Source organism: Onychostruthus taczanowskii, unplaced genomic scaffold (assembly GCF_017590055.1).
Source record: "Onychostruthus taczanowskii isolate IOZ18803 unplaced genomic scaffold, ASM1759005v1 scaffold25, whole genome shotgun sequence".
NCBI classification, from domain to species: Eukaryota; Metazoa; Chordata; class Aves; order Passeriformes; family Passeridae; genus Onychostruthus; species Onychostruthus taczanowskii.
In genome coordinates this window covers 9409802-9646278 of record NW_024499796.1, presented here as the reverse complement: position 1 = coordinate 9646278, position 236477 = coordinate 9409802, and the positions used below count along the sequence as shown (strand labels likewise).

The following is a 236477-nucleotide window of genomic DNA, read 5'->3' as shown; positions in this document are numbered from 1 at the left end:
TAAAAACTTGAATGGAATTTAGAACTTTCCAGTTACAGCAATTTCTGGTCTCCTCACTCTGTCCTAACTGTGGGAATGGGCAGCACCTGTAACTTCTAAAACCATTCAGACTTCAGGCTACTCCTGTAATGCTGAAGCTGGGGGCACCCAGGAACTCCAGTTTTCTGTTCATGTCTACAAGCAGCAGCCAAGTTGTCTGCAATTCACAGCAGCCTGGCACAGGCTCCCACAGCACCTCTGGCTGTGGGTTTGCCTCGTTCCACACATAAACCACCTCAGGGAGACACATAATCATCCTCATGCAAAACCCTTCCCTTCCATCTTGTTCCTCAAGTGATTCCCTGTGGTATTATGCAGCAGTTCTGCCATGGCCTGAGTAGGTGGCAAGCTCAGATATACACTGCTCTGCAAGCAACCAGCCTTCATCCTCCTCCTCCTCTTTCCCACCCATTCTCTCAGGTGCACCAGTATGAATTACCATCACACCACTTCTCTAAGCTAGCCAAGCCTCCAGGACACAGAAGGCATTAGACCACTCCCCTGTTTTCCGGGCAGCCAAGACTTGTGCCAAAACCCCAGTGGTTTGCTGTGGTGTTCCTAAAAGAAGTGATAAACCCCTTTTGCTTACACCATGACAGCTGACAGTGACACAGCACTGCCATCTCAGCGAGTCCTTTACTAGCCCTTCTCAGGTGCAGCAATTGAATATGATCTGCACAGCAGTTTTCCCTGCGTGGCATAAACTGACCAGCCACATCAGAAAACTGCATCAGGACTCATTCCAGTGTCCCCTCCCAAATGACCTTTAGGAATGTGGCTCCAAGGCCCCCTTTCCCCACCACGGCGCCAGCTCTGTGCATGAACAGACGCTCACAGCAGGGAGTTTAAACACACAGCTTGGATGTTTTCATGGCACACGCTAACTGTGCTCAGCACGAGGAGGGCTTCTGCTCAGAGCTGGCAGCCTGCAAGCCTCATCTCTTCTGCACCTTCTGGAGCCTCAGAGCCCAGTGCGGCTGCGATTCCATCTTAAACACTGCAGCACTTCCCTAAGAATCATCACTTTTGCCACACAAGCTGTTGATTAAGATGGACCTCTGCAACTCCACAACTGAACCAGCCTGCTCGCTGCCATAAAACAACCTGCACTTGGACTCCTGATCTCCTCCAGTGACCACCATGTAAGCCACACATCAAGGGCCCGTGAGATGTCAAGAGACCAACTCACATCACCTACAGCTGTAACTAAAGCTGATCAAAAAATACTTTTGCCCTAACATTTGAACAAACACTTAATGCTTTTTATATTCTGAAAAACTTCTGTGATAAACTTTTGCTATAAAGTATGCTACAGCTCCTATCTCAACCATTATTAATAAACAGAGGATCAGAATGATTTACCCGTAAGTTCAAGGTGTATTAGAAACACATCCCATAGATTTACTTCCAAGACACTTCAATTGTACTACATTTCCTCCTAGGAGATAATTTTTGTACAAGGACAGGATACAATCTGATCAGATTTGTAGGAGGAACCCATTAATTACTTAACCAGCTCAGTGGTGTGACTGACTTCTCATGCAGATTCTCCACAGGGACAACAGCCCACGGCAGCCACTCATCACATTAGAGATCAAACAGCTCCACCTTATTAGCTCTCACAGCCTTTTTCAAAGGTTTCCACCTCAGAGGCCTCAGCTCAAACCTGCCTGAGACAGGCTGCCATGAACATCACCCACCTCCTGCTGAAAGGCTGCTGCTGCTGCCTGGGAAGAACCCACTGCCTGCCTCAGCCTGAGGGGTGTCTGCAAGGGGAAAACAACAGACGAGGCCATTTAAACCCCGTGCAAATTAAGGCGAAAATTTTACACCTTCTCCACAAGGGGCATTAATGCACTACAAGTGCTGTGCAGGTTTTCCCCAAAGTATCACGCATCTCCAGCGGTTATCTGGATCTAAAGCTCTAGTGTCCTCCGCTGCCCTGGTACTCTTCTAACACCCACAGACACTGGAAGAGCTCTGGGAGGATCTGCATGGTTCCCTCTGGAAGCACCGCCCCGCCCGAAGGCCGCTGCTCCCCTCCAGCCCAGCAGCTCAGCGGTGTGCCCGCACTCCGCACCTTCTTCCCGCCGGACAGCCCCTGCCTGGGCCCCGCTCCAAGGCTCCTTCCTCCGGCACTGCGCCTTAGCTTCCCCGGCCCACACAGCAAACAAAATGGCGCCGCGGCCGCCTCCACACCCAAGGGCTGCTCCTGCTGCCAATCACCCGCCAGCCTATCAGAGCTCCCCGCGGGCCCGAAGGCCCCGCCCCCGCAAAAAGCGAGGGAAACCGTGAGGGCTCTGAGGAGGCGCCCGGCGGGGCTGGAGGAGCCGCAGGGTGTGGGGTGGTCTTCGAGCCCCTCCTCGGCTAATCCACCTCAGACAGCCCGGTTCTATTTCAGTTAGTTCGGTTCCACTCTCCCCCCATTCAGCAGGAACTTACACCACCATGAGGAAACACTTGACTTCAATGTTAAACTCAACAAACATGGCTCCCGAGCAAAGCCCTCCTTCTTGCCTCATAGCCCGAGTTTCCTACCGTGCCTGTGGTCAGATTATCCCGAGGAAAAGCCCTCAGTCCCAGATTACACTGTCATGCTTGTTGGTATGCAGAAAATGTAGCAAAACCAAGGCTGTGTTGCTCAAACGCATTAGGATGTGCAGTGGTAAATTCTAGCAAAATCTCTGTATGAAGAAACCTTGATGGTCTTTGGCAATACAGAAGGAAAAATACTGCACAATACAGTGATGGGAAAAGGAGGAAAAATTAAAACAGAAAGCAACCCTCTGAGTGTCCACTGATGGCTCATTTCCAGTAATTTTTTTTTTATTTAGGAAGGATTCTCAGTTGAGTTTGTGGGCTCACAGGAGCTCCCTGATCCATCAGGGCACGAGGCTGGGTGAGCCGCCCGCCTGCAGAGCTGCCCCCGCACCCGCCGAGGGCTGGAAAACCTCCCTGGATTAAACTCTTATGTTAGGCACCTCCAAAGTGTCTAAAGTTAGGCTGGATGAATGTGAGCCAAGCTGTTGAACAGATGGAGTGAAATCCTCCTCTAGATAACAGGAACTTTATATCACTGCCACAGATAAGAAGGGCAGCTAAAAAAAGTCAGGGAGGTAGTTACATAAATTTCAAGACGGCTTACCAGCAATGCTTAAAGGTAAAACTTTCCGATAGATCCTGAATATCCACTTCCAGCTGCGGACCCTGAGCTGCCAAGAAGTTCTGCAACACAAATGAGATTGTGACACTCGAGCTCCCACACTGAGACCATTGGAACTTAATGATACAGCACAAACACGCAAAGCATTTGGAAGCTGGAGCCTAGGGCACAGGAGATTAATCCCAGCATCAGCAAACTGGCACTGAGCTGGAGTTCAGTACTCAAACCCAGCTGAGGCACATGTGAACAGAAAGGTGATTGACTACCAGTAAATAACCATCTCATTAATGCCCCAAATGCTACCAAACACACTCATTCCTTTTCTCTTACAGGGCTGTAAAATACTTGCGCTTACAGCAGCTCTGACTCTATGTGATTTTCTACCTTCCTTATTCATAGTTTTGAACATCTGCAAATTCAATTTCCTCATCTTAAAACTGACCTGCTTCCTTGTCTTTCACATATAATTATGCTTCCAAAGATGCACACCTCAGCACTGGATCCATTTTTCTTAGTTAGCTGTGGATATTTTAGATGGAATTGGATGTGAAATACATTGTTACTATTTATTTCTGAGCACCAAAAACCTTCAGGTAGGCATCTAAAATCATCCATGACTGGAAACTTAAAGTGTTTTGGATGAAATGCTGTGAAACAATTATGCATGTTCTGCATCCATACTAAAAGAGGAGTATATGCTGCATGCAATTTGAAGATAATGTTTATTTAGAGAGTGGAAGACATCTGAACAATAACGCAGCTTTTTCTCTTCAAGTATCTCATTTTTGGAAGAAAATGCACTATTACACCATTTCCCAGTCCCTTTCAGAAAGACAAGTGGATGAAGGGTTCTTGTGTAGCTTGTCCTGTTCCCTACTCACCTTTAAACTTTCTCTAAAGGTTGCAATTATCGAGAAACTGCAGAGCTGACCTTACCAAGGGATGCACCTCTGGGAAGCCAAAGCAGCAGAGACCACACAACCACATAAATGCCATTCTCTTAAAGCAAAACACGGCTGGGAAAGTGACATCACAGCAGCCTCCTAGAGCAGGGCTGCTTTCAGAGCCACCTCTGGTGGTTTTGGTGACAAGAATCCATTTGTTCTCGTGGTTATCTCTGCAGAACACAGGGCTGGGGAGCAGAGCTGCCCCGTGACCCAATTAGGGCAGCCCTGAAGTGGGGCGGGCTCAGCCACAGCCACAGAACCCAGCTGAAGATGACATGAACCACGCTTGACCCCACGGAATTTGTTACTGATGGTGATAAGCAGAGATAGCCTACATTTATTTTGCAGATTCAAGCAGAATTTGGAGGGCCATGGGAAAAAAAAAATGTTCTAAATTGGACATGTTTGAGAAATACTGAGTCACAAGTTTCAAGCAGCACAAGGTCACTTTTGCAGTTTCTTTTTTCAAAGCAAACCCTAGATTTTATTATATAAAACCAGTGTTGGCAGCACTCAGAACATGCAGTCTTTTTTAGCAAAGCCCTTTGCAGCATGACTGTGGTTTCAGTCTTGGAGAAGCCTGCAGATGCTACTGCTTCTACTTTAAGAAGAGAATTAGCTTTATATTGCAAAATATTTAATAATTTTCAGTTCAAATGAAATGAAACAACAAAATAGTTATACAATTTTACTAGTTTATATTTCAATTCATAAAGTATACACACTGCAACTATGCTACCACAATGTCCACGCATCTAATATTGATGGAGTTACAGTAATTTTTTTTTTTGGTATTAAACAATAGAGATAATGTATGCAGTTAAGGAAAAAAGCTTGGACATAGCATGTTCTATCCTGTAGTTACAGAGTACATTAGCTAGCATTAGTACAGTAAACAAGAAAAAGTTAGAAATACAAAATAAACCAAATATCTTTATATACAAACCAGTGCCTCATATTGTTACCAGCTTATACTCACACTGCACACAAAATTTATCCACTGATGCAATAGATACTTCAGCATAACACAAACCATTATAAATTAAAAAAATTACAAGGTGCAAAACTCCATTCTACAGCTTTCTGGTGAGAACTCAATACAATCCAAGGAATGAGAACTCCAAGCACGTTTAGCACCTACCAGTGCAACTGCATCGAGTGTGAAAAATGACCTACACCACCTCAGAACGCTACCAGGGAAGCGAGTTGGACAGCTAGAGATGCTCGCAGCTACACTCACGCTGTGATTTCTGCCTCATATATATCTCAGTTTATTGTTTCTTCGTCCCATTCATACCTATGTGCAAAACTAAAACCTGGGAGCTCTGTCGGAGCTCCGCAGAAGGCCTGCTACAGCCGGGTAAAAACAAACAAACACAAACAAAACAGAAACCTGACAAAACCCAGACAGACTCCACTGAATGTCAGACCATCCACATAATTCATTTATCAGCAGTCCTGGTGCTGGGATTTGAACGCTGTTGATATGTGGATCAAACAATATGACACAAGTGAAACGGAAATTTGCCCACAATTCCCATTATTCTTGTCTAGCACTTCGACAAGTCTCCCAGCCTCCGGTGGCGAATCGGTTTGGCAGCCCATGCCAAAAAAGCCCAGAATTGCATAGAATTGATTAGTAACAGAAAGAAATGCCAAACACAGAGAGATGGATGCTGCATCTACTAAAACAAAGTGGGGTTGCTCGACAGGAATGCTGAAATCATCCCCATTCATAAAGCAAAACATGTCACCTCCTACTCTCCGTTTCCTACCTCTGGGGACTGCTTTCTGGCACTGATGTAGTTCTTGATAAACTTGTATTTTTTGTTGCATTTTTCCTTTTTTTTTTCTTTTTTTCTTTTTTACCTTTGTTAGTGACACTTTTCCTTTCAAATAAAATATTAAAAAAGGTTATAACTGTAAAAAAACCTATCATATGTAAACTTAACAATTAGGGTTTGGTAAGTTCTCGTACCTAGTCTGTGAAAAGCCTCCAGCCAGACGCAGAATGGAGTGTTTCTCGGAAGAGCTTCAATCTAGCTACATCACCTGTTAAATATCAGTAGTATGAACATCCCATGTCTAGCAATAAAACCTCTCTTGTGTTTCCATCCTCTTTATCACTGACCTATTGAAATCCTGACATGCTGTGTTTCTATTATATTTACATTCTGGTCCTCTCATGTCACAGAATTAAACATCTGGCCAAGGAAGGCAACAAAAGGTGTTGTGTTAAGAAGGTGTGTTTGACAGAACTGCTTTTCAACAAGTCTCTTTTCCTTGGACTCCAGTCACTGTTTTTATAGAGCTTATTGTTCTGTTGAACCACGTTTTCTTTGCAGCTTGTACTTCATTCAGGGCCAGACCCAAGTGGTGCTCCAAATCCTGCAAACAGAAGAGTAATTTCCTTAATTTGTTACATATTCACAGCACAAGGTTATAGGAGTTAAAGCTAGGAGGCTCTAGAACATCTACAAACTCTTGGCTACTTCAGAAGTTAAACAAGACTTACATAAATTAAAAGCAGCACAATAAGCTGACAAAGAGAAAAAAAAGCTTTGAAAAGCAAAACAAGACTTGTGTCATTGCCCTTAGTGAAACATTCCGCTTTCTTTAGTACATCCAAACTCTTTAATTGTCTTCCATCTGATGAGGAGCTATTCCCACAGGAAGTGGACCTTCTACAAACTAATTTTTACCTTTCTGTGAACAAGCCGCACTGACACATCAGTTTTAGGCTAAAAGCACAATGTTGTCATGTTTTACAGAAATACTTCAGGTACCTGGAGTGCCTTGCCATCATGTTTTAAGAAACATGTCTAACATTTGTCAATGTTACTTCTTCATTTAGCACTGATTGTGAGATAAAGACATGCATGATTCAGTACTCTGTCAGAGCTTGGGCTCCTTCCAAGCAGTTGCAGGAGATCAGGCAGCCAGCACTGCACTGCAGACAGGCAGATGTCTGGAAGCTGTAGTGGCTGCTAAATACAGTTCATGCAATTTCAATTATATCGTCTGCATACAGCGAGTTTCAGATGCAGTGTTTGGTTAAATAACCCGTGCAGGAAATAGCAGGTTATGGTTTCAACCAACAGGATCTGTTCCAATCCCTCTACAACTCACACACACATTTTTCTAGGAATGCAGACACGCTGTACAGACTACAAAACAAACTTCCAGAGCATTACCTGTATTTTACATTCCGCCTCCACAAGCTGCAGCTTGGTCTGGGCCAGCTCAAGCTCCATTTCCCTCAGCTGGTTCTTCAGTGTTTCCTTCTCCTCATCCGTGTCCTCGTCTGAACCATCCTTGGCAGTGCTGGCAACCTTCACACGGCCTTCCTTGTTGAAGAACTCGCGGCAGTGCTCGCAGTCATCCACCTTTTGCTGAAGTAAACACCTGGCTGTGAGCGACGTGCTGGGATGTGATCAAAGCCCCTTCCTGCCTCTGCTCTGGGAGAGCAACTCCACACCAGAGGAACCACTAATGGCAACTTCTGGGGAGGCACAGCCAGGCAGGAGCTCCTGCCAGCCCCAGACTACTCATGGCTTTGGAAACACTGCTGTGCTGTTTTGCTACAATAATGGGCTCTGTCCCTCCCACTGTTACTTTAAGGTAAAAGACAGTCAGAGGATCTCTTCCAGAAAAAAAAAGACCCCTCAAAAAAAAAAAAAAAAAAAAAACAAAAAAAAAAAAAACAAACAACCCAGCATGAATACTAGCATGTAACCACTATGGCAAGAGAGGACTCACCTTTTCTCCCAGATCTCCCCCTTATCATCTTCTCTTTCATCTATGGGGACTCTCAGCCACCATTTTAGTAATGAAATAAATTGTGTGTTTGCTGCTATGATTTTTCTAAGAGATTAAAACGTTGTAGACTGTGGATCTATGTGGTCTCTTACCCGTATTTTCTCAATTTCAGCTTTATTTGCTGTTTGCTGCTTTTCCAGTCGCTCACTCAGCTGGGAACAAATCTGACAAGCAAAATTATGTTACTAGACCATTTATAAATGTAAATTCCCTCCCAAATGGATGCTAAAGCAAAAATAAATGCTGCTGCAATATTAACATGGATAGTCTAAGGACCCTTAGAAAGCTAGAAAAATTGGGATGCTGCATTAAGCTGTCTCATTGTACATTTTCCCATTCTCTACATATTCTTCCATCCCCACAGGAAAAGGTGCAGCTCCAACAGAAGTTATTAACAGTTTGGCCTTGCTAAAGGAGCCAGAAAAGGTTAGGAATAGCATGGCCCTTTTGTTGCCTTTGGGAGAAAAGAACAGGCAAGACAGAGTAGTAAAAACCCTAATTCATTCCCTGAGACCTGATATGGGCCTACTAAAGAGACACATGAATTTGCTCCCTTGATACCTTCTGATCAGGAGCTTGAATGCCAAAGCAAAGCCTTGAAAGGAAAAAGGCATCTTTTTTTTATTTCTGAGGTGCATTTGATTGACAAAGCAAAGATGAGAGAGAGGCTTTTTTTTGGCATGAAGTGAACCTTTGATATCCAAGAGCCCATTTGAACAAGATTTGTCTGTAACTGAGGCTGTGGTGACTGCTGATCTACAAATCCCCACATCAGGGGCAAACAGGACTGACTGACCACTTCAGGATCTTGGCCAAAGAAAATGCAAAACCAGCCACAGGCTTGCCATTTAGAACAGCTAAACCATGTCCTCAAATGTATGGCACAGATGACATTGATTTCCAGAAATCTGAAATACCTGAAAGTCTTGTACTTTGACAGCAAACCACATCATCACGAAGTTGTACTTACCTGTTTGTAGTCACCAATAATAGAGCTGTTCTTTTTGATCTCTGACTCTGCTTTATCTAGCTCCCTACGACACATTTCCTTCAGCTGTAGGGGAAAAAAAAAAAGAAAATAAAGGGTTTATATAGGTGTAGTCTGAAAAATACCCAGGTGGTATTTCTTCCTTCCCCTTAACCTCACTGCTCTGTTCTACCCAGGGACTCAGAGTCCAGCTCAGCCCCACACAGGCAGGGTTAAGCCAGGCTTTGGTGGCCATCACTGAAAGAACAGGGGGCTAGCCCAGGAAAGGAAGGATTCAAAAAGTGCTGACAGCTGAAGCCCTGCACTGCCTCTCTGTGCAGCATCTGGCACAGGCTGTGACACTGTGATTTCAAGTTAAAAATTCCCCACCCTATGAAGCACCTGGCAGGAAAATGCCAAATTCTGCTCTGCTGACGTCCTTTACACCACAGAAGAGGGACAAACATGACTTAGAACACTAAGCCCTTCCCACACTTGTCACTTGTTATTTTTATCATTTCTGTACTGTACAGAACAGCGAGAATGACAGAAATGCCCCAACCTGAGCAGATTCTTCCTCCAGGCGCCTCTTTTCTTCTTCTGCATCAATCAGCTTCTGTTTGGTCATTAGCAGCTCCTTGTTGAGGGCATCTGCCTTCTCCTCTGCCTGGAACACAGAGTGGAGGCTGAGCAGAGGCTTCCCTGCTGTGCCTCCACCAGGACAGAGCCAAGAGTGCAGCCATTCCAGTCTTATTAAGGTTTGGTTCATTGCAATTAAAAACGCTAAAACTTTACTCTGAAAATTATTTTTCTAAAACTTCCCATTTGCAACAGCAAAGCAGCAACACATCAAAATTAATGGCATGTACCACTGTACTCCAGCCCTCCAAAATGCCTCTTGAATTCAGTGATTCATTTTAGCAAAACTGGAGTAGGGATTGCTCCAAAGAAATCCAATACCACAAATAAGTTTCATTTTCTTGTCCAGTCTGGAAGTTGACCAATACATTCTGAAGACAACCAAAGGCACAGAACAGTTCACAATGTGCAAGATCAATAAAAAACTATAACCAGCTCAGACCTAAGTTTAATTTGCAAACATTCAACCTTGCAATGAAAAGAGAATTAATGAAAAATGCCTCTAGAACATTTAAAAAGCCCCAGAACTCCATGAAACCTCCCAATGGAGGTAATACCATCCCAGAAAATACTGCATGAAAAAACTGAGCTACCAAAGCAACACAAGTCAGGCCCCTCTCTCCTTCCTCCTTAAGAGAAAGAAATGTCCTACCAGAAACCAAAAACCCTTTTTTGCTGCAGTTTTTAAAGTATAAAAATATATTGTTGAAAAATTTCAAGCTCTTTATAAACCACTAAAACTCTGCAAAGTTAAGACATCTTTTCCTGTCTCATACACACAACACAGCACTTCCCAATAGGTGTATGGATTCTACACAAAAATAGATCAATAACTCAACTGATATATAAATTCTTCAGAAAGTAGCTGTACCAATTCTTTTCAAAGGAAGAAAATCAAAAAGTGAATTTTAGTCCCTTAAAGTCCTGCTGATCTTTTAAAACAGATGGCAAAGGCAAAGAGAACATCTTTTCATTACAGATGGGGTTTAAGCTGTTTTAAAGTTAAAGACCACTGGGATGTAGAAGCCCAACAACAGTAGAAAAATGAAGCCTATTTTCTGGTCTAGTGAAAGGATATTAAGGAGATTCTTGTATTGCCAAATGCTTTGTTTTGATCTTTTGGGTTGCAGATTTCAGACATGCCATGTAGGTATCAGAAAAGGTCTGTTAAACAATGTACTTTGGTACTTTCCTTTCAGGACCTCAGGCTGGCAGAATGAAATTTATCACTTCAGGATCCAATTAGAAGAATTAATCATGTCCTGAAGTAGGATCAAACCTACCTATCTCCTCCCAGGGGATAACCCAAATGCTGCCAACATCATTTGCCATCTTTGAGTACAAGACTATTATATATCAAATTAAGCATATCAATTTTGCCTCATTTTATTCCTCTCCCAGCTCTCCATTTAAAAATAACAATGTAAAAATATATCCGTGTCTCATACAGGCTAGCCTCATTTTATTCCTCTCCCAGCTCTCCATTAAAAAAAAAAAAACAATGTAAAAATGTATCTGTGTCTCATACAGGCTCAAGACACAAACAACAGTTAAAAACTGACAGAAAAAGCTTCTTCAGGACAATTTTTGCTGGAGTCCACCTCCTGAGTGCCACTACTGGGCTATCACCAGTGTGAAGCTTCTGGAAGCTTCACTAATGAAAGGAAAAAGCCCAGGTAAGAGGAAATGAACATACCAATGTGTGGGGAAAACCTGCTTCTAGAACATTCTTCTATGATCTCATTTTAACACCTAAGAACAGGAGTGTAATAAACCCAAAAGTCCTGAACCAAACCTCATTAAAGCAGCATTCATCCAGTGGCATCAACATTTACTATGAATAGTTTTCCAACAGCAAGTTTCCAGGAGACCGTGGGAAACCTTAAATTGTCTGAGGCAGATCCAAGGGAACGTCTGAAAGCCTGTCAGCTCCTGCACTGTGCAACTTTCAGAAGTCATTTTCCTTTGAGATTTCAGAAATGCACTTCTCTTGGTACAGAACAAGAATGGCAAAACATGAGCACTTGAACTCTTCCCTCACCTCCCCAAACAGACAGACTAAATGTGGTGTAGCCTCTCCTGTGCTAGAAATGCCAGTACCTTTCTGTCTCTGCATGTCCTGGAAAAAAAGAAAAAGCATATCCTGATAAAATCTCCCCCATTTGAATATGTAAAGAAGGGAGTGGGACAGCAAGCTGAAAAAAAACTGCTGTAACAAAAGCAAACCTGAATCTTCCTCCTGAGAGTTCTACTGATCTGGAAACAGCCCAGGATGAGGAGTTCACACAGGCAGATTCCAACAAGCCAAATGGAAACCACAACAACATTTTCAGAGTTGCCTGAGGTACCTGAGAACCTGATCCATGCAGAGCCAGACAGACTCAGACTTTCAAGTTTATCAGGTACTTTGCAAAGCCTGTCTGCTGTGAAATTGTATTCATAAAAATCCCAGGAAAACACAAGCTAGCATCCATGTTATGATTTCTGAGCTGGTTCAAAGACTTGACGCAGTTCCTGCTAGACTCCCTCAGAGAAAAGAAAGCAACTACTCAAGTACAGGCTCTCCTTTCCCTCCAGTCACTCTGAATGCTTTTCAGAGTAATGAGTATTTCAGCCAGCACTCCTGTTTCTCATGGACCTCAGTCACAGGCCTATGCATTGTCAGGGTGCAATAGGGATGAGGACGAAGGAATCCTGTGTCACACACAAAAAGTACTCCACGTCTTTCCTCTCCAGTGAGGGAAGGAACAAGGAGTTAGCCCCTTGTGCCCTGGACAGCCTGAGGACATGACTTACATTGTCCAGGTCCTTCCTCAGTGCAATCTTGCTGGTGACCAGCTCGTGGGCGAGGTCGTCGTTCTCCTGCTCCAGTCTCATGTTGGCCTCCTGCAGGCGCCGGTTCTCGCGCTGCGGGGACACCAAGGGGCTGTCAGGGAGTGTGTGACACACACAGCTCCCTGTGCCCACTCACAAATGCCCACCTCCAGTCTGCAAAGACAACTCTACCTGCAGGAAATTCCCTGGGACAAAACTACAGCCATAGTGTAAATGTGAAATAAATACAGGATTAGCCTTGAGGAGACACCAGGTACAAATAACTCTGCTCAGCCATTTCTTGTTGAGCTACAGAAATGTTTTTGAAGCCTGCAGTGGTAGGGGTATCATTGTGCTGTTGATACCTTGCCAGGAGTTTCCTAAAAATACTGCTTTTCTTGGTTCAAAATTGAATTACCATGCTAGGGACAGGTAAGAGAGGAGAATCCTGGAAAAAATATTCTATTTTCTCTCTCCTGTTACAACTCCCAGCACATAGATGGATACTGAAGAAAGTTTACTTCTCTAATTAAAATACATTAATTTATTGTATCTATTTATCTATGTGTATTATTGTGGTATGTGTATGCATACATAACTTGACCTGTGTAATTTATCCCTGTATTACATTTATTTGATAAATAAACTATTTATAAAGTTATATGCTTACTGCAGTATACATAATTTGAAATTAAGAAGAGGAGTAAAAGGGGGAGTATACCCATGGAAGGCAGAGTTAGAATCAGTCAGGCATTTCCTTTCTGTTCATGGCTTGTGGTGCAATCAGCACGCTAAACAGGCTCTACTGAACCAGTTCTGTAAGCCCAAATAAAAATTCATACTCTTCCTTTTCTTGCACAGCTGGGCTCACAACAACCCCATCCTGATCAGCATTGCCAATAGAGAGACATTCCCTTCACGTTCATGGAGCTGATTCCCCTGTTGCATCCAAATTGGTCAAAAAACAAAACCAGCTCAAAAAAGAGTCAAAAGTAGCAACTTCCTGTTTGTTAAACCAGACTGGAGAAGGTAAAACATTACCTCAAATCTTTCTATAGGATCCTCCTGTTGAGCCTGCTGCTCTCTCATGGTATGATATTCCTTTTCATATTTCTTCAGCTTCTTCTGGCTAATCTAAATTAAAGCAGCCCATTAGTTCCTGCCCAGAACATTGATAAAAGAACACAACACACACAGGCTATGGAACAAGCTTCAGGCAACTCCTGCTCCTACAAAGCACAGCTCATGGCTTGCCCCAGCTCTGAGTGCCAAACCCTCAGGTGTGGTCAAAAACGTTTCCACTCAATGGAATGACAGCAGCCTTTTCCTGTGGAATGCAGGGAAAGTTTCAAAAGGCACCCAGAGCATCCTGCCCCAGCTCCCCCTGGGTGCTGCACAGCTCCCTGCTGCTCCACACGCTGCAGAGCTCCAGCCCAGCAGAACCCTGCGAGACGTGGTTCATTTTAGGACTGGCCTGGAGCTGAGCCTTCTTCAGCTGCTTTCTCAGCTGTAACATTTATCACACAGAAGCATTTGGTTTACTTTCCATGAGACTGTAAATGCTGAAAGGGCAAGTGCAGGCTCAGCTGACATTTCTGCCAGTGTCACTCAAGCCCAGCAGAAAACAGCCCCATGCCCGAGGTGTGTGGGCAAGCAGCAGCACCTCAGAGCAGCAGTGCTCTGCTCTGTCCCTGCTCTGACACACACAGCACCAGCAAAGCCACTCTCAGATTCCCCTTCTGTGACAAGGGACAGAAAGGTGATGCTGAATTCAGTATTTTGTGCCCGGAGTTCAAGTACTGCAGGGACAGGGAACACAAGGGAAGCTGTAACAGATCCTGACCAGCATTTTCCTGGTGTCACCTGTGCCAGAATGGTTTAGGAACACCACACCAAGATCACTGTGAGCATTTCACATGCAAGACATTATGCATCTAAATGAAATCTCTAGCATTAAAAGTTGCACCTAAACATTTATTTTTATCTCAGTAAACAAAATAAATTTAAAAGCTATAGCTAAGATTTCCTCTTTAAAAACCCTTTTCTGAGAAACATGTTGAATTTTACATGCATAAACGACAGGCAGAATGGAAAAAGTGTTTGGTTTCCCTGAAGTCTGCTTTTCTCACCAGCAACCTCCCTCAGAAGGAGCTGCAGAAAGCGGTGGCCAAGCTCCCTCTAGTGAGAGCTGACCAGAAACGCCTCTGCACTGGGGGAACATTTCTTGGGAGATGAACCATTACCTGGTCCAACCACACCACAACTGCACGAGGTGTTCCTGCACCCCAGACACCCACCTAGAGAATTAACCCTTCACTGACAATGGAGCCAGTAACCTCAGGAGATTATTTCACTGCTCTGCCCCTGCTCAAGCACTGCCCAAATCTGGGGGTTTCACACCCCAAACCTCCCACAATGTAAAGTTAGGTCCTGACAAGTGAGGCATCCGCCATGCCAGAGGAAAGGAAGGCAGGCACACCACTACCACTATATTTTCATCTTCTACTTTTCAAGTGCATTGAGCCAGTTTTGCCTTTTTTAGGTGATCTTGAGCAGATTTGTCATTGTCATAAATTCTGAGCATGGGAGGCCTGGGGAACTCAGCAAGGATTCTGCATTTGCAATAATGAACACTGATATCCCACCACATTTTTTCAGGAGGCAGCAGCAGCTCTGCTAACATCTGATGCCCAGAGAGGTGAACTCCCCATCCCTGGAAGAGCCCAAGGCCAGGCTGGATGTGGCCTGGAGCACCCTGGGATAGTGGAAGGTGTTCCTGCCCGTGGCAGGGGTGGAATGAGATGGGCTTTAAGGTCCCTTTCAACCCAAACCATTATGTGATTCTGTGACTTGATGGCAACACTGAGGAGTGACTTTAAGAATCTGGTGCTGTCTCCAGCTGATGACTTCCTGACCTCCTTTCCAGCAGAATGCTGTTCTAATCACAATGCCTTAGCCAGGCTACTTCTCCCTTCCTATAAATTATTTATTTTGATATCAGGCCCTTTTCTGCTCAAAGAAACACTTCCAAACACAGAGCTGGAGATTTCTACTGACAGCAAAGGATTTACATTTTAGGTCAAGGAAAGCAATTACGTGCAGCACGCCCATCAAGGAGGTGATGCAGAAGTGTTCTGTGCTGAGCCCAGCAGTGCTTCCCCCACAACCTCCCCTTTAATGCCCCCAAAGCACCCAGCACCCCAGGGCAGCCTTGCCATGTCCACTCAGAGCCTGCTTGTGCCACTCCACACAGCACTGGGAACACTGGGAATTTTGGCAGAGTGGGAAAAGGAACAAGTTGTTATTTGGAAACATAAAATGCAAATGCACTCATTAGGATGATGTGAACCAGATGCATGTGGAACATTTAATCTGTGGCTAATGCTAAATGATTAGAGAGATAAAATGGCTTTATTCTTGATTATTCTGTAATTTCTACATTAGTTTCACACAAGATATGCTTGAACTCCATGCAGAATACTGGTATCCACACTGCTACTACACCTGGATCACAATATGCCTGGAATGTTAACACACCAGGGAACTTGTGTACTTCCACACTGACACTACAAAGAATTCCTCTGGGGAATTTAAGAAAAAGGACACTTTGAACCATGTCAGTGTATTTGACTCAAAATTAATCTCCATGATCACAGCCAATTAACCTGCATTTGCCCTTGGGGCTGGAGGCAGGAGCTGCTGCCAGGCTGAGGCTGCAGTCCCTCCCAGCTCACCTTCATGTTGCAGGCCAGCTCCATCAGCTTCTTGGCGTTCTCCTCGGAGCGGTACCGCTTGGGCAGCTGCACTCGGAAGAACTTCAAAGCCCCTTCGAAGTCAGTCAGCAACAAATCATCCTTGGTAGTCTGGAGACAAGGGAAGAAACACCAGGAAAAGCCAATCTTTTGCAGTTATTGAATCCCAGAAACAATAAAGCCACGACACCTTTGGAAAGCTGCAGTGACATTGCTGCTTCTTAACCTTCAGCAAAGAGTGTTTGTTTCTATTTCTGCAACCTTCTATTCCACCCCCCAAAAAAGCACTGTGCTGCACAGGACATGCCAGACTACAGCACGTGTGCCACAGACAGTTGTTAGCTTCTCAAAAAAACAACATATTTTTGTAAAAGGCATCTTAATCTTTATATGGTGCATGAAGATGCATAAACCACGGTGTAACACTGTATACTCACTTTTAACAATCCCAGTGCAACGTTGAAGATAACACTTATTCCCTGGAAAGAAAAAATAATGACAAAATAATTTAATTTCTCAGTATTTACAAGCTTGGATAGGAATTTATTTGGTGGGTTTTGTTGTTTGTCTAGTTTCTGTGAAATGGAGAAGCAGGCTACAAGTGTAACCAGGTGCTACATAAATCAAAGGCACAAAGAACTTTGCAAACAACTGGCAAAATATCTTTACTGGAGAGTCATTATAGAGAGCAAAACAATCAACACTGGTTTTACTGCCTCCTTAGCAGTCTGAAACTCCAAAATTATGTTGTGCACTTTATTTCTTAATGAGTAGTTGGTCAGCTCAAGATAATTTAACTTTCATCCAGCAACTTCTAAAATCAGATTCAAATGCAGTAATGTATACACCAATATACTAAATTCTGGTCTTCACAAACTGGGATAACTCATGCAATGAAAAAGAAAGTGACTCACTTTAGGACAGAGTCCCACAGCATCTATTCTGCCTCTACTCCTCAGAAGAGTTCTATTCATACTGTCCAATTAAATTAAATACAAACAGTTCTGTACTCAGGAGTAGCTCACACCTTCTTCAGGGGTCCTACTCATAACCATGACACATTGCTCATCTTATTTCAAGATCCTGCCTTTCTTCTTCCCACCAAGTTACTCTTTCACCATTACTTTAAAATTATGAAAAAGCCTTAAAACTTCTCTGTGAGCACATTTACTGTTTATGAAATGAAAACGTGTTTCTAAACAAACAGAACTGATTTTCTCCATACCATCTGCTGCTTTCTATTCCACTGGCACATGGACAAAGCAAGCAGCAGACACAGGGAAAGGGCAAAAACATTGACCAGGAGGTTTGTGAATGCTGAAAGCCTTCAGTAAAGGAAAGGCAGGAAATCAGCCACTTCACAAGTGCAGATCCAAGAAGAATGGGTGCATAAAGTTATCCAGCAAACCATTAAATAACTCAAGGATGCTTCAGTACAAAATGGGATTTGTTCACTGATGGTAATAAGTGCTGATTGTAATTACACTTCTTACCCACACATCACTACATAAACTGTTCTGCACATGATTACAGACAACACCTCAATACAAAGAATTTTGCTCTCTAAATATCAGTTGTGAAATGTAGAGAGACTTTGAGTTCTCCAGGAGAAAGAGCTTCAAGTTTGTTAGATTACCAGCATGAGAGTTAGCTGGGCCATTTTCTACACAATGGCATCCACGCAATAACATGATAGGGGGAAAAAAAGTCATCACTGTGTATAATGTGACTTCAGAAGAGAGGAGCCCACATATTTGGAAATCAGCTGTACAGTGCCATAGGGAATAGGAGATTATAGCCTTTTACATAGCTATTGATTCTTAATTTGTGTCTTTAAAATGCTGAGAATCTTCATCATTGCAGAAATGTAACACTTCTACATAAAAATATCACACGCCTTGCTCTGAGAGAACAAATAGTAACAAGGACATGAACCAAGATAGTGACAAACTGTCAAAAGCTGGGAACTGTGCAAGTCTCCATTATAACACATACCTCACATAGGAGTAAGTCAATAATATGGAAGACCATGTAGAGAGGGAATTTTGCAGTGAACAGGGTCAGGAACCACTGGGAAGCATACATGTGTGCTTCAAGGCTGATGTCCAGAAAGTGGTTATACAGATCAGGAATGTATTCCTAAAAGTAAAACACACAGAAGCACTGAAAGTTAATTTAGGCTATTTTGAAACAGTAGCTGAACCCCCAAGCTACAGAAGGAAGCTGGGTAGAGAGACCATCAGTGCAGGGTCCTGCATCCACCAGGTGTGACAGGACCAGGCCTGGGGGCCTGCTAAGGATGCCAAAGGCTTGTCCTGGGGTGGATGCCCAGCAGGAGCCTGGGATTTGCCTCAGCAGGGCCCAGCAGTGCTGTGCTGACACCAGAGCCACTCCAGCTGGCAGGCACATCTGCCTTCAACCACACTGCTCCTGAGACCTCTGCTAGAACACCTGGGATGGTCCTCGCTCTCCACCCTTCCTCACAGCTTACAAACATCATTAACTCTTCCCCACAGCTCACAAACACCATTCACCCTTCCTCACAGCTCACAAACACCATTCACCCTTCCTCACAGGTTACAAACATCACTCACCCTTCCCCACAGCTCACAAACACCATTCACCCTTCCTCACAGGTTACAAACACCATCCACCCTTCCCCACAGCTCACAAACACCATTCACCTTTTCTCACAGCTTACAAACATGATTAACTCTTCCCCACAGCTCACAAACACCACTCACTCTTCCTCACAGCTCACAAACACCATTCACCCTTCCTCACAGCTCACAAACACCACTCACCCTTCCTCACAGCTCACAAACACCATTCACCCTTCCTCACAGGTTACAAACACCATTCACCCTTCCTCACAGGTTACAAACATCATTAACTCTTCCTCACAGCTCACAAACACCACTCACCCTTCCCCACAGCTCACAAACACCATTCCCCCCACGAGAAGCAGCCAGGGCTGATTTGCAGGCTCTGGTCTGTTCACCCCCCCTGTGAGCCCCACCTGCATGAGGCGCTCCAGCTGATAGAACTTGCAGTGCAAATCTTCAAAGTTCTGTTTGAAAAGTTCCCTGAGTCCATAATCAAACATGATTTTGACCAGAACACTGAAAGCTTGCTCCTCAGGCATCTGTGAGACAGGAAAGTGGATTTAGCAGCCAGCATTAAATCCTTTCACAACAGGTCCATGTGCCTGAACCTCCCTTCTCCCTCTGAGTGAAAAGCTGAATTGCCACTACTTTTTTATCCAGTTTAAATGCAAACAAGAGTATTATCACACAAAATGAGGTTTACTGTTGCAAATGGCATTTTAGTGGAATAAACCACCTCAATTAAATCACTCAATTAAAAATACATCTTCCACACATGAAGACCAGAGCAGTTTCCCTGTGTCTTTGCTCCAGAACTCATCAGAATCTGAATCCTACAGATTTTGACCAGCTAACCCTTTGGCACCCAAGTAAAATAAGGCAGAAGCAGTATTACTAAAGGATGTTAAACAGGACCCTTCCCTTATTCTTAACGATGTATTTCTCTTTTTCAATGACATTATTACATTTGATGTTTATTTGTTAGATGACAGGAATAAGAGAGACCAGTAACTGCTAACAGAAGTTGCACACCTCACAACTCAGCACCAGTTTGGGAAGGTTCAGTGTCCCTTTTCTGCCAAAAACTGAAGGAAAACTCAAAGCCCATCAGTGTTGTGACATTTCTCCCGGCCCTTAAAATTCAGTTTTAATATTTCTGTAGAAAAGTCTGACTTCAGGTCAATTGCTGGTTTCTATAAAGAACAGAACATCCATCTCAAGTATTCTATTATTAATCTGCAGATGGAGTTTATTAAAACAGAAAACTTTGCTGAAACATTCCAAACTGGTAGTGAAGGACTCGCAGAAACTTAATTTCCTTTTCTGCAACATTTGTTTTTATTATTTATTTTCCCTAGCAGCCACACTCCAAAGGCTGACTTCAAAGAGAATCAAATAAAAAGAAACTTATTTGAAATTTAGCTTTTCCTTACATGCATACATTAGTCCCAGAAGCCACAAGCACTGTTAAAGAGAGAACTCTGGAATAACACAGGGCTCAGTCATGAGAGTGAATGTCTCTAAGGCAAGGGACCCATGACAATGAAAATCTACAAGCAAGCACATCTGTTCCAGTGGAAGCACTCAGTTCTCGTAGCAGGAAGTGTTGCCCTTCCCTATCTCATTCAGTGAAGAAATAAAGAATTAATTGCTCATCTAGGAAATATTTCAGATTACAGTTACAAAGAACTAAAAGGTTGTTATCATTAATCACTTGGCTTTTGTTTCACAAGAATGGAGTTTACAATCTCTTCTGTATCCTCCCCTGACTTTACAACAGTATGGAAAATCCTCCCCTGAAGGCCAGACTTCCTCTTCCACCAAAAACTGCAGAGAACTCTTCATGCTCAGCCCTCTATGGCAGCAACAGCTGGGGAAAAGAAACCTCAAAGCACTGCTGGGCTCAGGAACTCTGCAGTTCCAACTATCCTTGCAACAGAAACACTGACAAAAAGCAGACGTTACTTTGAAACAGAACAGTCTATAAATATACAAATACAGATTTCTAATGCTCTTGTATTTCCCAAGCGTGAGTGAATCGAAAACTTTTGCTCCTGACAACCATAAATCTCTCTCTAGCTTCTGAACACACCAGCAATTAAAGGATATTACACTGATGAGATCACTTCTATCAACAGCAATTAAGTTTAAAAAAGCATAATACAGTTTCTTTTAAAAATATGAAGGTATTATTGTATCCTTCCCTAACCTCTCAAACCAAGAAGCACAAAGACCTACAGGACAGCAGCCCACAGGCAGCACAGCCTGCACTGAGACCTAATGAACTGACATCCCTTCAATGTCCTAAATCCTCCTCTGTGTACACAGGACATGGCAAACACCATCTGTATGTCTGACTGATTCCAATAGAAACATCTTATAAAAAGCTAAAATCTGACCTTGAAACCCTGTAACAGAAACATGTACAGTGTTGTCTTATACACAAATTCCATGCCTACTACTGCTCATGAGTGCAAGCCTGAATGGAAGAGGTCCTGGTACAGGAACACAAGGGCATGAACGCTGAGTCCTTACAAACACCACAGCAAGCTTTAATCCATGTACTCCTCCCTGTCTAAAATCACTTTATTACTGACCAACATATTAGTGGATGTGTGCCCTGCAACCCTATTAGCTCAGAAGTCTGTTCTAGACAAGTGGAGCAATGTTTATTCTTAGGTCTAAAAGAGCTGAGGGTAAAGGCACCACTTACATGTAACAGCAGCACAGCAGCAAGGAATGACTGGCCTTGGCAGTAGCCAATCTCTTCATCATACACAGAGTAGGCCTAAAAGAGGAATCAAGACTTTACTGGTACCTGTCTCAAGATAACAAACACAAATAAAACAGGACAATGCAGTGAACACAGCTCCACACAATTCCCATGGATGGAGTGCAGCAATGTTCTAGCAAAGGGAAAATCTGTATGACAACCCAACTGGGATACACAGAGGCAGTGGCTGGCTCCAGTGATGCACCAACGTTGCTGCAACCACTTATTTGAGTGCTTTTATCTCTAAACAGGTCCCACAGGGATGTTAGGAAGAGAGAGAAGCCCTAGGAATTCAAAAGAAACTGCTGGAAGCTTAAACCATTTCAGCTGAGATACCTGAATACACTGAGCTGTCCATTTTTCCTTATTTCCTCCTTTTAATAATCAGCTTCAGTGCATGCCTATGGCTTTATAACCTTTATGGAGGTACACAGCCATCTCCAGTTACATAATTTGTCCAGCTTGATCCAGGCTGACAGGTCAGGAATGATGTGAAGTCTTTGCACCAAACACTTCAGTGCAGAGAAATCTGGGAGGGCTTTAGACACAGCCCAACAGCAACCACGGAGAAGAGCCTGAGCCTGGTGCCAGAGGCTGGCTGCACGAAGACAATGCTAACACATCCCCCTTCTTCTCAGCCAACAGTCACAGTGCTGATGATGCTGAATACAAGTTACCAAAAGCAGCTGAGAATTTAAAGAATACCTTGCATATTTTGTACAGGGAGTCCTGGCCATCTCCCCCAGTGTCTTTGAAATAATCATGGGCAGGGAACGTTCGGTTGATGTCTCGGGTGATGGCACTGTCTTGTGGAGACTCCTGTCAGAAAAAGAAAATAAGATGCCAATTAAAGCACATCAAAAGAATATAAATTACAATATGCTAGGATTTGGAGATTAGCACAGGGTTCTGTGCACTGTTCTAAATTTAACAAGACCCAGTGTACCCCAGCAGAGCTGGCAGCTGCAGATCACAGTTGGGATAGATTTGGGTACCTGAGCACACCTGGGAGGTCAGAGAGTGGCAGAAGGAACTCACACACACACACACCTCATTTGTGCTCCAGGCCAGGGCAGTGCAGATGCAGCCATCCCTCAGAGATTCCTGGATGCCAGCACTGCCCAGGCACACTGCTGCTATCCCACAACTGCAGGAGTCCCAGTCAGCTGTAAGCAGCAGCTGTCCAAAATGCTGTCCCTGAGGCTCAGCTTGAGGAACCACTCCTCATCCCCTCAGAACTCAATTAGAGAAAACAGCACGAGCCCTAGGGAGTGTCATAGAGGAAAACATGAGGGAATGCAGGGACAGGTCCTGCATGAGCTGGGATTTCAGCATGAGGAAGATGAAACTTTGTTCTCTACATCTCTCTGACACCATCAGCTTCAGATGCCTTGGACATTTAGAAAGCTGAACAGTTAAAAAAAAAGGGGTTTAATCTATCCAAAAACACCATGTTTCTGCTAGGCAAATGGAAAAAGGTTAGAAGTAAAAGGTGGTAAAAAAGCACATGACATAATCAGTGGAAGGAACATTCAATACAGCTTGGTAGTTCTTTTTCTTCACAAAATTATTTTTCAAACAACAACAACAACAATCACCACAGTGTGCTTCATTTTCAGTGTTTCATTTCTCTTCTGATTTTAATCCAAGGTTAATGCTCCTCTCTGGGGCTTAACACAGACATTTCATTAGGAAAGAAAGCATTATGCTGCTATTAGAATCAAGAGCAGATTGTTTTGGAAATTATATCAAAAGTACTGTTCAGCATTCCAATTTGATAATAATTAACTGGTAAAGAGGTCTATCTCATTATAAGGAAATTAGAAACAAACAAATCCAATGCTCAATAAATTTAATATAAATAAACACCTTTTAAGTCAAAGACAATTATGCTAATGGCTGGCTGTTTGCAAGCAGGGAAAGACAAAGCTCAGAAACCATTGTGCAAACTTTAAACACGGGAATACAGACTTAGTGATAACTTACAGTTTCCTACAAGTTTGCAAGACTGAGTTCCAGTGAAGTGCTCCCAGGAGCACAGGCTCTGGCCACTGCCAGCAGCATCTGTGGTCCTACACAAGTGCCTTTCCTGAGTCACCTGTGTTCTGCTGCAATGGCAAAGTAACCTCAAATCCACTTGCCTTTTAATCCACTTATTTAACAGCAGAGACAAAAGCATCTGGTTGGAAACTCTTAAGAGAGGATTCTCAAAGGAATCACTCATTATGGCTAAAGAGAACTAATTAGTGGCCTCTCTGGCTTTGCGTGACTTGCTCAGCTCTTGACTCCTGTGTCTCAGTACAATTCCTCAAGCAATCCACCGTGAGTTCCTGCAGCTGAAACACAGCTTGGGAAGAGAAAAATCAACGGAAATGATAAGGTTTAAAAAATGTTTTTCAAACCATGGCTTTGAAATCTCCCCATTAGTACAAACTGCTGCAATCCAAGCATTGTGTAACCTTTTCTTTACTCCTATTTTTATACCTTGCTGTGAGAATTGGCTCAATGGGCAATTTCTCATGCTTTCAGGGGACTGGGAACTGAAGGAAACCCTTCTGAACCCACACCCTTCACAAACTGAGATTGAAAAATAGAAAGCTAAGAATGACAGGAAGAAAAAGAAAGTAATAAAGAAAACAGAGTGGAAACCAGCCATGAGAACTGAGGCAAGTGTAGTGAAGATTAAAATTCTCATAACAGTTTGCTGCTCTGAAGGAAAGCAGGAAAATGTAGATGCTCAGACTCAGAATATGCCCTTCCTCCCCTTTTTTATACACTTTAAAATATTAAGGGAGTTACATTAAAACCTTCCTCTCCAGTTGATTTAAACAGAAACTACGTGAGTAATTATGGAAACCAGGATGCAGTCCAGCTGGGAAGAGCCCATTTATTCTGTCAGGATGCATATGAAAGCATATTGGCTCCCACCTCTTAAACCTGACACATTTAAAGATATTTCCCATGTATTTTCATGATCTTGCAGGGAGCATCCTAGGATCTGCAAACCACAGCATACAGTTACAGCCTTGATCAACATATTCAGACTGAGATTGTGTTACTTTAGAAGCTTTTTCTGTAGCTTAAAGGCACAATTTAAGACATGGCAGAGCTGGAGTTCCCTCTTCCTGTTACTGATCTACTTGCAGTTTTCAGCAGCTCGGGTTTATTCCTCCTAATCCACTACATAAACCCAAGAGCATGAAGAAGCTGCAGCAAAGAATTGCTAAAGGACAAGATCTGTGATGAAAAAAATGAAACAAGAAACCTGCAGAGAACAGAGGAAGCTGCCTGCTGGAAATGGCTCATCACCCAAAGATCAGCTCTTGTCACACCAGGCTCCTGGAGAAAATCCCCTGGGGGTATAAAACAACCCTGACCTGGACCCAAGCTGGCTTCAGAACCACCACCAAAACAGAGAAATTCAAGGGGTCCAAACTTTGTTCCCCCTGCCCCAAGCCCCAGAATGATTCCAACAGTGGAATTTTGCTCACTGCTGAGTTATCTGACACACCCACCACCAGCCCAAACTGTGCCTGCCTCTCACTCTTGCCACATCCATTTCCACATTCCAGTCACTCCTTAGGAAGGTCCCAGTGACTGCAAGAATTCTGCCACACGGTCAGAGATTACTGTGGGAAGGGTCTGCAGTCCCAGTCCAGCACTGGAATTCTCCTTGCTTTGCCAGGGTGGGACCAGCACGTGGTGTGTTGCTGCAAGGCATGGACAAGCCACCCTGGAGTGCACCAAGCCAGGGACAGATTCCAGCAGATCCAACACGCAGAGAGAGCCAAAATTCTGTGCAGCTTTCATGGGCAGCAGCAGGGGTAATATTACACGATGGGGATAAGTTATTTTGAGCAGATCTGTACATTTTAAGTGCATTCAAATATATGAAATGGTGATTTGACAGCTATTTTCAGTGTCAGCAGGATCCTGTGCCACCAGGTCTATTTTGCAGGCTGATGGCATTCCCATAATTACTTTTATTAAGCAATATTTACATTCATTTTTACACAGAGTCCACTTCCTGCATTTGTTTTTGCCCAAACCACTGGAGAAGGTTTTGGTAGGAGGAATTGCACCTGTTACTGAGACCTCAAGGAAGACACAAACCACAGTTTCAGAGTAATGTACTTGTTAACTTCCCACAAGGAATGCTGCCTGCAGGATGTGTTACCTGGAGTCAGCACTTGCCCAGAGCATTCACAGATAAAAAGTATTTGTAGAGAAAACCTGAATAATTTAGACAAATTTGGACTGGTTAGACACTGCAATTGGATACAATAGTGCATTGATACAGCATAGTTTCAGGCCAAATATGGCAATATAGTGCAATTCTAAAAATAAAAGTGAATCCCTTGTGATATCCAGCCCGTTCGTTTCCTTTTAGGGCTCAAGTTTCCCACAGGAAAATTAAAGCGAGGAGTTTGCCTACAGTGCCCTGCAGCATGTATGGATAAAGCACAAACACCAACCAGGCTGGAAGCTTCTCCTGCCCCTGCACTCACTCCAGGACTGTTTAGAGCCACGGAGATAAGGGGAAAGCCCCACCCAGAGCCAAGGAACACACCTTTAGCAGCACAGCAACAGAAAAGCCATCCGAGACAAGCCGTGAAAACATGTGACGTATCATTTATTTCTTAAATGTATTTATGATCCATTCAGACCTTTCAAATAAAGTGTACAAGTGCATTTCAGAATAAAAAACTACACTCTTCACACAGCTCTGTAGAACACTACATTTCATCAAGAAACTTGAAGCAAAAACTTCCTATTAAACCACCCATGCATCCTTTGGCTACAATAATATCACTGATCAACAAGTACTGCTAGTCAATTCCGAGTTTCCCTTTAAAGAGAAGGAGCATCCTAAAATATGCCACCCCTTCCAGAGACCTCTCTTTAAAGAGAGAATATTAAATAAATTAGCTAGGCTTTTAGGCAAAACAGTAAGGCTACTTAGTACTGTTGATGCATGATCCATATATTTGGAGAACAGGCAATCCCAGGCTATGTGAAATGCATCAACAGCCCTTGAAATTTTAGTAGTATCAAGATTACATCAATCCAGAACAAATGGCAGACAAAAATGTAACCAGTGGAACAATCACTGAAAAATGTGCAGTTTCTTGTAAGATGGGAAGTGCTGATAACAGATTCAGAAAAGTGTTTATAAAATCCGCTAAGAACCACATTGACATTCTTAAAATTACATATTGTACAAAGCCCTAAACTCTGTGAGTGTACAACCACTGCCCTGTTAAACTGCCTGTTTGGGGATACATATACACACAAATGTAAAATACACAGATATACTCATCTGAAAGCAATCAATTTAGCATGGCAGTGACTGTACAACTGCACAGCACACAAATATATATATATGTATGTACATCTACAGCAAAAAGGAAACAAGCCAAGAGATGTATGACACAGCTGGGGTACACACCATCTCAAAAGGGAATAATACATTTCTTGGAGTTTTAATAGCTCTTAGCAAAATTACCTCTTGGAAATAATTATGCAAAGATTTAGAATCAGATATTTACATGCTTCCGATTTATCTAATTCTATTTAATAATTAAAAATATGCAAGTATTATTTTAAGTCAGTAACATTTGTCATTTTTGGCTCAACTGTAGTTTTTCTTATTATTAGTCTTAGTTGAAAAAACAGCTACAGAATGTCTATTAAAACCATGGGGTGGAAGAACCCCTCTCCCCTATACTTTAACAACAGTTCTGAGTTGGCACAAACAGGTAATTCTGGAGCCCCAGCATAACTCTTCCTCAGCTGCCTTGTGCATGAGAACACCCTTCCCTTGTTTGAGCCAGAGCAGCCCCAGCAGAGCCAAGGACCATGGAGGAACCCACCCAGACAGTCCCCACCGTGTCAGAACTCAACCAGAACCAGTCTCGAGGGTCAGACTGCCTCTGATTCACCTGTCTGCTTTTCTAATCTGCTTTGGTGCAGGTTTCCCCATAGTTCTTCCTAGCAAGGGTTCCACACTCACAGCTCTTTCTCATCTTTTAATACAAAACAATTTCCAGCATTAAAAGGTGCACAAAGTTCTCACAAACACACACATACACATTCTCACCTGTGATTTCATCTACTCTTGGCCTTTGCGCTGACATTCAGGAAAAACCTATCAGTTGGAACTTGTGTAAGGAGCTGGATTGTCTCCCAAACAAAACTCCTGAAAACAACCTCTGACAATGTCAGATCTCCACAGGACACACCAGAATAACCCCACTGGTGGCTTCTGCTGTGCCAGGTGCTGTGAAAGGTGCAAGGAGACAGGCGGGACACAAGGAAAAACGAGCATCACAGAGCCATGGAATGGTTTGGGTTGGAAGGGACCTTAAAGCCCATCCAGTGCCACCCCTGCCATGGCAGGGACACCTTCCACTCTCCCAGGTTGCTCCAAGCCCTGTCCAGCCTGGCCCTGGGCACTTCCAGGGATCCAGGGGCAGCCACAACCTCTCTGGACAACAGAGAGGTTTTAAAGTAAGATCACTCCACTGCATTTCATTCAGCAAAGCAACCTAAAAGCACATGCACACACAGCCTCCCATGCTCGTGGTTTAATTGTAAACAGCATGTGAAAAAAACAATTTAAAAAGGTACGAATACAATTCTGAAATCCCTGAAGAAAAGACATACCCACGAGTATTAAGAACAGTAAAAAACTCATCATTAGCAATTCCAAACGTGTTTCCATCCTGTTGCATTCATTAGAGGAATACAAAATTGAATCTAGTGTTTACATGCTAGAATTACAATAGAAACTAGATTTCAAAGGTTACATATGGAGAGAAATGTATCAGCAGAGGAACTTGCAAAAGACTGTGCTGTACAGCATTTCTAAAGACATGAGTCTGTCAAGACAATACAATGATTGCAAATCCTTTCAGTTTAAAAGCGTGGCTGGAGGTAATGCTGCTTTCTGTTCTCTGAAAGGATTAACTGCACCAGTATTTTCAGTAGGTTTTAATGACAATTTAACCTCAAGAAATACCTAACCCCTCAAAAACCGAGGTGATCAGAAACACACAGGTACCTTACAGCCCTCAGTTTTATTTCTTTGTACACTAAACATCAATTCATTCAACAGCATCTACAGAAAACGTTTTAAAAAATGTTTTTATGAAATACTTTTCATACTCAGTAATGCTAATATTTAAAAATACTTCACAGTGTGGTACTAATGTAACTTCAAAAAACGAGCAACTTGAGTTCGCTAAAGCTCAAAGTCTTACATTATATTAAAATAGTCCAAAGATCCCACACACACACACAGAATCACTAGCACTATAAATATACTTAAGCCACTTTAGTGCAAAGTCTGGTTTTGCTTCCCCTGACAAATCCCTCTATATTCCTGCCAGCATATTAAAACGTCATCCTTTACTAATCTAATTATTGATTTTCAAGGATTCATTTACAGTTGAAATCCCAGAAGAACTTTTTTTCAATTTACCATAAAAGTAATGACTTGGTTTATTAAGCATTTGATTGCTTGGTTCACGTGGTGTGTGTAACACTGAGAATGACTCGCATATGCACAGCAAGATTTGAGTTCATCTTTATGAGGAGCCACTCGAATTTATTTCACCTTTTCACAGAAGGATCTCCAGTAATGACCATCAGAAAGAAGCCAAAGCTTTGAATTACAAAATTGCTGTCCTCATTTTACAAATTCATAAGTGGAAGTTGGGACAGTCAGGACTGCCTGCTCTGTCCCAAACCCCTGGGCTGCAGCTCAGGCCTCACACACAGGCAGGTGGAGCCTTCCCCAATCCCCTCCTTCCAAACACGGGTGTTTCTCTAAACCTCTAAACATCATCTAATGCAATGTGCATCCACTCAGCACTTCTTACAGCTTCTCAGCCAATAAAGCCACTGGTTACCAACCCACCGCCAGGTCTGTCCCACAGGGACCTGCTGCCTCCTGGGCTCTCCTGGAGCAGAGCCTGCACATCCTGCCATCAGCTCAGGGAAGCTGCCTCTAGAAACAAACATTTCACCTGTCTAGAAAACAATGTCACAGGGGGAAAAACTGAAAAGCTGGCCAAACAAAGTATATCCCATCAGATTAACTCCCTGTGGCTGGAACACCTCACACAGACAACGTGACCTGAACTCAAACGAGGGGCTGATCATCACCCCAGGTCTGCAGGGAATCCCTCTGGGGTGGCTGTGGGGGACCCCAGGCTCAGAGGAGCTGCCTCCAGGGAGCAGCAAAGCCGAAACAAGAAGGTTAAACTCCGTATTTTAATGTGTGCATTGTAAAGAAAAAGACCCACATGAAACACTCCATTGTTTTGACCCACCTCCAGCAGGTTTCCTCTCTTTGTTCCCATCAGCCACAACTTTCAGTTTCTTTCTCTGAACACAACAGCACCTGGTCCTACACTAACTATATTTTAATTTTGAAGACCTATCCCCTTCCAAAAACATAACTTTAGTATTAAATGCCTTTGCTTATGTGCAGAAACATCTTTCGAAGCAGCACCTGTGCAAAGCACAGGCAATAATGGAAATACCAATTGGAAGTAAAACATCAGCTCAGAAGGCAGGAGAACACTTTTCTCTGCAGTGAAAATGGGAGATTCTCCCACCACCCCAAAAGAGGGGCTGTTTGCTTTGATGGAGACAGGCTGTAAAACCTGCCCAGCTCTGGCCTGACCACAGCCCCATACACACAACAGCACTCACTGTATAGGGAATATTAAAGGTAACATTTGCATAAACTTGGATTAAAATCTGAATTTTATCTTGAATGACACCACGGGAAGGATGTGCTGTATTTTGCAAAGTCATGGAAGGGAAGAAGAAACATTTCTAAACCAAGCCATAAAATAAGGGCCAAGTCAGGCAAAATTTTCAGCAGGTGCTTCAAAAATTCAGAATCAAACGTGCTAAAACAACAACAACAACAACAACAACAAAAAAAAGCCTTCCAAACCCTCCACCTCTCTTATTAAATGACCTAAAACAGATGAATTGGAACATTTTTAGAAGGGTCTTTTGTTTGTACAGTCTGAAGGCAGATTCCTGTGCTCACATACTGGTTCCTAAGAAATATTTTTTAAAGCACCAACCTGAATTAGAAGTTCTGTCAACTTCAAACCCTGTTGTGAAGTAAGATCAGACTGAAATATTTCAGACTTCCTGACTCGTGGAGTTACTGCCTTGGTAATCACAGCACTTGGGAACACCACGATAAATAGCAAAGAATCTCCATGCTGCATTTGCACACTGAATGTTTCCATCTCGAATCACATCCAGGCCTTGGAAATGTCTTTTTTCAGAAGAGACAAACTGAATTTTAGGGTTCTCACACATCAAGTGTTTATATGAGAGGGAGGGAACAATGCCATTGGGAATTCTCTGTCTCCTGCAATTCTCTGTGCCTCGGTACTTTGTACCCCCTTCTTCCTGTCAAACACTTGTGACAAATATCCAAAACTGCCCCTTGGCACTCTGACACTGAATGTCAGAATCCCAAGGAGCAGAAATGTATTTCTGAGTGATAAGAAGCTCAAAAACAAACTCCCCAACAACAAATAAACACCGTAGAAACTGGTAACATTTAATAAAAAATTAACAGTAGATAATAGCAAAACCGACTTGTGACAAATATCCAAAACTGCCCCTTGGCACTCTGACACTGAATGTCAGAATCCCAAGTAGCAGAAACGTATTTCTTAAATACAAACTCCCCAACAACAAATAAAGACCGTAGAAACTAGTAATATTTAATAAAAAAATTAACAGCAGATAATAGCAAAACTTTGTCTGACACAGAAGATTTCTGTTGAGTTTAAAAATACTGTCCCTTGATTGAGATAATAAAAAAATAATATTTCACAGCTATTTTCCCAGTATATTTGGAAAATGACAACATAATCACAACCTAAACTTCCAGTAATATTTTTTTTTCTTTAAAAAAAAAAAAAAAAAAAAAGGACTTCTACATGAAGCAAATTACCATCTTCTGAGAAGCTGTGAGTATAGAAATCCTTCCCATGGCACTAAAAAAAGCCACCAAATTGCATCTTGCAAATTGAACCTTCCAGCAGCTTAATTTGAAAGTGAGGCAGATAACTCTAATAAAAAATAAATTTATAGTTCGAGATGGAACTTCAAAATTAGTTCATTTAATCATATCACAGTCCCATTTTTATGAAGATGCAATCTGATTTCTGTCCTCTCCTCAGCGTGGCATTTATCTGTGCAATGCTCTCACCACTGATTTCCAAAGCACCCAGACACAAACAGAGCCAGAAGTGGATTCATTTCACATGTGGAGGATGAAAATGACCCAGCTGTAAAATTTGCTGTCTGACCATTCCTAGCACGGAGTGTGATGGGAAGGACCCTGTGCCTGTGTTGGGTGCATGACAAAAGGTGTTCAGTGCACTGCTGAGAAACAAAGGTTTGTCAAAATTATTTTTCCCACCATTGGCACAGTGAACAGAATTCACCCCCTGCAATTTCACTGAAGACAACAGACTCAAATGCTATAAATATTTAAAACACCTAAACACATACTACACATACCACATCAACATTAAATTAAGAGGGAAAAAAAGTAATTTAAATTTTTAAAATATCAATAAATTAACACAGACAAAAAAAGAATTATTTGACACTAAAACCAAACTAATGAGGCAACACCAGAAGTGTCTGTACAGTGGATGAAACTTGAATGCATCAATTGGCTGTAACTGCTCTCCATCCTTATCACTTGGAGACTTCCAGACTCTGATTTTCACCTCTTACAGGAAATGTCTGAGCTGAGGAAGACTTGGAGATGAGTAAGGCAACTGAAAACAGCCTGGCTGTCAGGAATGTTAGAACTGAACCTTTGCTGCAAAGCAGCAACAGCTGCAAGAATGCATCTGCATCTGGATCAGCCACCACGCTCCAAGTGCAATCCCAGGCTCAGGGCTGAAGGAGCATCTGCTTCAGCTCCAGTTAAATCTCTATGCCATGATTTAGACCCCTTACCAGTTTCAAAAACTTTCAAAATTTTCAAAAACTAGCACACAATGCTCCTATTTAAACCTTCTATTTAGCCATAAAAAAGCCTAAAAGTAACAATCTTTGCTTTTCAGCTTCCACTTAAACCTGAAACTGCCATTTCTAGGGTTTTAGGCCCCAGCAGATTCTTCTCTTCTATTAAGTTCAATCAAATGCTATTTCAGTGATACACTGCATCCTTTCAAAGACTTGGAAATGTTAGATAAGGTGAAGAGTCAGAGAAAGGCTACGGGAGTTTACCTGAGAGGCTGTTCCAAAAATACCACACACACACTTTGATATTAGTGACTAAAGCCCTTGAATTGTTCCCCAAGCCCACCTTTGCCATCACACCCACAGAGCACAGAGACAATCAGCCAGAGATGTGCAGGAGCTTTTTATCCCACTTCTTCTCCAAGTGAGTCACTCCAGCCCTGTGCTCCCCCACGGCTGGCTGTGTCTAACCAAAATTCCCACTGAAGGGCTGTGCCAAGCAAAGCCCCCCAGGTGTGTCTGCAAGGACCCAGCACAAGCTCCTCTCTGCTCTTTACTACAGAGCAAGAAATGGTGGCGTGAAAGCAGCAGGGTTTAGACAACCTGTGCTTGTAAAATTTCAGATGAACTGAAGAGGATGTTTATCTTGAGAGGTTTGGACTGACTATGGATGAAATAGCTGGAAGCTGATCAAGATGCCATTTAAATACTTTGTCCCAGGGCCCTCCAACAGAAGGAGGCAGCAGCAGCAGGGGGCTCTGCCCCATCCTCCCTGAACAGGTACACTCACATCCAGGAGAGGAACTCAAGGGTACCAGCAGTGAGTGCTGACAAATACATGCCATGCCAGGAATGCTTCATCCTGCTGCTCTCTCTCTCCTTCCCCATTTCCTCACTGGCAGCCCCATGAGTGCACTGGAGCAAATGTGGATGGGCAGCAGGGCTGGGCTGTAGCAATCCTGGCATGTGATGGGGCAGACAAGCTGCTATCCTCCAGGGCAAGGCATAGAGAGGAGAGGCCAGGGCTCACAGCACAGCAGAGAGGAGGGGGGAGTTTGCAGGAGGGACAGGGCAGAGTATTAAAAATATGATCTTGATCTAGAACAACACAGACTTGAAACGATTTAACAAAAACAAAGCCTTCCCTTTGGCCAAGAGAATTACCCCAATTCTAAAAATATCACGTTATTTTCCCTATCTTTTTTTCATTCCCACTGTGACTAAGAGCACACCAGCTGTACCAGAGGAGCTCAGGGAATTCCCCACTCAGCAGCCCAAGGCAGTGACGGGAAGCACAAGGAGGGCCACAGAGGGCAGATGGTCGGGGGCACAACCTGCTCTCAGAGCAGGAGAGACAGAGGGACAGCCCTGCGCCAGGGACAGGGTGACACTGCAATCCACCACCACAGCAATACTTGGTTCACTTTCATTTCCAAAACGGGAGAGTAAAAAGACAAGGATATTCTTTAGGAAAAACTCAACAATTTGAGGGCCGTTCTGCCTTCTTAACAGCACGACAGTACTCAAAACATTTAATCTAGGCTAGCTTGAACAAGCTGTGGTCAATGAGATTTGGTTCCTCAGATATTGCCTTTGTCTGACCAGTTAGATATGCTTTTGCCAACAGGATTTAGCTCCTGCTATATTTGAACCATCTTTAATCCCATGAAGGCTAAAGAAAAATGTCTCTGATTTAGCTCTGTGCACTTATGAATAACTCAAATACTACAGTTAAATTTACAACATAGTTCCCTTAGCTGTTTAGAAGACAATTGTTTTCTTTCCTTTCCCCTTAAGTTCCAGTATGTAAAATATCAGAAGAATTTAGATTAAAAAAAAAAAAAAAAAGAGGGGACATGTTATTTTTAAAGTTGTTCTTGAGAAAATTTCCACATACAAACCCGCGGCATTTCTCCACTGGTTTGAGAACAATTTTCACATGTTGGCATCATCCTTGAGTGGCTGCCACAACTCTGGTATCATAAAGCAACACGTCTTTTCTCTTAGCTTATCAAAACACATTTTATTTAACTGCTAAATTTGGTCTGATCCAAGTTTTTCTTCTTCCTTCACAGCAAACAGGAAAACGCAGATGCCGCACTCAGATCCAAACATGCATCCTACCAGGGAAACGGGGCACGGAAGCCAGATCAGCCCTAGGAGTACGACTGCCCAGACCACACCGCTGCACTCACGGCTCATCAACAGAGTTCACACTGAAATGTTCACATTGTTCACTCCTGTTCTACAAGTCCTGTCTAGGTAGCACTGAAAAACAAATTGTTTGGCCCCTTCTGTTCTGACGCTGGAACATTGTGTCAATATACTTTGGCATATATTAAAAAAATCCCTGTAATATACCATAGACTGTGACATTTCCACTTCAGATCTATCATTTACATGTGAAGCACGAATCTCCAAAGAACCCAGTAAAGCTGTAAGAAAGACTACATTTTGCCGAAGCTCTCAGACACCCACTCCATTCAGTCACACCAGCTGGAGAGGTAAGTGTCAAGATACAGCTTTATTCTTTAAAATGAATGTGGAGGTGAAACTCCACAGCCTCCTCCACAGCAATAATTTTTTAAAGTGAAACCACAACGACATGTGCTCCTGATCCTTCTATGTCAGCAGCATTTCTCAGAAACCTTTTTGCAAATCTGGGTATCTTAAAATCATATCTAAGTTATTTTGCAATCTACGCAATTGTCCCTGCACTTCCCAGTCCAGCTGACAGGCGTCCTAGACATGACATCCATTGGAAGATCTTTTGCTCCTAGAGGTAGAGGAGTCCTTAGCTACCCTCTGTCTAGCACACGAGGCACAGATGGCCCCCGAGAGACGCTTCAGCCCCTTCTGAAAGACACTGTTGGAGAGACTGTAAATGACACAGTTGCAGAAACTGTTGCTAATGGCAAGCCAAGTGGTCAAGAAGGACGCCACGCGGTTACTGTAGACATTGGAGCTCTCCAGCAGGAAATAGATGATGTAGGGCAACCAGAGGATGTAGAAGACACTGGTGATGCGGAAGAGGACCATGGCATAGCGCTTGTCCGGGCAGGGCTGGGCCTCCCCAGCCTCCCCGTCCTGCGAGCTGAAGCGCACGCGCCGCTCGTTGATCTCCTTGGTGTGCTGCTGGCAGATGCGGAAGATGTTGAAGTAGGTGAAGCAGACGATGAAGGCGGCCGGGGCGTAGAGCATCACCACAATGAAGAGGGTGAAATAGGGATCGGTGTTCCAGGAATTGGCGCACCACTGGAACACATCCCCGTGATATCCAGGCTTTCCCCAGTGAAAGGAGGGTAAGAAGACCAGGCAGGAGTAGAGCCAAATGGTCAATATGCAGATCCGCAGCCTCCACGGGGTAACCAGCGTGTTGTAGGTCAGGGGCTTCGTGATGGCAATGTATCTGTCAATGCTGATGCAGGCCAGGGAGGCCATGGAGACGCTCTTCAGCACTGATACCACATAACCAAAGATTTGGCAAACCAAGGACTCACTTAAAACAATAGGATAGTGCAGCAGAGACAAAGAAGGCACCAGACAGCTCACGCCCACCAGGAGGTCAGCATACGCCATAGTCTGGATGAAGTAGCTGGTGGTGTGGTGGTTCAGCAGAGGTGCACAGTGAAAGACAAATATAACAATAATGTTGCCCGAAATAATCAGCACCATGAGGAACACAATAATAACCACTTCCAGGAGGCAAAAATTGATGGTCTCCAAATAGCTAATGGCCAGGAGACAGAAGGGCCGGCCACTCTGGTTGCCAACCAAAGAGGAGTTCATCTTGAGCACTGCAGTGATCTCTCTACTTCATGCTCCTGCCTGCTGCCTGCAGCCACTCCAGGCAGCTGCTGTCATTGCGGCTGGTGCTGTGTGTGCAGCAATGTCAAAACCGGAGCTCCAGTCCCCAGGGCTGCTCCAGATGCTGCTGCTGTGCATTGTCTGCAGCACAATTCCCCTTTAAATCCGGCTCCCCGCCGCTGCCGCTGCACCGGGACCCAGCGGCAGGCATGTCAGCAACTTCCCCGGCGCACCGGAGAGGGCTGATACTGATGCCCTCCTGGGTGGGCTGCCGCGCCGAGGAGGGATGAGGGGCTGGGGGAAGAGGGAGAGGAACCTCCACCGAGTCAGGACGAGAGTCCTCCCAAAGGCTGACAGAGAGAAGGGGAAAGTGTTTTACAGAACCGCCTCTCCCCCGCGCTGCCACCTCCGCCGCTCCCCTCCTTCCCCACGCCCTGCTCAGCGCTCCCCGTCGGCCCCGGCTCCAGCCCCGCTCCCTCCCCACGCCCCGCCGGCGGCAGCGGGAGGCGATGCCGCCTCCCCGGAGCCCCGGCAGCCGGGCGGGGGGATGCGCGGCGGGGAGGGCGGGGGTCCAGCCCTTCTCCGCTGGCTCCATTTTGCACGGCGCTTTCGCAGCCCCGGCCCCCATCCGCCCGCCCCGGCGCGCAGGGAGCCGGGCAGCGCCTCGGCAGCCTCGGCAAGGCGGCTTGGCACTCCGCGGGCGCTCGGCGAGGCGGATCCACGGGCGGCCGGTGGCGGTGGGAGCCTCACCCGGCGCGACCCCGCCGCCCCCGGCAGCGCACGCGGGTCCCGGCCCTGGCGTCCCCGCGCCGCCGGTGCCGCAGGGACACACACCCAGCTCCTCCTCCCGCACCCGGCACGGCGAGCGCCAGCCGTCCATCACCGCCCTGAATTCACGCGGTTCGGCGTCACTTAAAGGCTTTTCCATCGCAGCCCTTTTGGCGAAATACCTATTCTGGAATAAACGTGCCTTTCCTAGGTGTACTGTGTGTTGCTCACAGGAGACACCTGAAACCAAGGGCAAAGCTGAGAACGATGTCCCACCATTAATCCAGATGCTGCTCCAGGTAGGCAGGCGCCTCCCTCCATACACAGAGAAACACACAGAACGCAAAGGCATCGCCGTCCCTGACATCGGACACCAAAGCAGAAAACCCAGCGACATTCCAGCCAGCAAAGACGTGAGAGATTCACAGCACGGCACTTAAACTTGTATTCACACCCTGAGTTAATACCATCTCACTATTTAACCAGAAAAACCTCTTTGAAGGCAGAGAGGCATAACAAGGTACAGCTCTGGTTTATTGTTTGTCACGAGCATCAACTGACAGGCTGGAAAACATGTTCCCAGGTATGTGGGAACTCATTCTCTGACCCTGACACCAGGCTGCTCCACTGCCACCACTTGGGCAAGCCCTTGCTACAGGAATTTGTATTTGAATGGATGAAACCAGTAAAAAACCGGAGTGAAGTTCTTCAACAATCAAAATCATTCAGTCAGACATCAAAGTGTGCAACTGGCATCCTTACAAGCTTAAGTCCACACTCTGAATTCAACCAATACCAACAAACCCAAGGTTTTGGTTAACCTAAGTTAAACATTGGTCATTCTGCGGAATACCCAATGGGAAATTAATTGTGGCCACAGGAATAGATGTCAAAGCAATTGAGCCACAACTCTCAGGTTTTCAGCTGACCAGTAAGTACAAGAAACACTTCATGATACACTTGTGGTGGCCAAAAATCTGTGCTGGACAACAGCATGACTTGGCAGATTTTTAGTCAGTCTTGTACAAATGCCTGAAAACAAAAACTTGGGGGTTCTGCCCTATCTTTAACCGAAAAAAGATCTCTTTACTATTGTCCACTTTTTTTTTTTTTTTTAATTTATGGTGTTTCTACTCATGGCAACTAAAGTACTAGAACCGTAGCTAGGAAACATAAACTTTGAAATAAATTTAGGCCAGGGTATTGTGGATTTTCAAAAAACAAGCTATGATTGAATTACTGCTGGAGAAATGATCTCCTATCTTTCCAAAGCAGAGAATGATTTACATACCGATTGATTCAAATAGTATTTCTGGATCCTTGGGCACGAACAGACACCTTATAAACAGCCCCATGAAAAAGTATGTTACACTGAACTTCCTATTCAGATACATAAAAGCAAGGTAGCAACGGAAATACTGAGCCCAACCAAAATGACATCTGGTTGCTGCAATTTTCAAACAGAAAATGCACCATGAAATGAAAAACTCCCCAGTGTTCAGGTTTTTATGAAAAGCTTAACGCCCTTAGAGCCGAGGTATTTCTGTAGAAGAGCCACGTCTGTTTTTTCCTTTAACTGACATTCTATTGTTTCTCCCAAGCTGAGAGCAATGACTCCACTCAGTGCTCTTGCCAGCTCACTCCTGCTTGCTTAAAACACCCAAACCAGCAATAGCTCCAACCTCCTCCCATCCCTGCACCTGCAGCCAGCCCAGAAGGTGAAGCAAACTGTACCTGGAAGGTAAGTGGGGTACAGTGCCTGCTCCCCAGCTCTCTGGTTGGGTGCACAACCAACGAGAACCTCTCCTAAAGACACCAAAAGCTGTGACTGAGGTGGCTGATGTCTGTGAGACTGAAAATACTGTTGTGGCGTACAGACTTCTCCCACTCTACACCACACAGCACCACCTTGTCTAAGGCAGTGAAAAGTACTCCAGAAATTATTCAAAGTTACAATGACAACTCCTGGGAAAACTGCTGCTTGTAAAAGATAATTAAACTTTTATCACCATGTGATCAAAACCAATCAAACGAGGAATCTCAAGGTTCAGGCACACTGACAATCATACACTGTGACGCACAGATGCATGGTAGGTTCCATTTCAGATGATTGTATACAGTCATGGCCCTCTGCCCTCCTGAAAATTCAACGTATTCTTTTTGATTTATAGGAACATATGGAAATATGATTGTGATACAAATAGAAAATAAGTGTTAGCCACCCACAGCTAAGGTTCTGTCACATTTTATGCTACCGATGACAACATATTCAGTCAAGTAATGGTAGTGACATTTTAATCTATTTCTTCATTAAAAACTAGCATCATCTGCAGCAAGACAGACAAGTATATTTGGTAGAACGTCTGTGTTCTATAATCCTCATCTCTTGGAGACAAAAAGGTGGGAAGATGAGAAAGTGGGTAGCAGGAATCCTGCTGCAAGAAAGACTGGAACAAATTAATCTACCAGGCCTGGGATTTCTCCCAGAAATGGTGACCCCAGAGTAACATTCCAGGATACTCATCCTGACACTGGACTATTACTTTTTATTTTATTTGTGCCACAAGATGTCCCTCTCACGTTGTAATTTTCTTAATATAGTGTATTTATCTGGTACAACAGTTCATGGCTTTTTCCTTTCAACATTACTTCCTCCCACGCAGACCTATATCCAAAAGCTTTTTATTTTCTCCTCAATATTGTAAATGTCAGGTTTTTAATGATGATATTATGAAGAACTTCTCTGCTGACAGATTCAATAGCTGTATTAATCCTTTCTAAAATTTGTCTGTTTTGGCTGTTGTCTCCTTCTCTTTGTATCATTATTTGGTTTTTTTTTAGCCTGTCTGGTTCGCTTTTCGTGTTTTCTACTCAACAACCCTTTCCATCCACCTATGCCTGTCCAGAACATGCAGTATTGTTCCTGCAGGTGTCTGTTAACACCTGGAGTGAGTCTCCATGTGTCTTCTGCTACCTTTCAGTGGCTGGAAACCTGAAGATTAACAGCCCTAACTGTGATTGCCAAAGTGCTACCAGAACCAGATGCCTTTCCCAGGGATTGTCTAGATCGCTTTACCCAGAGCTTGCTTTCTGTCCCCAGTAGGGACATGACCTTAATTCACTGGGCTGGCTTTCATCCACACTCCCCACCACCAGCATGGCAATCTGGAGCTGCTAAAAGCTTTATTATTGCACACAGATGGTGTGCAAATTCTCAAAAGTAATTTGTGGAAGCACCATGATGGTGAAACTTCAACCTTCCCGCAATAACAAAGCGCAGAGAACAAAATCCCAGCCAGTGAGTGGCAAAGAAAACCAGAGCAAATAATTAATATATGCTGTCATGATGACTGGAACACAACGAGCACACCTTGAAACACAATTTCAATGCCATTTTTAAGTCATATTCAAGAAGAGAGCTAGACACAGCTCTCCTGAATGGTAGAACACAACAGGAGACATTTCCTTTTCAATCCTTCAGTAGCCACTCAGTGAACAAAAAACTGTTCTTTCAGCAATTAATTTGCAAAGGAAAGGAAAAAAACCAGAGATTACCCGAGCCTACCCAGGAAAGCAACCACCAGAAGAAATACTGGGGTACTGCATCCAACATTCTGTGCACAAGGGGAAAAAATCCCTGAAAGAGGCCAGAAGGTTATGAAGAAGCTGCCAACACAGACCCTTATTAATTTGGGACTGTGCTGCTGCATGGGGTCAGGAAAAGCCTGGCAGAAATCAAATGCAGTTACAGGAATAGAGGGCAACATGAAGAGAGAAGGGGCACTGCATTATGAGCACAGGTTTCCTGCATCTCCTGCTCACATTCCAGGGCACAGGTTCTTCATGGACTCCTTGTGCTCCTGCACTACACCACAGCAGTCACTGTCACATAAACCCCCTTCAAGGCATGGTAATGCAAATAACTGCAGGCTTACCAGAGAAAAATTGGCATTAGTGACATGCAAAACATGGCAAAGCATTACAAAGATGGGAAAGCAATGTAATATAATGGACCCTTGTCTTCATATAATTAGCAATTTCTTTCCCAGGAACATTTACTCCTATACATTGCTGCATACTGACTGTAACTGAGCTGCTATTTTAAGAGCAGTAAGAATTAGTCACATTAGAACTCCAAAATTATCACTTTTCATGCCTAAGAAAAGCATGAAAAAAAAAATTAAGGCCAAAGTGCAGCCCAGCTTTATTATACTCTTGGCATGGACTACGTGCAAAGGGTCTGCAAATGTTATATTGCTGGGCCTTGAACTCACGTTCTGCTCAGCCTCCCAAACAATCCTTGCATTTTTTGCCTTTTCTCCTCTTCAGTACCTCCACACAGCCACTGAGAGATAACCCTATTTAAAACCTTGCACTTCTTCCACTGCCTGCAGACTGAAGAAATCCCAATTCCCCTGTGAACCAAGCACACATTTCTATTCTCACACACCAACTTCTGTCCCTTCTACAGGAACAATCCTGGCCTGTGTCCATATTTAAGTCACAACAAAGCAGCCATGGATGGCACTGGGCTAATATGGCACCTCCAGATTAGGGAAATGTCATTTTCATTTGCTTGAGCTGGCTGTGGCAGCGTGCTGCTGATGTACCACAGACCTTATGAGCCTACAGCAGGGCCTGAAAACGGCCACTCAGGACCCATTCTCTCTAATTCCTTAATTAGTTTCTGTGCTGAACGACCACTGCAGGCATAGCCAGTGCTTTTCAGCAGAACACAGGGCAGGGCCAGCCCACTCTCCCTTACACTTGGACTCCAGAGATGCTTCCAACACAAGATGCAGGTTACTTTCTTTGTCTCAGCCAAATGAAAATGAGTGGAAAGGTTTCACAGGTTTAAAAATGAAATGTTACACTATCCCCTTCCAGCTGACAAAGATAGTAGCAGAACGTGTCACCAACTGTGCCACAAAGACATCATCTTTTGCATTCTGATACCAAAACACTGAAACAGAGAAACAAGTGAGGCTGACAGCTACTCACCAGGCAATTAAAATAACACAACAGGATAGCTGTGATCACTCCTTGCCAGAGCACTCAACCTCCACATTACTTATATGATTTATTCACCCTAAAATCCATGTTACAGCTCTACAATGCATAAACCAGTATGAAGGAATTTGGATCAAGCTTTTTCCATATTCACCAATTATATGAAAATACTTATTTTCATACACAGAACACTTTTAGCTGATTTAACATGATTCATTCACATTATGTAGGATCCTTCCTGCATGACTCCAGCAGAAACTGAGTTTAATTTCAGAAGCCCTCCTGCCCTCGAACTAAGCCTGTCTTTAATTGCTCCTTGTGAATCTGTGCCATCAAAATATAGAGATACAAAGGCTGATTCACTCGTTTTGCTTTTTAACTGGTGAATAATTAATTTCTGTAATATTTGTACTAAAGCTGTATCATTAATAATTTCTAATACAGTCCTTCTAGACTTGCATGTTTGATGAAAGCAATTAAACCCAATGTAGCTATACAGATAATGGTCAAATCCAAATTAACACATCTGTTTTCTGGATAAGAAGGTGACATTTCATTTTGTGACCCATTTGTTACTTGAACTTTGAGAACCATTGAGTGATGTCTGTACAAACAATTCTTATATCCTTTTCCTACCTTACTGGGCTCAGCATTCAAGATGAGAAGTCACAAAACTGCTGTCCAATGCAAAAACATCCACATTGTTCTGTTTACTTTCTGCCAAAAAAGGCTGTAATTTCTACTAGTGTTGTATTATTAGCATAAATGCTGAGACAACACAACAAAATTCAGCTTCCATTCAGAAAAGCCAAACAAGCAAAGAAAATTAATCTGTCCATTATGAAAGCAATTAATAGGATATTTATTTTTTGCAAACTCAGAACTCTGAGCGAAAGAGGACAATAAAAGGAAAGCAGTGTAATGCCACCAGCAGCTCTCTGCCAGGGTTTTTATTGGAAGATTGAATCACAGTCACTCCTTGATGCACTCAGGTACACCCAGGGACCCTCAGGCCAGAGTACGCTTGAAGCCACTGCATTCCCATTCTTTAAGAAATGGAGCTGGGGGGGAAAAGCTGAAAAAAGCCACAGTACCTTTGTGATGAGGATCCTGTACTTCTCCACGAGGTGGTCGTTGTTGTGACACCCTGCCAGCAGCTGCCACACCTCGCCCCGCAGCGCCTCGGGGACGCCGCTCCGCACCAGCGCCGACAGCGTCTTGGGCCGCACGCTCAGGTTCAGGTGCCTGCACAGGGAGGGCTCAGTTACTGCCCCACAACCACAGAAACCCACGTGGGACACCACACACAGCACAACTGCCAGGCACTCCAGACCTCTACGTGAAATTCAAGTCGTGGAAAAGAAATACAGTTTGGAGAAATACTTCCCAAACTATTTTCTCGACTCTCTTTAATTTTTATATATATATATAACGTTCAACAAACCAAAACACTCCATTAAATGCTAGGGGACAGAGGTCACAGCTTGTAAATTCTAAGTTCAAACTACCCCAAAATGAGCGGTTTGCAGAAGTCTCCCAGCAGGAGGTGACCTTCTCAGGGAGGAGGGACAGAGGAGCCAGTGAGAGCTCTGAGATTCACCTCTCATGGTTCCATAACTGCATCCCTGCATTAGTGCAGCCTCTGCTGCTGCAGCCAGCCCCAGCTGAACAGCTCCTTCCAGCAACACCACTGACAGCTCCTCAACTACAGCACTGCAAGGTGTAAAAACTAAACCTACGTATAATTTATGCACTTAGAGCACGTTAAGCTGAACAGCTCATATATATATGAGGCTTATATATAAAAATTCCCAAAAAGACAGACCTCTTAAATCATAGGAATTACTATTTTGCAGCAGTTACTAAAAAACAAAGTTCTGGATAAAATGATCAAGAGAACTGACAGACAAAGCCAGGCAGAAAAACGAACTTGTGTCACATCAACTGCCTTATGTTCTTAATAAACTGGCATTTATTAATGTTTGTAACACTGTCACAGATATGTGCATAATAATTTTACACAGACTGGGACTCCCTATGGCCTTTCTCCAGTCTACAGTGTTCTGACACAATAATCTAGAGACTAACCAAGGCAGCCATTTAAATCAGTATTTATTGCACAGAGCCCAGGATTATCATGTCCTCCTTCACTGTGCTTTCTCCAAAAGAAATCAACTAAAATAAAAGTAATATTTCTATAGTCATTACATTTATATCAATATATAGTTACACCTATAGACATATATTTATTATAGGCATTTATTTATTATGCTTTTATAATATATAAGTATTTTTATATAAAATACTTCTTATATACAAAATACTCAATATTTCTGTAAAGGCCTATAAAACTGCTTTGCCTTAATCTCAGATCAGAGGAAGGACAACAGTACTTCCAATGAATACAGTCATGAAGGCTGTAGACTAAAGGCTACACACTACTGGATTCTTCCCAACTATTTTTGAAATGAGAAAATTGTGTGACTCAGCAGTTCTGAAACATCAGCCAAATATTCTTTGGTATCACAAAATACCAAATATTTAATTACTATACAAATCTAATTATACAATTCTAAGAAACTAGCATGAAACTACCTGAAGTGTGATTTTTATGGTTTTCAATCCTCTTATGTTAAAAGCTGGAGGATCATTGCTTCCAAATACACGTTTTTAGTTAAGAAGGAAAGCCCTTTAACACATATTAAAGCTGTTGCCAGCATTAGCACAGAAGCATTTCATATCCTCTTAGAGCTGCCAAAACATTTCCAGTGGGAGTCAGGTGGCTTAATTATCTCCAAGCCCTTGGAAGAATTACAAAAAAATTCAAGTTGAAAGAAACTTTCTCACAGCAGCAGATGCAGAGAGCTCATCTGGGAAAGATGTTTCTCCAAATCTAGGAGAGGGAAAAGGGATCATGTATCATTTTACCACAGCCTTCCCCTCTTACAAATGTGTCCACTTAGTGCAAAACCAAAGTGGAAGGAAAACTACTTATTCAAATAAGCAATAACTGCAGAAAATACTAAACTGTTATAATCTTAATTTAAAGAGATTCCTGTCTAACTGGTCACATCAATACTTCTTCTCATCTAAGCTGCATGACTGACTCCAGTCTTCTGTCCTACTCCTTGGATCCAATACCCCACTCAACCTTTGACTTGCTGTACAGCCCTTGCCCTGCTCTCACTGACTTCAGGAAGCCAAAGGTCACAATTAAAGCCAGAGTCAAAATGAAGCCTGTCTGAGCTCAGTCTCATGCTGCCCATCACCCCCCTTTGTGGGGAAAAAATAAAACCTATCAAAACCCCTGAATTTTACAACAATCAGCATCACTTTGGAATTGCTCAGGCTACTTCAAGATGAATAAAAAAAACCCTCATCCGAGGAGGATTGTGTTGCATTAGTAATTGGACTGTCAAGAAACACTCTCCTTGTACACTGACATTTTCCAGGGAAAAACAGCAGAGCTCATGTACTTCCTTCTTGGCAGGCTCTGGAGCCTTCCTTTAGATAAGGGAGGAAAAACATCTTCTCTATCCAAGTCCACATCTCCCATTTCTTAAGCTACAGTCACTAAGATATGACAGCTGCAGGAAAAATTGGCTGTGAACCCAGTCAGAATTACAAAGAGGAATGGAAGTGATCTCTGCAAAACAGACAAAGCAAGAGCTGCACTTTCTTTATAGTACTTAGTTTAGGTTTTCCTTTAACAAAATCCCAAGGAACCTGAAGATAAGTAGAATTTTAAGACAGAACCAACTAAAGACACAGCATAAGTGAATTGCTATACATTAAGCATGCACTCAAAAATTAAAATATTTATAACACTCTCTAAAGAAATCAGAAAACATCAAGTCAGAGAATAAGGGGTGTTGTGGGGATGGACAAAGAACTAAATCCAAACTAATTTTATATCAAATGGCCTCTGGAAATAAAAATTCCAAGCAGAAGGAGCAAACAGAATGAAGATATTCAGTACTGTAATTTTCAGAATGTGATTTTGCCACTTACCACTTGGACAGCAGCTCTCCCCATGTTTCAAGAATTTTTTCTGCACACTCTTTGGAAACATCTCCAGAACCACTTAAGAGTGGCTCATCATTGTCTGCCAAGAGAACAGAAGAGACACTTCAGCCAAGGCCACATGGAAGGCCAGCAGGAAAAGTGGAAAAGCAGAAACCCAAGTTCTCTCCATTTCATCTCTGTAATGCCAGAGGTAAGGCCAGATGTTTCTATACTTAGAATGGTCGTGATTTGCTTTAAAATAATTTTTTTAAAGCAGAAGTTCTTGAAAATGCATTAAGTTCCAAGCTGGGCAGGTCCTGGTACAGTTTCATCTCTCCCACATGTCTGACTCTCCACTAAAACACTGCCTGCTGACACTTCCAAGTAACACCAGCTTCTCCTTTCTGCTCTCCAACCTGCTCACAGCTGCTCAGGGAGGGGCAGAAGCTATGTGATAATCCCCCATTTTTAGGAGCCCTTTTTCACATTGTCCCAAATACACCACACAGGAGGCCTGGGCTGAGAAAAGCAGGGACACTGAAGTGCCAGACGAGGGAGAGGCTGACCAGGAATGCCAGGACATTTGGTATGGAATCTTGCAGTATTCCAGCAAGAAAGAACCCCTGAAGCAGGCAGATCCTGACTGGAAAGGATCCTCCATCTTTTATAACCACATTATTCACCAACTGCCCTTTCTCAAAGTCCACAAAGCACAGGAGCTTCTTACCTTCCTCTTCATCATCCTCTGGAGGAGATGGGATCATGGAGCCCTGCGAGCCTGACTGGGGCAGGCGCAGAGAGGGGCTGGCTGTGGTTTTCCTTCTCTCCCTCTCTGACTCACTTTCCAGGCACACAACCTCATACAGAGTGTCCGAGTTGTTCTTCCTGTCCTTTTGCTTTATCTAGGAAACAAGGTTCATTTCACTGAGGAAGCTACACAAATGCCAGGTCCCTTCCTAAGGCTCTGCCTGCTCTTTCCAGAACAGGAGAGCTGAGGAACAACTTCCATCCCATTGTCCAGTGAGGAATGTTCATACCTGGATCACATTCAATGCAAGGTGCAGGCTGTCAGTGTTTCTGATGCCCTGAAACATGCTGGGAGTGTGCTGCACCCAGTGGCACAAAGTGTCTGCCACAGGCAGAAGTGTCCCTTGGATCTGCCATCCACAGGGACCTCATCTTTCTAACCATCAATGAACTGGACACAAATGCTCTGATTTTTAAAGCTATAAATGCATCTGTGCTCTAAGAGATGAAGGTTCCTCAATATGCAGCAACTTTGCCTTTATTTAAACAGTAGTGGAAAATTGAAAGGAAAAACTTTAAAATTATGTCAAATTCTTCTTCAAAAAGAATTTATAAAATGAGCTAAAAATAGAAAAGGTTTCTGGGGATACTGATGGTGTTAAAAGTAGCCTTAAAAATCTGTTCATATTTATTTGAACAAGACGTGTTAAAAGTAGCCTTAAAAATCTGTTCATATTTATATGAACAAGATGAGATGAACTTTAAGGTCCCTTCCAAACCAAACCAGTCTGGGATTCCATGATTTTCCCATGGCAATGGTCTTTAGCAAAGTTTCCAACTCTGTGTACACATTGCTGCAGGAACACAAATTGCTGAGTCCCAAAGTCTACTCTGTGACCCTGTTTCTCCATAATTTTCAATGCTTTGGTCCCTTCCTTTCCTTTAAAGAAGGATTTTTCTTTGTGGAGCAGTTCTAAAATTTTAATACATTTTAAGGACTTAGAATTTTTTTTCCTAAATGAATAAAAATAGAGAGCAGAAAAGAGAAGGCAAAGAAAAGAGGGAAATAAGATTTATAATTATACTCCACACTAAGCTCCCAGTGCTCAATTTTATTCTTTGGAGCATTAAAAATGAAGAGAAATACATCAAAACTAAAAATGACTAAATCACTAAATGCAATCAGAGCAAATAAAATCCCTCTGCTTTCACCATTTCCGAATAAAGAAACACTGCCAAAGTAAGATAAGCCAATTCTACACAGCTGTACTTTTAATAGGCTAATCATGACTCCACAGAAACAGGTTTCCCTTCCAAGCTTATCAGGCAGAACATTCTATATTTGTTGCTTCCACTACAAGTTTTGATAATCTTCCATTAGTAAACACTGGAAGTTGGATAACCTGACAGTGTCTGTGGAAAAAGAGAATTGGCCAAGATAAGTCACAATGTCTGTGAATTTGGTAAGACAAAAGATCCAGAATTAGCTCAGTAAGATAAGCTTCCTTTAAACTGCCAAACAGAAAAGGCACCTTTTGGAGGCTGTAGAATATTTATAGCCCAACAGCCTCTACATGCTCCACCTCAAAAATATTCTAAATAAAAAGGCTGAGCACATCCATGAAGAATTTTTCTACCTTAAACTTTGAAGGAAAGGGCCTTTTCTTTAGATAGAAAAAGAATCCTTGGTGAACTTCATCTTTGTTACTACCCAGATGCCATTCTTTGCTAGCACTTAAAGGCAAGTGTAAAAAGAATGAAGAAAAGCCTCTTGCTTAAATCAAAACCTCTTTAAATAAGAACACTTATCAAGAAATTAGGACTCCAACACTGCTTTCTTTTTGGGCTGCACCCAAAATTGCTAAGCCTTGAGAGAGCACGTACATCCACATTGTTATTTGCTTTTACACATTTCCAGTTCTTTGAACAGGACTTTCATTTCAGAACAATAATTTCTAGAGCAGAAGAATAGCAGCTATTTCAAGTACATTATCTCTTCAGTGACTTGGACCTTCAACTTACCAGCCTCATTTGGAGACTTAGTTATTGCCTTGTACTGTTATTAGGAATATCCTGCACAGAAATAACACTTCCATTTTTAGGAGATGGGTAAAAAAGGAAGTTGGAAAAAACAGTAAAATTTTTTAACAAGTTCTAGGGATTTTTTGTGGTTGCTTGGATTTTTTTTTTTCCTGGGGCAAACTTGGGGTATGTGTGAAATATCTGTTTCTAACAATGTAGAAGGGGAAAATAGACTTTGACAAAAAATAATTTCCTTTGGAATTTGATGTGGATGTTTGCTCATCTAAAAAACTTCAAAAGAAATGTTCAATTTGCATGATAAAATAACTTTAGTGATCAATCAGATAGCATGTCACCAAGATTACAGTATGGATTTCTTATTTTTCTCCTAATCCTGAATTTTACACAATTATCCCTCTATACCCTTATGGCAGCAAGTCTCAGCATAGCCTCAGTTTGCAGAAAAATCCTGTTCCTTTTCTTGCTGTGGTTTGGCTGGAAAATCCATAAGCCTCTCTGTAACTTTGCAGGCTCATCAAATCTATCAAAAAAGCTATTTCAGGCTCTTTATGGGAACTGCAGATAGCCAGCAACAACCAGCACAATAAAGGGTAGCTTTTCTCCAAGTGAAGTGCATTGACTTTAACCTCTTGGAATCCAGAGGAAAATGTTGCATTATGAACATTATATTAGCAAAGGTTTTAGCAATCATAGGGAGAAACAGCCTATTAATTGGCAATTTAGTTTCTTTATTTTTTAACACATTACCTGTTTCAATTTTAAGAAAAAATTTTCAGTTGAGCTCCGTTTGCTGAAGGGCCAGAACAGCCTCTCATTAGGTGAGCAAACTCTGACTTTAGTCTCCAGAATGAATCGAACGGGCTCCTGCACCTCAGTTATGACCAAATCCACAGCAGTGGTCATGAACAGCACTTTATCTAGAGAGAGAAAATGAAGCCATAATATGAAAAGAAACATTTCAAATAAAATATTCCATAACCCCTTTCCCAGTAACATGGAAGAACAAAGGAAACTTTCCTTTTCAGAATCGATTTTCCCCCTAATTTAACATCTCAAAACCCTGCAAGTTTCAAAATAGGGAAATTGGATCACTATGCACTATCCACCAGAGAGTAAGAAAACTGCAGGCTTCAAGCCAAGAAAATGATCTTGTTAAAGAGAATAAAAATTTGGCTTTTTCAAATCCCACTGAAATTGTATCCAAAACCTTCATTAAACATTACAGATTATATGTGCACTTAACTGCACAGTGCAGATCTCTTGCCATCCAGCCTAATTACACTCCAATTCTTTTTTGGTTTTAGAAGTTACTTAAGTGTTTAATACCATGATATTAAAGGCATTTAAGACCATCTCAGCTGTGACATTCTAAAAATTGACTACACACTCTGATGCTCCAACAGGAGGCAACAGGGCTCAGTGACCTATGAGATCTCTCTGGCAGGGAATGATAAATTGTGTCCTTCAGGCAGGATGGCATCCACTCCAGCACCACACTGTGCCCAGCAGCTGACTTTCATGACTTTTCCCAGTCAATTCCCATTAACTTCCCAACCTCTGGCACACAACAGTGACAAGAGATTGAAAAGATGATAATTCAGCTGACATTTTAAAAGAAGTAATGACATTCTCTTTCAGGACTCGAGAGAGCAATGCAACATCAGCTATTTTTGGATGACAGTTGGAGTGGTTTGCTTACATTTTCACAGGTATGGGAATCCTTCTGTTTGATTAAAAACTTGGGTTTGGAAAAATTTGAACTGACCACAAGACACTAAGCAAAGCAAGTGCCTGCAAAAGTAATTTAGTGCAATTCTCAATGGGATTCTTGAAAAGCTCCAGTGGTGCCCAGAGCACCTGCATCCTGCCCCACACCTGCAGAGCCTCCTGCTAGGACACAGTTCCTACAACATATTACTGAACACAGTTTGCTTTTATTTGTCTTTTTTTATTTTTTTTTATTTTTAATTTCATGTGGCATTTAGCACCCTACTTTCTGAGAATATATCCCATCCTGTGAAAGTCTTTTGTGGGATTCTTCTGAAAAGAGAACTGATCCAATGCCCACTATGGAAGTCATTTCCATGCCTAGGGATAACACCAGGCAACATTCATACCTTTTGGTGTTTCTTCATTTACAAACTGGAAGTGTGGAGACTTTTGATTCCAGCTCCCAGTGATCACATATGATTTCCCATCAGAACTTTTACCCATGGACTCCTGGAAATAAGATAAGTTTATGTAATTTTTTTTTAATTAAAGTTTCTACACTATGTAGCACCAACCCTGTGAAAGAGCTACTGCACTGGCAAGGAAAGGGCAAGTCCATGTGACAGAGTCTGCAGCAGAGATCATCTCTGAAGGAAATAACAGAGTTACCCTGCAATCCTTTGGTGTCCATGCTGATAACACAGTAAGGCCAGTTAATACTAATTATTATATTAATACATGGCATGACCAGTAGTTTTGGATGTGGCCATTTAACAGCAACTTTCAGTTTACAGAGGTGTGGATGAGAACAATAACAACACATGTTATTCAGTCACTAAGAACCAACCCAATATTTTATCTAACGTTCAGCTTGTCTGTCTCCCCAACAACCTTATTTTCTGGGCAATCCAAAGCCTGGTAGGAAACAAAATTATTCATGTAGTATTAAATCTTTTTGAGGAGTCACTATGTACTGCATAAATACTAGCAAATTTGTTGTCACTTCACACTTGTGAAGTCAAATGATCCCTATCATTACTTTATAGAGAGCAGTGAGTCATAAGAACGAAGCACCCACCAGTTCTCAGTGTTACATTTGAAGCCTCTCAAGCCTCGATTCTCACACTCATTAACTATGCTGTAAAACTTTCCATGTTCAAAGCACTTCAATATTCAGCATGTCTAAAACTAAGGTTCCATGTTTCTTATTTCTGGCCCCTGAATGAGAGCAGTGATGACTGACTGTAATATTGGGCAAATCCCTTGACCAAGCACCAGGTCATGTTCTAACTGGGCAGCAGAGGCAGTGATTCAACTCAGCTGCCCAGCCTCAACAGTGGAATCTACACCATCAACAACTGCAGAAGTGTTCTCTGTCCATCCTGACATCATGCACACTCACAACCCAAATTCTTACTGAGTTTTGTTAAGAAAGATCCTTACCAAATCCAAAAGGTGCATGTCGCCACTCCGAACGTCTTTCCCACGGCTAAGGAGAAGGCCAAAACATCTGCAAAGCCAGGCAAAAAAATGTAACTGCAAAACTTAGACATGCTCATAAACAAACCATTAGCATTTCTTATCTAAGCATTTGCTGTCATACATCACAAACAGCCCATGAATCCACTGACAAGCATCAACAAACCTTGACATTTGAGAGCATCAAGCATGTCCAGCAAAGCAATGTCAAGCCAACATCAAAAACGTCAAGCAAGATTTCAGAATCATATTTACAATATGGTTTTACCCTGTTTACAGCAGCCTGGAAATTGTTCCATTACCTTTGTTTTAAAGAACAGTGTAATAAAGTCACTGCTAACAATGGTTCCTTATACCACAACAACACTTGGCCTGCAGTCTTCTGCCCTTCCTTTGGTGGCTTTTTTTTTTTCTTTTTCAGACATATTTGCATAGAATTTACCCTTCAGTAGAGACAAGGATCAGCTGAAACACAAGGACCTCTTTTAGGATTTCATTTTGGCCTTTTCACAAGGACTTTTGGCCCACACAGGTAAGTCCCACTTCATCCTCTGGTTTACCAACTCAAGAGAAGTGTGGCACTAAATCACACAAATGGAGCATAACCTGCTCCCTCAGAGGCAAAATACTAACATTAACAGATAAAGAATCTTTTAAAAGTTGATGACATTACCTTTCAATAGCAAGTTCTTTATTCGTTGTCTGCTGCACATAAATCACAATCTTCTTATCAATCCCTTGGCGGAGTTTGAAGCATTGCCTGTCCTTGTCTTTGGGAACTGCACTGTTATTCATCAGGAAAGAAAAAAATTCTCAATTTATCTGCATTCCTTGCATATACCAAACCCAGCATCAAACACTGGTGCAGCTCCTTACACCAAAGCACTCAAAATCCTCCTTCTATGCTGTGATCAGTAACATGAAAGAAATGCCAATTAGTTTAGGTGAAAACCAAGGACACAGTTTACAAAATAAAAACTGGGAACTTATACTGTGGGGGTCAGTATTGTGAGACTTCCAGCTAATTTCAACAGTTTCTAAATACTGATTCCCCATGTAATATACAGCACTACCTATAAGAAACTGCATGTTGCTTGCTCTCACAAGGGATGTGGCTGCTGGGTACATGACATCAAAGAGCCAAGGGGTGACCAACCCTCAGACTATTTCCCTTCTTTTTCTTTGGAAAAGCCCTTTTAAATGTTGCAAAAACAGGGGGAAAACATTAAACTACACTTCATTGCCAATCACACAATGAAGTCGCAGCATCAGTATTCCCAGCAGCACAGTGACAATGATGCACTTCCAGCTTCAGCAACAATTTTGCTGAGCATAACTTAAAAGGCATTGCAGAGGACTTATCAACAATAGAAAAAAAACAAAATAGAAAAAGCACATTGCAGGTAGCACCAGTGTTCATTCAACAACCAGATTACCTAGTCCAGAGGGTTATCACTGTATTATTTCTCAAAAATATTTATGTCTGGGATTCATTTAAACTGGAACAGGAAACTCTCAAAAAGGGAATTTAGGGACCACCTCAGCCTCACACCCTCTATTCACTCACTTTCCAACAGAACCATATGCTCCACGAGAGAAGAATCTCTACCTGAAATAACCTTTCCCATCATCTTCCTTGATTTCCAGAGACACGGAGAAGGTGAAGATGTCACTGTCTGGAGTCTGGGGGGTGGCAGTGGCTGACAGCGGGGTCTGTTTGGCAGAGCGTCGGAAGGCAGTGGCAAAGCTGTACAGGATTCGGCTCACCTGCAGCCAGAGTGCATGAACATCAGCTGAAACCTGCCTGGATTTTCACTAATTCACAACAAAGTGTAGCAAAATAACTCAGTTTTAGCATCTAATTAACTGTTTTTCTGTGCTTCTTAGGATAAACGGTTAACTGTGCATTCTTATCCCATAACTAAGGTTTGTTGATGGACGTATTACATTAGCTCTGATGTGCCTGAAAACCTTTATTTAAATTTCAGTAATAACATTTACATGTACATAATTATCATTTGACAAAAAGCTTGCACTTACAGCCTCTTGGATTTCACATCGGAAGACATGAATCCTGAAGAGTTCTGCATTGTAGTGGCTTTCAGTGAAAGCAAAGCAATCACTTTCAGGGGTCCCATCGTGCCCTCGTACACAGAAAAGGATTTTATAGATTGGATAATTTGCTATTTCTGTGTTTGTCTGAGGATCTAAAAGTCTGTTAAAATAGAGAGAGGGGAAAAAAGCGAGCTTGCACCTTTAGAAGAATTATTCCAGCCAGACATAACTTGCTAGCTTTAACAATTTCATACCTCCTAGAGAAAGTACACCACAAAAACAAGATCCTGTCATTTACTGCAAAGCATGACCACAATAACGATGTTTAAATTGAACAGCACAAAAAAATACAATGCCACAAATGTTTCCACCAATAATTTCCCCATGGTTTTACAGGGATTGGTCTTCCAAAAGTTATACTCATATTTGACAGTGGACAGACCCACCTCTGTTAAGCCTCACGTATCAGACATTTTCCAAACTACTTTCCAGGCTATTTCCAAAGTGCTCATCAATAACCAATCCCACTATGGCTTTGGGGATAGCTTGGATCACCACAGTACTTTTTGGTAGAGTGTTTGGTAAACAAATTCAAAGGATCCCTTTTCACACACGTCTATAAAACCCACTTCTACCGCTAAAGAAAATCCAAGTTGTTCAAGTCTCCTGCCAGGTAAACCATCAGCTTGCTTGCTTCCCAAAGGAGCTAAGATGAAGGCACAGCCCCAGAGCAGCAGCCCCATACCTCACGGTCCCCTCGGAGACGTTGGGCACCGACAGGGTGACGTCCAGGGAGATCTGGCACTGGCCACGCAGGATGGACATCATGCGCAGCGCCTCCACCTCGCTGCGCGGGGCGTTCACCGAGGCGCAGCCCAGGTAGGTCAGCTTGCTGAACACCACGCTGTCCTCGTCTGTCACGGGAGTGAAGGGGCTCAAATCCTCACAGTCTAGGGCAGCACACAAGGGGCAACGTCAGAAACAAGGCAAGGCACCCCCAAGGGAAGTGGCAGACACTGACTGCCCACTGAGTAGAAGACAAAAGAGGCTAAGAACAGAAAAGCCAGGCCAGGTCAAAACACTGTAGGAAAGCCTTGTACTTATATTTTATACAGCCAGTCTGGCTGTATAAAAGTAAGGTTAATACTTGTGCACACATCTCAGGGCTGTGTTTTCAGAATACAGGACAGTTCAGCAGATATTAACTCTTGCATCACATACATAACCTGGAATTTACTGCACTAAGTGAATATAATGTGAGGCATGGAGAAAGGCTAGTGGCCACACATGTACCTGAATTCTCTTCACTTTCCCCACAAAAACCAAGTTCATAAGATACTACCAGGCATTCCTCCCCCATTTTTTTCCTAACCTTCTTGGGATGGTTTCACTGGCAAGCTCATGTCTGGCTTCTGGAGTCCTGCCACCGACACTGGGTTAATGGTAGAGGATGCTGATGCTTCAAGGACAACAGGTTCTTCCCCATCTCCATCAGTTCTGACTTCTCCATGGTCCCGCTCACTGGACTGATCCTCCATGGGTGGATCCATCAGCACGTCTTCCAGCTCCCTCTGCAGCTGCTGCTCACTTCCATTCCCCACAATCTGAGAGCCACAGAGTTGGGACACAAAAAAGAAGAAAAGACTGTTCAAACAACAAAAAAACACCCCTCAGGCTCAGGGTCATTCATATGGCTTTTTATTTACCAGTCAAAGCAGCAGTCAACAAATTTAACCCAGTTACAACCATAAACACAAACTGCAGGGTGCAAGTGCTCACCAGCATGGATTATATCCTCCCTGCTCTAACAAATCTACAAGCTCAAAGCAGGAATTTTCTAGCAGTAGAAAAAGTGAGGAGACTGCTTTCAAACTAGTTTTTAATCACCAGCTACAAAGACTACCTTTGACAGAGAAACTTACAGATGCCCACAGTATGGGCTATAACAATTCTCAGATTAGAACCAGAAAGGGACAAACATAATTAAATGTGTTACATGGTTTATGGGCAAGACAGCAAGGTTTCACAGGAAGAGAAGCATCTGGAACAAGATTATGCCATCATGCTGAGGAGAAGTAACAGCACTGCTTTGTTTCCTAATGCTCAGCTGCAGTCTGACTTTGAGCTCATGGAAGTCAACATGAAAGCATGAAGCCACCTCAACAGTGTGAAATAAGGTCCTGAAGTGGAAAGGGAATGAAGGCATTCATTTCAGGAAGCTTGCAGATACTGATACTTATCTAAGGAAATTCTTTGTTCATTCCTCTGCAATTAACAGGGAAGTGACCAAGTTTACAGAGTATTTACCACATGCCATCAGCAAAAGATACTAGCCTCTAACACTCCTGCTGCTGCTGGTTATTCCTGCAGACACCAAAACTCAACCCTAGGATCACTTCCATATTCTTATCTTTCTGTAAACTCACTGATTTAACATGCTACACACCAGCTACTAAAATCCACATTATTCATATAATCTAGTGACTGTTTTGCTACAGAATTTAAACAATAACAACAAGAGGCATTTATGCTCTTGAAATTGATGCAAACAGAATGTCACTTTTTGTACAGATTCAAATACACTCCTGTGCTGTGATCACCTGCCAGGAGCAGGACAGGGTAACTGCCTCATTCAGCACTACACCCACAGAGGGAGGCAGCTGCAACCTGCAACTAGTTACAGAAATCCACAGATTTCCATTTTCCTCCCAACAATTTTAGTATTAATTTGTGTGATTCATTGTGGAAAAATCTTGCACAAGCATGGGGTCATCAAAGGCAGAAGGGTTTCAAGCATCAGGTTTATTATTCAGGTCTTTGCAGGCAATCATCAGAAAGATGATGATGATGATGATGATGATGGTGATGGAAGATGCACTATGTTCCTTTACTGTATGGAGCTTATATGTTTTGCAACAAAATAGAATTAATTAATTGTAGTGTCCTCTTAGCCTCTTCAAAGGCTATATATTACACTATGTTCCTTTACTGTATGGAGCTTATATGTTTTGCAACAAAATAGAATGAATTAATTATAGTGTCCTCTTAGCCTCTTCAAAGACTATATATTAAAAAACCTAGAGCAACTTCTAGTTTACAGAACCTGTTCTCTATGAAACCTGAAGGCAAAATTCATTCTGGTAAAAAGCTGCATGTGATACACCTTTCCTCACAGTCAACAGATTTTGGTTTTGGAAAGGAAGGTGAAAAATTCATATCCAGTGAGAACTACATGTTGTAATGGTATTAATATAACATACACATGAAAAATGTTCTATTCTGTCAAGATTAAATGCCAAAAAATCTGAACTGTGATCTACTCTATTTGGTAAAATAATCAGTATGAATAACATATCTAGTTGTTACATCTATAAAACATGATCTTGAAAATAAAATTTCCCAAAAATAGTAGTGACAGGTAAAACAAAAATGCAAGTTGTTTACAGAAAATAGACATGTAAAAATAAAAAACCCATCTCATAGATATTCTAAAATATCATCACCAAAATCCCATTTAAAAAGCAATTTAAACTAATTTCTCCAAGAAAGCTTTCCTTGTCAGCCCAGACTACCCTCAAAAAGAATTTTAAAAGGCACAGTAAGCACACTTCTGGACTAGAGGAGCCCTGCTGTTCTCATAGCCCCAAAAATTAAGTGCACCAAACCAGCTGCCTGCACACCAAGGCCTAAAACACAAACCAAGGCTAACTTCATGTCAACCAAAGTTTCTTACAGAACCATTTGGATTCCCCACATCATGGGAACAGGGCACACGAAGGTGTAAAGTGCCTGAAACCTGTGTAAAGTGCCTGAAACCCGACTGCAGCCCCAAAACCAGAGCCAGCCTGGCAGAACCAAGGGCAGAAGGAACAACTCACGTGCACCTGATCAGTGCCTGAGGCTGAGCAAAGAAACCATTACCCTAATCATGGCTTTCTCCATTTCTCACAAAACTCAAAACTGATTTCACTTAACCTTTAACTAGGGGGTAGCAAACTTCCTTTAGCACAGGTGGGGATTTATCAGAACTGTGATTTATTCCCTTCTCCTGATGCATGTGCTGCCACCTCTGCTGGGGGAGGTCTCTCTGTGCTGGGGGGTTCAGAGCTCCTGCTCCACACTGTGCTCCAGCAGCAAAGCTTTCCTAAATCCAGCCTGGTCCCACTGCCAGGGGGCACGAGCAGACACAGGAACAATACTGGAAAGCAGAGACAGCAGGCAAACTGCATTTCTGGAAAACATTCACTGACAACTCCTTTTTAAACTGAACCAAGTATTTCAGCACTGACAAAAAGCAAAAACACGTTTATGAATTACAACCAACTGAAGAAAAACATGGTTCCTAATTATATTCAGAAGAAATATTTCTCTGTCTGGACTTGAGGAAGAAAAGAAGTGCCAAACAAAAACTTACATTAACTCAGTCCATAGCACTACACTTAGAACTGTAGCATTATCAGCAAATTTGAAACGAGAGCCTTAGGCCCAATGTACAAATTTCAGAGCCTGTCACATTCAGCAAACACAAACCTGAACTTCCAGCACCGTCCTCAGACTGTGCTATGGCAGAATGTCTCTTTTCTTGTAGAATAATACCAAAATACCCAAATTTTTGTCCCTAAGAAGAGATAAAAAGTCTTCCCATTTCCTCTGCTAAAAGTTTTCTCCTCCTTAAGCAGAAGGAAGGAGGTTCACAGGAAGGTTCCTCTATGGGAGAATTTAGACTGCACACTGAGTGCTTGCTTAAGATAGAAAATTGCCATTAATCACTCAGATTGCAGCCAATAACCAACAGCACATGCTCTCCACACTGGAATACTGAAAAGCTCAAGGTGAACCACTTTGTTCAAGGCTTGTGCTCAGTCCTGGCTCCAAATTCATAAAGAAGCTTAAGACCTGCAAAGCTCTGTGGCGTTCAGTGCCAAGCCAGAGAACAGCATAACTTTATTTTATAGCTGATGATCAGGCAGCAGAGCTCATGTTCTTCCTTCCTCATCAAGAGAGACAGCACACCTGCAGCCAGCATTTCATAAACCACCTTGGAGGCAAACAGTGATACAAACAGCTCCCACGTGGAGCAAGAAGTGCTGCAGACTACGACATTTCATGCTCCCAAATTTTCGCTGGGGATAACGGGATGGAGCAGAGAAGCTGGCTGACATGAGCATGTCTGCCTCCTGGGCTCTCAAACGATGCTTCAGGAGCTGATTACAGACACTGCCACAGAAGCATTCTCAAGGTAAGTACCACTGTGAGACTACTCTGAATTCCTAAGTGTTGATGCTGATACTGATCTGGATGCTGCTGGTATTTGCAGCATTAAGAAAGACAAGCATGAGGCTACAGCCTCTCAGCAGGCTTCACAGATCACCAGGCTCCACGCTTAAGAAATATTCATGTTTTTTAGACTATTCTGTGATGCGAAGTGACATCTTCTACAACAGCCATAAAACATAAGTGAACTTTTTTGCCAGATTAAGCAAAAGATCAGTCTTGAGACTCTTAACTGACAGAATTTATTTGAAGTCTTGTGTAAAAGAAAAGAGCCAGTATAACAGCATGTCTTGCCCCGGACTCAAAGGAACACAAGAAAAACAAACAAAGCTGTTGGGAGGTAAAAGGAAGAAGAGCAAAAGCATCAAGAATGTTCAATAAAGTCTCTGTTAGAACTACTGCAAAGGAAGAGAGGAGCACCCAGTCCAAGAGGCAGAACACAAGATTTCTTATCATCTTTAAAGGTATAGATGCAGCTGTTGACAGACATCCGTGTCCTCCAGTGGTGGAATATCTCTTTCCATCTCCCAGAAAGAACACACTGAGTCGACTCACTCCAGGGAAGATCCAGTTTTCAACACATTCAAGTGACGGAATTTGGAGTGATTACCTTATTTGTGTCACTTTTCTTAAAAACTGCTGAAATACAAATTGGGATGAATGTTGCTCTAAGCAGCAAAAAAACAAAACCAGAGGGTGACAAGGGTCTCTTTTCAGAACAGCACTTTTACAAGTGAGAAGATGTCAGGGCCCTTCCAGCTCTCACAAGCCTTTCACAGAGAGCTCATGTTCTCTGATTCATGCCAAGTTGTTAGTTGTAACTACTCTTCTACCTTTCTTAAAGAGAACATTTCACATTGGGGAAAACTTCAGCGTATCTTTGAATTAACAGATAGGGTCAAATCCATGTATGCTAATATTGCTTTCCACTTAAAGCTGTGATAAAATCACAGTTCCACATTCTTGACAATCAGTCTGTTTCGTCCTAAGCACTTCAGAAAAGATTCTGCAAAGTGGGAAAAAACCCACAGCTGGTGATGGAGAGAGCTCTTACTCAAAACCTAATTACCACCTTTGACATCAGCAGTGAAGAAATTACAGACAAAACTGGTTCTTGAATAAGTTCTCCCTTCTGTCAAGTTTTCCACAACAAAGAAGTCCCTCTTTAAGCTCTCTATGGTTAGTTTGATTTAGAAGAGTAGGGAACAAACTCAGGTTATTGGTTCTTACCTTCAGTCCTGTTTTTTCATCATCACTACCATTATTTGTAGATGGTGTTTCATCCCCTTGCCTGGAAACCAAGACAAAATCTTCACTGTTAAGAGTGGATACCGAGTCTGAAGAGACACTGATTTTTCCAACAGAAGCCTTGTCATCCATGACTTAAAAAGGAAGTTCGATTCATGAATGAGATTAAATATGTTATAAACTCCTGAAAAACAAAAATCATAAAAATACTTATATAAAACTTAGCATGCTAAAATGCTCAAACGTTGCTTTTCAGAAACCTGCTGACTAATTATAAAAACTAACACATCTGGCAGCACAACCAAGCTCCAACTCCTCTCAGTGCACACTCAAAGTCCTGCCTTCATCTTGCTAAGCAGCACATGCTATTACAGCACTGGTTTCCACAGCTCACAAAAGGGAAGTTATTAAACTCTATGCAGTATTTCATGGTTATGTCAGTCACCACTTTCTACATACCACACAAAACAGGGCCCTAGAACATACACTCCACTTGCTGACAATTAAGGCCAGCAGAATAAAGTCCATTTACTTCCTTCAATTAATATATGCCTTCACCTATGTTCATGCAAAAATTACTTTTATCTATCAGAGCTCACTGTATGCTGCAGTCACATTCTTTTCCCCCCAAACAAGAGTTTGACCTAACTCTTGATATTTTGCTCTGAAACCTTAGGACACACAGCATTTAATGAATCTATGCTGAATCTTCTGTACTATAAGGAGCAATAAAAGCAAAGACTTCCAAGAAGCAGGAAGAACAGCGTAGGCTGGCTTAGTACTGAGAAGCAGAGCCAACAGAGGATTTTAAAAAGCTGGAACTGGCACTGAGAGGCATTTGAAGAAAGGAACAAAAGGTGAAGTTCAGCTGCACACCTTGAACTCTACAGCACAGATTCCCAGAATCCATGGCTCAAAACAGACTGCCGTGATAAAAATGGGTGATTAAATTTCCCAGAAACCCAAATATACCCTTATCTCAAAGGCTTGGGTCTTTACAAGCATAACCAAACTCAAATGCTTTTTCAGCCTCCAGTTTTGCCTTCCAACCTGGAAACACCATCCCAACCTGGCTTCCAATAATGCAGCCTGGCACAGCTCACAGCATTCCTGCCTGAACCAGGAACAATGCACCAGCAATAGCAAAGCCTGCTTTTATTCCTATCAATGCTCTCCCCAACCACCAATACAACATGAAATCTGCCAGGAGGACAACTTCTAATCAATTACCAATCTAATCACCTAGTGATCCTGGAACATGTTTCAGAGAACTGAAGCAGAGTGTGAGAGGAAGAATGGATGTGGTTTGTTCATGAATGACAACACACCTGTGATTACTTGATTTATTTTCAAAATCATGTGTGGTACTTAGATATCCTTTTCAAAACCATTTTAAGATCCACTGACTTTCAGTGGGAATTACTGGCTGGGAAATGTAGGCATTTTGAGAAGTTCTACACACAGCATGTGTCTATCTGGTATTACTCACACGTATCTCAAAGGTAGGGCAGAGAGTTAAAGATGCTTTTGTTTTAAGAATTCACATTAAAACATTTCTATGGAAGGTCTGTATTACACCATCTATATAAGACACAGATCTCTGAAAATACCTAAATCAAAGATCTTGAAACACAGACTAAAAATAAGCATCAAACACTAAATACCCCTTTGGCTTTACTATTTTCATTCAAACAGAGCAAACTCATCTTCCACACTGACAGCAGGAGTAGAGCAGCAGGCTTTGATCACAAGCAGCTGTAAAGATCACCCAGGCAAGGATCACTTCAGCACTGTGTTTTGGTGTAGTCTGTCTGTCTTGAAGTGCTAATTTCTTCTATTTCCCAAGTGTTTCAATGTGACACCTCTCCTCAAGATTACCTTCAATTCAATAACAAGCTTCCTGTGCTTTACCACTCCTGTCTGGCATAGCACAGCGAGGTGTAAACAAAGCCCACGTGGATCCTGGGGCACAGCCAGCCCAGCCTAACCCCACAGCAGTGTCACAACACAGAATTGCAACACCAGGACATCCCAACCAGCCCAACTTTGCCAGTCTAACAGTGAAGTCTCATGAAATTACACAAGACAGGAGAGCACAGGAAAGAGGACAGTGGAACAGGCAACTGAGAGAATCTTTTGATGTAGCAGCAAGCAAAGCTCAGATACCCAGCTGTGCTGGAATCAGCCACGGGGGTTCATTGGATTAATGCTCAAACACTCGAGGTGCAAAAGTAGTCTTCAAATATTAAAATATTGCCTGAAGTTAACCAACATTTCTATATCCTCACACTTTGCTTTGCATGGATTTAATTTCCTCTGTTCCTGGCTATCACTTTGTTCCACACAGGAACACATGGATCATTTTACCTGAGTCAGAAAGCTCACGGTGGCAGAATCCCCACCAGAAAGCCTCCAAGCCCATTAAAATAAAGGCCAGCCTAGAAGAACACACATCAAAGACCAGCAGAGCAATTACATGTGGCTCAGGAATCAAGAACAAACAGCAGCAGTGACAGTGCTCTTCAGCAATACCTGCAGTTGGTCTCAGACCCAAAGCTTTCTCCTCTCACAGCTTAGCACCAAAGACCTCAGCCAAGCACAGAGCTCAAGTTTTGATGTCCTCAGAAAGCCAGTGTCTCATCCCTATCATGGAAAGAGGCTTTGGTTTGTTTAAGCATAAATAAAATAGGAGCTTGTGAATTCAGCACAATTTAGCTCCTGACACAAAACTACACCCCAATAGTGTTTGCCTGAAGGTGTCTTTACACCTCCACGGGAGACAGAGTGTCTGGTAAAACACGTACAGAGAGGCAAACTTCTACCAACCTCTTTCCTTGCTCATCTGAGTAATTAAATGGGTGTTCTGGCCTCTCCTCACACAACAAACTATTGGAGAAAGTTGCAAAATGAGAAAGTCAACACAGCTGGCTCTTGGGTCACTGCTTTCAAATTTACTTAAAATTCTGGTTCTCTGTGAAATTTCCCTTCACTGCTGTTACACCTTACTCTCTAATCAAGATAATGTGCAGAGGAACAGCAGAGACCCCATTCACCATGATTAAAACCTTAAACAACTGGAAAGCAAACCTACCAAAAGTTCAGATTAGTTACACACACTTATGAAACATTTATCTTTACTTTCCCTCCCTTTCCCAAATATTTGACACCCGACCTGCAACTCGTGATCAAAGTTTTCCTTCAAAGTTCTGCCAAAACGAATTTAAAAGAGCTTAAAGTAAACAGTATATAGAAAAAAAAGAATACCAGAAAACCTTCAATTTTACATTACTGGAAGAGGCTTGAATGCCAACCTGAGACACGTGCAACAAGTGAAGCACAGCACCTGTAACTATAGGTGGTCTCACTCCATTTCCAAGGAATACCCATTTTCTGGTGCTTAGAACATCCATGACCACACAAAAGAGTGAATGAAAACCTGTAGCTATAGGTGGTCTCACTCCATTTCCAAGGAATACCCATTTTCTGGTGCTTAGAACATCCATGACCACACAAAAAGACAGAGAGTGAATGAAGAAATCAGTATTTCGGGCATGAACTTCTTCAACCTGAGAGTCAACAGCAGATGTAGCATCCTTAGCACAGAATTTACAGGGAAATACAACACAAAAATAAGTTCTGGGTTTCCAGGGCAGAAAAGAGAATAAGCATGAGAAAAGGTATGAAAACCAGAGAGGAAAAGGTTTTTTTCCCATTCATATCTTTCTCAGCTTTTGTACCTCAGCTGAAGTTTCTAAAGTGATTCCACAAAGTTCCAATATATCTGATGCAGAATGCATGAGATAAAGAACAATACAGCAATATTAACTAAATTACTGAAGAACAGTAATTCATTTGCCTTAAAAAGCAAAGTCAGAAAGCTGACATGCAAAACAAACGTATATCCTCTATCCTCCAAAATATGAAACCACTAAGTATAGTGTCAAAAACCATGGAAAACGAGAAGGTGACATGCAGAAAAGACACTGAGGTGGTGAAACACCTAAATGTAATGTATTTTCTGTTTCTGTTCCTCTGGCTCTATGCACAGCTTATCAACAAATCCAGTATGGTTCAATTTAAAGATGCAAAGTTCTGCATTCTGAGTGTTCATCATTAGCATCTTAGTGTGGGTGAACAGTGGAATTTGTGGCAGAGTTCAGAGGCTTTACAGTGCACTTTGCAGAGCTGTGTTATGACAAAGAACCCAGCATTCTGTAAGACTCTGAGCTCCTACAGCCTTGGACAGCTGTGGGTTTTTCTCCCTGTACAATTCACCTAGCGCACACTTGTTTTAAAATACATTGCAAGTCCTGAAAAAAGCCTGGAAAATGCTCCAGGTCAACGCCTGTGTTTTGTAACAGCTCTGAAGGAAAAAAAAAAAAACCGAACAGTATACAAGCAATCAGTAGCAATCTTTTTTCTTCTCACATATCACATGATTAGTCTGCTTAATCATGTCGGATCTTTACCCACCTTCCCTGTGCAACACATACTCTCAAATGCAACAAGAAGTCCTTGGCACTCAAAATGAGGCAGGAAAGCCAGAGGAATACTGCATGTGAAAATACAGATTTAGGATGACTAAAGAGTAACTAATAAAAAATAACAACCACAAGTCTAACTTTTCCTTTCATTTTACAACACATTGACAGCCACAGATGTTCCCACTAATTTCAAGAGCCAGAAAGAAAAAATATTATTATTTGGAGATAATGGTGTCTCTAATTCCACCCTTCTCCTCACAGATCTGGGAAAGAAGAGTGAATCATGAGACACGGTATGCAAAACCAGGCATCAGATAAAACACAAGAGTTAAGCTAATGTAATCTTTGTTAACAATCTTAAACAGGTTGATAGCTATTGCCAACATCGTTTTGCTTTCAGTCCGAATTTGAACTATCTGCCAGAGAACAAAACCCTAATTTTAGGCTCTTGTAATCAGTAAATTCCCCATCCCAGAAACAAGCAGCCCTTCCCGGGAAACTGCAGTTCATAAAAGAAATGCTGACACTGCTTTAGCCAGCCCAGCACAGGAATGCTGCTGGAATGAATTAACTGTGAACAGCGGGTTCATCCACGCTGCAGCTGACGCTCCCCCAGCACCAGCCCCATCTCAGAGCTGTGCAGCCAGGACACAGCACGGGCTGGAGGATGGGAGGAAGCCAGTGCAGCCAGCAGCTAAACAAACTCTGGGGATGATGCTCTATGTACTGCTGGAGCTGCTCTCTCATTAGGATTCAAACACTAACAGGGAGCTACGCTCACCAGACAACCAGAGCGCTCAAAAAATACGCTGTGGAAGAACCAAGAAGAAAGGAGTTACATTTGGTGTGTGCTACTAAACACTGCCTGCACTTAGGGCTGGAAATTGGAAGGAAACCCCTATGCCAAGCTGCATTGGTTAATTTGTTTACTGTGTACACAACAATAAGTTTGCTCAGGTCCTTGACCTTTTAAATAGAGGCCTTTAAAAAGAATACAGTATTTCTGCAAGTCAAACAGCAATGGGCAGCTCCTGTAATAACATCTTTTCTAAGTAGCCAAAAGGCTCAGAAATCCTATTGAGTTGGGCTTTAACAGAACCTGTAAGTAAAACAAGATCTGGAACACAGATCGAGCCATACCTGTATGCCCTACCTGTTCTCCGGCCTGTATTCAAGAAATAAACACAATCTTTTTCCTCTGCACACCTCTCACATAATTTTTTCCTTCTCTCCAAACCTCTTCTGAATATTTTTCCTACTTCTCCTTCTCCCCCCCAAGAATGATCAGGCAAATCTACACAGAGATAAATCACCAACTTTACTTCAAGCAGTTTGATTTCCACTTAATTTTTGCTGATAAGTGTTTTTAAACCAACTTCGCACAATCTGTTTATACTTAATTTTCCCTTCTAACTAACACAACCAGTCCTTAAAAATAATCTACTGGGGACATTTTAACTGAAAGAAACACTTATTTGACAACAAGAAAGATAAAACCCGCAAAAAAAAACCACCGAAGGTATGGTACATGAACCAAATAAAGATGCCTGCACGCAACGAAATGCCACATCTTAGGATCCAGCTGGAAGCGACAGGCAAGAACCGACACCCCGCGACACGCCGGTGCCCCCGCGTCAGTCCCGCGCCGCCCGGGATGGGATGCGGGGGAAAGCCGGTGGCTCCGGGGCGCGCTCCGAGGCGGGTCGTCCCTGTCCCCAACACCCGGAGCTGGGGAGGACGGGCCCGGCCCGGCGCCCCCCGCCTGCCCCAGGACTCGGCCCGGCCCTGCGGGACCCGGGGCGGTCTCACGGCCCCGCTGCCGCCGAGGCCGCGGCCCTTGCGGGTAGAGGGGACGGGGAGGCATCGCACCGGGTGTGAGACACGGCCCCGGGGGCGAGGGAGCGAGCCGGCGGTAGCGGAGCGCAGGACGGCCCCCAGCTCCCGCACACCGGGAGGGAGCGGCAGCGGGGCAACGCCGCGGGAGGGCAGCGCGGACGGGGCGGACGCGCCGGTCTCCTCCCCTCTCTAGGTCCGTAGCCGGAGGCAGGAGCGGCCGCGGGTGCCAGCGCGGGGACGCGGCCCGACGCTACAGGTACCAGCCCCTTCCCCCCCTCCCGCCCGCCGGGCCGGGCCTGGCGCGGACAGCGGCTTCCCCCGCTCTCGCAAAGGGCATCGCGTTTACATTGTTAGGGGATGCTGCGCGGGCTCCCGGCTGAGCTGTGCTGGAATATTCTTTTCCCGGACCCCGGGAAGTAGATGTGAGGGCCCGGGGCGATCCGCGGTCGGTAGAGGCCGAGGAAGCACGTGCTTCCAACGGGGAGCCGTGCACGTCCGACGGGAGCTTGCCTTGGTCTGCCGCCCTCCCGAGATAGCGGGCTTGGGATTCATTGAATGCTCCTTTCTCTTGGAGATCAGTAGTAGTTGAAACTGAACGTGTGCTAAGGCAAGTCACAACTTTTCGGTGTGCAGTTTCTCATGATGTGGCTCTTGTAGTCTGCCAGACACAGGCTGAATGGCTGGAATAGCTGTGGTTAACAGCACAGTATAACTTTAGCATGGGTGCTTTAACTGCATTCATATTGTATGAATTTCCAAGGTGGAAAAAACAGACTAACAACTGTACTTCCCTTGTTCAGAGAAAGCACAAAAAGAACCAGTTTGATAATTGTAAAATTCACTGAAGATATATCAGGATGATCTGTTCCTATCGTTTATGTTTGCCAAAGGCTGTTGCCTCTTAAAATTAAACTTTCGGCCCTAGAAACGGGGTCAGTCAGGCAGTGCTGAAGGTGACTGAGAGACTGGGTTCTGCAGATTCAGCAGAACCAGTATAACGCAGAACAATGCCCCCCCCTGCTTCTAAACTTTCCCTGGTCCCTGGCTTTCGAAGTCTTCTGAAATCCTCCTCTAATTTTTGCATGCCATACACTGGAAGATACGCTTGATGGGTGTGATCAATGAGGAGGTCGTGTCTCCAAATGCTGTATGAGCTGCAAACTGAAAAAGCCTTGATTATTGACAGATGCTTCCAAAAATATTCTTTGAATAGTTGTCTTGTGTGGGCACAATGCCATTCTTGTGTGTACACTCAGCTGACACTTCATGCCCCAAGAGAGCAGTATCTGCTTTTATCTATAAACTTCAAAGCTTCCTTTTGAGCTTTATGTGGTGTTTGTAATAGTTGGGAGGTGTAAGTTTTGCTTTGTTTTGTAATTTTATCTAACCAAATCTTGCATCATTTAGTCTCCTGTTATTTCTTCACTTCCTGCAATCCTAGTGCTTTGGCAGGATTGTGTGAGCAGTATTTCATCCAGAATCAGTGTAGTCTTATAAATTCTTAAAGCAACTGTTGAAAGACAAAAGAAGGGTACTTGGTTTATGGAAGATCCACTGTTCTTCATTCCAAGTCCTATCAAAACACGAACAAACTTCCTAGAGAAGTGGTCTTCCAAAGAACAAGGCTAGACACAAGGCTTCCTTTATCCCCCAGGTATTCAAAACAGGGAGCCTAGTGGAGGCCATTGTGAAGATTTTTTTCTGTAACCTTAGGAAAAGTCAAAACAACACACAACAAACCAACTCCTGCAGAAAGACAATCTAGTGTGTTCAACCCAGTGCAAAACCCAAAGCTTGCTAAAAATATGTTTCCCCTTTACATCCTAACATTTTAGGATATTGCTTCAGGAGAATTTTTGTCATAGCACCTCCACTTAATATTCAGGCTTCATTACATTAAAAAAAGGTAAAAGTTATTGTGATGTGAGATGTAAGCTTGAATTTGTTCTTACTTGTAATGGACTTCAATGTGTACCTAGAATAAAAAACATAATGGCTGATGAACACCCACTTTATATTATTACTCTAAATCTTTCTGACCTACCTTTTAGAAAACAAAAAGTACTCATTGTTTGTTTTTTTCTCTGCCGCTTTTCCTTAGGTGTGCCAAAATGTCAGAAAGATCAGATATTCTTCATTTCAAGTTTGACAACTATGGAGATTCAATGTTACAGAAAATGAACAAACTGAGGGAAGAAAACAAGTTTTGTGATGTCGTGGTCCATATAGATGATGTTGAAGTTCATGGGCATAAAATTGTCTTTGCTGCTGGCTCTCCTTTTTTGAGAGATCAGTTCTTACTGAACGACTCCAGAGACGTAAAAATCTCCATCCTGCAGAGTTCAGAAGTGGGGAGGCAGCTGCTTCTCTCTTGCTACAGTGGCACTCTGGAGTTCCCTGAAATGGAGCTGGTGAACTACCTGACTGCTGCGAGCTTTCTGCAGATGAGCCACATCGTGGAACGGTGCACTCAGGCCCTGTGGAAGTTCATCAAACCCAAGCAACCGCTGGAGAGCAAAGAGTGCGAACAGCAAAGCGACTCTTCTGAGCTGAAGGAACATCAGGGAGACGATGACTCTCTGCAGCAAGACTCGCCTTGTATTCAGCCTTCAGAAGACAGCATGGACATGGAGGATAGTGATATTCAGATCATCAAGGTGGAGTCCATTGGGGAGGTAACAGAAGTTAGGAATAAGAAGGATCAGAATCAGTTTATTTCTTCTGAACAAACTGCACTGCATTCCTCAGAGCCTCAACACTTTCTTATCAACTCCACTGTTGAGAACAGAGCAAGTGAAATAGAGCAAAACCACCTCCACAACTATGCCCTTTCGTACGCCGGCAGCGATAACATCATTCTGGCCTCTAAAGATATGTTTGGGCCTAACAACCGAGGGATAGACAAAGGCCTCCAGTGGCACCATCAGTGTCCAAAGTGCACAAGAGTATTTCGGCATCTGGAAAACTATGCTAACCACTTAAAGATGCATAAACTATTTATGTGTCTGCTCTGCGGTAAGACGTTCACTCAGAAGGGCAATCTCCACCGGCACATGAGAGTGCACGCAGGCATCAAACCATTCCAATGTAAGATCTGTGGGAAAACGTTCTCTCAGAAATGTTCCTTACAGGACCACCTCAACCTGCACAGTGGGGACAAGCCCCACAAGTGTAACTACTGTGACATGGTCTTTGCGCATAAGCCCGTTCTGAGGAAACACCTCAAACAGCTGCACGGTAAAAACAGCTTTGACAATGCCAATGAAAGAAACGTGCAAGACATAACGGTGGACTTTGATTCATTCACATGTAGCGCTGCTACAGACAGTAAGGTCTGTCAGCAGGCTGATGCCAGCCAGGTACTGGATGCAGGGAAGCTGCCTCAGGCTGTGCTCGGTTTAAGAAACGATAGTACCTGCGTCAATTAAGCAATTAAAACTCGTCCTGTGTAGGGATCGTGACTGAGAGGAGCAAACCGTTGGTTTGGCTTCTTCCCTAAACTAGTGGTGTGCCCTGAAAGGCTACGGATGGTTGGATTGCAAAACCTGGCAGGTCTTCAGCCATCGCTCTTAGTCTTACTTGATATTTTCTGTGAATAGCAATCCTCCTTCAGGTTTCTGTCTATGTCTCTACTGTGGATTAAGGGGTTAATTGTTTCATTTCTCTCTGATTAGGAGATTCAAGACTAACACCTTTTGAAAGACTGTTGCTGTGAGCTGCAAGTAAACCATCTGCTGTGCAGTTAGAGGCCTCTCTCTGTCTGGGCAGATGGAGGAAAGCAAAGAGGACAAGTGTGTGAGATAACCCAATATTTTTTTTAAAAAGCACTGGATAACTGAAAACACTCCATATACTCAAATTTAAACTTACCTCTTAAAATTACCTTTCTCTGATCTTACCCCTAGACTCCTGCAGTTGAAATGAAGTATTTTTGTGTCACTTTTTTGCCCTTTCTAAACCTATTTCAAGAAACTTCTGCTGCCAATCAATGCTCTCTTAAAAACTCTCAGGGTTTTTAACCTCAACATGCATTATGAAAAGATGAAACCCTAAATGATTTGGCAGGGTTAGCTGATCATTGCATAGAGCTGTTCAAACTGAGGATAAATTGCAGCTCTGGAATGTGAGAGGCTGGTGCCTGGAGTGCAAATGTGACCTGTTCTTACGCTGGCATAGCTGGGATTTTTAAAGGGCACTTGCCAGCGCATGTACTGAGACAAGCTAAACACTTCAAAGCTAAAAGTTATCCTCCATCTTCTGTAAGTTTTGCATCACAAACCACAACAGCTGTTGGGTTTAGAGCAAAGCTGGAATGGAGAAATACTGCTTTTTGACACTGTGAAAAGAATCTTTTTGAAGCTGCAATGTGTAACAACTCCACAATTTTTTTTTGCTTTTTCCCCCCTTAATTCTTGTATGTCTCTCCTTGATGTCTAATAAGGGCCACGTGTCACTTAACTTTAAACAAAAATACCTGCTATAAGAACTTAACATAAAGTTTTTTCTTTTTTCAAGTGACCATTAGTGTTTTACAGATCCTAGGATGAGGTATAGGTAGCACAATTTCTATAGGTTAATATATCAGCTATTGACTGTACTCAGCAATACCTCTTGTATACCGCCTTAAACATCAAATGTAGCGGGAATGGCATGTTAATTGGGATTCTGGGATTATACCATACTGCTTCTCAAAAGTGCTGTGGAATTATCCACATCCCAGTCAGGCTGAAAGAAGCTTAGTATATCTGAGGCACACCATTCCCAGCAGAACAGCACTGTTAGTACTGAAGTGTAGCATAGACTGATAATCAAATGGCTGATCCTCGGCAGAGAACTGCTGTTTGTGTTTGGAATTAGGATTTCTTCCAGTGCAGCTCTTTTCCACAAGGTTTGCCGTGAGGCTGAGATTATGCTTCCTACCTAAACGTAGTACTGTTGGTGTGTTTGAATGAGGGGTGGGGGTGAAAGGCTGCTATTGTATGGTTAAAAATGTTAAACAGGTATGACCAAAGGTTTGTAGAGCAAAAAGTGTTGTGTATGTCATTATCGAAAGTTGGTCTTGCTCTTCGGTTCTGTGTGTGTAGAAGTCAGGATTTCATTACACAGATATTACACTGATGGACGTTAAAACATGTTAATGTTGCAGAACGTTTTCAGAAATCCACATACTTTGAAGCAGAAAAAGAAGGTGATTCTGTGAATCAGTTTTTGCAATTGAGTTCTTGAACTACTGCACTTGACTGTTACACGAACTCTTACATGGACAGCTATGAAGTAAGCAAAGGAAATTACATCAGGGCATTCATCTTTCAAGTTGTAGCAAATATATTTAGGCCTAAAGTCTAACTATTTGAGACTTTTTAAATTATTGTTCAGGTTGTTGGGGTAGAAGATAGGTTTGCATGGGAAGAACTGTTTTCCTCTTGAAGCCACCCACTTTCAGAGTTGTTTTGAACGAAATTTGACCGTGACAGTTGCATCTGACACTTGCATTCTGTCTTCAGGCAAAATCTTCTGTATTGTTCAAACATTTTGATAATCTATTATTCACTAAATGGAAATGAGTTATAGTGGTATGTCAAAATGAAGATAGACGTGGAGAACAAGAGCTTGCAGAGCCAGGTCAACGTGCTGTAAGGTACTAGTGAACAATCCAAGGCAATATGAATATGGACACAAAAAAGAAAATGGTCTTCTGCCACAGAAAGGAATACAACTGCACAAATGCTAGAAAACATGGTAGCAAAATGGACAGTATTGAAAGTTTTGTCTATCTGGAAAGCTTTGGTTTTTGTGAAATTATGAAGCTGTAATGTTACTGTAAGGAGAACACAGCTTGTTGAAGTAGCTGTGGGTGACTTGAAGCTGATACGAAGAGACAAGGGTTTTCCTAAGAAACGAAAGAAATAATTTGGTCAAGATGCATAGGTGTTCAGTCCACCCTGTGCTGTGGTGATTTGGACGTCTGAAAAGGCCAAGACTGCTGGGCTGCTCAATTAAAGGCTGCTGTGGTCGTTTGGCAAGAGCACAGCATAAATAAATAGGAAAAAAGAGAAATGCAGAAGACTTTCTTCAGTGAAAATGGACACATCGGTTGGATGAAAAGTGACTTTTACTAATGTCTGCTTTTGGCCTGGCAAAAGGGTGCAGACCAAAAGATTTATGCAGGAGATGGCTGCGTGACTCCAGAAACACCGGAGCTCTGAGGGCAATACGCCGATGCAAAGTGCACTGGTGGTAGAGTTCATCTAGAATTTGCCCCTGTATGGAAGGACAAGTGAAGAGTATAGAAGAGGTAATAGAAAAGAAAAATCTGGCTAATGCTGCTTCTCTGAATTACAGATTAAAATGGAGTGAGAATTATGATAAATGGAATATGCAGAGGCAGCTGAATTATAGAATAAGATGAACTTAATTGTCCATGTATGTAAAATGTTGTCTTCATTGCAATGTCCCGAGTAGTGAAAGATTAGATCTGTTGGTTGTTGCTACTGATGCTGCATATTCAGATGAGGACTATGGCAGTTATCATAATCTGTGTGTTACTGTGTAGAATACCATTTGCTGGTAAGTGGATAGTCTCACAATGTGCTGTACAACTTCCTACATATCCTAAAAATAACTGAAGTCTATTACAAAAGTATTTTAATAACTCCTCAGTATATTAGGATTTTTTTTTAAGTTGGCATTTTATTTATTTATATTATATAGAAGAAGGAATTTTTAGAATTTAGGTTTGCCAGAGGTTTGGGCTCACCACTTCTCTGAGTGATGGTAGCTTGTGTAGCATGTGTTCCTGCAGCACATGCTGCAACTGCACAGCCTCCTGCATAGATCAGGGATGAGTCTTTCCTTAATTTATTTTTCTTTTAGAAGACATGTTTGCAAGTTAGTAACTGATTAATTTGAAGTGTCAGTCTTTCTCTCCCCTAGCTTTTTGGCAAAACTTAGCTGCCGTTGAACTTTTGTTGAAATAACGTAGAAATTAATTGTGTGGGGCTGATTATGGTTTTGGAGTCACTGGGAGGAATAAAAGTGAGGAGGGAGAATCAAAATGTGATACAAACTGAAACTGTTGAGAGAACTCTAAAGTCACGTTAAATGTTAATTTTTATAAACAAAGAGGGGGACATAGTGGTGCCTCCCGACTTGGTAAGGGGTGAGAAAGCAGGACGGACGCCTTTCTTTTGAGATTGTATAATCGATGGACTGAGCATTAGCTACCTCTTCACTGACTGGGCAAAAGTCTTACACTACGTGTGATAACCAAAGCAGGCGGGTCGGCGGCTGCCGGGCGATGTCCCGTGGCCGTGAAGAAGCCAGCAGCTCGTCCCGGCGGCCTTCGGGGCGGCGGTTCGCCGTTCCCCCGGCGCGTCCCGGCTGATGGCGAGGAGGAGCCCCGGTAGCCGCTCCCCGGGATGCCTTACGGGGGCGGACACGTCGCTACCTCTACCGAACGGTGGGCGAGGCGCGCCCCGGTGCCGGTGCGGTTTCCCCCAGCGGCAGCCGCTGTAGCAGTGCCAAGTCTTCTAATAAACGTGCTGCTAACTCTGTCTGCCGCCGCCTCTCATTTCCACCGCGGTCACGGCGCGCCGGGGGCGGGCGGGCGGAAGGGGCGGGCGGGGAAGCTGTTCCGGGGCGCTGCGGCACCGGCGGCGGAGCGGTACCGGCTGCGGGGAGCGGCCGGGGAGCGGGGCGGAGCGGGATCGCGGCCGGCGGCGAACGGCCCGGGAGCCCCGGGACAGCGGGTCCTGCCGGAGGCGGGGGTGGGCTGCGCCCGGTGAGACGCTCCGGCGGCGCCCGCGGGTCCCGCCATGGCGGCGGACTCGGAGGTGCTGCACTTCCAGTTCGAGCAGCAGGGCGATGCCGTGCTGCAAAAGATGAACCTCCTGCGGCAGCAGAACCTCTTCTGCGACGTGTCCATCTACATCAACGACACCGAGTTCCAGGGGCACAAGGTGATCTTCGCCGCCTGCTCCACCTTCATGCGGGATCAGTTCCTGCTCAACCAGTCCAGGCAGGTGCGGATCACCATCCTGCAGAGCGCCGAGGTGGGCAGGAAGCTGCTGCTGTCCTGCTACACGGGCGCGCTGGAAGTCAAGAAGAAGGAGCTGCTGAAGTACCTGACGGCCGCGAGTTACCTGCAGATGGTTCACATTGTGGAGAAGTGCACCGAGGCTTTGTCCAAGTATTTGGAGATCGACGCTTCCATGGAGAGCGTCACGCAGGCTGCTGAGGGGTGCCACTCCTCGGATGCTGAACTAAGGAGCGGGGATGAGGTTTTAGATAAAGATTGTGAAATAATCGAGATCTCTGAAGACAGTCCAGAGAATGAAGAATACCCCGTGAAACAGGAGGATGGTGATGGCGATGGGGATGGCCCACACCCTGCAGGGCAGAGCTTGGTGTCGGAAAGGAAGGACACAAAATCCCCAGAAATATCAACAGTGGAAATCGGGTATAAGGATGATGAAATCTGTATCTTCAGAATGGATTCCATGAGTGTGGCGAACGTAGAAAACGATCATTTTCCTCAGCCTTGCACTTCCTCCAAAACAAATCTATATTTCCCAGAAACCCAGCACTCCTTGATAAACTCTACAGTTGAAAGCAGGAATACAGAAATGCCAGGAAATCACTTTCAGGCTTTTGTTGGTGACAATCCAGAAGGAACTTCTAGTGGGGTGAATGGATTCCAGAGCCTGGAGGATTCTGGCAGCTCATGGCGGCACCAGTGTCCAAAGTGTCCGAGGGGCTTTCTGCACCTCGAGAACTATCTCAGACATCTGAAAATGCACAAACTCTTCCTGTGCTTGCAATGTGGCAAAACATTTACGCAAAAAAAGAATCTCAACAGGCACATCCGGGGGCACATGGGGATCCGGCCCTTCCAGTGCATGGTGTGCTTGAAGACCTTCACGGCCAAGAGCACGCTCCAGGATCACCTCAACATCCACAGCGGGGACAGGCCCTACAAGTGCCACTGCTGCGACATGGACTTCAAACACAAGTCTGCTCTTAAAAAGCATTTGACTTCTGTTCATGGAAGGAGCAGCAGCGAAAAGCCAAACCTGAACACTATTACAAAAGTTAAAATAGACTATGACTGATAGCTGGGCAATTGTGGAGTCAGACTCCACAAAAAGCTCCTGGCTAGTGAAATTCTAGATGCAATTGCAGTTCCAGATCCCCATCTAAGGGAGAGAAGCATAAACAGGTGGCTGGTGATCCAAGACAGGCCTTGGAGCAGGAAACCTGCCTGCTCCATTAAGGTTGCTATTGCTGTCAGTGAAAAAAGGTGTTTCCTAGTTGAAAGTAAACTGCAAAATATGGGAAATTATTTCATGCTTCTCTTCTGTTATACTGAGCATATCCTGGTCCCCCAATGATGTTTTATATTCCTTGTTTCAAGGGCAGGCACTGCTGACTTTCAGACTATTACTGATACTGCAATAAGCTGAAGCCTGAGCCATGGTGTTGGTAACAACAGCTGAGGGAAGGGGGTGTTTGTATTTATTCAAGTCAGTTGTTCCCATCCAGTTCCTGGATCATTCACGGTGGAATCATCTCCTTCCTTGCCCAAACTTTGCTAGATCTTCCAGAAAGAAGGTGTGTTTTCATACTCAAGTCTGTGACGTTTAAGGACACACAACAAACAAAAACTAATCAAGGAACCTTTCAATTTGTCTCTTGCAAATAGAGAATTTGTAAAAGAGAAAGAAACAAACAGTATTGCCTTGCAGTTTATTTGTAACTGGACAGTCCCATGAAAAGGACTTGCTTTTAGTTTTATCAAGTTCTGAATTTTTATAAACTTCTTTCTTCTAATAGTGGGGTTTTTTTCTGTCATGTCAGTGTTTTGCACCTGTATTTGATAAGTTTATTCCTGTTTGTTGCATCATAACATCTGCCTTCATTTTTTTACAGATCTTAGCTATATGCACTTGTGTGAAATTCAGCTGTGTGCTCTTGGGTAATCACAGTTTCAATGCTAATTTTGAAAAACAGGCATTTCTGTCTGACTAGCAGTGGCTTAGACATAGAGGTCTCAGACCCTGATTCTGTGACACGGTAACACAGTCATGATGTGTGTTTGCAGAAGTGTGTTTGTGCTTTGTCAAAGGTCATTTTAGTTTCATCATGAGCATTGAGTGCCCTGTGATGCAGTCTGTGTCTTTGGCTGGTACATGTTTCTTCCACTAAATGTAATATGAATAAAGAGTCATTTCAGTTGTTAATATGAGATAATGGTACTTACAACTAGCAAAAAGCAGTAGTTCTTACTCCAGTCTGTATCACGCTTTCCTTCAAGTTTCAGAAGTGCTGTTCCAAGTTCTTGCTCGGAGTCCAGAAGTCTGGCCCAAATGCTTCAGATTCTGGCTGGCTCTAAAATCTAAGACAATAGTTTTTAATGTCAGTTCACTTTCCTTCCCTGTGTCTGTGAGTGCACCAGCCTGTTTGGGGTTTTATTGATCAGCTACGTGAGGGATTGGGTGTGTACAATGTCTACCCTGCACTGTCCTGTTACTACTTGTTACAGGCATGGTCAGGTGTATGCGTGGGTATTTCCCTCATGGGCACTTCCCTGTGTGCCAAAGGGGAAACAGACTGATCTTTTGAAGTGTATCTTCTGTGGGAGCAGGTTCCGAGTTATTTTGGTCATGCATGTAAACATGAGAGGGAGTTGTGTTGTGTGACAGCCCACCAGCATGTTCTGTTCAGTGGCTGCAGTGTCTCAGTAAGCTTTGTGGACAAACCCTGGTCTTGTGCACATGTTCACGTCAGAGGAGTTTCCTCTCCCCTGTCCATACATGTAACCATGTCTTGTCATAACACAATAAATGAAATGCAAACAAGGCGTTGTGTCAGAAATACATCTCGATTTTTCTGATCACAGTTAATAATTCTGTGCATACCTTAACAGTTAGTATTTTGGCTTGCTGTGTTGAGTAAACAAGATGTAGTAAACTAAACACGGTGTTCCAGTGGCGGTCATTTAGTAACGCGTTTTTCTGTCCTTCAGAGGGGTCTGTCTGACCCACTTGTGCCATGAATTCTTCCCCCTCAGGAGTCACAGCTCTGCACCGCCGTGACCTTGGCTAAGGCTGTGTTATCTCTGCGTGACCGGAGACGCAGCTGCAGCTGCCGGGTGTTGCTCCGGGGGCTGCCGTGCTGGGCCAGCAGCGCCAGCGCTCCCCTCAGCTGCCCGGGCCCCGCCGGCCTGAGGCGGCTCGGAGACGACAACGGACGTGGGCCAGAGGGCGCCTCCAATCCCCGCCTCCTCCTCAGCGCCAGCAGTGACAAAGTCATCAATTGCAATTTAGAACGACAATTTATAATCGACACTAGCGGCGAAAGTTACCGATTAAAAATTAAAAGGACAATAAATAGTCGACGCCAGAGGCGAACGTTGCGCACCGAGGAACCGCTGAGGCGGCTCTGCTCGAGGCGCGCCACAAGGGGGCGCTGGCGGCGCCGCCCGCCGCTCTGTCCCGCCGTCTCGATGACCCCCGCTTGGCCCTGGCGGCGGGGCCCGCGCGGCGGGCGCATCTGCACCGCCGTCTCTATGGTAACTCCCTCCCTCCCGCCCGGCCCTCCGCGCGGTCACGTGCGGCGGGCGGCGCGCGGCTCTCGCGAGAGCGGCGTCGCGGGGCGTGGCGGCGGTGCCGCTGTCAGCGCGATGAGGCGGCGCCGCCGGGGCTCCCGCCGCTGCCCGTCGAGGGCCGCAGGGGTGTCGGCGCCCGGCGGGCCCCGCCAGGCCGCGGGGCCGGCCCGGGGACCCGGGCAGCCATTTGGTGGCGGCTCCGAAATGAGGGCGGGAGCGGGGCCGGGCAGCGGGAGCGGGAAGCCAGGCCCGGGCCCAGGAGCTGGAGCCGGCCCGGGTGCGGGATCCCTGCCCAGGAACGGGAGCCGGGCCCGGGCTCTGGAGCGTTAGCTGGGCCTGGTGCGGGAGCGGGGCCGGGCTCGGGTGCGGCTGACAGCGGCCTGCGGACGGGGCGAAGCCGCGGGGGCACTCGCGGGGCCGCCCGGCGTTCCGGGCACCGACGAACGGAGGCAGGAGCTCCCGGTCCCCTCCCTGGCTGCCCCCTGGGGAGCCGCAGCACCGGGCAGTCCGTGACCCCGGCACCGGGGAGAGTCGTACCGGAGCCATGCATATTCCCAGTCTGGAATACTCATGGAGCTGTGCGTTGGGGTCATGGTGGAGGAGAGTCCTGGTGGGAGACAGGCCCTAGGGCTGCACCCACCGTGTCGGGTTTGGAGTGTCTTAAACACAAAAACACAAAACAACCGAGCAGAAAAAGCGTGTCCCGGTTGTGCTGATGCCCGAGCTGCACGGAGGGTTTCCAGCTGAGTGTAGGAGTCAGCACAAAGCACAGAAGGGCAGCAGAGTGGTGGGAGAGTGATGAGTGTTCAGTTCATCCAGGGTTCAGAGGGGAATGGCATGGATCTCTAACGAGAGAAAATAATGACAAAGTTTAGACAAGCAACCAGGAGATTTTTTGATCTAGGCCTGTTTAATTTCCATGCAAACTTAGAATTTTGTTTGGGATTAATTGTAGTTCCTGAACCTTCTCTTGTGGTTCTTCTCTCATGGCCAATATAGCTACATCATAGTAATGAAACTAAAATTAAAAGCAGTCCTTTGGATTACAAGGATGTAAATTTGCAATTGTGGCAGAAAAGATCTAATCTTAAATGAGAAGCAACCAGTACAGCTGTAAATCTTCTGAATCAAAATACTCTTCTTTGACCTTTGGTCTTTCTTAAACATCTGTGGAAGTACTAGAAATTGAAACTCCTGTTGCTGGAATAAGGATTATTCCATGAAACACTGAAGTCTTAATTTTTGTAGTGAATCACATTCCCAAGACCTTCATGCCTTTTTTGTGATCTGTTTCTTGTTTCTGCATTGTAAGCAAAGCTTTCCCAAGAAAAGGTGTTTTTATTAATTTGTATTTCTGTCTTTCTTGAGGTTGTGGCCATTTCTCTCAGAAATACTAAATTCTATCAAATTTCAGTGTCAGTGCTTTAGGTATCCCAAAGCAAAGTCCTGATCTTGAGTGTTGATCTCATTTATTTAAGGCTATTTTGCTTTAAAATAGATAAAATATTTACAATACCCAGATGGTAATAGCTGATAGCATTTTTTAGGAGTATTACATTTACAGTTACATTTCATTTGGTGATATTTTATGTACCCTTAATGGGACAAATGTTCAGGGTCTCTCCTTGCTGACTGGACAACCCTAAGGAAAGGAAAAATTTAGATGTCCACGGGCATCTAAAGTCATTCTGTACAACCTTTAGAAAGGTTTTCCAGCTCCTGTGGAGCCCTATGTTTTCTTGCCTGTATCTCAGAATAGAAATGGCATTTCATTAAAATGGTTTAAAAAATACTAAGAATACAGAATTTCTCATCTAAAAAAATTACAGTTTAAACATGGAGGTCGTGTAAGAAAAAAAAAAAAAAAGCTTGGAGAACTAAACCATACATGGGAGTCCTTATTCACTGAAAATATTACCAAAAAGTTAGGAGTTCTACACTGTATCTCTTCTTGGAGTAACTGTGTCAAAGTAGATCTGCTTAGAAATGGGTTCCCTTTCTCTGCATTCGGAGAGAGTTCAACTGATTTGGGTGGCAAAGAAAATTTTCATTTATTTGCCCTTCAGTTAGTCCTGAAAAGTCAATACTGTTACAGAAGCTGAGTTGGTATCAGGCTGGTGGCAAGGACAGGCTCTCCTTTCAGGGACACCTACAAAACACAGGGAAAAACCCACAGTGGCATTACATAAGTATTTAGGAAACATTTAAAATCTGCTAACGTGATTTGTGGTAGCAAGGGTTGGGCAGGGAGGAGCAGGTGAGGGCTGCTGAGGCTCCACTGACTCTGGTGTTGGTTTGGGGGCAGTTAACCCTGGAGTGAGTGAACTTTGGCAGTCACTGAGCAACCACGAGCATAAATTTACAATATAAATTTATATTGTACCCCTTCAGCCACGTTTTAAGGAGGCAGAGGGGATTCAAGGTTTGATTTTTAACCAGTTAACAAGAGAATCCCGTAGGCATTTTGGCAAAACGTAATCTGGGTACATGTAAGTGTTCAGATCTCTATTTAGGACGTGAGGAAATGGAGTGAAGCTCTCAGGGAAGTTCAGGTTGAACACTGGGGAAAGGCTCTTCCCCCAGAGGGTGGCCAGGCACTGGAACAGGCTCCCCAGGGAAGTGGTGGTGGCACCAAGTCTGCCAGAGCTCCAGGAATGTGTGGATGATGCTCCTGGACACGTGGTGTAGTGTCAGCTACTCCTGCAAGAAGCAGGGTTGGACATGATGGGTCCCTTCCCACCAGGTTTTCTATTGGAGCTTGAATTGGGCTGCAGATACTCAAAAGAGCATTATTTTTCAGTGAAATAATTGCATTGAAATACTATATTTAATGGTCATTAAAGACTTTACGTATAGAATTTTCACAGGATGTAAAGAGATTTGTGTGTGACAGATATTATGGAGTGTAGAAATAAGCAAGGCACCTCAGTAAAGAGGATTTATTTCAATTTCAAGCCATCATAGCTGAATGATGCAAAGCTGTTATGGGGATGGTGCTTCCCTAAGCCTTTAATGAAGCCAGTTTTTTAGATCTGTGGATGATGGCTGTTGAAGAGAAATGAATAAAAGATGCTAGCCCTTCCAGAGAATATGTTAATACTGATAATTATATTATGTGATATGTGAGTTTTTGACCCAGTCAGAATGCTTTCAGGAACTACATAACCTAGGAAGGAAAGCTGGAAAAAGCTGCCTCCTTGTAGTGCAAACCAACCATTCATCTGCATAAATGAAAAATTTTAATGGAGGTCACTTCAAAAAAAGAAAATAAAATACCGTGATCTCTGCAGTCAGCATTAAGAGAAAGTCAATATTAGGACTCTTTAATTTAGTGGTTCAAAATCAATTGAATTCTAAGATTTAGGCTCAAATCCACAGCAGGATTGTAACTGAGCCTCAGTTGTGAAAATGCCGTATAATTTCACAAGTTTTCCAAGCGTTTCCTTCATCTGTGGAGAAGACTTCCCTTTGTTCAGCACTGACAGAATTATTCCATGTCTCATTCTCACCCAAGCTCTGCTTATTTGTCTTTGCCCACTGCCCACAAGGGACCTGCTGGAGGCAGCCTGAGCTGAGCTGACGCTGTGGGGGAACCGAGTTAAGCCTTCAGCCCTTTCTGGCATAAGGGGTGAAACTTGCCTATGTGCATTTTGGCAAATGCCCTGACTGAGCAGTGTGGGAGAGGAGCAGACTGACAGAACAGCATGATCACCTAAGCTTGGTTTCTTCAGGAAATCAGAATTGAATTCTGTTTATTGTGTCCGGAGGTTATTGAGTAAGCATAATGATTTAGATTAGTTGTAGAGAATGTCTTGGGATTTGGTAGCTAAAAGTTAATATAAAATTATTAAAGACATCTAAATCTTACAACTTCCATCATTTGTAAGCAGTACAGCTGTTTGAGGAAGGTCTTGAGGTTTCCCTTATCTCCCCTTCCACCCCACATTCCAATTTAATCAGATATTCTAGTCTAAAATGAGAAAATCAGTCAGTTATCATTGTTACTCTTATCCATTGCAGCCATTACTGCAATAGGAAAATACTGCTGTTTTAAAAACACAACGTTACTCAGCTGTACTGGTTTTTATTATTACATAATTTCTGAACTTAGCCTTGTACATTTCTCAGTTTGTCATCTTCATTGCTTCTGGTAGTAATACTACGAAACTAATTGTAACTTCAATGTAATGATCTTTCTAATAGCAACTGCCGTGGCTTTCAGACTGCTTCCTTGTATGTTTGGCCATTTTCTGTGTCAGCCATTTCTTTGGGATTTTCTTTTGCAGGGTGCTTCTGCTTTGACAGGGAAGAGGAGCCCTGTGTGGTGTTGAGATAGATAACACATCTGCAGAATGAACAGACAGACCAAGGGTAGTTGTTCTGATGGAGTGTGCTGCCTGTTAAAAACAGAATCCAAAGGATTTCTAGTTTACCTTCTTTTTTTTGCTCTCCTCCTTGTGTTTGCTCAGTTTAGAGTGCTGAAACAATTTGTTCTTCAAGAGGACATCCCTGAAATACATTGTTTCTGACAAGGAGCAAGAATCTATTAAACATTTGGCTTATGCTTTTTGTAGGAGTTGACATGGTAATTAGGAGATGTGAGATTGTTTTCCTACACACTGGGGTGTAAGAGTGGCAGGAGAGCTGGCAGGCTCAATAAAGTATGGAGATTCCTTCCTGTATGGCTGCTTGAAGTTTTGGGAGTCGAGAGCTTTTCCCAGCTGTTTGCTGGCTTAATTAGATTTTTTTTTTCCTGTCAAGAAATCTGAAGGTCAACACATGCTTAGTAGAGTCTGTCATTTGGGATGATTAAACACCCAGAGATAGATCTTTAAAAACTGGTGCTGCACACTTGAAGAATCTGTTGTGTTCATTTCTATACTGGTCAGGAAACAACTGTATTCTAAAAGCTGGTAAACAGAGAGATGGTTTCTTGCAAGTCTCTGAAGCACCTGTGGAAACTGAACACGGGTATTGTCTCAGAGCAGAGATCCCTGTGTGTGAGATAATTAATGAGCAGTGTGGACACAGAGACTGTTTATTAGGAGCTCGTTAGTGACATGCCAGCAGTTGAGCTCTCTGTACAGCCTCTTAAACTTTTCCCGGTGTGAGTCATGACAGTCACACACTTCCCAGAGTGCTCTGGTTTGTGCTGTTACCTGTGTCTTGCAGTCAAGTGAAAAAGCACCACTATCAGCCCTAGGTGAGCAGTACTGTTGGTGTCCTGATGTTTCTGGTAGTGCTGCAGAAAGCTTTAAGGAAAGTGTCCACAGACAGGCTTTGCAGCTCTCTGCATCTCTGGTCCAGCTGTTTCAGAAGGGAAGCAGATGTGCTAAAGGAAATGGTGGGATTCTTAACAGAGGAATCAAAAGTCTTTCTGGGCCTGTTGGCTCAGTGTTGGGCTTTATTCTTATTTGTTTTGCTTTTAAATTTCCTTGGTTAAAAGACACATGTAGCAATAGCATGTTAAAGATGACTGGGTTTGTTCATCTGTGCTAGAGCTTTGACTGTGCTTTCCTAGAAGCTGGAGGAAAATCTGATTTGTCCAATACATGGGAATTTTCTGGCTTATGTTGAAAGTGTAACCTCAGCAGTTTGGTTTTGAGAGGTTTGACTTCCAGTTTGGTGTGTTTTACTATGGGAATTCATTTGAGGCAAAAATTGCTGCATAATATTGAAAAGCTCGCTGAGATAAGGACATCTTGTACAAGTATCCTGTTACTTAAAGGACACTGAATGTTCATAATACTAAATAGGATTTCTAAACAGATGGTCATAATTAACATAAAATACATCCACAGATAAGAGTCTATTTGGTCTTCTAGTAATTCTTTCAATGGTCTGGTACTTTAGCATTAATTAAACCATAGCACAGCCAACAATGGAATTGCAGTAAGGAGTTTCTGGATTTGAACACAGAGGGAACATCTCAGCTTCCTCAGAACAATTACCTTTTTTCTGTCATCAGAGTAAAAAAATAGAATGCTAAACATGTCATTAAAACATTTGTGGATTTGCATTTGTAACAAGCTTGTTCATAGCCTTGAAGTGACCCAACTGGTCTGTAGGTTGCCTAGAGAGCAAACACAGTGGCACATCACAGCCCAGGGTGAGGCTGCTCCCTCCTGGGTGGAGCTCTGAATGGAAATCCTGATGATGGAAGCTTGGATGAGAACGGTTTTGATGAACTTCTTAGGCCTGGTACCTTTTTCAGGAATGTGACTTATGTAAGGTACAACAACAATCTCCGTAAAGCCATATTTTCTTTGAAATACACTTATGTAAACAATTTGTTTGGTAAGAGTGAGATGTTTCAAGAGACAAGGAAGCCATATGAAGTTATTGCTTGCCTTATCATAGGTTTTGTCCTAAATACCTGGATTTTACATACATCAAAGATTTTTTTTGCTGTAAGTTCATGGACACAGTTATATGTAAGGTAAAAACATGAAAAGCAAAATTGCACACAGCAATCTCTGCCCTTGAGTGCTCCAGTTCTTGCAAGAAAAGGCAGAAGTAACACGAGAATCATAAAACTAAAAACTGGTTTCTCATTCTTTTACTGTTTTCTTATGGCTCTTGATATTTGTAAGTTGATTTGTATTTTACAGAAAGAGAAAATGTGTTTTTAAAAAAGCAAAGCTCGGTTTAGTTTGGTGTCTGATGAAGATCTTCAGAAGGAAGGCATTGTTTTACTTAATTTCAAATGAAAACAACATTCTAAACCACACCCTCCCCCCCAAAATAATTAATGCCATTTATTGTGAATGAGTTAAATTGGGGTAGTCTGCATTAATTTAGTTCATGAGCCTTTTTTGGTACAGTTGTCAAACTAACCCAGAGTTGGAGTTTTTGAGTACTTCAGCATAAGGATTTGGTTTTGTACTTGTTCTTGGTAATATTGAAATTGTGGTCTGTTTTTTAATTAAAAGTTATTCTAAATTGCCAGAAAGCATGTTTTAAATACTCTGTTATTCACTTACAGCTGCCAAAACATAGTACAGTGAAATAATGGTCTGCTAGCCTGCTAAACAAGTGTCCAGCTTCCACAATGCCTGTGCAGGCAGCTCAGTGGACAGAATTTCTGTCCTGCCCAATCTGCTACAATGAGTTTGATGAGAATGTGCACAAACCCATCAGCTTAGGTTGCTCTCACACCGTGTGCAAGACCTGCCTGAACAAGCTCCATCGCAAGGCATGTCCTTTTGACCAGACTGCCATCAACACCGACATCGATGTGCTCCCTGTGAACTTTGCACTCCTCCAGCTGGTTGGAGCCCAGGTATGATTGAGGCAGCTCTTTGTTTTGCCACTTCGTGTTGTTGCCTTCTCCGTGCTAGCTGCAATATGTGTGCTGCTCTTTCTTCCTCATTTTAGCCCAAAAAAATGGTAAGGCTTAACTTTGGACTCTCTAGGAGTCCATACGTACTCTAAAAGCAACTTCACCATTTCAGGGCCATCTTCTCATAAAATGGAAGCGTGCTCTAATTGTAACCTGAATTCTGATTTAAAAAGGCTCTTGAACTGTGACTGGAGACAAATTCCCATTGGGAAGCAGACAATTGGCTGTCTCAATTGTCAGTAGAATGAGTGAACCTGCAGACTGCACTCGTTCATCTTAGCCTTGTGAGAAATCTCGTTCCTAAATGTCACATGTTTGGAAGTGGCTGTTTAACCAAGTTCCAGAAGTGTGTGTGTATAATTTTTTTTTAAATATGCTTGATGATGGCTTTTCAGTTGCGTTTGCAGACACTGGCTAATCAGGCCAGGAATGTTCCCTGCGCTGTCTCGTAGCAGTGGCAAAACAGTGATTATATAATCAGTACTGCACTTTATGGAGACTAAATAAGTCTGTTCCCCTTATGCTGATTCATGTGCTTTTCCATGTTACTCTCTCTCTAACACCTTGGTGAGGCAGTAAGATGATGTTATTTACTTTGCTTTTTAATGTCCTATCACACGCCTTGACACAGCTGTTGGTAATGATGTTATGTCAGAGTGTTTGTTTCTCAAGTTCACGTGATCCTTTCCTTTTTTTTATGTGTCAGATCATTGTTGTGATCTCACAGCATTTATTTTCATGGTCTCCTAACTCCTTGCAATGTATTCCAAACAATTAATTTATTATGACTAACACTCCCTGCGTTTTCCTTATCTGACCTTGTTACTCCAAGCTTTTTTCCACCGAGTTAAGTTTCCTGCTTCTTCTCTTGGAAGATTTCAGCATGCCAAAAAGATGCTTAAATCATTTTTAAATTTTGCTTTATTACATTCTTGCTAGTTCACTTTATCCTATAGCTTTTTTTGCAGTAAATCCTGCTGATCTGGTATACTGATCACCATCTTGTGTTCTTCATCTTTTAGATGTTGGTTATTGTTTTCTACCCTACTTCTGTTTTTAAGGTGTTGAGTAATAACAAAAACCATCTTTCATCGCTCTAATCTTCATCTTGGGCCCTTTTTGTTATTCCCTATGCCATGTACATGCCCTGGGTGGGTCCTGTGTTTCCCTGCTCTCAGAGCAGTGCACATCTGCAGTGTTATGTAATTAATGGTGATGTGGGTACCATCGAGGAGGTCAGCCAGGTGTATGTAATTCTGCTCCCCCTTCCTCTCCCTTGCATTTTTTTAGGTACCTGATCATCAGACAGTAAAGTTGAGTAATGTAGGAGAGAACAAACATTATGAAGTAGCAAAGAAATGTGTTGAGGATTTGGCACTCTACTTAAAGCCATTAAGTGGAGGAAAAGGTGAGTCTCTGCTGAGCAGTGGAATTTTGATGCTTGCTTTTAACAGCGTTGTGTTTTCAGCACTGATTGTAAATGTCAGTGAGATAATACTCTCATTTTTCTAATAAAATTGCCTTGTGTCTTTAAAAGCTTATTCACACTTGTGACACTTGTTTGTGGTTTTCTTATTTTTAAGTTTACAAAATACTCTTTAATAATACTGCCTTGGGGCTAACTTTCTACTGAAACTGAACTTTCCCCAAAGAACGGCTTTGATGTCAGTTTAAGATTTTAATTAAAGTTCTTTTTGATAAAGAATTACACAGAGTTGCCTAAGAGAAAGGAAGGTACCTGTGACTGGTATCCAAGTCCTAGAGAAAGAGACATACATTGTCAGACATTTTTTTTGTCTCACTCAGATGAGTTTGATGAGAAGCATTGCTTTGCCTTTTCTCCCTTTCTCTGAAGGTGTTGCAAGCTTGAATCAGAGTGCACTGAGCCGTCCCATGCAGAGGAAGCTTGTGACACTGGTGAATTGTCAGCTGGTGGAGGAGGAGGGTCGGGTCAGAGCCATGAGGGCAGCTCGGTCGCTGGGAGAGAGAACTGTCACAGAACTCATCCTGCAGCACCAAAATCCTCAGCAACTTTCTGCCAATCTTTGGGCTGCTGTCAGGGCACGAGGGTGCCAGTTTCTAGGACCAGGTGAGGGACCTGTACATCTGCAACAGAATATTTTTAGCTGTACCTTTTCTTTACAAAGATGTTTTGAAATTTCTTCTGTTCAGTTGAAGATGTTCTGCCAGAAAGAAAGGAGAAAGGGGAAAAAAAACCCAATAAATACTAGTACAATCTTCTGGCATAAAGTTTTTGATTGTTTCCCCTTCTGATCCATTAAATGTTCTTTGAAATTGGGAGGAAGTATTTCAGAAATCCTGGCAAAGAGGAGTCAATAAGCACATGCTGTGCACAGTTTGTAATGGAGTGTAGCAGGCTGGCTGTACTGCTGCCTGTGATTGGAATTGAATAGCTGTCAATACAATCAGCCTAACCTCAGCTGCAGCATACTTTTGAAATTTGCAGTGATTTATATACATAGAAAACAAATTCATAGTTGAGAACGCAGCTAAAGCAAGCATAGCAGCAAGAAAATTCTCTTTAAAATAGAAGTTGTCCTCTCTTGACTCCTGTAACTATTGATAGCATTCCAGTACTGTTCCCATGTTTATTTTATAGTTTCATGGTGTGGCATTGAAGAGGTGTCCAGAAGAACAATAGCTACAAGGCTGCACAGTGGAGAAAAGTATAAAAACTGCACTACTGATGTGTTTATTACTGGAAGTTAGTCTTAGCTCTAAGTTTGCTGTGCTTAGAGTGGTTCTAAATATTTCTTCTAAACTAGCAACTTTCTTTAAAATCTTTTTTTTTTAGTAAAATAAAAAGCAGTAAGGCATTACATTCAATATGATTTAGATGTTCCTGCTTACCTGTTCAAATACATTAGCCTTCCTGTTTTCTGGAATATATTTAACTTTCATTTTTGTGTGTTACAGCTATGCAAGAGGAGGCACTGAAACTTGTATTACTGGCACTGGAAGATGGCTCTGCACTCTCAAGAAAAGTTCTGGTACTTTTTGTTGTGCAAAGGCTGGAACCAAGATTTCCTCAGGCCTCTAAAACAAGCATTGGTCATGTTGTGCAGCTACTGTATAGAGCATCATGCTTTAAGGTAAAAAACCACTGTTGTGGTGTGTGCTGTGCAGCTGGTTTTTGTGATGAACATGGAGATTCTTGGTTAAAGAAGGAGTGTTTAACTATTACTGTTTATTAGGTCACTAAAAGGGATGAAGATTCTTCTCTGATGCAGCTTAAAGAAGAGTTCCGGAGTTACGAGGCTTTGCGGAGAGAGCACGATGCCCAAATTGTTCACATTGCCATGGAAGCAGGACTTAGAATATCACCAGAACAGTGGTCTTCCCTTCTTTATGGAGACCTGGCACATAAATCACACATGCAATCCATTATTGACAAGGTTTGTCAAAGGGATGATTTTAGTATCTTTGTAGGATTAGTTTTGACTATTAAATGTTACAAGAAAAATCAAAGAACTCCATTAATTAAGTTTTTGTTCAAATATTAATTAAAATTAGATTGAAATTTTTTTCCCTGATGTAGCATATTCATCATATGAAATACTTTAATTAACTTGTTGGTGTCTTATGATGAAGCTTCATAGGGCAGATTCTGAGTTGAGAAATAAAATTTCTCTCCACTGATCCTCTCTATATGCCATCTGAAGACACTGTATATTGCATTTAGGAACCAATGTCATTAATACCTTTTTAAGATCAGTAATTGACAATTGTAAGATGCAGCACACTAATGCTCCCTTTATTTTCAGCTTCAATCTCCAGAATCTTTTGCTAAGAGTGTACAAGAATTGACAATTGTCTTGCAGCGCACGGGGGATCCTGCAAACTTAAACAGGCTGAGGCCTCATTTAGAGCTCCTGGCAAACATAGATCCAAATCCAGGTATGCAAATCAAGCTTTTTAAACATTTCTTGGTATTCTTCATATCTAGCAAAGTAAATTGAGATGATAACCTCCGTTCCTGGTTTTGAAATTCCCATCAATGAATATAATAAAGTCTTCTTCAGGGCTCTCAGATTTCTGTCCTAGTACTTAATGTTGTAAAGTAATACAAGATGTGCCTCTTATTTATGATACTGGAATTATTGACAGAGTGACAACCCTGCTTTTCATCATTTTAGATGCAGCATCTCCAACATGGGAGCAGCTGGAAAATGCAATGGTGGCTGTAAAGACTGTGGTCCATGGGCTGGTGGATTTCATTCAGAATTACAGTAGAAAAGGCCATGAAACTCCACAGGTAACCAGACTTGGTCATTGCATCATGTCTTCAACTTCCTCTCTCATTTACTGGGAGATGCAGCTTTGAAGAATTACTGTTGATTTGAAATATTTATAGCCTTTCCTGTGGGATAATTGATTATACTGTTATTTACTGCATTCAGATTTTGAGAACCTAACATTTGTGAATATGGAATGCAGCAGAAGCGGCCGTAGAGAAATCCATACAAGGACAACTTAGCCCCTCAACAAGGAGTGTCCTTGTTTTCCTGATTAAAAATGCAAAATGTAAAAACATGCCATGGATGTATTTTCTGTATTTTAAGCCTACTTTTATGTGAATGTCTGATAGATGGTAAGAGGAATGTCTTGTGATTTTTGTTTGTTGTTCTTTTTTAAGCCACAACCAAATAGCAAATACAAAACAAGTATGTGCCGAGACCTTCGACAGCAAGGGGGGTGTCCAAGAGGAACAAACTGTACATTTGCTCATTCTCAGGAAGAGCTTGAAAAGTGAGTGTGGGAGACTTTTTCCTTTTTTTTCATCCTTTTAATTTAAATCCAAGCAATCTACAGAGATTTTTGAAAACATTCTCTTCGTGTATTCATTCATTTGGAGGGACTCTTGACATGGCAGTTCTTTATATGAAACTGAAGATACAGCAAAGCAATGTCTACAGACTAATTCCAGTTTTATTTTTTATTTTACCCCATATGAGGTGAAATTTCCTTTCCTGCAATTGAGTGCAAGCTCAGTGTCTTTGAAGGATTGGTTATATTACGTACAAGAGGGAACATTAATTACATTTTAATTACTTAAGGAGTGAACTGCGTTATTGAACAATATGCAGCTCTGCATTCTTGAAGTTGTTTTCACCCAAATGCATTTTTAAAGAACTGCAGAATGGGTCTTATAAGAGGAGAGATGATTTTGGGTTCCAGTTGTTGAAAATAAGTTTATAATTTTTGGATGTCATGTTCCACGTCAATCCCTTATTCTTGCTAGTTTTGCAAATCCATTAAACTTCACAATAAGCACTTTCTATAAAATCTTGTCTTTTGTGTGTTTGCACATGTTTGTTTGTAGATATCGCTTGAGGAACAAAAAAATCAGCGCAACAGTGAGAACATTCCCCCTTCTAAACAAAGTTGGCGTAAACAGCACCGTCTCAACCACCACGGGAAACGTGATCTCTGTCATAGGAAGCCCTGAGGCAACGGGCAAGATGGTGCCAAGTACTAATGGAATAGCTAATCTAGAACCTGGGGTTCCCCAGCTGATCCCCCGCTGTGCAGACACCTCCCTGAGAGCTCTGGACAACACCAAGAAGGGAGGGAAGACTGGAGCCAATGGCCAGAACGCTTCTGGGTCCCCCACAGAATCACTTCCTGAAAAGTAGGTGACTTTTTTACATCAAGACAATTCAACAGAACATTTTGCTTTTAGATTATCTAAAATAATAAATGGGGTTTGTGGGTGGCCAACAGATACTGAAGTGTGGTCCTGGCTTGCAGTAATTGCTGGTGCTCAGTGGCTGCAGAGCTGTGTAGGGTCTTGTACTGCAGTGCATTGTTTTAGCTGTTCACTACTCATGTGCAATGTAGACAAATGGTAAAGCTCTCAGCTTTTCAAAACCTTTGTCTTTACCAGAATACACTTATGAAGAGTATCAAAACATTTATGTCCATTTTTGAGTTCTCCTAGGAGAAAGTCTAAAATGTAGCATCAGTTCAGGGTATGAAAAACAAAATTCCAGAGAAAGTGTCAAGGCCCAAATTTCCATGTTACGTGGGAGTGTACAAGAAGAGGTGACTGACTGAAATAAGTGAAGATCTGTTTAATGATTTCTTGGTAATCCTTTTCAGTAAAATCGGTTCTCCACCCAAGACTCCTGTAAGCCAGGCAGCAGCTACCTCAGCTGGTCCTCCTAATATTGGAACAGAAGTCAATTCTGTGCCTCCAAAATCCAGCCCATTTGTTCCCAGAGTACCTGTCTACCCTCCACATTCTGATAACGTTCAATATTTCCAAGATCCCAGGACTCAGCTGTCATATGAAGTTCCACAGTACCCACAGACAGGTGAGTGTGATCAGCACTGATTAAGAAATAGCTCTGAACTTTTCTCTGAAAAAATATCTTTTATAAGAAATAACTTTTATGTCTGTTTTGTTTATTTTATTTTATTAAATATCAGCTGAATGTTCTCTTCATGGAATACTAATCTTGTTAATTGCTGGGTATGTGAGGGACTTGAAGTTGGGTCCCAGTGTTGGTGGTTCTTGCCTTTGTGTGCTGTATGTTATACAGCTTATACTTCAGCCTCCAGAAGAACTTGAATCTCAAGGTCTTTCATCTACTTTTTCCTTTGTTAGCATGTAATTGTTTTTATTTAGGCTTGCTCTTGCCATGGCCCATCCATGAGGGTATCCCTGGGCAGGATTCAGAGGCATAGCACACCTCTGCTGGGAGGCTTACATGTCTTTGTGCTTGCTGGAATGTTTTTGAAAGGTTCCAGTTATCTTTTTAGGTTGCACTGTGTATGTTTATATTCAGGCAAGCAATTGTGGTTTTTAGCACTGAGTCATTCACAAGCTCTCAAAAGGTAGAGATGTTGAGGCAATCCTCTCCGAAGAAAGAGCAATAAATCAAGTGTGAAATAGTTATTTATAGACTTTTTATTTTTTAGTAATACAGATTTTTATTTTAGAGAGGACTATTTTAACTTCCTATATAAAGACTTGCTGAAGATTCTGTGTTTTCAGTTACTTAGTTACACCACAGTACATAGGAGCAATATTGTCCAAACTGGGTCCAGTTGGTGAAGGGCCCGCGCTGCATCTGCAAATGTGGTTGTCATACATGAAATGATATTTAACAGAAGCATGGCAGGGTCAGTAAGAGGTGTAAAGTGTGACTCCTCATTCTCTAAGGTACTTACCAAGGCTATTTACAGTTTTCTAAGGTGTAAAATTTTGGGTCATTTGTGGTTGCGTTAAATGTGTATTTTTCCAATTTTTAAGGGTATTACCCAGCACCTCCAACAGTACCAGCTGGTGTGGCTCCCTGTGTTCCTCGCTTCGTGAGGTCCAATAACGTTCCAGAATCCTCCCTCCCACCTGCTTCCGTGCCATATGCCGATCATTACAGCACGTTCCCCCCTCGAGATCGACTGAATTCTCCCTACCAGCCTCCTCCTCCGCAGCCCTATGGACCAGTCCCTCCTGTCCCCTCTGGAATGTACGCTCCAGTCTATGACAGCAGGCGCATCTGGCGCCCACAGATGTACCCACGAGATGATATCATTAGGAGCAATTCTTTACCTCCCATGGATGTGATGCACTCTTCTGTCTATCAGACATCATTGAGGGAGAGGTACAACTCTCTGGATGGGTATTACTCTGTGGCTTGTCAACCTCCAAACGAGCAGAGGACTGTGCCTTTACCAAGGGTAAGTGAGAGCCAGGAAGGGAAAGCTCCATGCAGACTTGGTTCTGAAGGTCATTACTGGAAAGCTGGTAAATAATTAGCATAGACCTGTTTATTGCAGTGATCGGGACGTGCGACTTGGACAAAGTTCTTGGTTTGTTTCTAACTTCAAAATGGGCTTTCAAAACAGACCACTGTCATCTGCATCTGGACCAGAACCCCTTTGCCTCTTTAATGCCCATGTATGTTGATTGAATTAATTGCATATCTAAGATTTGAGTTGCCATACATGGGCCCACAAATTCTTGTGAAATTCTTCAAGTGATATCAGTGGAGGGTTACAGACCCAAGGAAATTTGGGGAGCCAAGTGTGTCCCATGGAAGTATTTGCCTTCTGATTAGAGTATGATGGGATATCCAGTCCTGTATTTATTCTTTCTAGGAGCCTTGTGGTCATTTGAAGACTGGTTATGATGAGCAGCTGAGGCGGAAGCCAGAGCAATGGGCACAGTACCACACACAGAAAACTCCTCTGGTATCGTCAACCCTTCCTATGGCAACACCATCTCCAACACCACCTTCTCCTCTCTTCAGTGTAGATTTCAGCACAGAGGTGGGAAGCCAAAGAACCTCTTTATTTTCCCTTCCTGTTTCTGTAAGATGCCATTTAATACTTCTAGGAAAGATTTCCTACCTGCCATTTATTGTTCATAAAATTAAGTTAATTTTCTAGCAAAAGGAAAGTGATATCTAATAATGATGCAATTCAGTTTGGTATTAAGGTGATGCATAACATGACTGCAGAAAAAAGGTCAAGAAGTGAAGTGATTCAATTCAACTTCACTAAATGAAATGTAATTTTACTGACCTCACTTTGTGAACCTCCAGGTTTTTGTATAAGGAATAGCAGTTGTGTTTTCCATTAAAGTACATTGCCTTTGATACTCCAAATGGCTTGACTTGATGAGTAGCCTTGAATCAAACTCCAAGTGCTTATCAAGTCCCAAAGAATGCATTCCCTTAAAAGTGGCAAAAAGCACTGGTAGGACATTGTGTACTTCTGTGATAAGTCCTGTAAAGAAGAAGGGGAACTCAAGAAATAGCAATAGTGCACTTTTGAAGAAAAAAAAAAAACCACTTAAAATACTTTATCTCTCTAAATGAGATACATCCAAAAAACTGGTTTGAAAACCACTGTGCCAAGCACTCTTAGCTTTGATTTGAGTTTTGTTGGGGATATTTGAGATATTAAGAATAATTATTCAGATCAGATCTTGTAAGTGTACCTGAAGTGCCTTATGCATGTATTCAAGGCGGATCAGGATTTAGTCATTTTCACCCAGGTTGGAGGGTTGTAAGTGGTACTTTTATTTAGCACTGGCTAATACATTAAAGGAAAATGCACGGCTTCCTCTCGGTTAAGTTACTGTAGATATTTGCCTCAAGAAACCTGACACTAACACAGATTCCAGTCTCAAATCTTGGCAGGCCAGGCAGTTATTTGTATGGCAAAATTTGCCTTCTGACAGCTGCCAGGGGCACTGTTTTAAAATTTGACAAAACAGCTTATGTTGTCCCCAAGTCAAGTCTTCAATATGGCTGGAACTCCTTGATTGACTTTTGAGATACATTTACTGCTATTTAATTAAATTATGTTCTCATTTTAAAACTGAATTCCCTGTTTTTATTATTTACTGCTTATTTATTCCCTTTTCTGTAGTTCTCAGAGAGTGTCAGTGATTTGAGTGGAACTAAATTTGAGGAAGACCATCTCTCTCACTATTCACCGTGGTCTTGTGGCACTATTGGCTCTTGTATAAATGCTATCGACTCAGAGCCCAAGGATGTGATTGCCAATTCCAATGCCGTGTTAATGGTAGGGGTTTTCTGCATGTTCTCTCATTAGTGTGATGATCCTTCCATGCTGAAGTGTCTTCTGTTTGGTTAAACCAGCCTTTAAAAAAAAAAAGGTCATAGTTTCCATTAGTAGTATTTTAAAGTAGTTCTGCTCATAAGTTGTTTGGAATATCCTTTCCCAGTTTTGTAAATAGGCATCTATGATGAGAAAGTTACTGGCCAACTGAAGAATGTGCATAACCTCAAATGAGTCTGTGTGTCTCCTGTCTCCTGAATCTGTAGGATTTGGACAGTGGGGACGTTAAAAGGAGAGTGCATTTATTTGAAACGCAGAGAAGGGCAAAGGAGGAAGATCCGATAATCCCGTTCAGCGACGGACCCATCATCTCCAAGTGGGGTGCAATCTCCAGGTCATCCCGCACAGGTTATCACACAACAGATCCAATCCAGGCCACTGCTTCCCAAGGAAGTGCTACTAAGCCCATCAGTGTATCAGGTACAGCTTCAGGCTTTGTGTGACAAGAGTTCATCGTTTACGCACACCGTGAGCATTTCATCCTCTTTGTGCTTACTGCAGCTATGAAATGCAAAGAGCTAAAGAATGTGTGTATCCCACTGAAGAGCAGAGAAGATGGTGAATGCTGTCTTAATTCTTTTGCAGATTATGTCCCTTATGTCAATGCTGTAGACTCAAGATGGAGTGCCTATGGCTCAGATTCTGCCTCCTCAGCACGTTATGCGGAACGGTACGGACTCCTTCCCGAGCTCTGTTCACAGCTTTTCCTGTAGCTTGCAGTTCTTCAAAGTCCTCTCTGTGTGTGGGGGCAATCTGGATTGTCTATTAATAGACATTCTTAATTTTAAAGTAAAAGGCTTTTTTACCAATCCAGCATAAAGCCTTGCAAAAAAACTAGGTTAAAACTTGTGTAGTCTTTAATACTTAATGCAGTTAATAGTGCACAATTACTAGCAGTGTATCCCTTGAGAGACCTATCAAAGAACTGGAGTCAGGCACTGCCAAGTTGTCATGTCAAAATCTTGAGTAGTTTCAGGTTTTCTTGCCACGTCTCACCCATGTATAAAATAAGGATGTTTGCTTCATATAATACCTTGAAGTATTATGAGCCACAGTGAAGATGAAGAACACATTATCTAAATCACATCTAGTTTCTGTCCAAAAATCTAACATTGATAGACTAATGAAGTTATGGGGTGTTTGATTTAGAGAACTTCTTTTAATTCCTAGTTTTGCCTTCTTTCTTTTAAAGGGACAGGTTCATAGTTACAGATTTGTCTGGTCACAGAAAGCATTCCAGCACTGGAGATCTACTGAGTATTGAATTACAACAGGTAAGACCAGTTATTATACCATGAGGGATTTTTAATGTAAAAGAAATTGTTTAGTAAAGTGTTTTTAAATAAATTTCCTTAGTGTAGCTGTCTGACTGCACATGCTTTAGGTGTAGTGTTTGGTAACTGAGCTGTTTCATTCCATAGGCCAAAAGCAACTCCTTACTCCTTCAGAGAGAGGCAAACGCGCTTGCCATGCAGCAGAAGTGGAATTCTCTAGATGAAGGCAGTCGTCTTACCTTAAACCTTTTAAGCAAGGAAATTGATTTGAGGAATGGTGAGGTAAAGAAAGGGGTAATTGGGATGAAACAAATCTTGGAGGATGTTTATAAGTGCATGAATTTTAACTAAGAGTTGAAACTTGGTTTTAGCACTCCCAAATATCTATTGCACTGTGTGCAAGCTGAGTTGCTGTTGTTGCACTCAGTTATTTCCCTGAGATTAGGCAGGTGCACCTGCTATGCTGCTGCTCTAAACATGCATTTACAAAAGTGGGAAGAATGTGACAATCATTTTCATGCAATCATTAGTTTTTGTCCAGTTGTACATGTTAAAATTTAAACATTTTGTCAGTGGGCTCAAATTTCTTTAGTATTCATTTTATCTGTTTCAGTACTTTATTCTGATTTGATTTAGCCTTGTATCCTATATTGTCCATGCATGAAGCTCATTTTTGTCTGACTAGCTCTCTTGTGTTGTAGAAATGTTGTGTGCTAGAAATGCATCTTCTGTTTTCACTTTAATTCTCCAGTATTGTGTGATGCCAGTGAAAAGCCAACTTGATATTTAGAGAACATATTAATTCTTTTTTAGACTGATTATCCTGAAGACTGTGCAGACACAAAGCCAGACCGAGACATTGAATTGGAGCTGTCAGCCCTCGACACAGACGAACCCGATGGGCAAGGGGAACAGATAGAAGTGAGTAACAGTTGGGTCTTTTCATTAGTCTTTGTAGATTAGTATGTTGATAGCAAAGCCTTTTGGTTTTAGTCCTAGTAATGACACCCTTTATTTAGCACCTGGGGTCTTATGCTTCTCACTCATATACCTGGCAGTTAATACTAGTGAAGTTAAAAACAGCTCACAGTTTATACTGCTCTTGTCATTCTCAGCCATCTTTGAACAATTGGCTTTTCCTTTAGTGAAATGTGGTAGACATTCCAATAATATGACATAAAATGAAGGAGTTTTATGACCAGACTCCTGTTTGCATTAGCAGAGTGTAGTAGAACTTCATAGGAAAATGTAAAGCTGGTAGGGACAGAGTTGATGGGCATTTCTCCTTCTCTCTTGTAGGAGATTCTGGACATACAGCTAGGGATTAGCTCCCAAGAGGATCAGCTGCTCAATGGAACAACCGTAGAGAACGGGCATCTGCTAAAGCAGCACCAGAAAGAATCTATGGAACAGAAGAGACAAAGTTTAGGTGAAGACCTTGTGATTCTGTGAGTGTTAGACAAAACAGCAGTGTCTGCCAGTGTTAGACAAACAGAAGCATCAGAATAGTGGAAGCATGGTTGTGTAAGGATGAACTACGTACCTGCTCAGACTTGGATTAGACATCTGCACTGTTTGTACATGGTGGAGTGAGAAGAACCTGTTAAGAAATAGAATTAGGCCACAAAGCTGAAAGTCCCAGGCTGGTACCATTGTTCGTATGCATCGTTGTAATCGTACACACTGAAACGTGTCACAGCTGTTCAAAATACCTTTCACAGTCAGTAAGCAAAAAATGCAGAATATTTTTATAGTTAACAAAAATTAAGAAAAACTTCAAAAGGTTAAATGGCGGACTGTTTGCACAAATCTCCATGGAGAGGTAGATTTTGAAATACACTATTTTAGGTTTATATGTTCTGTAGTCTTTAATGAGTAAAGCAGCCTTTGAAAATGAGGCAGACTACTTTAACATCTCGAGGTTACCATTCCAGAGGAAGATGTTTAGCCTGTTGCTAAAAATGAGTTTGTCAGTATTTATTTAATGCACACAATTCAGTTCCGGATACTTGTGCATGTCCTTGTTTAATATTTGTGTAACTTATTTTTCTCCTCAGGGAGGAGCAGAAAACAATCCTGCCCGTAACTTCTTGCTTCAGTCAGCCGATCACAACATCTGTTAGCAATGCAAGCTGCCTGCCCATCAGCACATCAGTCAGTGTTGGCAGCCTCATTTTGAAAACTGCTCACATTATGTCTGAGGATAAAAATGACTTTTTAAAGCCTGTTGCAAATGGCAGGATGGTTAACAGCTGAAAGGCATTCATCTTTCCAGCTTGTGACCACACCATGGAAGCATTTACACTAGCTTTTTATATATATAATATATATTATATAATGTATATTTTTTTTAAAAAAAATAATATTGGGGTCATGCATTTCCTGTGGACTCTTTGATACTTCAAGCCCCTCTCGCATTAGCATTCTGAAGAAAAAAAAACTTACTTTAGTAGGGTAAGGCGTTCACTTTCCACAAATGAATGGAATTTGGACATGGTTTTACTTAAGCTTAAAGCAGCTTTTTATGAGTTTGTAGCAATCCGGTGCAGTATCTGAGCCATTCTTGTTGAAAATGGCTTCTGTAGAAAACTAACAACTCAGTTATTTAAACTAGCAGGATCCTACGATGATACATCTAGTGAAAGGAAGACTAACTTATTTGTCTCTATTTTGTTTCACGAGAGGAGAACTTTTGTCTTGTTGCAGCTGCTTTTTCTTTAGTTGTGGAACTTTGCATGGAGTCTTGTTTCCTGTTGGAAGACTGAGAGGTGTAGATTTGGACTTGAGGCTTTTACAGGGTTAACACACCTTCAGCTTTGCACTGCTATGTTATTTGCAGGTCTGTGGGGCAGTGCTTTGCTGCAGCTTTTGGTTTCCATTCCCCCCAGTTTATGCTTTAGTACTGTAGATACACATACACAGGCTACTTGTCCAAGTAAAGTTACCAGAAGTAAATCAAGTGCCTAAGTCCTCCAGCTAATGTGCTAGGTATTGATTTCCCCAAGCTACACATGAAAGAATTTTCAACGATTTTGAGAGGTTATGCACTAATGTAACAGCAATTTTGGGTTTTTTTCTTACTTTTCTTTTTTTCGTTGATAGTTCTCAACTTGGAGATTATAGGATCCAGATGACTTGGCAAAAAGTATCAGGTGCTCTTGGCTTTCCTTTGAAAACCCTGTATCTAGTGTTTGCACTGACTAACAAGATGGTATTGCTGTTTTTTGTACTGTTTTGTTTTAATTTAAACTAAATATTGGGAATTTAAGGTGGTTGTAATTACCTTTGTTAAATGTTGTTAATCATAATCTTGTATTCAGGTTTAATTTTTGTTTATTCAGTGGCAACTTATTTTCAAAGACCTTGAAAATACAATGAGATAGCATTATCTGACCTTCAGAGTGCTGAAAACTGTATGAATTTATGCCCTGTTAAGAGGTGACAGAGAATCATGTTAGACATGTCAACTGAAAATTGGTTTTTCATAAATACACATGAACTAGAGCCCTGGGCATATTTTTTTGAGAAGCTTAAAAATCCACTTTTTTTTTCTTTTAAGAAAGCAGGACTCTCCCTCCTGATGATTACTCTCTTCTTGTTTGTCCTCTTACTTTTCTTTGTGACGAGTTTTACATTTTTTTATGTTTTTATTAACTTCTGTGAAGTTGTTTACTCTGAAAATTGTACTGGAATATTTTAAGCCAAGCTGATCTTTCACCAGGTGTACTGCATGTAAGGGCTTTTCCTGCTAGCAAAATGCTTAAAGAGGATCATGTTACTGGTCGTCTGAGTTGTTATTTTACAAAATCACAGCTATGTGGTCGGGTAAGATTTTGATAACTGTTTTGTGCACGCTTCTGGGGGGTGGGGGTTGGCATTTCCCTGAGGGTTACTGATTAGACTTAAGTAAATATTGGTGTTTGATATCTCTCCTAACGAACCTGTCCATGAAATAATTATGTTGTAAATATACCTGCAAATCCAAGGGTTAGTTTTGATATTCTGGTGTCAGTATGGAAGATCTTACACATCTATTTAATACTCCAGTGTCAAGGAATGTATGTAGAAAAACAGTCAAGTAGTCTTTTCTTAGTTTCCTTTGGCTGTTGCTGTACCTTCTCCAGCCAGTGCCACCTCACTAGGGTTAGACTGACGCTTCTTTCACTCGCTACGTGAAGTGAATGGATACAAGAACCAGACCACCTTTGTCACCTTAACTTATTTCCTATTGATGTTAACTTTAACTTAGAATGTTAGACATAAATATGATTGTTGTATATTTTATACCAAGACCATTCTGTAAATATGAATTTATATTACTTTTGAAATGCTTCTGAGATACTATTATTTGCTGTACAATGTAATTCCAAAACAGATATGCAAACAAGTATGTCTCTTTCATGGATATTTAAACAGTGAGATCTTCCATGTTGAAGGTGATGTAATTTTTTTAAAAGATTTTTAAATTTTAAATTGCTATTTTGTTACAAAAATAGAGAAAATATAAAGGTTTGAGAAGTCCTTATTTGCCCTCAGGGAAAGAGCCCTCTGTGCACCAGAACTCCACAGAACATCTTCAGCATGATCTGAGGGTGAATATATACTACATAAATTGATTGTGTATTTACCTTAACTTTTTAATTTTAAAATGGCAATTTTAAAAACTTGGTTGTGCTCTGCTGGAGGGGGTTGGGATAAGCTGCTTACACACATTTGCCTGTTTGTCCAGTGAAATAAGCCTGACATATTCCTGCCAAGGTCTTGGCATATTTAAGAACAAGTGTATCTCTAGACTCTTGTCTGCAGCGGGAGGTCCCGTGATAGAGCAGTTCTCTAGGATGACCATACACTTCATGTGGAAAGTTGGCTCTCAACTGAGGCTAGAGTTTTCTAGTTGAATTTTTAACCTATAATGACAGGCAAAAGAATTATTTGAGGGTTTAACAGCATGCTGGCTTTGTCTTACGGTTTTAACACTGACTGGGTGGTTTTTGCCACCAAACTAATGCCCTCCAGTGCCCTGACAGGGAGAAGAAGCTGCAGGTGGGAACACCTGGCTCTGGCTTCCTTCTTTGTTGAAATTTCAGCCCTTGACCCTTTACAAACAAGTATGTATTCATTTGTTAATTGTAAATCAGGTGCCTTTGGGCTATGGAAGGGCTTATTTTCTGACACTGAGAGAGTGACTTACCTTTGTGTGTCAATAGCAGTGATGCCCATTTAGGTTTTGGCCTAATTTACTGTGCTGTCAGAAAAGAAGGCTCGGAGCAGATCGGGGAAAGAGATTGGCTCTTTTGCTTTGCTTGGACAAGCATTTTGGTTTGGTTTGGTTAATTTTTATTTTTTTTTCCCATTAGGGGTACAGCAGGGATTTCACATGCAAGAGAGACAGGAATTATTAGTATCTAAGTTAATTGTGTTGCCTCACTACCTGGATTCATTCCTTGGTTTGCCTCATTTCCCACATAGGTCTTAAAAGAGACTAATGCTTGTGCTGGGAGAATGCTTGTGTGAGAAAATAACTATCTGTACATTCTTAACATATACTTAGAGCAGAGTGATTGCCCTGCTACTGATATTTTGTTCCTGTAAACAGGTGACAAGAAATGAATCTTAGTGTTTATGCAGATTTTGCATTGTAGAATGTATACTAGACCCTTCAAAGGCAAGGTTAGACTCTTTGCAAAGCAAACTGGCGTTGGTTCTTGGTAGTCTAGTACAGGGACACTAAAGTTTGGCATTTGATTTAGGAAAAAGAAAACAGTTGCACACAGCTGATTATGTTAAATAAGCTCTTAATTAAGCTCTTTGTAGAAGTCTAATTTGGAAGGTTTTAGTGCTTTGATAACTCAGTTGAAATTTTAATTTCTCCTGTACTCGAGAGCTGAATGCTGTTCTTGTATAATAGTGTACTAGGCTGGATGAGGTACAAAATAATGCACAGTGGTCAGAAACAGCTGAGGAAAGAACGCTTAAAATAACTCAATCTAAACTCGGAACAGTTCCAAACATTGGTTTTGTTTGCTTTTTTAAAGCACAAGTTGTCAAGTTGTACCTGTTGCTGTACATAAACACTGTATGCCAGCAGCTCCTTGATCATATTTGTGAACAGACTTTTCATTATTAGACTGGTATTAAAGGAAGGTGTTGAATTTGAGAGTGTAACAAAATGAGAAATGATCAGATGATCTATAGGATGTAAAAGTCCATTTTTATGTTGTAGTTTAATCCCTTTGTTAGGAAGTTCCCTCTCATTGAGGGACCTCTTCTGCAAGCAGAACACAATAAATGTGCTTTTTTAAATGACCCAATTTCCCAGTATAAATGAACAGCTGACTTTGGCAGTAGTCATCCCCCTGCATCTCTTTGCTGGCAAGGGAGCAGGACAAGGGTGGGAAGAATCCCCAAAACTGTCACTGATGAAATGAAACAAATCTGAATAATCAAAGTGCCCAATGCCCAAACATAATTCTACACCCCATTTATTTAAGGATGCTTGTGGAAGCTTTTAATCACTCGAGATTCTGCTGTAAAAGCTGAAATAAAGCAGAGCCTGGCTGCGTTTCTTACTGCCAAAAGCCAAGGTCATTTGCACATAGCCCATGGATTTCTCCAGAGTAGATCTCCGTTACCCAAGGCATGGGAATGCATGCGTTTTCTTAGCTGGGCAAACAAGTACATTATACAGTAGTTGTGATACAACACACGTGGCTTTGATTTGTACTGCACATACCCACTGTACAGCCACTCCGAAGTATTGTGGTTAGCTTGCAGCATCTGCTGTCGCATTGATACTGTTTACTGCGTATTCTTTTCCCTGGAAGTTTTAAAGAAAATTTTTTTTTTCTTGTTGCATTGATTACATTTTATAAATTTGCTTAGCTGGAAAGTTTGGGAAAAGAGGCCTGTTTGTCAATTGTACAACCGATTGTGAAGCTCTAGTGTGAATATTTTTACGTCTGTATTAGACATTTTCTTTGCAAATCTATTGTTCGATTGAAATGTAAATGAAATAAAAGATGGTGTACACCCATCATGTATAAAGCAGGCACCATCGCTACGATGGATTTAATGCTCATTTTTATGGCGCATTCTCAGCTTCTATTTAAAACTATAATTTAAAGAAAAAAAAAATCTGTAAAATGAAATGGGGATATATGGGGGAGTAAATTCTATTCCGTTTATTTCGGTTTTGATTCCCAATGGTAATGTTTCCCTTCGTGTTAGAGTAGGGGGGCCCCGGCGGGGCCCATGTGTCGCTGTAGCACTGACGTGCAGAGGTTGTAGCTTTGGCTGGGCACGGATAGAGCATCCCGGTTCGGTGTTTGAGAGACTCGATGGAAGAAGTTTGCAGTATTGACATGTATTTGCATGCACGAATAAAAATTATTTGTCCACCTTAACGGGCTGTTTGTCGTCAGCGGGGGCTGGGGAGGTCCGGGGGGAGCGGAGGGAACGGAGCCACTCCGGGCTGGGCGGAGCGGGGCCGGGGGCGCGGTCGGTGCCGTTCCCTGGGCGGGCGGTCCCCCCGTGCCGGTGTCGGTCCCGTTCCCTGGGCGAGCGGTCCCGCCGTGTCGGTGCCGGTGCCGTTCCCTGGGCGGGCGGTCCCCCCGTGCCGGTGTCGGTCCCGTTCCCTGGGCGAGCGGTCCCGCCGTGTCGGTGCCGGTGCCGTTCCCTGGGCGGGCGGTCCCCCCGTGCCGGTGTCGGTCCCGTTCCCTGGGCGAGCGGTCCCGCCGTGTCGGTGCCGGTGCCGTTCCCTGGGCGGGCGGTCCCCCCGTGCCGGTGCCGGTGCCGGTGCCGGTGCCGTTCCCGTCGCGGGGCGGCGGCAGCGGGGCCGGGCCCGGCTCCTCCCCCGGCCGCCTCCTTCCCGCCGTGCTCCGCGCAGCGGCCCCGGAAGGCGGCGGGAGCGGTGAGGCGGCGGCGGCGGGACTGGGCCGGGGCAGCGGGGCCGCTTGGCTTCGCTCCTCTCGGGAAGCGCCGCTCGGGCCGGTGCTCCCGGGCCCCGCAGAATCCCGGGTCGGGGCGCGGCTCCCCGGGCGGGCGAGGGGCGGCGGTGCGGCCCGGGGAGGGCGCGGGGAGCGGAGCCGGTTCGCTCGGGGCCCGCAGGGATCACCGGCCACAACCAAGCCCTGGTCCCGCCCCAGGTCCGGCCCCGCTGCGGGGCGGTCCCGGTAATCCCGGGCCATCTGGCGCTGTAATCGGCTGAATCTGGGGTTAGCTCCCGCGGAACCTGCGGCGTCCTAATCCCGGGCCATCTGGCGCTGTAATCGGCTGAATCGGGTTAGCTCCCGCGGAACCTGCAGCGTCCGGCAGGAGAGCCGGGCTGAGTCCGTGGGCAGGAGAACCGGGAGCCAGGCTCAGTCCGTGGGCAGGAGAACCGGGAGCCAGGCTCAGTCCGTGGGCAGGAGAACCGGGAGCCGGGCTGTGGCACACTCACGGCCTGGGCTGGCTGGAGACCCCCGCACCATCGAGCGTGAGCCCACATCAGCTGATCTGATTAAAATTTCTTCTTCCAGGTCTTGGTAGAAGCTTGTCTCTGAAAGACTGGGAAGGAATACAGGTCAGAACACTTTAATTTGTGTAATTACATTGATAGTTTTTCAGCTCAAATAAATTGTTGTTGAATAATGCAAGTAATACTCGGTAGCTGGGAATCGGCCTGATGGAGCTGTCCAGTGAGGCTCTGAGGTTTTAAACTGAGTTTTAAGTTGTGGTTTAAGAATTAAGCCAGGTGACTGACTGCTTCGAGGGCTGTTTGAGAGTGGGCTGTGTTCTCCTGGTGTTAAAAACTGCCCCGAGGAAATGAAGGACCATGGTGATGCATGTTTGATCAGGAATGCATCCTCTCTTTTGTTACTTTATTTTTAGAGCATAATGACTACTGCGGATGATAAACTGCTTGGTGAGAAGCTGCAGTATTATTACAGCAGCAGTGAGGGTGAGGATGAAGACAGTGAGAAGGAGGATAAAGAAGGGGAGAGCAGCATTCCTGAATGTGTAGGCGAGGTGGAGCTCAGCAGCGATGGCAGCGCTGTCAACACAGGTATCATCATAGCAATGTACTTCTCTTGGACATCCCTTGTTTATTGGAAATTTTGTATGTTCTTTTAAAACTCTTATTTCGAAATGAAATTCCTGGGTTTATGCATATTTGAGTCAGAGGCTGATCAATTCCTGGCTGTTGTCTAACATTATTTTTAATAGCTGTTCTTTTTTTAATGTTTTACTTCTCTTGTGAGAGAATTCAAATTCAGCATCATATCTGAAGCAGTCAGGTTTTGGATAGAAAGCTGAACAAAAGGCTGATTTGTACAATTTGGATGATAATATGTCATTATTTTTGTTCTAATGAAAGCTAACAATAGGGGAACTCTTGTGGTTCTATTTCAAGAGCACAGATCTTTGGGACAGATTTGAGTCAGAGGCTGATCAATTCCTGGCTGTTGTCTAACATTATTTTTAATAGCTGTTCTTTTTTTAATGTTTTACTTCTCTTGTGAGAGAATTCAAATTCAGCATCATATCTGAAGCAGTCAGGTTTTGGATAGAAAGCTGAGACAAGGCTGATTTGTACAATTTGGATGATAATATGTCATTATTTTTGTTCTAATGAAAGCTAACAATAGGGGAACTCTTGTGGTTCTATTTCAAGAGCACAGATATTAATCTTTGGGACAATTATATGAGTAGCCAAGTTGAATAAATTGTAGCCTTCTTATTAAAAAAAATAGAAACTCAAGGACATGCAAATGGCAAATGACTTATTTCAATGTTTTGCATTGAAAGATATGTATAGAAACTCAAGGACATGCAAATGGCAAATGACTTATTTCAATGTTTTGCATTGAAAAATATGCATAAACAAAAACGTTTATGACTGGGTCGCTGTTTTACTGATTTATAAATTATTCCTTGATTGTAAATGGTAGGTAAAATTGTGTTGTCTTTTTTACACGAAATGGCTCCACACTTACTTGCAGGTCCCAAGGGAGTGATCAATGACTGGCGCAGGTTTAAGCAGCTGGAGACGGAGCAGCGGCAGGAGCAGCGCAGGGAGATGGAGAGGCTCATTAAGAAGCTGTCCATGACCTGCAGGTCTCACTTGGATGACGAGGCTGATCAGCAGAAGCAGAAGGAGCTTCAGGAAAAAATCAATGGAAAGGTAGGGTGGCACAAAGGCATTAAAATGCCACTTAAGTGTTTAACAGTTTTGTTCGCCTGTGATGACAAATAAGTGACTTAGCTGCGATACCAAAGAAGTCCAAAAGCTTTTTCCAGATTTCTCATCTGTTGATCAAGTCAATCTCAGGGGATTAATAAGAAGAGTTGTCCAGCAAAATTATGAATGTTGCCTCCCCTGCCTGCAATTAGGAGCCCTTATTAGTATTTAGTAATTAATAATTAGTATTTAGTATTAAGTATTAATTTAGTATTTAGGAAGTGGGTGTTGAGAATTTAACTCTGAGCTCCAGAAATTGCAGACATTGGATGTAGTGAATGGTTTTAATCAGCTGGGCTGTTAACTAGCCGTGAGTTGTAGTCAGAGAAGTTACTAATTTGCAGACATGTCTGTGCCTTCAGATGATGAAAGTTGGCTGTGCTCTCCTGTATCTTGAGTGGTGCAGGTAAGTTTAATGAAGCAAGTGACCAGATACAAAATACATAAAATCCTGTTAATTTCAATTCTACAGGCACGATGGTGCCACAAAATATTAACTGAAAAGCTAAATAAAGAGCTGGTGAGAAAGAAGCTCATCTTAGGTCAGGCAGTTTCCAAATCAGCGCTCCCAGCTCGGTGAAAGCACATGGCCACCATTAACCTGGATTAAAGTGGGAGCATGGAGCAGCCACTTGTGTTATTAGTGCAGCTTGTGGAAACTGGAATACCCAGGGCTGAAATCACTGCTCCCACTGTTTCTAATTAGATCAGAATGGAGTGTAATACACAGCGTGCTTGAGCCTTCATGGGTTGTACTTTGCTGTTATTAAAGATGAGTGACCCACATTAATCCTCTTGATTTATGTTCACATTATGTAAGTGACCCATATAGTGGTGCAGATGTTTTTCAGGAATCTGTGTGTTTTTTAGATGACTTTACAGGAATACAGCATGATCCACAATGATGAGGATGATGAGGAATTCCTGCAGCGCTACAGGAAGCAGCGGATGGAGGAGATGAGGCAGCAGTTGTACAGTGGGCAGCAATTCAAGCAGGTGTTTGAGATCACCAGTGGGGAAGCATTTCTGGACACTGTGGACAAAGAGCATAAGAGCACACTGATCATGATCCATATTTATGAAGATGATATCCCTGGCACTGAATCCCTGAACGGCTGCATGATCTGCCTGGCTGCTGAGTACCCAACAGTGAAATTTTGCAGGGTGAAGAGTTCCCTCATTGGTGCCAGCACTCGCTTCACTAACAATGCCCTGCCAGCCCTGCTGGTCTACAAGGCAGGGGAGCTCATTGGCAATTTCGTGCGCATCACCGACCAGCTTGGAGAAGATTTTTTTGCTGTAGACCTGGAGGCTTTTCTGCAGGAATGTGGTTTGCTGCCAGAAAAAGACCTACTGCTCCTGACTTCTATACATAATCCATCTGCATGTTACAGTGAAGACAGTGATCTGGAAATAGACTGAGCCATTTATGCCAAGGGCCCGTAGGTGTAGTTGTGCTGTGGGATGTTCTTGTGCTAGGGATTGTTCTCTCTCCTCCATTGTGTGGGTATGTATTCCTCCCCTTCATGCACTTTGACTTTTGCTCATTAAAAATAACAACAAATTCCTAACATTTTCTTAAATTAATTCCATATCTACAACTAAAACAGTCTCATTTCTGTGCAATTCAAATGTGTTTTACTTACCACGAAGTTCTAACACGATTCAGTCAGTTTAGGAGATTGTTGCAATGTCTCAGCATCCTTGCACGTTTCAATTGAGATGTGGCCACCAACTCCCTAAGAAAATAACTGAGACTACAAATTGAAGAGTTTTTAACATTCAAGACTTACTAATCTGGTGCTGAACAGCACCAGTTAAAAGTGTGAGGTCCCATGTTCCATTCCAGTTTGCAGTCTCCTTCCTGGGAGTATCTTGTTCTAACACTTGGCCTTAAATTTTTGTTCCTTTCTCAGTTACAAATAACAACAACCCCTGGCTTCCTCTTGAAAATTGTTTTTCAGCTGGAGAGAGTTCTTCTTCCCTTAACCTTCCCTGAGACATAAATGCAATTACATTCTTAATACATTCTTGGGTTCTAAAACACCTATCCTTGGAGTTCACAGCAGTCACTTGATCAGAAAATGAGCTCTGCCTCATCAGAGAGACTGCCTGCTACAAAGAGCTCCAACCTGTGTGCTGAACAGCAGCAAGGAGAATTTTATTGGCAAAATGCAGAATTAGGACTTGAATAACCTCAGAATTTCATCCCATGCTAAAATTACTAAATTAGTGGTAAAGTTCTTTTCTGTCTGCCTTCAGTAGTAGTAAGTAGACTATCATTACCTAAATACATGACCCAATGTAATGCCATGTTTAATGATTAAATTTAATTGCAATTTTTATGTAAAGCACTTTGGAACATCAGAAAGAATTGCAGATGTGTCTGTGGATTCTAATAGGATGTTAATAAGAATGGATTTTGGACTAGAAAAAGAAGAATTTCTAACTGTATCTATTTCGACTGTGTTTTAAAAAGTAGTATGAAAAGAAAAATAAATAATCCGTAGTTTAAAATGACTGAGTTGGCACAGATTGTAGCTGTTTTAAGGAAACTGGCAGAAATCCAGGTTTTCAAATGTGGTGAGAGATTATTTCTTTTCATCTGAAAATTGCAGAAAAAAAACCCTATGTAAGTTATATGGAATTAAATCATTGAGTGTGGATATCAGCACATTTAAGGAAAATATCAAAGTAAATGTAACTCATATCCAGGGTGAGATTCAGTGAAGTCTGCTGTGCAGACAGGGTGCATTTTAGCATCATCATAAAGCCTGTCTTGGAGAGGGGGTCAAGGCAGAGTTGTCTGCTTGAGTTGCTTTGAAGTTCTATTTTTATAAAGTGCTTTTTTTTTGCCCCCCATGGCAGCAAAACTGTAACAGGATCAAACCCTCCCCTGCTGCTCTGTGTCCAATGGCCTGGAGCAAGGTGAATCCTGGTGAGGAACCTCCTGTGCTCAGGTAGGGGAGAGGTGGTTTGCAGTGCCAGTAGCAAAGAGGAGAAGAAAAAAGGTCTGAATCCAATTAATCTTTGATCTGGAAGAATATACAAGCACAAGGGAGTGAGGGGAGAGAAGCTGTGCCCTAACCCTGCTGCTCGTTCATGCACAGGCCTCACAGCTGTGAGCAGGGAGAGGAGGCTGAGCTGGGAAAAAGCTGCTGCTGCTTTTGCCCTTTCTTGAAGCTGAATTTTCAAGGAGTTCTATAAATAGGAGTTGAAAAAGCACTTGTCATGTAGGTGTGCAGCCTCTGGGAAATGTTCTGTTTTGGAAGGAGCGGCGCAGTGCAGGGAGGCAGCCAGGAATGGTGGGTGTTACAGGCCCTCGTCCTGGCATCACCTGGCTTTGCTCACAGTAAAGATGTTCCAATACAAAGAGCAGAGTTTGGGCACAGAATGTGAGGGCACAAGGAAGCAGGATGGTTGCTTGGCAAGGGCAGGAATGAAATCCCAGCATGAGCTCAACACGGACATTTAATCGTGGTGCCAGCACGGGTGCCCCGCAGTACGGGACAAGATTTAGCCAAGAAAAGATTACACTGAGTTTTTCTGGCCTCCCATCTGCCTCTTCTTTGTAAAATGTTCAAAATATGCCTTTGCTGAAAATCCAAACAAGTTTTCCTGTTTGGTCACTGGCCTGACTCCTGTGGCAGGGGGGCTGCTCAGTGAATCATTGCCTCTGAGACCACACAACCCCAGATGCATGTTTTCCTTGTTGCTGCAGGAACCCAGGCAGCCCCATCCTCCTGTCCCTGTCCATCCCCACCGCAGGCAAGCCACAGCTGGGCTGCTCAGAGGCATGTTTAAAAACACAGAGGATGTCCTACGAGCTGTGTTTACCAAGAGCTCAAATAGAGGGTACTTCTGGCAGCACTCTCCAGAGCACAGCAGGGAGCCCTTGCCGTGGTTGGTGATGCTGGTGGCCCACACCATGTGTGGGTGCAAACACTGCCTTGGATGTGGCTGTACCTTATGCTGGGCAAACTGGTGACGGTGGGAGCGATTTCTGCAAGTTGCCATGGCTGGAAAACCAGCACAGAAAACAAGAGCTCAGCAGTGCTGGGCTGGGGGGAGCTCATTGTGCAGGGCTGTGGGTGCCTGGGCTCCTGGGGGAGATGTCAGTAGTGTCTTGGATGCTGTGCCTGGGGTTGGTACGTGTTGGTCCTTCAAAGAAACGATATCATAGCTTTTCCTGCTAGCAGGAAGGAGGTGCTTTGCTGTCCTGGACTGGTTGGAAGCGGTGCCAGGTTTGCCAGCGGTGGCTCAGCCGAGCTATCCCAGTGGAGCATTCCTGCCTGGCAGAGAGCAGCCAGGCGCTCTGGGTGTGCCCCGGGGCTCTCGTGCAGTTATCAGCTGGTCCCAAAGCAGCGCTGGCAGCCCCCGATAGCCTCGAGCAAACGCAGGATGTTTGTGGTTTAACTGAAACGAGCCGAGCTTGTGCCTGTCGCCAGATGGAAGGGAAGGATGCTCGGGGCTGGAGCGGCTCCCTGCCACGAAGGGAAGGGAAGGGAAGGGCGGTCACGAGCACAGCTGGAAGCGACCGAGCACAGCTGGAAGCGTGCGGGGAAGGACCGTGTGCTCCTCTCCATTGCTGCTCAACACTTCTGCACAGCACAGTGAGGCTGGGAGCACTGGGCTGTCCGTGTGCCCAGGGCCAGCCAGGGGAGCACAGAGCAGGTGAAGCTGCCTGCTGTGCCCTCGGGGTCTTGTTGGCCTCTCTGCCTCCCCACATCCCATAAGGGAAGTAAAATCCAGATGATATCCTGGTAATGCTGTCCTACTTCTGAAGGGTTAAAGAGAGTGAGTGAGAAGGCTCATGCCTTGGGAGTCTCTCCTTGCACATGTTCCCTTGCTATGACGTTCTCCTACTACATCCCTGCCAAGGCACCAGCCTTTTAAACCTCCCCAGTTTAAAATTCCTGTAACACCTCCCTGGGAATCCTGCTGGATGGAGCAGAGGCTCAGGAGTGCTCTCCTCCTCCAGGACAGCAAAGGAAGGAGCTGCAGCTGCATGCTCTCTTACAGACTGTGGCTATTTCACGTCTACAAAACACCCAGGGAGCCAGGTTTATGTGTGGATAGTTTTTATGTGAGAGAAATACACAATGTTGGTCTAAGCGGTGTCACCATGGAATTACAGAATATCCTGAATTGGAAGGGACCCACAAACATTATCACAGTCCAACTCCTGGCCCTGCCCAGGACAACCCCAACAATCCCACCCTGTGCCTGCATTGTCCAAACACTCTGAACTGTGGCATTTGAGCAGCACAGGGCTGGGGGTGGCCAGAGAGGAGCAAAGTTCCAACTGCCTCAGAACACTCAGAGACCCCCATGGAAGCTTCTAAGGGAGAAGTTGCTCCATTTATTGCTTCAGGTGCAGTCAGCAATGGCCCAGCACAACGCTGGCGGGCACAGCCAGAAATAGAGGAGTTTTAAAAATCATTTATTATTTTAAATGTCCTTTTTCCTGGAGCTTAACCAGGATCTGATGGGGATCAAGGCCAGTGACAGTGGCTGCTAGCTACCACATGGCTGGGCAGGGCAAGGGCTGAGCTCTGTTTTGGGAGGAGGTCAGAAGCAGACTTTGTGTGCTGTGAGGGTGTGTTTGCTGAGCTGTTAGTGCAGAGAAGGGTGATGATTTTGGGATGGAAGAGACTCCATCCCTTTGTGTGCACAGAGGTAGCATCTCGCTCCGAGCAGCCCTTGGCTGGCAGCCAGTGGCACATGCCAGGGTGGCACAAGCCAGCATGACACAGGTCTGGGGATCGACCTCATGCTTCTCTCTGGTCTCCTCCAGGAGAGACACTGCTTTGGTTCCTTCTCCCAGCTGTGCATGTGTGCTGGGTAGGCTGTTGCAGGAGAACTGGATCAGAACAGGCTTTTACTGCAAGCTCAGGCACTACTGAGCAGCACAGACACTGAGTCCTCCCCATCCCTCTGCATGCTGCCACCTCCTCTGCATCCCTCGGGCAGCCCATCGCTTCACCAGGTGCAGCAGGGGAGGAGGGAGTGCTCCCTGGGCTCTGGGCTCCTGTTCTGAGCAGGAAAGAGAGTCTCTACTGGAAATAGATGTTGTGTGAAGAAAAATTGGACTCCTGGTGAGTAAGAATTAAGTCAGTGCTAACCAGTTAATTAAAATGAAATTTTTCCAGTCTTACACTTTTCACTGATTCTAAAAATGGTTTTCAGGCATAACGTGGATATGACCCCTCTGAAGAGGGACTGCTGGTGGCCTGGTGCTGGGAGGCAGTGGGGATGGAAGGTGACAAAGCACAAAGTCCAGAGTGTCCGCTGGGGAACTCCAAAGCTGTTTTGTGCAAGGTATTCACTATCAAGAGAGCTGGGTCTGCTGAGGACAGGGCTGGCAGCCACACTCCCATGGCACTCAAGCTTTTCAGAGAGCAGGGAGCAGCCTCTCCTGGAGGGCTGGCATGGAGGACACCCAGGGTGGGACCATCTCCTGTCCTGTTTCTGTTGGGCACAGGGCTGGCAGGTTCCTGCATCCCCACCACTCGCTGTAGGAAGGAACAGGATCCTCAGCGCCGGGCTGGGAGCTCAGCTCAGCCTGCACCAGGGTGAGGACAGTCCCTACCTGGGCAGGTCAGCCCTGCTAGAGCTCTGTAGATGATCCAGCAGCCCGAGGGCTGCCGTGTTCCGCAGCGTCCGGCACGTGGAACGCCACGTACGGGCACTTCTTCACGTTGAGGCACACGAGCTTCTCGAGGGATGCCGTCTTCACGATCTCAAAGCCAGTTGCTCCACCAAATGTACTGGGTTTCCAGTACTCTGGGGAGCAGATGGGATTTCCAAAAAGCCCCTTCAGGGAAAATGGAGCTCCGATCTCCACCATGCTTTCCCCAAAAATGCCATTGGGTTGGGGTTTCTCCAGCAGCAAGCCTGGGTAAAACTCCAGAGCATCAATATCTCCATACAGCTCTTCCAGCTCCGCTGCTTTCTCTTCCTCTCCTGCACCAAGTGAACATCAGAGTGCTTTAGCAAGAGACTCACACCTGGCAAGGACTGGCCTGGCAGTGGGCAAAGGGGGAGTGGATCCCTCGCAGGCAGTGGCAAGCCTGACTTTCAGGCCAGGGACTGTCCTTTGGCCTGGTCCTCCAGCCCCCAGGAGGAAGGACCCCTGCATCCCCTGACACCCCTGCATCAGCCCACTCTGCCCTGTTGTGGGGCCATGAGCAGGCAGGGCTGGCACGGGCAGGAGCAGCTGCTCCAAGCCCAGTGGCAGAGGGGCAGCTCATGGCCTGGTACTCACCCACGGGCACAGAGTCCCTGCCCTGCCCCAGCAAAGCCCCAGGAGCAGCTCTGCAGCCCTACCTGTCAGCTCCTGGAAGGACTTGTAAGGCTTCATGCCAAACCTTTTCCGATACTCGTTGAAGGGCTGGAGCCTCAGCTGCCGGGACTCCTTGATGACCCCAACAGCCACGTGCAAGACATTGGCATTGATGGTCTGTCCCCCACCGATCTGGAGGGGAGAGACAAGGAGGAGCACACATCAGGCACAAGGCAGCACCAGCTCCAGAGGGCCACCACACTAAAGCATCCATGTCCTGGGCTCGTGTTGTGGCACCAGCACGTCACTGCAGCGGCAAGAGGAGGGGGAGCTGGTGGGCAGTGCAAAATCCAGCTGTAGAGCAGCTTGGTCAGGTCAGCCCTGCTCCCAGGGCTGGGCACAGGGCAGGAGAAGTCCCCAGTGGACAGGGACCTGTACTCACCCACGGGCACAGAGTCCCTGCCCTGCCCCAGCAAAGCCCCAGGAGCAGCTCTGCAGCCCTACCTGTCAGCTCCTGGAAGGACTTGTAAGGCTTCATGCCAAACCTTTTCCGATACTCGTTGAAGGGCTGGAGCCTCAGCTGCCGGGACTCCTTGATGACCCCAACAGCCACGTGCAAGACATTGGCATTGATGGTCTGTCCCCCACCGATCTGGAGGGGAGAGACAAGGAGGAGCACACATCAGGCACAAGGCAGCACCAGCTCCAGAGGGCCACCACACTAAAGCATCCATGTCCTGGGCTCGTGTTGTGGCACCAGCACGTCACTGCAGCGGCAAGAGGAGGGGGAGCTGGTGGGCAGTGCAAAATCCAGCTGTAGAGCAGCTTGGTCAGGTCAGCCCTGCTCCCAGGGCTGGGCACAGGGCAGAAGTCCCCAGTGGACAGGGACCCGGTGACCTGAGAGGATGAGAGAGATTTCAAGATCACTGGGAGAACACAAAGGGCCTCAGGTTCAGCCTCAGCTGGGCTGCTTGGCACAAGGCAAAGGGTCAGGAATGGAGCTGCAATCGCTTGGAAGAAAACATCCATGCGATGGCAGCAAAGAACAGTGCCAGGCGCTGCTCCAGGGGGAGCTCCCGGCTTCCACAGGCTCCTGGCATCACCGGAATGTTTACTGCAGGGCACCAAGGGCAAGCAGCTGGGGCTGCCAGGGCCAGCCTTGCCAGTGCTGGTGGGGAGGACTCCTGATGTGCTGCCCTGGGCAGACTCGGTGTGACATGGGCACCACTGCACGCGTGTCCCCCTGGGGAGGGCAGAGCAGGACCTTACCCTTCCTGCTACCTGCTTGGAAAAGGACTCCACCAGCGCCTCCACGCCGTAGTCCATGAGCATGGAGGTGTTGTAGAGGAATTGCTTGTAGCTGTACTCTTGTCCCTGGATGATGAAGGAGTCGGGCATCAGCCCGTGCCAGTGGTAGAGCTGGTTGAACTCCACCGCGATGCGATTCCGGTACTGGAACTGTGACCCAAACAACAGCTCGGGGTCGAACTTGAGGCTCAGGTAGTACCCACTGAGGTGCTGCACGTAGTCCTCAACAACAATCTTAATGGTCTCCCCTAGGCAGGAGAAAAGAAGCAGCTGGCAGCAGCAGGAGCCACCAGCTCTGTACCTGAGATGTTACCCACAACTACCACAGCAGCCATCCACCTCCTCCTGACCATTTTGGGTGGACCAAAGCCAATTTTTTTGCTATATGGACCAAAACAAGCGATTCCCAGAAGGATGCCAGAGCAACTGCCTTAAAGGCAGTTTTGGCCATTACCCTCAAAAAGAGACTGGCCAGCGTGTGAGTCCTTGGGGGCCGCCCAGGGGGGTGGGACAGGGCGCTGGCAGTTCCTCACCGATGAGGATGAGCCGCGCCGTCTGGAAGAGCTGCTCGTCGCTCCAGGTGGGGTGGTCCCGCTTGAGCAGGTCGCAGACGCGGTTGTGCTCGCGCAGCCAGAGCGTGGCGTACACGCAGAGCCCCGGCAGCAGCCCGAACACCTCCTGCCCCACCGCCAGCTGCTGCTCCTCGGGCACGCCCGACGGGTACACCATGTGAACCGGAGCCTCGGTGACCATGGGCGGGTACACCTCTCCATCCACCACCTGGGGACACACCAGCGAGAGGGCAGAAAGGGCAGAGGGGACAAAAACATCCCGGTAAAAGCCTGCCCAGCCATGAGCTGTCTCCCTAAGGGCACCGCATCTGCTCTACTGCAAGAGGTGAGTAGAGTAGAAACACCTCTCTCATACAGCCCCAAATGCTTGCTGCCATCTGGGCAGCTGCACCCCAAAGACTGTCCTACAGCCAGCAGCCACACAGGGCATCAGGGCTGGGGTCTGCCAAGAACTGCCTGAGGAACATGGGCTTCAAACAACCCTGGCTCACAGGGGTGGGGTGTGTTTCAGTGGTGCTGGGTTGTACCTGGAATTTCAGCTTCCCATCTCGGAAGAGTCGCAGCTGGTGCTGCCGCTGCAGGTTGTCCCCGTACAAATGTCCCAGGTCCACCTGTGGAGAGAGCAGGGCATCGAGACTGCTCTGAGAGGCACAGGGACCCCAGCACCCCCTCGCTCCTGCTGCCCCCATGCCCTCACCCCATGCCCCAGAGCCTTGGTGAAGCCACGTCCCATCTTCCCAGATGTCTTGAAGAACTGGTGGGTGAAATGCTGGGCGAAGAAGGCAAACATCATGTTGGTGCCTCGGGGATCAGCCTCAAACTTCTGCCGCAGCAGGAACCTCTCTGCCAGGAGCTGGGGGTCAGGGAGCTGCAGCTTCCCTGCAAAGGATGGAGGGTGAGGGAAGATGCCCAGTGCCGACCCAGCCGGGCGCTGGTGCTGTCTGCAGGGTTGCTGGTGGTGTCTGCTGCAGCATCAGGCACAGACTTATCTGCACGGACACCTTGCAGCCCTGTCACACAGGCTGTGACATGCCCCAGCAGCTCAGCCTGAGCTGTCCCAGCAGCAATCCAGATGCCATCAAGCTCCTCCTGCTGCAGAGCCAGTCTGGGCAGGACAGTGGCAGCACGTGGCACTGCCAGTGGTGCTTTGCGGATGTGTCCATGGCAGCAGAAGCTCGGCCATGGCTGGGTGGGAAACACTCAGGGTGTGGGTCCCCTGGACCAGCCACGTACCTTTGGTGCCCATGGGCGTGGGGCAGTTGTCCGGCACGGGCGGGAGGACGCGGGTGTAATAGCTGACGTTGGCATAGGCCTCCCAGCTGATGTAGCCATAGTCAGAGTTGAAAGTGGGGGGGCTGGGGATGAGATTGGCACGAACTGAAAGGAGAGAGGGGGATCACCACTGTGGGACTTGAGGCAGCAACCCACAAGCTCTGCCCCTGGTCCCTACCTGCCTGCTCTGCGCTGCCAGACACCCCCTGACACCCCAAAAACCAGAAAGGTACCAGCAGTGGAGGCATGTGGGTGTCCTGGGCTTTGCTCCGAGCCTTTTAAAGGCTGCAATTCCCTGTAGAAAAGGAGGGCTTGTGCTAATATGCTAAGTGGATTCTTGGATGATGAATGAGATGACAAACCCATAGAAATGGTGAAGCCAACAGCCGGAGCCCTGTAAGCGTGTCGCTCCGGCTCCAAGAGCTGGAACCTAAATATTTATGCAAAGTGATGAATATGGAGACATGAGTAACAAGGGCCATATTTCCAAGGGCTGCTCTCTGTGCAGCTGTGAAACAGCTCCTTGGCCTGTGGAGTGCAGCATGCCAAGAGCTGCTCGTGTTTTCCAGCCAGCTGGCAGCTTGGCACAGTGTTGGGGACCCCCTACACCCCACTGCAACCTGGCTGGGCAGCCCCCCGGGCACAGTGACAGTGTGACAGGGTGATGGAAGGACAGGGTGACAACCTTCTGGGTCTTGCGGTGAGGTGACTCAAGCCTGATGCCCACCCTGCTCACAGGAGCTGCTCAGCATCGCTGCAGCCCTGCTGTCCCCACCCACACGTCTGTGCATGCCAGGGGGTCCTCGAGTCCTGCTGAACCCCAAGACCCTCTCCAAGCCCTCACCTGTCAGCACGAGCCTCATGAGCGTGTCCCTGATGAAGGTGCTGTTGATAATGTCCCAAAACCACTTGAAGTGGGTCAGGATGAAGTGGTAGAAGGCAGGACTGGGCTTCAGCAGGTTGTGGAGACGTGTCCAGAACTCAGCTGGGGGAAACAGCCCAGTCAGTCTCCCTGCTGAGGAGCCAGCCCAGCCACACCAGTGGGTGCTGTGGGCACAGTGCTGCCCTGGCACCCACGGGTGCCAGATCCCCGGAGCAGGGACTCACGGGAGGTGCAGTTGACCCCGTAGTACCCGGTCCGCGTGCAGTCGCACTCGTATCCTCTCAGGCCGACCCTCACACACACCCCTTGGTTCTGGCAGGGGAAATAGCAACAGGGATTCACTGCAGGGAGAGAGAGAGAGAGAGAGAGAGAGGGAGACATCACCATCCAGGCAGCACATCGCTGCATCTGCCGGCTCCCTGCTCCTCAAGGGGGACAGTGCCTCGGACACAGCCCAGCTCAGGGGAGGAGGTGCAAGCACTGCCCTGTTGTGGTGGTCTCCCCCATACCTGGGGGCTTAGCTTCGTGCCTGGGGGGCTGCTGTGCCCCCGGAGCCCCTGCCCGGGCTGGAGCAGTGCAAACAGCCACTGTGTTAATAACAACAGCCATTGTCAGGGCCGTTTGCTTTGGCAGGGCCCCGAGCGGATGGAAAGGGCCTCTCTGGGCTCACTCCCGGCTCCCGCCCAGCCCCTTCCTCCACCACCTTCATGCCCAGCCTGCAGGGACGAGATAAGGCCCCTTCCAGCCCTTCCCAGGGCAGTGGGACCACGTGGGACAGGGAGACCCCCTGGTACAGAGCAGCTCCCACGCTGAGCCGGCTCCATCCCCACCAAGCCTCTCCGGGCTGTCCTGGAGCAGGAAGATCCTTGTAACTCCACCATCCACAGCCTCTCCAAGAGCAGCAAACCTCAGGGGACACAGAAACACAGTCCAGGGTGGCCAGAGGCTCCTCTGCCTTCCATCAGCCAAAGGAGTGCTCTGGAAATTGGGATGTTCTCTGTCACAGCTGCCTCCTGAAATCCTCACCAGTGGCATTCCCAACTCACCAAGCCAGGTGTGGACAGAGCCTTTGTGCCAGGAGGGAAGTACCTAAAGCCCAGACCTGGCTGCACACCTGGCTTTGCCAGAACACACTGGAGGCCACCAGCCCTACCAGGGCACACAGCACTCATGGACAAGGTGCCACCAGCCCAGCACAGCGCCCAGCTCTGGAGCTGCTGGCTGCAGGAATGGGGGACAGGCAGCACACCCCAAGTGACAGCCACTGCCAGTGTGCCCAGTGCCACAGCTGATGGAGGAAGGTCTCCTGAGCCCAAAGCTGCTCCATGTGGCTCCTGAGCTCACCAGATCCCTGCCAGACCTGCTTCAGGTTCTTCTGGAATTTAGGAACAGGTTCCATTGCTGGGGTGGTAGGATGGGCATGCAGAACAGAAACCGCATTTTTTCCATAGGAAATTGCAGCTAAAAATTAACATCTTTGGAAAATAAAGGCAATTTTGTGAAGTTGCTCGGTCTCCCAGCAGGCACATACTCGGGGCAGGGCAGGGAGCCCGGGGCTCAGCCAGCAGCTCTGCCGGGCTGTGCTCAGCCCTGTGGTCCCAAATCCCTCACGGCACAGGGTCTGGCTTGCAAAGACCTGTTCAGCTCCCAGCACTTCCATCAGGCTCCCTTTCATCTTGGATCTTTTCATGTCTCCAGACGGGAGGCAGCAGGCAGGATCTTATTTATCTCAGATAAATTAAGGTCAGACCACCCGTTCAGATTTTTGCAAGATGGGAATTTTTGGAAAGAAGGAAGCGTTGCAGCGCAGCTGGAGCATCCTCTGGGCTATTCCCACGCCGGTAGCTCCACACTTGGCTCTGCTGCAGACCCGGTAAAAGCCCCGAAGAGCAGCCCCGTGCCGTGCCCGGTGCAACCCGGGCAAAGCCGGGCTCTTGTGGGCGCCGCAGCCACGGGGCTGGGAGGATGCTCCGGCACAGCAGGTCGAGTCCTGCCCCATCTCTCCAGCTGATACGGGAAGTCAGGAGGAGTTCGCTCGGCCGGGGCGCTCCCGGGTGCTGGGCTCGATGGCACGGGGTGCCGAGCCCTCCTCCGAGGCGGGTTTGGCAGCGTGCCGGGCCGGGCCGGGCCGGGCCGGGCCGCCTCCCACGGTTCACCGCAGTGTCAGCGCCGCGGCTCCCGGAGGTGGGGTGGGAGCAGCGTGTTCCAGCCAAAAAGGGTGGGAAGGGGCTGGAGCGTGTCCTGGCCCGCGACACCAGCCCCATCCCATCCTGACGGAGCCTCCCTCTGCAGCAGCTCCGTGCCTCTCCACGCCCCGGCCAGGAATCCTGCGCTGGCCTTGCCAGAACTGCTCCAGGTGTGGGGAAAGGCGCTGCCGGCGTGCCCGGGGAGCTGAAAAATGCCAGATTTCGGGGACAACATCCGTTCCACAAACCGCAGCCAAAGCAACCTGGGGTGAATCACGGCCGGGATGGAGCCGGGCTCGCTCCAGTGGACACGGCCCCGCTGCCTCAGGCTGTGAAGACAATGGAACGCTTACGCACTTGGTTTTTCTGATCCTGGAAGGTTTCTCGGGCCCACAAACTATTCACAGCACACACACCACAGCCAGATTGTCATCTGCAACCACTTCTGGCAGCACCATGAGCAGGAGCAGCGTGCCAGGCTCACAGCTGTGTTCCACGTGGGCTCGGCGATCCTCCCCCTGCACCTGAGCCAGGCTGCCTGCCAGGCATGGCCTGCAGGGGTGACACAGCCCCGGGGCTCTCCTGTGCTAGCTGGCTTCACTCTGCAGCCCGGGCTGGCTCTCCGTGAGCCCCACGGCGGAGGGGATGTGCTGGGAGGAGGTGCAGAGCAGGGGCAATGCAAACAGACACGAATGCAAGGCAGCTCTGCCAGAGGTGCCCACCTGCCTCCACACAGCTGGGCCTGTGCCCAGCCTGCCCTGTGGCTGGGGCTCGGGCACACAGGGACGCTGGGGTGCTGCCACTGCTCCTGTCTGGCAGTGTGAGTTGTGCAATGGCTGCTGAGAGGACAGTCGGGTTTACTTTGCAAGAACGCTTGAACAAAACTACACCCCTGAAGGCAAGTTAGCAGCCAAAGGCAATATCTGCAGGGAAAAGTGAGAAACACCTTGGGACCAGCCTGGCTGTGCTCGCAGCCAGAGGAAAAGTCTACAGAGAACAAACACCGTGGCTCAGAGCCAAGGTGCAGCCAGTGAGGAGTCAAGTAGAGTGCTCTGAACAGCAAACATCAAGTGAGCAGGAGATCCCAGCCTCAGCCCAACATCCTGTTATTTGGTCTTCCAGAGCAGATCCGAGGACTAGATTAGGGCTGTGGTGCTCCTGGTGCAACCCTAGGGAGGAGCAGAGCCTGGATCTCTGCTGGCAGCCCCTCAGGGCACAGCACAGTTCCCCTAATTTCTCCATCAGATATCTCCCTCCCTAATTAAGGCTTGGAAAAAAGCCTTTTTTTCGTGTACATCATGTATCCCAGGTATTTATTTTTTCCTCCACATAATGAAATTTGCTTTGATCCTGCTGTGCAGCAGTCAGCTCCAGGGCTGCACCATTCCAGCTGTTGCATCTGTCCCAGCTGCTTCAGGCACGTGGGTCCTCAGCATGTCCCCAGGCCCTGTCCTGTGATCAGCAGGACACACAGATGCTGGCCCCAGCTGTCCTCAACTCCCAGAGGAACTTCTCAGGAAGACAAAACACATGTAAAGAGATGGCCAAGCCAGAGAAGGAGCAGCACAGAGGTTGTCCCTTGCCTGTCCCCACCACCTGTGCTCCAGCCCAGCCAGTGACAGCCAGGTCTGTCCCCTGGGGGCTCTCCTTTCAGCAGATGTGGCTGATGTGCCCTGCAGTGGGGTGCCTGCCACCTCCCCAGCCACACTCAGCATTGGGGTCACCCAGCCACACTGTTTCTGGTGGCTGGACTGTCACATCCTGCCGGGTCACACCCCAGCTCCTGGAGTCCCCTGCAGAGCTGACATGGCTGCCCTCTGCATGGCCACGGGATCCCTGCAGCCATGGGTCATGTTCCCTTTCTGGGATGTTCACGTCTGAAACAGGAAAAGTCTGCACCTTGAGCTCACTGGTTTTGCAGAAGACCAGCTGCTCCAGCTGAGAGAAGTCCCTGCTCTCCTGAAGGATGGGGTGGGAAGGGGTGCAGGCAGTGGGAAGGGCAACACCCCGTGCTCTGCACCAGCTCTGCTCAGCCCAAACCCACTGGGTTTGGGTCAGTCCTGCCATGGTCCTGCTCCCCCTGCCATGGGGGTTCCTGCTGCACTCCGCATGTTCAGCCTGCACTGTCGGGTCTGGGGACAGAGCTGATGGGGTTTGAGAAAGGGTTTTATCTAACCACATGCTCCATGGGTGCCTGCCATAATCAGCATCTCCTGGTGTGCCTGCCGTTGGACAGCACGTGGTGAACTCCTACAGGGCATGGCAAGGAAACGATGGCTGAGGCCACCAGAGCCATCCCGGCCGCTCCCAGCCCTCCATCCTCACTCCCAACTGCAGCGTCACCGGGCGTGTGGCAGCGGCAGCGTGTTTGGGGACAGCGGCAGGGGCCCTGGCTGCCAGCACTCGCGGGTACTGTCCCCCTCTCCTCCGAGAAGCCCCGTCCCGGACGGGAGGCTGCCGGAAGGAGCCGGGCGCTGCCCCTCAGCCCGGTGGTGGCGCCGGCCCGGGGTGGCCGCGGTCCTGGCGGGGGTCCAGCCCTGTCGTGCGTCCCCGGCCGCCTCGGGCCAGCGATGTCTCCCCCGGGCCCTGCGTGTGGTCCCTGCGGGGCCGCTGCGGGAGGCGGGGGGGGGAAGTTTGTTCTACCCGAGCGCTTCTGCTCCCAGCCGGGCGTGACGGGCCGCAACCTGCGGGCACCCTGACCCGGGTGGGGGTCGTGGGGCTCCTACCAGCCGCCCCTGCCCACCCTGCCCCGGACACGGAGGGCACCGGCGGGCGAGGACGAGCCGGGGGCGACGAGCGCGATCCCGCCCGGGAGCCGCCGGTCCGCGGCCCGGTCCCGCAGCACTCCCCGCGTCCCCGGGACTCCCGGTACTGGACCCTGCGATACCAGTCCCCTCGCACCCCCCGGTGCCGAATGTCCCCTGTTCGGGATGTCGCCGCTCCACCGGTACCGACTCCCCCGCGTCTCCCTCGCTCCCTCCCTCCCTCTCTCCCCGTGCGGTCCCGCCCCGCGTACCGGAGCCGGTGCCGGCGGCGCTCCCGGCGGCGCAGAACAGCACGGCGTGGGCGAGCAGCAGCCGAAGCCCCGCTGCCGGCGGGGCCCGGGCCCGGCACCCACCGCCCATGGCAGAGGCAGCTCCGCCGCGTCCCGCCGTCGCACCCGGCGCGGCCCCGCCGCCCCCGCCCCCGCCGCGCTGCCTCCCGCCCCCGACGGGACGGGACGGGGCCGCCTCCGACAGCCCGGCCCGCCGGGGGACTGCCCCGGCTGCGCTCCCCTCCCCTGGTCCGCTTGGCCACCCCTGCATCCCCAGCCGTGCCCCGATCCCTGTTTCTCCCGGGAACCCCAAACTGCCTCGTTTCCCTCCCACTTTCCACCTACCCGAACATCTCCATGCCCTGCTTCTGGTTCCCACATCCCGCTGCATCCTCACGCCCTTGTTCCCACGTCCCGCTACATCCCCATTCCACCGATCCAGGTCCCCCAGGACTCCATGCCCACCCCCTGATCTCCTTGGCCTGGCTCAGCTCCTGTGCCTGGCCAAGAGGCTGCCCTGACAGTGCTGCCCGGCTGTGCCAGGAGCCCGGCTGCCCACAGCCGCCAGCGGCCAGAAAAGCTGAGTTTATCGGTGAAACCATCGCTGGGTGTTTCCTCCCGGATGCTTTTGTTCCCAGCATCAGCCGCTGCCAGCCGGACAGGATTCAGCCAGCCCGGCTCGGGCAGGCAGCAGCCACCCCACAGGAACAGAGTGGGGCTGGGAGAGGCTCTGCATGGCTCTGGGGTAGGCGAGAGCGTGGTGAACTGCAGACCTGGCTAGGATGTCCCCACACTGGTGGAAGCCAGAGCTCAGAGCCTGCTGACCCTCTCCTGTGCTGCGCTGTGGAAGTGGCAGAGACCCCAGCGCGGGCCTGGCTGTGTGAGAGGATTATCCTGGGTTTTGCTGAGCTGCAGGAAGCCCTGGCAGGCTGGGGGAGTGCAGCTCCTGCCTGGATCCTGCTTGATTCCTCTGCGGGGGTTTCAGCAGCAGGGAGGGAGTGTCCTCACAGGGCAAGTGGCTTTTACAGGTGTCCAAAAATGCACAAGGGTCTCACATCCAGCTTCAGCAGGCAAATGCACCAGCCATGACATAAACATGAGCTCAGCAGGCTCTGGATGCGCTCACACAGGGTGGGGACTCTGCCTCTGCTCCCGCTGAGGAGCTCACCCAGGGAATTGGGGCAGGTTTTGCTGTTTGTGTGCAGTTGGTGCAGTCAGCGTGTGCAGGGCCGCAGCTGCCCCCTGCCAGCCTCCCCAGGGGGTCACAGCCCCAAGGAAGGCAGTGGTCCACCCTGTGGGTGTGTGTATTTCCCCTCCATTCCCTCTTGCAGCACCTCCAGCCCCTGCTCTGGCCGGTCCCCCTCCTGTCCTGCACTCTGTTGACCGCAGCACGTGTGACCTGGCACAGCCTGACCCGCTCCCCGTGCGGGCCAGCCCCGCGGCCCTTGGGGATGTCCCGCTGCAGCAGCGCTCCTTCTCACTGCCCCCTCCTTTCCCTCTCGCCAGGTTTCAATAACCACGCTCTTGCACAACACCGGAAATGGTTGCAACAGCCCGGGGCCAGCCGTCTCGCCAGGGCTGCCATGGAGGGGCTGTCCCGGCACTGCTGGGGAGGGAGGGGGCTCTGCAGGGTGTCCTGCAGACTCCCACCGCTCCTGGTGTCTCTCGGGTATCCAGACCCCTCACTCCAGTGCTCCGTGCTCAGCTCTAATCCAGCAGCCACTGAACTCCCTGGTGCCAGCCCCGACTGCCACCAGACGTCCCGTGACTCTGTCTGAGCTGCAGCCCACGGTGCCTGGCCTCAGGTCGTGGGGTGGCAGCCAGCCCTGGGTGTCCAGATGAGTTCCTGTCCCCAGCCAGGGCAAAGGAGGCTGGTGCAGCTCGGGCGCTGTGTGAGGCCGTGGTCTCACAGCCTTGGTGCAAGGCCAGGGCCACCTGAGGCACAGAGGGCACGTCTGGGGATTTGCCACAGGCTTGGCAACCTGGGCACTGCGTCTGGCCAGCAAATGCCCTGACACCTCTCTGGAGTAGAAAGGCGATCTCCAGCGCGGTGCTGCCAAATCCCACGAGTGCCTCACTGCCCTGTCCTGGGGACAGCAGGAGACAAGCAGCCCCCGCCCCCGGGCCCTGCTGCTCCAGGGCTGCTGGTGCTGCCCCCGGGATGTGCCGCCGCCAGACCCAGGGGATGCTGCGGGAATGGCCGCGGCACTTCGGCTGCGGCGCAGCACAGGACGGAGAAGGCAGGCTCGGAGCCGTGCTGGGATGCAGCAGAGCCCCGCCTGAGCACCGGTGAGAGGTCACCGCCCCGGTCACGGCACGGCGTGTCTGTCCCGGTGCTGCCGGCGCGTCCTCCGTGGGGAGGCAGCAGAACACCGCCGATGGCAGCGCGGCGGCGGCGGCGGGAGGCGCTGGGAGGCGCTGGGAAGCATCGCTGGTCCTGTGCAGCTCTGCCCTGGGCCGCCCCGCATCTCCCCTCCGGTCCCCTGAGCCCCTCATTCTCCGAGTTTGGGGTGGTGCTGCTCCCGGAATGCGAAATGTAACTGGAACAGAGGGTGAGACACGAGAATCTCTGGTGGGTCAGCACAAAAAATCCTTCCCCCCATCTGCCCAAGGATGCTGGAGCCATGGGAACACCAGTGCCTGGGGACACCTGGTGCTGTGGCCCATGAGACAAGGGGCAAAGGAGCAGCTGAGGGAGACCACCACTCTGAGCCGCACAGAGCCAGGCAGGGGCACCTCACAGCTCCCCACACCAGCCCTGTCAGGACTGTGTCCCTCTGATCCCAGGGGATCTGCATGGCTGTGGAGCATCCCATCCTTGTCCGTCCCTGAGCAGCTTCTCTGTGGGATGTGGTTCAGTGGGAACATTGGCTGTAGGCTGCAGAGGATGGGCAAAGAACACAGAAGCTGAACCCCACATTTTTCTGCTGTGAGGTTGAGGTCACTGGTGGCAAGTCCTCGTGGGGAATGTCCCCAACAGCCACAGAAACAAGGGCACAGCAGATGCTGGTGGCTGAGACCCCTCACGGGACAGTGCTCAGGGCTAGTCCCCTCTGGCTCAGGGGGGCTCTGTGGGCACAGGGCCAAGCAGGGCAGCCCAGGGGGCCAAACCCTCCCCGATGGCTGAACAGGGCTGGCGGCCCCTTCCCCAGCTCTGCCGGGCACAGCAGAGGAGGACCCAGCATTTCCTCCAGCATGGGGAGCTGACAGACAGTTTGGGGGGCTACAAATCAGAATTGAAAAGCCGGGGCTGGACAGGCTGTCTGGGAACTCGTAACCTGAGCCCCAGGAAAGGAGGACTCAGGAAAGCGCTTTCAGCAATCATATTCATCATCTTCAGCTCGGGCTCATTAGGCTCGCGGAGCCCAGCCCCGCCACCGCCAACGCCTCCCGCACGCAGATAGAGCCGCCGGCTCAGACAAATAAATGCTTCCAGCTTCCCGGTGGATGCGGCAGGTCAGGGAGCATCTGATGCCAATTACCCGCGGTGTAGGGTTCCCGGGCAGCCCCGCGCTGCGAGGCGGCTCCCGCCCGGCTCTGCCCGGCCACCGACACGTCCCCTCCCGTTCGGGGTGGCCCCACGGGTCACCCTCTGCTCCCGGTGCCAGCAGCGATGGGGGCAGCCGAGGGCAGAGTTGCAGCCTTCTGCCGCAGGGGAAGAACAGCGCTGTGCCCCCGCGCTTTGGGCTCCTCCATCCCGGACCGGGGCCCGGCACGGGGAATGATCACCCCAGCGCTTCAGGGCATGGTTGAAGGCCACCTTACCATGCGGCCAACCGCACCAGCTTGTCACTGCTGCCACTCCCTCTCAGGCTGTCCCCACACGCGTGCCCACAACAGGGACCCTCCTCGCTGCTCCCTGGCACGGGGCGCAGGGTGGAGGGATGCCCCGGCTGGTGCAGCAGGTTTGGAGCCATCCTGGCCGAGGGGCTGGCAGAGCCCCGAGCACTGGGCAGCCCTTCACCAAGCAGGGGGAAGAGTTTTGGGGCTGGGCATGGCCGTGTGACAGCACGTGGGTGCCCTGCTGAGTGTGGGATCCCTGGGGCAGCTCATCCCCACCTCAGGCCTTGAGCAGAGGACAACTGTGGGAGTCTTGTCGGATTCAGGTCCAAAATCACCACAGGACATGGAAACCCATGGACAGGGCTGGGGAGGGTCCAGGTGTCCATCCTGATGGCAGCCAGCACAGCCACACAGCCTCGCCGGGCATGCTGGTGAAACGGGCACAGGTGGCTCTGCTGGCCCCGTGGCTCCTGGGGACAGCTGCACGTTCCCTCTTCTCCAGGCCCAGGCTGGCCTGGATGTCCTTAATTGCCCAAAGGTCGGTGTCCCCGAGCCCGGGGCCACGTGTCGGAGGGACTGCGGGCAGGAACCTGACACGGACACAAGTCACTCGGGATCAACGCTGGGGGTCAGGAAATTACAGCGGACATGAACCTAAATACGCTGCACGTCCCCCCAGGTAATCAGGGGCCGGGCCAGATTCCAGCTGACAGCTTAAATGCCTTAATTCCTCGGCCCTGTGGTTCGAGGGGGTCCCGTGTGCCGTGGGCTTCTCCCAAATGGTCTCTGAGCTGGAGATTTGTCTGTAATTGGAGGCGTGTTGCATTCCCCTGAAAGTAGCCAGGTCCCGCTGGAGGGGGGCTGCGGGAAGGCAGCAATTTCCCTTATGGAATTATTTACCTGATTAGAGAGTTTATTTTATCAAAATTGCTTCAGAATGGGGTTGCTCAGTGTGTCCAGCACAGGGAGCTCCCCGGTGGGGCTGGCGGCCTGGAGACAGGTAATTTGTGTGGTTAATGGGGCTAATCCACCAGGCAATTACACCAATAGATTTCACGGCTGCAAAGTGCTCTGTTCCCATTAATTAAAAATCTGTTAAGAAGATTAGCACGTAAAGGTATCAAAAGAAACCCACGAGTTTCTTTCCCCACAGGCCCCCCGAAGGCGAGTGTGGGAGTGCTGGATTGCTCACATTAGCACAAAAATGATTCTTTTAAAGGTAAGGGCTTCACATCCAAAGTGACTGCTGACAGTTTACCCCGACTCCTCTACCAAGAGGTCCTTTATTTTTAATTACAGTTTTTTTAAAATTAGCCCTGATTGTTCGCGTGGAGTGTTAGCTTAAATATATTTGGAACGTGTGGTTGCCCTGTGTGTGGTAGCACAGGGTGAGGAGGGCAGCCCCTGGCCCAGCCCTGCACCCCCTGTGCCCCCACTGCTGGGTTGTGCTCGGGACTGCCCAGGAGGGGTCAGGGCTTCGAGGGGTCTGAGCTGAGCATCAGCATCCCAATGAGATGTCAGGGATGGGGACGGCACCACCGTTGGTACCACCACAGGTGGAGGCACCAAACCCAGCTCTGCAGCAGGCACTGGGCACCTCCCCAGTGTGCAGGGGGCACAGACTCCACCAGAGGCTTCTGTGTGGCAGGAGACCTGTGCCACCACCGCTGCACCCCAGGACACCCCACTGCCACCCCACAGCAACGCTGCCGGCCAGCCCAGCCCTGCTCAGCCCCTCGTGCCACTCCTGGGCTTTGTCCACAGCCAGACACCAGCAAAACAAAAGCAAATTCCCCAGCAGCTGAAGGTGCCATTTTTATGGCTGGGCTGAAGGGAGGAAGTATTTTTTGATCTGTTAAAAATCCTGAATATTATCTGACAGTTTATCTTGTTTCTCGAATCCGTGTCTTTGCAGCAACGCCAGCTCATTTACATGTGTATTGCGCCTGCCTCCACGGGTGCTGAGGTCAATTGAAACTCAAGAAAAGAGGAGAAATTTATGCAAAACTGTTGATTGCATTTGTATGTAATGAAATCATCCAATATTCATCTGACTATAGACTCTAATCTGAAAGGAGAAGTGAAGGACATAAGAGTCACTGGAAAGCAATAATGAGCTTCTGTAGTGATTAAAAAAGCACTTGAGCTTTCTGAAAATCCAGCCAGAAATCGTGTCTAATCAACACGGAATATAGGAGGCAGAGATTACATTGATACATTTTGCAAAGCTCACTGCTGAAAATGTATGCGCGCTGTAAACTCTGACATGCCATCCAGGGCCTGTTGGATACAAATCCGGGCGGCACAATCAGCGCCCGCTCGTCCCTGGCACAAAGCAATCTCGGTGTCTCTGCTCGATGACTCACAAGGAGCGCAATCACATCTATTTTGAAGAGCAATGTTGTTTTTTAACTATGTCGAGAGCTTCCAGCTTCCTCGGAGTTTTTCCTTGCCTTCGCCTCCGTTCCGCGTGTCCCTGCGGCCGCGGGCTCGGTCCGGCGGCTGCGGCAGCCCGGTGCCTGCCCCGGTGTTGGCCAGCTGCTTGGAGCATGGGAACATCCTGGTGGAGCTGAGAGTGGCTTTGGGCAGCCTGGGGAGGGCACAGGTCTGTCCTGAGCAGGGATGGGCACAGGGGTGGGCACAGGGATGGGCACAGGGATGTTGGGACTGTGACCCCCAGGGGACCCCCACCCCTCCAGGCCACAGCAGTGCCCACCAGGTGGGACCCTGCCAGCGGCCCAGGCTGGCAGGTGCTGTCAGCAGAGAGGTGGGGACAGCCCAGGGCACAGCAGGGCGTCTGGCCACGGCCCTCCCTCACCCTCTGCCCTGCCAAGGCCAAACCGTTTGGTGGCTGATGTGGCATCACTGACACCGACCCACTTTAAACAGCCCAGCTGCTTTCTGGCCCACGTCCCTTCCCCTCCTGGGTTATTTGGCACAGCTGGAGCTCCTTTCCCACCCGCCAACAGCATCAGCTGCAGCTTCTTATCAGCTCTGGGTGCAATCCAGGCTGGAACCAAGTGAGAGGCTCCTGCTGGTGCCAGTGGAGGAGTGTTTGGAGCAGGCAGACTTTGTGCTGTAGCTCCTGGTGTGGAGCAGCAGATGATTTGTGCTGTAAAGGGAAAGTGGGACCTCTCCAGGGCCACCCTGTGAGCCAGCCAGTGGTGAGTGCCCATCCTCTCTTTTCCTGGGTGGTACTGTGTGACTGGGGGGGTGCTGGGGCTGTGCTTTTTTAATGCTTGTCCTGCAGGGAGCAGGATGGACAGTGGGGGCACAGCTCCCCGGGTTCATGTCCTATCTGCCCTGCTTTGGTGGTACCAGGGCTGAGAGCAGTTTCTGTGGGCCCTGTGGCTACTCCTGGCTGATGCAGGGCACGGGGCTGAGAGGGGGACACAGGTGAACCAACCATCCAGGCAGCTCTGCCCCCAGCCCAGCACCAGGGTAGTTTACCACAGGTTTTATTCCTCGTGTAGTGCTAAATATTTGGGAAATTCCCATGTGCATGACCCCCTGTAGTTCCACTGCCTGCCTCCACCAGCCCACTGCCACCACCCCAAGGGCTTGGAGAATGGGGAGAGGCTGGAGAAGGCTCCATGAGCAGCAGCAGCTCCCCCAGTTCCTACCTGCCCTGGCTTTGTGGGGCTCCCAGCCCAGCTGCTGCTGCTCCTGGGCAGGTATCAGGGAAACCCTTCCAGCCCAGGCTGCTGTGGGGATGCTGAGGCTGCAACAATGGCAAAAAAAAAAAAAAAAAAAAAAAAGCCCAGTTGATAAATGTCAAAAGAAATCCAGTAATCGGCTGAAAGCAATTTCCCGAGCTGTGGAACCGCCCTGGGCTCGCCATCTTCCTTTATTCATTTATCATGGTAAGGGCTTTGGCCAAAATACACAAAGCAGAGAAATTGTTGACATGTGGGGCCCTAGCAGAGCAAATCCTTCATCCTCCTCCCCCTCCCCGTGGCACACAAACTAACTTTTGGGGAGTTGTTTATTTAAGGAGTGCAGAGCACTTGGTGCTCTTTGAACCCAAATGCCTTGGGAGCAGGGCTGGGGCTGCCACCACCTTCCTGCCACTGCCTCCTGCTGCCCTGGAAGTACCTGCTCACTCTGAGGAGCTGAGCTGTGTCATGAGCTCAGGACCTGCTCTGCTTGCACCTCCTCCAGCCCCTCAGCTGTGGTGCCAGAGACTCACAGGCTGGGGAGGTAAATGCTGCTTTTGGGAAGTTCCTGTCTTGGCTTTAGGTCTTCTCAGTCCTGGCTAAAGCAGCTGTGCTGACAGCACTGGTTTCAGTTCTCTCCCCACAGAGCCCCTGCCCACCCTGCTGCCATGGCAAGGGGCAAATGCTTGCTTGGGAACACACCAGCCAGCACCTGGCTGTCAAAAGGCTGCTGCTCCACACCTCATTTTGACTTTATTTCCAGCAGAAATAAATGCTGAGGTTTGCAGCAGGACAGGCAGGTTCCTCTCGTGCCTGGCCTGGCTCCAGGGGACTGAAGGCGTGGGGCAAAGATGGGGCACAAAGTGAGCAGGGCAGTCCTTCCTCTGTGCCTCCAGCAGTTTCCAGTTCTCCTTCTTGATATTTTATTTTCAATCTCAGCTCATCCACTTCTGTTCCCACCTGGATAAAGGACAACGAGGAGAGCTCCCCCCTCCCTCCAGCAGACCCCAGGGCAGGCAGTGGGAGCAGCCAAGGCTGCCCCTGCCCACCCCTGAGGCTGCTGGGGCTGTGGCATTCCTGCTCCAGGGGCACTGTGGCACTGGGATGGTGTTTATCCAAGCAGCTCCTTGGTCTTTGCTGCCAGCAGCTTGTCCATCTCTGCAGCAGCCTCATCTGCCATTTGCTGGATCTGTGGCAAGACAGTACAAATCAGAGCTGATGTGAGGTGATGCCACAGTTTAAAGGGAAAGGAGTGACCAAACCACCCTGTGGAACAAAGCTTCAGGTGCCAGCAGAACCCCAGTGGTGCTGGGGCCATAACTGGCTCTTCCTGGGGATTTGTTCCCACCAGCCCTCAGGGAATCTGTGCCAGGGTGTGAGAGCAGGCTCTGAAAAGAGAGGCCCACACAAACTCCTGGCTGAGCTGCACAAGTGGCTTGGTCAGGTTTAACAGAGAGCCTCAGGGCAGAGACAGAGCTGCTGGTGCTGGCACCAGGGAAGAGGGGCTGCTACCTCTGCTGGCACTGCAGGTACTGTCAGTGCCAGGAGCTCACACATCACGTAACAACCTGTTCATCTCTTGTAAAAAGAAATAAAGTGGTGATTGCTCAAGCCCTGCCCAGGGATCAGCTCTCTTGGTAACAAGAGATGGACATGGCCAGTGTGCAAAAGGGATGAAAACAGGCAGGTAAAGTCTGGGGCACAGCGTGTGTCATGCACGGGATCCATGGGATCAAGATCTGCTTGTCTGCAAGGCCTGACAGTGACCTTGGCTCATAACGGAAAATGTGGGTACAAGAAAAGAATTCCACTGGAGATGTTACCTCCACCAGTGCAGAAGACATCTGTGTGCTCTGGGAGAGAGGCTTCCCAGCAGGGTTTGGTTACAATGGCCATTTTTCCTGCTTGCACAAACGCTCTGTATATCGATGTTTATTTTTGTGAGCACACACAGAACTGTCCCAGAGCATTTGCAATGTATCTAACTTTAGCTGCTAATAAACAAACAGCTAAGAAGTAATGGCCTGCCTTCAGAGGCATCAATTCAGCAGAACACTTAGGCTTGAGCCTGAGTTTATGCCCAAGTAATTGACTTTAGTGACATCTGCTCTTAGGGAATTAGACATGTGCTTAAGTATTTTCCTGAACTGGAGCCAAAAACTCAGAACAGAGATAATCTTGCAAGCCTTTTCATTAATAGCAACTGGAGCAATGCTCATTAACACATTTGCAGTGGGCAGGCATGGCAAAAGTGGTGGTACAGCCATGGCCATGGATTGTTTTGCTCCCTAAATGCTGCTGGTTGGTGCAACAATTCCTCACAGTACAAAAGCTTTTGGGGAATTCTTTTTCCCTGTGTCAGCTTACAATGGCTCATATCCTAAATCTGGCTTTGAGACTGAAGCCCCAAACCTCACAAAGAAAAAGCAGATACAAATGTCATTGCCAGCTCCAGAAATCCAGCCCAGGGCTGTCCATTGCCCCGCTGGGTTCTCAGTGCTGAGGATTTGTCAGCAAGGGCTGGGATAAACCACTGAGCTGTGGGACACCAAAATATGGCAGAAGGAAAGAAAAATTACCTGCTTTTCTAGCAGCCAGATGGTATCTTCTGACACTTTGCTCTTGGACTTCTTTATTTGGGTGATGCTTTTGCTCCTCACCTTTCTCAGGGCCTCTTTGGACTTGTTGGTGGACTGCTTGGCCAGCTTGGCCAGGTTCTCCCTGTGCTCCCTCGTGACCCTGGGAGGGAGAGGAGAGGAAAAACACCGAAAGGAAAAGCAGTGTCATGTGTAGCACAGCCAGATTTATTTTCTGTGCAGGACTCTGGGTAAATGAGTGATCCTCTCCAACTGGTGCTGCCCTGCTCAGGGACACACAAAAGCTGCTGGTTTTAGATGGAGCTGGCTCTGTGTGGAGACACTGCCTCAGGGCAGAGGGACTGAACAGCTCAGGACACGTTTTTATTCTGCTTTGGTCCACCTGAGAACATCTGCCAGCTCTGCACAGCATTCCAAAGAAGCAGCCTTGAACCTAGAATGGAAAATTTCCAGCTCAGCCCTAAGCTGGGGATCTTGGACTGAATCTTGCTTTTTAGTTCTTGCTGCAGTGCCTGAAAGTCATCTTGAAATGTTCAGACTTTCCTTACTTCCTGCTGCCAAAGCATGTGTGGGAAAGAGGAAAAATCCAGCTCCAGACTCGAAAGACCAAGTGAAAATTGTCATCCTAAAAAGCACAAAACTGCAAAGCCAGGAGGAAATGTCTGCTCCTGAAACTCGGGTTTGCCTCCCTGCAGCTGAAGAGCCTGAATTATGTACCTGGAAGCTAATAAGCTTCTCTTTCACTCAATCTTATCCCAGCTCACTAGGACCAGGATTTCCCACCAAGATGATATGAACACCTGGGTTGACAAGAGGATGCTGCTGGACGTGGTAAGCCACAGGTAACTCAGACCAGGAGAACTTCTGGTGAGCCCTCCCCCTGATGTGGGGCCAGTTACTGCTGTGGTGTCACCAAAAAAATGTTCAACTTTCTATCCCAAACTAAAAACTGGTGATGAGGGGGTCTGGCCATCAGAAAGGCTCAGGAATGGCTGATGTGTCCCTTCAGCTCGGGTCACGCTCCAGGACCCACAGCTGACCACTGTCAATTGCTAGTGCTTAACATTAATATTTTAATTATTTTCATAGCTCTTGGAGTTTCCAGACCGCCTGGAGAAGGAAAATCCCCGGTGCAATCCCTGAGACTCACTAGCAGGAGAATGCGTGGGGGTGATACTGCAAAATAAACATTTCACAGGAGTATTTAGAAATTGGCTGCAGCAGCCTGGCTCACTAAAACCCTGGGGCTAGGACTCTTTCCACAGAGAGCTCAGGAAACGTGGGGTGAGAGTGCCTGGGCTCTGCCCCTCAGCGGGTGTGGGTCACGGGGGGCTCTGGGGGCACAGCTGGACCCACAGCCAGGCCCCACAGCCAGCTTTCTGGCAGCCATCCCCACTGCACAGTGCCAGAGGGAAGAGGTTTCCCAGAAGCAGTTGGTGTTTACAGGAATTCGGGATGGCCAGGAAAGCTGGCAGACCCAGAGAGCCAAGCCAGCCCGGGCACCCCGGCCTGTCCCCTCCCTGTGGAGGGAGCTGGCCAGGGAATGTCACATGGAATCTCAGAAAACCCTGAGCTGGAAGAGCCCAACTCCTGGCCCTGCACAGGACAGCCTCCACATCCCACCCAGTTCCTGAGAGAGTTGTCCAAGCACTCCTGGAGCTCCAGCAGCCCTGTGGCTGTGCCTGTTCCCTGGGGAGCTCTGGGGGAAGAGCCTTTCCCTGAGCTCCAGCCTAACCCACCACATGTGGCAGGAGGCTTCTGGCCAGCACAGGCTGACCAGGAGGGAGCAGGGATCCCTGTGCTTCCCCTGCACCCCAGCACTGATGCTCTGGGGCTTCTCACATCCAACCTCCCCTGGCAGAGCCCTGGCACACCTGGAACCCCCAGTGCCAGCTCATAGGCACAGCACCTTCCCAGGCAGCATTTTGGGTGAAGCAGGGAGTCAATGCTGGCTGCTCAGCCTGCAGGAGGGAGCTGGGAATCTCTGCCATCCCCTGCTGGCAGGGAAGGAGCTGGGAATCTCTGCCATCCCCTCCTGCAGGGAGGGAGCAGCAGCCGGGGGGAGCTCCGGGCTGTGCCCAGGGTATCGCTCGCCTGCCCGGGGCTGCCGAGCCTTGAAGGAAATGTTTTTGTTTATGCAGCACTGCCAGATTTCCTCTGCTTCTTGGCACGGGGTCACAGCTTTCATGCCTCCTTGTCTGTCTTTATTAACACCAATTTCTTTTTATCACCGCGCAGCGCCGGGGAGTTTCTCAGCGGGTTTTATGTTCCAGCCAGACTGTGTGTAAATTCTCAGCAATGCTACCAATAATGCCAGAAACAGACACTTTTCCAAGCAGATGCTGTTTCTGGTTAAGGAATCCATCAACACGAGCCAGGCCCCAGGTTTCTAAGGACAGTTGTTTTAATCCTGCCCCCAGATCTGGGACTTTTAAGCTGTCCTTAGGTATGTTTTCTTTTCTGTCTAGCAACCATCGTCCCTACCCCTTCTTAAAGCCAAAACAAAGTGTGAACTGAACTTGGGGAAAGGGGGTCAGATGGGGAATGAGGACAAGCTCCCACCCAGCTGCCATGGGGCAGCAGGGTCAGTCCCTGCCATTCCCCCAGGGACAGCCTTGTCCTGCCTGGCCCAGGGCAAACCTGCTGACTGACGTGGCAGGGGGGGTCACATCTTTTTTTTTTCTGAGGAATATATTTTTTCTGCCTCCTCCAGCACTGCAGCCCTCGAGGTCCCACCCCAGAGCAGACCCTCAGAGAGGACAACCCAGCTCAGCTCAGCACAAGACATTTCTCTGGGTAAGAGTGGTACCTCCAACGCCAGGAATTTCCTGTGAAGGACAGGGATCAGTTAAAGGAAAGCAAGCTAAACTAAACACTCGGCATTCATAATTGCAGATAAACACGGGCTGCAACATTTATTGCTCAATAAAACAGGCGAGAGGCTCCTGATGATGAGCAGGAGCAGCTCAGAACAGCTTTGGGGTGTTTCCAAGTGAAATCTTTTGGTCTTTTCTCCCCATAGTAGGTATCTTTGCTTATTTCTTAAAGGGCAAAGGGAAAAAAAGGCTCACAATGAGTCATTAAACTTTCAAATGAGTCATCTGGCTTTCAGTAAAGCATGTGTAAAAATATTACTGATTTACAAACAATATCCAGTGTAACACAATAGGTCCAAAAAAGATGAATCTAAAAATGAGGCAATACCATAAAAGACACAAGGTCAGGTCAAATTTGGCCAAGAGATCAACCAATACAAATGTTCCCATGGATGGTGTTCTTTCTTTTTTTTTTTTTTTCCTTTTTTTTTTAATTTTTATTTTTAAACCCTCAGAGGCTACTTTTTATACAAATAAATATTGCCTGTGCAGTGCTAGCCACACAAACAGGAGAATGCCTTGGGGAGCAGAGGGATCCTGGCAGGCAGCAGAAGTAAACACCAACCACACGAGTGTATTTTTTCTGTTAAAACTGCATTGCAAAAACCAAACTGATGGAATAAATACTGAAAAGCAAACTCCATGTTTCAATGCTCTGCTGAAACATTCTGGAGCACAGCTGGGCCTGCACAAGGCAAAATATGGCACATGTGTGTCCAGCTGATAGGTCACACTGAGGAGTGTTATAATGACAGATAAGGACAATTTGGATATGGTTTCATTTTTACTGTGCCTCCTTTCATGAAAGAACCAAAGTCTGCAGAACCAATATTAATATTGTCTTTTCATCTCTGATTTGTTGCTTGTTTTGCATACCTGACGTAATTTTGCAATTTCACTGCATCTCTGTCATATATTCTTTCATGAACTGCTGGAAATAATGTAAAACTTAAAGAAAAGAAAAAATTTAAAAAGTAAATGAGGAATATAATTATCTTTGCCCTGCCTTTTTCATTAGGGAGTTTTAACAGGCTGGAAGTGTTTGTCTTTGTGGTAAGTGGCTGAAACTCCCACAGCCCCAGACATGGAGCTAGAGAGCAGAGGGGACTGGAGTGCCAGTGAGGGCAGATCCATGGGCACAGCTCCCAAAATCCTTAACTCAGGACTTGCCAGGCTCCCCAGCAGCCAGGAAGGGACCAAGAGCTGCAAGCCTGACACAGGAGGGGAACACAGGAGCTTCCCTGGGAAGAGAAGCCCTGATTTTGCTCTGCAGCACCACAGAAGATAGTGACAGACCGCACACATTTGTTTTAAAACACAGTATTTTGTTAAAGCTTGGGATTTGCAGTTTTGGAGTTTCCTCCCCTGCAATTCCTATTCAAGGATGACCCAAGTGCCCATTAACAATCAAACCACTGTGCAGCAACCCGGGAGCCTCAGCAATTACAAAGATAATGGTGCCCTCCTCCTCCTCTGCCTCCTCTCCTGAGGAATGGGGGAAGGGCAGGGAGCACAGGGAAGGAAAATCAGCAAATAGAATGATAATGTCATTGCCTCTCACCACCAGCAACGGAAAGCTGCAATTAGACTGATCAAAATGCTGGGTAAAATTCCACAGAATGTTTAAAGGAGATTTACAGCACAAGAAATACCTGGTTCATCTCTACCAAGAAGTCACCTGCTTGTGCATGGGGTTTGTGCATGCCCTGTGTGGGAGCTGTTTGCCTTTACCATGGCTGAAACCATGCCCAGCCACACCTGCCCAGGTGTTCAGATGCTCCATAAGGTCTGAGCACCCACAGGAACTGATGAATTTTGCTTGTGCCACCCAGGGCTGTGCCAGGCTCTGTGTGTGTCAGCGGGTGGAGCTGCTGGGAGATTTCTCATTTCATCTGAGTGGAGCCCCACTCCCAGGCAGAGCCAGGATCACTTCTCCTGATCCAAACTGAAGCAGGGATGCAGCAGCACCTCCTGCCTCGTTCAAGGTCTGTGTTGGGTGAGGGAAGTGATGCCCAGCCCTTGCCCAGAGACAACCTGTTTTTCCAGCCCCACACCCAATTTTCCACACAGCCAGCAGTTACACACTGCATATTACACAAAAGAGTGAGCAGATTTTTTGCCAAAGCTATAAATTTCCTTCCCCTCACTTTCATCAGTTCCTTTGAGTGTTCTCTGCAGCAAGGTGCTGCTCTCCCCTAACATCACTGCCTCAACACCACTGTTCTGTGCTGGTGCAATTGCAGGAATTTAGAGCAAGGCAGCAAAGAATCAGCCCCTGGATTTAAGCAATACAGTTTCAAAAGCTTTTGGCTCTCTCTTTCAAAGTGCTGCAGCCAGCCAGGACCAAGCTTTTTCTGCAGAGGGAAGATGAAAAATAAGATCAATCATCAGATGCCAAGACGTGGTGACAGAGCTCAGACATTCCCAAGAGGTTTCACAAGACCCTCCTGAGGGCTCAGATTTTTTCCCTGAACCCGAACTACAGCTCTTTGGAAAGCAGCTGCATGGGGATACGCAGCAATCCTGCATGTTTACCCTCTGAAGGGCACTCACTGCAGGGCTCTGTGTTATCCTGCAGGATGCAGGGCTCGGGCATGGCACTCACTTGGGAACTGGCACCCGGATCACCGTCCCGTCCACCTCTGGGTTCAGGTTCATGCCACTCTCCCTTATGGCCTTTGCAGCTGCAGCTGTGCTCTGTAAAACAGATCAAAAGGTAAAGGGAATTAGGAAATAATCATTCCCATATGCCAGAGCTCTGTCAATAGTTGGCAATCCATCTCCACGGAACATGGAAACATTTACTTGTGTTACCAGTGAGATCAGGAAGTTACATTGGTGCAGAGAGCTTTGATCAAACCGAATGGGGAACTCCGGATTGGGGTAGGGGGGCACGCCGGGAGGAGAGGGGAAGGGAAGCAACAACAAAAGAAAACTCTTTGGCTTCTTTGAAACCGTTTGAATGGTTTGAGGCAACGCAGAGTGAAACCGCAATAAATTCCCAAGGCAGGGCCCGACTGTGGCAAAGGAGATGAAAGATTCTGAGCATTTAAAAATTCCAGTTGAGTGTTTCTCCCTAGAAATCACCCAGTGCCAGTTTTGAAACCCTAACGAACTTAACCACTTCAGCACCACAAGCTGACCACAGGACAGAAGGGCAGTGGCAGACGGCTGAGAACCAGCGCTCGTGCCCAGCTCTGTTTATTTTACAGCTCATAACTGAGGATTAACTTCTCCAAACTCCCCCACCGCTGGCTGGCACTCTGCTGCGTTTGGAAGGTGGGCTGGCAGGTTTGCTTGGTGACTGCAAGGTGATTCCAGGGCTCCACCCCAGCACAAGGTGGGAGTGCACCTCTACAGAGTGCCAGGCTTTGGGGTTAAAGCAGAGTTTGGCCAAGAACACCCACAGGGCTCTGCCAGGTCACTTCATTCTTGACTCTGACAAGCCCCAGGAGTTTTTTTCCTGTGCATGATGCTATTTCTGATACTCTTTGCCATCATTAACTTTAGCTCCAGGCTGCTGCAGTATTTATGTAGCTCAGACTGTATTTATAAAGCTCAGCTTTTGCCAACTGAGGCACAAACTGAAGCTCTGCAGATTTGTTCAGGTCCCTCATGTGTGACATCACTGAATGAAATGAATGCTCTGCTGGTGTTCTGCAGGAGACAACTGCTGTCCCCTGAAACTACAAGGGCAGAGAGAATGCAACCAAAATGATCTCAGCACATTAGGAATGTCAGTGTGTTATTCCATGAACAGTGCCTGCTCTGCAGGAAAGAAATACTCAGTAAGAACTGTGTTGTTTAACATAGATATTGGAGGAGATAGAAGAAGAAGAAAGTAATGAGAGAAGGGAAAATATTGCAATATTGCCTCCATCCCCTTGTAGCCTGTGAAAAAATAACTGTATTCAAAAACCCACTGTTTGGTTTTATAACTCTTGGGAAGACTTTGGCTCTGCAAGTCCTCTTCTATGATTATTTTATTTCTCAGTCTCTTCAGGCAATTTTATTTGCTTCTAAGTGTCATGAACTACTGACTGTATGCTGTAAATAATGACATCAAGTGATCGTGTCTCTAATGGTTTTAGTCCAATCTATCACAAAACAGGTGTGGGTACAAAGCAACTGTACTGAGAGAAATGTTCAAGTGCTGCTTTAGCATAGGAAGCAAACGTGGGCAATGCTATCTAGAGGATATTTAATTGCTCACATGCCCATTTCTCAGGCTGAGCTCCTGCCTGGGCACGGGATAAGCCATGGAGGGACTTCCCTGGCCCTCTCAGCACCGACACGCCGCGGGACCTCGCTGATGAGGGGCCTCCATTCCTCAGGGCCCTTATACCCTCTAAGAAACACTTAGGCATCAAGTGCCTTGCACTGACCTCCTCTGAGACTTTGCTGACTTAATTAATTGGGGAAAGCCTTTGCAAAATAAATAGAGATAAGCCTTGGCACAGCTCCAGCCCTGGAGCAGGAGGAGTTGTTAACCTTGTGCCCCGTGCCCGGCTCTGGGACCTGCTGCAGGGCACCACCAGGCTTGGGCTGAGCTCAGCTGGGATTTGGATTTGCTGCCTCATTCAGGGGCAGGCCTAAGGCTCCTGCAGAAAATGAAAAGAGCTTGTCTCTCACAGAAGATAAACCAGAGCCCCTAATTCGGGCTCTGCCCTGGAGGAGCTGCCAAGCCCAGCAGTGCCCAAGTCGAGCTCTGTGACAGCACCCAGCATGAGCCAGCTCAGCCCCACCTGGGAAGCTGTTCAGAAGGTCACAGGCTCCTCTCACGAACTCTCAGGGACAGCAGCAGCCCTGGTAATACATAACCAAGTTTCAGAGGTGTCTGATGAAGTCCCCAGCACAAATTCCAACTACACGTCTGGCTCTGTGCATGGCCACGTCTTGACAAGGAGCTGAAACAAATACAAGAGGGATCTGATACAGCACTGCAGCCATGTGTGCAGTTCAGGTGAGTGTGTGTGCTCAGACTTCTCATAAATGCATGGGAAATGGGGAGGGCTGGAAGGGCACAGTGAATCTAGGGATCTTGGTGTTCTTTTGCAGATCCAACTGAGGGAAAGCGCCTGCAAAGCAAACCCCTGTAACTCTGGCACTCCTTGGATGCAACCCTGAGAGCAACCACAGCACTCAGTAACTCTCCTCTGACCCCGTGCTGCTGCAGGTGAGCTGCTCTGGGAGCCACGTGGGGCTGGGAGCTGCTGTCAGCAGCAAAATGCCCCTTCTGCTCTGTGTCAGCTCCAAGTGACACAGCCCAGCCCCAGCCTGCAGCCCTGCCACGTCTGACTGACTCTGTCTAAATGCTCCTTTGCTCAGCATCGACCTGTTTGTTCCCGTGGCAATTATCTCCCCTGCCAGTGTGTCCTCACCTCTGGAAAACTGGTCATGTTCACTATCATGAGCTGAGGTGACTTCTGTGAGATCTGCCCCAGCTGGTTCAGCGGAAACTTCCCATCTTTTGTCACCACAGTTATGTGATCCAGGGCCCCTCAAAAGAACCAAACACAGGGAGCTTCAGTGAGACAAAACACTGTGCAGGGATGCTGAAGAAAAACGTGTTCACATTGCCCCGCTTCCCTCCTGCCATGCAAAACGCAGAGGTTACAAAGGAAAAAACAGTGTTTATTCAGACTTCAGGTGCTGTTTGTGTTCAGGCATCCCCTGTGTATTCACAAGTTAAATATTTCAAAGCTGCTCTAAAGCACAGAAACGTGAAAACAAAACTCTTGTTTGTTTTTGCTGCTAGAATAGGAAAACTAAGCAGGATTGTTAAGAATTAAAGGGAAACGGTTATTTTTTAAATTCTTACAACTTAAAGAAAATCAAAATGTTGCTATAAAAATCAAGACAAATATTGTCTTTAACTTAGCAGTGCTATCTTAAACCCCTCTATTTTTTTCCAGGCCCCCAGAGGGGTGCTGTACACTGCCTAATTTAAAGTATTCCATTTCTCCCTGAGCTACTCTTAATCTGCTCTCTATTTTCTGCTGTAAAATGTTAACAGGCCAAAAGGCACATGGGACAGGAGGTACTTTATCAGTGCAATTAAAAAAAATACCTATGTTTAAAATAAATAGTTAAGAGACTGAGCTACACTTCCCAGCTCCATTAAAGACAGAAGTGCCCCTGCCAGAGCTGGGGTGGTGAATGATTCCAATTTGGTCATTGTTTAATGTTAAATTTTACCCCTGAAACTTGATATGCTTACAAATGTTCAGAGTGTTATAGTAACTGCAGCTTAGGCAAACATTCACATTTCTTCCTAAAACACAGGATCCATGAAGGAGGCTTGTACAGGTTACTGCCCACAAAGATGCACAGCAGAAAAAGGTTTGTATATGCCAGACACCAGCCCAATGGCAATTTCCAAAAGGATCATTTAATGGCAATTGGATTTTTCCTGCCCTACTGCACCATTAGCTGACAACCTGCTTTTTCATCACATCTGCAAACAGTTCAGTTAGACACTTTTGACATCTCCCACTTAAAAAAGCTATTTCCAGGAAGCTATTAACAAAAATGGATCCTTCCTGGTCAAGCTCAGGGTGAAGAAAGCCTCAAGCTGGGATGTCAGGGTTGTAGGAATTGGATAACTCCAGGAAAAGAAAATTGATTTTGAAAAAAATCTGAGTTGTCCGTTACTAGGATTTGTATCCTTACTCACAGGCTACAGAGCATCACACGAGGAAGTTACCAACCTGGTGAGGTTCTAACATTGAGATTTCTGCTGAAATCTTCTTTCAGAGCTTCTACGACTGCCTGCATGTCTTCACTGGTTTCCTCCAGATTGATAATATCCTCAACTAGGGCAGCACTGATATTCACTTTGGCTTGACTCTGCCCTTTACCTTTAGCTGCAGATTACACAAAAAATTAGTTTCTATTTCTGACAAGTTAGTTAGAAACCAGAAAGAAGATATTATTAAAGTGCTGCTCAGACTTAGAATCAAGTCTAAGACAAACTGAAACAAAACCAAAGTAACTGTACTTTTAATGAGTAAAGAGCTCGCCACTTGAGCAGCCAAAAATAAACAAACACACTAAACAACACTTATAAATATTGAAAGAGAGGTTGCAAAACCGTGAAGAAAGCTGCCATTTTTACCTCTTTTGGTAGCCAGCTGTCTGCTCAGCAGCACCGGCTGCACACAGCGGCCCGGCGGGAGCGGGGCCGGGGGCACGGCCCCGGGCAGGGCACGGGAGCAGCGGAGCAGCAGCGCCGGGAGAGGCCGGAGGCAGCGCAGCGCCAGAGCCATGGCTGCCCCACCTGCGGGAGAGGAAGGCAGCCGGGCAGCGAGGGGCCGAACCGCACCGAGTCCGGTTTTACCGGGGGCAGGCGGCAGCTCTGGGGGCTGCCGTGCCCACCGGGCACATGCCGCGAGAAGGGCTCGGCGGCTGCCAGCCGTGCCCGCGGTGCCGGCACGGCCCCGTGCACATCTGTCCAGATGTGCCCGTGACACCAGCCCACGGCTGGGAGCGGCTCAGCCGGTACCGGCGGGGCTGAGGTTGCCATTTCTGCCGCAGGGCTCGGACAGCCCCACACTCACGGGGTTTATTCCGGCTGCGCCGTGCGGAGCTCCGGGCACTCCCCGCGGAGCTGCGGGAGCGCACACGGCACTCGGGCCCCGCGGAGCCGGCGGCGCGGAGCTGCCGCTGGCGGCCACCGGGGGCGGCGGCCCTCCCTGCGCTGGGGACACCCGGCCCCGGCCCCGGCNCTCATCTTATCCCGCCCCGCCCCTGGCCCCGCCCACGCCGCTGCCGCCGCTCAGGACGGCCCGGCCCGCTCGCCCCGGTGCCCCGTGGAAAGCCGCGCCGAGGACCGGGCATCGGGGGCTGGCAATCGGGAATCGGGGGCCGCGATCGGAGCCCGGAGGCGGCGAAGGGGAGGGGAAGGAAGGCGGGGGAGGGCGGGCGCCACCGCCTCGCTCACCGTAGCGCGGCCCTGCGCGTCCCGGACGGCGTCATCGGCCGCGCCGCAGCGTGGCGTCACCGCGCGGCGCCAAGGGCGGGGCGCGGCCTGCGCGGGGTGGCGGCGAGCGGCGCAGCCCGCAGGGCCATGGAGCCGGGCCGCCAGGCGCTGCCGCTGGAGAACGCCTCCATCCTGTCCGAGGGCGCGCTGCAGGACGGGCACCGCCTGTGGATCGGCAACCTGGACCCCAAGATCACCGAGTGAGTGACCGCGGAACCGCCCCCGCAGCGGCGCCGCCCCGGACGGGGCCGTGTTCCCGCAGCAGCGCCGAGCCCTGCCCGGCCTTCCCCGGCCCTGCCCGGGCCCGTCCTCAGCCCGAGCCCTGCCCGGCCTTCCCCGGCCTCAGCCCGAGCCCTGCCCGGCCTTACCCGGCCTTCTCCGACTCTGCCCGGCCTTCCCCGGCCTCAGCCCGAGCCCTGCCCGGCCTTCCCCTGCCCTGCCCGGGCCCGGCCTCAGCCCGAGCCCTGCCCGGCCTTCCCCGGCCTCAGCCCGAGCCCTGCCCGGCGGCTCGGCTGGGGCAGCGCTCCCAGCTGCTGCCTGTGCCCCGCGGCCGGGGGGCTCCTTGCCCGCTGCAGAGGTTGTAAAGCTCTGAGGAGCGGCCCTGCCTGCCGTGCTGTGCGGGCAGGGATCGCCCAGCGTGCTGTGTCTGTGTGTGCGTGTCCTCCCCGCAGCACCCCCCGAAGCTGAAAACATCCCTGCTCTCCAAACTGGGCACGGGTAGAATGTCAGGCTGGAGATTTTCAGGGTGACGGTGCTACAAGGAGTGGTAAAGCAAGGCACAGCCCTGGGAATTCTACCCAGAGTGGTCGGGGTCTGTGGGGAAGTGCAGGTGGGCAGGGCAGACCTGCCAAGCAGCAGCTGTGCTTTGGGGTTTTGCTGGGCGTGAGTTCAGCAGAGCTGGGTGGTGAGGATGTGGGAGTGCTGGGGCCGGCTGCTGTGGCAGGTAAATGCACGAATCAAACGTGTGTGTGAGGATTTCATGTTTTCTCCAGGCTATGGATAATTATCTCCTGCACAAGCATAGCATTTGAACAGCTGAATTGTCAAGGGAATATGATGTGCTGTCCAATATTTGGATAGGATGCTGTGAAATCACTAGGTTGTATAAAAAGGAAAGCAAACCAAAACGATTTGGGCTTTGCACACTCACAACAAACAAGCATTTTTGATTAACTATTGTGTATGCCTGTCGTGGAATACTTTTTCCTCCTGGCTCTTTTTGTCTGTGTGCAGGTGCTGGGGTTTGTTCTGAGTGTGGTTCATCTGAGCAGAGCAGCTCCCTAATAGCCTCTAAATGGGATCATTAATGCTTTGTGATTTCAGCCATTCAGCTTTGGAGGTTTCTGCATTCATTACCACTTCTGTCCCACAGCTCTGTCCCTGTGGTTTGTCCACATTCACTGACCACGTGAAATTCGATATTGAAGTTCTTGAGTGTTGTTTGCTGGGTGCTCAGGGGTTCAGGAGCAGGGTGAGGGTGGGAGTGCACTGATCCTTCACTGCCCAGGAGGATCCTCAGTGCTGCTAAAGACCCTTTCAGAGTAGGTTGTTCCTTTTAGACTTGGCCAGATAAGTAATATGGCAAAATTTACTGTTTTCATCACTTGGATGAAGTGAGTTTGGTGATTTCTCAAACCTGGAGTGCTTCCATGCTCCTAAACGTTTAAAGTTTGCCCAGTGATGAGTAACAGTGCTTGCTGCTTATTTCAGGCTTTATAATTCTGTGTCTTGCTTTTTGTTTTGCTTTAAAATGGCTCTTCTCTCCAGCAAATTATGTTGTGTCTCCCATTTCCTTGTGAATAAAAGAAGAGGAAGCTCCTTTCAGCACATTGTCAGTGTAAAGAAAGTGTGTGGTCAGTAAATTTCTATAAATCATCTTGACCCTTACTCTCATGCTAAGGGCTTCCATCTCTAGTTCTGGTTGTTCCTCTGAATTATTCCTGTTAAGGTTACTACTCGCATGAGTAAATCAAACTCCTGAAAATGAAATGTTTCTGCATTTGCTGCTTTTATCTGTTTTTTAAAGAGCTGCCTTTGTTATTTCTACGTTGGATTTGTTTGAGGCAGAGTAAGGTTGATTGAGTTGTTGGCAGAGTTAATAAGTGGTTGTGACACTCTCGAGGAGAAACGAGATCAGAAAGTCTTGAATCAATCCAAGACTTCCATTTAAAGAGCAAACTAGAGCTGCAGTCAAGTGCTGGGGAGTTAATAGGTAATGTACACATTGCAGCACAAGCTGCAGGAGCAGCATTTATAAATGTAGGGCTGCCCACAAATTACAGCCTGGGAGCTGATGCTTTGGGGAGGTTGTTGCACACACACCGAGTGACTGTGCCTCAGCTGGGGGTGCTGACATGCCCTGGGCACTGGGTTATGGTGGCTCTTCAGCTGGCATTCCTCCCTGCTGGCAGTGGGTGTGGGTGATTTCTTTTGTCCAGCACCCTTAAGGCACGGCCTGCCTGTGGGAGCAGGTGCTGTTGGGGGTCTCGAGTGTGTTCTCAGCAGCTGGGAGCAGGACAGCTGGCACCAGGGGACCTCACAGCTGCTTGTGGCACAGGATGGTGTCTCCAGGCACTCTGGGAGCCGTGAGATCCCTGCCGTGGGGTCTGCATGAGGACAGCAGCAGGTGGTTCCTCGTGGTTTGGTGTCACCACCACGGCAGGGCAGGGCACGCGCTGTGGCTCAGCTGTGTGGTCTCATCACCCCATGGGGCAAAGCCACATGGTTCAGTTCTGTCTCCCTGTGGCAGGTGGGCTGAAATTGCCTCCTCTGCCCATTCCTGCTCCTAAAGCTGCCTGAGACTTCCCAGCTTTTTGGGCAGGCAGAGATCTCCTTTTCAGCTCTCCGGTTCACATGGCCCGCTTTCCCGTAGCCTTTCAACGCCCATTCATTTTCCAGGGGCATGAAGGAGCGGGTGTTGAACTTCCTCAGCTGCCGTGCTGCTTGTCGAGGATCCCATCCCCGATGAGTCTCACCTAGAAAACAATGTGTGCACAAGCTGTTGTCACAGCCCCCCGCTGGCAGCTCCCAGTGGGGCAGAATTCCTCGCAATAATAGATTTCGCATGTGGCCCGGTCCCCGCGCGGGGTCCTTGGGACAGCATTGTTCAGAGGAAGCCTTGCCTGCGTCTGAATAGCGCTCGGGGTGCCAGGAGGAAGAGAGGAGGAAAAGGAAATGGGGGAGCTGCAGGTTTGTCTCGCATCCACATCAGATGACAGGAAGTGGGGATGGAGGTTGGCCGCGGATCCGCGGAGGGGCCGCAGCCGTGCCAGCGCTTCCAAGCTCTGGGTGACACACGTTGTTGCCATAGTAAAGCTTTTTACATCTTCTCACCTTTTTTTTTTTTGGTTATTGAGGCTTCAGGTTTTCCATGACAGTCTTCTTCTTCCGTAAGTCTTGGCCTGAAGAGCTGCTTGTCAAGTTACTGTTAATGCCCTCATTATTTTAACAGTAACAGACCATAATCACAGCCTAAAACATTGATTATACAGGATTTCTGAGCTGCTCCACAGAGAGGAGGTGACCTGCAGTTGTAAAATTGCAGGCACGGTTGGGAAAAGGGTTCTAGCTCGGGGTGCCAGGAGGAAGAGAGGAGGAAAAGGAAATGGGGGAGCTGCAGGTTTGTCTCGCATCCACATCAGATGACAGGAAGTGGGGATGGAGGTTGGCCGCGGATCCGCGGAGGGGCCGCAGCCGTGCCAGCGCTTCCAAGCTCTGGGTGACACACGTTGTTGCCATAGTAAAGCTTTTTACATCTTCTCACCTTTTTTTTTTTTGGTTATTGAGGCTTCAGGTTTTCCATGACAGTCTTCTTCTTCTTGTCTTGGCCTGAAGAGCTGCTTGTCAAGTTACTGTTAATGCCCTCATTATTTTAACAGTAACAGACCATAATCACAGCCTAAAACATTGATTATACAGGATTTCTGAGCTGCTCCACAGAGAGGAGGTGACCTGCAGTTGTAAAATTGCAGGCACGGTTGGGAAAAGGGTTCTAAACAAAATAGATCACATAAGTTATTTCTAGACTGTTGATGAAAATTGTTTTAAAGGAGCAACTCTCACCTCACTGCTAAGAAGGTATTATTTGAATGCAGATGCTCTCAGGAAAAAAAATTAAAAAACACCCCCAAAAAGTTCCTTTTGACAAGGCAGCTGCAGGGTCTTTTAGTGCAGAACTCGGGGAGAATCCTCCCTGCCCTTCCCCTGCCTCTGTAATGGCCAGAAGGGGAGCAGCATCCTGGTGTAAGGACTTTATTTCCATACTGCTGGAATTCCGAGGGCTTTTTGGAGCACTGTGTTTACAGAAACAAACCTGAGGTGCATTTACATATCTTGGAGGCTCTGGAAGTCCAACACGTGGAGTTTTTTATACATCACATCTCCAAAGTCAGTGTTTTCACTTGTACATCTGTGTCTGCTTTTTTGGAAGTGTGAGGTGGTGAAATTTGGCTACCGCGTAATCACCTCCTTTTCTTCACCCTGCTCTTTCCAGTTCCCCTTGCTTTCAGAGCAGTTTGAGAGCTCATAGGTGTTGCAAAGGATGTAGGAAGCCTTCCATAATCAATGACAATGTGTGTGTTCCCCTGGGGGGTAGCTTGGCCCTGCTGCACTGCTCGTCTGTACACACGCTGCACCTTCACCTCTTTAAAAGTGCACATCCTGAATGTCCACTGTGACCCATCCTGTGGGATGACTCACATTCCTGGAACTTTCTTGCCTGGCTTCTGAAGCTTAACAAAGGGCTAAGGCTCTTTTCAGACATCCTATCAGGCTTTATTAGGAAAAATGTTGTCTGCCCTTCCCATCTGGACAGTGCCTGGTGCACTTGGCTGCCCTGGGCCACTGCTGACCATTCATGTCTGGAGATGGGAGGTTTCATCTGGTGCCTGGTGTTATCCTGGTAGGCTCTCTGAGCACTGAATGTTACCTTAAACACTGAAAATTGGGGTTAGACTGTGTGGCTTGCTAACAAACACAATACAGCTGCTTGGGAGATGAGCCCTGACCAAGACACCCTTATTAAACACTTAAATAATTCTTAAATGTCAGGGATGGGGTCAGGCAGTGAAGCAGCAATGAGTGTCACTTTTCTCCTGGGTCAGCCAGTGCTGTTAAACACTTCAATCCCAGGGAACCAAAAAAAGCTGCAAAGAGCTTTCAGGATTAGATGTGGCCTGTACAGCATATGTGCTCCTTGTTTCAAGTTGCTCAGTGCACCAGATACTAAGCAGACAGATTTACTCTGGCTTTCCCCAGTTTTATTGGAAACAGCACACTCCCCACTGGATGGCAGGAAGATAATTGGCTGAAAAAGTGTCTGACTTCCATGAACATGTCACTGGAAAGCTGTCTGAGCCAGAAGCACTGGCAGATTTAGGCTGGATGATGCTGTGGGCTGGCTGCTGCCTTTTTGGTTGAGGCCTGCTGGCAATTCCTGGCTGCAGGTTGTTCTATTTATTCTGTCTTCCTGCATCCCCATCTTTTTCAGGCAAGTGCCTGTGTGCCCTGGGGTGTCCTTGCCAGAGCACTGGCACGGTTGGCACGGGGCAGGAGTGGGTTTGTGCTGGGAGAGGGCAGCAGGAGGAGCAGGGTCCTGAGGGATGCAGGTGCTGTGGGCCTGAGCTGGGACAGGAGTACAGGGGATGGAGCTTCAGGTGCTCACATCAGGGCTAGAGAGAGAGAGAGAGAGAGGAGGGTTATGCTTAAAAGTAGGAGTGATTTAGTGAGGCAGGAGGCAAAACCCTCCCAAACCCCTTGGGAGCCATTGCATAATTGTCCAAAAGGCAGCTATTAATAGATCTCTGTGCCCTTCAGCTGGCACTGCTGGGAGGGAGCTTTGTGCCTTGGGGCTTTGGAAAGTCACTGGTAGTGCTGCTCAGAGCTGTGGATGCTGAAGGGGCACTGCTCAGGGCATCCTCCTCTGCAGGGATTTGGGAATGTGTGTGTGGCACAGCTGAGTGTGAGCTCTGTGTGTCAGTGGTTCCTGTCTATCTCCTCATGTCAGTGGGATGAAACATCATAAATGTTTTCTCTTCCCTTCAGATACCACCTCCTCAAACTCCTGCAGAAGTTTGGCAAAGTAAAGCAATTTGACTTTCTCTTCCACAAGTCTGGTGCTCTGGAAGGGCAGCCCAGGGGTTACTGTTTTGTCAACTTTGAAACCAAACAGGTAAGTTGCTTTTTGTCTAAAATTCTGATATAAATGACTGGCTTCTCTCCCTTTTTTTTATTTTTTATTTTTGTAATGCTAATTCAAAACTACAACAGGAAAGGTTAAATTCAGTACTTTGTCTACACAAACCCACAGATTCTAACAGCTCTGCTCTGTCACAGCCACTGTGACTGCTCCTGGAAGCAGCAACAGTGATTTTCTTTCTCCTCTGCTGTCTTCTCCTGAATCCTGCTTTTTAGTGCTAACCAGAAAGGGCCAATTCTTTGGTCCATTTTGCAGCTGGTGATAAGGAAGTCAGAAGAGCCCCAACACTGTGCATCTTGAAAATGATTCACAGCAAGGTGGAGCAGCAAGGCAGATAAAGTCTGGGTACTGGGAGTCTCAAAGGTGTGCCTGGATTGGGATACAGGGGGATAAACTTTCTGTGCTGTCAGTGAGCTGTACTTACAGTAGGCTAAATAGCAAAGAGAAAAGGGCTCTTTCCATGTGAGTGGGTTTTGACTAAAGGCTTGGTTTGTTTATGGAGCTGTCTTCCTGTGCAGGAAGCAGAGAAGGCGATCCAGTGTCTCAATGGGAAGCTGGCCCTTTCCAAGAAGCTGGTGGTGCGGTGGGCACACGCACAAGTCAAGGTAAGCTGGCTGCAAGGAGGAATTGCTTTTCCTTTGCAAAACTTAAAAGCTTTAATAATAAAGCCTTCTTATCGAGGCAGTCTTGGCCTGGCAAAAGAATTGCAGTCTGTTCTAGGAAATAACTCGGGGAGTTGATGTTTACAATCTGCAGCTTCTCCCGTCTGCCCGAGCTGTGCTGGATTAGCTGTGAGTGAGGACAGGCCCTTTAACCTGGGGGTCTTTGGGAGGGGGTTTCTGCTCAGAGCAGTGTGAACAGATTACTTCTCTAAATGCCCATGTTTTAACTTTTCCCAAACTTAGTGAGTAATTGGCTGGAAGTTTGAATCCTTCCCTTTGTGGTTTTTTTGCATAGGAGAGGTATGGAAATTCCCAATTACCGGTTACTGTGTTACTTGGTTCCACTTCTGAAAGCACTTATGTGGCAGCAGCTCTAATTAGTTTTGACTTTAAAGTAACATACTCTGCATCTAAGCTAAATATCCCTTTATTCCTTGCTCAGTCACATAAACAATCAAGTTTTTAAGATTGACTTAGGCAGTTCCTTCTGGAACATCCTTATTTTAATTTTTTAAAATTCTTTTCTTGTTTCTCCTACAGTTATTTACTATTTTGTGTTTGATAGAGCAATTTATTTTGAATAACTTTCTTTTCAGATAAACAAATTTTGGGGGAAGCAGAGAGGAGATGCCTGTTGCTATTTTCCTTTGGATAGTTTTCTTTTAGTTGATTGTCCTGCCAGCAGCTTCCTGCTTTGTCTTATCAAGTATATTAGTGCATCTGTTTTGGATGCTTAAAAATCCAAACCAGGTATCTTCATTAATGGAGACCACATTGTTTTAGTTACTGACTTCAAGAGCTCTTGTCAGCACATCCAAGCTCATGCAAATCCAGTCTCCATTTTCTGTAGCTGTGGAGCTACTGGAGTGCCACGTGCTTCCGGATGCCTGAGGAATGATCAGGCCAGGGAGTCTGAGCTGGAGGAGTGAGTGTCTGCCCAGCTGCTCCTGGGTCTGGGGAGGAACACGCATAAATAATCACCCCGCTTCACATGCCATTTTCCAATCCCTGCATGGAAAGACTTAACAGCGCAAAACTTTGGCTCGTTGTAACAAGAGTTTGTTTTAGACAAGAGCAGCACGGTGCTGAGCAGCTCTGAGATGAGTGGCCAAGGCTCACCAGACGCTGTCGGTTTGAGCAGCTCTGCTGAAAAACAAACCTGACTCTGTGCCAAGCGAAATAAGGAAGCAGAACACTGCAAATAGTTCAGGAGGCCCGTTGCCCACAGAGATGACAGACTCACAAGCTGCCTCCTACAGAAAGGAGGGGGTTGCTAACTGATTTTTTATTCCTTTTTTTCCCATCTTTTCTCCCAGGACTGCCCAATTCTGTGCAGTTTTGTACTTGGGTTACCTTCTGGCTCTGCACAATAAAGAGCACAGCAAACAGTGCAGTAGTTACCTTCAAGTTTACCATCTGTGCTTCCTGCCTTATGTAGAGGGGAACAAGAAGTGACAGCATAAGGTTTAAGGATCCACAGTACAATGCACATAACTGTTCAGTATCCAGCCTGCATTCCATGTTGGTACTAACCAAATATTGTGGTTGGGATTTGTTTCAGTGTTTGGCCACCAAAATCTCCCCTAGCAAAAGCTCCACCAAACCTGAGGTGATCTTAATCCAGCTTTAAAGTCCATCTGTTGGAAGTGTTTCTTTGTTCCTAATTGCAGCTGACTCAGTGCTTGGTCTCTTGCTTGCAGAGATATGATCACAATAAAAATGAGAAGATCCTTCCAATCAGTCTGGAGCCATCTTCCAGCACGGAGCCACCCCAGTCCAACCTGAGGTAGGAGATGGGTTGGGTGAGAGGTAACGCTGCTGTGGGACTGGCAGGGAACCAACTTCTTCCATTTCAGTAAGATTTGGAGTTGTTGGCATTGTTTGTGTTAAAAATCTAGCATGGCAAAAAAGCTGTTTTTGAAAGGGCAGTGCCTGTGAAGTCTCTCACTTGATGTGGGACACTTCAGACTGGAAGTTTATTTTCTAACTGCAAAGCCAGTTAGAAAATAGTAATAGGAGGGTAATAGGAGGAGGGTAATAGGAGGGGTATGAGGTGAGATGGGGAGTTGGGAATGTGTAGCACTCCAGCTCCTTTGGCCAGAATCTCTGCACTTCATGTGAATTAGATTTTTACTTGCTTATTTGGTTCAGCAAAATGCTTAATGAGCAAGAGGTTCCACAATAGTGGCAGAAGATTAAAACAAAGTCACAGGTAGTACTTCACACAAAACTAATTTTTTTTTTTTTTTTGCCAGTGGATTTTTGCCTGTAGGTCTTGTCTGTGGAATGTGGTTAAATTCCCCAACCACTGCATTTACCTAAAGCACATAGCTGCTTTGCTAATTCACAGTTTGTTTGTGTGGTTTTCCTCTGTGTTCTGTCAGTGGAACCCTGTGAGGAACCAGGACCAGATTAATGCACTTGCCCAGAGATAAAATGAGCTTGTAACAGGCCAGGAAGGAAAGAGCAGAGGGCTTCGAGTCATGCAGATTGTTAACTGCATCATGGCACAAAGGGGTTGTTCCAGTGAGGATGGATGGTGCAAGAAGCCACAGTGGGGCAGGGAACATTCCTCCCCGTCCATACCCAGTGGAGGACAGTGAATAACAAAGTCCTAGGAATTTGGGGTGTAACCTAGGATAGCTTCTCCCTTTGGGATAAACCCTGCTAATGCTGAAATAATGTTTCTTCCTGACCTAATTAGAGTCTGGGGTTTTCCCATCCCGAGCGGGCTGTAGCTGGGAGGAAGTCTGGCTTTCATTTCTCTGCTGTTCCCAGCAGCCTGCTCCGAGCTCTGCTCTGCTGCACATGCTCAGAGCTCCTGAAATGACATCATTTCAATGAAGTAGGAAGCCTTGCCGTGTTCTTGTCTCACTCAGCGTCCTCAAGGAAGCACTGAATAGGTGCAGGGGCTGTTATTTTGGGGTGCTGAGGAGTCTCTTGCAGGAGCAAACCCGTGCAGAGGCTGAAATGCAGCAGTGTGGGCTCTGGGCAGGGCATTCCTGCCTCGCTGTGGATGCAGCAGTGGGGGCTGCCTGGCCCCTCCTTGTGCAGGGAGGATTCTCATGTCAGCAGAATCTCTGGATTTCTGTAGGTTGGTTTCATGCTAAGATCAAGCTCAATGTCCCTTCTGCTTTTTCTCTTTCCAGTGTCAGTGCAAAAATAAAGGCCATTGAAGCCAAGCTGAAAATGATGGCAGAAAATCCAGACGCAGAATATCCTGCAGCACCTGTTTATTCTTACTTCAAGCCACCAGATAAGAAAAGGACTACTCCTTACTCCAGAGCTGCCTGGAAATCCAGAAGATGATGCTTATGAATGGATGATGGTAGCAAGAAACACTGCTTTGTATACCTGGAGTCCTCCAATGCTTTTGTACTTTTGTAGAGTGGGAAGGACAATGCCACCTGAGCAGGGCACGGCCAGCACAGCCCTCTGTCACACCTGAGGGTCTGCACGTTCCTGCCTGTGCAGCTCACAGCTGAAGGCTGTTCAGAGAAATAGGTTCCCTTCAAAGCCTCTGATGAACACACAGGCAACCTCTCGTTAGTGTGCATTCATTAGCCAGATTAGAAACAGTAACCAGCGTTCGGAGTAAGGCACATCCAAAAATACTCCATTTAACTGATTACTTTTTAAAGTATTTTTGAACGAAATGTATTCCAATTCATGTTTTAATGGAAGGAGAAGCACTTGTTTTTGATTAACATGCTGTAGTTATAATGGAAAAACTTTTTCATCTCAATAAAACTCATTTTAAATAGATCTTGCAACACCTTTAGTAACTGTGCATGCAATATTTTATATGCACCAGGGCCAATTGATTTTACCTTTTGATTTGCACACTCCACAATGTTACTTTATGATATGGTAATGACACAGCCCAGGTATTTTCAGTGTCATTTAGGGTGTAGGTGTGTGCCTGCCTGTAGGAATTAGTGTATTTACACATCACTGAGGTCTGTGCTGTGCCCTGAGCTTTGGCATTTGTGTTCAGTGATCCCTGATGGTGGCGGCTCCTCGTGAGCCGGGTGTGGGAGTAACTGCAGCCTCTGAGACATCTGCAAGCCATGAACTCCGTGTTTGCCCCCTGTCCTGCCCAGCTTTGGTTTCCATGGGCTGGTAGAGATGGTCAGCTGCCTCTGGTGTGAGGTGGCACCAGGGTTTGTGGTGAACTGGGACTGCCCCAGGGGCCAAATCCACAGATCTGATGGGAGGCATTGCTCTGAACCATCTGATCTGCAACACATTTTCCCCCTAAATGTCTGCAAAATAGAAATCTGAGGGAAAAAAAAAATCTGGCAGCATTTTCTCCTTTGTGCACACAGTGCTGTGACTGCATGTGCCAGGAGGATGTCAGAGACCTCACGTGCTCAGGTCCAGGTGACAATGGTCTGGCTTTCCCCTCCTGTCAGACCTCATCGGTCACTCTTGAGCTGCTCCCCCCGAGCTGGTTAATGGTGGTCTCAAACAGGAGGGGGAAAACAATTTGGAAACAGCCCCCGTTTGTGCAGGCAGGAGTTGCTCAGTGGCACAGCCCAGGGAGGTTTGTGTTCCTGCAGCAGCAGCACACCTCCCTCCAGGCAGAGCTGGCTTCCTGCTGCCGAAGCGAGCACCTGGAACGGAGCCGTGCCTGTCTGTGGCGGAGGATTGTTGAAAGCCTCAATTGTTCTGAAGTAGGTCTCGTGCTGTTAATGTTTGTTTCCTAGTTTTTGGGTACCTGACTAGAGGGAAAAGTAGAATTCTTGGGAGTTTGTACCCCTCTGAATGTGAGTGACGCCCGTTTACATTCCTCTGTGAGCAGCCTGTGTTTGTTCCTCCGTGCTCTAATGTTTGTAGCTTTCTGGGTCTGTATCTGCATTGTTTAGAACAGCTCTGAATTCTGTTCCCATGGGGAAGATACCTGAAGATACCTGACTTCAACTGGGTGTGTGGCTGTGCTCTCCTCAGAAACATCCTTTGATATTTATTTGTATTTAAATACAATTTGTTGAAATTCTTACAGCTTTCAATAAACATTTAAAATGCATGTTTTCCTCCAGGAAAGCCGAGGGTGGCAAGCAGGAAGTGAGTGAGGGTGGTAAATGCTTGGCATCAGCCGAAGTCCACTGACAGAACTCGGGTACAATAGCATCAGTCTTTTTTTTTTTTTTTTAATTATTTCTTTGCCCTGCCGTGGTCACTAACAGAAGTGCCTTGTGTGTCCAGCCAGGCTCAGACCTGGGGGAGCTTTATTGCAGGTGGGTGCTTGTGTTGGTCACTGCTGCTGCCGCCGGCCTGGCAGGCGCTGGTGCTGCTGCCTGCGGCTCCCCGGGGCCCCGACAGCTCAGCGAGCCCAGGTTCCTCACCCTGGGGCTGGGAGGAGGGAAATGCTCAGAAATGGGGTTTTTTTCATGAGCATCAACCCTGGGGCTTTGCATGAGACCGTCGTAAAGGAGATTTGAAGAGCGCCGGGGAGCAGCATCGCTGCGGCCGGCGCTGGAGCCGTGAGTAGGGAGGGTAGGAAGGAGAGCTGGGCTTGGTGCCTGGCTCCTGTGAAGGGGAATTGGGCTTTTCTCACCTCCAGCCTACACTCCTGTCCTCTGAGGGGGTTCCTTGATTCCCCTGTATTTCCAGCAAATCCATGGGAGCAAGGTGGGTTACTGAGGGCAACGTTCACCATGGCCACCGTGTGGGTTTTTCCTTGGTATTTGAACCATTCTGCCTGTGGTGACAGTCCCTCACTTGGGACAGGCGTGGAATCTTCACTCTGGGAGCACAGAACATTCCCAACCCCAAATTCTGGGATTCTGGCCGAGCTGCTGCTTGACACGCTGCCACCTTGTTCCTGCCTTGTACAAACTCCAGGGCTGGAGGAGGGAGCACACCGGGGTGAGGACAGGGATGGACTCAGGGCTGGTACCTGTTAGCTCCAGTGCTTTGAGTTCCCCAGTCACTGCCCAGGCCCTGTTCCTGGTGCAAGATGCACGTGTGAGATGTCTGCTCTCAGCAGGCAGTGAGAGCAGAACACCGACCCTGCAGTGCCAAGACTTACTCCCAGGGCTGGAGAAGAGCAGAAGCTGGGCTGGAGTCACCCCATTCCTCAGCCTGCTCTGGCTCTGCAGGGTCTGGAGAGCTGGGTCTGTAATCATGAAAGCAGTGCGAGCATCTGCTTGGCTGCGTGGTGCTGGCCCGTGGTGTTGAGCCGTGGCTGCCAAGCCATGCATCGCTCTGGGGATGCAAATAAACCCCACACGGCCCTGCCTCGACCGCTGCTGCGTAGGGGGACAGACAGCCTTCGTGGCTGAGCCCAGGAAAACTCCTACGTGTTTCTCCTGGAGCAGCCAGAGCCAATTCAGACCCCACCAGTGAGAACGAAGGGTTGAAATTGTCCTTTCTCAGCATCTCGCCTCTGCACTTGTCTGTGTCCCCTCGCACTCGGCCTCTGCAGAGCTGGGGACAGCGGAGGACAAGCTGGCAGGCCTTGGGTTCCGTTTCCTGGGGGTTACTCGGGCTTTCCTGCAACCTCGATGTTTAAACCTAATGCCTTGTATTTATTCTAAAATGGCTTTCATCTGATTTCCCTCTCGGTTAACAATTTAGCTGTCACAATCAATAACGGCGAGGATCCATCCCCGGCCGCCATCAGCTCACGTTACCGTCCTGCAATTACCCGGCGGTGGCACCGCTGCCGGGGCTTTGCTGGGGAATTATCAGGTTACTAATGAAGCCCGGGCAGCGGCGGGCGGCCAGACGCCGCGGCGGTGGGCGCGATCCCCGCTGCCGCGATCCGAGGGGGGCTGCGGGGCCGGCCCGCACCGTGCGCCCCGTCGGGGCGGGCAGCGGCGGGGGAGGNNCTGCCGTCGGGGCCGGGAGCGGGGCTGGAGCGGGGCCGGGCTCCCCGCGGCGGCCGGTACCGGGGCTGGGGCCGGGCCGGGGCCGGGGCCGCTCGCTGCCTCCCGCGCCAGAGGGGTGGATTTTTCCATCCCGGCGTTTTCTGGGGCGTTTTGTGCTCGGCGGAGGGAGAGGGGGAAGAATTTCGATTTTTAATTACTACCATTAAAAAAATCAAATTTGCAATTCTTTGGGTGGCCTGATGGATTCCCTGATTGACAGCCGGAATTGACACTCTGGTACCTCTTATCTCGGGCATTTACGGCAATTTCTAATTGCAGGTAGTTTGGGGGGTTTTTCAGCGCCTTGGCTCGCATGGGAACCGAGCGATTACTTCAAGAGGCCCGGGTTAAGTGCAGGCAGGGGGAGAATTCAATCCACATTCAAATTGCTTCATTAAAGAGACGCAGCTTTTGTTGCAAAGGATTTAAATGGCCACTAGAAAGTTCTTATTTATTGTTTTGAGGCGGTTTATATAGGGTGCCCCGCGCTCGCCCGGCGCATGGAGCCGCAGCCTCCCTCTCCCGCTCTCTCCATCAAGGTGATGCCGCCGGAGCCGCTGCCCAAGGGGAGCGCCCGCTGCCTGGACCCGCACTCCCGCGCCATGGTAAGTGGGGCCGGGGGTTGCGGGTTCCAGCCGGGACCCGCCGGGCCGGGAATGCGGGGCCGAACTGGGCCGGGGGTGCGGGGAGCTGTGGGGACGCGCCGGGATCCGCTGGGCCGGGGGATGTGGGGGCGCGCGGGACCGGGGATTACGGGGTCCCGCCGGGGATGTCGCGGGTTTGTCCGTCCCCGCCGGGCCGGGGATGCCGAGGGCTGCGGGGACCCGGCGGGACGCTGCGCTTCGGTGCTGCGGGGAGCGGCGGGGCCCCGGCTGACGGCCCCGCGGCGGCTCTGCCCGCAGTCGCAGCCCGACGGGGAGCCTCTGCCTGGAGCCCTGGAGAAGGAGGACGCCCGCTCGGCGCCCAGCACCCCTTCCACGCCGTCCGTCTGCTCCCCGCCATCCTCTTCCTCCTCCACGCCGTCCGCCGGCAAAAACGTCTGCTCCAGCTGCGGGCTGGAGATCCTCGACCGGTACCTGCTGAAGGTGAGCGGCGCGGAGGGCGGCGGGGGCGGCGGGGGGCGGCGGGTGGCCCCGGCTCTCAGCCCCTTCTCTGCCGCAGGTGAACAACCTCATCTGGCACGTCCGGTGCCTGGAGTGCTCCGTGTGCCGCACCTCGCTGCGCCAGCAGCACAGCTGCTACATCAAGAACAAGGAGATTTTCTGCAAGATGGACTACTTCAGGTAGGGAGGCGGGGGCGGCGGGGGGCGGCGGGTGGCCCCGGCTCTCAGCCCCTTCTCTGCCGCAGGTGAATAACCTCATCTGGCACGTCCGGTGCCTGGAGTGCTCCGTGTGCCGCACCTCGCTGCGCCAGCAGCACAGCTGCTACATCAAGAACAAGGAGATTTTCTGCAAGATGGACTACTTCAGGTAGGGACAGGGCCGGGGCCGCTCCGGGGGGCTCAGCCCTCGCCGGCTGCCGCGGGGTCGGGGCCGCTCGGGCGCTGCCGTGGGGAAGGTTCGGAAAACCCGCAGGGCGCCCTGGAGCAGCCGGCTGGGAGACGACCCTCGGGAAACGGGGAGAAAAGAAGGAAGGGAGTTTGGGGTGCAACTGCACAACGGCCCGGAGGGATTCCTGCCCCCCGGCCGGGCTGTGCGGGCGCCCCGAGCCCCTGCTGCTCCCGGCTCCGGGGGTGCGGCGTGCCGGGGATGGCCCCGCGGCGGGGAAAAGAGGCTCGAACGGCCTCGTCCCGGCTCCTGCCGGAGGGGAAATAGGTGCTGGAAGCCTGCGGTGCCCAGCGGCTTTCGGGGAGCCCCTGTCAGCGCTGTGGGCCCGCAATGGCCGGAGCGTCCGCGGCGGGAGCGCGTTACGGAACGGAAAGGAACGACGGGCGGCAGCTGCGGCCCGGACCCGCACACCCGGGACAGCCTGTCCCGCAGGGAGGATGTCCTGGCTTCGACAGGCTTTCTGTTCTAAACCTTAAACCACGAATTCCCCCCCTCAATTTGACTCGCGCGAGGAGACTGAGTATTTTGAACTCCTCGCCGGGATTTAACTAAACATTGGAACCCCCGCTCTGACTTTCCCCATCCTACCAGGATGAGGGAATGCTGTTTGACCCGGGAGGAAGGGGAATGGCGGGCAGGAAATGGGAATGACCCCGGCAGGGCGCGGGGGGCTCGGAGCATCCTCCGGCCGCGGCAGAGCTCGGGGCTGCCCCGACGACAGCGGGCAGGGGAGCTCGGGGGGCACCGCGGAGATTCCTCCGGTGGTTTTTGTTAAAGGGTCTGCCAGTGCCAGATTTTCCGCAGCTCGGCCCCTGCCCCCGCCGGGCTCGGTGCGGTGCCGCCGGCAGTGCGGGGCTCACGGAGGCGGGAGCGGGGCTCGGAGAACCGGGTCCGTCCCGAGGCTGCGGTGCTCTGCGTCCTGCCCTGTAGTGGTTTTTGTTGTTGTTATTACTATTATTATTGCTATTATTTTCAAACCGCAATTTTCGGTGATTTCAGCGAAATTTTCCCCACTCAGCACAGAAAGGCACAAGGGGGTCCCGGGGCCGCGGTGCAGTTTTGGAGCACTTTGAGCGTTTTCATTCATTTGTCGCCGTTCTGGTGCCGCTGATGTTTGGTTTCTTTTTCGTTTGTTTTCAAGAGCGTACCTTTCCAAAGGCGGTTTTAAAGTAGCGCCGCGATCTCGAAATGACCTTTGAGCAAATATGGCAAATAACGATGTTAAAATTAATCTGTTTCACGACCCCCCGCCCGAGAAGCTCCGAACCCCTTCCCCGTTGGGAGCAGCCAGGCTCTGCCCGCCGCTACCGGCGGGGCCAAGGGAAATAAAACGAAAATCGCGGAAGCCGCCGCAGGACGCTCCCGGTTCCTGCGGCACCCGTTCGGGGGGCGCGGGGGCTCCCAGCCCTCGCTCCGCACTTGTCTTTTACAAAGAAAGGTGGGGGTTTGGAGAGATTTTTAAATTTTATTTTTGTGAATCTCTGAGCGGCGGCAGCGACGGCAGCGGCGGCGCTCGGAGCCCGGCGGGTGCGGAGCTGCCTCTCTGTCCCCGAGCCCGCGGGGATCGCTGCGGCCCCGGCCGAGCCCCGCTCGGTGCTCGGGGGTGGTGGGCGGGGGTCGCTCCCGCCGCCTCCCGCGGCAGAACGAGCCGGGCTGAGCCGCCGCCGGCGGTGCCGGTGTGCGGCCGGGAGCCGCTCAGCAGGGCTGGGATCCCTCCCGCTACCCCTGGCAAACTCGCCCCGTGTCCACCCTCTCGGCCACCTCCTGCACCCACCCAGCCCTGGGAGCATCCTGGCTGGCATCTTGTTGACTCCAGCCAGTGGAAGCTGGTGCGTGGCGCGGGCTAAACCTGATCCCCGGGATGGATTTTGAAAATTTTATTTGTTATTTGAGGCAGATTAAATGTGTGAGGGTTTGGGGTTTTTTTTTTAAGCAAAGCAGAAACCCCATCCTAAGGCGTGTGGTGCTTGGAGCTGAGGCAGATGGAAGGGGCAGTGAGAGGCTCTGCACGGGTCACACGGATGCTGGGCTGCTGCAGAGCTGATCCCTCCGACTCGGGGCTGTTGGGGGACGCTGAGGATGAAAGCTGTCAGGCACGGGGCTGTCATGTCACAGCCCCACTGCCCACGGGGAGTGTGGTTAGGCCTGCTCTGTGCAAGTGTCCCTTCTCTGTCCCCATGAGGAGCTGTGTAGGTGCTGGCTCTGCCGTAATTCCGTGAGCTCGTGTGCATTTTTAAGCAAATGCTGCTGTTTCCTGTGTCTTGTCAAATAATTACATTTGGCATCTAAGACTCCAGCGCTCCAAGGAGAACCAAATTAAAATTGGAGCTCATTGAGCAGAACACTGTGTTCCCAGCCATGCAAGGGCTGCTCACAGCCAAGCTCCCATGGCTCCTGTTGCCCGGAGGCCCAGCGTGATCCTGGTGTGATTCCCGTGATCCTGATGTGATTCCCGCTGTGTCCTGCTGTGACCTCGGTGGGCAGTCTGCAGGCCTGTGACCTTGGGGTCACTGGCCTGGCCGTGGCTCAGGTGGCCTTCATCCCAGAGGTTGTGTCCCTCCAGGATGCTGCTCCTGCTCGGGCACTGCAGTGGCACAGCGCGAAGATCCTCGCTGAGGCAGCGCTGGGCTCTGCTGTGGGACTGGGCAGATGTGAGCCACAGCTGGCTCTGAGGGCTGTGCTAGAGGCTTCCTGCAGAAGGGGACAGGACCCGGGAGGGGACAGGGATGTTTGAGCTGTGCGTGGCCCTGGGGCTGGTGCCCCTTGCCCTTTCCCTGCAGGCAGGGATGGACAGGAGGGCTGAGGGAGCTGTGGCACCTGGGGACAAGCGGCGTGGGAGACACAGGATGCACCAGGGCGTCCTCCCGCCTCTGCTCTTCCTGCGCCCCAGATGATGCGGCCGCCCCTGGGGGAGGTGGGATGAGTCTTCCTGGGATGAGTCTTCCTGGGATGAGTCTCTCTGGGATGAGTCTTTCCTGTTGTCAGTTTCCATCTCCCAGAGTTAACCTTTGGGGAGAGCATCTGCTCACCTGACCACAAACCATGCATGCAGGGCATGAGCCCATGGTTCTGATAGCGTTTGGTAATGCTGCAGTTTGTGCCACAGTTCTGGGCTTGGACAAATCCTCTGGCTCTGTGTCTCTTGCTACATGTGGCCCTGTCCCCATTCCCATCCCTGTCCCTACCAGGCAGGTGGCAGGAGTCCTGTGGAGCCCTGGGGCTCTTTGGGCTCTCACCGCGCTGCGAGCTCCGTGAGCTAAACCCTGTCTTGTGTTTGAGCTGTTATTTGCAGTGGTGATGATCGGGGCAGAATTATTGCAGAAATTTCTCCCCCCGTTCCTGTGTCCCTGGCAGTGGTGGTCCCTGCAGTGTCACCTCTGTGGGGTGACAGTGGGTGCTGGTGCCTGGCCCCAGCCGTGTCCCCGATGGCTGCAGCGGTGCCGCAGACGGGAGTTGGCCGAGAGCCGCAGGCGCAGCGTCAGCGTCGCTGCTGCCGCAGGCTGTGCAGCCCCGTGCCCGCGCTGTGCTGAGCCTCAGCCTCTCTGCAGGTTCTGCTCGTGGCGTGGCCCTGCAGGGACAGGGACATCAGCCTCTGCCTGTGCTGCCATGGCCACACGAGCCCCCGCGCCTTTCAGTGAACCCTGTCCGGCTCCCTGGGCGCCGCTGCCAATCTGGGGGTCCTGCCTGGTCCTCAGGAGATGCCTGGGTGTCTCCCCAGACCCCAGCTGATGTGTGCTGGGGACGTGTGACCTTTCCTGTGTGGTGCCTCAGTTTCCCCGTGCCCGTGCTGTGCTCCCCCGCCTGGGCTGGGATTGGAGCGGGGAGCGGCGATCACCACGTGCCATTAGCTCCGTACGCCTGCCCCTCGCTTGATGCTGTTCAGCAAGTACGACTGTTTACATAGCACATTGTTCAAAGTAATTCAATTTACAGGAATGATCTTTATTTCTAAATAAAAAATTAATACAGTTCTTTTGTTTGTGCGTTTATATAAACGAGCTGGCACAAAGTCAGTTTACAATGTTCCCATCTGAAGTAAATTAGTGAAGTCTCTTAGCTAAGTCTCTGTATAATTTCAGCACAGAAATGTCCTCTTTTTTTTTTCCTTCTTTTTTGGTCAGCTATGGTCAGGCTGAAAAATTTAGACCCTTCTTTTCCTCCCAAATAGTTTTGCTATTAGTAATCCCAGCACAGGACAGTATTTCCACATCTTGCTGGGCCCGTGGTGGGCAGCAGTTCCTCAGTGTGGGGTCGGGCATGGGCAGCACACTGGCCTTGGTGGCCTGGCTGGGCTCTGTCTGCAGAGCTTGGGGCTGCTCTGGCCACTGAACCCAAGGTTTTGTGCTGTGGGGTCTCTCCTGTCGCTTGCTGTGGTCATTTCTTGTCGGTGTTTTGTGTCTGCACTGACAGATTCTGGAGCTGCTCTGGCAGGGCTGCCTGTGGCTCTGCTTCCCACTGTGGTGAGGGGCTGGCAGGAGCCCTCGGGAGCCTGAGGTGACAGTGGCAGTGCTGGGCTGTGTGGGGAAGTGCACTGACTGTGTTGGAGCCAGTACCACCTCTGGGGTGGCAGAGGAGATGCTCCCTTCTCTCCTGATGCTCTCGCTGCTGTTCATTGCGTTTGTTATTTTAAGCAGCAGTAGTACTGAATATGCAGATATCAAACCTGCCTGGCACCTCGTGTCACACACTGACCGGGGGGTTCAGGACCATGGGGGCCACATCTGCTGCTCCCTGTGAATCACCTGCCCTTGACCATCAGCGTCCTGACAGGAATGGGGGTTTTCACACAATCACCTGGTGAAGGGATCCTGGCTGTCTGCTTCTTGACTGTGCTCCGCTACCTTCCAGCACAGCTCACTCCAGCACAGTCATCATGCTCTCACAGTGAGGAGACCTCCTCCACGGGGGAAAAAGCAGACGTGTGCGCCTGTACGTGTGAGGAGAACACACATGGTTTGATTTATGGCAGCGGGAGAGGACCAGCTCTGACACAGTTTCCATCCGAGTGTCACACTGGCTGTTATCAAAATAAAAAACCCACGGGCTTGGAAGCTGATTCACGGCGCTGCGTCACCTCGGCCCCTCGGCCGCGTCTGGCGCCGCAGGGCTGCACCGAGTTCCACCCACTGCTGCCCACGCCGCTGGCACTGCCACGGCACGGGCACCGCTGGGGCGGCCCCGCTGCATCTCTGCATGCACGGGTGCCGTGGGAGCTGGCGTGGTCGGGGTGAGCACCGGGGTCGGCAGCAGCACCTGCACCCTGGCATGGTGCTGCCTGTCTTGCCCTGCCTGCTCTCACCTCCCTGCCCTCCCTGCCCTCCCTGCCTGCTCTCACCTCCCTGCCCTCCCTGCCTGCCCTCACCTGTCTCTTCTCCTCCGCAGCCGGTTCGGTACCAAGTGTGCCCGCTGTGGCAGGCAGATCTACGCCAGCGACTGGGTGCGGCGGGCGCGGGGCAACGCCTACCACCTGGCCTGCTTCGCCTGCTTCTCCTGCAAGAGGCAGCTCTCCACCGGCGAGGAGTTCGGCCTGGTGGAGGAGAAGGTGCTGTGCCGGATCCACTACGACACCATGATCGAGAACCTCAAGCGAGCGGCAGAGAACGGTACGGAGCGCCGGCGGCCACGGCCTCGCCCGTGAGAGAGGGTGTCACTGTCTCCTGTGAGACAGGGTGTCACTGTCCCCCTGTGAGACAGGGTGTCACTGTCCCCTGTGAGACAGGGTGTCACTGTCCCCTGTGAGACAGGGTGTCACTGTCCCCAGCGAGACAGGGTGTCACTGTCCCCTGTGAGACAGGGTGTCACTATCCCCTGTGAGGCAGGGTGTTGCTATCCCCTGTGAGAGAGGGTGTCACTGTCCCCTGTGAGAGAGGGTGTCACTGTCCCCTGTGAGACAGAGTGTCACTGTCCCCCTGTGAGGCAGGGTGTTGCTGTCCCCAAAGAGACAGGGTATCTCTGTCCCCCTGTGAGACAGGGTGTCACTGTCCCCCTGTGAGGCAGGGTGTCACTGTCCCCTGTGAGGCAGGGTGTCACTGTCCCCCTGTGAGACAGGGGGTCACTGTCCCCCTGTGAGACAGGGTGTCACTATCCCCTGTGAGACAGGGTGTCGCTGACCCTCAGCACAGGGTGTTGGGGTTGGTTCTGTCGTTGCCAAAAAGGGTGATGGGTGGCCCTGGGGGGTTTGAGCATAAGGCCCTGGGCTGGCAGAGGGCTCGTGGCGTGGCCAACGTGCTGGCAGCACCTGCGGCTCGTGGCAGACCTGTGTGCCATGGGCAATGCCAGGGACAAGTGCCTGGTCCTGCACAGCCTGGAGTGCAGAGCGTGAGGAAGCTGCTGGGATTTGAGGCTGTGAGTCAGAAATGTAGAAGGTGGGATTGGTGACTGGACAAAAACTTCCCATCATTTTCCACCCACCCTGCCCATCTGGGGTTGTGCCATGGCCAGCCAGTGGAGCCGGTGACACCGGGGTCACGCAGCACTGCAGCTCCTGTCCCTTCCCCACCCTCCTGCATGGCAGTGCCCAGAGAGATGCTCAGAGGAACAGATCTGTGGGGTTAGTCCAGAGGACGGGCAGTGCCAGGACCTGTCCTGTGGTGGAAAGTGCTTCAGCACACGGTGGGCACAGGGAGTGACACGCCATGTCCCGGCCCATGCAGCATGTGGAAACCATTAACAACCTGACAGGAAAATAATATGGTTCAGTTTGCTGTGTTTGAGAAAGAGGATGAAAACAGAGTGCCCAGCTGGGCTGGGAGGGTCCTGGTTCAGGACATGGCTCGTGGTGTGTTGGTCCATCTGGTCAGCTGCTGTGGGGCGTGAGGGAGGTCATGGGGAGCAAGGATGGAGGAGGAGAAGCCACGTGTCCTGGGGGAGCAGAATGGTGTGAGGACAGCAGGGTCTGGCACCGGGGAGTCCTGCAGAGCTGTTGCCCTGGCCGAGGGCTGGCATGGTGGGTTTGCTGCTGCTGCTGCTCTGAACAACCTGCTGGAGTGGGCTGAGCACCAGTGTTGGGCAGTGCCGGGACACCTGGTGAGTGTCAGGTGTCACTACCTGTGTCCAAGGGGTTTTGAGAAGGGGGTGGGATCACTTTGGAGAGCTGCAGTTGCTGTGGAGTTGCAGGGCCACACTCCCCCCTCCAGTAATTACCCAGCAATTTCTTCTGCACATGAGGTTTTACATACAAGAAAAATAAACAGATGTTGCTGAAGTCAGAGTCCCATTCATCATCCGAAAAGAACAAGTCAAACTATATGAGAAAGTCCTTCAACTCAAGCCAAGACAATCACAGCCTGGTCCAGCTTGTGGAGCGATCCCTGGGCTGTGCAGGCGCATCCTGGGCCGGGGCGAGCGCCAGCCCTGCTCGCTGCCCTCCCCCACCCGTCCTCCCTCGCCCCTCCCTCAGCTTCACCTACACTGCCAGGGGCAGCCAGGGTGGCACGGGCTGCAGCAGGGCCCTGGGCACCCTCTCTGAGGCTGCACAGCAGCCTGAGCATGGCTGGGATTGCCCCGACACGGGGCTGGGCAAGGGGGAGGTCAGTGCCCCTCTGGAGTGTCCCCTTAGTGTGGCTGCTGCTCATGCATGGCCACCCCAAGGCTCCTGCTGCTTCTCTGGGACCCAGGAGGAAGAGGAGGTCGGGATGCTGGGGCAGCTTGAGGCTGGGGAAAGGAGAGAAGAGCTCATTGAAATGCTCTGAGCACATGGAAGGACTGAGGGAGGCAGAGCCCTTGAGGGAAAACAGGATCACAGGGGGCAGCGAGGGGCAGGAGTGATGGATGTTGGTGAGCCTGGCAGAGACAGAGTCCCTTCTGAGCCACTCCCTGGAGAATGTGACCAGGAGTCAGGGCCAGAGGGACATCAGTGCTTGCCCTCACACACCACCTTGACCCTCTGCCTGCTGCTGTCTCCCCTTATTCCCTGTGCCTTCCACCACTTGCTGCATTTTTCTTAATTCCGCAGTAAACTCTTGGGGAATGGTTGTTTCTCCTTCCCTGCGTGCAGAGGGGCTCAGCAGCCCAAGGCAGCTCCCAGGTGGCAGTGCTGGCTCCACCCTTTCTGCTCCCACTGCAGCAAGAGGTGCTTTGGCTGTCCCAGGCTGTGATGCCCGGGCTGTTGTCCCTCCGTTGAGGGGATGCCCTGGGTGTCCCACGCTGTGGTGCCACCAGGTGTGGTGTCCCCTCGAGCAGCAGCTGCTGCACGTGGTGGGGCAGGCCGGCTCCTGCCCTGTGGCTCAGAGGAGCTCTCTCCTGCAGGCAATGGGATCACGCTGGAGGGGGCTGTGCCCTCGGAGCAGGACAGCCAGCCCAAGCCGGCCAAGAGAGCCCGCACCTCCTTCACCGCCGAGCAGCTGCAGGTAAGGGCAGCAGGGCCAGGGGGGCTGCGGGGGCCGGGACCCCCCAGCCTCACCCCGAGCCCCTCTCTCCTCTCCTCTCTCCGCAGGTCATGCAGGCACAGTTTGCTCAGGACAACAACCCCGACGCACAAACGCTGCAGAAGCTGGCGGACATGACGGGGCTGAGCCGCAGGGTCATTCAGGTGAGGGCAGGACGGGCACGGGCGGCCACCACCGGCCGGGCAGGGCAGGCAGGGGACACCTGAAGGCTGGCACCAGCCAGGGCTCACGCTCACAGCCTGTGGCTCCTCACCCCAGACCTGCAGCATCCAGCAGCTTCGAGCTGCCTCCCTGCTTGCCGGCTCCTCTGCTCCCGCAGCGATGCCAGCGCCGTTCCTTCTGTGTCTCACTCGTGGGTTTGCTGTTTGTTTTTCCCTCTTGTGATGCGATGAATCAAAACCCCAACAGCCCCAGCCATCTACAATAAATCACTGGCTGCAAAGCTGCCGCTAGCAGCAGGTCCTGGAGCGCTGTGCTCTGTCCCAGCCGCTGCTGGGAGTGTGGCAGCTCCCCCAGCAGCCGCCCCTGCCACGAGCAGGCAGAGTCAGGAAGCATTGGCATTGAGAAGTTTAAAGAAAAAAGAGTTTTGCAGCTCCAGAGGACACTGTGGCAGGGAAGTTCCCACCCCTGATGTGGGAGGAGAGGGTGAGTGGTGCCGTAGGGACTGAGAAATGTCCCCTCTGCAGCTCCCAGCCAGCCCAGCTCTGCCTCTTGGTGACGTTTGTACTCATCACTTTAACATTCTGCTCACACACTTTCTGCACACAATAAAAACACGAGAGATTAAAATAAATTTGGAGCTTTCATCCGAGATCGTTTTGCCAATGACACTTTTAAATTTTGCTGTGAAAATCTGGCTTGAGCCCCTGTTATTGAGATTCTTCATTTAGCTAAAGATCAAGCAGGCTGCACACCAGGTGATTTTTTATGTGGATGTTTTTTAAAGGCACTTTGAACAGGAAATAATTTGTCAAATGCTTAGACTGTTTCCTTCTCCATGGTCCAGTGTGCTCTGCCTTGGGGAGCTGATCTTCACTCAGTCTTGGAGAAAGTTTTTACTCACAGCTATCTTTCAAAAATTAAAGCATAAGGAGCAGATCACCTCTTTAGCATTAAAAACCCCTTTCCATACATGTTTTAACTCTAGGATGGAATTCCCAAACTACTCCTTTAATTAGAAGCAGTGAGATATGACCAGAGATCTCATACCTGCTGCTTTTCATCCCTTTTATAAAAACCTCGAAGAAACACCCATCCAAGGACCCCGGTGAAGGACCACATTTTAACCCAACTGTCTCTCAGCTGTCACAGCGCTCTCTGCTCTCTTTTCAGGTTTGGTTTCAAAACTGCAGAGCCCGCCATAAAAAACACACCCCGCAGCACACGGTGCCGCCCTCGGGAGCGCCCCCGTCCCGCATCCCCTCCTCGCTGGCCGACGACATCCACTACTCGCCCTTCAGCAGCCCCGAGCGGGCCCGGATGGTGACACTGCACGGATACATCGAAAGTAAGAGATGGAGGGGCTGGGGAAGATCCCGGGATGGGCAGTGGCAAAACCCTCCTGGTGCTGCGGGTGCGGGGGTGCTGCCCGTGCTGCTGCTGCTGCTCCTCGTGGCTGATAAACTCTGCCCCTGGGGTTAACTTTCCCCAGGAAGGTCAGTGCCTGGGTTTTACTGCCTGGCCCTCGGCCCTGCGGTGCTCTCTGTGTCGTGGAGAAGAGGTGTGAGTGTGCCCTGTGGTCTCCTTCCTGCTCAGGACAGCAGAGTTGTTTTCTCTGTTCCCAGTGCCAGTGAGTGGTTTGTGAGTGATGGGCAGCTTTGGTCATGCCTGGACAGAGGTTTTGGCTCTGTGGCTGTGCCCCTGACCAGCTGGGCACCTCCTGCTCCCTGCGTACCCCGTGGGACCCGGCTGTGCCGCGCGGAGGGCGGGTGTTGTTTGCAGTAACAGAGGCTGAAGCCTCCTCTCATCCACAGGTCAGGTACAGTGTGGACAAGTGCACTGTAGACTTCCCTACACTGCTCCACCAGTGCACCTCAAAGCAGACATGGAAGGACCACTATCTAATAGGGGTGAGAAGGTAAATGTAGTCCCTGTTCCAGGCTCTGGGGCCAACCCTCGCTGTAGCAAAGATTTGTGTGTAGCATCATTGCCACCGCTGTCTCCTGTCAGCATCACTGCTTCTCCATGACCCCTGCATCTGCCACCCACCCGTGTGTCTGCCCGTAGTTTTGGGGGCCCTAAGGTTGACATACCCACTGTTGGTCAAAATGGCATCACTGTGTGTTCCCCTGGGCACCCCTTGCTGTTGTGACATGCTGGGACTCTGTGCCTGCATCCACTGAGGGCCCTCACATCCTCCTGCCTGGATCCTCCCTGCTTTCCCCTTCCCGGTGCCCTGAGCTCTGTCCTGCTCCGTCCCTCAGGTGCCTGCATGTGTGCTCAGTGTGAACAGCACCTGGCTGTTCAAAACAGGGCAGGGGGAACCTGTGGCATGTGTTAACTTCCTAGTTTTCCACGAGTTAACAAAAAATTCATTTCTTGTGGATTGCAGTATTGCTTAAAAATAATAACAACTGGCTGTTACAATATCTGAAGTAAGAATGTTATTTCACAACTCTGGCCAGGAGACAATATTGCATGTTGATATTTTTCTGTTCAGCTCTTACAGTATCTGTTCTAACACACAGCTCATTGGGGGCAAGACTTCTCAGACATGACGCTAGTTTCAGTGACTTTCTTCTGAGGAAACACTGAGCCTTTGGCAATTCTGAGTGGTTTTTGCTTTTGTCTTTGCTGTTAGAAGTTCTCAGCACCTCTCTTTTCAGATCTCTACCAGTACAACAGCTTATTGAGTTCTGTTTCAACGGGCAGAAGCAGGGGCACAGCAAAGACACTTTTTCTGTCTAAATTCTACCATTTTGTCCTGTGTGCCAGCAAGCTGCAGTGTTTTCAGAAAATATTATACAGTCCTGGTGCTGTTGTTAGAGAAGCTTCACTGCAGCAAGCAGCTCCTGATTTAAATGCAATTACTGGCTCGCAGCTGTTGCAGAACAGGGTTCTCTGGACACGGAGCTGCCCCCCAACCAGCTCCTTTTCTAAACAATCGCTTGCATGTTGAATTCCTGAAAACTGAAGTAGCCTTTTTTCCCCCACATCCAAAAATTTTTAAAAGCAGAGATAGCTGAGATCCTGGGAAAACACATTTCAGCGCTGAGTGTGCGTTTCCCTCTGCGTGTGGGGCAGCCCCACTCTCTCTGGGGGTGCCCAGTGCAGTGGCTGGTGAGAGGTGAGCTGTGACCAGCCCAGCTGCTGCTTCCCCTGCCCCTGCAGAGCAGCGAGCTGCAGTGTTTGAGGGGAGCCTGTGCTGGTCACTGGCTGGGGTGGCAGTCAGGACAGCTGGACAGCCAGGACAGTCTCTGTCCTTCTTGGCAGCTGCCATATCACGGAACAGATGAATGAAGTGGCGTTTTTGGGGTGCTGCCCGGTTTTGTTTGGTTTCACAGCCAAAGGTATGGTGCACCTCTCCTGTCTTCTCCCACCTGAACTCCTCAGTGGCAGCTCCAGAGCTGGCAGCTCCTGGGCAGAGAGCTCTTCCAGAGAGGGTTTTCCTACGGGGAAGCGTCCAGCCTGGCAGAGCCCGTGTCCGTCCTGCCGCTCCCTGCCAGCGATCGCTCTGCCCTGACGCTCCCGTTCTCCCCCCAGGTCATCCTCTTTCAGTACTGACTGCGGGGACTCTTCCTCACGTGCCCGTGGCCCTGCCAGCACCGCTGCCCCTCAGCCGCTGACAGCGCCCAGCCCTCGGCCGCCGGTCCCGCGGGAGAAGCTCAGCCCCAGCGCTCGCAGTTCCTTCCACTGAGCAGCACCTCGCGCCCGCTCCGATTTCTCCAGCGACACTCTGTGTGTGTGTGTGTTGAGTGCACAGTTACATTTTACACTTGTTTCTTGTGGACTTGTAGAATGACCGTGAGTCTCTTCCAAGGCAGTGCCAGCCACAGTCAAAACTGGTGACTCTACTGTGCTCGCAAGTCTCGCTCCCAAACCCACGGGAATATGAACGACCCAGAGCACGCTGAGCTCAGGGGGGGTCGATGATCACCTCTGAACACAAAGGAAGGAGGAATTTTCGTGGTTTGGCCTGATTCTCTCTTTGCACCAGTGAAGCAGTTCCTGGACATCCCTCCTTCTTTCCACTCGCATGTGTGAAATCTGAAATTGGCTTTATGGCTCAGCAGCTCGATATATAGACAGACCTCCCTGAGCCAAACTCGCAGGTAGCTGAGACTCCACTGAGTGGAAAACATGATGCCAGCTGGAAATAGGCAGTTTTTCTTCCTCCTCAAAGTGCTTTAGAATCACATGTCCTTTGATCACTCAAAGGTAAGTAAATCTTAGTGTTTTTCCCCCCGTTTTGTAGGAGGGGAAGCAGAGATGTCCTAAACTGAGAGGAACCATGAGGGTTGGTGGCAGAGCCAGGTTTAGCACCCTGAAGTTTTTGATTGCTGACTTGTTCTTAGAACACTGAATATCTCTCTCCTCTCACAGCCATCTGCCAAATTTTTTTTTTTTTTAAGATTTTTACTCTCATTCTTTATTAACAAGCTACTTAATTTCCTTGGAGTCATATTGGATCATAAATGGGTGATTTCAGAATGCACCTACAGAAAACTCTCAGACAATCCATACTCTGGGACTGGGAAATGCTTGATGGAAGGTGGTCATAAAGGTGTAGAAATGTTCTGCCCTGCTGTGGACTCAAGTTCAGTCAGTGGAAAGAGTTGGGTAGAAACTGGAGACCACTTAAAAAGGTGAAAGCCACAGTAAGGCCAGCAGGAACCGTCGCTAGCCAAGTGGACAGCAAGGGGATGGCATCTTCCTTTGTCTGGTAGCATGGTTCTGATCCCCTCTGCCCTCCTGGTCTCTCTTGCTGGGGTAGGGCTGCTGGTCCTGCCAGGCCCTGGGATGAGGGTGCATCCCAGGAGAATGGCTGGGCTCATGGCAACAGCACAGGAAGTGCTCAGCAGTCTGGCCCCAAGTCAGGAAAAGGACTCCAAAACGATCCCATCCTTCACTGATGGTAATAACGAAAGCCAAACATGAGACCTCTGCCAGCCCTTCTCAGTTTGCACCGAGCCAAGAGCAGGTCTGTAACCAAACCTCTCTCCACGCAAGCACATGGGCCTGTCCTGCTGTGAAGTGTCTGTGAGGCTGCTCTTCCAAGAATGTGAAAGCCTACCCTGAGCCACAGCCAGTGAGGGATGTGACTGAGCCGTGCCCGAGGAGCAGGAGATGGGAATCCATCTGCTCCGTAACTTGTTTTTAATTGGAACTGTAGACACACGTGTTTTCCTCTCTGGGAGATCCCGCATCAATCCACGGCATGGGCCAGGTGGGCAACCATCCCAGTGCTCTGGCCAGCCCACGCTGCACACGTGGGGAGCCTTCTCCTGCCCGCGTCCCCGAGCTCCGTGTGACACCAGCAGCCGGACACGCGGCTCCGCCGAACCACCAGGGACGCTCCAGCAGTGGCGTGGGGAGATGGGCACGTCTGCTGAGGTGGCCACTGAGATCTCTTGGCTGGAGAAGCAGCTGAGTGCAACACACGTGGATGTTGGTTGGAACAAGTCCACACACACACACACACACACCCCCTCCTGTGTGTGTCCGTGTACTGAGCGATGGTACTACCTCGGACAGCTGGGCCAGTGTCTGTCAAACTGCAGCCAGCAGCTCTAGTCCCAGTTCAAAATAACATTTGAAAGGAGAGAGGGGAATTAAGTCCACAAAATGCTATTGTCACCTCCAGCTGTGTGAGTGACCATTCCCAGAGTGTGACCAGTGACGAGGCGCTGCCACACGCCTGACCTGACTGGAGCCACCTCTGCAGAGGCGTCCCTTGGGGAGGGGACAGTCACCAGTGGCACCAGGTGCATCCTTTTTGTCCTTTTCATAGAAATGAGGGAAGGATGAGTGCTCCCTTGGCTGGCTGTTGGTGAGTGTTTGTCATCACAGGTTGAGGTGGTTGCTGTGCCAGCCTTGAGATGCTCGTGGGGGCCGGGGGGGTCACCGGGGCCTGACTTTGTTCTCCATTTGTGCTTGCACATCCTAATGACCATTTAGTTGTGGAATTAGTGCCATAAAGGAATGGGTAGTTATTCCATTTGACTCAGAAGGAGAGATTCAGGCTGTAACTTGCCCTGACATCCCACAGTCTCTGAGATTGCCACAACTGTCCTGTTGAGGGAGAAAGGGGTTTGATGTGTTTCTCCCTTCTGTATTGGCAATGCAGTGAAAGGGAAACTATGAAATATGTATCTGCTGAATACCAACTCTGTCAGAAAAACCCCCCTTGGAGATGTCCTGGCTATCCAAGGGTTTGTAAGCAGTGCCACGGCAGGGCCCAGGGAATGTCGGTGTTTCTCTCCAGGGATGTGGGCTCACCACAGACTGTGCTCGGGGCACTTCCCCCCATAAGTAGCCAGGAGCAGCTTTGCTAATTCAGAAATCAGGCTCTGTTTATATTAAGCCCAAATTGTTTGCAAAAACTGGAAGCAATTCAGCTTGTGCAGTTTTAGAGCTAATTATGTGTATGGAAAATACTCAACTGTACCAAGAATGTAAGAAATCTTCTAATTTATTCAATACATTGTTTCACAACATATTTCACACTGACTGTTGCCACTGAACCAAACCTTATCTCAGGTCATTTGCATTCATCTCCTGTCTGTGGATTAAAAAAAAAAATAAAATTAAAGTCATTCTCATTTTCTTAGTTTATTCAGTAATTGCCAGATGGGTTCTGGTGCAGCAATGCAGACTCCACGCACTAAACTTTTCCAGTTGCTATTTGCAAACCCTTTTGCAGACAGAATCCACTGAAGACAGCCAGTGAAAGACTCTTCACTCCAGTTTAATAAGGTGACTAACAGAGCTCGGCTCTGGAAGTGGGATGGTTTCAGGTTTTATCACCAGTGATTTTTTCTGGCTCATGCTGGTTAACCCAATGCCCGAGCTAAAGGTGCTTACAGAACTCACTCGTTGGGACAGGGAGTGGGAACCAATCCTGCACTACTATCAGTGATTTATCTGTAGGATGCCAACTAAACACCAGTTTTATTTCATCTGCCAATCATTTTGTTGTAGCATGTTGCAATTCTGCATGTCTTGGCTACAATGGTTAAAAAAAAAATTTTCTCTGAATGAGTGGACAGTCAAGACTAATATTTATTTTAAAAAAGTAAAACAAAATTGTAAGCACTTTTTGTAAAACCAATGTCTGTTTTGTTACATACTTTTAATGTTGTGCTTTGTAAATGTCTTATTTGTGTAATAAATAAAGTTAATGCAAGTAGAAGTGCTGGCACTTACATCCAGAAAATGATGTAATTCCATTTTATTTTATTTTTAAATACTTTCTGGCTTACTAATCAAGCAGCAACCCACCCAGTTTTCCTCTTTTATTATTTTGTTAAACTCTGGCTTCAGGAGAGTTCAACAAACGTTCGTAGTAAATGGATATAATTTCCTAGTTAGCAAACCCGTCATTAAAGAATACCTCTGGTGTACATTATTACAATGATCAATCAATATCAAAGTACTGAGCAAAAAGAGAGGAAAGGAATTCACCAGGACAGCTAACTAAAATCTGGGAAAATAATGTTGATTAAGATGGATTTGAATGACTTCAACACCGAATCCGAGGCACTCTTTTTAACAAATTGTTTTCAGGCTTAATAATGTTTATACATACTACACTGCACACCTCTCAGGAATATTATTGTGAGTACAGTCGGCTTTTTTGCCGTGGCTTTTGCTCAGCATGACTGATTAAATGATTATTTCCATTTTCCTTTGAGCTGACAAAGATGACAGAAAGATTATATTCCTGTCGAGGGAAAGGGTGAGACAAATCCACGAGGACAAATTGCGTTTATTGTGAATCAGATTACCTGCTTTGCTGGAATACTGTCTAGGAAAAGCCGTGTGATGGTTTCGGTTCCTGCTCAGCTGTTATATCCCAGGCTTTCCGGCAGGTCCGAAGGATCCATTCATGCTCATCATCGTCTGGAAGGGAGAGAAAGGAAGGTTAAACATCCCCTGTCAGAGCTGCTCCTTGCATCCCTGGGCTCCAGTCAAACAAGTCATTTCTCCCTTGAAAAATAAATCCATTTTTTAGCCGTTGGCACATCTCAGAACACTTTTTTTGTTTGTTTGTTTGTTTAAAAGATCGTGTGCTGTTGTGTGGGAATTTGTCAAGGCAGGAGGTGCTGGCTCTGTGGCAAGGACTGATTATTCCTCTGTTTGATAAGCTCAGCTTGGGTGAGCCACGAGATTTATATGTACAGATTTTACATTTTGCCTTTTTGGGCAAAATACGCAGGAGAAATGTTTTAACTATCAGAAATTAAGATTAAGCATTTTTAAAATACTCTGGCTGTGTTGCTTGTTGGTTTATAAAAAGTGAAGGTAAAGGAAAATTTTCAGTAAAATCCCAGGTTCTTATCTTGGAGCTTTTCTTTCCATGCTGTTTTTGAGATGTGTCTTGTGGCAGGTATAAGCTGATGTAGTGGCTGAGAGATATTTTAGACCAACTCCTGTGTCCCTTGTTAGTATTCATGTCTGTCGTATTTATTCTGAGAGCATAATGACAGTGTGGAAAGAAAATAAAAGCAAAGACAATGTAGGAAAAAACAACTGACCAGCAAAGTTTGAATAGTAATTTTCTGCATGATTTACAAAAAAATAGCTTGGTGAATGTTGAGTTGTGGCTTCTTAATTTCAGGGATTTAAATAGTCTTGTCTCCAAAAACTGTTCTGCAGCCTTTTCCTTTGTGTTTGTGTAGGAAAAAAAAGGGATCTGTGTAGTAAACCAGGAAAAACAAACTTCAAAAAGCCTTGGGGAGGGGAAAAAAAAAATCAAAGTAATACTTACAACAATACCTGTATTTATTTTTGTACAAATGAAATATATTCGAGCTGTTTCTTGTGTTTACCACTCTCTTAACAAATTCATATTAGCTGCTTGTGATGTGTGTAAAAATCTAAATTTCGAGGGTTTACAAGAACAGATGATGGGAGGAGGATGGAGCTGAGAGGGTGCAACCCCTGTGACCATCACGGTCCCATTTTTTCCCCCTGCTGAGCACCCTGCCTAGGCAGGTCTAACAAAACGGAGAAAGAAGCATGCTGCTTCTTCAGGAGTCAGATTTTCCTGGAGATCTTTTGACTGTGGAATTGTACCTTCATGCTAAAGTGACAGAGGAGCATTTGACGTGCAAAGGCTGGGAAGGTGATGGGAATCAAGTGTTAGGCTAAGAAGTTTCCAGAGGGGTATGTGACAAATTCTGGTGCACAAGCTTGGGGGTTAATCCCATTGACTGTGGTTGCTTGTGAATCAAGCTTTGTCTTTTTTTTTTTTTTTTCCCTTGTCTTTTGGGGTTTTTTTGGTTTTTTTGTTTTTTTGTTTTTTGTTTTTTTCATGCTGCCCTCTCTTTCCTCTCACTGCTGGCCCATCGAGTTGGGTGCACACTCTGAGGTGCTGCTCACACCCAGCTCTGCTGGCATCCTGGTGCAGGCAGGGATGGTGCCAAGGTGCTTGCTTTAGTGACTGCAAAATAGCCATAATTTGGATAAGATAGCTAAGTTCAGCTCTTTCTGTGTTTCACTGATTTTTTTTTTTTTATTCCTTAGAGATCCACAGATCCATAACAAAATACCCTGTTAATGGCACATTACTAATTTGGGTGTAAAGTAGGTGAAAATAGACGCTGAAAAAATATGCTAAAAGGGAAATTAAAAACATGAGCACAGAATCTTGCTTAAAGACCATGCAATTCTCACAGGCAGATTCCACCGAGGGCTGCAACAGGAATGCAAATGCGGTCCTTAAGCTTTCTCAAAAAACAACATCCAAGCCATAATCAATGTGCTGGCTTTTGTTCCATGCACTAGGTGTTGGAGATGTGATCATGTGAGCCTCCCTGTCACAGATATTGTCCACTCTGTGTGGCTCTCTGGTTTTAGCTGGAATTGCCTTAACTAAAAAAAAAAAAAAAAAAAAAAAAAAAAAAAGAAAGAAAGAAAAATAAAATAGATAGTTTAACCGAGTTTGTAATAATTGCACGTAAAGGAAACTTTTGTCTGTTCCTGTCATGGTGAAGGAATAAGAAAACTTAGAGATGCTGAGCACCAGCATGTCTGGCTGGCAGCTGGGCACACCTGGCTCACCTGAGTGCTAGAAATAACCAGCCTGAGTTCTTGACAGCCCTCACTCAGCTGAGCATCAAGGGCATAAGCACAAAGAAGGGCAGATGCTACCTTGGCTTCACAGGTTTCCAGCATACCCTTGGTTTGCCCAGACTGTCTTGTTCTGCACTCTGGGATGTCCTGGTCTCCTAGGAAAGCACCCAGGACAAGTCACTCCAAGGATCTTGGCCCTGCCAGACTGATTCCAAAACGTCTTGGCTGGTGCAGTGATCTGAGCCCGTGCAAATGAAATACACGTTCACAAGCCCTGCTTAGCCTGCATGGAGTTTAACCAGATGTAAAAACTGAATGAGAGATGTGAGTTTCAACTTTGTGCATGAAAAGGAAAAATAGATGGAGTGACTGAGCATGAAGCAAACGCCCAGAACTGCTGTCCAGGCCAGTGTGATGTGCAACTGCTCCTCGGCCTAGGTAAGGGGAAATGAAAGAATTGGTCCAGGATAGGAAGAAGAAGCACAGCCCAGGGATGAGAATGGCTCCAGGGCTGGCTATGGCAGAGGAGGCAGGGAAATATTAGAATGTAAAGAGTTAAGCTATGGTAAAACATACTTTTGCTACACTAAAGAAGACTGGTTGATAATTACTGTAGTTTTAGGGCTATTTGAATCAGTGCAGCTGCAACCTCTTCAGTAGTAACCCCTGAAACAAGACAAACTGGGTTTATTGTACTGAACAAGTCTTAAAGCTCCTCCCTGATTGTTAGTAATTGGCAGCAATGGACTTAACAGCCTCTTGACTACCCTTTTTACACTCTACCTGACTGTGCAGCTAACAATTTAAATCACAGATGCCGATCCTTCTTTGTGGCAGCTGCTTGTTAACTACACGTTCCTCTTTTTCTGCCACTGGCTGCTTCCATAACCCTGCAACACCAGGGTTAGATTGGAGAATCACATTTCATCAATATTTAAAATGGAATTAAACCTTGAAGTTTGATTAATGCTACCAGATAGTGAGTTGTAATTACTATTTTGCAAATTACAATTGTTTGAATATGTTAATATGATTGTCTAAGCACATCTTCACCTTCAGAAGTAATTTTCCTTTTAAAAAAGATTTGAAAAAAATACAAACTCTTTAATCAGTGCTAAATTATCACCCTGTGCACAATTAGGTAGAATGGGGTTCTTCGTGTGGTGTGCTGAATTTTGTGTCAGCATATTTATCTTTAAAAGTTTATCAATTTTTTTAGATTTTCCTCAGTAGAATAAACAGTGATGGAACAGACTTTGCTGAAAGAGGACTAACCATGCTGGTGTTTGAAGGTAAAGGGAAAAAGCTTTGTCTGAGCATTGCACTGCAATCTGGTGTATCCCTGTGCAGTTAGCAAATGTTACCCAGTTATTTCTTCCAAAGTCAGTGAAATATTATCAGTATTATCATGACATTATTGGAATCTTGAAACTGAAACAGCAAAAGATTGTAATGGATGAGCTCTTGAATTATTTCCTTGTGTCTCAATCAAAAATGAGATCAGTTTCTAGCACCCACTAAATATATCCTGAATATTGTGGGTGAGCTCCTCAGCCAGCCCACGCTGGGACAGCTCTCTGGCATTTTTGTGATTAATTCAGGCTGTTTTCATTAAGCAGGCAGAGGCACATGGAGCCAACCCTGGCAGCCACCTGCAGGACTGGTCCCCAGAAACAGCACCAGCCCACAAAAGATGATTAAAGCAGGGGGGAAGTGTCCTGATGCCCTGAGCCAACAGGTCACTCTGGGAGCCTTTGGGTAAACAAGACCCAGCTAAAGCTGCTGGCTGTAATGTGCTCCTCTAAGAAGCCCATTTCAAAATCGGTTCTTCTCACCAAATGCTGCCTGGCAAGTTTCTGCCTTGTTTTGAGGGGCTTTAGGGGAAGTTCCAAATGTTGGCAAAGTCCAGACAGGTGTCACAACCATTGTTAGGTGTATTCCACAGCAAGCTCAAAGCGCAGCCCACTCAAATCAGTGGATTTCTGCTCTCTGCAAAATGAAACCACTTGCCTCCTTTCCAATGTTCAGGCTAAAAGTAGTGGCACAAGAGATTTCCCCAAATACCACACTCCAGATTTATCTCTCAGCTGGGATTAGAAACAGCTGAAAATTCAGGGTGGCCTTGCTTCAGGGTGCTTCCAAGGGATGACATGAGAACACACTGTAATTTAGGTGCGTTTAATCTTGCTATATTAAATGCATATTGCAAAGTTTAGAATTATTTGCTTTTAACTATCATGTTTCTGTGTTGCTTATGGAAACCTCAGCTGTGAGAGACTTCTGAGGACTCTGCATGCTTAGGTGCCTGCCATGGCACAGAGCTGAGACGGACAGCACTGGCAGAATTGGCGTGGAGGCTTCTCTTAACTATTGCTTTCCCAGGAAAACACCAAAAAGTTTGATAAAATTAAAATACCCAGTGGTTTGAACAGGGGAAAAATGACACTGTTCACCTTTAAAACCTTGTCTGACTGTGTTAGGTCTTGGCAGCTGTAAGTGCTCCTGATGCCTTAGAGGCTGTGTCTGCACTAGGGGCCTGGTGCACTCTGAAATTCAGATCTGTGGCTCCCTCCCCTGCCCGCTGGAATCTGATGTGAGTGGGTGCCACCCCTGTGTGTGCTCAGTTAGAGCCCAGGAGGGGAGTTGGTGTCCCTGGGAGGTGCCACCACCGGGACAGGGAGCACTGGGAGCCCTGGGAGCCCTGGCACAGCCGGGGCCCAGAGCTGTCTGTGCCCAGCTTTGAGGGGTGTGTTTGGATGGTCTGTGTTTACAGCACACCATCCTCCAGCAGCAGCTGAGCTTCCTCCCCGTTTGCAGAGGGCCAAGCACACGCAGCCCATTGTAAACAACAATATCACTGAATTCTTCCACATCCCTGACTCCTCCCAGCACCCGCAGCGCAGTTTATCATCTTCTTCCAGTGCACAATCACAATGACCTGTGATAGCATCTCAGCCATGGGCTCTGCCTGGCACACCCCTTCCATTTCCACTGCCCCCTCCGGGTCCCTAGCACCCCTTTCCTTACTGCACCTGACCCCACCAACATCAAGGCTGGCAAGAAAATGGAAAATATGTTTTCAATTAACCTTCGCTTCCACCCACAAATTCTCACCCTTCCATTCTCTTTTAATTACTGTCATTCCAAAATGGCCCCCAAATGAACTTTCCATCTCTTGTAAAAGTTGTTTTCACATGAGCTGTATATTGAATGTAAGTGCCTATAAGACTTGTGTGTAACCTATTTAATGGATTCACAATAGGATGGTTAGCACCCAAACAAAGGTGTTATTCTTGGCATGCCACTCTTTGGAACTGAAACTTCCACAATTTTCAAAAAGATAAGGCCAGGAAACCAGAAGGAACAATATATCTGCAAAAGCTATAGCTACTGGAATTACCGTAGTAACTTCCATCATGATGCAAATGTTAATATTATCACTGCTGGCTATAGCCTGGAATATAAATTATGTTGGTTCATAATCTGTTTTGCTGAATGGAGGATGTTTCAGATTAAAGCATGCAAGCCAAATTTAATCTAAAAATGTGCTTGCTTGCTCAGATGAGAAGTCTACAAGTATCTCTGTCTGTAACCTGGGCAGACTTGGACACTGAAAGACATATGTAAGAATTTTGCAATGGCATCCAAAATGTGCTTGATCTTCACACATTTCTATACAAAAAGATACAAAAAGAGCATATGGTGGGTAGGAAAATTGGTCCAACATTTTTAAAAGTGTTTAGGGTAGAGTAAGGAAAAAAAAAAAAAGGGTAAGAAAACCCCCTCAACTTCTCATAGGAGTCTGGGATTTGAAATGGATTCAGTTTCTCTCTGCCATCTTCACTGCTCAGCCCTTTGCCTTGCCCACTCAGCAGTCCCATTGTGACACTTGCCAGGGTTCTGCCTCTCCCCCTGCTGAGATCTGGCTCCTCAATTAATTTATTTGTTAAGCATTGGGGATTATCTAGATCCCGAGCTCTGCCATTGGAACAAAAGCTATCTAACTAAAAAAATAGGAAGAGGTAGATAAGTGACACTTTGAAGATCCAGATCAAAGAGTTATAATACAATTTCTGACCTGCTTCTGGATGTAATATTTTTCAAAGCTTTTGGCTACCATAGAGTCTGGAAAGCAAGTACCAGAAAACTGGAATTGTATGAAAAGGCTAAAAACCTATGTCCTGGAACTAGATCCAAGGGGAAAATGTGGGAGATGGAGGAGACAAGACCAGAAGGTGAATTTGTAGGTAGCTCTGTAGAGCCTTGTGGGCAAAGAGAAGAAGCTGAATGCCATGGCAGAGAGAGAAAATATTTTTTGCAGTGGTATTTTGGAGGAATATGAATCAAAGAGGCCAGAAGGAGGAACTAGCAGTAAAAAGGACAAGCACTGCAGCTGTTGCAAGAAAAGCAAAGGGCTACTCGCATTCGTATGCTCTGCTTGTGTAAATGGAGAGCAGCATTGGCTCTCTGCTTTACAGCCCTGCTTTCAGAAATAAGTTTGTCAGCCAAAGTAAAGAGAAAAAGATCAATGGATTGCAATAAACGGCATTTAACATAAAAATGAGTAAAATTTACAATCCAGTTAACTTGTTAAATGTTACAAAATCAGCAAACAATAGACACAATTTGTTTTGTTCAGAGCCCAGAGGTAGAGACCAAATCCTCTAAATTAATTTCTGCAAAAGCTGGGTTTTTTTTCCAAACAGGTCTGGATCCTATTCGTTGTAGAATATACTGATTACCAACTATTTTTAAGAGCTTTACACAAACATTATTTCTTTTGTTGTGTGAAATGCAGAATCAGCCATCTGGCAAATGCCCCAGAGCTAAAATCTTTTACATGACATATAATTCAAAATGATTAAATATACAACAGAAAATAGCTATAGCATTGCACTTAAAATAGCATGAACTTTTACTGCCGATCAAAACTGATTTCTTTAGCCTAACAAGTATCCAAAGAACAATTATTTGAAGAGCTTTTAAGAGTTTCAATATGTAGGAACTAAACCTCATCTAAATTCAGTATCTTAAGTCAAATAAAAAAGAAACAAATGTACAAAAGATTAAATGGCCCTGCCTTATAAGTAGACATTTAAATCTATGGGAAGCTAAATTCATTCGAACAAAAATACTATATTCCCTCTGTATGTGTATTGCTGGGGCTTTCCTCTCCTTGCTCAGGGCATCTGCCAAAACAACTCGTACATTCTTAGGCAATGACTACGGGACTAGCCTGGAATCAGGCTGTTCATCCCCTCCCTCCATCATCAGAACGGGCAATTTCAAAGAAGAACAGGGAATAAAGCTCCGTGCATGATCCCTCAGTGCAGTCAATCTTTTTTTCCTGCACGGCAGTTGACTCGAAGTTAAATTCGCTGTCTTTTTTCCAGAAATACTCCAGGCCTGAAAAATTGCCAGGTCCTCATCCCACACCCAATTCTCCAGTAGTTTCTGAGAAAGAGCACGCAAACATCTGCATGTATTTGGGGTACATGAGGGTAGGTATAGAAATATTACCCTGAGCGATTATTGAGTGGTTATGGCTGTTTCTCAACCGCATTTTTCAGACAAGTCAAAGTCTACATTTCCCAAAAAGCACTTGGTGCAAGTCAGATCCGTGTGGAAAAAAAAAGTCCAAATGTAGATTTCTCTCATGGATTTGTGTACTTGGATAAACCTGAAATGGTTGAACACATCGTTGCTGACCGTCCAAAACATTTGTGCTTCTCAGTTCTTTCAGACCAAGCTTGAGTTCTCCATCCCAAGGTAACAACATGAGGAAACTGTAAGGCTGTGATTAATAAGGCTTAGAATTCAAACGGCTTTGCCCCCTTGCCTGGGGAGTTGGGCCAGCCTCACAACCTCAGTTCTAACCCCAGACTTCTCTAAACTATACAAAAATAATGTTCTTGAATCTTGACCTTTTCAGCTCATAATGATTCCTGAAGCAGCAGGATTTTTCCTGCTGCTTTTCACGAGACTTTCAGGCTTGTAGAAATGCTGATTGCAGGCTGGCTTGGGACTGCAGCAACACCAAACCCCCTCTTAATAAGACACTTGTCCTGGTCTTCTAGGCCTAATCCTGCTCTTAATTCAGTTCCCTGACTGAGCTCTGAGTGAAAAGGCAGATTTTGAGTCTTTCTGCTCTTGATTTATAGGAAGAGGTACAAATATATTTCAGGTAATATTGACTGCACTACAGGAAGCTCCCCTATGCACCATACTAATTAAACCTGAAGAAGAAATACGAAAATAGTGGAACAAATATTCTCATATTAGAATGAGGAAAAGCATGTTTTATATTATTTAACCTATCCCTCTGAAAACCACAGGAGAAACAAGGCAATTTTCATCAGAAATATCTTTGCTTTTCATCAAGACAGGTGACCCAGGCAATCTGCTGAGATCTTTTCCATCTCAGTATAAAAAATGCCCTTGTTTTGATGGTATTTTCTCTTTGAAAGTTATGGGTTTTTCTGATATTTAGAGGGCCTAAAATCCGACTGTCACAGCTTTTCTCATACCTCTCTGCTTTGCATTAAGAATAACGTCTTGTAGTTTCTACTTTTCACTGAAAAACTGGGAAATCTTCCGATCTTTCTATGGACCAAACTCTGCTACAAAGGTGCCAGGAGTCCTATTTCTGTGGGGGAAAAAAAAAAAGAGGAATACTCCTGGTGAAACAGGAGCCTGGTCCCGGTATCTATTAAAAATAAACAACGTATCTTCTTACAAATGAGCCTTCCCATTCTTATTTATGTGCTCAATTTTGCGTACTTTGCAATACTGGCAAAAAGAAAAGCTTGAAGAACACATGGAGAACCAAGAGAAACTTGAGCATCCCCAAGGAAACAGAGGTTTAGGGACGGAGTAATAACTGCGAGGCTGTAATGAGAATTTGGAAAAGTTTGCTAGATAAAAACTATAACAAAGCTGTTGCTGTCATTTCATTCCCGGGTTGTGTTTTCAGGACGGGCCTTTGCGCCGCTCCAGCAGCCAGAGCTCTGCGAGTAAACGAGGCTCAGACCTCCGAGCTCGAGGCGTGCAGGGCTTGCCAGGCTCCTCAGGAGCCTCCCTGGGGCTCCACATCCTCTCATGTCCATGGAGAAGTGCTGGAAGCAAACTCAGGAGTTTCCAAGGGCCCGGCTCTGGAGCTGTACCTGGGCGCTGCCAGGCCGGGGCCAAGGCCGTGCCCAGGCCCAGGGATTCCTCCTCTCTTCACAAACAATTAGCAATTAATTCATAACAGCGCCGGGGTGAAAGGTGAGGACTGGAGTATTCTGAAGCCTGCTGCCAGGCTTGAGGAAGATAGTGTCATTTTGGTAAACCTGTCAAGCTGTTGTAAGAACTTCCTGAATGCTTCCTACCATCTGCTTTTGATGCTTTCAAGACTTGGCTGGAAGCCTGGAGGTTTTCCTGCTCTTTCCTGCCCAACCTATAATGGAGTAATTCTGGATCTGTTCCCTGTCATCTCAGCCTCTTCCTCAGTTTCTTCTGCTTACAGCTGGGTTTTTTTTTAATTTTTTTTTCTCTTTACTTCAGTGGCCTTGTGCCCTGAATCATCTCTCCTGGGGCGGCAGGAGTTCCTCTGATGTTGAACAAGTGCCGGGTTTTTCAATTGTGTTCATGTTCTTGAGAGGAAGGGTCTGGCCTACATGACACATTCCTTCTTCACACTCACATCAACAACTTTAACTTTGTGTCCAGGCCCTGGCTGGAAGGGCCACACCAAGCCCATCTCCAGCGCTCTGTCAGGCCGCACGCTGCGCCGGGCTGCTGGGCCAATATTGATTGGTATAATTTGGAGGGTTTGAGATAAATGTCATAAAGGACAATGAGTTCAAAGAACAGATTAAAAAACAATAAATTCAATTCCAAGGCGTTCCCTCCTGTACTAATCTGTGGAGGTTCCTGTGTTTTTGGAAAGCATGTTGCTTATCTTCCTCATCAGTAGGCCCACTGCATTCCAGTATTTTGGATCAATGCCATTTGTAATAATCTAGATCAGTTTTTATTCAACGTTTATAAAACAGGCCATGTATCACAGGGTATATTTTATAGCAGATGGTATCTCCAATTCATTTAACCCCTCCCCACTTCCCTCCTCCAATATCACAGTGCACACTCACAAAAGCTCTTGAAAGTAGAGCGGAGGAGAATTTTTTTTACAACAAATAGTAAATTTGCTGAAAAATGGAGTTTCCAAGCAACAAAACTGTTAAACTGTATCATACTGAAAATGAAATGTTCTGTTTTCTAGAAAAAAAAAAGAGGTTTTGCAATTTGGACATTTGAGGGGGAAAAAAAAAGCAAGGTGGGTGGCTGCTTTCAGAAATCAGTTTCATTTTAAAACCCTCTGCACTGAAAAAGTGATAAACACAAAGATGAAACAGCCAGAACACAAAGCAGGGGTTTTTTTCAGGACAGATTACATTTTTTTAGTTATCCCAGTGTCAACTCTTTGGGGATCTTCTGTGGCTTTTAATTTGAAAAGTTTCTCTTCTGGCTTGGTAAGAACTAATTTTCTCCAACGTTTATTAATTTGAGGACCTATCGGTGTATTTGCCAGACTCTACTCCAAACACGGCTCTCCAAGGTGAAGGTTTCCTGCCCAGGAAGGTAAGACCCAGACTCATTTTAATAAACTGGACTATTCCAGCATGCAGGGATAAGCAGATGCTTCAGCACTTTGCTGGTTGACAACACGGAGCTTTTCAGCTTCCAGGATCAGTGATGTGCCCCTCACAACCACTCCCTTGCTTGAGATCATAACAGGAGAGACTGAAGATTTTTCTGAGATTAACATACCAAATGGTAATAAAACATATTTATTCATATATGCTTGGGAATACTTCATTGTAATTTTGCAAAATATGATTTGTACAGCTCTGGGGATACATAAATCACTGATAAAATAAATAAGTTAAAGATATTTTAGCTCAGTGATAATAGAACCAAGCCATGGAGTTGTTTATATTTTGGCTTTAATCAGGCAGCCTAGAAGATATAATAAACCCCTCTTAGTTTACCTTGCAGAAGAAGTTAAATCATACCTGCATGTCTCAGAAAGTTGCATTTGTAGTCAACAACTATTCTGGTTTTGGGGTTATAGAATCCATCACCACAGTCATAACAACCTTTTGGGATTATTTTGGGAGGATCCAGATTTGCAAGCTGAGCAATGCCTGAAGGGGAAAAACATGGTTTGATTTTTTTTTTTTTAATTTATGCCTTTGATCAAGATAACTAACATACATCTCCATGGTGTTTGCTATAAAAATAACAGGGTTACCTCACAATAAATTTTGCAAAACATTTCATCAATTTTGCAGATGGGGAAAATGGAAATGGAAAAATGCACACACAAAGATCGTGTGATAAAAAATTATCACTTTGATTTCCTCATTCACAGCCCTGTGATTCAACCCACCAAATTCACATTACAAGTCCAACCCTAAAATCCAAAATGGGGCCAGGAGAGACTTGCTGGCTTTACAGAACTCCATGTCATCACTAAAATATTCTATGTATTGTGCATATTAAGTTACAGATTTTACTCACTTTTTTTCCCTTATAAACCCACCTTTTGACTACAATAATAACGACATTACAAAAGCCTTTATCAAAAACACAGACTGAACACAAACATCTGTTTTGGTAACTTCTAAAAAGCTACGTGGGGCAGACGCTCGAAGCTTCATTTGTTGTCCTGGATGCAAATTAATTGCTTTTGCTCGACTTCTCTGTACCAAAAGCACCCTGCTGACACAGTGAGGGGGTACAAAAGGGTTAATCAGGATGTCAAAAGCTGCAGATAATAAAGTCCTGTCCTGCCCCAAGAGACCCCAGAGCTGCACCCCAGGCTGGGCTGGTGGAAGGTGGTGTCCACATTCTCCTGGCAGCATCTCAGGCTTGTATGAAATTAGCCAGAGCATTTCTGCTCCATGTTACTCATGTAGCTGAATTAATCTTTCTTAAGCAAAGTTGTTAGTTTAATTCCTTCCAGACTCCCAGGATCGCAAATGCAATTTAGTACCTGGTGGTTTAAAACCAGAACAGATTTCTGTGTAGAATCTTCTGTCGTAGCCGTCGCAGTAAAGCCATTTTTCCTGCTCGTATTCGAGACCATCTGTAAAAGTGTATTTCCCCTGCAAAACACGTTTGAGTGCAGAGTTAATAAACATGATGGATGGACGGAACCAGGGCCAGGTCGCACGGGCAGAGCCGCAGCAGGGCCAGCGCGGCCCCGCTCGCCTTTTGCCGGGAATCCTGCGCGGTGCCCGGCACCAGCAGCCTCCCCCCACCCGCCCCGAGGGGTCAGACACGGCCTCGGCTGGGAAATCCGCGTGTTTCACCTCCAGGCCTGTGCCAGCGGAGGTGCAGCCCTCCCGGCCGTACCTGCGTGGGCACCCCGCGGTCCCAGAGCGCCCGGTACGCGCCGCCTGCGGGGCGCCGCAGCTCGCCCTGCCCGTGGAACATCCCGTCCCACAGCGAGCCCCGGTACTCGGTGCCCACCGGCAGCGTGTAGTAGCCGAATCCTTCCATCCTGGAAGACATGGAGAAGGTGGACGGTGGGAACCCCGCAAGTCCCGGTCCCACCAGCCCCCCGCGACCCTCCCCTTGTCCCCATGGCCCATCTGCAACGCCAGCGACTCCCCTGCCCTCCCAGCGCCCCCTTGCCTTCCCCTGCGCCCCGCTCCCACGTGTCCCCTGCGAACCCCGCTGGGCCCCCCCTCTCCCCGTGCTCCCCCCCGCCTCTTCCCGGACCCCCCGCTTCCTCCTGTCCCAGCACCCCCCGTGCCCCTTCCCGGTCCCCTCGTGTCCCCTTTGTCCCGCGTTGTGCCCCGGCCCCACCTGCCACGCATGACTCCCCCCAGGTACCGATCCCCCACCAGCTCCATGGCGGCCCCGACGGCGCGTCCCGGTCACCAGGGCAACGGCCCCGCCTTGGCCCCGCCCCGCCCTGGCCCCGCCCCCTCCGACGGCCGCGCGTGCGCGGTGCGGGGCGGGCGCTGAGGGCGCTCAAGGAGAGCCGCCATGCCCGGGGTGCTGCGGGTGCCCCCGCTCGAGGAGCTCGATGTGCAGGAGGTGAGTGCGTGAGGGCCCGCGGGACCTTCCCCGCCCTGCCCTGCCTTCCCCGCCCGCCCTCACGGCCGCTGTGCCCCGCCGCAGGTGGCGGTGAGCTCGTCCGTGCTGAAGGCCGCGGCGCACCACTACGGCTCGCAGTGCGACCGGCCCAACAAGGAGTTCATGCTGTGCCGCTGGGAGGAGAAGGACCCGCGCAAGTGCCTGAGGGAGGGCCGGCAGGTGAACCAGTGCGCCCTCGACTTCTTCAGGTGAGCGGCCCCCGGCCGGGAGACGCCGCCGCAGCCCCGCGGGCCTGGAGGTGACGGTGCTGCGGGGCCGTGCCCGGCGGGGCCGTGCCGGCGCTGGCGGTCACTCGTTCGGCGGAGCGCCTCTGCTGTGGAGACGGGCTGGGAGAGCTGCGGCTCTTCAGCCTGGGGAAGAGAAGGCTCCGGCGTGACCTTAGTGCAACTTTCAGTACCAGCAGGGGCTACAGGAGAGCTGGAGAGGGATTGGTGACAAGCGTATATGATGTGACAGGACAAGGGGGCATGGCTTCACGCTGACAGAGGGCAGGTTTGGATTAGGTGTTAGGAAGGAATCTTGCCCTCTGAGGGTGGGGAGGCCCTGGCACAGGGTGCCCAGAGAAGCTGTGGCTTCCCCATCCCTGGAAGTGTCCAAGGCCAGGTTGGATGAGGTTTGGAGCAACCTGGCATAGTGGAAGGTATCCCCTGCCCAGGGCAGGGAGTGGAATGAGATGAACTTTAAAGGTTCCTGCCAACCCAAACTATTCTGTAATTCCATTATTCTAATTAAAAATGCTGCTGCCATCACCACCTTCAAAACTTTTATACTTTCTTCTTAAACTTTAACTCCTGGGAATAGAGGCCATGTGTTTTGTCTTGCTTATTTGCACATGGATTTATCCTGTCACTTGAAGCTTTTGTGCCAGAGCAAGCAGCCTGGGTTTTTGTTGGGAACTCAGGGCAGTGGTGTGAGGCTGCTGCACCTTGCAGCTGTGTGATGACCTCCAGAAACCAGCCTGAGCCCTGCAGTGTCTGTCCTCCCCATCTCACTGAGAAAGCTTGAGCAGGTGCACCACCTGCCTCTCCTGACCAAACATACAGCTCCAAGGCACGTGCCAGTACTGTTTGCACATAACCTAATTTAATTACCTCGAGGCATATCCACCTCCAGTGCAGCAGCTGAGACCTCTGCTCTGAGCATGGCTTTTTGAGCTTTAGACACAAAGTTATTTGGAAGCATTAGAGCACCGTGTAATATCACTAAATTATTTGGCAAAACAAAGATGTCCCGTGGAGGAGCTGTGAACATCCACCCAACGAAAACCTCCTCCACACACCAGTTAAGTCACTGCTGTCATTAATTGTAGCTGCAGCCATGGAAATTCCACAGGTATCAAACGCTGACTTAAGTGAAGGTTTAGATATTCCTGAGACCTTAAAGCTGCAAAACCCGAGCAGAGGCTGGGGTGAGAGGGCGGTTCTGAGGCTTTGTGCTGTGGTGTCCCCAGGAGCATCCGCACGCACTGCGCCGAGCCCTTCACGGCCTACTGGACGTGCATCGACTACACCGGCCAGCAGGAGCTGCGCCGCTGCCGCAAGCAGCAGGCAGCCTTCGACTCCTGCGTGCTGGACAAGCTGGGCTGGGTCAGGCCCGACCTGGGAGACCTCTCCAAGGTAACTTCTTAAACCCCTTGGGGTGCGCAGATCCCGCTCTCCTTCCTTGGTGCAGGTTTTGGTCCAGACCAGGTTTCCGGCGTCTGTTGGCGTGATGGGGTTTTGTGAACTCGGCGTTGGAAGTTGGTGGGGTGGTAGAAGTCAGGACTGGCAGCGTTTTTCTTAGACAATGAAATTCTTGCTTTCTGCTTTTCCTGGTAGAGGCTTTTCCTTTAGGAGCGAAGCTCATGCTCACGTGGAGCTACTCGGTAGTTGTGATGAAAGACCCCTCCCTTCCCTTTTCTTAGAAGTATTGAGGAGCTCCCATCAGCTGAACAATGTGTCCTTGCTATTGTTTGGTTCTTCTTGGTAGTTATTCCTTGAAGTTCTGACTCAACCTGGCTATTCAATGCTGTGAGAAGTTGTGTCACTTCTTTGCATTTCTTTCCAGGTCACGAAGGTGAAGACAGACCGTCCTCTGCCTGAGAATGCCTATCACTCTAGACCCAGACCAGAGCCAAACCCACCCACGGAAGGGGAGCTGAAGCCCTCTCCCCTTGGCAGCAGGCTCTTTTTCTGGTCCTGGTGAAGTGGGCAGGCTGTGCTGTGACTCAAGTGCAGAGATGTGGCACTTGCACGTGTAAATTGTGTGGTGTGTGCTGGGTATCGCTAATAATTAAAGAGCCCAAAACCATTACATGGCTGAGCAGACTTCTTTAAACTCATAGCAACGAGAACAATGCATTTCCCTGTTTTGCTCAGAGCTCTCTGCAGTCACACAGCCCTGGGGACCCTCTGGGCACCAGTAACGTCAGCTGGTTGATCATGATTACCACGATTGTCTGTCATGTGTGCAAACGTAGTTCCAGTCTTTGACTTGCTGGCCCATCAATCACAAACTGGCGTGAGACTTGATTTACTTACTGAGAACATTGCCTCATGGATCAAGGAAACTCTGGGAACAAACAAGTCATTAATGTCTTCCCTTAGTCTTGCAACTGATAATTGTGAATTCTTTCCAAGGGACTCCTGTAGAGGTTTAACCTAAAATCTGTCTTGGAGCGAGGGGTTAGTGGAATCTGGCATTTGCTAGGTATGGGGGCAGTGCAGTTTCTGCCATGAAGATCCCTGTTGTGCTTCCCAGCTGCTCATACAACATTGGCTAGGGACTTCTTGGACTGTTCTACTGGGGAAACACAAGCTACTTTATCAGAAAAATCATACTAAATTTTCAAGACCTTTCAGGAAGAAATTTCTCCTAAAGGATCTTGTGCCCCATTAAGCAGGGTAGGAAAGGAGCTTTTATTCTGACTGAAAGGGTTTGGGGCAAATCCTTCCCCAATTTTTCTCTGTGATCTTTTTGATGGAGGAGTTAGTGAGCTTTTTAAAATTTATTTTTTATACAATATCTGAAAGTCACATTTTTCATAGGAGTTGGATCTAGTCTTTCATTCACCTCCATCCAATAGCAAGGTCAGAAAAAAATCCAATGAACTTGTTTTTCCAAAGCAATATGCAGTTTAACTTGCTCTGGTTGAGATTGTCTCAACCATGGCAAAGAGTGGAACTGTGCTCTGCTCCTTGGGTAGCCTGCTGGTAGTATGATCTGAAGATTTACCATCTCCTTGTTTGAGGTGGGATTAAACTGTAATGGTTCTCTAGCTGCAGCATGTGTTTCTGATCCATGGAGCTAGAGGGAAAATTGTATAACATTTATCTGAAAACAGCCTGTGCACTGTGTTGCTTCTGGACTCTTCCTGCTTTCTGCTGGGGTGACTGAAACTCAAGGCAGGTGCTGTGTTTGCATTTTAATGCACACACCAGGCTGTCTTGGCTCTCCCTGCCTGAAACTGAGCTAGTGCTGCACCTTTGCAGTTTCTCCATGCCCATCACTGCCACCATCTCTGAGCAGCCACGTTTTTCTTGCTGAAGAAAGACAACCCTTCTCTGCAGAGGCTGAAATTAGGACAAGCTTGGGGTCTAATTGCATTCAGCTGAGTGAGTGCAGTGGGGTTTGGCCGAGCAGAGGATGAGTTGTTCTGGGATGTTAACACGTGTCACATCAGATCTTTGCTGACCCACTCCAACAGTTGGTCAGGAGTTTTTAGGTCTTACCATGTTCTTTTAATAACTTACTATTGTCAGCATATTGTATGAACCATTGCACTGCAGAACATCTGCTGTGGCATTAATAGGCATGGGCATTCCAGTAGTCAGCCCCTGATCACAATTTAGGAGTATTTTTTCCTATTAGATTGCTTCTGAAAAAAAAGACATAAGTAGGGGGCAAGTTTTTTCAACAGCCTGATAGGAACCCCACCCTTAAGTTGGCTAGTACTGCAAGCAAAAAAAAAAAAAAAAAAAAAAAAAAAAAAAAAGTGATTTATGTTAAGCCTCAAAGGTTTAAGATTATTTTCTGTTTCTTGACAGCTGAATATACAGCCTCTGGGGCCAGAGCTGTGGGATCCAGTAATGATACACTGATCATGGTTTAAATGTCAGATTTAGCTGTCTGCTGGCCTACATTCCCTCTTCAGTTTCAAGCAGGAGTGGGCAGGTGAAAGTACAACAGAGATCTGCAGAGGAAGACTATGAAATGATAAAGTCAAGTAGAATTCAGCTGTAGTCTGGGCATTTCCTTCATTAACCTCTCTGTGATAATTGTTTCTTGTCTTTATCTCGGCTAAATCTCTGGAAAAGTGTTGCCATGAAAAGAGGCTTTTCATGGTGCTTTGGACAGTGCCTGAAGGCAGCTATTTCTGCTCAAAATCCTGTGGCTTTACTCAAACCTGGATGCCCCTTTGGAGCTGTAATGGAAACTAGAACAAGTGGATGTCAAGATTCAGTAAAGACCATAAAAGTATTTTTGAGGAATGTGTCTTGACAATTTTTTGGCAGATGGAGAGCAGACACAGATTCAACACAGATATTTCCCTGGCCCTGTGAGAAGTGTTATTTGTTGTGCTGTGGGATCTCATCTTTGCCAGAGTTTCTAATCACATGTTAAATTAACAGAATGTTAAGCCAGTGTTGTAGCTTGTTCCACTGTGGGTCAGATTGGGCAGAACCTGCTCCATTCTTTCAGACTGTGGGTGGGAAGAGTAAAATTGAGCGTGATTTCAGATCTCAGCAAGGTGGGACTGTGCATTTCTGGTGCAGCAGACTTGTGTGGCAGTAGCACAACAGCACATTTCTGAGAATGTCTCTCTCCAAAACATCTGGCAGCTGGAGATGCCCTGGTTTCAAATGGTTCTGCTCAATTCAGGACTGTACAATCCTTCTGAAGCTCTCTGTGTGCTCTTGTACTGGAAGAGTTTAGAAGCCAGGATCCAGCTGGGCAGTAACAGATTTCAGACTCCCTCTTGTGGCTGCGTTAAGCAGATTTTGGGCATCTCTCTGAAGATTCTGCCATTGTGAAAATCCAAAGGCTGCTGAAAGACAGAAGCTTGATTAGATCTTTTGTCTTTGCTATAAAATTCATGTTGTCTCAACTTGATTTTTCCTACATATAAAAATTCTTGACTATGAAGGGAGAAGAGGAAGAAAAATTATTTGAAAACTATTGCCTCAGTCATATTTGGTGTGGTTTAAGGAAGCTAAGGCAGAGTTGAAGTAGATGGAGGTGGCTGGGAAGTCACAGTGTGCATTGTAATTCCTTCTCTGAATCCAGACAGGAGATGACCCTGGTGCTGCAGAGAGCAGGGTGCTTCTGCACCTATGGGGCTGCTGTGAAATGAGTGTGACAGGCAAGGATGGGGAGCAGGTTAATTGCAGCATTCACCTTTGTATGAAAACACATTATTTCTCTTTGTTAGGAACAGACATGGCCTCACCAAATGGTCTTACTAATGTTAATAACTCTGTTCATAATTTTCTGGTTTTTCATGTGAGCCCTTCTACCTGGGGACTTGATCTGAATGTAAGGCGCCTTCTGCGTGGCTGAGTGTGGTGCAAATAGCACTTTGGCAAAGGGAGGAGGTCTGAGAAAACACAGCACAGCAAACTAGAAGCAAATAGTCCATGGTGTGAATTTGGCTTTAAAGCAGTAAATCAGCACTGCAAGCAGAAGCAGATGCTGGAGGACAGGTGGCTCCCAGACCCCCAAGGCAGGTCAGGAACAGCTCACTCACTGGTGAGTGGGCTTGGTGGGCTTCCTGGGCTTGTTTTCTGCTTCAGCAAATTTCTCCACTCCCACGTGCTGCCAGAGCCTTGGCAAGCCCCACACAGGCTCAGGGCAGGTCCCTGTGTGCTTGGCAAGGGCAGGCAGTGAGGGAGGAGAGCCCCATTCTCCTGTGCCCAGGCTGTGCCTGGCTGTGGAGAGCTGCCCCAGGCTGTCCCAGGCTGGGACACAAGCAGAAGCTGCTGGGACATGAAGAGTTTTGCTATATGTCATACATCCAGGAATAGGGGCCCAAAGAAAAGGGTGTTTAATGGGGTAAAAGCTCTTTTTTGCATCCCAAGCACATCCCCATTGCTGGTGCCTGAGAAATATCTTAGATCACGTTTGTCTGTTGCTGGTGCCTGAACAAAAGGATTCCAATCTGCAAGTTCCTGTACTCTTGGCTGTGCTTGGCAAGTGCAGGTGGTTCAAGGGAGGTTTGGTTCACACTGTGTTCTGCAGCACAAAATGGCAAAGAGCTCTTGCACTTTTGATGGGGTTTAAATTAATTTTTCCCTTCTCACCAGGGTAAATGAGGGCTGGGAAGAATGGCCATGCCTGTTGCTTTGTTAAGCTCTGCTTTGGCTCCAATTCTGGCACCGAGAAAGGAAATAAAATACAGGGAAGGGGAGCTCTATAAAAGAGCTATGGGTCTGCTCCCGAGTTGATAGGTTAAACCACACAAAACCCTGAATCTGAGGCATTGCTCTAATATTTGTAAAATCAGCATGGCAGCTCTGTTAAGGGCTATGAGTCAGCCTGAGGGTGGTTCAGCTCTTTATAAGTAGTAGCACAGCCTTCTGCTTCCATGCGAACAGGAGCGAGGATTTTAATGGAGCCAGAATTACCCCTTTGGTTAGAGCACTGTCTGACCTCTGCTTTGTTCTCTGTGCCTCCCGTGTGCAGCTGCGCCGAGACAGGAACCTGACCCAGCTTTGGGAGAAAAGGGCTGGATGGAGCCCCTAAATGTGGGATCAGTGCAGCCCTCTCTCCCTGCCGCCTTCCCGTGCCCAGCCCGGGCTCTCTCCGGGCTCTGCCGCTCGGTCCTTTCTCGGCCCGGGGCTCGGGTGGGGCTGCCCGGGCTGAGGCAGCGGGGCTGGCCCGGGTGTGCTGGGCAGGAGGCTCTGCCCGGGCCCTGGCGCGGCCTCCGGCGCTCGTGGCCAGCCTGAGCTCCAGGCTAAACAGAGGAAGGTGAGGGTCAGCCGCCGACAGCTCTGCCCAAGGCTCAAGAAGCACATTTTGGCAGAGGAAAGAAATACAATACAAGCAGGGAGGGAAACTCGACTTCCATCCAACCCCCTCCAAGAAGCTTTTGGCTCCCTACAGCTGCTGGAGTCTTTACTACCAGTTACTGGGCTCTTTATTTTTACAGGCTTTCATGTGTTTGTTTTCTGTCTCTTAGACCAGTGTTTCAGAGGGGACAGGGCAGAAGAGAACAGGAGCAGTGGGGACTGGAGGGTACGGCCCTGCACAGGGGGACAGGCAACCCAGCTTCCCTTTCCTGCCTGTCACTATCTCATTGTGTGGCCTTGGGGCACTGTCACTTCCCTGTCTGCCCTGGCTCCTCTGCGATGGGGTGGTTCCACCCAACACAGCTCTCTGCTTGTTTACCATCTTTGTCCTTGTGAAGTGCCTTAAAGGAGTCTTGCGGGAAGCTCTGCCTGGGCAGGGCAGGCACAGCCACGGCCCAGTGCTGTTCTCCTTGCCCAGAGCAGCAGGAGCCACACGGTCACAGGGTGTGGGTGGGCAGAGGAGTGGCTGTCACCTGCCCTGGAGCCTCTGCCCTCTGTGGGCACCCAGCTCTGTGATCAGAGAGGAGCTGGAGACCTCACTGTGGGGTGGAAGAGGAGAAATGTCTCTCTCAGCACTCTCGGAGGGGTATTTCCCAATTCTGAACTGCTCCTGCCTGTCAGAGATCACAGTGGCAGCACCCTGCCTTCTGCTGGGAGCCGTCCTTTGCCGGTGCTGGGAATGGTGTGTGCAGGGAGCCAAGGAGCAAGGGAGGAGGTTACAGCAGAGACAGTCCCCAGAACACATGTAGCATCCAGCCCTTGCACACCCCTCTCTGCTCCCCATCACCGCTTGCTCAGAGCCTTTGTTTCTTCTAACCATGAGTGAAACCAGTTGTGGGAGGTTGTGCTCAGCCATGACATAATCTGAGTCTGGGACTCCACTGGAGGAATCCTTTTGAAGATTTTCTAGTCTGGCTAATTACAATAAAACTATGGAGGTGCTGTGCTCTAAATCATCAGAAATTAATAACTGGAGGTTTCTGCTTTCTTGTGCTTTTTGCTAGGACACAAGCCAGAGCAATTCTGGCTACATCAGCAGTGTTTTTCAGGAAGGTCTGTCAGAGGCACATTAACGTGTTCACAGAGCCGTTGTCCATCTTTGGTTTTGGTAGCAGATAATTTGATTTAAAAGATGTCACTTGCTCCTTTCTCTGCACTGCCCTTCTGTGTTTGTTTCAGCTTGAGCAGCAACAAAGGCCTGCAGGATTTATCTGCTGTTTATTGACATTTTCCCTTTCTGAAGCGCATCCTTACGTTACCCCACAGAGTTCAGCTTGTGTCAGCCACAGACGGGTGATTTGAGGAAAGGCAGCAGTAGCTGGAAATGCCCTTTCCAGCCTCATTCCATCACAAAACACCCCCATTAGCAATGCACTTAAAAACTGAATTTGAATATCTACTTCCCTTTTAGCTGTTGTTGACCTTAAAATACGTATTTGCTATTTTCATCTGTATTTTACATTTTCATCTGCATCCTACTTTTGGGAGGGTGTGTAAGTCCTTGTCATCTGGAGAAGCCTGTGGTGTCTCATTCTCTGCTGAGACTGAGTCTGCTCCCTCTTGGTGTCCCTGGCAGGCTGTTCCTGCCTGGTCACTGCTATTTCCTGTCCTTTTTTGCCCTGGGGTTGTAGCTGGAGTCACACAGGTTGGTATCTCACCTGTAGCTTTCACATCCATGTTCACAGGTGAAATCCTGCGTTAAACCAGGACTCTGGAGCTGTGGAGAACCTCGAGAACTTCAAGCCCCATCCTGGTGTTTCTTTCTGCCACCACAGGCCACCTGTCCTGTGGATCTGGGGGAAGAGAGCCCCACAAGCACTGCTGGAGCTCTGTGTCCACCTGTCTGCAGTGTTCCAGAGTGTTCCAGAGCACCTGGAGCAGCCCAAGCTCCCAGCTCCTGGCGCTGGGCCGAGCCCGTCGCTGGGATGTGGGTGGCTGGGCCCTGGTGGGCAGGCAAAGTGCTGTCGGAACAAAACTGAATTGAAGTGATTCTTTTCCTCTCCCCTTGGCCTGCGAGGAAATCTTTTTCCATTTACTATAAAACATGGTCCTTAATAGTGCTGAAGTGTTCTACATATTTTAAATAAACATGAGTGGATTTGAGCCCAGGAGGACATGAAAGAATGCAGCATTTGCGGGGTACCGGCCCGGCACACATGTCAGCAATTTGGCTGCCTTGTGTACTTTGGCTTTTAAAAAAGCATTTAAAAGTAAACAAATGAAGGAAAATCTGGCAGCTGGATTTCAAAGTAAATTGCTTTCAGCTGATATACCCTGTTTCCAGCTTGCTTGGGTAGTATCAAGCCATACACATCCAGCAAGAAGAGCGAGCGGCCAAGGAGAAGAGCGGGGGCGGGAGAGAGAACAAAAGCAGGGAAGTTCTGTGGATTTAATTCTTCCATTTCCTTCCTTTGCACCAAACCCTCCCTGCCTGTCAGTGCCCTCTCATCAGCCAGGCAGGTTCATGCTTCAGACAGCAAACTGCTCCATCTTCCCCTGGGCCCCGTTCTGCCAGGTTCTACCTCCCTTCCATCACGTCTGGAGCAGGAGTGGGATGGTGTGGGATGGAATGGGATGGGATGGGAGTAGCATCCACAGAATGCTGCTCAGCTGTGACCTGTAGTGCTGCTTGAGCTGCTCTATCAAACCTTCATCCCAGCCACTGCCCCACCAAGCAAAGGGTCAGCCCCATCCCACAGCCCAGACCAGCGGGATGAATCCATCCATGAGGGGTTTGGGAAGTGCAGGCTGGAATGCTGCTCCTTTGGGACTGCCAGGCTGGGGGGGGGGGGCATCACCAGTCTGCTGGTGGAGGGAAGCAGAGGTGGAAGTGACAGAGATAACAAGAGATAACAGAGTCATTAGAGGAGCAGGGCTGTGGGGAGGCCCCGCTCCTGCGGAAGAGCCTGGAGTGTCCCCGAAGGAGGAGATTCAGCAAATGCTGACAGATGACAGTGAGGTCCCGGGCTGGACAAAGGGGAGGTTGCTGAGGTCACACTTCAGCTCAGCTTTGGGCTCCTTGTGCTTTGACTTGCGTTTCCTCAAGTTTATAAAACTTTCCACGGGTTGGTTCAGTGGAAAGGGCAGAGGAAACTGGTGGGTCTGGAATCCCGGTGCTGCGGGGCCAGGGCAGGGCTGCTCCAAGCCCTCCGGCAGCCCCTGCATGCACAGCACTCATTGCTGGGGCTGTGAGCTGGGGCCAGCCACCAAGTGTCCCCAGGGGCTCCCAGAGGTGACACAAGGAGGGTGCGATGCCCTGGGCAGGTGCCCTGGCTCAGCACCCCTGGGGAGCCCCACAGCCCAAGCAGCCCCACGGCCCAAGCAGAGCACTGACACCTGGGGTGACTGTGGTGCAGGTGTGGTGGCCCCGTGGACAGCGTGAAGGTGGGACCTGCTGTGCCTGCACAAGGAGCTGTGCCATTTGTCCAGTCCCTTGGGGACTGCAGCTATGCCACAGGCGATGCCAGGCTGGCAGGTGATGCCAGGGTCACAGGTGATGCCATGCTGCCAGCGTGCCCCTGGTGCCGCAGTTCCCCTGGAGCACCCAGGAGCCAGGAGAGAGGCAGCCAGAGCAGAGGGGACAGTGTCCCTGCAGCTCCCTGAGAGAGCCACTCCACCCCTGGCTGTGCTGGGCCGTGGGCACGGCTCTGTGTGATGCTCTGTGCAAAGCAGCAATTATTTGGTGTGTGCTCCTCTAATGGAACTCAGCACGTGGGCTCCCTTTCCCAGTTTAGCACTAGCTCCAGGCTCCTGGCAGTGCAGAGGTGCTGCCAGCTAGAACCTGCAGGGCAGAGTTGGGGTGGGCAGTGTGGGAGCTGGAGGCAGCCGGGGCTCAGCCTCTGTCCTTGGCTCATCCTGCCAGCGGGGCTGACAGTGCCCACGTTCCAGCATGGCTCCCATTATCCCTTGGCACAGGAGGACCCTGGCACCTCTGTTGGGAGCTGGCAGTGCCCGCATGCACCTGCCAGCACCAAAGAGCTCACCGGCATTTTCTTGTCCCTCATTAACATGATGGAAAGTCATTTTTTGGGTCCTCTCCCCACTGCCACCTCCTGGATCAGGATGGGCGTGGGAATGCCCAATGTGCCCATGACCCTCCCACCCCAGGTGCACAAACCCCCAGCCCGCCTCCCACCAGGCCAAGGAAGAGGCCCTTCCCAGCAGCTCATTTTTGGCTGATTCCATAAAGCTGGGAGGGAAAAGGGTCTTCCCCTGTGTGGAGCACGTGGAGCCTCCCTGCCTGCAGCTCTGGTGAGTGCTGTGGGTGCTGGGTTTTGGTGGGGTAGGTTGTGCTCTGGGTCAGGCTGTGTCACACACCAGTGTGGCTGTCACATGTCCTGCCAGGAGCCCTTGTTGGGCATCTCAGGTGCTGTTGGGAAGTGCCTGTGCACGAGCTCGGTCCCCAGGATGTGCCAGGTGGCTGCAGCTGGAGTGGGAGGGTGAAACCCACTGGTGTCCAAGTGCTCATAACCCAAAAGTTCCTGGTGACCTGTCGTGTGCCCATCTCCTCCCCTGCGGGATGGGCAAAGGGCTTTAAGGCTCTGTAGAAGAGACAAGTTACAAACCAAGAAATGAGGGAAGGAGGAGAACTGAGCCTGCTCCTGGTGTCCCTGGCTGTGGGCAGCACTGCCAGACCCTGCCCTTCTGTGTCCCCAAGCCCCTGGAGCACAGGGACCCGTGGTCCCACAGCCTCTCCCTGCCCATTCCCAGATCTCTCCACAGGCCGTGGGCTCGGCGTGCGAGGCCAGGCTCTGTCTGCTGTTTCCTTATAATTTAAAAGCCTTCCTCACATTAATCTTTTTATTTTTATTTTGACAAATGTATGTTTCCAGGAAGTTGCTGAGGTCAAAGCAGCATCTGTTGCTCGTTATTTTGGGGGGATGCAGAGGGTCTTTGTGAGGGTTTCCAAAGCAACAAGGAATTAAGTGGTTTGTAAAGCGGAGAGGAGGAATGAGGAGCAGGCTGGGGCTTCCCGAAAGGCGGCTGAAGATGCTGATGAAAATCAGATCAACTCGGCTCTATTTTCTTGGAAACTTGATCTATTTTTCTTGTACAACTGTCAGCCTGACTCCCGTATTCCAAGTGCTTGGCCACTGCCAGCTCCACGTTTCAGCACTGGGATTAGCGTGGCCCCGGTCAGACTCACTTTCCCCGGCTCGTGCCGGGTGCTGTGGGAAGGGAGTGGAGCTTTTGGGAGTGGCAGTGCACGTCCCCTGACTGGGGACACGGGCCAAAGACCCCTGGGATGGGCACCAGGCCACTGTCCCCTGCCCCAGGGCTGTCCCTCACCCCAAACTCACACCACGAATTGCCCAGTGCGCCCCACAGGGGTCCTGTAGCCAAAAGTGCTTTTTCTTTCAAAACAAGCTGAGGAGAGTCTGGTGCCAAGGCGAGGGCTGCAAGGAGCCCAGGAGATTTATCGCTGAGGAAATACTTTCTCCAGCGAGGGCTGACGGCCGCAGCAGGAACAATGGGAGATTCGCAACGTGAACAAAGCTGATTTCGTTCTTCTTTTTATCAATGCGTTTTCCTTGCGGATCCTCCCTTCCTGGAAGTGGGAGATGCAGCTTCCCCCGCGCGCCGGCCGTGTAATCAGCAGGAATGGCCATATCCTGGCTGGGAAGCGAGCTGTGAAACGCTGTCGCCCGCAGTGATTTATGAGCCCGTGGCAGCGGCCAGCGGCGGGGCTGGCCCGGGGACAAGGTGCCAGGGCGCGTGCAATATCCACGTATTCTTTCTGCTCCTCGCCGGCTCCCCGGGGAGCCGCCGGAGGAAGTTAATGGATTAGACACACACGTCCCACTTGATTTTTTATTTTTTATTGCCGTGTCTTTCCAAATGCTTTTAGCAGATGTACGAGCACAATGGAGCGGGGCGATGAGCATCCCGGCCGGGCGGGCAGCGGGGCAGCAGCCAGGCTGGAAAGGTCAATGGGGAGAGTGCTTGCGTGGGGACACCAGGACAGCCTGTCCTGCCGGGTACGGTCCTGCCCCACCGGGGCCGTGCTCCTGCTGCGGGGAGCAGGGATAAGGGGATTGCAGCTCCTCCGCAGCCGGTGCTGACCGACTGCCTGAGGCCGCGCAGGGCCGCTGGCACGGCGGAGGCAGCCGGGGCCGAGCGGGTCTCACACCCTGCCTGGAGCCGGGATGTCCTTCCCTGGCGGCTCACGCCTGTGGAAGTGGATCGTTCCCCCGCCAGGCTCACACTTCTGCCACATTATGCAATCCTCACCCGATACTGGGAATATGAAATAATTATTCCAAGTGATCAGATTTTAATGATGCAACACAGAGGATGATTATTGTACACCAAATTGGTGCCGAGTGCTTAGTTATGTATATGCCAAATTTAGTCTATACTATTATACCCAGTGGGTGGCCGTAGACAATCAGGAAGTAATTAGTTTTGCTGGAGGTTGTTCGCCTGCCTGGTTCGCTGTGCTGTCTGGGGAGCGTCTTGCTGCGCTCCGTGAATACCGCGGGCTCCGAGTTCAATACCGTCTTTTTGTGACAAGCTAATAAGCTGTCTGCATGGCGGCCTGTAATTAGCGCTGTCGATATTCATTTGGAAACGGAGACCGCGCTGAGCGGCTCCGCCAACGGCGCTTCCCTTTGTCGCGGCTCGGCGCTGGTCCCCCCTCACTGCCCGGGAGGGTGATGGGTGCGCGGGGATGGGGATGGGAATGGGGATGGGGATGGAGATGGGGATGCGGATGGAGATGGGGATGGGAATGGGGATGGGAATGAGGATAGGGATGGGGATGGGAATGGAGATGGGAATGGGGATGGGGATGGGGATGAGGGTGAGGATGGAGGATGCGGGCAGGGACCGGAGGCACTCGCTGCACCCTCAGGTCCCTGCTGAGGAGAGCACCGGCCATGAGGGTGCTGAGCCCCGGAGATCAACACCTGCCCCGCACCCACTCCTGTGTCACCCCGGCCCTGTCCTCCATGGGGGAGCTGCCACTGGCCCCAGGTGTGGGATGTCCCCAGGGCTCTGTCCTGGAAGGCTGAGCTGGTGTGGGGTGTGCGGTGTCAGGGGGATGGGGACATGGAGGGGTGGCCACCCCCCCCTCCCCTGAGTCATGGGCAGTCAGGGAGCCCTGAGCATCACTGGGGCGTGCTGAGGAGCTGCATGTTTGCACCTTTCCAGGCAGCCTGGTCCTGTGGGATCTGGGCTCTTCTGCAGAGGTCTCATATGCAGAATTCCTGAAGGGCCTGGGGCTACATGAGCTGGGAGATCACTGGAGCATCACTCCCCTGAGTAGTGTTTGCAGCTGGTCAGTGTTGTGGGGGCATGAGGAACCGTCCACTTCTGTTGGAATGGTCTGGATTTGCTGGGTGGGAATTGTCTGAAGTATGGAGCAACTTTTACCTCTGTTACACAAAGGAAACTTTCCTCCTCTTTCTGTCGGAGATGCTCACTCCATTGAGATGATTGGCATACTGGAGAGCTGAGAAACTAAATTGTTTATACACTAATGAATAGAAGCTTGATTGCAAGATCCTGTTTGGAAAATTATAGTGCTGAATTGAAGCCGTACAATTACATCCAAAATGCTGCATATTCATTTCATCTGCTTTGCATAGAGATTAACAAGCGAGCCCTAAAGCAGACTCTGAAATTAAAGCTAACACCAGATTTAGTCACAGGTTACAAACTAAATGGCATTGTTTGATGGATATGAATCTTTACCACCTGCCTGCCTGATGATTGCTAGCAGCTTAGCAGACAGCAAAGGAAAAAGTTTCTTCCCATGAAGGAAGCATAATAAGGCTCTGGGCTGGAAGTGCCCCCTCCCCACGCAGGCAGCCCCCCGGCAGATGTCTGCAGTGGGCCTGGGGAAGGGGCTCCCTGCTCCCCACTCTGCCGTGCTGAGGCTGCACCCCCTCCATGGAGGGATGGAGAGGTGGCCCTGAGACCCCACAGAGGTTCTGGGTGCTGGGCCCCTCCATTTGGGCCTCCCGCCCTGCAGGGGGGAACAATCACAGGGTCCTTGTCCCTTCTGGAGTCTCTGTGCTGAATTGCCCCTGGATTTCCTTCCTCTCCTTGCAAGGGTCAGGAGTTTGCAGAGGGCAGGGGTCTCTTGCCTGTCCTGACTGCAGGCAGCCCTTGGGATCCCAGTGCCCTGGCATGCCACTGGTCCATCCCATCCGGCTTTGCCATCTGCATTCTCCTGCCCTCCATCCTCTGTGCTGTGGCCAGGATTTATTTCAGCAGTAGAAATGGGACCAGGAAAGAGCAAAAGGAGTGTGTGGGAAGCAGGGCCCTTCCTGGTGCTGCCCACCCTGGCAGGGGCTGCTCAGGGAGCAGCTCAGGGGCTCAGCAGTCATTCCCAGCAGGAATCTTTCCTCTTTGGGAATACCTGGGAGTTCCCAGTCCACCCCACAGGCTCAGGACCCACTGTGCACGGGCCCCACGGGGCAGAGACACAGCACTGGCTCTGCAAATCTGTTTATTTTTTTCTTTAAAAGTCCATTACCAAACCACAGCGTCCTATGGAGGGGCTGGGCTGTCACTACTGCACTATGGGACAGCCCAGCCGAGCTTTACAACCCCCAGCCTGATCCCCAGCCCCCTCCCAGCTCTGTCACTGCCATGGCTGGCTCTGGGTGTGTGTCCTGTCACCCCCTCTCCCTGCAGGAGCAGCACCATGCCAGGGACAGGCAGCACAGCTGCTCCAAATCTCCATTTCTGCTTGACACTTCCCAACTCGACTCTCTGACACTTTCCCAACATCCTCTGACAAACAACCAAGGTGGATGAGCATCACCCTACCATTGGCTTCTTCCTTAAACCTTAACTCCTCCCAGGACACTCACATTTCTGAGACCAAACCCAAACCACACCGTAACACCCTAAAATCAGCACAAGGAGCAGCCTCCTGCCTGCAGCCAGCAGCAGCTGGGGGGGCACGGGAGGGCTCTCTGCCCTGACCCCAAGACATGGGGTGCACCCTTCCTTAGGGGGTCACCCCCTGCTGCAGGCTCCCATGGCCAGCCCTGCACCCATCAGTGGCCTCAGAGGGGTGGCCCAAGCTGTGTGGGGAGTGGGAAAAGGCACCTATGGAGGCAGTGGTGGCTTCACTGCGTGGGGACACAGTGCTGGGGCTGCTGTCCCCAAAGCAGGGCTGGGCACAGCGTGGGGCTGGTGGACATTGGCAGCTCTGGAGAGACCCAGCGTGGTGGCACCCTGGGGAGCTGGGCCGGGGAGTGGCACCATGGCTGTGCTGTGTGGCCCTGCTCAGGCTGCCACGGGTGGCAGCTGATCAACCAGAACAGCCTCTTGTCCCACAGTGCTGCACCATGCCCTGCCCAGGGCTTCCACCCTGCAGCTCCCTGGGAATTCTCTGCTGTGAGCATCCCTGGCTGTGTGAGCAGGGACAGGATGGCAGTGTGACAGCAGTGTGAGCTGGTGCTGACTGAGGCAGGGCTGGCCAGTCACATCCTCTGGGGTGGCCCTGTAGGTGGTGGGGGAAGCCATTATGTGGGACAGGGACAGGACAGGGACCTGTCTCGTAGCCTGGGCACAGGGACCCCCAATCCCAGCACAGGGCTGTGGATGGAGCTGCTGGGGCTGCCAGCCACCAGCTACCACCTCTTGTGGCCCCACTAAGAGGGGACTCTGCTGGGCCCCACAGCAGTGTCCAGCTCATCTTCAGAGAAGCTGATGTGCAAGCAGGTGTCATCTGCAGGGGAGAAGGGCAGTGAGCTGTCCGTGGGGCTGCCCAGGGCCACTAACTCCTTGGCCAGGGCCTCGCTGGCTGTTGGGTCATGGATGCTGGCCAAGGGGGACATTGGCCCACTCTCTCCAGTCCTGTCCTTGCCCAGAGTGTGCTGGCAGCCCCCGGCAGGGCCGGGCTCCGTGCTGGAGGCAGCACTCCGTGCAGGAGTCCTTGCCTCAGGGTCCAAGAGGGTGAGGGAGCTGGCAGTGATGCTGGTGAGGCTGGAGATGCTGGCACTAGGTAGGCTCAGGTGGGCAGTGCTCTCGGGTTTCACCTCCACTTCCAGGCTCGGGGAGGTCTTGCTTGACCTTTTGCGCAGGATGGGTGGAGGCGGGTTGAGCTTGGGGATGGGCGGCTGCCGCCTGCGGAGGGAAAGCAGAGAGGGGAGGTGATGGGCCACTGCTTCCCTGCAGCACCCAGGGTGTTCCCGCTGCAGCTGGCAGGAGACAGAGGTGGCACACTCTACCTGTCCTCGTCCCCTCTGGCCGTGTCCTCCGCCTTCTGCCGGCCGCTCCCGTTGGGCAGAGCGAAGTCGCTGACCTCGGAGCCCTCCACGCGCCGGCTGAGCCCTTCCTGCCCCTCCAGACTCTCGTCCCCCTCCTTGCTGCCGTAGCGCTGGCTGCCCCTGTCCAGGCTGACGAGGTTGAGGTAGGAGTCCCTGGGGCCCAGGGAAGGCAGCGAGCCGGGGGCCACCGGGCTGCCCAGGATGCTGGCGGGGGTGGAGGTGGACGGCAGGTGGACGTCCAGGCTGTAGTGGTTCTTCAGGTTCAGGGAGAGGGACTGGGCCAGGGACAGGTTTTGCAAGGAGTGGTCAGCTGTGAGAGATGGACAAGGGGCATGTGAAAAACTGGGGATCTCCAAAGCAGCTGCTGCCCTCCACTGTGAGGGGTGCAGAAATGCCCCAGACCCCCAGAGCCTGCTGGGATGGTGCTGGGAGCACTCCAGTTGTTTCCTGTGACTGCAATGAATGCAGTGATTGCCCAGAGGGATGGAGCTGGGGGCATGCCAGCATCCAAACAACCCCAGTGAGTGTGTCACTCTCCTCACCCGGCTGCCGATGCTCATCGCGGTGCTCCTCCCGGGCCTCCAGCACTGTGAGCTGCCGCACCAGCAGCGAGACGTGCTGCAGCAGGTCGCGGTTGGTCAGCAGGAGCTGCCGCACCCGGGCCTGCGCCTCGATCCGCGCCGCTGTCTCGGCCGCCAGCTGGTCCTTCAGCAGCTGCACCTGCGAGACGGGACGGCGAGATGCGGACGGGGTGATTCGGACGGGGCGATGCGGGACCGGGCGATGCGGGACGGGAGGAGCATCCCCGGGAGCGCCCGGTACCGGCGGCGCCACAGCGCCCCCTGCCGGCCCCGCCGCGCCACCCCCGAACGGTCCCCCCGAGCCGGTCCGGCCGCGGGCGGGGATGCGGCGGCATCCCGGGGGTGCGGGGGGTGTCCTGCTGTCCCCCCGGCAACGAGAAACGCGCAGGGGATGTGCCCAGACGGGAGGCACCGGGCTCCCCGCTCTGATGCTGCATTGGGGGTGGGATGGTTTCCAAAAACGGGATGAAATGGGGTGAAACGGGAGTTGGGGGCTCTACCGGGCCCTGCAACACTCCCAGAGCAGCCTGGGGCCGTGTGAGCAGCCAGCTCCGTGTCTGGGAGAGCTCAGCTGTGCTGCAAGCGGTGCTGCACGTGGCGCTGAAAGCAATGCTGCGAGCTGGGCTGCAAGCGATGCTGCGAACTCTGCTGAGAGCTGCGAGCGGGAGCGCTGCCGGCACTGCTGCGAGGGCCGGCCCGCTCCCACCGAGCCCGGCTGGACGCTGGCCCGGGGGAGGAGAAGGGCTGGTGCCGCCTGAGGGGAGGGCAGGACGTGTACCTGGGCCACAGCCACCTGCGTCTGCTGCTGCTGCTGGAGGAGCTGCTGCTGGAGCAGCTGGAGGCAGTGCTGGGAGGCCAGCGGGGTGATGGAGGCCGAGGAGCAGGGGCTGCCCGGGCTGAGCAGCTGCTGGGAGCTGGCCAGGTGGAGGGAGCAGTGTTCAGCATCCTGGGCACAAAGAAATGGGCAGGTGAGCGGATTGACTGGCTCAGGCTGGGATTTGGATTTTGGGTCCCCACGGCGCTGACCCCAGCGCAGCAGAGGAGCTCCCGTGCTTGGGGCACCCAGGGGGTGTTGAGGGACAGCCCTGGGCTGTGAGCTCTGCACATCTGTGGGATCCCCAGCGTTTCAGAGAGGCTCCTTCCAGAGAGCTGGCAGAGCTGCCTTGGCGGTGTTTGGGGAGGGCAGGTCCCCAGGGCTCCCAGGAAGGAGACAGCAGGGAGTGACCCAAACACTCCACACCTTTCCGTGCTGCGGGGCGGTGTCCTGGTGCCTGGAGCATTTGCCAGTGCCTGCGGCCACTGCCCTTCCTGCTGCTGCCCTCCCCTGCTTGGGCAGTGCCAGAAGGAATGCACAGGAAAGCCCAGCCTTTCCAGGCACGCAAACGAATCCCATGGATTCGGGGAGTGCCTGTCACTGCAGCTGTTTCCAGGCAGCCCTGTGAGCGTTACTGTTGTGTGAGCTGAAGCGATGCCATTCAGGCCTCTCCGGGAAGTGCTCCCAGAGCTCTGTGGAGCACCCATTCATTAAGGTGGAGCTGCTGCTCGAGCTGAACGTGCCGTGGGTGCCTGCACTGCCAGGGCTGGGCCTCCTGGGGACGTTGCTCCCTTGGCCTGGAGCAGGAGGGCAGCCAGGGATCGCTGCCAGGGCAGTCGAACAAGCAACTGCTGCAGAGCAGCACTGAGGGGCACGGAAATCCAGCCTGGGTGGGGTGAGAAGCCTGCTCAGCCATGCACTGCAGCCCCCACCCCTGCCTCTTGCCTCAGCCCCCACCCCAGCCCTGGACATGGCCTTGCTGCGGGTGAACTGGGAGCTGAACAGCCTGTCCTGAGCAGGGAGCCAGGAGGGAGGGCTGCAATGGGGTCTTCATGAAAGCACCTCCAAATCAAGCCATCATACAGTGACCCCCGAGCAGAGGGCCCTCAGCAGCAGCAGAGCACATGAACTGTTCTCCAGCCCACCCCCCATTACCTGGCCATTCTTTTCCTTTGAGGCTTGCCCAGCTTTCAGCATGCCAAGGTCCCCCCTGGCACCTGGCAGCTCTCTGGGTCCCCTCTCGGACACACAGATGCCACCAGTATCGATGCCAATCTCGTCCACATCCGTGATCTTGGAGCCCTTTATCTGGTGAACTTCAAACAAGATGGACACATGAATGTGAGCCGCCTTTCCCTGCCAGGACCCAGGAAGAGCTGGGGCCCTGCACGGGGCTGGGAGCTGGGGGAAGCTCAGGGACAAGAGCCAGGACTTGCACCAAATCTCAGCATGCTGTGAAGGGGCAGGAGAGAGGGAATGGTCGACCGAGGGGCTGCAGACCCTCAGCTCGCTGAATGAGGGGGCTCAGCCTGCCCCTCCCCAGCGCTCAGTAGGAGTGGGCAGGCAGGGCAGATTCCCCATGCTCCCCCTCCGAAGGGCCCAAAGCTCTCACCCATGAAGGAGGTGCCACCTCGCGTGTCCCCACCCCGAAGCATCCCCGCACCGCTGCCTTAGGGAGGGGCGTGCCCAGGCCCCTCGGGGGCCCTGAGTCACCTTCCAGCGGCTGCTCCTCGGCCGATTTGTCGCTGGCACCGTCGGCCTGCCCGTCGGCGTTCTGCAGGGCGTGCTGCAGGCTCAGCTTGTGGCACACCTCGAAGGCCTGTCCCACGGTGCGCACCACGCGCATGGCCTGGCTCTGCGGAGCAAACCCGGAGCTGCCAGCGGGGGAACCGCGAGCCCTCCCTGCTTCCCACCCGCACTGCCGCCTCTCCTCCTGGGCTGGGTGTGCCAGCAGCGCCCCCCACTCTGCATCTGGGGGCTCCTGTCCCTGTGTGCAATGAGGGCAGGAGGGGACAAGCACCAGGCACGGTGTTCTGGGGACACCCAGCACCGGCGCTGCCTCGGGGGCTCCCCAGGGACCTGCACCCTCTGAGCCCGCAGAGATGCGGGTGCATCCCCAGGAGCATCCTACCTTCTTCTTGGATTTGAAGACGTTGCACCTGAAGGAGTTGTTTGCGCCGTCCCGTGCGATGTAACTGAAAATTTTCAGGTCTTGCGAGTCATGAGAGACGTAGAAAATTCTAGGTGGGAGAGAGACAAAGGGAATTAATTAAACCATGGGCAGTCTCTGCCCTCCAGACCACCTCTGCTCCTGTGTGTCCCCAGGATGGGCTGGTTTGCAGCCCCCAGGACTGGAGGAACGAGGCAGTGCTGGTGCATGGCCCCTCCTGCAATTTTCAAGGCAGGAGGTGATGGATTTAGAGAGCGTTTCAGGCTTGATGGAAAACCTTCTGGTTTCTGAAGTAGGCAAAAGCTTTTTAAAGCTCCTGTGGGAAAGTGAAAAATCTATAGTCTTGGAAAGAGAGTGGTTATTTTTAGCCCCAGCAATTAACCCCTGCCCAGGCTCCAGCAAGGCAGAACTGCCTGCATGGTGGTGGCTGTCCTGCCCCTGGGGACACAGAGGGTCCCTCCTTGGCAGTGAGCAGGTGCCAGAGCACAAAAGCCTCTCCCAGGGATGCTGAGTGCACTCCAAGGATTCCTCTCTCTGCTGCTCAGGCTGCCTCTCCTCCTTGCACTGCAAAACATTTTGAAGATTTTTAGATATATTTGATTTAATTAGGTGAAAATGTGACAAGTGAATTCAGCTTTGAATAGAGAAGAAACCAAAAGGATTCTTGAAATGTTCCTCCTTGCACTGCAAAACATTTTGAAGATTTTTAGATATATTTGATTTAATTAGGTGAAAATGTGACAAGTAACTCAGCTCTGAATAGCGAAGAAACCAAAGGGATTCTTGAAATGTTTTTTTTCTTCTGTTCTTTCTGTCACTGGAATTTTTTGGGTGTTGAACTTGCAGTTAGAGCAGTTACTGCCAATGTACCACATCCTGTAGTGATCTTTTAAGAAAGCCAGAGGTGAGAAGTGGGCACAGATAATTCATCAGCACATCCTCTGTTCCTGATCTCCTCACTAAGGGCTCTGATCCCAAAATCCAGTTGGGGGATCCCAGTTCTCGGGGCTGTGGGCTTGTGGTACAACAATTCCCTTTGCAGATCCAACAGCCTGGGGCACCCTGTGCTCTTAACCCATCCTCAGGCCATGCACCATCCCTGGGGTCGCTTCTCATCCCCAGGGGCTCCTGAGGCACCAGGTTTATGTCCAGGTCAACCTCTGGGTGGGGCTTGTGGTCTCTGGAATACCTCAGTATCCCATGGAAGGTGCTGTGGAAAGTCAGTGCTTTCTTGCCATGTCTGTAAGGGTTAATTCCCAGTGAGCTCTTACACCTTAGAGTAAGGCCCTGCTCCAGAAGCACGGGGAGAGCCATGCTCTGAAGGAAAACCATGGGAAGCCTGTCTTCAGAGGCAGAATCAGAGAGAAATCCAGGTTGAAGCATCTCCAGGGTCACCCAGCCTAACCCTGTTCAAAGCAGAGCCAGCTTCAAAGCGAGATCAGTTCATCTCACTCTCCAAAATGTATGAAAAGGATTCTCCAGCAGCAGTAACTTTGTACCCTCGTTAATTTTAGATGCTCCTTTGGAAAGCCTTGGTGGAGGGGTCTCAGCAGGTGGGAGGAGGGCACGGATCCCCCAGGGCTGCCTGGCCCTCCCTGGTTGAATCCCCTGCCATGTACCTGTACACAGGATCGTGCATCACCACCATCTTACTCTCATCCCAGGTCCACTCCTTTCTCTGTAAGCAGAGACAAAAATACAGTAAATCAGGTGAAACACCAAACTGCAGGGCAGGAAACCTGGGGAACAGTGCTTTTGTCCCAAGCCACAATCCAGGCTGCAGTGTGATTAAATGAGCCATGACTGTTTCAACAGCATCTCAGATAAAAATAGATTTTTAAAAATCATTTATCATATCTGATCACAGCCTTCAGGGCTGAAAATGGTCCCTAAGATTAATTTATAACATCAAATATGCAGAAGAGCTAGACCCTTTGGGGAAGATGGCTTGGAGCTGGGGCTTAGGACATCTGGATTCAGTGACTTGGTGGAAAGGACAGTGGGGCAAAGAGCTGAGGGGTGCTCAGACCAGGCAGCCTGGAAAAAGCTTTCTGGTATTAGCAAGAAAAAATATATCCCCTGAGAGATAAATTCTTTGGATAGAAAAAAACCCCTCTTCCCACAGTGTAATATTCCCACTCTCTTTCCAGCAAGGTGTTATTAGTTGGATGGAAACTGGAGTGTTCTCTTGTGCAAATCCTGGGTGTTTTTTAAGAAAAGGCCAGTGGTGGTTGGCAGTGTGACTGTCCCTGGGCTGGAGCAGCCTCACCTTCTGCTTCTTGCGCAGGATCACCTTCACCCCGTCCACGGACACGATGATGCTCACCTTCTTCTTCTTAATGTTCTTGGCTTTGAATTCGTACTGGGGGGAAGAGAAACCTGAGTTTGAGAGAGTACTGGGGGTACCTGGGACAGAGGGTGGGAGTCAGTGTCTGACAGGAAAATGTCAGGGGTTGGTTTAATCCCAACTGCTGAGGGAGGTGGGAATTTGTTTTACTCTGCTGAGAAAAAACATTTTGGGAAGGACTTGGTGCAGTAGCTGGGATGCCAGGCAGGATCCTGGCTCTGTCAGGAGCATCCCCTGGGAGAGGACAAGTGGAATTCAATCCTCTGGACAACACCCAGACTGTTAATTTGGAGTTGGGAAGAGTTTTCCTGATGCATTGGCCGTGCCTGGTCCAGCAGGACTCTGCTCCAGAGGTCTGATGGGGAGGTGGCACCTGCAGCAAACACCAAGCAGTGACATCCCTGGTGCCCTTGTGTGTCAGCACTGCGCTGCACCGGGAATACCAAATCACCCAGGAGCTGCAGGGAGGGCCAGATGGGCGGCAGGAACGCAATTATACCTCACTCATTTGCATAATCACATTAACCTCTGTGGGATCAGGATCTCTGGAGAAAAACCCTGCAGGTGTCTGCAGCCTGAGCTCACCTCCATTTGTGTTAAAAATTAAACACTGACTTTTAAAAATGTTGCTTTAGCTGACAGAAGCATGGCAGAGCCCTTCTACTCTGGAGACCTTTGTTTACAGCACTCATCCTTCCTGCCCCCATTTTAAGCACCATTTTTAGCTTCCAAACACAGCATTTTGATACTCCATATTTCTTGCAGTCCCTGTTTGAAATCCACCACTTTGTCACGTTGCTTTTGCAAATCCATACAGACTCTGATTCGTGGATGGGGAGGAAAAGACAATGCCAAGCAGCCTGAAATCCACCTAGGCCATGTAATTAGGCATCTAATTAGAACTCTGATTTCTTTATACAGCTGGGGACATGCAGGGAGCAAGTGAGATGTTAACGGAGTCCAGGCACCTCTTTTGGGATGCTGAAGTTGGAGGACTGTGTGTGGCTCTGTCACCCAAGCTCTGCAGAGAAGATAAACATCTTCCCCACTCCTCAGCACCCATTGTGAGCCACGCCAGCTTTACAGACAGAAAATTGGGTGGCTTTCATGTTGAGCAGGCTTTTGATGCTGCTCATTGAATTCTTAGCACTCTGCAAGGTTTATGGTATGAGACAGACCCCGGATTAAACCACAGCCTTTTGATCTCCCCATGAATTATTACTTTCAGACAAGCTCTTTAAAAATCTATCTACGGCGCTATTGCGTGTGAAGCTGGAACTAAATTAGCTAGACCCGTTTTTTATTTATGGGGAGGAGTGAGAGGAAGGGTGAGGTGGTGAGTGCATCCTGCAGGCTGCTGGGGGCCCACGGGGATGCAGCAGTGCCTGCGGGTCTGGGGTCAGCAGATGGACTCACCAGGCTCAGCACCTGAGAGGGCTTCCCCACCCTCTGCCCCTCCTGCCCAGTCCCCCCAGCCCAGCTGCTCCCCCTCCCCTGTGCTCACCAAACTGTTTGTCCTTGTCTGCTCCATGAATGTCAATAAACCCGGGATAGACTGTTCTGCCCGCTAAAGAGCTGTTTATCTTTCTTTATACACAAATGGCTGGGAAAATACTAGCTGTGCTTTCCAAGAAAGAGCAATACAGTGTATTTTCCCATTGTAGCAACAGGGGTGCAATTACATTCAAACAAGGCTCTCTACTCAAAGGCTTTAAGCAAAGTCCAAGCCTGGATTTTGCAGAGATGCTTTTCCTTTCTCTCTTGGACAGAAAGGAACAATCAGGAGCAGCAGCAGTGAATCTGTGGGTGCTGCCAGGAGCGATGGCAAGACTCTAAACCCAGGGAACTCCAGCCAGCTCCCACACAGCACCACCCCAGCCTGGCTCTGTGCTTCAGCTCCAGGCAGAGCTGTGCAGCACCACAAGCTGCATGTGGCCACAGTGGCCTCAGTGAGGAAGGAGTTTGTTGGCCCTTCCCTCTCCATGGAGCCTGTGGCCACTGCTGCATCCTCGCTGGAGCTCACGGCCAAGGCACAGCCCAGCCATGGCCAGACCCAGCTTGGTCTGAAAACACTTAAAACTCACTGGTGCCTCAAATTTTTTCTAAAGGGTGAAAGCCCCCAAGCAGAAGAAGCTATAGGATGTCCCATGTCCCAACAGAGGAAGCAGGAGCATCAGCTGGGTGAGAGCACCGTGCCTGAGAGGAGGGCAGAGCCCCACGCTCGCATCACACCAGCTCACCTTGGACTCTGTGGCCACTGCTGCATCCTCGCTGGAGCTCACGGCCAAGGCACAGCCCAGCCATGGCCAGACCCAGCTTGGTCTGAAAACACTTAAAACTCACTGGTGCCTCAAATCTTTTCTAAAGGGTGAAAGCCCTCAAGCAGCAGAAGCTGTAGGATGTCCCATGTCCCAGCAGAGGAAGCAGGAGCATCAGCTGGGTGAGAGCACCGTGCCTGAGAGGAGGGCAGAGCCCCATGCTCACATCGCACCAGCTCACCTTGGACTCTGCATCTCTCCACAGAAGAGGCAGATGGAACACAGCTTCAGTCATTTAATTGCTTCCTATCAAGCAGGAATCAGTATTTTAATGAACTGATTTATATAAGGACAGGAAAGCACATGGGAAAAGCACTGTGAGACAGCTGACTTTCTCCTGTAAATGTTCAGGCATAACCCAACCTCCATCCCAGCACCAGGCTCCAGGCTGACCTGTCACTGCTGTCACAGCACAGACTAGCCACTGATTTTCTTCTTACTGTTGAATTGATGGGATTTTTCCCCCCAGATCTGTCAAGGTTACTGACAAATCCAAACCCACATAGCAACATTGCTCTCTGCTGCCTTCCACGATTCAATCCTGTTGTTTGTGCTGTCCTATGGGGAAAAGCTTTCTGGATGCTAAAGGATCTGGAGTTGCCCCTACAAGTGGCAATACAGCAGCCTGGAAGCTTTCTTAACTATGGAGACAAGATGGGACATTTTATAAAAAAAATGCAGGTCAAACAAGGGTAATTAATTTCATTTATTTTAGCAGCGTCATTAATTCTATATTTGCTGTGTTTGACCTGGAATATTTTCCACTTCTGCTCTTAAATCCCTGTTTTCAAGACTTTGCCTTTCCTACGGTCCCACACGCTGCTGGCATGAAATATTAACTTACCCATGAGCTAAAGACTGTATGACTAGAAATGTTAATGGCACTGTGTGATGCATATTTCATTGGATAATTCCACCCAAGCAGATATAAATTACACATGCAGTTACCAGCTTCCATCTGCTGATGAAACTTGGGCTAATGCACATTGGAAATCATGTGCAGTTTCCAGCACTAGGAACAACCTGCATGAATACAGTTATTCAAGGAAGCAATTCTTAATGTGATTAATTACTGAAGGTATCAGGGCCTTCATTATGCAAATGAAAACTGTCATAAAATAGAGAGTTTGCAGGTCTTGGAGGCAGTCTCTGCTTCCAAAAAATGCATCTTCTTCATTAAGAAGGAGCAGCAAGGCCAGAACATGCTCCTGGCCATGGTTCAAATGGTGTTTTAAGTTGTATTGAGGCAAATCAAAGCAGAGGCTCTGCAGGTTTTTGAAGCTGGAGTATGTCAATGCCCCCAGTCACAACTGGGTATGGACTTATTTGCATGCCCATAGGAAGATGCCACAGGCTTGGAAACCAGCGACTTCTCCCTGTGGCTGTAAATCCTCCAGCCAGCCCTCAGCCTGCTGTCCTGCCCTGGCCTCCCCCCGGCCCATCCCGGCCTGGCAGGCTGCAGGATCTATGTGTCCATAAACAACCCCAACAATAGCCCGTCCCAGCCCCCTCCCCAGGCTCGCCTTCCAGACGGACACAGGGAGAATGGCAATGAGGGAATGAGCCCGGCTCTGCCCCCCGACTGACCGGCTCCGGGCAGGGACCCCAGCCCCTGCTCCCCCCGCACACGGCTGCATCCCACTGGGGGGGTGCAGCCTCTGGTACTATACGAGTCCCATTTTAGGATTTAAAGCCATGATGAATCCAAGTATTTCCAGCTCAGGAATGTAATTAATTTCAAACCAGCTGACCTACACGGGGTGAGGACAGGGTGTTATCTCGGCTGCTGTTTGAACTACCCATGCTCAGAGCGCTGCCCTTGGAGCTGATACTCCGGAAAACTCCTGAGTTCTCCCAGCCAGCGGGGCTCAGCCCTGGAGCTGACAAACCAGCAGTGTCCATCCCCACACCCTGCTTGCTGTCCAGCCTCTGATCCCCCCTCCAGCATCACATCCCACCGAGGTCACCGCCGGCCCCGGTCAGCGCAGCCCTCCCTGTGGCTGTGTCTGGAAAGCTCTTTCCCGGTGTGTCCCTCGGGAAGCGGGAGCCTGTGGGAGTCCTGCGAGCCCCGTGCCCCGGGGCTGCCGGGCCGGCAGCTCTCCACGGGCCGGGCATAGCCTGGGGCTGTGCTGCAGTAGCTGGGCAACACGGACACAAAAGCGACGCAGGAAGCAGCGGAGACCAGGAGGGCACCTCCTGCCCAGTGGAAAAATGAGAATTTATGATCCTTGGAAACATAAAACTGCTCACTGGAAAGCAGAAAGCGAAAAGGGAGTACAATAGGCAAGGAGAATGCTGGCAATGTACTCGAAGTCTTTTTTTCTCATTTAAATGAGCTCCTTCCACCATCCAGCAAGCTCTCTGTAGATGCTGCAGACTGCTCCCCAAGCTATCATGGGCCTGCTGGGTTTCTGGGAGTCCCTGGAAGGGCAGCAAGGAAATGTCCAGTTCATCCCACAGGATCCCTGGCTGAGCTGGGCAGGGGCAGAGAGGATGCTGCCCTGGCTGCAGCAGCTGGAGGCTGATCACATCAGGGGGAGAAGAAGAAAGAGCTGCCTTTTGTCCAGGTCTCCTTTGGCACCTGAGCAATCCAGCTTCAGAGCATTCTGATGCACATGGTAATACAGGCCTTCCTCTTCATCCCCCTTCTCCTTATTTTCAACAGATCTCATCTTTGGGAGGTCCCAGACTGCTGAAGTCTCAGACAGGCCTTAAGGATAACTCAATCTTTCCACCCTAAGGTGACATAGCAAAGGATGTGGCTGAAGTTCAGACATTTCTCTGCTGCAATCAAGAGGATGAGGAGGAGAAAGCAGAGTTACACCCACGGGGGTGAGTGGGGCTCCTGCAGCTGATGGGAGCTGTGGGAGCCCAGGGCTAGCAGTGGCTCTTTAATTAGTCTTTTCCACCTCTGAAAAACCACAGACTGTCCTAGAACAAAGCTTCTTCACTTGCTTTTAAGAAAGGGTGGGACAAAAGCAGCCTTTGCATGGCCTCCTCCCTGTGGAAGAGATAGTGCAGTACTGCTGAGCTCCATCCTGAGAGGCACAAGCAGCCTCACAGCCCAGCACAAGGTGACATCATCTGGCCCTTGGTGCCTCTCTGACAAAAGCACCATTGTGTGTCTGTCACTTCCAGGAGCTCCCTGCTGTCCCCAGGTTTAATAGGGAGCTTTCCCACACACGGCCCTTCAGTTCTTGTCTTGCCAGGGCAGGCCAAGCCCAGCTCATGGGGAAGCTGGGTTTTATTTTCCTCCCTACCTCTATTCACTTTGTAGGAGGAAACAAATGACCTTTTCCATCTGCAGTGCCTTGGATGATTAATTAGCAGCAGTAATGAAGTAGTGTCTCGGGACCCCACCCCAACAGGAGCATGAAATGTCCCTACCTGAAAAAGCTGCTAGGTTACTGCAGACAAAAAGTGCTAATTCCATTAGAAGCAGGTCAGATTCACCTGAAATAACCCTGAGAAGTGAAACTGCAATTAAACACTGCAATGTCTTCAAGTAATTCCATATTTCCCTACAAACATCTGTGTCACCCTGCAGAGAAGGGCCTGGTTTAGTGCATGTTTCATATCCTAGCTGCCCTCCAGTCTGGTATGTAGGACAAGAGGCAAGTTAGGAGATTGGATTGCTTTAAACCTTGTCCATCAAGGTTCACACAACAAAGCTCTGAAGAGCAGGAGCCAGGACTCTGCAGCAAGCTCAGAGCTCCATGAAAAATCCCCTGACCCCCTACATGGCTGTGGGAAGGTATCAGAGTATTTTCTATGTCTGTTTCTCACTTACAAAGCAAGGATATTCATTTTCTACTTCATTCATTCAGTTGTTCTGGTTACAGCCAGCCCCTGCCAAGTGACAGCTACCCAGCACCTCGCTGGCAGGGCCAGGCCACCAGACACTGCTTGTACAGACAGGAGCAGGAGGCAACTGAGGATTTCTGCTGCCTGCTCCAAAATTCCTGTTGTACTTTCAGTCCCTACCCACCCTCTCCATGAGCCTGACAGGCCACAGCAGGGGAGATGCTCCTGGCTCACTTCCTGGTACTTTGGCTAGGCTGTGCAGAGAGGGAAAAGAGGAGGTGGTGTCCTCAGAAGCAGGAGGGGGAGATGGGGCAGGGGTGGTTAGCAGGGCTGCTTCTCTGTGAGGTGGTGTTTATTGCTTGTTTGGGGAGAGAATAAAAAGCCAATTTTGTTCTTCTGTGGCTTTTCAGAGGTGTGTTTGTGATGCTGGTCTTGAGGAGAGCAGAGCATTGGTTAGAGCAGTTTGTGGCCATGGGAGCCAGGCAGGGCCTGCCACTGCAGAGTGTGGGGCAGGGGCTTATTGAGGGTCCTGGCAGGGACTCACTGGCACAGCACAGAGATGGGGAGAAAACCTAATCCCACTGCCATGTACAGGCCCTGACAAAGGCAGGTACTGGGATTTTAGGCCTCTAAATAATGCAAGGCTTTGTGTTTATGTAAGGATGCTATTTTAGTGCAGGTAGTCCAAGGGAAGGGGGATGGCAATCCAGAGAGAAAGGCAGCCAGAGCAGGCTGGGTTAGGGTTAGGGTCTGAGTGCAGGGATGGAGAGGGAATGTCAGTGCTCCTGGGACCTGGGGCAGGCACAGCAGGTTCAGAGGAAGAGGCAGAAAAGTGCCCACGTGTTCAGCCTGCTAACCAAACCAACCCAGACCTGGCTCCCACCAGGGCAGGTGTGACCTGCTGGGGGTCTCCATTTCCAGCACTGTGCTGCTCTGCAGCCTCCTCCTGGAAGCCTTGGTGACTTCAGGGAGCTCAGCATGTCCTCCCAAGGTGGATACCTATCCAAAGGAGAAGGAGCAATCTAGATTGCTGTTGAGAATCTGGAGAAGCTACATCTGCATGACTAACACCTACTCTGTGTAAATGCTGCAGGGAGGGAACATCTCCTGGCTCCCAGACTTGCTATCACACCCCATATGCATCTTGGGTGCTGTCCTCCAGCTCTGTGTCTTGCCATTTCTCCTACCAGGGAAATTAGCATTTCCTTTGCATATCCACAGCAGAGTCAGGAAGCTGGACTTGGCACCTTTATCTTTGAGCAAGCAGAATCCAAGCTAGAACGAGGACTTGATCTCCATTTGCATTCAGAACCAGCACTTGATTACAAACTAGACCAGAATGACAATGGGGGATACTGAGTGTGCTGCTGTGTGCAGACCAGGCTTCAGGACTCCTTGGCTAGGTGCAATCCATCTTTGTTCTCCTGCAGGGCTAAGAGCTCTTTGTTAGCTCAAGCCCTGGGTGCAGCTGAACCTTTCCACACCTCAGTGCCAGCAACCCCCATGAACAGCCTTGCTATGTACTGGTTTGAGACACCCAGGGACAGAAATAATCTGCTTTATTGTCAGGCAAGGAGACTTTTTCTCTGTAGCTGTTAATACTATCAATCTCCAGCAGTTCCACTTGAGCAAACATTTCTTACAGAAAACCCAATGACTTATAGTTGACCTCCAGGCACTGCACTGAAAGGATGAGAATTACCCAGATGTGCAGCCCTGAGCAGAGCCAGGCACAGCACAGCTCCCACACTGCTTCTCTCCAAGTGGGCCTTGCTTAGAAATTACTGAGTTCCTAAATTTAAAGGGAGGTCTCTGTGTTCTCCTCAAATTGTCCATGAAACTTCACTCGAATTTGGAAACAAGACTGCTAGTGTAAGAGACAGAAAATTCAAGTCTAATTGTGTCATTTCCAAAACTCCAGAATATTAAGCAGTTCAAGGACTCTATTAGCCTCAGGGGAGCTACTGAGATTAGTGAATCACGATGAGAGAAAAGCCTGGGTTTAGATATGGAAATTATGGAAAAAGAGGGTTTTATGTTCTCAGTATTTATTGTCACCAGCTGTACCAGAACATCACAGGCTCCTCTCTCCCCCCAGCGCTGTTCCCAGTGTCCCTGGGCTTGCAGTGGTGTCAGCAGGAGGTGTGAAGCTGTGGACATCAATGCATGCTGCACTGCCCACACACAGGTCAGAGATTAACCCCAGACAGAGCCCCCTGCCCAGCTCACAGCTCCTGCCACCAGCTGGGACTCAAGGAAGCGAGACCAGCACTGCCCTGGGGGGCAACAACATGAAAATAGGAAACGTGCCTGGGATGGAAGTTTGTGCCCTGTAATCATTAACAGCGGGAGCACAGGCTGCAGCAGGACTGAGCAGGTCCATGGGGCTGTGGGTTCACTGACCCTTGAGTGCTCCATGAGCCACGTGTGGCTCTGCAGCAGGTAAAGGACACTCAACAGGTGGCAGGTGGCATTTGAGCCCAAAGAGCACCCGTGTGCCTTACACCCTCCTGAGGCAGCTGTGACTGCCTCATCCTCCACCACACTGCACCTGGCCTGAACATGTCCCTCTGCTCTTCTTCATCTGACAGAAATAAGCTGATTTTTCAGAAGAAAAAGCCCGGAGCTCAGAGGTGGATTCCAGGTGGGAATTCCAGGGAGTCCACTGGACCTGGCTGTGCAGGGAACAGGGTGATTTGGGGCCCTGGCCTGGGATGCTCCTTCAGTGCACAGGGCCACATCCTGCCCTCCAGCAGAACTACCCAGGCAGGATCTCTGCAGCAGCAGTGACAGAAGGATGGAGGAAGTGGGAAGTGACTCAGGTGTCCTGAAAGCTGTCAGGCAGCTGCCAATTAGTCCAAATAACCCATCTGGTCCAGGGAAAAGACATTTAAATAATGTCTAATCACTGCTGCAGGAAAGAAAGAAAACCATTCCATAATGCCTTTAAAAAATCCCTGCTCCCTCATCAAAGCATCCTTCCTACCAGGGAGCCATTCAAGACTTTTATGCTTTAGATTTATCACACTGTTATTTGGTCAAAACACAAAGTAGCTCGTCAAAGTACTATGGATTCTGTCTGCCTTCAGGCCTCATTTAGTACAGAGCAAAAACAGATTGAAGAAAGCAAGCACAGAACCAAGCTACTGTTAGCAAATCTTATTTTACTGGGCTGGATTTGGCTTTGTGCTCACAGCCCCTCGGGGTCCCTCTCCTCAGAACACTGATCAGTGGAGTACAAAGGGCCCTTGCATGTGACAAAATCAAGACAACACCTACAGGAGCACCCACTGCTGTGCCCTGGCTGCCTCCTCCTGTGTCCAGCACAGACTCAACCTGAGAACCAGAGAGGCTCAGCCAGAGCATGAGGATTACACTGTAGCCACAGGATGACTTTTTTTTCAGATTTTTCTCCGCACAGAGAGAGAGACTCATGGGACAGATTTAAGTGTTTGCATCTTCATGGGTTATTCTGTTTTGTTCCTGAAACAAAGGAACAAAACAGAATAACCCATCACCCTGCTCCGGTGGAAATCCACCCCTGCACTGGCACTGGCTGTACAGGGAGGGTCTCTGCTCCTCCCCAGGGGCAGCCCCAGCCCTGTGCCCCTGCAGCTGTCACTCACATTTAGGCAGCTCCTTGTTACCAAGCCAATCCAATGTGCTCTCCACACTCTGGTTACCTTCTCAATTACATTTTTTTTCAGGCACCAACAAAGAAGCGGCTTTGAGTCGTGGCTGAGTGTTCTTCACCAGAATGTAATTTGAAAGCCATTATATTTCATCTCTGTAATACTCTACAAGCAGTAACAAAATTGGTGAAAAAGTCTCTTTATTTCAAACTAGATAAAAGCTTTGCAGAGATCTCATATGGTGATATTTTAGCTAGTGAAATTAAATGCTTCAGTAATATAATGATAATACTGTTAAAGCCACTTTATTTTACAATTAAAAGGTACCTGCTTCACTGCCAAGATTCAGCATCAGACAAAAAAACTCTGTCTTGTTCTATTTGGCACTAACATTTTAATTTAGCTTTTATCCATTTAAATGCTGCTTTTATTAGCCTTCAACTAAACTCCAATCCACCATGACTCTTATGCAAAACAGAATTAATGTGCCTGACTGGTTCCACCCCCTCGCTGGAGAAGCCACGGAGGTTTGAGGGCTCTGAGGAAGGCAAAAAGGTCACTGTTGCCTGGAGATGACACATTTCACTGACTGATCCCTCCACCCATCTGTTACCAACCCCTGTGCACTCTGAACAGGGCGGAGGAACCGAAGCACCTCAGTCACCAGCCACTCCTCAAAAACTGGGTCATGAAATGTGGCCACCAAAAACGCCCTCAGCTGCCTTCTGGCACAGTGACCTGTGCTCACAGCTTGACCAGTCCCCACTCGTTTCAGCTCAGAGGTTAAGTGACAGAAGGTAACTAATTATTCTGTGGCAGGAAGTCCAGAGGTGATTTAGGGTTGGAGACGAGCAGGGTGGAAATCTGCAGGAGTTTCTAAGTCAGTGGGGCAGCTCCATTGTACGGTGAGACACCCCAAGCAGTGAGCAGAAGGTTGGATTCTTGTGGAATCTTGGAATCTCAGAGGTGTTTTTTCCTCTCCTCCCACTCAAGACACACAGAGCACAGTCAGTTCCCCACCACATCACACAATGCTGCCTAGAAACAGTGTGCATGATGCCACTGCAGAAACAGCTCATTAAGAGCTTCTTCCCTTTGTTTTAAGATAATACAAACAGCAGAAAATGGGTAAAACAAGCTTGGGTTTGTCTGAAACAAAGCAGACTCAATTTTTCTAGAAAGCCAGCTTCCACATTTTAATTAGTCTTTTGTAAGGCTAGGAAAGCAGCTTGTGCATGGTCTCAAGGTGACCAGAGAACACATGGAAAGAGGCCTGAGGAGCTGCACCTGCATGGCCCACCCTTCCTGGGGCCTTCATGGCAGGGATCTCAGGGAGATCTTGTCCCACCTGGTGTTTTGGCTAACTGGTGCTGCAGGGCAGACTGGGAAGGGGGAGAGGCTGCAGAACTCGGTGGCAGGATGGGAGCAGGGTGAGGAGCAGTGCCTGGGAGGTTGCAGCTCCTGCAGTCTCACACTGAAGCCACTTGTTCTGCCTGGAGAAATGGATTCTTGCCAGACATTCTGCCAGAGGGCTCAGCTCCTTCAGCATCCTGTGCTGCATGCAGGTAAGACCCAGAATGTGTCTGTCATCCCTTAAGGTAAGGTGGAATCCCTGTCATTCTTTATCTTCCTAAAGACCAGGGAACAGACTGTGGGAACCAAACCTGGGGGCCGTTTGCAGTGTGGAGCAGCAGAATGCTTTGCAGCAGAGCTGTGCAGTGAATGTGGTGCTCTCAGTGCTGCCTGCCCTGGGCAGGAGCAGGGAAGAGCTTTCTGGCAAGGCTCAGAGACCCTCAGAGCACATGGTGGGACTCCTGCCTCCTGGGAAGCCCAGCCTGATCCCCATCCCTGTGCAGGAAACTCTGCTACAGATGCAACAAACAGGAAAACAAACTAATGAGGCATTAGGGCTAAACTTAGCTGCAATTAACATTTAATTACTATCCTGAAAACACTTGCAGTATTTTGCCAGGGCCTGGAAAGGTAAACCCAATTAGCTTAATCTTGCGTGGTAGGAACCTTAAACTGGTTCAGATGCCTGATCTCATGGATGGGACCCTGGGAGTAACTGGTGTTTCTGAGGCCTGGAGCTGAGCAGCCCTGTGGGCTGATCATGTACTGCCTGTGTAAAGCTGCAGAGCCTTTCTTAGACCTCTGCTTTGGAGAAGAGTCAGAACTGACACCAGACATTCTGCAGAAGGTGCCAGAGCAAGTTTGTACATGCTTGTGTATATTGGTTTGGCTGCCACAGCTCCCTCCTGGAGGCCATAGGCTGTGTCTAACACTCAGCAGGGTAAACAACCTTTGCATGGCTCTCCAGAGATGCAGGGAAGGTATCCTAGAAAATGATGCTCTCTTGGAGCATACTCTGGGGTGAACACAATGTCTTCTTAGTGTGGGGGAGAAGGAGGAAGAGATCCTTGTGTTTCACACTCTAACCTTGTCAGAACTGTCAGTGTTTCTCCTGCACCCTCCTGTAAATGAAAGGAAGGTGCATGGTGTTCTGAGAACTAAAGAAAGGTCCACCCCAGCAGTCTGGAACTGCTGAAATATTTTAAGATACTAGGTTTGTTGTCTGTCACAGCCCAGGGCTATCATTAGCTGAGCTCTGGATGCTCTTCCAAAGAGGCTGAAAGGGAAAACCCTCCAGGAACTGCAGCAGAACAAACTCCCATCCAACAACAACAGCTCCTGGCGTGCAGCTACAGAGCTCTGTACCCCAGGGCAAGTGCTCCAGCAGTTTGCACTTCCATGTTTGAGTCTGTGCCTCAGCTACAGCTGACCAAATATCTTCATTACAGAGGGAGAGGCTGCAGAGACTAACCAAGAAACCCAGCTGGGAGTTCAGCTTCTCTCTTTATTTAGTTGTAATCACAACTCCAGCTCAGATTAACATGAAGCTGGCAGGAAAATACAGCTCTGAACACAATAACCCACAGGAAGGGCTTATAGGCAGAATATGTCAGAGGAATCCATGCAGCAGTTTTCCAGGTGAACTTCTGCCTGCCTGGGAAAACTGAGGGAACTGTATTCTAGAACAATCTCATGGACAAGCCCATGAAACATCTCTACCTCTGAAACCTGTCACACAGTAATAAATTAAATGGAGAGGGCTGAAGGCAATCTTCCTGCCCTCTGCCATCTGCCCACCTGGTTCTTCTCCTTCTGTAGGAAGAGCAGATAAATCCCACCCATATCTGCTCCTGAACTGTTAGAATTTACAGCCTGGCAGGGCTTTAAGTGCAAGGTGCTGGATGAGCCAGCCCAGCTCTGGAGTGCAGATGCAGGTTCCCTGCAGCTGTCCCTGCTGCCTCTGCTTCACAAGTTTGTGCAGTAGGACTGTAACTTACTCATCCTGATTTAAATTGCTGTCATGTCACACCTCAACACCACCAGTTGATATTTGGCAGTCAGTCTGACTTACAGTGTGGCTGGATTGCACCTCCTCACTCAAACACTGTGTGGAGAAACTGCAAAGTGCTGAGGCTCTGCTCAAAGATGGATGCAGCAAGAATGATCAGGATAAGAGGGAGGCTGAAGTGAGAACCCAGCTCTCATTCCAAGGAGAGCTCAGGCATTTCTCATGTATCCTGAACTGAGATTTGTCAATGCTTCTGTTTCTCTGGCATACTGGCCTCTGGGGAAAAAGGCTTCTCAATTAAATTAAGCCCAACAAATGTGGAGGTAACAGAAGACACATTAGTCTGGATGCCTGCCTCCTGTTTGCTCATCCTGGTGTTTGGATGGGCACAGCACCAGTTGGCTGTTCCCTTATAGAATGATTAAATAATCCAACATCTGGCTCCTTTCTGAGTGTCAATACCTGCACAGGTCCAAGCTAAACCTTCCAAACAGAATGAAATTTGCAGGCTTCAGAGATTCTTAAGTGCAGATTCCAGGGAAATTGATTCTGTGCCTTGAAGGCAGATAAATGGAGTGTCTTGGGGAATTGCTGGCAGCAGGCTGTCTGTGGGGATGACAGGCTCTGTCACTTACTCCTACTGTGTCCTTGTACAGCTCACCACTCAAAATAGCAGCACTAGGCCTGCTCAGCTGGCTGTGAAGTGCTGGACTGAGGCTGGAGGTGCTCTGGGAAGGAATAGCTGACCTTCTCCTCTGGTCAGTGCTGGCTCTGGGGAATGCATGCAGGACGTGTGGTGATGTTAACCCCGCACTTGAAGCCATCCATTCCCTGGCTAAAATTTTCCAAGCAACCTCAGCCACTTCAAGGAAGTGTTTTGTGTTTTACAAAACCCATCTTCACATTAGCTACCGCTTGAATTGTGAGCAGGAAAGATCTTGATTTGTACATAAGCTCCCTGGAGTGCTGAGAAGGCTCCAATAGCTGCAGAGGGATCCACTCCAGCAGAAGCCAGCTCCACCAGAACGCTGCCAGAGCACAGGAGCTGCCAGACACCCAGACCTGGATGGCCTCAGGCAGCTGCAGGCAGCAGATGCTGCTCCCTGGGAGGTGGGGGAACACCTGCCCGGGGGTGCTTGGAGCTGTGAGATGAATTGGACTCTCCTAAGCAGGCTCTCGTTGTGCCTGTCAGGGCACAGTGTATTTATCCAAGCTGCAAACTCGTTTCATCACCTCCCCTGCCAGGGCAAGAGGTAGAGGGATTAACTTGAACTCTGATCATATAATAACAACATGGCAGCTGTAGGCAGCTAATAATCCACTGTGAGGATTAGCAAACTTAAAGTTGTCTAGCTCTGCATAATGGAAAGCTAAGAACAGCAGCTTCCCTGTTCTACCTACTGCATTTGCATTCTCTCCAGTGGAAGCATAGAACATGATGAGACAAGGCTTTCCAGTCTGTTATGAAATGGGATCTAAAGTGTGACTAATGGAGTATTGCTAGCAATTCTACAAGCATCCATTCAGCCCAGAATATGGATTTAAGCTTTACTAAGAGACTGCACCTCAAATGCCTGCTGAAGAGCAGGTCACAGTTTCAGCAGGCTGATGTTAAACTTGTTATTTGAGGCTCTCTGGGAGTAAATGTCCTGAAGTCTGCAGGCACACTGCTCTGCTTACACATGGACAATCCCACTGATCCAGAATCCCTGGTGTAATTCACTGGCAAAAGAGCCCAGTACAAAACACAGAACATGCCAAGGAGCAGAGTTGTCACCTGGTGCTGCTGCTCTCCTCAGGACCCTCCCAGGACATCTGGAGTCCTCGACAGCTGGAGACTTTTCCCCCAAGGCAGTTTTGGCTTGTATCAATTTACTGATGAGTAACCAGAGTAAGCAGCTCTGACACAGCCTGGAAAAGAGAGCTGTGACTCCTCATCCTCCTCCCTGCTCGCTCTGGAGCAGCACCAGCGGTGAGGAAGAGCCCTCTGAGCCGTGGGCTGGCTCCATCAGCACCAGGATGGCTCCCACTCCTCCCATGGCACAGGGAGCACAGGGAATGCTCTGCTGGGGCTTGTACTGCACCACTTTTCTCTTCTGCTCCAGTGGAGAATTCCAGTGGAACACTGGAGTGCACAAAGGATGAAAGCTTCACCACGACATGCCCTGCCAACACTTGGCAGGGCTGTGGGACCTTACTCACTCTTGCACTGCAAACAGGCACTGCCACTCACAATAACATAGGAACAAAATACTCATTTCCCCCAAGAGCTTCTTGCACTGTTTCCTCCCAGTTGTAACTGGTGCTGCTGAGAGTCCATGGGAAAAAACTCTAGTACAGACAAGGTCTCTGCATGCAAATGAATGCTACATAAATAACCCCCATCTTCCCTCAGTTCCTAGGTTGGGTACTCTGTGCACCAGAATTCTCTTCAAAGACCTCCCAGTTCATTCTTTATGCTCTAATTAAGGATCAGTGCCAATTAACTATCTTCAATAGAGGAGCATCTTCCGCTCAGCAGCCAGGAAGTGTCTGAATAAGATCCTGCTGTACAATGTGCACATGAAAAGGGAAGCCCTCCCTTTTTGGAATGGGCTTCCAAGATTAAAAACTCAGTATAGATTACTGGATGCCTACTTTAAAAATCCTGTGTGACAAGATTAAATGACAGCACCCAGGAATGCAGAATGGTTTTTTTACATGTTTCTTGTGGTACTCAAGCATGCTGTTGCACTGCCAAGGCTCTGAGCTAGGTACCACTGTGGCAATTGCAGGTGTGAAAACAGAATGTGATACTTTAAGTGATGTTAAAATACTGATTGCTTTTACTTACAAGGGTGTTGTAGATCAGCAGAAGTGCAATGTCAAATCTGATGATAAATATTGATTGAGATGAAAAATTGCCAATAATTATGCCAGCACCTAAACTGCCCTGGTAGTCCTCACCTATTGCTTTTATTTCCTACAGATATTCACCTGATCCATAAATAACCAGCCAATTTAGACTGCTGCTGAACTGTGTTCTGAGCAAGAGCTGTGCTAATAGTCTGAGCAGGCAAAGGGAGGGGAATGTCATTTCTAAGCCTGGCTGGAGATGAATACATCAGCTCCCCAGCCAGTTACAGGCTAAGTTTAAAAAACACTATTCTAAAGGAAAATTAGATGGTTAAACACTGTGGGGGAAGGGGGGGAAATAGGATAATCCCTTCAAAGCTTTAAATGGAAGATTCTCAAACTTGCTTCAGCTGATGTGAGACATATGAACAGCCTCAGAATTAAGACCCCTGCAAAACTTCAGCCAGACACAACAGCTGCACTGCCTTTTGGGGGAGATGCACTTGAACTGGTTATACACGAAGCAGATGTAAGCCACCCAACCCTGCTAATCACAGCTAAATCTGGGGACCATTCACAGGCTGCTCTGCAGAATGAAGGGGCAGAGCAGGAAGAAAGCAGCCTTGGTGATGAGAAACAGGAACTGTAAAACTGTACTGGAGCATGGGGAAAGCAGCAAATTATTCTAGGAGCAGCAGAATCCACAAAGTCTAGTCAGATGGGATTTACATCAATCACACCTGTCAGGGCACTGATATTTCAATATATAACACAATATATTTGGAACTGTCAAGGAACTCAAGTGCTTTTGGGAAGCACATTGTGCCCAGCTTATTCTTCAAGCACACAAAATTCCAAACAGGATAAATAAATCTCTTAGGTTCAAGGAGAAGCCCCATGGCTGCTCAGCATAGGAGAGGGGGTAACATTTGAATGTTGATAACAGATCTCTGCACGGAGCACAGGATGGGCCTATGCTAAATGCCTTGGGAATTTCTGGAGAAGCTCGCTGCAAACCTGATTGGGCTGAGATTTGAGCTTCAGATAGGAAGAGCTGGAGGGAATGTGGAACAGTAGATTGCAACCAAGTTGCTCCAGGGAGTGTAAGCTTTAACTGCGTGGGGCTCAGCCCTTCTGAACTTACCCGGATCCTCCTCATGGCTGCCACGATCTCCACGCGGCTGTTGGGCCTGGGCACATCCAAGCTCCCGATGTACTGAAAGACACAACACGAGGTGGCTGTGCAGTAATGCACTGGTTCATGTGTGGGCTTCTTCAAAACAGACAGCACTTCTCAGGTATTTAGTCCCTCGGACTCCTTTGACCCAGGACAGGACAGCAATATCTGCTGCAGATAATGTTATCAAGTTGGGGATTTCTGAGGTTGGGTGTGAGGCTCTGACCCCATTTGGGTTCTGGATGTGCTCTGCAGGGCAGTCTCTGCTGCTAACTGAGCCATGATCCCATGTGTCTGAAAATAGGACTGTCTATCCTTTGTTCCTCCTTACTACACCTGTTCAAGACTGAAAGCACCTAAGAGCTGTAAAGCTTCCAGGAAACACCTTTCCTGGAAAAGCCTTGTGATTCTAGCTTAAGTTTTCAGTCTGGACCATGCTACCTCTTGGCACTGCTGTCCCTGCTTGGCTGGACCAGCTCAGATGTCAGCAGAATCCTGGTAAACCCACCCAAATCTGTGTCCTACAACCCTGCTTAGGGGAGCTGCAGCCCTACCCAAAGTGCTTGGGGTTGAGTGTCTGCATTCCAGTGTCTGTGCAGTCCTAGCAGGGTCCCTTACTGGGGTCTGAGACATGGCACATGGCAGGTGCCCATCCCCTCCACCTCTAGCCCTGCACCACAGCTTCAGCTCCTCGAGCTGGCTGCCTGAAAGGAATGGCAGCACCGTCCATGCTCCACAGGTTATCATGGAACACCCACAGGCAGCTTCCTGCTGCTGGATTTCTCCCTCCTGCGCTGCCTGTTCTCTCCCCTGGTGTGCCAAAGCAGAACCTGCTCGTTCCCCCTTTGGCAGCAGGCAGCAGCCGCTGCCTGGTGGCACTGGTGACAGCACACGTGGCACCACGGCTGCACAGGAGTGCCAAGGGGAGGAGGCACAGAGCTGCCAGCTCAGCCCTGGGAATGAGGAAACGTGTGGTGTCCTGGGCAGTCACACTGCGTGGGGAGCAAAGGCTGCTGATGCTGTCGAGTGCTGTGGCTCAGCTCTGAGGGAAGACCTGCACGCCCAGGGCACGTTGGGGAGGACAGGGAGAATGTCACTGAGGGAGAGGCTGATGACAGCATGTGCTGGGAGTGGCCCTGGCACTGCTGGACTTGGTGCTGCTGGGGCCCAGTGGGGTCCATCAGCTCCCTCAGGGTAACACAGCCCATCTCTGCTGTTAGTGTGGGGACTCAGGGTGGTTCACAGAGTTTAGTGACTCCCCCAGGAGCATTTGGTTCATGAACTGTGTCTGGGTTTTAGTGCGTGGTTACAAACTCTTGGTTTTTTGGAAGTTGTTCCCTCGTGGAGAGGAAAAGGAGCAGCTAATCAGGAGGCCCCTGCAAACATTCAGGGTGATATTATATATATGAACAGAGACAAAATAATTCCCCAGAACAGCCCCATAGGTATTGCTGTTACTGACACAGTTCTGGATTTATTTCTCCACTGTACTACTTGCAGGTTGCAATGGGTTTTATCTTGTAAAATGTCTGCTTAAAAGGGCTTTCAGAGATGAGCTCTCCTGGCTCAGTCTTTAGTGCTCTTTCTCCTGCTTTGAAATAAACACCACAAGCAATCTGAAAGGTCATCTGGCTTTGCTGCTGCTTCTGTAAATGCCTTTGCAAAATGGCATTTTTAAGAGCAGTTAAGTTCATCTATAGCCTTTGGTAAACCACAGGAGAACCAAGCTCAGAGCACGAGAGCTTGAGGGCAGCAGGGAGGGGAGCAGCAGAGCCAGGGCTTCCCTCTGGGCTGGTGGGGAGGGCAGAGCTGTACTGCTGGGATCTGGGGCCTCTTTGGTGTGCAGATCTCCTTCCCTGCCTCTCTGCCTGTCAGGACAGTCACTGCTAATCCAGATGAGCTCCTTGCAGCTGGCTGGCCTTTTGTCTGCCAGCAGCAGAGCTGCAGTGGTGAACAGGCCATGCTCCTAATGACAAATTAATTGGGGCAAGAGGACAGCTGGGACTGCTGAGCTAGAGGAGATTCTTTCAAACTCCCTGCTCTGGTTTGGCTGCAGAGTTTTGGGTACCTGTGCTGCCACATGAAACTCATGAAACAGCACACAAAGCTCTGCCCAAACAAGCAGCTCCCAGTACTGACCTCCTGAAGATTACAGGGGGAGGAAGGCAGCTTGGAATGTGGAGATTAGAGAGGCAGTGTGGTCAGTAAGATTGCCTGGCGTGAGACACCTGCAGCCAGCTGCAGCCTTGTCATTGTCAGCGTTGCAGCTGACTGATGTGCCCACAATGAGCAGCATAATTGGAAGAGACAGACTGTAAAGCAGAACTGAGCAAGCATGTAACTAAGGTAATGCAAACCCCATCCCAGACCCACACATCCTAACAGGGTGTTATCCACTCGCCAGCTCTGGATGCCTGGAGCTGTCAATCTGAAAAGCCAGTTTCACTCAGTTAAAGGTACAGTTGCTACCCATCTTTTAAAAATCAAATCAAGCATTTTTCTTCTCCTCAGCACAGTCTGCAGCACAGCAAATGCTAATTTAAATAGGGAAATCACAGATTAAATGTTTTCTTCCCTAAGGAAGATAAATTTTTTAAAATACATGATTAACTGTCTATTCAGATTCATCCTGTATCCTGCTTAAATCTTACAGCTCTTTCAGCAGGAAAACCAAGAGGCACAAAATCCGTATTTCAAAGCTTTATTGGAATGTATATGCCCCTTCTTTCCAGCTCAGGAGACAGCAGGCGTGAATTCCATTTCTAATCTGTGTTAGGCCACCTGCAAAGAGGGGAAGGGAGCCTGTGAGTTGCTCCAGCAAAATGCAATTCTTCTTGTCAGCTGAATTATAAACCCATTCCCCATGCTGTCTACAGAATGCCAATTCCAATGGAGTCACTTTCTGAGAGTGCTGCTGTGCTGCCAGGCTGTTCTTCACGATCGATATGGAATTTCTGACAATATCAGTATTTCTTCCTGATGCCTGAAGGCTGCAGACCTTTGTCCAGCTTTTCATGCAGGGAAGGGGTCAGCTGGAGTAAGGCACTATTATTTGAGCAGCACATAGCAGTCTGCTTGTTTCCAGGGGAATAGGGAGCTGTCACCCCTCCGTGCAGGACGGGACAGGCACTGGATCAGACAGGGATGAGCACCTGGGACAGCATCCACGGCGCTGTCAAGAGGGGTCATTCCAGAGCAGCTCCCAAATGCAGCACGCAAGGCAGCGTCTGAGGATTACACAGCTGCAAAAACACTAGGAAAAGAGCAAGAACCTGTTTGATTGCGCTAATTAAATGTAAGGCTTTCATAACTGATTGCTGCTTTCTTTAGACTCCCTCAGCGTGGCCCAGGGCCACTTCCAGAGCTGAAGAACAACCGTGGCAGGGCTGGGGGGGGGGCACGGCGAGCCCGGCCTCGGCCCTCGGGGCCAGCTCCGGAGCCCAGCCCGCGGGGACCCCGAGCCGCAGAGAGCCGCAGCCCCCTGTGTGCAGCAGCCAAAGTGGGGGAACCTGCCGGGGCTCCGCTGCCAGGGCCCCGAGCGCGGGGCCCGCGGGGCTGGGGCAGGCGGGGCCCGCCGCGCCCCCCGGCCCGGGGGCTGCGGAGGGGAGCGCGCCCGGGGCTCACCTTGGCCTGGAAGTGGATGCCGTGCTGAAAGGCCTCCTCGTTGTGCAGCGGGACGCGGGAGTCGCAGCCATCGTCCACCAGGTTGTACCGGTTCTTCACCGGCATGGCGGCGGGCGGGCGGCCGCCTCAGCCCGCGGCCCCGCCGGGCATCGCGGCCGGCAGCGCCCGCCCCGCCGAGCCCCGGGCGCCGTGAGGGGCTGCGGGCACCCGAGCCCGGCCGCGTTTTGAATGAGCGTCCGCGGGAGCGAGCGGGGCCCCGGCCCCGGCGCGGCGCCATTGGCCCGAAGTTGCCTCATGTGATGCGGGGGGCGGTGGAGCCGCCCGGCCCTGCCCGGCCGCCCCGCCCCGGCCCCGCCGCCGAGCCGCCGCCGCGGCCGGCTGGAGCGCTCGGGATGCTCCGCTGGACGGGAGGGTCATGAGGGGTCTGGAGCATCTCGGTTATGGGGGGACGCTGCGGGAGCTGGGCCTGGTTAGTCTGAGGAGACTGAGAGGGGATCCCATCAATGCTTACAAATATCTCCAATGGCTGTCCTGAAGGAGTGGTCACCTACATTATGTATGTCTCGTGTCAGTGTGACTTGCAGCTCTGGTAGAAATTAGCACACGCCCTCTCTCAGAGTCCAGACGCACAGTCGATGCCCACTGTGTCGCTCGGTACGCTCAGGATTTGTGGCACCCCGTGTGCTCACGGTGTTCTTTCCTCCCAGGCCCAGGTGAGCGGATGCCGCTCTGGGACACCTGGCACACCGGAGCGTGACATTCCCCAGCGGGCACCAGCACAGGGAAGGGATGAGACGTGTACCGCTGTGATGGCAAGGCTCAAGGTTTGTCTTCTGACTCTTATTACAGCCACACTCCATTTACAGGGATGGTCAGAAATGTGAATTGTGTAGAATCCAAAGGGTGGAGGTTTACATGTGCACCCGTGGATCTCATCTGGGTTCCCCCAAATTAATTTTTGAATCTTAAAAGTAACTCCCAGCCATGTGTTTGAATGTTTTTGGACACCACCTTTTATGTGGCTTTTGCATTACCAAGAAAGAAAAGTTTGACCATGGACAGACAGTGCACAGTTCCCAGTATCCATCTCAGGAGCATGATCACCCTGAGCTTCTTGGCATTTCTGAGTACTTGTAAGTCAGTGGGAGATGGGCAAGAGCCAAGAATCCAGAAACTTATAATTAAGAGAGGGAGAAAAAGCCCAAGGAATTAATATTGGTTCACAGACTATGACCCTACATGCTCAAGTATTTTGAGGTATTAGCAGCTCTTTCTGGGGAGGGTTCTGTGGTCAGCCTTCTGTCTTTGTGAAGTTTTTCTGTTTCCAGACAGATATCTTTTCTTCCAATCTATAGCACTGCATTGCCTTCTCATTTAAATATTCACAAGTTTATGCTAATCCCACTTTTATACAGCATAACTCAATATGGGTTTTGTCAGTTGGTTTCTGTCCAAGATGCTCCTCTAGATACACATCTTGCCTGCAGATGCATCGGTTCCGTTCTTTGTTGGTGATTTTTTTTTTTGTGGTCTGTGCTAATGTTTAGTGTGTACTTAGAACATTTCATGGCACTTTTCTTGTACATATCTTGACCAAAAAAAATATCTGTTGACCGGAGTGAATAACCTTGGTTTTGTGTGCAAATGTCCTTGGACTGATTGAGCAACATTCAGGTCTTTGGTTCTCCTAAGCCCAAGGAGGAGGAGATGCCACCCAGTCAGGCTATGCTCATGCTTCCTTTGATGCTAACGCCAGCAAAGCTCAACTCATATGGGGAAAAACCTAACACAGCCACTGGTGAGTCTCTACATTGATTCTGCAATACTGCATTTCAGCTGAGGCATGCAGGAACCTGCCATCGTGCTGAGCTGCTCAAAGCTTCTCCTCATTACCCTCCCATTGCCACAAGAGCATTCCTATGTATGTGGGAGCATATGGACTTCACTTGGGATAGTTAAATTTTTAAATCTGATAGAAAGAACAGGTTGAAATAACGAGAATGGTCTTTTTAATTCTATTCTGGTGCTTTCCAGTATCCCGCAGATTATAAAATCCTTTGGGTAGGAGGAAAGAAATATCTCATGGGAATCCTGAGAAAAAGAAAGCAACTGTTATTTAATAAAGCTTGCAGTGCCAGTTTCTGTTAGATCACAATTGAATGGAGGTGTTTAATACTCCCTGTTCATGAACTTCTGTGAACTTTTCATAGGGCTTAAATCTCCTGAGGTTAATGGTTTGGATCTGTGTTCGAGAATTGAGTTTGAAGGCTGCTAAACTTAAAAAGCCATTAATTTTCTAGTTTGTTTGTTAGGCAAAGAAAATTCCTTGACTCCACTGGAAGCAAGAAAGCTGTATGCCTTTTCTTCTGGACAATGAAACTGGGCAAATATGTGGAATGAAGCATTTACACAGGACATCGTCACGGATTTAGTATAAACAAACCCTGAGTAGCATTGAACAGTTGGCCAAACCTCATGGTGGGTGTCTGCATCACATGAAGGTACTGAGAGAGTTATTCCTTTGATGTGCAAAGCACTCACAGAAAGTCCTGATTCTCTGAACACAGTAGGAGTGAAGCCCCAAGACAGCTTCTTGGCTCGGAGCTGCAAGTGTTTTTGCAGGGACCAGGTTTGTATCAGCTCGCTTTCTCGGGCACAGGCTCCCAAGATTTCCTTCCTTCTCTTTCTCTCACATGGGTGCACATTCCTGCCTGCCCCAGACTCTGCATGGAAGTCCCTCTTCTTACATAGCTTCATCTTTTGAAGAGACCCTGAATGTGGTGTAAATGGGGGGTGGGTGTTACATGCAGGGTGTGCTTTAATCGCCTCCTTGGTTGGTTTGTAGGGAAGGGAGCTTTTCTCCTGTCTGATCCTGTCAGATTTTTCCAAACCCACCTTCATAGATAAAGGAGGAGACCTGGTCTTGACACCATGGAATTTTCCTCCTTTCTGCTAACCCTTATTTCTGCACAGCAGAGTTGCG

At 48.2% G+C, this 236477-nt stretch overlaps 12 protein-coding genes and 1 non-coding gene across 29 annotated transcripts; 7 read left to right on the top strand and 6 right to left on the bottom strand.

Moving 5' to 3' along the window:
* Positions 1-4830: 4830 nt before the first annotated feature.
* On the bottom strand, positions 4831-67111 carry RABGAP1 (RAB GTPase activating protein 1). Of its 3 annotated transcripts, none has more exons than XM_041406348.1 (26): positions 67044-67111; positions 60673-60874; positions 55541-55772; positions 54914-55118; positions 54154-54328; positions 53723-53880; positions 52787-52897; positions 52078-52144; positions 51042-51144; positions 49672-49841; positions 46862-47036; positions 46141-46234; positions 43224-43374; positions 22225-22338; positions 21460-21534; positions 19160-19285; positions 18136-18279; positions 16578-16619; positions 16123-16251; positions 13430-13522; positions 12371-12481; positions 9498-9602; positions 8939-9022; positions 8061-8132; positions 7344-7541; positions 4831-6537 (listed from the first exon to the last, which is right to left on the bottom strand). In XM_041406348.1, the coding sequence occupies exons 2-26, from the start codon at positions 60820-60822 to the stop codon at positions 6415-6417; spliced, it is 3207 nt and encodes a 1068-aa protein (XP_041262282.1). In that variant the 5' UTR covers positions 60823-60874; positions 67044-67111; the 3' UTR covers positions 4831-6414. The 3 variants fall into 3 exon arrangements, with proteins under 3 accessions (XP_041262282.1, XP_041262283.1, XP_041262284.1); XM_041406349.1 differs by lacking the exon at positions 67044-67111 and adding an exon at positions 63223-63334; XM_041406350.1 differs by lacking the exons at positions 52787-52897; positions 53723-53880; positions 54154-54328; ... (2 more) ...; positions 60673-60874; positions 67044-67111 and adding an exon at positions 52416-52552.
* Positions 33442-36955, bottom strand: GPR21 (G protein-coupled receptor 21). The gene has a single exon (XM_041406365.1). The coding sequence runs from the start codon at positions 36331-36333 to the stop codon at positions 35287-35289; it is 1047 nt and encodes a 348-aa protein (XP_041262299.1). The 5' UTR covers positions 36334-36955; the 3' UTR covers positions 33442-35286.
* A 67-nt stretch (positions 67112-67178) lies between the features above and the next one.
* Positions 67179-74563, top strand: ZBTB26 (zinc finger and BTB domain containing 26). The gene is made up of 2 exons (XM_041406363.1): positions 67179-67266; positions 69112-74563. The coding sequence occupies exon 2, from the start codon at positions 69122-69124 to the stop codon at positions 70436-70438; it is 1317 nt and encodes a 438-aa protein (XP_041262297.1). The 5' UTR covers positions 67179-67266; positions 69112-69121; the 3' UTR covers positions 70439-74563.
* An 85-nt stretch (positions 74564-74648) lies between these two features.
* On the top strand, positions 74649-78420 carry ZBTB6 (zinc finger and BTB domain containing 6). The gene has a single exon (XM_041406364.1). It carries the CDS (start codon positions 74825-74827, stop codon positions 76118-76120), a length of 1296 nt encoding a protein of 431 aa, XP_041262298.1. The 5' UTR covers positions 74649-74824; the 3' UTR covers positions 76121-78420.
* A 7157-nt stretch (positions 78421-85577) lies between these two features.
* On the top strand, positions 85578-109588 carry RC3H2 (ring finger and CCCH-type domains 2). 11 transcript variants are annotated; one of them, XM_041407018.1, is made up of 23 exons: positions 85580-85897; positions 87248-87365; positions 87813-88046; positions 88895-89070; positions 89173-89373; positions 89743-89875; positions 90115-90233; positions 90615-90727; positions 91302-91610; positions 92081-92295; positions 93237-93664; positions 94085-94255; positions 95363-95518; positions 95782-95995; positions 96161-96245; positions 96768-96849; positions 96997-97131; positions 97663-97770; positions 98149-98278; positions 105366-105409; positions 105718-105892; positions 106830-107011; positions 107939-109588. In XM_041407018.1, the coding sequence occupies exons 1-23, from the start codon at positions 85667-85669 to the stop codon at positions 108488-108490; spliced, it is 4311 nt and encodes a 1436-aa protein (XP_041262952.1). In that variant the 5' UTR covers positions 85580-85666; the 3' UTR covers positions 108491-109588. The 11 variants fall into 11 exon arrangements, with proteins under 11 accessions (XP_041262955.1, XP_041262954.1, XP_041262956.1 ...); XM_041407019.1 differs by lacking the exon at positions 95363-95518; XM_041407021.1 differs by lacking the exons at positions 105366-105409; positions 105718-105892; positions 106830-107011; positions 107939-109588 and adding an exon at positions 100571-104252 and having other exon boundaries at positions 85578-85897.
* LOC121337161 lies at positions 89541-89654 on the top strand. The gene has a single exon (XR_005952857.1). It is a non-coding gene; the product is annotated as a small nucleolar RNA SNORD90 (small nucleolar RNA).
* Positions 109589-112132: 2544 nt separating the features above from the next.
* PTGS1 (prostaglandin-endoperoxide synthase 1) lies at positions 112133-123747 on the bottom strand. The gene is made up of 11 exons (XM_041406934.1): positions 123591-123747; positions 118613-118729; positions 118350-118490; positions 117467-117610; positions 116931-117112; positions 116761-116844; positions 116195-116441; positions 115623-115909; positions 114858-115005; positions 113661-114034; positions 112133-113583 (listed from the first exon to the last, which is right to left on the bottom strand). The coding sequence occupies exons 1-10, from the start codon at positions 123697-123699 to the stop codon at positions 113679-113681; spliced, it is 1815 nt and encodes a 604-aa protein (XP_041262868.1). The 5' UTR covers positions 123700-123747; the 3' UTR covers positions 112133-113583; positions 113661-113678.
* A 7450-nt stretch (positions 123748-131197) lies between these two features.
* MRRF (mitochondrial ribosome recycling factor) lies at positions 131198-144585 on the bottom strand. 2 transcript variants are annotated; one of them, XM_041406438.1, is made up of 7 exons: positions 144463-144585; positions 143638-143799; positions 143231-143386; positions 141902-142020; positions 139126-139217; positions 133627-133786; positions 131198-132236 (listed from the first exon to the last, which is right to left on the bottom strand). In XM_041406438.1, exons 2-7 carry the CDS (start codon positions 143786-143788, stop codon positions 132159-132161), a joined length of 756 nt encoding a protein of 251 aa, XP_041262372.1. In that variant the 5' UTR covers positions 143789-143799; positions 144463-144585; the 3' UTR covers positions 131198-132158. The 2 variants fall into 2 exon arrangements, with proteins under 2 accessions (XP_041262372.1, XP_041262373.1); XM_041406439.1 differs by lacking the exon at positions 144463-144585 and adding an exon at positions 144253-144380.
* Positions 144569-156388, top strand: RBM18 (RNA binding motif protein 18). Its single transcript, XM_041406440.1, has 5 exons — positions 144569-144701; positions 150544-150670; positions 151216-151302; positions 153060-153145; positions 154509-156388. Exons 1-5 carry the CDS (start codon positions 144589-144591, stop codon positions 154666-154668), a joined length of 573 nt encoding a protein of 190 aa, XP_041262374.1. The 5' UTR covers positions 144569-144588; the 3' UTR covers positions 154669-156388.
* A 2147-nt stretch (positions 156389-158535) lies between these two features.
* Positions 158536-175520, top strand: LHX6 (LIM homeobox 6). 3 transcript variants are annotated; one of them, XM_041406579.1, is made up of 8 exons: positions 158536-158839; positions 159137-159319; positions 159396-159517; positions 165165-165385; positions 168030-168130; positions 168217-168312; positions 169502-169676; positions 171872-175520. In XM_041406579.1, the coding sequence occupies exons 1-8, from the start codon at positions 158735-158737 to the stop codon at positions 171952-171954; spliced, it is 1086 nt and encodes a 361-aa protein (XP_041262513.1). In that variant the 5' UTR covers positions 158536-158734; the 3' UTR covers positions 171955-175520. The 3 variants fall into 3 exon arrangements, 2 of the variants coding, with proteins under 2 accessions (XP_041262513.1, XP_041262512.1); XR_005952838.1 differs by lacking the exons at positions 158536-158839; positions 159137-159319; positions 159396-159517 and adding exons at positions 159580-159704; positions 170143-170246 and having other exon boundaries at positions 171872-172546; positions 173339-175520; XM_041406578.1 differs by lacking the exons at positions 158536-158839; positions 159137-159319; positions 159396-159517 and adding exons at positions 159580-159704; positions 170143-170246.
* A 127-nt stretch (positions 175521-175647) lies between these two features.
* On the bottom strand, positions 175648-189309 carry MORN5 (MORN repeat containing 5). The gene is made up of 5 exons (XM_041406582.1): positions 189263-189309; positions 188807-188954; positions 188445-188556; positions 187462-187593; positions 175648-176230 (listed from the first exon to the last, which is right to left on the bottom strand). Exons 1-5 carry the CDS (start codon positions 189307-189309, stop codon positions 176136-176138), a joined length of 534 nt encoding a protein of 177 aa, XP_041262516.1. The 3' UTR covers positions 175648-176135.
* Positions 189310-189374: 65 nt separating this feature from the next.
* On the top strand, positions 189375-191845 carry NDUFA8 (NADH:ubiquinone oxidoreductase subunit A8). Its single transcript, XM_041406580.1, has 4 exons — positions 189375-189496; positions 189581-189744; positions 191007-191172; positions 191603-191845. The coding sequence occupies exons 1-4, from the start codon at positions 189446-189448 to the stop codon at positions 191738-191740; spliced, it is 519 nt and encodes a 172-aa protein (XP_041262514.1). The 5' UTR covers positions 189375-189445; the 3' UTR covers positions 191741-191845.
* Positions 191846-205040: 13195 nt separating this feature from the next.
* Positions 205041-233701, bottom strand: LOC121337109 (carboxyl-terminal PDZ ligand of neuronal nitric oxide synthase protein-like). 2 transcript variants are annotated; one of them, XM_041406956.1, is made up of 11 exons: positions 233495-233701; positions 229838-229909; positions 212666-212758; positions 212016-212074; positions 210358-210466; positions 209940-210081; positions 209382-209542; positions 208191-208358; positions 207374-207551; positions 206793-207141; positions 205041-206688 (listed from the first exon to the last, which is right to left on the bottom strand). In XM_041406956.1, the coding sequence occupies exons 1-11, from the start codon at positions 233597-233599 to the stop codon at positions 206214-206216; spliced, it is 1911 nt and encodes a 636-aa protein (XP_041262890.1). In that variant the 5' UTR covers positions 233600-233701; the 3' UTR covers positions 205041-206213. The 2 variants fall into 2 exon arrangements, with proteins under 2 accessions (XP_041262890.1, XP_041262891.1); XM_041406957.1 differs by lacking the exon at positions 208191-208358.
* Between the last annotated feature and the right edge of the window lie 2776 nt (positions 233702-236477).

Excerpts from the sequence above, each read along its gene's own strand:
- LHX6 (XM_041406579.1), top strand. The coding sequence starts at position 158,735 with ATGGAGCCGCAGCCTCCCTCTCCCGCTCTCTCCATCAAGGTGATGCCG. Across the intron at positions 159,518-165,164 it reads TGCAAGATGGACTACTTCAG|CCGGTTCGGTACCAAGTGTG; the intron begins GTAGGGAGGCGG and ends TCTCCTCCGCAG. Across the intron at positions 169,677-171,871 it reads ACTGCACGGATACATCGAAA|GTCATCCTCTTTCAGTACTG; the intron begins GTAAGAGATGGA and ends TTCTCCCCCCAG.
- RABGAP1 (XM_041406348.1), bottom strand. The coding sequence starts at position 60,822 with ATGGATGACAAGGCTTCTGTTGGAAAAATCAGTGTCTCTTCAGACTCG. Across the intron at positions 16,620-18,135 it reads TTGACTTACTCCTATGTGAG|GGAATAAGTGTTATCTTCAA; the intron begins GTATGTGTTATA and ends TTTTCTTTCCAG. Across the intron at positions 12,482-13,429 it reads ATCCTATAGAAAGATTTGAG|CGCGAGAACCGGCGCCTGCA; the intron begins GTAATGTTTTAC and ends GTGTCCCCGCAG.
- NDUFA8 (XM_041406580.1), top strand. The coding sequence starts at position 189,446 with ATGCCCGGGGTGCTGCGGGTGCCCCCGCTCGAGGAGCTCGATGTGCAG. Across the intron at positions 189,497-189,580 it reads AGGAGCTCGATGTGCAGGAG|GTGGCGGTGAGCTCGTCCGT; the intron begins GTGAGTGCGTGA and ends GCCCCGCCGCAG. Across the intron at positions 191,173-191,602 it reads ACCTGGGAGACCTCTCCAAG|GTCACGAAGGTGAAGACAGA; the intron begins GTAACTTCTTAA and ends ATTTCTTTCCAG.
- MORN5 (XM_041406582.1), bottom strand. The coding sequence starts at position 189,309 with ATGGAGCTGGTGGGGGATCGGTACCTGGGGGGAGTCATGCGTGGCAG. Across the intron at positions 188,955-189,262 it reads GGGGGAGTCATGCGTGGCAG|GATGGAAGGATTCGGCTACT; the intron begins GTGGGGCCGGGG and ends CATGTCTTCCAG. Across the intron at positions 176,231-187,461 it reads CAACTTTCTGAGACATGCAG|ACGATGATGAGCATGAATGG; the intron begins GTATGATTTAAC and ends TCTCCCTTCCAG.
- RC3H2 (XM_041407018.1), top strand. The coding sequence starts at position 85,667 with ATGCCTGTGCAGGCAGCTCAGTGGACAGAATTTCTGTCCTGCCCAATC. Across the intron at positions 91,611-92,080 it reads ACAGAATCACTTCCTGAAAA|TAAAATCGGTTCTCCACCCA; the intron begins GTAGGTGACTTT and ends AATCCTTTTCAG. Across the intron at positions 97,132-97,662 it reads TTGATTTGAGGAATGGTGAG|ACTGATTATCCTGAAGACTG; the intron begins GTAAAGAAAGGG and ends ATTCTTTTTTAG.
- PTGS1 (XM_041406934.1), bottom strand. The coding sequence starts at position 123,699 with ATGGGCGGTGGGTGCCGGGCCCGGGCCCCGCCGGCAGCGGGGCTTCGG. Across the intron at positions 116,442-116,760 it reads ATGGGAAGCTGAAATTCCAG|GTGGTGGATGGAGAGGTGTA; the intron begins GTACAACCCAGC and ends GTGTGTCCCCAG. Across the intron at positions 115,910-116,194 it reads GGCGCGGCTCATCCTCATCG|GGGAGACCATTAAGATTGTT; the intron begins GTGAGGAACTGC and ends TCTCCTGCCTAG.
- GPR21 (XM_041406365.1), bottom strand. The coding sequence starts at position 36,333 with ATGAACTCCTCTTTGGTTGGCAACCAGAGTGGCCGGCCCTTCTGTCTC.
- LOC121337109 (XM_041406956.1), bottom strand. The coding sequence starts at position 233,599 with ATGCCGGTGAAGAACCGGTACAACCTGGTGGACGATGGCTGCGACTCC. Across the intron at positions 210,082-210,357 it reads TCTTCAAATCCAAGAAGAAG|AGCCAGGCCATGCGCGTGGT; the intron begins GTAGGATGCTCC and ends TTTGCTCCGCAG. Across the intron at positions 206,689-206,792 it reads GCCAGAGGGGACGAGGACAG|GCGGCAGCCGCCCATCCCCA; the intron begins GTAGAGTGTGCC and ends TTCCCTCCGCAG.
- ZBTB6 (XM_041406364.1), top strand. The coding sequence starts at position 74,825 with ATGGCGGCGGACTCGGAGGTGCTGCACTTCCAGTTCGAGCAGCAGGGC.
- MRRF (XM_041406438.1), bottom strand. The coding sequence starts at position 143,788 with ATGGCTCTGGCGCTGCGCTGCCTCCGGCCTCTCCCGGCGCTGCTGCTC. Across the intron at positions 133,787-139,125 it reads ATCCGGGTGCCAGTTCCCAA|GGTCACGAGGGAGCACAGGG; the intron begins GTGAGTGCCATG and ends TCTCCCTCCCAG. Across the intron at positions 132,237-133,626 it reads TCTGGCTGCTAGAAAAGCAG|ATCCAGCAAATGGCAGATGA; the intron begins GTAATTTTTCTT and ends GTCTTGCCACAG.
- RBM18 (XM_041406440.1), top strand. The coding sequence starts at position 144,589 with ATGGAGCCGGGCCGCCAGGCGCTGCCGCTGGAGAACGCCTCCATCCTG. Across the intron at positions 144,702-150,543 it reads CTGGACCCCAAGATCACCGA|ATACCACCTCCTCAAACTCC; the intron begins GTGAGTGACCGC and ends TCTTCCCTTCAG. Across the intron at positions 150,671-151,215 it reads TCAACTTTGAAACCAAACAG|GAAGCAGAGAAGGCGATCCA; the intron begins GTAAGTTGCTTT and ends CTTCCTGTGCAG.
- ZBTB26 (XM_041406363.1), top strand. The coding sequence starts at position 69,122 with ATGTCAGAAAGATCAGATATTCTTCATTTCAAGTTTGACAACTATGGA.